Source organism: Chiloscyllium plagiosum, unplaced genomic scaffold (genome assembly GCF_037043375.1).
Source record: "Chiloscyllium plagiosum isolate Xiang-an unplaced genomic scaffold, Cpla_swu_hap1 HiC_scaffold_13, whole genome shotgun sequence".
In the NCBI taxonomy this organism is placed as follows: domain Eukaryota; kingdom Metazoa; phylum Chordata; class Chondrichthyes; order Orectolobiformes; family Hemiscylliidae; genus Chiloscyllium; species Chiloscyllium plagiosum.
Genome location: NW_028270151.1, coordinates 13176974 through 13464204, shown reverse-complemented (window position 1 = coordinate 13464204; position 287231 = coordinate 13176974). Strand labels below are relative to the sequence as shown.

At 44.1% G+C, this 287231-nt stretch overlaps 4 protein-coding genes across 7 annotated transcripts in view; 2 read left to right on the top strand and 2 right to left on the bottom strand.

The window, feature by feature from the left end:
* Window positions 1-1832: 1832 nt before the first annotated feature.
* On the bottom strand, window positions 1833-31528 carry LOC122556167 (uncharacterized). Its single transcript, XM_087993927.1, has 5 exons — window positions 30849-31528; window positions 20552-21328; window positions 17628-17764; window positions 15247-15427; window positions 1833-1850 (listed from the first exon to the last, which is right to left on the bottom strand). The coding sequence occupies exons 1-5, from the start codon at window positions 31026-31028 to the stop codon at window positions 1833-1835; spliced, it is 1293 nt and encodes a 430-aa protein (XP_087850053.1). The 5' UTR covers window positions 31029-31528.
* A 12477-nt stretch (window positions 31529-44005) lies between these two features.
* On the top strand, window positions 44006-165323 carry LOC122556165 (uncharacterized). Of its 3 annotated transcripts, XM_087993329.1 has the most exons (15): window positions 45228-45515; window positions 50173-50296; window positions 52780-52933; window positions 53733-53886; window positions 59066-59272; window positions 69559-69711; window positions 75377-75464; window positions 76235-76406; window positions 80891-81053; window positions 99420-99590; window positions 155594-155683; window positions 155782-155924; window positions 159243-159423; window positions 161675-161722; window positions 162827-165323. In XM_087993329.1, exons 2-15 carry the CDS (start codon window positions 50191-50193, stop codon window positions 162842-162844), a joined length of 1848 nt encoding a protein of 615 aa, XP_087849455.1. In that variant the 5' UTR covers window positions 45228-45515; window positions 50173-50190; the 3' UTR covers window positions 162845-165323. The 3 variants fall into 3 exon arrangements, with proteins under 3 accessions (XP_043558613.2, XP_087849455.1, XP_043558614.2); XM_043702678.2 differs by lacking the exons at window positions 45228-45515; window positions 155594-155683; window positions 155782-155924; ... (1 more) ...; window positions 161675-161722; window positions 162827-165323 and adding exons at window positions 44006-44281; window positions 103103-103187; window positions 109008-112041; XM_043702679.2 differs by lacking the exons at window positions 155594-155683; window positions 155782-155924; window positions 159243-159423; window positions 161675-161722; window positions 162827-165323 and adding exons at window positions 103103-103187; window positions 109008-112041 and having other exon boundaries at window positions 45232-45515.
* Window positions 165324-182978: 17655 nt separating this feature from the next.
* Window positions 182979-241092, top strand: cp (ceruloplasmin). Its single transcript, XM_043702682.2, has 19 exons — window positions 182979-183229; window positions 187155-187399; window positions 191030-191242; window positions 194613-194792; window positions 199831-200085; window positions 202357-202525; window positions 203148-203287; window positions 208291-208431; window positions 211799-212019; window positions 214119-214269; window positions 216377-216589; window positions 218503-218707; window positions 225962-226101; window positions 226468-226596; window positions 227743-227849; window positions 230432-230654; window positions 232599-232738; window positions 236154-236316; window positions 240851-241092. Exons 1-19 carry the CDS (start codon window positions 183072-183074, stop codon window positions 240892-240894), a joined length of 3237 nt encoding a protein of 1078 aa, XP_043558617.2. The 5' UTR covers window positions 182979-183071; the 3' UTR covers window positions 240895-241092.
* An 18310-nt stretch (window positions 241093-259402) lies between these two features.
* The window catches only part of hps3 (HPS3 biogenesis of lysosomal organelles complex 2 subunit 1), a 71228-nt gene continuing 43399 nt past the window's right edge, over window positions 259403-287231 (bottom strand). For both annotated transcript variants that reach the window (XM_087993328.1, XM_043702683.2), the window contains 8 exons: window positions 285598-285775; window positions 283769-283999; window positions 281188-281364; window positions 269389-269592; window positions 268748-268852; window positions 264934-265140; window positions 261595-261685; window positions 259403-260589 (listed from right to left, as the gene is read on the bottom strand). In XM_087993328.1, coding sequence (XP_087849454.1) covers window positions 260462-260589; window positions 261595-261685; window positions 264934-265140; window positions 268748-268852; window positions 269389-269592; window positions 281188-281364; window positions 283769-283999; window positions 285598-285775 — 1321 coding nt within the window. In that variant the 3' untranslated portion in view covers window positions 259403-260461. The remainder of the gene's footprint in view (window positions 260590-261594; window positions 261686-264933; window positions 265141-268747; window positions 268853-269388; window positions 269593-281187; window positions 281365-283768; window positions 284000-285597; window positions 285776-287231) is intronic.

The window sequence follows — 287231 nt, the reverse complement described above, 5'->3', positions numbered from 1 at the left end:
TGCTCCTCGGATGCTGCCTGATCTGCTGTGCTTTTCCAGTACCACATTCTCGATTCTAATTTCCAGCATCTGCAGTCCTCACTTTTGCCTTCACTTGAGATTTTGGCCACTCCACTGAAATTTTAGTAGCAGTTTGACGGACCATACCATGATGTCAAATTTATCATGATGGCAAAAAAAAACCTGAAGGAAACCCACTTGTTTAAGTAGTTCCACGGGGTAGATATGGAAGAGAATTAAGAGTTTCAGGCCTGTAGGCCGAATTTCTTGCCTGATCATACAGCCCTCTGCTGCTGTCAAAAACTGGTCATCAAGGAATAAACAACAAAAGGTGTTAAGGAGAAGAGGTAATCATAACACTGGTCCTCCCCAAACCAGAGCTTTCCTTCTGGATTTCTGCCACCTTTAACAATTATTTATAGACGAGTTCCCCTTCCTTGAACTGTCTTCAGGCTAGAATACAAATTAATGAGCTTATCCGTATTCTGACAATGGCATGTCAAGGAGACAGTCGATTGTTTGGGTCGGCAAAGTAAAAAATGATTCAGTCTTGAAAATTAGCTCATTTTAGAGGAATGATGGGGTCAGGTTCCAAGAGCCCAGCACAATTTGCCAAAAAACAGTTCAAATATTAGATACTAGGGTCACTGTTTCCATGACTTTATTTGTCTTTTCTTCCAGTGAAATTGCTAACTGTTATATACACCTGTAAAAATGCAATATAGAAAATACATCGTTTGATTGGCATATTCAACCAATTACATAATGGTACATCATTGAGCTTTAATATAAAATCAGCAACATTTTTAATGCTTCGTTATGATCTTGTAAACAGTCTCAGAATACTCTGATTTGCATTTTGCCTGATGGCTGTTGGAGAAAAATCCAGACCAATTTGTTTAGTCATATTTTTCTTGGAGCTTTTATCAGTAGTTAACCTCAATCAACTGATAGCATCCGCCACATGTTTAATTTTTAATCATGATTAATGGAAATTTAAGAGTCAGAATTTCTGAGTCAAATGTAACATCTAATTGCACACATTCCCAGCAGCAAACGTGTATTATACTAAAGTCATGGAACCTTAATAGCGTCATTTGCTTTACTGTTCCTTTTCTATCATATTATAATATGTAGGAACTGAATAGGCTGGACTCTGCCTCATGCCAGACTTTGAGTATCTAATGCACTGGAATTTGAGGGAAGTCTCGTTAGGTGGTCATTCTTCCGTTTGTGCCTGGGTGTGGTACCTTCTGTACCATGTACAGGTCGTAAAAGTCAATATAATTACAAATGATGCTATTGTGCCTGAGGCTTCATTGGATTGATGTAATATGGGCTTGTCTTTCAAGTATATCGTGCAAATGGTAGGGTCAATGGTTCAAGCTATTTAACCCACACTCAAGCAAGAATCCTGAATGTTCTTAACCCTGAGAGTTCATAATGACCACAGCAACCTCAAGCTCATTTCTCATTTTACAACCATTTCATTTCATATTTGGTGCAACCATGTTAAGAAAAATTAAAGAACCTCCCATACACGCAGAAAATTAAACATAGTTTACACATCCATAATGAAGGGTTGAAGTCATATGAGAGTGAACATCTCCTTTTACACAGATTTTTTTTTATTTTTTTGAAAGATAAAGCCAATGGCATGATTTATTATCATAGATTTGTAGAAATTATAAAGGTAAAATACTTCAATGCATTAACCTCTTCATTATTGCAAGACTGTACGATATAGAAATCTCAGTGAATCCATTCTCAATTCTTTTCAGAATAAGATATAAAAATGTGTTCATTTAAATAGAATGTACTTCAGCCTGGAGTTACATGCGTTCATAGCCCTGTGGAGAGAAAAGAGGATTAATATTATATCTCAATGATCATTTTGTTTTACTTAGTACATATTAAAAAGTGATAAAAGGGATATTATCAGTTCAAGGAAATCAAACAAGGTGATGGTAATTAGTATCTGGTTAGAACACCAGTGTTATATATTTATATATAATTGTTGTATCATATGAACAAACGAACACAGTTGTGATGAATTCCTTCACTACAAAAGGTCCAAGTAAACATTTGGCTTAGATTCAGCAAATTGAGTAGAAATGTAAACAAGTAATTAAATATGGGCAAATCTTAACCAATGGGAGAATGGTCAGCTGCCCCACGACCATGAGTTATGATCCATTGACCCAGATTTTGCTGAAATAACAAAGGGAAGCCTCACAACACTGTTACTGCAGAATAAAGCGGACAGAAATTTCCAGAACCTGCACATTCATAGTTAAACACAGGAAATTTGAGAAATTGCATTCCAAGATAGCCTGCAGCCCTGTCCTGTTGCTGTAATAACAGCAATGATGCGAAAGTAGGTTACTTTCTTACTAGTTCCACGCCACAATGGCTGAATCAGTTATTGCTGGCACATTTAGGAACAAGCATGTTTTTCATTATGGGGCCAGCAGTGATATCGCCAAACAAATTCTCTTCTACTGAAAACTTAGTTCCGCAAAGATGGTGCATCTTATTCTCTCAGACAAAGGTAATCTTGCAGATTTTGAAAATTTAATATCAATTTTTTATTTTATTTCTTATGCTTGTCCCTTTTGACTCTCTCCTTTAATCCCACAGTTTTTTCGCTTGCACTATGTCATTTCAATCTAATGTTTACTTTCTTCTTTATGGTTTGGTGTCTGCGTTTTTCAGCAAGTGTAATTCAGTCTGTTCTGAAAGAATCACAACAAACTTGAAACATTGACTGTTTTTTATTCCTGCGTAGATACTGCCAGTCCTGCTGATGAGCAAATTATTTCCGATCCCCATCTCTCTGATTAGTTCTACACTGTTTATCACATTCAATAATGCCACAGACTTTCAGTAGATGTTGTCAGGCTGGATGAACTGCTGAACTGGGGAGATCTCCACTGACAAGACTATCAAATTTCTGTGGAAATTGCCATTGAGATGAATGGCATGTGGAATTTCCTTTGCTACAGACTCTGGACCATTATGTTTCCGTTAGAAGTCCATCCCAATCCATTAACACTTCATCTCTCATGAATGAGTTTAGAATGATCATACTATGAAGAGAGACTAGATAGGCTGTGGTTGTTCTCTTCAGAATAGAAAGGTGAACTTGCCAGTGGTGGTTTATCCATACGGTTTTTAAAATTTGTTCAAGGGATATGGGCGCTGCTGGCCCATCCCTAATTACTTTGAGAATGAGATGGCCGTGGATATAGTCTATGCATTGGTGACTATCTTCCAAATTTCTCTAGACTATGGAATAATTTCTGCAGATTACAAGACAGGAAATTTCTCTCCACCATTTAAGAACAGAGTAAGAGAGAAAATTGGATGCTACGTGGACTGGAAGGTTTGAGTTATAAGGAGAAGCTGGATAGGCTGGCAATTTTTTCCCAAGGAGTGTAGAAGATTGAAGGATGACCTCATAGAGGTCTATAAAATCACGGGATGCATATATAAGGTAGATAGTCAACAGCTTCTCCCCAGGGTTACGGGAGTCTAAAATTAGGGGGCAAAGATTTAAGGTGAGAGGGGAGAGATACAAAAGGGTCCTGTTTTTCACACAGAGGATGATTAGTATCTGGAATGGGCTGCTAGAGGTAGTGGTGGAGGTGAGTACAATCTTGTCATTTAAGAAACATTTGGACAGGTACATGGATGGAATAGGTGTGGAAGGATATGGACCAAACACAGGCAAATGGGACTAGATTAATTGTGAAAACTGGGTAGTATGGACAAGTTGGGCCGAAAGGCCTGTTTCCATGCTGTAAACCTCTATGACTCTATTTATGATTCTAAAATACAGGTCCACAGAACTTTTAGCCTTACATCAGTAGTTAGGAAAATGCTCAAATCTATTAAAAAGGGTGGGATAAATAGATACTTAGATAATAATGATCCAATTGGGCATAGTCAGCATGGATATGCAAATGTCAAAGAGCGTGGTGCTGGAAAAGCACAGCCGGTCAGGCAGCATCCAAGGAGCAGGAGAGTCAACGTTTCGAGCATAAACTCTTCATCAGGAATTATGCTAGAAACGTCGATTCTCCTGCTCTTTGGATGCTGCCTGACTCGCTGTGCTTTTCCAGCACCACGCTCTTCGACTCTGTATCCCCAACATTTGCTGTTTGCATTTTCTCCCAATGGATATTCAAATTTACAAACATGTTTGATAAACCTGTTGGAGTTTTTTGAAGACATTATGAAGAAAATTGATACAAGAGAGCTGATTGATGCTGTATACACAGATTTGCAGAATGTTTTTAAGAACATACAACAGTACAGCACAGCACAGGCCCTTTGGCTCTTGATGTTGCACCAACCTTTTACCCTACTCTAAGATCAGAGTAACCTACATACCCTTCAGTTTACTATCATACACTTATCTATCAAGAGTCGCTTAAACGTCCCTAATCTATCTGACTCTACCACTACTGCTGGCAGTGCATTCCATGCACCATTCTCTGTGTAAAGAACCTACCTCTGACATCTCCCCTCCACCTTCCTCCAATCACCTTAAAAATTATGCCCTCTCGTGACAGCCATTTCCATCCTGGGAAGAAGTCTCTGGCTATCCACTCTATCTATGCCTCTCATCATCTTGTACACCTCTGTCATGTCACCTGTCATCCTTCTTTGCTCCAATGATAAAGTCCTCTAGAGGAAGCTGATGAGAAAAATGACTCTGAGCATCCATTATATCCATGCATCTCATAATTTTGTAAACCTCTATCAGTCTGTTTCCATGCTGTACATCTCTATGACTCTATGACTCTAGGTCACCTCTCATCCTCCAACACTCAAGTCAAAACAAACCAAGTTTGTCTAATGTCTTTTCATATGAATACCCTCCAAACCTGGCAACATCTTGGTAAACTGTTTCTGTACCTTCTCCAAATTGTCCACATCCCTCTGGTAGTGTGGTGACCAAAACCATTCAAATATTCCAAATATGGACTACCTAAAGTTCTATACAACTGTAACGTCTCTTGCTAATTTTTATACTCAATGTGCAGGCAAGCTATATAGCTTCTTGACTACCTGATCCACTTGTGTGGCCATTTTCAGAGGACTGTGGACTTGTATGCCTAGATCCCTCTGTATGTTGATACTACTAAGGATTCTGCCAGATACTTTCCTCCTGCATTAGATCTTCCAAAATGCATCACCTCGCATTTGTCCGGATTAAATTGCATCTGCCATTTCTCTGCCCAGTCTCCAGCCTATCTATTTCCTGCAGTATCCTCCGGCAATTCTCTTCACTATCCACAGCTCCTCAATCCTTGTGTCGTCCACACACTTATTAGTCAGGCCACCAACATTCTCCTCCAAATCCATATTAAAAACAATAGGAGTCCCAGCACTGATCCCTGCGGAACACACTCCTGTGCTCAATGCTCTGACCAATAAAGGAAAGCATATTAAACGCCCTCTTCACTATCCTGTCTACCTGCGACTCTACTTTCAAGGAGCTATGAACCTGCACTCCAAGGTCTCTTTGTTCAGCAACATTCCCCAAGACCATACCATGAAGTGTTCTGATTTATTTTTCCAAAATGCAGCAGCTCGCATTTATCTGAATTAAACTCCATCTGCCACTCCTCAGCCCATTTGCCCTTCTGGTCAAGATCCCGTTTTAATCTGAGTTAACCTTCTTTGCTGTTCACCACATTGACTTCTCTTCAGTCACTTGACTTGTTGCCCTCCTGGTCTGGTTCCCGTTTCTGCTACCCACCCACCCCCACCCCCCCAACACGAGTTCAAACCCTTCCGAGTGGCACTAGCAAACCTCCCTGCCAGGACATTGGTGCCCCTCCAGTTTAGGTGTAACCTGTCCTTCTTATACAGGTCCCATCTGCCCAGGAAGACATCCCAATGATCCACATTCCTGAAGCCCTCCCTCCAACACCATCTCTTTAGCCATGTATTTAACTGTACTATCTTCCAATTCTTAGCCTCGCTGGTACATGGCACAGGAAGTAATCCTGAGATTACAACCTTTGAGGTTCTACATTTCAACTTCCAACCTAACCCCCTGAACTCCCTTTTCAGGGCCTCACCTCCCTTCCTGCCTATCTCATTGGTATGGATCACAATCTCTGCCTGCTTACCCTCCCTTTCAGAATATGCTGTGCATGCTCAGAGACATCCTTGACCCTGGCACCATGGAGGCAACAGTCTTGCCTGCCGGCCCAGAATAAATTTTTTCAGCCAGCGGGTGGTGAATCTGTGAAACGCGTTGTTGCAGAGGGCTGTGGAGGCCAAGTCATTGAGTCTTTAAGACAGGCTCTTAATTAGTAAGAGGATCAAAGTTGAAGGGGAAAAGGCAGGGGAATGGGGTTGAGAAATATATCAGCCAGGATCGGATAACAGAGCAAACTCGATGGGCCAAAATGGCCGAATTCTGCTCCTATATCATACGGTCTTTTGGTCTTATGTACAAAGAGACTGAGGCATTCTGCTCAATAAGTCACTGAAGGTTGACATGCAGCGGCAGCAAGCTGTCAGGAAGGCTAATATAATGATAGTCTTTATTGCAAAATGACTTACTTACAGGAGTAGGGTTGTCTTATTTCAAATGTATTGGAGCCTGGTTAGACCACACTGGGAATAGTGTGTCCAGTTTTGGTCTCCTTATCTCAGGAAAGGGAGTAAAACAAAGGGTCACCAGACTTGTCCCTAGGTTGGTGGAACTGTCCACTGAAGACAGATTGAGCAAACTGGGCTTGAATTCTCTAGAGTTTCAAAGAATGAGATGTGATCTCATTGAAACCCTTAAATTACTTAAATGGATGGACAGAGTAGATGCAGGTAAAATGTTCGCCTTGGTTGGGAAGCTGAAAACCAGGGACGCAGCCTCCATGTGATTCCAGACCCACAGCGATGTGGTTGACTTTTAACTGCCCTCTGGGTGATTGAGGATAGGCAATAAATTCTGGCCCAGCCAGTGATGCCCATTCATCTTGTGAATGAAGGGAGATGCGAGGTGAGGAATTAAAAAAAAATTCAGACAGTTGTAAACATTTGGAATTCTGTATCGCAGAAGGTTCTGGAAGCTCAGTCTTTGAGCTTTTTTTGTGTTCTCTTGGAAATGGGAGTCAATGGCTACATCAACGTTTATTGCCTTTTTCCTCGTTTCCCTTGAGGTGAGGATGAGTAACTTTCATGAACAGCTGCAGTCCATGTCCTGTAGGTAGACCCACAGTGCCCTTAGGGAGGGAATTCCAGGATTCTGACACAGCAAAGTGAAGGAATGGCGATACATTTCCAAATAAGGATGTTGAGTGTTTTGGAGGGGATCTCTCAGGTTCTTTACGGTAGAGATTAATAGGTTTCCGATTCCTAATAGTGTAACAGTGTATCTGGTCGGCATGGACGGGTTGGACCAAAGGGTCTGTTTCCATGCTGTACATCTCTATGATTCTAACAGGGTTATTGGGATGGGTCAGTGAAAGGCTGTTAGGAAGGATAGGCAAAAAGGTTGAAGTGGGTAGTGTAGCATGATTATTAAGGCATGAGAATTCCTGATGAATTCCTGATTCTCCTGCTCCTCGGATGCTGCCGGACCTGCTTTGCTTTTCCAGCACCACACTCTTGACTCTGATCTCCAGCATCTCCAGTCCTTCTTCTTCATATTAAGGGATGAGATCAATACATTGGTAAGAAAGAAACCAGAGAAGGTGCAACCTTGACCTACTCTTGGGAAATAAAGGCAGGGCAGGTGACTGAGGTGTCAGTGGGGGAGCACTTTGGGACCAGCGATCATAATCCTAATAGTTTAAAATTGTGGTGGAAAAGAATAGACCAGATCTAAAAGTTGAAGTACTAAATTGGAGGAAGGCCACTTTCGACAGTATTAGGCAAGAACTTTAAAAAGTTGATTGGGGGCAGATGTTCGCAGGCAAAGGGACGGCTGGAAAATGGGAAGCCGTCAGAAATAAGGTAATGAGAGTCCAGAGACAGTATATTCTTGTTAGGGTGAAAGGAAAGGCTGGTAGCTGTAGAGAATGCTGGATGACTAAAGAAATTGAGGTCTTGGTAAAGATAAAGAAGGAAGCATATGTCAGGTATAGACAGCAGAGATCCTTAGAAGGGTACAAAGGTAGTAGGAGTATACTTAAGAGGGAAATCAGGAGGGCAAAAAGGGGATATGAATCGCTTTGGCAAATACAGTTAAGGAGAATCTAAAGGGATTCTACAAATATATAAAGAACAAAAGGGTAACTAGGGAGAGAATAGGGCCCTTCAAAGATCAGTAGGGCAGACTTTGTGTGGAGCCACAGGAGATGGGGGAGATACTAAATGAGTATTTTGCATCAGTATTTCCTGTGGAAAAGGACATGGAAGATATAGAATGTGGGGAAATAGATGGTGATATCTTGAAAATGTTCATATTAAGAGGAGGAGGTGCTGGATGTCTTAAACATTTAAAGGTGGATGAATCTTCAGGACCAGATCAGGTGTACCCTAGAACTCTGTGGGAATCCAGGAAAGTGATTTCTGGGCCTCTTGCTGAGGCTTTTGTATCATCATTAGTCACAGGTGAGGTGCCGGAAGACTAGAGGTTGGCTATCATGGTGCCACTATTTAAGAAAGGCAGTAAGGAAAAGCCTGATGAAGGGCTTCTGCCTGAAACATCAATTTTCCTGCTCCTCGGATACTGCCTGACCTGCTGTGCATTTCCAGCACCACTCTAATCTTGAGACTGACCTCGGTGTGGACAAATTGTTGGAGGGAATCCTGAGGAACAGGATTTATGTGTATTTGGAAAGGCAAGGACTGATTAGGGATAGTCAACATGGCTTTGTGCATGGGAAATCATGTCTTACAAACTTGATTGAGCTTTTTGAAGAAGTAACAAAGAAGATTGATGAAGGCAGGGTGGTGGACACGATCTATATGGACTTCAGTAAGGCATTTGACAAGGTTCCTCTTGGTAGACTGGTTAGCAAGATTAGATCACGTGGAATACAGGGAGAACTAGCCATTTGACAACAGAACTGGCTCAAAGGTAGAAGACAAAGGGTGGTGGTAGAGGGTTGGGGCCAATGCTGGGATCACTGTTGTTTGTGATATACATAAATGATCTGGAAGAGGGCATTGGTGGTCTGATCAGTAAGTTTGCAGATGACACAAACAAGGGACTCAATTACTCGGGGTCATGAATTTAAAGTGAGAGAGAAAAAGTTTAGGGGACATATGCATGGTGGGTGGTGGGTGCCTGCAACACATTGCCAGCGGAGGTGGTAGAGGCAGACACGATAGCATCATTTAAGATGTATCTAGACAGATACATGATTAGGCAGGGAGCAGATAGATACAGATGCTTGGAAAATAGCTGACAGGTTTAGATAGAGGATCTGGATTGATGCAGACTTGGAGGATCGACGGGCCCGTTTCTGCGCTGTAATTTTCTTTGTTCTTTGTTGTCCCACCTATTGGAAAGATGTTGTGAAACTTGAAAGCTTTCAAAAAGATTTACAAGAATGTCACCAGGGTTGGAGGATTTGAGCTATAGGGAGAGGTTGAATAGGCTAGGGCTGTTTTCCTTGGAGCATCAGAGGCTGAGGGGTGACCTCATGGAGTTTATAAAATCATGAGGGGCATGGATATGGTGAATAGACAAGGTCTTTTCCCTGGGGGGAGGGAGTCCAGAACTAGAGGGCATAGGTTTAGAGTGAGATGGGAAAAAGGGACCTGAGGGGCAACTTTTTTACGCAGAGGGTGGTGCATGTATGGGATGAGCTGCCAGAGGATGTGGTGGAGGTTGGTACAATTACAGCATTTAAAAGGCATCTGGATGGGTACATGAATAGGAAGTGTTTGGAGGGATATGGGCTGGGTGCTGGCAAATGGGACTAGATTAGGTTGGGGTATCTGGTCAGCATGGACGAGTAGGACCAAATGGTCTGTTTCCATGCTGTCCATCTCTCTGATTCTATAGCTCTAATCTTCATTTGAAAGATTAAGTTGTAGAATCAGCCAAACTATAAAACAGAAATAGACAAATGGACACATGAATCAACTATGTCTAATGAATGAAGTTAAAGATTCCATTGATCACAGAAACAAAAGCCAGAAAAAGTGGTAATCCTGAGGACTGGGTGCAAGTTAGATCCCAGTGAAGGAGGACTAAGAGCTAATAAAGAAAGGGGAAAGAGAATACATAAGCAAGGAAGCAAGAAACATAACATAAGACTGTAAAAGCTTCTTTCGGTATGTGAAAAGGAAAATATTTGCAAGGTTAATTGTACGTTCATTACAGATGAAGAAAAGGGAATTTAGAATGGAGAAGCTAAACAATTACATTGTGTTTGTCTTTGCGGAAGAACGAGAAAATTTCCCAGAAAAAGTAGAAAATGAGGAACTGAAATAAATTAGTATCAGTAAAGACGTTCCCACAGACTACAAAGTAACAATTAGACCTCAACTATTTACCAGAAGAAGAGGGAGAATGGAGATCTACAAACTTGTTAGTTTGATGCCAGAATTGGGGAAAGTCTACCTGGACATTCAGAAAATAATGACAAAATTAAGTCGAACAACATGGATTTGTGAAAGGGAAATCTTACTTAACAAACTTGTGGAAATTTTTGGTGGCATTCATCGTAATATAGATAGAGCAAAGCAAATGGATGGGAATAAATGTGAAATTAATTGCTTTGGTTAAAAAAAATGCAAGTAATTTTATTTCTCAAATGGTGAGAGGTTGCAAAGTGCAGATGTCCAAAGGGATTTGGGAATCAATAAGGATGATGCATGGGTGCAGCAAGCAATAAGGAAGGCAAGTGGTATGTTGGCCTTCATTGCAAGGGAACTTGAGCACAGAACACAGAAGCAAAGATGCTTTGTGGCAAATCTATAGAGCCTTGGTGAGACCTGATGTGGTTTGGTGTAGGTTTTTGATCTACCTATCTAAATAAGGACATACCTACCATAGAGGGAGTTGAACACATTTATCCCTGGGAAGGTGGGATTGTTTTATGACGAGAGATTGAGGAATCTGGGTCCGTATTCTCTTGAGTTTTGAAGAATGAAGGGTGATCTCATTCCCCTGGTCTTCTGAAAAAGGCTCACTGGACCCAAAACATTAACTCTGTTTTCTCTCCACACCTGCTGAGTTTTTCCAGCAATTTTAGTTTGTGCTTCTGTTATCCAGCTTTTGCAGTTCTTTGGGTTTCCCCTGGCTGATGAATTTAGAACCAGGGGAGATAATTTTGGAATAAAAGATAAGCTTTTTAAGACTGCATTAAGGAACTTTTTCATTCAGCTGGTGGTGAATCTTTGGAAGCTCAATCATAGAGCAGCGTCAAGACAAAGATCAATGGATTTCCAGAGACTAATGATATCATAAAGGGATGTGGGGTTAATGCAGGAATGTAGAGTTGAGGTAGATAATCAACTATGACTTAATTGGACAGTACAGCAGGCTTGATGGACTGCATGTGGATTAGTGGTGCTGGAAGAGCACAGCAGTTCAGGCAGCATCCAAATCGATGTTTCGGGCAAAAGCCCTTCATCAGGATGCTGCCTGAACTGCTCTTCCAGCACCAGTAATCCAGAATCTGGTTTCCAGCATCTGCAGTCATTGTTTTTACCACCTTGATGGACTGAATGGCCTGCTCGTGTTCCAATGCTGTTCCCATGATAACAGGTTTCATCTGAACGTTTATCTCGTTCTTGCTCCGTAAGGATTTCAGTATCTGAGGAGTTGCTCAAGGGGCTGAACATTGTGTACTCTCCAGCAAAGATCCCCATCTCTGATCTCACGATGGAGGGATGGTTGTTGATGAAGCAGCTGAAAATGGTTCAGCCTAAGGTACTACCCTGAGGAACTGAAATGATCGGCCTTCAATAACCTGAACCACCACAGGTGTGCTTACAGTGACTACGTATATATAGGTAGATGCGCAAATCAGGAAGACTGCTGCTCAAATTGCACTACCTTTCCAGATGCTTTGCCTGGTATTCTGTTGAGAAATTCAGCACTGGAATATAAGCAATGTATACCATTGGCTACCCACTAAGGTCCTAATTAGAATGCCGAGGGATTTTTGATGTGATTTTTGATCAGCTATATATTCCCTCTAAAATTTTTGATTGTGTGTGGCCTGTTTATTTCATAGTGTGATACCTCCAATGTTTTCTTTGAATAGATATTTACACGTGGTATTTTGGGGGGAAAGATATGGGTAGCTGGCCCATTATCCTAGAATTTCCTGTTATGAGGAGCACCATTATCACAGGATTATGATAGATCAAGGAAATAAGGGCAGTTTCACCGAGAACATGAGGATGGCCAATAAATTCAACCTTTACACATTTTACAAGAATGTCATAGAGCCATAGAGATGTACAGCATGGAAACACACCCTTCGGTCCAACCCGTCCATGCCGACCAGATATCCCAACCCAATCTAGTCCCACCTGCCAGCATCCGGCCCATATCCCTCCAAACCCTTCCTATTCATATACCCATCCAAATGCCTCTTAAATGTTGCAATTGTACCAGCTTCCACCACATCCTCTGGCAGCTCATTCCATATTTGTACCACCCTCTGTGTGAAACAGTTGCCCCTTAGGTCTCTTTTATATCTTTCCCCTCTCACCCTAAACCTATGCCCTCTAGTTCTGGACTCCCCGCCCCCAGGAAAAGACTTTGTCTATTTATCCTATTCATGCCCCTCATAATTTTGTAAACCTCTATGAGGTCACCGCTCAGCCTCCAATACTCCGGGAAAACAGCTCCAGCCTGTTCAGCCTCTCCCTGTAGCTCAAATCCTCCAACCCTGGCAACATCCTTGTAAATCTTTCAAGTTTCACAACATCTTTCCGATAGGAAGGAGACCAGAATTGCACGCAATATTCCAACAGTGGCCTAACCAATGTCCTGTACAGCCGCAACATGACCTCCCAACTCCTGTACTCAATACTCTGACCAATAAAGGAAAGCATACCAAACGCTGCCTTCACTATCCTATCTACCTGCGACTCCACTTTCAAGGAGCTATGAACCTGCACTCCAAGGTCTCTTTGTTCAGCAACACTCCCTAGGATCTTACCATTAAGTGTATAAGTTCTGCTAAGATTTGCTTTCCCAAAAATGCAGCACCTCGCACTTATCTGAATTAAACTCCATCTGCCACTTCTCAGCCCATTGACCCATCTGGTCCAGATCCTGTTGTAATCTGAGGTAACCCTCTTTGCTGTGCACTACACCTCCAATTTTGGTGTCATCTGCAAACTTACTAACTGTACCTCTTATGCTCGCATTTCCTGGAAATACATCCAGAGAAGTTATTTGGGTGGAACTGAGAAATAAGAAAGGGATGATCACCTTATTGGGATTGTATTATAGACCCCCCAATAGTCTGAGGGAAATTGAGAAACAAACTTGCAAGGAGATCTCAGCTATCTGTAAGAGTAATAGGGTAGTTATGGTAGGGGATTTTAACTTTCCAAACATTGACTAGGACTGCCATAGTGTTAAAGGTTTAGATGGAGAGGAATTTCTTAAGTGTGTACAAGACAATTTTCTGATTCAGTATGTGGATGTACCTACTAGAGAAGGTACAAAACTAGACCTACTCTTGGGAAATAAGGCAGGGCAGGTGACTGATGTGTCAGTGGGGGAGCACTTTGGGGCCAGCGACCATAATTCTATTTGTTTTAAAATAGTGATGGAAAAGGATAGACCAGATCTAAAAGCTGAAGTTCTAAATTGGAGAAAGGCCAATTATGATGGTATTAGGCAAGAACTTTTGAAAGCAGATTGGGGGCAGATGTTCGCAGGTAAAGGGACGGCTGGAAAATGGGAAGCCTTCAGGAATGAGATAACAAGAATCCAGAGAAAGTATATTCCTGTCAGGGTGAAAGCGAAGGCTGGTGGGTATAGGGAATGCTGGATGACTAAAGAACTTGAGGGTTTGGTTAAGAAAAAGAAGGAAGCATATGTCAGGTATAGACAGGATAGATCAAGTGAATCCTTAGAAGAGTATAAAGAAAGTAAGAGTATACTTAAGAGGGAAATCAGGAGGGCAGAACGGGGACATGAGATAGCTTTGGCAAATAGAATTAAGGAGAATCCAAATATATTAAGGACAAAAGGGTAACTCGGGAGAGAATAGGGCCGCTCAAAGATCAGCAAGGCGGCCTTTGTGTGGAACCACAGAAAATGGGGGAGATACTAAATTAAAAATTTGCGTCAGTATTTACTGTGGAAAAGGATATGGAAGATATAGACTGTAGGGAAATAGATGGTGACATCCTGCAAAATGTCCAGATTACAGAGGAGGAAGTGCTGGATGTCTTGAAATGGTTAAAAGTGGATAAATCCCCAGGACCTGATCAGGTGTACCTGAGGACTCTGTGGGAAGCTAGAGAAGTGATTGCTGGGTCTCTTGCTGAGATATTTGTATCATCGATAGTCACAGGTAAGGTGCTGGAAGACTGGAGGTTGGCAAATGTGGTGTCACTGTTTAAGAAGGGCGGTAAAGACAAGCCAGGGAACTATAGACCGGTGAGCCTGACCTCGGTGGTGGGCAAGTTGTTGGAGGGATTCCTGAGGGACAGGATGTACATGTATTTGGAAAGGCAAGGACTGATTCGGGATAGTCAACATGGCTTTGTGCGTGGGAAATCATGTCTCACAAACTTGATTGAGTTTTTTGAAGAAGTAACAAAGAAGATCGATGAGGGCAGAGTAGTAGATGTGATCTATATGGACTTCAGTAAGGTGTTCGACAAGGGAGACTGATTAGCAAGGTTAGATCTCATGGAATACAGGGAGAACTAGCCATTTGCATACAGAACTGGCTCAAAGGTAGAAGACAGAGGGTGGTGGTGGAGGGTTGTCTTTCAGACTGGGGCCTGTGACCAGTGGAGTGCCACAAGGATCGGTGCTGGGTCCTCTACAGCAGGTAATAACAATGGGTATTGTACATGGGACAAGTCTCTCACCTGATCTGTAAGACAGAGCAACTGTAGCCAAAACATGATGGTGAGCAAATCTTACCTCCACAAGCTTAATAAGTAATTTGCTTCACTCCATCTTTCAGTGATTCACCACAAAAATAAACCAATGCCTGCTCTGACACAGGTTCAAGCATGAATCATTAATATCGCCCAGGCTATTATATAGCAAATATCTGAGTTGTACAGCCATTAACACATGCTCAGAGAGTACTTTTAAATAGGTCTACCACTGGATACCTTAAAACATTGACAATCTTTGCAGAACATTCCAAACAGAATGTTGACGAGTAGAGCGACACATATAATGAATTGAACGGCACTGGTCACCAGCAAGATGGAGAATAACCTGACATGCCAAGGGATCACGTTTTCAGGTTCCAGGCACTTGATCCAAAGATTGGGATCGTTTAGGTAATTCCTGTTGAAGAAATACATGTAATAAGGTAGCAAATCTATATGTAGAGAATGATTAAATTACTGTGGTCAAAAGAATAGTTCGAAACATGCAAATTCACTCGGAACGTGGGGAGCAGGAGTGAGCCATTCCACCATTCAGTAAGCACTCTGCTGCCTCACAGCGCCAGGGACCAGGGTTCAATTCCAGCCTCGGGTGACTGTCTGTGTGGAGTTTGCATTCTCTCCCCGTGTCTGCGTGGGTTTCCTCCAGGTGCTCCGGTTTCCTCCCACAGTCCAAAGATGTGCAGGTTAGGTAGATTGGGTATGCTACGTTGTCCCACAGTGTCCAGGGATGTGCAGGCAAGGTGCGTTAGCCATGGGAAATGCAGGGTTATAGGGACCTGTTGGGGGTTGGGTCTGGATGGAGGGTTGGTGTGGACTTAACAGGCTGAATGGCCTGCTTCCACACTGTCGGTATTCTATGATTTTAACGTCATGGCTGATCTCTGGCCTAATCCGATGCCTGTCTTGGGCCCATATCCTTTGATAGCCTTGGTGAATAAATAAAATGTCCATCTCACATTTAAATTTAACAGTTGAATTAGTATCGACCGCCATTTGAGGAAGAGAGTTCCAAACCTCCACGGAACTTTGTGTGTACAAATGCTTTGTGACATCCCTCCTGAATGGTCTGACCCTAATTCTGAGACTAGGCCCCAGTTCCAGAATTTTCACCCAGTGGAAACAGTTTATCTTTTTCTACTCCATCTTACCCTGTTAATATCCTGGAAACCTTGATTAGATCATTGCTTAACCGTCCAAATTCTAGAGAATAAAGGCCTAATTTGGCTAATCTCTCCTCAAAGTTTACTGCCTGAAGTCCAGATATCATCCTTGTAAAGCTGTGTTGAACTCCCTCAAGGGCAATAACATCCTTCCTAAGGTATGGCGCCCGGATCTGCTCATAGTACTCCATGTGTGATCTAACCAGAGCTCTATATAACTACAGCATAAAGTCTCCATCCTTCTACTTTAGAGATGAATGCCAGTGTTCCATTAGCCTTCTTGACTATTTTCTGCACTGGTTTGTGACAGTTTAAAGAGCTATGCACCTAAACTCCGAAATCTCATTGGACATCCGCTATGTTTAACTTTGTAAGTTCTAAAAAATACCCTGAAAAATATCCATTTCTCGATCTGAAATGGATAATCTCACACTTCCTTACATCAAAATCCATCTGCCACAGCTTTGCCCATTTACCTAATCAAACAGTATCCTGGTGTAATTTTACGCAGTTGGCAGCACTGTCTACAATGCTGCCCAATTTTGTGTTGTCAACAAATTTGGATATTTGACTTTTTATGCCATTATCCAAGTTGTTAATAAATAGTGAATAATTGAGGCCCCAACATAGATGGGACACCATTAGTCACATCCTGCCAATTTGACTATTTATCCATTATTTCAACTCTCTGTTTCCGATCACTCAACCAATTTCCCATCCACGTCAGTAAATTGTCCTCAATTCCATGGCCTTCCACCTTAGCTAACAGTCTGTTGTGTGGGACTTCATCGAAAGCCTTCTGGAAGTCCAGATAAACAACATCCGTTGACTTATCTCTGTCCACCATCTTTGCCACCTCTTCAAAAAACTCTTTGAAGTTTGTCAGGTATGACCCACCATTCATGCATCTCTCCCTCATGAAATAAAATGTTTCGAGGCGATCATTTAACCCTATTCTTCATTATAGTCTCCAACAATTTCACGATCATAGATGTCAACCTAACTGGTTTGTAATTCCCTGGTTTCCCTCTGTCACCCTTCTTAAAGAGAAATGTGAGTTGAGCAAATTTCCAATCTAGAGGTACATCTCCAGGGATCGCTGAAAGTTTATGGTTAGAGCATTGATAATGTGCTCTCCTATGTCCTTTAGCACCCATGGATGGAAAGCATCAGGTGCTGAGCATTTGTCACTCGACAGTTACATTAATTTCTCCATTATTGATATTTATTTAAGCTAATTTTATTTAGATTTCTATTTGCAAATAAAACTATTTAAAACACCATGTAGAAAAACATACATATATACATCAAAGTATAAATTACAATTACAAAGTAGAAGTCAAAATTCATAACAGAAAAAAGTACGTGATGCATTCATTCTTAATTGGAACCAATTTACTTCTTTACCACAAAGCCAACCTTAAACACGGTTCTTACCCCTTATAAAATGGATGTCTCCACTCTCCCAACTGTGTCACACGACATAATGGACCAACGTCTAAAGCCACAGATGACACAATGAAACCATATGCAGATCCAATCACGCCAAGGACAGTGAAAATTAGTATGCATAGCTAAAACAGGAAACAAGAGAGGGTAACATTAGCCTCCACTAAACAGGACAAAATAGAAAAGATGTTAACCCTTCAGGAACTCTTGAAAAGGGTACAAAGGAACAAATTAAGTTTATATGTTCATTGCAAAGACAAAGGTGAAATTTCAAGGATACAGGAGCAAAAACAAAGAATGTGTTATGTAATTGGATTTGTAAGTCGGAGATCTGTGTTAGTTAAAACATTAGCAGTTGGTGGCACTCTCACTGTTAAATCAGAAGCTGTGGGTTCAAATCTATTCCACAACACGAGACTAAGCAAATCTAGGCTGAAACACCAGTGTAGAGCTGAGTGAGTCCCGCATTATCATAAGTGCTGCCTTCTGGATGAGATACTAAACCAAGTGCACTCTGCTCTTTCAGGTGAATGCAAAAGCTGTCTGACACGATATTGTGGATGGTTTTGGGCATTCCATTATAGGAGAACATTAAATCTAGAGTCATAGAGTTATAGAGATATACAACATGGAAACAGACCTTTCGGTCCAACTCGTCCATGCCGACCAGATATTCCAAACTAATCTAGTCTCACTTGCCAGGATCCAGCCCATATCCCTCCAAACCCTTCATATACCCATCCAGGTGCCTTTTAAATGTTGCAATTTTACCAGTCTCCACCACTTCCTCTAGCAGCCCGTTCCATACATGTAACATCCTCTGCATGAAAATCTTGTCCCTTAGGTCCTTTTTATATCTTACCCCTCTCACCCTAAACCTATGCCCTCTACCTCTGGACTCCCCCAACCCAGGGAAAAGACTTTGCCTATTTATCCTATCCATGCCCCTAATGATTTTATAAACCTCTATAAGGTCACCCCTCAGCCTTCGATGCTCCGGGAAAACAGCCCTCTCCCTATAGCTCAAATCCTCCAACCCTGGCAACATCCTTGTAAATCTTTCCTGAACCCTTTCAAGTTAGAAAGAGCTTATAATATAGTTCCAATAGAGATGAAAACTGGCTACGAAGACAGACCTGAATGAAACTTATTTCCAGAGCTGCAGAGAAGAAGCGGAGAATTAATGGATGATCATTTCAAAATTTGAAGGACTTTGAAAAGGTGAATGTTGGAAGCTTATTTTCTCAGGTTGGTGATTCAATGACACAGGATCATCAATTTAAAACGCACACTGAATGCTCAGAGGAAATGAGCATAAATTGCTTTACTCCATGATTTGGAATTCCACGCATGCTTTGTCACTGGGAATGGTGAAAGTGCAGGAGATGATGGTGTTATAATAATGTGACTGGGCTAGCAATCCAGAGATCCTGCCTAATTCTTTGAGGGCATCCATTGAAATCCCACCATGGCAACTGGTGGAATTTAAATTTTTTTAAGAAATCTAGAATTGAAAGCGAATGAAAGCACCACAGTGACAGTGGATGGCACGGTGGCTCTGTGGTTAGCACTGCTGCCTCATAGTGCCAGGGACTGAGGTTCAATTCCAGATGACTGTCTGTATGGAGTTTGCACATTCTCCCTGTGTCTGTGTGGGTTTGCTGTGGGTGCTCTGGTTTCCTCCCACAGTCCAAAGATGTGCAGGTCAGGTGAATTGGTCATGCTAAATTGCCCATAGTGTTCAGGGATGTGTAGGTTAGGTGCATTAGTCAGGAGTAAATATAGGGTAGGGGAATGTGTCTGTGTGGGTAACTCTTCAGAGGGTCGGTGTGAACTTGTTGGGCTGAAGGGCCTGTTTCCACATTGTAGGGACTCTATGACCATGAAACTATAATCAACAGGAAAACAAAACTCATCTGGTTCCCTCATGTCCTTTTGGATGGAAATCCTTACTTGGTCTGGTGTACATGTGACATCAAATGCACAGTAACGTGGTCAACTTGACCTCTGGTGAGCTACTATTCAATGGTACTTAGGGATAGGTAATGAATGTCAAAATGCCCATATCCCATCAAGTATTAAAAAAAACATTGAATTTTTTAAGAGAAGAGTAAATAAACATTTGACGTAAGGACAGGAAGACAATATGTGGCAATGAAGTTAGTTCTTTAATTCATTTACAGATTGTGGGTGTCACTGGCGAGGCCAGCATTTATTGCCCATCCGTCATTATCCAGAGGACAGTTGAGAGTCAACCACATCACTGTGCGTCTGAAGTCACATGTAAGCCAGACCAGGTAAAAACACCAGTATTCAACGCTAAAGGGCAGTAGTGAACCAGATGGGCTCTTTCTCCCCTGACAATCAACAGAATGATCATCACTAGACTTAACCGAGATTTTTATTGAATTCAAATTCCACCATCTGCCACTGCAGGATTCAAACCCAGGTCCCCAGATCTCTGGATTAACAGTCAGATAATATCACTAGGCCATTGCCTCCCTTGTAGTCATCACACTAGCAAAATGTTGACATAGGAACAAGAGTACCTTCACATGTAACCTACATAGTTAGTGTTTGGTTCTCAGATTAGTGTGCATAGATGTATGAGGACATCAGTGAAATGAAGTACTACAACCAGAAAAACCTGCACTTCCCTCTCTCACTTCCACTTTCAAATGTGCCATGGCGAGTGTAGAACTAGCTACTTCTCCACAGTGAAGAAGGCCAATTTGGATAGATACTTCCATGTGCACATTTCTAATGTCCATTGGAAGAGTTTGAATACATAGTCAGTTCCTGACAGTCTCAAGAGAGAGTGGTAGTTTGTGGGGAAGGGGAAAAATAGATGGAAATAATTAACAACATCATTAGACAACTGCAGTGCAATACTTTCTGCTTGCATTTTTTACCGGGAAGTTTCTGATGCATGGCTTGCACCGGCAGGACTCAGGGCAGTTACAGATCGACTTGCAGGCATCGCCTGTTGCAGAGAGGCATGCACATAGGAGCGAGCATTTCCAAAAGTTCTCACAGCACGTCTTGCAATTGCAGTTGGGACAACATTGGCAGGGTTGACATTCACAGCAGGGTCTGCACTTACAGTCTGGACAGCAGTCAGCTGGACATTCACAGCAGGGTCTGCACTTACAGTTTGGACAGCAGTCAGCTGGACATTCACAGCAGGGTCTGCACTTACAGTCTGGACGGCAGTCACAGCGTTTACAATCACAGGTGGGGCAGGGTTTGCAGCGTGGGCACTCACGGCAGTCCTGGCAGTTACAGATCTCACAGGGCCTGCATGGTGGGCATTCACACAGGCGCTTGCAATCACAGGACTCACAGGGCTTGCACTCCTCGCAGGCGCGGCATTTCGGGCACTCGCAGGTGGGGCAAGGCTTGCATATCTGGCAATCACGGCATCGCGGGCATTCACAGTTGGCACAGGATTGGCACGGAGGGCAGTCACGGCACGGTCTGCAGTTGCAGGCAGGACAAGGTTCACACGTCTGGCATTTCCGGCAGTATGGGCAGTCACAGGTTGGACAGCGACTGCAGGATAGGCATTCAGAGCATTGCTGGCAATCACAAGTTTGGCAACACAGTGGTGGGCATCGACAGGAGTCACAACAGTCTGTGCATTCATTTGTATCCCAAAATTCCAGAAAGACCCATGCAGGAAAGATCATCTATATCCATAAAAACAAAACAAAAATGAATGTGCATTATATTATGATATATTAAAAATTAATCTTCACATTCCTTTGTAACTTAATTATTTCTCTCAGAGTCATAGAGTTATACAGCAGAGAAACAGACCACTCGGTCCAACTAGACCATGCCAACCATAATCCCAAACTAAACTAGTCCCACCTGCCTGCACTTAGTCCATATCCCTTCAAACATTTCTTACTTAGGAACTTATCTAAATGTCTTTTAAATGTTGTAACTGTAACCACATCCATCACTTCCTACACACGAACTACTCTGTGTAAAAAAAAACTGCCCCATGTCTTTTTAAATCTTTCTCCTCTCACCTTAAAAATATGCCCCCCTAGTCTTGAAAGCCCCAACCTTGAGGAAAAGACATTTCCCATTCACTTTATCCATACCCCTCATTATTTTATAAACTTCTTATAAATTCCAAGGAGTTCACACAGGAAAGATCCACATCATTAAAAACAAAGAATGAATTTGCATTTATGATAAATTATTAGAAATTCTTATGTTGCTTCACAACTAATTTGCCTTCTTAAAGAATTTGCCCTCCCTTTGCCGCACACTATGCATTGCTGAAAATGCAAACAGTTTGCTGTCAAGACCTTTGCCAAGAGCTGACTGGTGAAGAGGTACAAAAGAGCAACTTTAACCTCCTTCTTACATTGATGTTGCTCCAACTCAACAGAGTAACCAAACTTAACTGAGTGAGAAAGGTCCATGGATGATCTGATTGGCTATTTTGTACCCCTACCATTAACAACAAAAGCTTTCAACGTATAATGCCATCAAGTATCCAGGTCTCTCCAATAAGAGCAGTGGCAGACAATCTTGACTGCCATGGCACATTTTGAGACATTAGGAGAGATGACATTAGGAGAGATCAGCCAAAGAGAGCCATTTCAGTTCACACTTTAAAGGAAAGAGAGGTAGAGAGGTGGATGTATTTAGAGAGTGCCTTCCAGAATTTAGGCTTAGGTCACCAACAGCAATGTACAATCAATAGTGATGGGATGACTTAACTTTTAGAGTCTTCTTCCTTCTATTTGAAACATTTTACAACCTTATTGGCTAACTTGGAAGAGACAATTTAGTTATCGTCAGCATTTACAACCTAAGAGAGGTTGGTTAGGCCAGTTGGCTAGATGGATGATTTACAACATAGAGTGATGGGTTCTGTTCCCATGCTGGTCAAAGTTACCAAGAAGCAGTTTCTTTCTCAACCTCTCCCCCCACCTGAAGTGTGGTAACCCTCTGGTTAAACCATTACTGGTAGTCTCTCTCGGATGGGAAATTTACTCTGCACTTTTGCATAATCCAAGTTTGGAGTTCTTATCCATATGGACTATTAATAAGCAGATTTAATGAAGTTTAAAAGCGTTATCTGAAATCATTAGTTTCCTACCTTTCTAGTCCCAATCTTCCCTCCCTATTTGAAGATCTTGGAATGAAATTGGTTATTTGCCAGTAGCACAAACCCTTGTTCATTACAAAGCATCAGTCCATATTACACTGTGCCTAATCAGCTGCACCACTGGCTTCAACTTAATAGGAAACTAGATATACAATTCACTGTGTTGTTATTTTGTGCCACTGGTGATGTTCAATTTCATCTAAAATCATTGAATCCCTACATTGTGGAAGCAGGTCCTTTGGCTCATTGAGTCCACACTGATCCTCTGAACAGCATCCCATCCAGAGTCATCTCCCCAACTTCATTTCCAGTAACCCTGCATTTCCCATGACTAACCCACCTAGCCCTGACAGAATCTGCATTCCTTCTGTATCCACCAACCCAGTAACGGTTTCAGGTTTAACCAATTTTTTTTTTGGCAGCTGTAATGTTCTATTTGACGTTGAATTGAACTTTTGACCCCATATCATAGAATCCATACAGAGTGGGAGCAGGCCATTCGACCCATCAGGTCCACGCTGACCCTCTGGAGGGCATCCCCACCCAGACCCATCACCCCCAACCTTATTCCCCATAATCTTGCATTTCCGTGACTAACTGTGGGAAAGACTGTGCCACCCTGCCAACCCACAATAGGCCCACAAAAGCAAAATTGGCCAAACTTTACCAAAAAAACCAGAATGCCTCAGCAGGGACCAAGCAGGCTGACAAGCAAAACTAGACAGCACTTGCAGACAAGGGAATACACTTCAAGCACCCACTAACAATGACAGAGCACCACAGGTATCCCAAAGCTCTGAGGGCAGTTTCACAACCCAGCAATACCAAAGCCACACAAAGAACAGATTAGACAGAGAGGCACCAGCAAGTGCACTACTCCCAGATTAGGACAATGGAAGCACCTCACTGCTTCAGAGGAGACATTACCACCTACCTGCGAAGAGGAATGCAAGATCCTGACCCATCAACCCTGTCAGAATGTTGCTTTGTTTAGAGAATTAGGACATTCTTCTGATAACTGTTTTCAAATTAGCAGCGTTATAAATAGATTACTCCATTTCCAGATACATTCCAGATACATTGTATTTTCCCCAATTTCTAATGAGCCTTATTGTACAGGATTATTATAAAAATTGGCTTCAACCTCAGCTTGGGGAAGAGAAATTCTCGGCTACCTGTCAGTTCTGTGTCAGCCTAGTCAATTTCTCTTCCAGCCCATATCGCTTGTAATAAACAGCATGTCAATTTCACCCGATCTGGTCTCCATTTTATTGTGCAAATTTCTCCGACACTAACCCATCCAACTTACACATCCCTGGACACTACAAGCACTTTAGCATGGCCAGTCCATCGAACCTATACGTCATTGGACTGTGGAAAACCAGAGCACCCAGAAAAAACTTGTGTAGACGTAGGGAAAACCCCATCCAGACAGTCACCTGAGAGTGGAATCAAAACTGTGTCCCTGGCGCTCTGAGGCAGCGGTGCTAACCACTGAGCCACTGTGCCACCCCAGTGTTTACCACAGTACAGCTTCTCATGGTGCCTGCAATTTCGTAGCCCATTTATCCTGTTTAGTTGCTGTGGAGGTGAGCAGGAGTGCAATAGTATCATCCCAGCCTTTACCTAATGTCTGCAGGTATGTATTCTCCATCAGGAGTCAATGATTTCCAATCCATAATAGGAGACATTCCCCTTCCCTGGACCAGGGATAAAGCGTGGTGTTGGAGAAAGCACAGCAGGTCAGGCAGTATCTGAGGAGCAAGAGAGTCAAGGTTTCAGGAATAACCCTTCTTCAGGACTGGGTTTCCAAAGCCAATGTATGAATCCTAATATCTTGAATGAGTTAAACTAGCATAAGTCAGGTATTTGATGTTATGGGCTCATTAGCTTGGTCACATTTGTTCTCACTGTACCATACTAACATAATAGGAATAATGACAATAGCAATTCCAAGTAGAAAGAAACTTGACTTGCACTATTTTCTTACAAGTTAACAAAATCTGGCATAACGTTGGGAATCTGGGCAAACCTGGGTCCCTGAGCAAGGATTATCAACAATAGGCAATGAATGTGCTTGTGCAGTTTGACAAATTTCCCAAATGCATCTGGAATTATGACTCAAATCTGGCTATGACTTCTTGATCTGTACAACAACAAACATGCATTTATGTGGCAAAACATCAGAGGAACTGCACAGGGACATTACCAAACAAGAACGTGACACCAAGCTACATAAGGAGATACTCGAGCAAGGATCCAGGTTTTAAATTGCATGAGACAGTTGTAGAAAACAATTCCAGAACCTGGATCTTGGCAGTACTGGAATGAATCAGACCATAAGGCAATAAGGTAGAGTCATACAGCATAGAAACAGATCCTTCAGTCTAAATGGTCCATGCTAACTATGTTCCTAAACTAAACTAGCCCCATTTGCCTTGTGGGGCCCATATCCCTCTAAACGTTTCCTATTCATGTACTTATCCAAATGTCTTTTTAATGTTGTAATTGTACCCACATCCACCCCTTCCTCTGGCAGTTCAGTTCACATATGAACCATTCTCTATGTCAAAAGGCTGCCCCTCCTTTTTAAATCTTTCTCTTCTCACCTTAAACATATGCTTCCTAGTTTTTAACTTACCCACCCGAAGGAAAAGAGCCTCATGATTTTATAATCCTAAACACGGCCACCCCTCAAAGCTCCTACACTCCAGTGAAAAAAGAACCAGCCTATTTAGCCTACCTCAAACTCTCCATTCCCGGTAACATGCTGATAAATCTTTCCTGACCCACTCCAACTGAACCATATCCTTCCTATAGCAGGGTGACCAGAACTGTATGCAGTACTCCAGAAGAGACCTTACTAATGACCTGAAATACCTCAAATTGACATCCCTACTCCTACACTCAAAGGGCTGAGCAATGAAGGCAAGTGTGCTGAACACCTTCTTGATCACCCTGTGAAGCAAATGTCAAAGAAATATGAACCTGAACCCCTAGGTCTCTCTGTTCTATAACACTACCATTAATTGTATAAATCCTGCCCTTGCTTGTTTTACCACAGTACAAGACATCATATTTATTCAAATTAACCTCCATCTGCACTCCTCAGTCCATTGGCCCAATTGAACAAGAGAAAGGAGCAGAATTAGGCCATTTGGTCTATCGAGTCAGCTCCACCATTTGATCATGGCTGACATGTTTCTCATCCCCCTTTTGCTTTCTCCCTGTAATCCTTGATCCCCTTACTAATCAAAAACAGGGATGGACAGTTACCTTCATATATATAGTATTGCTTATAGAACATAGAACATAGAAGAATACAGCGCAGTACAGGCCCTTTGGCCCTCGATGTTGCACCGATCCAAGCCCACCTAACCTATACTAACCCACTATCCTCCATATACCTATCCAATGCCCGCTTAAATGCCCATAAAGAGGGAGAATCCACCCACTGCTTAGTGGGTGATGTGAATGGCCAACGCAACTGCATGCTGATATTAACTCAATATGGTTTTAGCCACTATGCAAAAGTGAGGACTTTGCAGATGCTGGAGATTAGAGTCAAGCATGTGATGCTGGAAAAGCACAGCAGGTCAGGCAGCATCTGTGGAGCAGGAGAATCGACGTTTCAGGCAAAAGCCCTTCATCAGGACCTTAGCTTCTCAATAACTGTGCTCAATGTTGATCTTACTGTCTAAATATGTATTTCCAAAATTGGTCAGATTTTGACTTTAGGAGGAGGAAAATTCTTCCATCTAATAAAAAAAGGACTGTCTTATCAGGAAGCTAACTCTCACCAATTCGCAAATCTGAATGTAAAGTTCAATTTTATTATGAACTTAAACTACTGGGATGAACCGATGAATAAAATCCTTTTTAACTGCATAATTTCATAAGATTTCTTTATAAATCTACCTTGAATTATTAATCCTGCTACTTTCTGCCATGATTCTTATATTTCTAAAGTTGGGCACCACCTCTAGGTGGTAGGTTAGTTGGGGTGGGAGATGGGGAGTGGGGGAGGGGGAGTTCTGTAATGGTAGTATCAAAGGATAAGTAATCCAAAGGCCTGTGTTAATGTTCTGGCACCTTGTAAACTGGTGGCATTTAAATTCAATTAATACATCTGGAATTCAAAACCAGAATAGGCAGCCCCTACAGCTATCTTTTTTTTAAATTCTAAAAACCCACCTGGCTCTCTAATGTCTTTTAGGGAAGGAAATCTGCCATTCTTACCTGGTCTGACCTACACATGACTCCAGACCCACAACAATATGGCTGACTACCAGCTGCCCTTGGAAATGGCCTAACAAACCACTCCATTCAAGGGCAATTAAGGATGGGCAACAAATACTGGCCTTGCCATCAATGCCCAAATCACGTGAAAAGAAAGAAAAGCAAATGAGGTCGCTGAATAGATTTTTGCTAGACACAGATGTTAAAGTGTTACTGATTGGTTAAGCTGCAGTTCAAGCATAATCTAAACCATAATAGGCCTGAAGGAACTAAACTCATGTTTCATTTGTACTGAGTTTTTGTTTATGATGTTTTGAGATATTTCTCAAGTCAGGCAGTAGGACAATATTGTAAAACGGCCTGAAATTACTCTTCTGACTTTGTTCCCTCACTGTTACTTCACCATTACAAGCCACATGGATCAGCGATTTATTCCTTCTGAAAATGATAAGAAAAACCCCTCCCCGCTAAATAGAAGTTCCTGAACAATGAACCAACTCACTTTCATTAGGGATTGAAGATTCTGATGTAACAAGGCTGTCCAATGTCTTCCCCATGTATTAGAATCAGGTTTATTATGTTAGCTTCCTGCACTTTGGTGGAGTCTCACAGCATTTCTGATCTTGTAGGAGTCACAACTTCCTCCAGTTAAATCCTGGGAAAACCCAAGCCATTTTTTGAGTCCCTGACAGAATCTGTACCCTTTTTGTATCCACCAACCGAGTAAACAGTTCAGGGTTGAACCAAAATCTTTTACAGCTGCAGTGCTCTATTTGATATAACCATTGACCCCATATCATGGGGCCATAAAACTCCTACAGCGCAGAAGCAGACCATTTGGTCCATCAAGTCCATACTGACCCTCAGAAGAGCATCCCACCCAGACTCACATCCCCTACCCTATACCCACAGCCCTGCATTTCCCATGGCCAATTTACCTAACCTGCACATCTTTGGACTGTGGGATGAAATCAGAGCACCTGGAGGAAACCCACACAGACGCACAGAGAATATGCACACTCCACACAGACAGTCACCTGAGGTTGGAATTGAACCCAGATCTCTGGTGCTAACAGTGCTAACCACTGAGCCACTATATCCTAGCCATCACAAAAACCACTTCCTTCGATCTCCACAACATCCTGCATCTGCTGACACCCAGGAGTATGTGCACCAACAGAGGTATCTCTCATAAATATATTCAAACAAGGAGTGAGAAATATCTGAAAATGGAAGAAAAATACAGTAAGAGTGTATCATGTAAGAAAAATAAAACCTTCTACAAATTAGAATTTTGATTTAAATGTTTAAAAATTGGCTTTATGTTGTGAATGTAGAGTCAAAAGTAATCAACAGTGAGCATGTACAGCTGTTAGATTGTTCAGATCAGTGACATAACGTTTTTTGTTATAACATTCAAGGTTGTGGACAAGTGCTACCAAGTGGGATTGTTTAATGGTCAGCATAGACTTGATGGGCCAAAGGCTGTCCTCTGTGCTGTGTGCTGTATGGTTGTATACCAGCTGTGCTGCTGAAACCCTCAAACAAACCTTTGACTATAGTGTATTCTAATGGTTCCCTCACAGTTCCCACTATTAATCTCGAAGTCATCCAAAACTCTGCTGTCCATAATCCTATCTTGCCTTAAAGCTCTCTTACACATTTCTGTTCTCCTTGCTGACCTACAACAAACACAGAAATTGCTGGGGAAACTCACCAGTTCTGGCAGCATCTGTGGCATACAATCACACCGGACTAAAACATTAACTCTGCTTCTCTCTCCACAGATGCTGCCAGACCTGTCAGGTTTCTCCAGCATTTGCAGTGTTTGTTTCAGATTTCCCGTATCCACAGCATTTTGCTTTCATCTTGCATTAGCCTACATTGTTTCCCAGTCCTTCACCATCTCCAATTTCAAATTCTCTTCTTACGTTACCTCGTGACCCCTTTCTACTCCACCTTTGTAATCTTCTCCAGTTTTACAATGCCCTGAAAACTCTGCATTGCCCCATTTCTGCGGTCTCTACTCGCTTTGTCTCACCTTTTGAAGCCATGCCTACAGTTGTATGTTCCTTAATGCTGAAATGCCCTTCCTAAACTCCCTAGCCTCTCCCTCATTCTCTCCCTCTATAATACCTTCCAAAAACACATCTAGCTTATCATTACCAACTCTGGCAATGTTCTTCAGTTTGGGGTTAATTTTTTTGTTAGTTGTGTTTCTGTGAAGTGCTTAATATGTTAAAGATGTTGTGGTTGTTGCGAGTGATCTGAAACAGACTTCCCCATCTTTGTAGCCATTAATTTCCTACATTGGTCAACCTTATAGTCAACTCTGAGTTGAGGTTACAATTTATTAATAATAGGGAATTCAACTGAGAGTTTTATCTTTCTGCAGTAAGTGTGGGGGTGGGGGGTTGGGGGTCTTTATGAGTAAGTAAAGTGCTTGACCCCTACCAATGAGCGACTTTACCTGTTCAAGTTCCAAGCAATCAGGCTCTGAAAGGTGTTGATTAACAGACTGCTCCACCAATCCGGTGCCGTGTAGGCAGGAAGTCCTACCTCCACCCAAAGCTGTTAGCCCATTGGCAGCTGCAGCAACTCATCGAAGGCCCAAATGGAATTGGCGAGAAGTTTTTGTTTTTGAGCGCATTACAAGGGGTGGTGTTCAGGGAGTTGGGAGGCGGCTTTCAGCTGCCGCTCCATTTGTCCCATCTATGTTAGATTGTTCAGATCGGTGACATAACATTTTTTGTTATAACATTTAAGGTGATGGACAAGTGGAATTTGTTTAGTAGGTCAGCCACCTCTCCCACCCTGCCAACCCAGCACTTTTTATAACCATTGGGAAGACAACAACTTTTCTCGCCTGACAGGGAGGGGGGTAATTGAGCCTATGACAGGTTGACTCCCCTGAGTGACCATTACCTGACCAGTTAGGGGCCTTCAGTGGTGAGCTAAAGTGAGCATGGAATGCCCAAGAGGCAGAGCTCTCAAGATTACAAAGATAGTGTTGAAAGGGACCACAAGGGTCATTTAAGGATAAAAATTTTAAACTGAAGGGACTGGGAAAGTAGGCAAGGAATATCATTTAGAGGCCTTCCCACCCTGAAATTAATGACTGAGGTAATAGGAAGTGAGGAGGTATCTCTCTGGAGCCAATCTGCTCAAGTGGATGCCCATTACTCCACTTTATAGCCACTTCTCTGGAGGGGGAACAATCTCAATGAACAATTTAAAGCTGTGGGGCTACATTTATTGGACAATTAGATTGCAACAATTTGATTTAAATTGACTTTGGACCCTTCACTGCCAATGCAGAGCAGGGGCTTTGATTCATTCAGAAGGGCAAGTTTCACTTTCAGTCTCAAGAGGTGAAAGGTTCACGCACGCATTGCAGATAAATATCCTTAATTCATTAAACATTCCAGAGTTTTTATAAAAGACCCACATTGACTTAATGCTTGATTGTACCCCTCAGATACACCTCCTGGACCTTCAGTCACAAGTTGCAAGTTCTATCACAGAAGCAAAATGTTGCAGATGCTGGAATCGTGAAACGAACATAGAACCAGTCTGCCTCTCTGGGAAGAGCCACAGTTGGATTACAAAACAAGTACTCAGCTCCTCTCATTCTGCAGACGCTGCTTGAGCTGCTGCACATCTCCAGCATTTCCCACTTTCATTATTTAGCTTCAAAGTTGTGCAGGCCCTCAGTAACATGGGGCAACAAGTTTGCACAGAACAAAATATCATGCACATGCCGACCTCATACAGCGGCTTTATTTTTGTTGAAAAAGAGCTTTCAGAATGACTATCGCTCAACACCCGATTTTACATACCAAAATTCCAGAGCCAATAACTCCTCCCAAATACCACACGGTGGATGATACGTTCTTCTTAGCATAACGTGTGTCACCATTTGGGAAAAAGAGCAGAATGTTCACACAGAAACAGAGAATAGCTAATCCAAGAAGTATTACACCAAGACATCTTGCAGTCGTTCCAGAGCATAGAAACATGGTCTCTGGTCAAGGTTGGCGCCAGAATTCCCCACCTCACAGTCCGTGACCTGTGCTGGGTAGAAAGACGTCTTCTCAACCTCTGATGGTGAAGTATGTGTAGGGGTGGACAGTCATGATGCAAGCTCTAGCCAAAGAAGACTTCTTTGCACACCATGATAGCGACTGTGATGACCTTAGCAAAGAATAAACTGAGGGAGGCTTGGCCACAGCGAAAGCATTGACTTCTTTGTGACACCACAGAAACTGCTCTTACATCAGAGTCACTCTTTGACATCATAAAGCAGCTCAACTACCTCAAGTGTTTCACGTCACAGTGCCAATAGGATGGGCATCATTGTTGGCTGACAGCACCGTCTTCACAAATGCGTCTCACCAGCCTTTCCTCAGGCATTTACAAATGACGCCATGATGCAAGTTGTCTCAGGAACACAAGGCTGCTACATTGGGTGTGACAGCACAATGAAAATTATGCACATCTCTTCCCCTCCTAAATAAACCAAAAGGTTTGTTGAATACTTTTACTTTTCTGTATAATGTCGGGGCCCCTGTAATTGTAAAACATGTAGCTGATACGTTTAACGCTCAGCCACAATGAAGATAAAAGTGCCTGGATATTAAAAGGTAACGTGTGAAACTCTTCCAACCATAAAATGAGAAAATGGCAGGGCGAAGGTGAAAGAGCAAGAAGATGGAACTGATCGTAATCCCTCTCTCAAAAGGCTAGGTAAGGCATAATAAGTTAGAAACCTAGAAAATAGGAGCAGGAGATGGCCATTCAGCCCTTCAGGTCTGCTCCACCATTCAATTCAATCATGGGTAATCATCCAACTCAGTTGCCTGTTATGGCTATGAATTCCTAGGTTGACTGGCCTAATGGTATCACTATATGATTTGTGCTAGTTCAGGAATATACAAACCTTATGGGCTGATCAATGCTTCTGTTGAAATTGGAAATGTATGGGAGTAGGCTATTCAGCCCCTCAAGCCTGTTCTGCCATTCAACAAGATAATGGGTCATAGCAGGCAGTTCTGATATAACCTCAATTAAAACAAAGAGCTCAGATGCTGGAAGTCTGAAACAAACAAGAGCAGAAATCGCTGGAGAAACTCAGCAGGTCTGGCAGCATCTGTGGACAGAAAACATAGTTAACATTTCAAGTCCAGTGACCCTTCACCAGAACAAAGCAATTTCTGTTTTTGTTTGTTTGCAATACAAACCTATCCAAAGTTATTATTTGTTGTCACCCATGGCAGATGCTAGACGGTTGTAAGCACCATCTTTAGGGCAACATGATAAATCTACAACCGCAGGTGTACACAGCACTATTTTCAAGGAGACAAGGAACATTATTTCCAGTGGCCTGGCCAATAGTTATTCCTTAACTAACATTGTTTGGGGTAGTGGTGGTCTAGTAGTATTATCGTTAGACTGTTAACCCTAATAATGTTCTGGCATTGTGGGTTCAAACGATGTTGTGAAACTTGAAAGGGTTCTGAAAAGATTTACAAAGATATTGCCAAGGTTGGAGGGTTTGAGCTGAACAGAGTGGCTGAATAGGCGGGGGCTATTTTTGCTGGAGCATTGGAGGCTGAGGGGTGACCTTATAGAGGTTTATAAAATTGTGAGGGACATGGATAGGGTGAATAGTCAAGGTCTTTACCCCCAGGGTAGGGGAGTCCAAAACTAGAGGGTATAGTTTTAAAGTGAGCAGGGAAACATTTAAAAAGGGACCTGAGGGGGAACTTGTTCATACGAAGGTGGTGCATATATGGAACAAACTGACAGAGGAAGTGGTGGAGGCTGGTACAATTACAACATTTACAAGGCATCTGGATGGGGACATGAATAGAAAAGGTTTAGAGATACCTGGGCCAAATGCTGGCAAATGGGACCAAATTAATTTAGGATATCCGGTCGGCATGGACGAGTTGGACCGAAGAGTTTGTTTCCATACTGTACATCTCTATAAACGCTGCTATGGTAGATGGTGGAATTTGAATTCAGTAAAAATCTAGAATCAATAGTCTAATGATGACCATTAAAGCACTGTTGATTGTCAGTAAAAATCCTATCTGGTTCATCAATGTCCCTTAGGGAATGAAACTGTCATCCTTACCTGGTCTAGCCTACATGTGACTCCAGACCCACAGCAATGTGGTTCACTCTTGGAATGGGCAATAAATGCTGATCTAGCCAGTGATACCCAAATAAGAGAAAACACTCAGATTACCCAGCCATTATCACAACTGTATGGGAGACTGAAATGTGCAAATTGGTTAAATTATACTTCTTACAATACAGTAGAGAGTATACTTTCAACATACCGAATTGCTGTAATGTATACAATTCAATGCAATTGATAATAGAGTCATAGTGACATAGAGCTATACAGGATGGAAACAGATCCTTTGGTCCAACTCGTCCAAGCCAACCAGACACCTATAACCAATCTAGCCCCATTTGCCAGCATTTGGCCCATATCCCTCTAAACCCTTCCTATTCATATACCCATTCAAATGCCATTTAAATGTTGCAATTGAACTTAAAGGTTTAGGGTGAGAGGGTAAATATTTAAAAGGGATGTAAAGGGCAGCTTTTTCACACTGAGGGTGGTGCATGTATGGAATGAGCTGCCAGAGAAAGTGATGGAGGCTAGTACAATTATAACTTTTAAAAGGCATCTGTATGAGTTTATAGAATAGGAAGGGTTGAGAGGGATATGGGCAAATGTGGGAAAATGGGACTAGATTTATTTAGGATATCTGGTCAGCATGGACGAGTTGATCCAAAGGGTCTGTTTCTGTGCTGTACAGTTCTATGACTCTGTGACTCTATAACTTAGGAGGAGACCATTTGGCCCATCACACCTGAGCCAGCCTTTTCCTCAACACCTTGTAGATGTTTACAAGTCTTTGTAATTAACTCCTTTGCGTTGGCAAGGTTCATATCTAAAGTGACATAAAGATACCCATAGCAACTTGGGATGCAGAGTAGAGTTGAATACAGGGGGTCCCCATTTACAAACATCTGACTTATGAACACTTATATGTACAAACAAAATCTCATGCCAGGGTGTAAATTTAAAGATCTGATATAAAAACATTTCCTGTTCTTATGAACAGCTGCTTTCCATTGTCCTGCATTGTGATCTGACTTGCGTACAATTCAACTTGTGAATGGACTCCAAAATAGAACCTGGTGGCTAAATGTATTGCATTTGAGTTACTCTGTAGTACAGGCTAAGAAACTGCAAAAGTGAGACATTACCATTGGTGGAAGAGTGCTAAGTTTACATAAGAAGCCTTAATTATAACGTGAACATAGAAACCTGTTTTGATTTTAAACTGATAGAAACTCACATCCTTGCTCTCTGTATCCTGTAGGATCTCCATTTTGTTCTCCCAATTTCTATGTCATACTGCATCTTTTCTGATGATGCCATCTTCCACAACAGTGTTTCTTTTAAGACCATAAGACATAGGAATGGAAGTAAGGCCATTCGGTCCATCGAGTTCACTCTGCCATTCAATCATGGCTGATGGGCATTTCAACGCACTCTCCCCGTATCCCTTAATTGTGAGATCACGAATTTTTCAATCTCTGCCTTGAAAACGTTTAACGTGCTGGCCTCCACTGTGCTCTGTGGCAATGAATTCCACAGGCCCACCACTCTCTGGCTGAAGAAATGTCTCCTCATTTCTGTTTTAAATTGACCCCCTCTAATTCTAAGGCTGTGCTCACAGGTCTTAGTATCTCCACCTGACGGAAACAAATTCCCGGCGTCCACCGTTTCTAAGCCATGCACTATCTTTTCTCTTCAGCGAGATTTCCTCCTCACTGTGGGATCCTCAACCGTGTCTGCCCTCTTTCCTTGAATTCTACTCTTGAGTCTTCCCCTCCCTTTCAGAATAATTGAATCCCCCTTGCTCTCACCTTCCAACTTGTTTGCTTCCACATTTCAAATGATCATCCTCCGTCATTTCAGCAACTTCTGAAAGCACATCTTCCCGTCTTCTCCCCTGTCAGCATTTTGTAACCCTCCCCGGCAATTTGGTCCACTCCCCAGGACCTTTTTCATGGCACCTTTCACAATCACAGGAGGTATTACATCTACCATATTTCCTCCAGTCTCGAGGTGAAGCGGGGATTCTACTTCTTTCAAACTAGTAAACTGTATATTACAACACACAGCCCATAATGTGGCATCCTCCACAAAGGGGAACCTAAACTTGCCTGGATGGGTGCAGCTCCAACAACACTCAAGAAGCTTGACACCATCCAGGGCAAAGCAGTCCACCTAATTGGCACTACATCCAGAAGCATCCTCTTCCTCCACCACTGACGCTCAGTAGCGGCTGTGTGTAATAAGGAGAACTATGGAGCTATGAGGGAGGAGCTGGCCAAAGTTCAATGGTGTAATACCCCAGCAGAGATGGCAGTGGAACAATAATGGCAGTTATTTCTGGGTACAATGCAGAAGATGCAGGATCAGTTCATTCCAAAAAAGAAGAAAGATCCTAAGTGGAGGCAGGGGTGGCTGTGGCTGACGAGGGAAGTTAAGGACCATATGAAGACAAAAGGGAAAAAGTATAACATAGCAAAGATGAGTGGGAAATTGGAGGACTGGGAAGCTTTTAAAGAACAACAGAGGATAACTAAAAAGGAAATACGCAAAGAAAAAATAAGGTACGAAGGTAAACTGGCCAAAAATATAAAGGAGAATAGTAAAGGCTTTTTTAGGTATGTGAAAAGAAAAAAATGGTGAAGACTAAAATTGGGCCCTTGAAGACAGAAACGGGTGAATTTATTACGGGGAACAAAGAAATGGCAGAAGAGTTGAATTGATACTTCAGATCTGTCTTCACTGGGGAAGACACGAGCAATCTCCCAGATGTAATAGTGGCTGAAGGACCTGAACTGAAGGGAATTTATATTAGGCAGGGAAATGGTGTTGGAGAGACTGTTAGGTCTGAAGGCTGGTAAGTGCCCGGGACCTGATGGTCTGCATCCCAGGGTACGGAAGGAGGTGGCTCTAGGAATCGTGGAGGCATTGGTGATCATTTTCCAATGTTCTATAGATTCAGGATCAGTTCCTGCAGATTGGAGGGTGGCTAATGTTGTCCCACCTTTTAAGAAAGGAGGAAGAGAGAAAACAGAGAATTATAGACCAGTTAGTCTGACCTCAGTGGTGGGGAAAATGCTGGAGTCAATTATAAAGGACGAAATTACGACACATCTGGATAGCAGTAACAGGATAGGTCAGAGTCAGCATGGATTTATGAAGGGGAAATCTTGCTTGACTAATCTTCTGGAATTCTTTGAGGATGTAACTCTGAAGATAGACAAGGGAGATCCAGTGGATGTAGTTTACCTGGACTTTCAGAAAGCCTTTGATAAAGTCCCACATAGGAGGTTAGTGAGCAAAATTAGGGCACATGGTATTAGGGGCAAAATATTGACATGGATTGAAAATTGGTTGGCTGACAGGAAACAAAGAGTAGTGATCAACGGCTCCCTTTCGGATTGGCAGGCGGTGACCAGTGGTGTGCCTCAGGGATCAGCTCTGCGACCGCAGCTTTTTACAATGTACATTAATGATATAGATGAAGGTATTAAAAGTAATATTAGCAAATTTGCTGATGACACAAAGCTGGGTGGTAGGGTGAAATGTGAGGAGGATGTTAGGAGAATACAGGGTGATCCAGACAGGCTAGCTGAGTGGATGGATGCATGGCAGATGCAGTTTAATGTGGATAAATGTGTGGTTATCCACTTTGGTGGCAAGAACAGGAAGGCAGATTACTACCTAAATGGAGACAAGTTAGGTAAAGGGGCAGTACAAAGAGATCTGGATGTTCTTGTACACCAGTCAATGAAGGCAAGCATGCAGGTACAGTAGGTAGTGAAGAAAGCTAATAGCATGCTGGCCTTCATAACAAGAGGAATTGAGTATAGAAGCAAAGAGGTCCTTCTGCAGCTGTACAGGACCCTGGTGAGACCGCACCTGGAATAATCTGCGCAGTTTTGGTCTCCAAATTTGAGGAAAGACATTCTGGCTATTGAGGGAGTGCAGTGTAGGTTCACGAGGTCAATTCCCGGAATGGCGGGACTATCTTACGCTGAAAGATTGGAGTGAATGGGCTTGTATACACTTGAGTTTAGAAGGCTGAGAGGGGATTTGATTGAGACGTATAAGATTATTAAAGGATTGGACACTTTGGAGGCAGGAAGCATTTCCGCTGATGGGTGAGTCCTGAACCAGAGGACACAGTTTAAAAATAAGGGATAGGCCTTATTACTTAGAACTTAGAACAGAGTTGAGGAGAAACTTCTTCACCCAGAAAGTGGTGGGTGTATGGAATGCTCTGCCCCAGAGGGCAGTGGAGGCCAAGTCTCTGGATACTTTCAAGAAAGAGTTGGATAGAGCTCTTAAGGATAGTGGAATCAAGGGTTATGGGGATAAGGCAGGAACAGGATACTGATTGAGGATGATCAGCCATGATCATAATGAATGGTGGTGCTGGCTCGAAGGGCAGAATGGCCTACTCCTGCACCTATTGTCTATTGTCTATTGTCTATTACTATATACAACTTGCACTGCAGAATTTTACCAAAGATCCTTAAACAGCACCTTCCAAACCCACAAGCACTTCCATCCAAAAGGAAAAGGCAGCAGATACCTGGGAACATCACCCCCTGCATGTTCTCTTCCAAATCACTCACCATCCTGACTTGGAAATGTATCGCCATTCCTTTGCTGTCGCTGTGTCAAAATCTTGGACTTCCCTCACTGAGGGCAATGGGGGTTTACCCACAGCGGGGGTTAAGGAAGGGCAGACAAAGGGAACAAGTCAGGCAATAAATTCTGGCCAGCCAGAAATGCCAATGTCCCATGAGTGAAAAAAACCCTGAAAATAGTTGTTAAAAATGTAATGTAAAGACTCAAGGGTATCATCTCAGAATAAAGGGGCATGAATTTCAGACTGAGATGAGGAACAATTTCTTCTCTCAGAGAGTTGTGAGTCTTTGAAACTCTGCCACAGAGAGCTGCGGGGGCAGACTCCTTGTGTATATTTAAGGCTGAGATCGATAGATCGCTGACCAGGCAGGAATCATGCGTTATTGGGAAACGGCAAGATAGTGGTCATGAGGAATGTCAGATCAGCCGTGATCCTATTGAATGGAGGGACTGAACAGCCTGATCCTGTTCCTGTTTCTTATGGTCTTAACTGAAAGTAAAGCTAAGGAGTTGGGCTACGCACATAGACGTTTTGAAAAAAATGAGATGAATAAGTGTAAGGCAATCTGCAACTTTTTTAATGTTGCCCACTCCAACTGAAATGCAAAGGACTTCAGGAAATTGCCACTGCAGGGGTATCAATTCACAGAGCACTCTTCGCAATGGACTACAGAGCTAGTTGGAAAGGCAACAAAAATTAATTAACTGGCCATTCACATCATTGTTGTGATCGTGCTGTACCCAGCATAGCTATCGCATTTGTCTCTGTACCAAAAGTAACCATTTAAATAAGATCTCTGAAATGACAAAGTAACAATACTCCAAGTATTAAACTAGGTTTAAAACAGTTGGCAGATGTGAGACAGATGTAAAAAGTGTTTGTAACTGGAGGGGAATCAAAGGTTTTGGGGAACAGGCAGAAATGTGGAGTGGGATGGGCCAGCAGAAATAGAAAGCGCAGAAGAATTGACAGCCTTTCAGAAACTGAAACCTCACCCTCCACGGGAAAATCCTCAGCATTTTGTATGTTGCCACTAATGGGCTGGCATCATTGATGTTCTTTTCTGACATAATAAATTGACTAAAATGGTATCAACTTTTTTTAACTAAAGATGGTCGACTGTTAATTGGAATTTGACCTTAATGCTCATCACTCGAAGAAAGATCTTGCTGACGTAGAATACCTGTTAGGGTGAAAGAAAAGGTATAGAGAACGTTGGATGACTAAAGAAATTGAGGGTTTGGTTAAGAAAAAGAAGGAAGCATATGTCAGATATAGACAGGATAGATTGAGTGAATCTTTAGAAGAGTATAAAGGAAGTAGGAGTATACTTAAGAGGGAAATCAGGAGGGCAAAAAGGGGACATGAGATAGCTTTGGCAAATAGAGTTAAGGAGAATCTAAAGGATTTTTACAAATACATTAAGGACAAGAGGTCCCTCAAAGATCAGTAAGGCAGCCTTTGTGTGGAGCAGCAAAAAATAGGGGAGATACTAAACGAGTATTTTGCATCAGTATTTACTGTGGAAAAGGATATGGAATATATAGAATGTAGGGAAACAGATGGAGACACCTTGCAAAATGTTCATATTACAGAGGAGGAACTGCTGGATGTCTTGAAATGCATAAAGGTATATAAATCCCCAGGACCTGATCAGGTGTACGCTAGAACTCTGTGGGAAGCTAGGGAAGTGTTTGCTGGGTGTCTTGCTGAGATATTTGAATCATCAATAGTCACAGGTGAAATAACGGAAGATTGGAGGTTGGCAAACGTGGTGCCACTTTTTCAGAAAGGTGGTAAGGACAAGCCAGGGAAGTATACACTAGTGAGCCTGGTCAGTGACATTGGTGGTGGGCACGTTGTTGGAGGGAATTCTGAGGGACAGGATGTACATGTATTTGGAAAAGGCAAGGTTTGATTAGGGATAGTCAACATGGCTTTGTGCGTGGGAAATCATGTCTCACAAACTTGATTGAGCTTTTTGAAGAAATAACAAAGAGGATTGCTGAAGGCAGAGTGGTAGATGTGATCTATATGGACTTCAGTAAGGCGTTCAACAAGGTTCCCCATGGGAGACTGGTTAACAAGGTGCGATCTCATGGAATACAGGGAGAACTAGCCATTTGGATACAGAACATCAAAAGTAGAAGACAGAGGGTGGTGGTGGAGGGTTGTTTTTCAAATTGGAGGCCTGTGACCAGTGGAGTGCCACAAGGATCGGTGCTGGGTCCACTACTTTTCATCATTTATATAAATGATTTGAATGTGAGCTTAAGTGGTATAGTTAGTAAGTTTGCAGATGACATCAAAATTGGAGGTGTAGTGGACAACGAAGAAGGTTATCTCAGATCACAATGGGATCTTGATCAGATGAGCCAATGGACTGAGGAGTGGCAGATAGAGTTTAATTCAGATAAATGTGAGGTGCTGCATTTTGGGAAAGCAAATCAGAGCAGGACTTATACACTTAAGGGTAAGGTCCTAGGGAGTGTTGCTGAACAAAGAGATCTTGGAGTGAAGGTTCATAGCTCCTTGAAAGTAGAGTAGATAGGATAGTGAAGAAGGTGTTTGGTATGCTTTCCTTTATTGGTTAGAGTATTGAGTACAGGAGTTGGGAGGTCATGTTGTGGTTTTACAGTACATTGATTAAGCCACTTTTGGAATATTCTGTGCAGTTCTGGTCTCCTTTCTATCAGAAAGATGTTGTGAAACTTGAAAGCGTTCAGAAAAGATTTACAAAGATGTTGCCAGGGTTGGGGGATTTGAACTATATGGAGAGGTTGAATAGACTAGGGCTGTATTTCCTGGAGCGTTGGAAGCTGAGGGGTGACCTTATAGATGTTTATAAAATCATGAGGGACATGAATAGGATAAATAGACAAGGTCTTTTCCATGGGGTGGGAGAGTCCAGACTAGAGGGCATAGGTTTAGGGTCAGAGGGAGAGATATAAAAGGGACCTAAGGAGCAACTTTTTCACACGGTGGGTGAAGCATGTATGGAATGAGCTGCCAGAGGAAGTGGTGGAGTCGAGTACAAATGCAAAATTTAAAAGGCATCTGGATGAGTATATGAATAGAAACTGTTTGGAGGGATATGGGCTGGGTGCTTGCAGGTGGGACTAGATTGGGTTAGGATATCTGGTTGGCATGGATGAGTTGGTATGAAGGATCTTTTTCTGTGCTGTACAACTCTAGGACTCTATGACTCGCACAACTCACCTGTAACATTTTCACAGATGAATTGTGAGTTTACACTCAGGAGCGAGATAGTCAGTTCTTCATTATTTTGCCTTATTAGAATGCCTACAGCAGGCCATTCAGCCCATCGTGTCCACACTGACCCTCCACACTGATCCTCCTAGACCCACTCCCTATCCTATCCCTGTAACCCTGCATTGCCCATGGTTAACGTACCTAGCCTGCACATCCCTGGACACTGTGGGGTAATTTAGCATGGCTAATCCACCTTAACCTGCACATCTTTAGATTGTGGGAGGAAACTGGAGCAGACTAGGTTACTGCTTTGCAGAATTCTCCGGTCCATGTGTAAGCATGGCCCTGACCTTCCCATAGCCAGTCATTGTAACACAGCGTCCTGTTCACATGCCCACGTGGCTGTCCTCGGCATGCTACAGTGTTCCAGTGAATCACAGCGCAAACTGGAGGAACAACATCTCATCTTCATACCACTCACTTCACAGTCTTCTGGAATTAATATTGAGTTCAACACTTTTAAATTGTGAACTCCCTCCCTTTCCTTCCCTTTCTTTTAGCTTTACTTGTTACATTGGGTAGAGGTTTAGGGTGAGAGGGGAAAGATATAAAAGAGACCTAAGGGGCAATGTTTTCACTCAGAGGGTGGTATGTATATGGAATAAGCTTCAGAGGAAGTGGTGGAGGCTGGTACAATTGCAACATTTAAAAGCTATCTGGATGGGTATATGAATATGAAGGGTTTGGAGGGATATAGGCCGGGTGCTGGCAGGTGGGACTAGATTGGGTTGGGATATCTGGTTGGCTTGGACGGGTTGGACCGAAGGGTCTGTTTCCGTGCTGTACATCTCTATGACTCTATGACGTGTCCTCTCTCCCCTACCCCGCACTCCAGTGGGACTGTCTGTTCTTTCCTGTTTGGCAGTTAATAACACCATTGTTCTGCCCTTCTCACATTTCGATCACTTAATCTGCACTATCAACACCTTTTCTCCCCAGTCATTCCACCCCCCCCCCTCACCAATGCATAACTGCTGCCCCCTCCACACTTCATGTCAGCTCTGAAGAAGTCATCTAGAATTGAAACACTAGCTTGCTTTCTCTCCGTGGATGCTCCCTGACTTGCTGTGCTCTCCAGCATTTTTGGTTTTAATATAGATTCCAGAAGCTGCTGTAATTCGCTCCTACATCTCTGTCGGAATTGGCTAGAAAATATCTCAAGGCCCTAACAACTCCCGGAGTGATCAAAAAGCGTTTTTCTCCTTTTCTTTTTTTGCACATCATTGAAAATGTATGCCCTGTCCTTTTGGTTGAGGTTTGTCAAACAGCTTTTACTTCATTGTTAACACTTGTTTTAAAAACTAACAGAATGTTCCAAAAGAAGTCTAGATTAGAGTGGTGCTGGAAAAGCACAGCGGGTCAGGCAGCATCCGAGGAGCAGGAAAATCAACGTTTTGGGCAAAAGCCCTTCATCAGGAATGGAGGCAGGGAGTCTCCAGGGTGGAGAGATAAATGGGGAGGAGGTAGCAAAGAGTACAATAGATTAATGGGGGTGGGGTTGGAGGTGATAGGTCAGAGGGGAGGGTGGGGGAAAGTAGTAAAGAGTACAATTGGTGAAATGGGGGTGGGGATGAAGGTGATAGGTTAAAGGCAAGGGAAAGAAAGCAGTGCATTCCCATTCCCCTGTCTCTTCTCAGACAGTAGTTTCAGACTGTCAGACGTATGCCCGAAACACCAACTTCTCCACCTCCTGATGCTGCCTGGCTTGCTGGCCTCCTGCTTGTCTACCTTGAATTCCAGCATCTGCAGATTTTTTTGTCTCTATCCAAGTCTTTTGGCTGAATGCCTCATCGCTAGAACTTTCCAACAAGCACCAGGACATCGGTCCGCTAGTGGTGAGAAGGGCATTGCCTGTGAGATTCTTCATGTACAGCCGGACTCTCTGCGTCACCACATGCTGCCCCCGAAGTGGCTGTGGGGAGGTGGGGGAGGGAAGTGTAGAGACTGTCACACACCTCCTGCTAGCCTGTGCCTTTGCAGAGGAAGTCTGGAGTGGTATTTGTCAAGGTTCGTCCTGAGCAGCTCCATGGCGCAGGGCTCTATGCTCTACGTACAGTCTGTTCTCCAGAACACACACTGGGTCAAACATCAACTGTTCTGAGGTGGGCTCACTCTGCCCCAAACATTAACTCTGATTTCTCTCCACAGATGCTGCCAGACCTGCTGAGCTTTTCCAGCAACTTCCATTTTTGTTTCAACATCGACTAGGAGGACCATCAACGTGGAGAAAGACCATAAGACAGAGGAGTGGAAGTAAGGCCATTCGGCCCATCGAGACGCTCTTTGGTCTGCCCAAAACTTGTTGGCCTGGCAGATCAAGGAGTTGCCCCTGACTGAGTGTTGCAGACTGGCACATTCCAACCTCCAGCACTACATGCAGAGGGACACACTAAAGTTCAGGGCAGCTGCCGCCAAGGCGCAGTGGGGAAAGACCACCATCTGAGGTCTATCTGCTGAAGGTAAATGGGAGTTTGTTCAGTTATTGGACCCTCCCAGTGCCTCAAATATATGTAAATATAGTCTTGTATAAGTAAGAAATACTTTTGGTTCGTTTGCTGGATAATTTCAAACCCCAAAGTTTGTTTTTTCGTATGTGCTATGCAGAACCGAACTCCTTCAGCAGATGGGCACATCAGTAGAGGATTTAGAGGGATATGGGTCAAATGCTGACAAATGGGACTAGATTAATTTAGGATATCGAGTCAGCATGGACCAGCTGGGCTGAAGGATTTATTCCGAGCTGTACAACTCTATGACTATGTATGTATATAAAGATATTTTAATGAATAAAGCATATTTCTCAAATAAAAGGAATGTTTCATCTGTCATCCCTGGAAGATACCAAGGACGATTCGGGGGAGAGAGGTCAAACAGAAGTAAATAAATAAATCGTATTGGGGCCGTATGGGATTTTAATAGTTCACTCAAAGTGTCAATGAGAAACGCTGAATCACGAATGTGGTAGAAATAAAATGGGTTTTATTTCCAGCGTGGACATGAACTGTTTGAGTCAGAAGGAGGTTTCAAAGGCAGCCAAACTGTAACTCTCCAGAAATGCTAACTGCTGGTTATGAATGGAAACAATAACAGAGATATTCACTTCTAAGTTGAATTACCTTGACCTGGAACAGCTACACAAGAACCACTTCCTGAAACCCACGTATAAACAGTGGCCTTGTGGTTATTTTACAGTTTGCTGAGTCGGTTTAACGTGGTTAAGTGGGACATTTTTCAAGGTAAACTGTTGTTTTCACCAATCTTTAAAACGCCTGCTCGGGTATTTAACGCTGATTGCATTTTAATTCACCAATTTCCCATTCGACAATTCAACTGAATGTATATTTCCAACTGTCCTTCCACCGCGCAGATAGCTGTTGGAATCACCCTTGTCGTTTCAGAATTTTCACCAAGTGTTCACTAACTAGTTACCGAGATAAGCGAAGGAGCGTAAGTCCTTTAAAAGCGGGGTTGGAGCTTTCAAAGAGCAAAGCGAATGTGTACATCTTTTTGTGAATCAACTTCAGTTGCTTTAATTGGATTACAGTACAAAGAGCAGTTTTCAAAGAAAGACTTGAATTTGTATAGCACCTTTCACATCGTCAGAAGTCGCAAAATTGCGTTTTATTTTCAAACAATAAACAGTCCACAGGATGAGCATCCGTGCCCATCCCTAATTGCCCAGAGAGAAGTTAAGAATCAACCACATTGCTGTGGGTCTGGAATCAAACCTTTTGTTAATCACTTCTGGAACATGGTGTCACTGCCTGGCCAGCAGTTTTACCCTCAATGCGGTTTCTTCTACATCGGGAGTCAGGACACCAGCGCATGGAGCGGTTCAGGGAATATCTCTGGGACACACGCAATAAACAACCCCATTGCCTTGTGGCTGAACACTGCAGCTTCCCCCTGACATTCCCCCAAGGACATGCAAGTCCTGGGCTTCCTCCACTGCCCAATCAAAGCTACCCACCAACTGGAGGAAGAACGACTCATCGTCCGCTTCGGACTCTACAACCATACGGGATCAATGTCGATTTCACCAGCTTCCAAATCTCCCCGCCCCCCCACCTCAACCCAGATCCAACCTTCCAACTCCGCACCGTCCTACCTGTCCATCTTCCTTCTCACCTGTCCGCCCCACCCTCCCCTCCTATGACCATCCACCCCTGACCTGCATCCAACTATTGCTTTTCCAGTTACCCCACCACCCCCCCTATTATTTATCTCTCAGCTCCCTTTCCTCCCCTACATTCCTGGTGAAGGGCCTATGCCCAAAACATCGAACCTCCTGCTCCTCAGATGCTGCCTGACCCCCATATCCTTCTCAACCTTTCCTATTCGTGTACAGAGGAGCCTCGATTATCCAAAGGACACTGACAGGGAATATTTCGTTTGGTTAATCAAAATCCGGAGAATCGTACGCTGGATAACATAGTTTAGCCAAGCATCGGGACCTTGCGATCTTGCCGGGTAATCCGATATTCAGATAATCGAATGCCAGATAATCGGAGGTTCCTTTGTATTTGTCCAAATGCCTTTGAAATGTTGTTAATGTACCTTCCTCAACCACTTCCGTTGGCAGCTCATTGCATATGCGTACTACCCTCTGTGTAAAAAAAATTGCTCCTCACGTTCCCCTTTATTCTTTTCCCCTCTAACCCTAAACTGATGCCCTCTAGTCCTCGATTCCCCAACCCTGGGAAAAAGACTGACTGTATTCACCCTTTCCATGCCTCTCTGTGCTTGCTCATTAGAGTGCTCAAGACCAAGCTGATAGTTGTATTTCCATTTACCAGTATGCAAATGTTGTAAAATCTCTCAGCCCCTTTCCCCTCCATATTCCTGATGAAGGGTTTATGTCCGAAATATCGACTCTCTTCCTCCTCGGATGCTGCCTGACCTGCTGAGCTTTTTCCAGCACCACACTTTTTGACTCTGACTCTTCAGCATCTGCAGTCCTTACTCTCTCCCAGCACTTTTCTTGCCTAGTTGCCCTTGAGAAGGTGGTGGTGAGCTGCCTTGTTGAACTGCTGTAGTCCATGTTGTCAGTTGACCCACAATGCCATTAGAGAGGGAATTCGAGGATTTTGACCCAGCGACACTGAAGGATCAGAGACATACTTCGAAGTCAGGATGATGGATAGGTTGGAGGGGCAATGGCACAGTGGTTAGCACTGCTGCCTCACAGCGCCAGAGACCCGGGTTCAATTCCCGCCTCAGGCAACCGACTGTGTGGAGTTTGCACATTCTCCCCGTGTCTGCGTGGGTTTCCTCTGGGTGCTCCGGTTTCCTCCCACAATCCAAAAATGTGCAGGTTAGGTGAATTGGCCATGCTAAATTGCCCGTAGTGTTAGGTGAAGAGGTAAGTGTAGGGGAATGGGTCTGGGTGGGCTGCACTTCGGCGGGTCAGTGTGGACTTGTAATCTAAAATCTATCCCTAAAAGGAATTTGCAGGTGGTGTGTTCCTATGTATCTGCTGGGAACATGGTCTTCGAGACGGAAGTGGTCATGGGTTTGGAAGGTTCTGTTGAAGGAATATTGGTGAATTTCTGCAGTATACCTTTTAGATAGTACACGCTGCTGCTGCTACTGAGCGTTGGTGGTGGAGGGAATGGATGCTTGTAGATGTGGTGCCAATCAATTGGATTGCTTTGTCCTGAATTGTGTCAAGATTCTGTTCGGATTGTACTCATCCAGACAAGAGTGTAGTCACACTCCTGACTTGCCCCTCAAACATGGTGGACTGGCTATGGGGACTCAGGAGATGCGGAAAATGTGTTGCTGGAAAAGCGCAGCAGGTCAGGCAGCATCCAGGGAACAGGAGAATCGACGTTTCGGGCATAAGCCCGTATGCCCGAAACGTTGATTCTCCTGTTCCCTGGATGCTGCCTGACCTGCCGCGCTTTTCCAGCAATACATTTTCAGCTCTGATCTCCAGCATCTGCAGACCTCACTTTCTCCCCTTCGGACTCAGGAGATGACTTACTTGCCACAGTATTCCTAGCCTCTGACCTGCTTTTGTAGCCATGGTGTTTTATGTGCTGAGTCCAGCTGAGGTCTGGTCAATGGTAACCCCAAAGTTGTTGATCATGGCGGATTCAGTGATGGTAACACCTTTAGATGTCAAGCGATGGTGGTTAGATTGTCTTTTATTGGAATTGGTCATTGCCTGGCGTTTGTGTGGTGTGAATGATACTTGCCACTTGTCAGCCCAAGTCTGGATATTGTCCAGATCTTGTTGTATTTGAACATGGAATGCTTCAGTGTCTAAGGAGTCACGAATAGTGCTGAACATTTTGCAATCATCAGTGAACATCCCCACTTCTGACCTTATGATGGTGGGAAAGTCATTGATGAAGCAGCTGAAGATGTTTAGGCCAAGGACACTACCCTGAGGAACCCCTGCAGAGACGTCCTGGAATTGATATGACAACAGCTACACCATCTTCCTGTGTGCCAGGTGTGGCTCCAAACATGTTCACACAAGTGGGCCAGACCAGTTAGGAATGGCAGATTCTTTCTCCAAAGGGCATTAGTAAACCTGATGGAGTTTTTTGACATTGGTTATCATTCATTCTAGATTTTTATTAATTTAATTCCTTGACTTGCCAAGGCAGGATTTTGAACTTGGCTCCCCAGAACACTATCTGGGTCTCTAGATTAATTGTTGAACACCTCCATCAGTACAGCCATCTCTCAGACCCCACTGCACTACACACAGACACAGACAGAGACACATAGACAGACTCACACTCATAGACACTCCTACACACACACATACTCCTATTGACCTACACACTCACGCAGACCCTCTCTTACACAAGTTCTTTCTCAAGCACTTATACATATACTCCCACACTCACACGCACCCTCTCACAGGTTTATACCCCTTTACACTCACACACATGCACACACGCTCTCACAGACAGTCAGAACCCACCCTGTTGCAAGCGCGCGCGCGCACACACACACACACAAGTTTTTGGGGTGAATTTGTACTTGCAGAATTATATTTTATTTTGCTGAAAAACTACATGTCAAATTCTGTAAATCCGTTTTTTAGATTAGAATCAGTCTGGACATTGTGGCACAGACAGCCTGACACAGGGCACCTCACACCTTAAATGCATTAACTGGGCTGATATGACACCAATAGTTAAAGTTCATTGAGAATATAACTTTAAAAAAGTTCTGCGATTTACATATGAAAGAACTGAAACCCACATGGTCATTCTAAAAGATGAGAGACTTAACAAATAATCCAGGTCTTTCTCAATATCTCATTTCAGTTACATCACGCTTTAAACTTTTGCTATAAATTCCATGTCTTGCAATCTTATACTCCACAACCACGTGATGAAGGAGCAGTGCTCCGAAAGCTAGTGCTTCCAAATAAACCTGGTGTGTGATTTTTAACTGTGAATAGGCAGGTTGGAGTAGGTTTGTTTTATTCACAGATGGAATGTGGGAATAGCTGGCCTGGCCAGAATATATTGCCCATTCGTAGTGGCCACCCTTGTGTAGGTGGTGGTGGGCTGTCTTCTTGAACTACTGCAGTCCATGCAAGTGACTATGCCCGATGAGATGAGATGGAAGTTGGTTAGAGATCTCTTGGGGGTAATTCCTTGATTGATATTTGATGATTGACTCCATGAAAGATAAATATCATAATGTAGTGATTGGAATGGGATTGGCCAGATAGATCTTATTGAATATGAGTTCCCCGATTGGGGCTGTTAACCCAAGCCATCAGGAAATCCTGGCTGACAGATATAAACAGGAGTCTCAGGGATTCTCCTCAATGTAGGGACTGGCTCTGAGCTGGCTGGTCAGAGTCCATGTATGGTGCACATGTAAATACAGGGGGACTTAGTGAAGGGATGCTGGCTGCTGTGGAATTATTTCGCTCATCCAACTACATCCCAACATACAATATGGCGAAACGCTCAATGAAATGTGGCAGCTTTTATGAGAATGATTTAGGAGTAATTTGTTCGCTAATGTGCACCACACTTTGAGTCACAACACATGAATGATGTGACCGTAAGACTTAAAGCAGAAGTAGGCCATTCAGCCCATTGCATCTGCCCTGCCATTCAGTAAGATCGTGGCTGATCTGGGACAGAGCACTGGTGGAGGAGGAATGCAAAGGAAGCAAATCCGGCAGCCCAGCTCCCCCACCACCTTGTGGGACATCGTGTTCTGTGTATCCACAGATTCATGGGTCACAAATTGGCTTGCTAGGTCACATGAAGACCCATAGTAGGAGCCCACAAAGCTGAGGAGGTGGTGCTCATCAAACTTCTGTTAATCTGTTTTAGTTTAGAAATCACATGCCTGGAAATATGGAAAATTTAAGATGAAACTTTCTTGCACCGGTGGCACGGTGGTTCAGTGATTAGCACTGCTGCCTCACAGCACCAGGGTCCCAGGTTCAATTCCAGCCTACAGTGTCTGCATGGGTGCTCCTATTTCCTCCCACAGTCTAAAGATGTGCAGGTCAAGTGATTTGGCTATGCTAATTTGCCCATAGTGTTAGGTCAGTTAGTCAGAGGGAAATGGGTCGGTGTGGACTGGTTAGGCCGAAGGGCCTGTTTCCACACTATAGGGAATCTAATCTAATCTTTAGAAATGCAGTGACAACTGTATAATGTTACTGAAGATTCTGTATATGACTGCTTTTTAACTTTGCTGTTCCTGCTGCATAGGAAATTTCAGGGCAGTTAGGGATAGGCAATAAAATGAGTTAGAAAATTTTCAATTTTCAAGATGTGGAGATGCAGGAGTTGGACTGGGGTGGATAAAGTTAAAAATCACACAACACCAGGTCCAACAGGTTTATTTGGAAGCATGAGCTTTCTAAGCGCTGCTCCTTCGTCAGGTAGCTACTTTACAAAGGAGCAGCACTCTGAAAGCTAGTGCTTCCAAATAAACCTGTTGGACTATAACCTGGTATTGCGTGATTTTTAATTTCAATTTTCAAGCCATTGTAATTTCGAGATAAAGCCGTGTGTGTGATAATAATGAAGAAATGCACAATGGAATTTAAATGTTGTTATCTTATTAAAAGCTGTGGGCATCATCAATTTGCAAAGTAGCCACTGGTGCATTTGTTTTTAATCCACAGATTGCCCAGATCTGCCGGATGCCGTGGACCAAAATGCTTCAGTTTTCTTCTCGCCGATCGCCCATTGTATGTACGAGGGGTTGTACTGCCAGCAGCCAACCACTAGCTACAAACGCAGGACTTGGTGAGGTTTTGGTCACGGTTATTGGTCTGGCAAATAACCAGTGCTCATTCAGCTGTAAACAGGGATGTTGGCGTGCATTCAAATCGGTTGGCAGCCACAGAGGAGAGGGGGTGCATCTCCCCTTCTCGCTGTGCCACTGGAACTTTGCTGGAGGTTCACCAGAACCTGACCTGCCCAAACAAGATTTCTGCAGAGCCCGCAATGCAGCTGCAGCACTGGAGTGAAGGAATTCCGAGCAAATTCACACCAGCTATAGATCATTCTTTCAATAGTTTCCATTAATGTTCACAGCCGGAATTCCTTAAGTATATTGTGAGTACACTGGGGCAGCATGGCGAGCTGTAAGAGTAAACACAAGTAATATAGCATGGCTTACCTGAAACACAGCATCACCGCAGCATTACTCACCTGGGTGAGGATCGAACGAGATGCACTCTGCAGGCAAATTTACAGGAATAAAAACCAGAAGAACTGCAGATACTTTAAATCAGAAACGAAAGCAGAAATTACTGGTAAAGCTCAGCAGGTCTGGCAGCATCTGCAGAGAGAAATCAGAGTTAACGGTTTGGATCTAATGACCCTTCCTCAGAACTGATGATAGCAAGAAAAATGTTGGTTAAACTGATGTTAATTGAACGTTAACTCTGATTTCTCTTCACAGATGCTGCCAGACCTGCTGAGCTTTTCCAGCAACTTCTGTTTTTGCCTCAGATTCGTAGGAATGTTGACTTTTATCCAACCTATCCTGGACACTTGGATGTGGGGGGAATTGGTGGTGGTGGGGGTTGGTGTTGGTTTTTTGGAGGTGGGAGTGTAATAGTGGCAGAAATTTTTCACAGTTCAATTTGTGTGCTGGCAGTAAAATGTTTTATTTTATAGAGAGTAACAGGAACTTTTAGATGTGCACACAAATATGCAAGGAATAGAGGGATATGGACCAAGGGCAGGCAGAAGGGATTAGTCTTATTTGGCATCATGTTCAACACGACATTGTGGGTCGAAGGGCCCATTCCTGTGCTGTATGATTCTATGTTCTATGTTGGTTGTCGAGCTAGTGGGTCTCCTGACTGTTAGTCAAGATGTCTACAGCATGGAGAAGGGTCCCTCAACATTCAATGGTGCTACTGTCCCTGAATCCCCCACTATCAACATCCTGGGGGCTATCATTACCTAGAAACTCAACTGAACTTGCAACATAAATGCAGTGGCTGCAAGAGCAGGTCAGAGGCTAGGAAAACTGCAGCAAGTAACTCACCCCCGATTCCACAAAGCCTGTCCATCATCTGCAAGGCACGAGTAAGGAGTGTGATGGAATACTCTCCACTTGCCTCGACGAGTGCATCTCCGTCAACACTCAAGAAGTTTGACACCATCTAGGACAAAGCACCTCACTTCATTGGTACCACATCCACAAACATTCACTCCCTCCATCACCAATGCTCAGTAGCAGCAGTGTGTACTATCTACAAGATGCACTGCAGAGACTCACTAAAGATCCTCAGACAGCACCTTCCAAACGGATGATGACTTTCATCTGGATAGACAAGAGCAGCAGATAAATGGGAGCACCACTGGCTACAAGTTCCCCTCCAAGCCACTCACCATCCTGACTTGGAAATATATTGCCGTTCCTTCGCTGTCACTGGGTCAAAATCCTGGAATTCCCTCCCTAAGGACATTGTGGGTCATCCCACAGCAGGTGGACTGCAGCAGTTCAAGAAGGCAGCTCACCCCCACCTCCCCAAGGGCAACTAGGGACGGGTAATAAATGCTGGCCCAGCCAGCAATGCCCACATCTCGCAAATAAATGAAAAAAACAAGATTGCCATTAGGCTAGCTTTTAATTCCATTGAAATGATTGTGTTCATATTTCACCATTTGCCTTGGTGAGATTTGAGCTCATGCATCCAGAGCATTAAGCTGGAGCTCTGGATTACTAGTCCAATGACACCACTACTACCTCAATTTACACTCCGCTTATTAATTCAAGCCTACGGATTTTCCAAATCTTGTTGCACCAAACAAGCTCCCCTTCATTGAAACTGAAGATTAGATTAGATTATCTGTAGTATGGAAACAGGCTTTTTGGCCCAACAAGTCCACACCAACTCTCCGAAGAGTAACCCACCCAGACTCATTCCCCTACTCTAAACCTCTCTCTGACTAATGCACCTAACACTATGGGCAATTTTGGCCTGGCCAATTCACCTGACCTGCGCATCTTTTGGATTGTGAGAGGAAATCCACACAGACTGTTGCACGAGGCGGGAATTGAACCCGGGTCCCTGACGCTGTGAGGCAGCAATGTTAACCACTGAGCCACCCTAAAGCTATTGAAGGAAAAATAAGTTCAAATCAATAAGCAAGAAATTGGCTGTGAAAATATTACATAATTTACAGAGTGCAGAAAGTTAGTGTCATTTGCATGTGTCAGGTCAGCTGGTCTTAGTGTAAGATTTCACAAGTAATATTGACTTTTACAGACATACTGAAAAAAGGTGGAAATGCTGCAGATGCTGCGGTTGCTATGGCAGCAGTCTTGAATCTTACTGAACCATTCAGCACTGGTATTGGTGGAGACTGCAATTGCCTTTTTTACCATGGTCCAACTAAGAAAGTATATGGACTGAATGGAAGGTAAGAAACAGTAGCTGAAATTCATAGTCATCTGTGTTGCACCCCTGCTCTGCATCCCCCAGCTGACTAATGTTGAGAGATTAACTGCATCTCTCCACGCTTCAGGCTCTCTGCCTTTATTCCTGATGAAGGGCTTTTGCCCGAAACGTCGATTTTGCTGCTCCTCGTTTGCTGCCTGAACTGCTGTGCTCTTCCAGCACCACTGATCCAAAAAATGCTTTTGTTCATAAACCATGTGTGGTGCACTACTCCCTGCAATCTGAAGGCTGTAAGAGCTAGTGCCTTCTCCATTCTGTAACTGGTTTCACAAATCGCAACCCTGAATAGCAGAGTCCTGCAGATGCTGGAAATCGGAAACAAACACAGCTATTCAAGAGAAACTCAGCAGGTCTGGCAGCATCTGCGAAAAGAGAACCAGAATTAACATTTCAAGTCAGCTGTGACAATTCTTCAGAACTGACGTAGACTTGTGTTGGACCTGTAATGTTATAACTCTGTTTCTCTCTTCACAGATGTTCCCAGATCTGCTGAGTTTCTCCCGCATTCTCGAATGCTTGTTGCAGATTTCTGGTTACTTTGACAAGCTGCAAATGTCATTCAGGACATGCTCTCCAGGCCATTTTCCTTTGTGAGCCACCTGGTCACATGCCATTCAGTATAATGACCCATGTATGCAAAAGCCTTAAATGCAGTACTGGACAGTGCAACAATTCACATTCTATATTTTTCACTGTATTATAGAATTTGGTATCTGGTGATGATCATTGATATGATTTTTTTTTTCTTTTCCCTTTTGCAGTGGCAGGTCTCCCCAGTTATTGACGCTTGACTTGTTAAAAAAGGAAGGCTTTGTTGAGACGAATCCTTTACCATTGAATCATGCCAACCTTGTCACTGTGCCTGGGGCAGCTGCTGGCTGGTGTGATACAGTTCATCTCTTTGGAAGTAAGAAGGTGAAGTATGACTTTCAGTAATCTTCCAACAATATTTTCTTTCCATATCAAGTCTCCTTGTTTTGCTAAAATTAACCAAAAAGGGAAGAAGACCATACATTGAGCTCAAACCTACTTTCCTTACAAGCCAGACCACACTGAAGACAGCAGTGAAAGCAATGGGAGGATCAATGACCAATATTGGCCCCTTGGTTTTGAGACTTCCATCAATGGTTACAAATCCCTTCACAGCCTTTTATATCAGCTGTGACTCAGTTTTCTTTTAATATTCCCTCATGGGATGTGGGCATCTCCAGTGAGACCAGCATTTCGTGGCCATCTCTAGTCGTCCTGGAGAAGATGGTAGTGAGTCAGTTCTGTCTCCAGAGGAGAGTTTTTTCCCCTAATTCCCATTGACTGTAGTTTTTTCGGGCTTCTTGACACCATGCTCATGAATTGCTGTAGTCTGTGTGGAAGGTCATGCATTGTGGTGTTCAGAAAGGAGTTAATAGAGTCAGAGTGCCAGGAATTGACTCAGCAACAGTGATATAGCTCCAAGTCGGGATGGTGAATAGTTTAGAGGAGAATTGCAGGTGATGATGTTCCCATGTATCTGCTGCCCTTGTTCTTCTAGGTGGTAGCAGTTATGGGTTTATAAGGTGCTATTGGAGGAGACTTGCTGCTTGCAGTTGGTACATTGTGCTACCACTATCTGTTGGGGTGATGGAAGCAAAAGTTGAAGCTTGTGGATTGAGATTCTTATCAAGTGGGCCACTTTGCCCTCGATAGTATCAAACGTCTTGAGTGTTGTTGGAGTTGCACACATCAAAGCAAGTCACATTCCTGACTTGTGCCTTGTAGATGGTGCACAGGCTTTGGAGAGTCAGAAGGTGAGCTACATGCTGTACAATTCCTAACCTCTGACCTGGTCTTTAGCTACAGCATTTAGATGGCTGCTCCAATTCAGTTTCATATCATTGGTAACTTCCAGGATTTTGATCGTGGGGGGATTTAGTGATGGTAATGCTATTAAGCATTAGGGGGTGATGGTTAAATTCTTCTAGTTCAAAATAATAATTACCTTGGACGTGTGCAGTTGTGAAGGTTACTTGCCACGTATCAGGCCAAACCTGGATGTTGTCCAGGTCTTGCTGAATTTGGACATTGGCTAGATTTGAGGAATTTGCAAATGGTGCTGAACATTGTGCAATTATCAGTGAAAATCCCCACTTCTGACCTTATGATAGAGGGAAGATCATTATTGAAGCAGTTGAAGAGTTTTGAGCTTAGAATTCTACTTTGAGGAACTCCTGGAGTGATCTCCTGGAACCGACATAACTAACCTCCAGCAATCACAGGCATCTTCCTGCTATGACTCCAATCAATGGAGAGTTTTCACCCTGACTTCCATTTTGCTCAGGAGCCTTGACACTGTGCGCAGTTATTTGATATCAAGGGCCTCTGGAATTCAGTTCTTTTGGTCCATGTCTGGGCAAAGGCTGTAAGAAGTCAGTAGCCCAAATGGCCCTAGGGGAACTCAAACTGAATGTCAGTGATCAGGTAATTCCTTTACAACTTTAATTTATTCATTCAGTGGGTGTGGGCTTTGCTGGTATAGAAGAGAAGGCTGAAACATGTGTAACAATCTTCAGCAAGAAACCCCGACTGTCCCCAGCATCACAGGTACAAGCCTCTAATAAGAGTCATAGAGATGTACAGTATGGAAACAGACCCTTCAGTCCAACCCGCCCATGCCGACCAGATATTCCAACCCAATCTAGTCCCACCTGCCAGCACCCAACCTATATTTCTCCAAACCCTTCCTATTCATATACCCATCCAGGTGGCTTTTAAATGTTGTAATTGTACCAGCCTCCACCACTTCCTCTGGCAGCTCATTCCATACACTTACCACCCTCTGCGTGAAAATGTTGCTCCTTAGGTCCCATTTATATCTTTCCCTTCTCACTCTAAACATATGCCCTCTAGTTCTGGACTCTCCCAACCCAGGGAAGAGACTTTGTCTATTTATCTTATCCTTGTGCCTCATGATTTCATAAACCTCTATAAGGTCACCCCTCAGCCTCCAACGCTCCAGGGAAAACAGCCCCAGCATATCCAACCTCTCCCTATGGCTGAAATCCTCCAACCCTCGCAACATCCTTGTAATTTTTTTCTGAACCCTGTCAAGTTTCACAATATCCTTCCGATAGGAAGGAGACCAGATTGATTCACTCCACGTGATATTTTAAAAAATGCCTGGGGTGGGGGTGTAAGGATGCCCCAAAGGCCATTGGCCGTGCCAGTGTTCTAGCAGAACTGCTGAAGACTTGTGCTCCAGCAGTAGCTAGCCATACCCTGAGAGCACTGCCTCTGACGCATTCCATCATTTTGCTGATGGTGGAGAGTACACTGATGGGGCAGTGCTTGTCAGAACGAAATAATCCTGCCTTTGTGTGCACACATCATTTTTTCGATTTGATTTATTATTGTCATATGTACCTAAGTACAGTGAAAAGTTTTGTTTTGTGTGTAGTACTGGCAGTTCATACAAAGTGCTTTGTATAGAACAGAGCAAGGAATACAGTACTACAGCTGCAGAGAAGGTGCGCAAAGAGTGGGGTCAACATTAAATTTGAAATTTGAGAGATGCATTCAGAAGTCTGATAACAGTGGGGAAGAAACTGTTCTTGAATCTGTTGGTCGCTGTGTTTAAACTTTTGTACCTTCTACCCGACGGAGGGTAGAACAGATTATAACCGGGGTGGGAGGAGTCTTTGATGATGTTGACTGCCTTTCTGAGGCAACGAGATGTATAGATGGAGCCAATGGATGGAAAGTTGGCTTACGTGATGGGCCTGGGGAATTTTCCGCATGGCCACGTTGATGCCAATGGTTTACCTGATCTGGAACAGCTTGGGTTGGGCCAAGGTAGTACTGGATCAGAAGTCAGAAGTATTATTGCCAGAATATTGTTGGGGCCCATCGCCTCTGCAGTGTGTAGTGGTTTCAGTTGTTCTTGATATAACGTGGAGTGAATTGATTTTATTTAAAACGAGCAATGTTGGGGTCCTCGTGCGAAGGACATTTGTCGAGAGTGTGGTGCTGGAAAAGCACAGCAGGTCAGGCAGCATCCAAGGAGCAGGAGAGTCGATGTTTCAGGCATAAACCCTTCATTAGGAAGCCCTCCTCCATGAGAAGGACACTTGCCTTTGTAGCTTCTGGGTACAAGGTCTACATAGGGCTTGAGGACAAATATCAAGGCTGACACTCCTGTGGTGCAGTGTTGATGGAGTAATGTCAGAAGGGCTGCCTTTTGGATTAGATGTTAAATCGAGGCATCGTCTGCCTGTTTTGCTATAAATTCTGTGTCTTATGATCCTGCTGGCACTAACTACTTGATGAAGGAGCAGCACTCCGAAAGCTAGTAATTCCAAATAAACCTGTTGGACTAATACCTGGTGTTGTGATATTTAACCTTGTTTTGGGATGTTTCACCACATTAAAGCTGCCACATAAGTGCAAAGTTATTGTTGTTTTTAAATTCCCTCATGGGAGCTGGGCATTGCTGGCTGGGCCAGATTTTTTGCCCGTCCCTAGTTACCCCTTGAGAAGGTGGGGGTGACCTGCCTTCTTGAACTGCTGCAGTCCACCTGCTGTGGGTTGACCCACAATACTGTTAGGGAGGGATATCCAGAACTTTGACCCAGCGACTGTGAAGGAACGGCGATGAATTTCCAAGTCTAGATTAAAGTGGTGCTGGACAGCATCCGAGGAGCAGGAATATCGACGTTTCGGGCAAAAGCCCTTCATCAGGATGAATTTCCAAGTCAGGATGGAAACTGGATTGGAGACGAATTTCGTGGTGGTGGTGTTCCGATGTATCTGCTACCCCTGTCCTTCTTGATTGAAGTGTTCTGGGTTTGGAAGGTTCTGTCCTAGGATGCAGGGTATTTGACGTTACTTACGGGAGGAAAGAAACAACTGTGTACTTGCAGTGAAGTGTTTGTACAATAATATCACCGATTAACAAGGTTTAAAATAAATGGGCCCATCTTCTGGTTAAAAAAAAAAATTTGCAAAAGAGTTTTGAATCATAGAATTCCTACAGTGTGGGAGCTGGCTGTTTGGTCCATTCTGACCCTCTGAAGAGATCCCACCCTGACCCACTCCTTGATAACCCTGCGTTTCCCAGGGCTAATCCATCTAACCCACGCATCCCTTGACACCTTGCCTAACCTTCGCGTCTTTGGACTGTGGGAGGAAACACATGCAGACATGGGGAGAATGTGCAAATTCCACACAGACAGTTGCCTGAGGGTGGAATTGAACATGTTAGCCTGGTACTGTGAGACAGCAGTGCTGACCTCTGAGGCACCGTGTCACACCTTTGGTGTGATATGATTGAGTTATATATTACCTGTATATGTGTCGAGTGTAAGATTATATGATTTGCAGCAATTTCACTCTGTTTGAATCCCAATTGTTGGCTCTAAGAAGCAATAGTAAATGAGCTGTAATATTAGCTCTCCACCTAGCCCGCTTCATAACTTACTGGGTGAAGTTACAATGATCACAGTTTTTTTTTTAAGATTAGATTCCCTACAGTGTGGAAACAGGCCCTTTCGCCCAACCAGTCCACACCGACCCTCCGAAGAGTATCCCACCCAGATCCATCTCTCTCTGACTAATGCACCTAACACTATGGGCAATTTATCATGGCCAATTCACCTAACCTGCACATCTTTGGACTGTGGGAGGAAACCGGAGCAAACCCACGCAGACACTGGGAGAATGTGCAAACTCCACACAGACAAACAGTTGCCCGAGGCTGGAATCGAACCTGGGACCCTGGCGCTGTGAGGCAGCAGTGCTAACCACTGAGCAACCATGCTGCCCGTTTTTAACTCAATACTGTTGCTGTCTTCATAATGGGAATGATCAAATCAATGATATTTAAAGCAGCAGATTGAAATACCAATTCCTCTCTTGAATATTCAGTAAGATTAATGTGTAGAAAGGAGGAAGAAATGGCTTTTATCTGTTACTCAGTCTTGTTCTTGGGGTTCAGGTGGAGATGAAAATCTCACTCTGTAACTAGTCCCTGATTCATTTGTTTGGGTAACTCTACAATAAAGTGGAGTTTGGATTATTATTGCAGCAAATGTTGCATTTCTAACACTCTGATTCTGCTCGCCAGCTGTCCTTAGGTGAAATTCTGCAGCCTGCGATTGAGTTGGCAGAAAGAGGCTTCCCTGTTTCTGAAATCACTGCATTTCACTGGAATAGAGAAGCGAACATCCTGCAAAGGCCAGGGAATCAACATGGGAAGGATCTGCTGCTGCAGGGCCAGAGTCCTAAATCTGGCCAGATTTTCAAGAATCCTCTCTTAGCTCAGACCTTCAAGGTGAGTGGTTCACTTCTTCCTAATCTCTTGGGTTCCTAGCAAACTTGTGTACTGAATAAGTTACTCCTGAGTGATTTATTATGGGAAGAATTAGATGTGGACTGCATCAGATAGTTTAAATCAATTAGCTCTGGAGCGGGTGGGGACTGGAAGCTGGGACTCCTGACCCAAAGGCAAGAACACTACCACTGCACCACAAGAGCCCTACACTTAACACTACGGGCAATTTAGCATGGCCAATTCACCTAACCTGCACATCTTTGGACTGTGGGAGGAAATCCACATAGACACTGGGAGAATGTGCAAACTCCACACAGTCAGTCGTCTGAGGCGGGAATTTAACCCAGATCTCTGGTGCTGTGAGGCAGCAGTGCTAACCACTGTGCCACGATGTCGCAAAGGTATATGCTTTAGCCATAGTGATGCCATTAGACAGGGGCTAAACTGTGCTAATGCAAATGGTGTGCTCCCTGTCCAAGGATAGCCATGTGAAGCATCCCTTTCTGCTTAAGTGAAATCCCAGTTAATGTCCACTATCTTGATACAGTTAATTCCCCTTGGTATACAATCAACAGGTGGGGTTCCTGGGTACAGTGGTGTGCCCCTACTTCTGAGTCAGGACGCCTGTGTTCAACTCCCACCTGTTCCAGAGATGGGTTATAACATCTCAACATCTTGATCAGAAATACCAGGTGTCACAATTATACCTCATGAATCGAACATTTTGTTGGATATTCTATCGTTCGCACGTGTATTTCTTCAATCTCTCTAAAAGCAACTCAACAAAACACTTGGTGATTTGGGCCCTAATATAAATTAGGAGAAAGTGAGGACTGTATGGAAAAGCACAGCAGGTCAAGCCATACTCTCAACCCTAATTTAAATCACTTCATTGTTTCAAGCAATGACAATGACAGTTTATTTATAGAATCCTAGGATGTAGGTTTGCTCGCTGAGCTGTAGGTTTGATATCCGGACGTTTTTATTACCTGGCTAGGTAACATCATCAGTGGCGACCACCAAGTGAAGCGAAGCTGTTGTCCTACTTTCTATTTATATGTTTGTCTTGGATGAGGTTCCTGGGGTTTGTGGCGATGTCGTTTCCTGTTCGTTTTCTGAGGGGTTGATAGATCTATGCGTTGTGGTTGGAATTCCAGGCCTCTAGGAATTCTCTGGCATGTCTTTGCTTAGCCTGTCCCAGGATAGACGTGTGGTCCCAGTCGAAATGATGGTTTTTTTTTCCCTTCGTGTATAGGGCTACGAGGGAGAGAGGGTCTTTCCCCCTCACCCTAAATTTATGCCCTCTAGTTTTGGACTCCCCTCACCCCAGGGAAATGACCTTGTCTATTTGTCCTATCCATGCCCCTCATGATTTTATAAACCTCAGCCTCCGATGCTGTAGGGAAAACAGCCCCAGCCTATTAGCATCTCCCTATAGCTCAAACCCTCCAATCCTAGCAACATCCTTGTAAATCATTTCTGAATTCTTTCAAGTTTCACAACATCCTTCCTGTAGCAGGGAGACCAGAATCACATGCAGTATTCCAATAGTGGCCTAACCAATATCGTGTGCAGCTACAACATAACCTCCCAACTCCTGTACTCAATACTCTGATCAATAAAGGAAAGTATACCAAACACTTTCTTCACTATCCTATCTACTTGCAACTCCACTTTCGAGGATCTATAAAATGCACTCAAAGGTCTCTTTGTTCAGCAACGCTCCCCAGGCTCTTACCATTGAGTGTGTAAGTCCTGCCCTGACTTGCCTTTCCCAAAATGCAGCACCTTACATGTATCTAAATTAAACTCCATCTGCCACTCCTCGGTCCATTGGCTCATCTCATCAAGAGTACTCTGAGGTAACCTTCGCTCTCCCCTACACCTCCAATTTTGGTGTCATCTGCAAACTTACTAACTATACCTCCTATATTCACATCAAAATCATTTATATAAATGACTAAAAGCAATGGAGCCAGCACCCATCCTAGTTGCACTCCAGTGGTCACAGGCCTCCAGTCTGAAATGCAACTCTCACCACCACCCTCTGTCTTCTACCTTTGAGCCAGTTCTGTATCCAAATGGCTAGTTTTCTCTGTATTCCATGTGATCTAACCTTGCTAACCAGTCTACCATGAGAAAACTTGTCAAATGCCTTGCTGAAATCCATACAGACTATGTCCACAGCTCTGCTCCATCAATCCTCTTCATTACTTCTTCTAAAAACTCAATCAAGTTTGTGAGACATGATTTCCCATGCACAAAGCAGTCCTTTCCTTTCCAAGTACATGTAAATCCTGTCCCTCAGGATTCCCTCCAACAACTTGCCCACCACAGATATCAGGCTCACTGGTCTATAGTTCCCTGGCTTGTCCTTACCATTTTTCTTAAATGATGGCACCACATTAGCCAACCTCAGTCTTCCGGCACCTCACCTGTGACTATCGATGATACAAATATCTCAGCAAGGAGCCCAACAATCACTTCCCTCATTTCCCACAGAGTTCTAGGGTACAGCTGATCAGGTCCGGGGGATGTATCCACCTTTATGCATTTTAAGAAGTCCAGCACCCACTCCTTTGCAACAAGATGTTTTTCAAGATGTTGCTATTTATTTTCTCAAGTTCTCTATCTTCCCAATCCTTCTCCACAGTAAACCCTGAGGCAAAATATTCGTTTAGTATCTCCCCCATCTCCTGGGAAAAAAAGTAACTAACCAACATATTGTTTTTATAAATTCTGAAAGATAACTTGGAATCTGTGCAATGTGGACGTGGATTCAGACCAGTTGTATTAAAGTTAATTATGATGCTACTGAGTCACAGTTGAGATTGTTAGTACTGTTAGTGTTGAGAATGGAGTGTTGCAATGCAGTTGGATGTCCACTATCTGTAGACAAGAGTGGGTACTGCAGATGCTGGAGATTAGAGTAAAGATTCAAGTGGTGCTGGAAAAGCACAGCAGGTCAGGCAGCATCCGAGGAGCAGGAAAATCGATGTTTCAGGAATGATGATTGGCTTTTGCCTGAAATGTCGATTTTCCAGTCCACTATCTGTTGCCTCTTGTAGTAAAATACACCAGGATTTTCCTAGAATGGAGTCTGATGTATGATAAACAGCCTTTCCCTTTCACACTGGACACAACAACTGTGGTTGGGGAAAGTAAATTTCCAGTTGCTACTTAACACCATTGTGTAGATGTTCATTGTGGAGAGACGTTTTAAGCATTTTTACAATGTGCCATGTGTAAGAACAAATGCTGAGGAATGTATCTGTCAGTGTCCACTCATCCAAAGGGGAACAGGGAAACTTGCACTGTGACAATAACTAGTCTTCAATCTGTTGAGTAATTATACAGGGTACATCTGCTTAGCTAATGGAATAAATATAAAATACACAGGAAAGAAAGAGGCCCATACTGTTCATCAAACATCCATTTTATTTGAATTCAATTCTCTACCTCAAAGTTTGTGCGAAGATTTGTAGCTCAGGTGCTCGTTGTTGTGGTTCTGTTCGCCGAGCTGGAAGTTTTTGTTGCAAACGTTTCGTTCCCTGGCTAGGCGACATCATCAGTGCTTGGGAGCCTCCTGCGAAGCGCTTCTTTGATGTTTCCTCCGGTGTTTCATAGTGGTCTGTCCCTGCCGCTTCCGGTTGTCAGTTTCAGCTGTCCGCTGTAGTGGTTGGTATATTGGGTCCAGGTCGATGTATTTGTTGATGGAGTTTGTGGATGAATGCCATGCCTCTAGGAATTCCCTGGCTGTTCTCTGTCTGGCTTGCCCTATGATAGTAGTGTTGTCCCAGTCAATTCTCTACCACTTAGCCTTGTATTCTGTTGTGTTTCAAATGTTCATCTGAGGAATTCTTAGATGTTGTGATGGTTCCCACCTCTACCACTTTTCAGGCAGTGATGTTCTGGATATCCATTGTCATATGGGTGAAAACATCTATTCTCAAACCCACTATAAACCTCCTGCTCCTGACCTTAACTCTGTGCCCCTGGCTTATTACCCCTGCAATAAGGGGAAGCCTATCCAGCCTTTGCCCCTTAGAACCTTGATTACCTCAGTCAGATCGCAACATCCTCCTCACGCCTTCTCTGGAAAATGATCCCAACCTCTCGAGTCTTTCATCAGCGTGGAATTGCACCAGCTCATACAACATCCTGGTGGATCTCCTCTACACCCTGTCCAGTGCAATCACATCCATCTATGGTATGGTGACTAGGGTTACACACAATACTCCAATTGTAACCTAACTAATGTTATGCACAGCTCCATCACAACCTCTGCTGCTGTATTCAACACTTTCACTAATAAAAGCAATTATCCCACTAGAACGGAGAACAGAACAGCACAGGAACAGGCCCTTCGGCCCACCATGTCTGGGCCGACCCTGGTGCCATTCTAAGCTAACCCCATCTGCATGCACATGGTCTGTATCCCTTTATTGGCTGCCTGTCCATGTTTCTGTCTAAACGCCTCTTAAATGCTGCTATTCTATCTGCTCCTACCACCTCCCTTGGCAGTACATTCCAGGCACCCATCATCCGCTGCGTACAAAAACTTTCCTCTCACATCTCCTTAAAATGTTCCTCTTCCCACCTTAAACCTATGCCCCTGAATATTTGAAAATGAAGTCTTGCCTCTCCATTAATTCTACCCCTCTGAAGTTCTTTCAAAGAAGTTAGATCCACTGACCTGTAGTTCCCTTGTTTATCCCTACTACCCTTTTGAATAAAGGGGCCGCATTGCTCTCCTCCAGTTCTCTGGCCAGCAGCCAGAAATGATTTGAAAATTAATGTCAGAGCCCCAAAATCTCCTCCCATTGCCTCCCATAGCTGCCTGAGTTACAACTCATTCAGAGTGAGAAGGGTGTGTACAGTATTCAACGTGAAAATTATACATTGGTGATTTGGTGTTATTTTTTAAAATGTTAGAGAAAACTGTTCTTATCAGAGAGAGTTTACGTTGACAGTAAAATAGGGGTGTTGTCATTTGGATCGTTGCTGCTGATGACATGCAGTGCAATTTTAAATTTCTCTATGAATCATTGAAAAATAAACTCTATTAGATAATTGTTATCTAAATAAGTTCAAAGGATTGCTTTGTTGCTACCCTTTGCACTGTATCAACTCATTACGTGCCTCTCCAACATCGCCCTGAACAAACTCCAACTCATTCGGGTCTCTGTGACTCTTCAGTCACCCCACAACTATTTTCTTTTATTTCACACTTGTCCTTATTGACCAATATATTGATTCTGAAATTCTCATCCATTTAACTTCAAATTCTTTCATGGTTCCTCAGCTTCCTTCCTCTGAAATCTTATTCAGTCGTACACTCCAGCTTGTATAATTTTCTGATTCTTACAGACAATCTATCTCTCCCTCTCTCTCTATCTCTCTGTCTCTGTCTCTCCCTCTGATGTGGAGGTGCTGGTGCTGGATTGGGGTAGACAAGGTCAGAAGTCACAGGTTATGGTCGAACAAGTTTATTTGAATTCACAAGCTTTCAGAGCGCTGCTCCTTTGTCAGTGCACTGAATGCTTGAGATTTCAAATAAACTTGGGCTATAACCTGCTGTCATGTGACTTCTGATCTTCTCTCAGGGATATGGGCCAAGTGCCGGCAAATGGGACTAGATGAGGTTGGGATATCTGATGGGCATGGACGAGTTAGACTGAATGGTCTGTTTCCATGCTGTAAATCTCTATGACTCTCTCTCTCTCATTTTCTGATTCACCTTTGATGTCAGACATTTCAATCATTACATACTGCACTCTTGAACGTTATGTTGAAGCCAGCTGTTACCTTTCTGCCCCCATCAAAAAACTTCCCCAGAAGTTGCCACCATGACCATGCTTTGTGTCATTTCTCTTTTCAAGCCCTTTATCCTTTCTGCCAGTTTCCTTGCAAAAACTCTGATCTATGTTGTTTTTATCCTGGACTAAATTGAAGAACAGAAACAACGTCATACACAGCATCTTTCTGAACCTTAACAGTTCCTAAAATCCTTGACTGATGACGAGGAACTTTTGATGCTAAGCTGCTCTTGTATTGTGGAAAATGGCCATTTTGCATGTGGCTCGTTCCCACTCACAGCGATAATGCTGGAAAATATGTTTTAGTGATGATGGTTGTGTGAAAAAAAGAGTGATAAATGTACTGATATGCAAATTAGTGGATTCCGGTTCTGCCTCCAGTTTTTGGTCCACTTACAGACAATGGAGGAAAACTGTCCCACTGTATAAGTTCATCCCTGATGGGTAAGTGACTGAATCATTGTCCCCTGCTGTAAGGCAATGCTTAAAGCACCGAATCTAATTGGGGAGGCTATGAACAGAGTCGAAGAGTGTTGCTAGAAAAGCTGTCAGGCAGCATCCAAGGAGCAGGAGAGTCGACGTTTTGAGCATCAAGAATCACGGTGTCACGGTATAAACAGGGTGCAATTTGTCAGTGGATTTATAATCTAAAGGCCCCCACTGGTTGACGGTCTCAAATCACACAGCAGCAGATGAGGGATTTGGATTCAATGAATAAATCTTGAATTATAAAGCTAGTCTCAGCAATGGTGCCCTTGACAATTATTGTCAATTGTTGTAAAAACTTATCTGTTCCTAATGTCTTCACATAGAATTAATCTGCCATCCTAATCTGGTCGGGCCTACATGCGACCACCTTCTGACCCATATCAAAATGTGGTTGACTCTTATCTGCCCTCTGAAATGGCCCTAGGAAGTCACTCAGCTCAAAGGCATTTAGGGATGGGCAACAAAGACTGAGATAAGGATGAATTTCTTCTCTCAGAGGGTTGTGAGTCTTTGGAACCTCTTGCCACACACAGTGAGCTGTGCAGGGCAAAGTCCTTGCATACACTTAAGGCTGAGATCGATTGATTCTTAATCAGTCAGGGAATCAAGGATTACAGGGACAGGCAGGAAAGTGGACACGAGGAATGTCGGATTAACCATGATCCTATTGGATGGTGGAGTAGGATCATGGGGCCTCCTCCTGTTCCTATTTCTTATGGATTAAATGATAGCTTTGCCAGCAATACCTACATCCCAAAGCAGGAAGGAAAAAGCAACTTGACCTTTCAGTGTCATTTCGGTAACAAGTAAACTTGGACCATATGTTTCTTGGGGATGTTGTTATGCACCACCCGAGAGATTCCAGGGGTCATTAGTTAGCAATGCGAATGGGGACATCTTAGCTGCTAAAGTTCTGTTGGAATTTTATTTATTGTGATATTGAATGCTATAAATCATTTATTATCAAAAGCACTGAAACTTTTACTACTTTGTTGCCCCTTGTATAAATTGACAATGATTAACCTTAATGCAGTGGCAGTACCAGTCTGTAACATGTCACTAGGTATCGGTGCTCTCTATTTCGAATTACACCTCATTGTTCTTGCATCATGTTCGTATCAGCTAATTAAAGGTGTATTTCAAAACAAATTTCAAGATCTGGGTGTGCAGTAAGATTGTAGGTTAACCTTTCTGTTGACAGCAGTCCAGGACAGACTGAAGGAGCTTGGTTCTTCATTCCTGCAGACTGTAAGAGCTCTGGATGAAGCACTCCCACCCAATTCTGTTTGTGCGTGAGAGTCATGCATTTTATTCAAACTGCTTAAGAGAAACAGCGTGCGTAAAGCTGGTTGGTGTGGGGATGGGATCATTCTCAGTCAGCTATAATCATGCGTTACAGTTAGGGAGAGCTAGCATTACTGTCTATTCACATAAAAGCAAAATACTGTGGATTCTGGAAGTCTGAAACAGACACAACAATTGCTGGAGAAACTCAGCAGGTCTGGTGGCATCCGTGGACAGAGAGAAACAGAGTTAATGTTTTGAGTCCAGACTCAAGAAGGGTTAACTCTGTTTTTCACTCCCCAGAAATGCTGCCTGACCTGCTGAGTGCATTTTGAGTCCAGTATGACTCCTTCAGTAAATACAAAGTGAGCCGTCCCTGTTAAGAATTGAATTGAATTTATTGTCACGTGTACCGAGACACAGTGAAAAGCTTTGTCTTGCGAGCAATACAGGCAGATCACATAGTTAAGTAGCATAGATAGTCAAATAATAGGTATACAGCGGCAAAAATAAAAGCAGAGGTCCTGGCGAATGTTAAGAGTTTGTGAGTCCATTCAGTATTCTACCAACAGTAGGGTAGAAACTGTTTCGAAACCAGCTAGTACATGTGTTCAGGCTTCTGTACCTTCTCCCCGATGGTAGAATATGTAGAAAAACATTGCCAGGGTGGGATGGATCTTTGAGGATGCTGGTGGCCTTTCCTTGACAGCGGGGCTAGTAGATGGATTCTATAGATGGGAGTTTGGCCTTTGTGATTGTCCGGGCCGAGATCACCACTCGGTTAAGGGAACCCTTTGTTCCAGGTATTAGTTTGATAAGCCTTCTCTGAACTGATCCCAACATGTTTACATTTTTCCTTCAATAGGGAAAGCTGCCAGGTTGTTGTAAGGACCTGTCTGGCTCACTACCATTTCATGGAGAATGCAACATGCTATCCTAATCCAGTCTGACCTTCAGGCCCCAGCAATGTAGATGCATTCTCAAACGGCCTAGCACTCACCTGTATGAAACCACATTCAAAAAGCATGATAAGAATAAAGTTTGATGAACCCCCCAATTGCCCAAATTACATGCCCCAACGTATTGACCATGATAGAGGCACGAATCAATTCTGTAAATGTCTACCAGGTGTGTCTAATGGTGTGTTTAACCTGAGTGTCACCACATCTCAAGTGAGGGGCAGGGTTGAGAAGGCAGAAGCCTCTCGGGTAGTCAAGTACAGGGAGTTGAACCCACCCATCTCCCTTCAATTGGAGGCCAACACTCCTCATGCTTTCCTAATTGTTTGCTGTATCTCAGAAATCAGTCAGCTGGATGGTTGGCTTGCAATACAGAACGCCAAAGTCCACAAAGAAGTCATGAACTAGAATCTTGACAGTGTAGGATCAGGCCAATCGGCCCATTGAATCCACACTGGCCCTCTGAAGAGCATCGCACCCAGATCCAAACCTCCTACCCTATCCCTGTAACCCGGCATTTCCCATGACCAATCCACTTAACCTGCACATCTTTGGACTGTGGGAGGAAACCAGAGCACCCAGAGAAAACCCACACAGAAACGAGGAGAAGGTGCAAACTCCACTCACATAGTCACCCCAGAGTGGGAACCTGGGTCCCTGGTGCTGCGTGCAACAGCACTAACTACAACAGCGGTTAGTACTGCAGCCTCACAGCTCCAGGGACCAAGGTTCGATTCCAGCCTCAGGCAACTGTCTGTGTGGAGTTTGCACATTCTCCCCATGTCTGCGTGGGTTTCCTCCAGGTGCTCCGGTTTCCTCCCACAGTCCAAAGGCATGTAGGTTAGGTGGATTGGCCGTGCTAAGTTGCCCCGCAGTGTAAGGGGCATTAGTTAGAGGGAAATGGGTCTGGATGGGTTACTCTTCAGAGGGTTAGTGTGCACTTGTTGTTCCAAATGGCCTGTTTGCATACTGTAGGAAATCTAGTCTAACCACTGAACCACCAAGCCACACTGATCAATTAATAAAATTGTTAATCACCTTCATTTCCGAGGCTCACTTTGTTCCAGTCTTAATATCTGAGCAGGATTTCAAAGATCAATTATATGCTAAGGATTAGTCCACAGAAGCATTTTGGGTTTACAAAAGAATAGTAACGAAGACAGAGGATGGTTACTGCACATTTGAACAGAGTATATCTCAGGAGCTTGGTGGGGTCTCAGTGTTTGGAATTGTCTTGCGCAGAAAGAAGTGGAGCCTGGCCTATTGAATAAATTCAAGGCTGAGATAGTCAGATTTTTGTCGAGAGTGAGGTGCTGGAAAGGCATGCAAGGAGCAGGAGGATCGACGTTTTGGGCAAAAGCCCTTCATCAGTCCTCACTAGTCAGATTTTTGTCTATCGGAGTCAAAAGCTACGGAGCCCGGGTAGAAAAGTGGAGTCAAACTCAAAATTTAATGTGCCATGACCTTATTGAACAGCAGAGCAGATCCAATGGGCCAAATTGCCCACTCCCACTCCTGTTACTCCATGTTGAGGAATAGACACTTCTCCTATGGTTTATTGCTACATAATTTCTATGAGTGGCATGTAAGCCAGAAGTTGGGTAGAATTGTAACTGTAGAACAAAATTGTGGCAAGATTGATATCCTTCCCATTCAATAAAGCTACATTCTGTATTGGATCCTCTTATGCTGTAGCATATTGTTGAAGTATGTATGCATTGTGTCTCTCATGAAGGAACTGGCTCAGTCTGGCAAAAGAGGGTTCTATGAGGGAAGGATAGCAAAAGCCATCGTTGAAACCATTCAGCGGAATGGTGGAGTTATGAGTCTCAGTGATCTAAAGGAGCACACCAGCACAGAGGTTACACCAATCTTCACAGACTATAAAGTAAGTGTCTTGATTTATGTTTCCTGCAATGACTGTTGAGTAACAATCAAATTGAAGAATGAGTATGGAAAATTTCTATTGTGAAAAATGCCCAGTCAGATATAGCACAGACCAGATGGAGAGGGAACAAGTCAGCAGCTAATACTGGAAGCTGTTAGTCAACTAGTATCCATGCAGAAAGAAATAGGGTCAACTTGAATGACACAGGAAAATGGAAAATAGGAGTGGAAGAAGACCTTCCATCATTCTTCCACCATTCAATTATGATTGATCTTCCCGAATCAAACTTTCCCACCTGCTCCCCATATTCCTTAATTCCCCAAGAAACAAAAAAATCTGCCTATTGCATCCTTAACTGTATTTAACTATGGAACATCCATAATCATTTAGGATAGATGATTCCAAAGATTTACAATTCTTTGATTGAGGAAATTTTTCCTCATTTCAGTCCTAAATGATCAGCCTTTTATAATGAATCTGGTTCTAGATTTCACAGCCAGGGAAACAACATCTCAGACCTACATTTCCAAACATCTTTCTAATCTTAAGAGTTTCCAAGAGATCACATTTCAAGTATCTAAGCTCCATAGAATATGGATCCAATTCACTCAGCCTCATATCATGGGACAACCCTCTCATCCCAAAAACTAGTCTCATGAGTAATTATGGTACCACCTCCAATTTGAGTATGTCCTTATTTAAATGTGTGGCCCAAAACTGCACACAGTATTCAAGATTTGTTCTTCCTACATTGTGTAATTACACAGTTCCCTTGCAATAAAGGTCAATGTGCCACTCCCTTACCTACTGTCTTTTACCTGCTTGTTAACTCTTTGTGTTCTATCTACGAGTACTCCCTTAAACTAATAAAGGTGTTAGCTAATACTTTTCTCATACCCATGTAGCTGGCTTTGTTGATGTTTAGTTGTCTTGTTAGTGATTGCAGAATGTCATCTTCAAAGTTAATGTGGAATTCAGTTTTATTATGATCACTGTTTCCCAATGGAACCTTTATCATGATGTTACTAGTCAACCCTGCTTCATTGCACAATGCCAAGTCTAAAATACCTTTTTTTTCTGCAAAATGTCCAGTCAATGAGTAGTTCTCAGAGTGACTGTGTAAGTATGTTTTGATGCATGTCTCTAGAATTTTCTACTATTATGATAAAATTGAGGTGGCACAGTGGCTCAGTGGTTAGCACTGCTGCCTCACAATGCAAGGGACCCAGGTTTGATTCCACTCTTGGCTGACTGTGTGGAGTTTGCACATTCTCCCCCTGTCTCTGGGTGCTCCAGTTTCCTTCCACAGCCCAAAGATGTGCAGGTTAGATGGATTGGCCATGCTAAATTGCCCATTGTGTCCAGGGATGTGCAGGCTAGGTGGATTAGGCATGGGAAATGCATGGTTACAGGGATAGGTTAGGGAATAGGTCTGGGTGGGAAGCTCTTCAAAGGGTTAGTGTGGATTTGTTGGGCTGGATGGCCTTCATTCACATTGTAGGGAGTGTGATGATCATGCTCCTTTAACAAAGCTATGCTGTCTTTGGCTTTTTTTTTCAGAGAGGTCATAAAAGCAACGATTCCAAAAAGTCTAGGTTTGAAGGGTTTTAGGGTCAGTTTGATTATAACTAACAGATACTGCCTCAGGCAAAAGGCTTTCAAGTTTATAAAAAACACTTGTACAATTAAAGGGGGCATGGCCAGTTCTCCCAGCCCAGCTTACATTTGATTTGGTTTGGGTTTTAGCAGTCTAGCTGTTCACTGAAAGCAGACAGTTTGTTTGTAGACTGCTGTTCCAAGAAACAGCTGCAGCGAAGAAGGGATTCCATTCTGCCATCTCTCTTTCTCGCTCTCTCCTTTAAGACCTTGTATTTGATTTTTCATTTTGTGCCAAGGAATATTTGTGGGGACTGTTGCAAGTATTTGGAACAGCATCATTAAATTAAGTTTGTTTAGTTTTTGTGTAGATTAAGTTATTCTACATTCAGTTCTTTTTTGTTTGTGTTTGATTTGGTAATCTTACAAATGAATTCTGACTTGTTTAAAACTGAGTGGTTTGACCAGCTGCATCCCTCCTGGAATATCCACTTACACCTGCTTAAAACAACTAGCAATGTTAGGGTCTGGGCTACTTTCTTGAAATGTTTTAAGGAGGCTTGGCCTGGTCCATAATAGGATTCTATTCTATGAATTACAGGATCCACCATTTGTGTTTCAGATGCAGCAATATTCCCTTCCATTCCCCCAATTAATGTACCTAAACATTTTCATTGTATCAGAGAAATCAGGATTAACGGTTCAGGTCCAGTGACCCTTCCTCAGAACTCCCCAGTTTTGAGGATGGGTAATTGGACCCGGAACGTTAACCTTAATTTCTCTTCACAAATGCTGCCAGACCTGCTGAGCTTTTCCAGCAACTTTTGAGTTTGTTTCTGATTTACAGCATTCGCAGTTCTTTCGATTTTTATTTAGTTGTATCAGATTTGTTCAAAATGTTGCTTGAAAATGTGTGCATGAATTTGTCTAGTTAATAACACTGTACTGATACGTTTTGCAGGGAATGGCTACAGCGTGGTGTTTGTTGTTTTTTTTTAGATTAGATTACATTACAGTGTGGAAACAGGCCCTTCGGCCCAACAAGTCCACACCGACCCGCCGAAGCGCAACCCACCCGTACCCCTACATTTACCCCTTACCTAACACTACGGGCAATTTATCATGGCCAATTCACCTGACCTGCACATCTTTGGACTGTGGGAGGAAACCGGAGCACCCGGAGGAAACCCACGCAGACACGGGGAGAACGTGCAAACTCCACACAGTCAGTCGCTTGAGGCGGGAATTGAACCCGGGTCTCCAGCGCTGTGAGGCAGCAGTGCTAACCACTGTGCCACCGTGCCGCCCACAAACTTATGGTTTGTATTTAAAAGACTATGTCTAAATTTATGAATTAATAACACAAACAAGTTTATTTAGACTGCTTATCAGCTTTAGGAAGAATTGATGAATAGTGTAAATTCTATGTTTAATAGTGACTGCAAGATAAGTTGATCTGCAATGGTATTAGAGTCAAGAGTACATGTAATCAAATAGTATTGTGGGAGATAACTAAACCTCGTGCTGCAGAGGTCATACATGCTTTGTTCTGAATGTTATATTTCCATTTGAAATTCCTGTGTTTACAGTTATAGTGCAAACTGCTTTTGTAAACTTATGATGACGCCTTCTCGAGATGATGCTTGAATTGGTAGAAGGAGGAAATCACACTGTGATCTGTTTACCAAGGTGCTTTCCATTGTAAATGTGGACCTAGTAATAAAACTGTTATCAGCAAACCCAAACAAGCAGACAAAACACACCCAGAAACCCTAGCCACTCTCCCCTACATCAAAGACATCTCGGAAATGACTGCCAGACTACTCAGACCCCTTGGCATCATGGTAGCCCACAAACCCAGCAACACACTAAAACAGCATCTAATGAACTTGAAAGACCCCATACAGACAACACGCAAAACTAATGTCATTTACAAAATACCTTGCAAGAAATATAACAAGCAGTACATTGAACAAACAGGCAGAAAATTAGCCACCAGGGTACACAAACGTCAACAAGCCACAAAAAGGCATGACCCTCTCTCACTAATATCCCTACATATAGATAAGGAAGGAGACCACTTTGACTGGGATAACACATCATCCTAGGACAAACCAAACAAAGACACATGCGAGAATTCCTAGAAGCATGGCATTCCAACCGGAACTCTATCAACAGACACCATCGACTTGGACGTCATTTACTACCCTCTGAGAAAAAGAACAAGAAATGACATCACAAACCTAAGGAAATCTAAACACATAAATAGAAAGTGAGTCACTAACACCAGTGCTTCACTGGAAGCTCACTGATGATGTTACCTAGTATGGTGACGAAATGTCTGAAAATGAACCTTCCTGTTCAGCGAGCAAACTTACATCCAGAACCTTAACCTGAGCTACATATCTTCTCAAAACTCGTTTACGGCAAGTACACATAGGAATTAATGTTAAAATCAGGAAATTAAATGTAAATACGTACCTGTCCATAAGAGACATGGTGATTATGTTTCCTAAAGTATGGAAACAGGCACTTCGGCCCAACAAGTCAACACCAACCCTCTGAAGAGTAACCCACCCAGACCTATTTCCCTCTGACTAATGCACCGAACACTGTGGGCAATTTAGCATGCCCAATTCTCCTGACCTGTACATCTTTAAACTGTGGGAGGAAATCAGAGCACCCGGAGTACAATGTTAAATATCACACAACACCAGGTTATAGTCCAACAGGTTTATTTAGAAGCACTAGCTTTCGGAGCACTGCTCTTTCATTAGGTAGGTGTTGGCATAGAGTACAAAGACAAGGAAATTATGAAAAATCTTTAGAAAAAAACCTAAATTTCAACAAAGTCAGAAGTCACACGACACAAGGTTGTAGTCGTACAGGTTTATTTGAAATCACAAGCTTTCGGAGCACTGCTCCTTTATCTGGTGAAGAGTCACCTCACCTGGTAGCACTCTGAAAGCTAGTGCTCCCAAATAAATCTGTTGGACTATAACCTGGTGTTGTGTGATGTCTGACTTTGTCTACCCCAGTCCAACACCGGCATCTCCACATCAAATAAACCTCAAGTAGGTTGATAATTTCCCGTTATCGGACTTTAGGAAGGATGTTAAGGTTTTTAGGAAGACTGCTGAAGTGTTTTATGAGAATTATACCATGGTTGAGGGACACGAGAAATGAGAGAAACTGGAGGAACTGGGTTTGTTCTCCTCGGAGTAAAGAAGGTTAGGGGGAGATTTTCAGAATTATGAAGGGCTTTGTGACACCAAATAAGACAAAATCATTTCCAGTGGGATAAAGGTTAGTAAACACAGAGCACATATTTAAAGCAATTGACAAAAGAACCATGTTGTGGAGGAGCTAGTGTTGGACTGGGGTGGACAAAGTTAAAAATCATACAACACCAGGTTATAGTCCAACAGGTTTATTTGGAAGCATTAGCTTTCCGAGCGCTGCTCCTTCACACCTACCTGATGAAGGCACTTCAACGGAAAATAAAAGTCAAGGGTGTGGGGAAAATAAAAGTCAAGGGTGTGGGGCAAGTAAGAGGAATTAAATAGCTTTACCAAATATCATGGATATAATGGGCCAAGTGGCCTCCCTTTTGTGCTGTATTATTCAATAAACCTATTGATTTTTGAAAAATAGTGTTACTTCGCAGGGTTCAAAAACTGCGATGTTATGGTGAATTGGTCTTTTTGCCCGAAACGTCGATTTCGTTGCTCCTTGGATGCTGCCTGAACTGCTGTGCTCTTCCAGCACCACTGATCCAGAATCTGGTTTCCAGCATCTACAGTCATTGTTTTACCTCTAAAACTTTAGCAAGATCATTCTTTCAACACTTTGTAGGAAGATCTGTAGGCAACAGATGAAATGCAAAGGTAAACCTGGGTAAAACTGAGCTTTTTTATAAGAACTTTGTTGTGAAGGGGTGAAACTGTAAAAGTATGTGACAGTGTACATAGTCTGTTGACTCGCAAGGCTTTTCAATTACTTGAATTACAGAACAATACTGAGTTGCAAAAGATTGTTATTGTCTGCTTCCTCGTTGTTCCAACTTTAGAGTTTGAGGATCTGGGAGCTTCCTCCAAATGGACAGGGAATCACTGCTCTGATGGCCTTGAACATGCTGGAGAACTTTAACATCAAAGGTAGGAGATCCTTCTGAGAGAGAATGATGGATGACTTGATCTCTGCCAGATCTAATTCTTTTTGGGTGCATTTGGTCACAAAATCATGCTTAAAGTGTTCACCATGAATTATTATTCATTAATGAGACTGACATAGTACATAGTTGAGGACGTCATAATATAGGAGGGGTTGGGGTTTGGACGAAGTTACTACCTGAGAATGAAGTTGCAGCTCTTGTCAGATGTTGTGCAGACTAGGAGGTGCTAATTTATACTGCCTTCCCTTCCTGCCAGAGGGTAAGATGTAAAGCTGAGTGCCCATCTGCCCTGTATTATAGACATGAAGGATCCTACCATGCTAGTGCAAGCAAGATTGGAGGGCTTTCATTGTTGGCCTCTGAGCAATGTGACCAAATCAGATGAATTGCTTACTGACTGTGGGATCTTGCTGTGTGTAAATTGGTTGCTGTGTTTCCAAAACACCTCAATAAATGTCAGTTGGCTACTTTGTTGTTGCATTTCTAAGTTTGTAACAATGTCACTGCCAATATAGCCTTAGCTATTGGGTAGACACATCCATTTTGGGGAAGGTTAAACTGGGTGGCAGAATCCAACCATGTCATCGGGTCCCTATCCCTATGGTTTGCTCGCACCAGCGTAGTACCAGGAAAATGTGGCTGATGTCAAGCAAGGAGGTCCAGCTGGGATTCGGAGCCAGAGGTTGTAGACATGAAGGGTCTTTTGAGAATGAGGCCGGCACTAACGAGCAACTTCATTCACTCTGTTTCCAGAAATGGACCACAACAGCGCTGATTACATTCATCTGCTGGCTGAGGCGGTGAAGCTCAGTTTCGCTGACAGTTTCCGGTTCTGTGCTGATCCTGCCAGGGTCCTGGTGCCTGTGGAAGAGCTGCTTGCTAAGAACTACAGTAAACAACGCTCAGAGCTCATCAACATGCAGAGGTGAGGCTGACAGACCAGTCCTTTTGCACTTGATCTCCCCCTTCAGCAGATATGCTGTTAGAATTCAATTGGTTATTAAATCCTGTTACTATTATTAAATAGCTATTTCTTCTTTTGTGGATTAGAATGGAGTATTTGTATGTTCATTAAATAGTTTGCTGATTGCTTTGCTTTGGCTATGAAGCAAAGGGCCAGTTTATGAAGGGATTGCTGGTGTTCTAGTCTCACGTGTGGTGACCTAGAGGTAGATAGTTATTTTGGAATTCCACCACTGTTAATCCATGAGTAGTGTTCCAGATTGAATAGGGTGGGGTAAGAACTTGAGGTGTGGACCTGGCAAGCCAGCAATGTCCCGGTATGTAGTCTGCCTTCTTTTGGAATGTAAATACCAAAACATCTGCGAATGCAGTAAATCAGAAACGAAAACAGAAGTTGCTGGAAAAGCTCAGCAGGTCTGGCAGCATCTATGCAGAGAAATCAGAGTTAACATTACGGGTCCATTGACCCTTCCTCAGAACTCCGTTAATCCAAAACGTTAACTCTGATTTCTCGCCACGATGTTGCCAGACCTGCTGAGCTTTTCCAGCAACTTTTGTTTTGGTCCTTTTGGAATGTACAGTAATCCCCCCAGGGTATACGTTTCAAGACCTGCTGTGGAAGCTCGAAACCACGGATAGGAGCGAACCCATTCATTTAAGTGAGAAATTTACCTTCCCAGCAGGTCCCACCCCAGTCCCTGGTTCTGGAATGTTCCCTGTAATATGTTCGGGCCACCATAAACCTCAGGTAACTGAAACCATGGGTAAGGATATGACGGTTGCCCTGTATTTGACTGAGGACTGAAAACACTCCCCGCAAATATAATTCAGAATCTCTCTAACACCAGCTCTCTCCAAGGACAAACCTTTAGCTCTATTCTGCTCAACCTATGTGGTAAAATAAAAGGAAAATACTGCGGATGCTAGAGATCTGAAACAAAAAAACAGAAAATGTTGAAAAACCCCAGTACGTTTCTCTGTGGAGAGAGAAATCAAGTGAATGTTTTGAGTCTAATATGACTCTTCTTTGGAACTAGATGCAAAGTATACCTACTATATATTTGCTTGTTGTCGGTTTTCAGTTGCTTATCAATGGACTTTTTATATTTTAAACACTTGAAACAACCACTCCACCGCATCATGGTTCTAATAAAAAAACATTTTTATCTAGGCCTTTCTTTGTATCTTCCAGTTCTAAGAAAGGTCACTGAACGTTGACTCAGCTTTCTCTCCACAGAGGCGGAGGTGGTACTGCAGATGCTGGGGATTAGAGTCCAGATTAGAGTGGTGCTGGAAAAGCACAGCAGGTCAGACAACATCCGAGGAGCAGGAAAATTGACGTTTCGAGCAAAAGCCTTTCATCAGAAATGATGAAGGACTTTTGCCCAAAACTTCGATTTCCCTGCTCTCTGTTTCCCCAAAGGCTGCCAGGCCTACTGAGTTTCTGCAGCAGTTTCTGTTTTGCATTTACAATGTTGCCTGATTGTCCTTGCTATCATGTGCTAAATCTTGCAAAAGTTTAGTATCAGTCGTTACGTCTCAGTTTTTACGATCCGTGCCTCTTGAACTGAATGGAAGCTTTTCACTGTATTTTATTGTATCCTTATCGTAAAACATACATGATAGTGAAAATCTAAAAATCTCTTGGTTAAAAAAAACCCATCTAGATAAATCCACACTTACATAGGAACTTGCTTGCCCAGTTGTTTGTCACCCTTTCAAAAACGTGATAAGATTAGTCAGATACAACCTACCCTTCACAACTCAGATTAATGAAACCCTTTGGTCAGTTTGTAATTTTCAGATACTTTGTAGCCATCAGACAATAAATATTAGTCGTAACTAATATGCAAGATAGAAGCAGGAATAGCTACTTTTGAAGACCCACCCAGTTAAGATACTACTTTATTGTCTCAGCATGAATCGTATGATGTAGCAACCATTACGATGGCTGACTAGGAGCTGGGCTGTATATATTCTGGCCTGTGAGAAATTTGATGCCCTTGAATTGTAAATTGCGAATGCTAGTCTATTACATAAGTTGAAAGGGAGGGAGAAACAGGAAACAATAGAGTCATCAATTTAATATTATTCTGAAAGAATCAATAAGTCATTGGGATGGTCAGGATTGTGAATTTGAGGTGTTAATCAATGATCTAATTGTGAGTTGGGATTCACGATGGTCTTATTACATAATTATGGATTTTCGATATAGAAACCAGTTGGGTAGTTTTATGAGAAATTAAATTATTAAACCTCCCAGTAGCTAGTGGGAAAGAGATGAATGGATATGTAGGCAGATCATGGATTGATGTAAAAACAACAGGGTACATCGGTGATTATAACCCTCCCAATATTGATTGAAACTTCCTTACTCCTGGGGTCGGAGGTCGGACAGAAATTGTCAGGTGCATCAGGAGGGATTCTTGAAACAATATGTCGATTGTCCAACTTGGGAAAGGGCTGTACTAGACATTGTATTGGGGAATGGACCTGGTTGGGTTCTTAAACTTTCAGTGGGGGAGCATTTTTGGAACAGTGATTCCATAGGTTTTAAGACAGTTATGAATGAGACTGGTCCTTGTGGGATAGTGCTAAATTGAGGGAAGGCTAATTACAACAGTATTAGGAAGTGGTGAAATTTGATTGGGGACAACTAAGGGTAGATGCACATCTGACATGTGGGGATCATTTAAAGGCCAGTGGGTCAGAGTCCAGGACCAACATGTTCCTGTGAAAGGTAAGGATGGCAAGGTTCAGGAATCCTGGATGACAAGAGACATTGAATGTTTAGTCAAAAAGGAAAAGGGCTTTGTTTACAAAACTGAAATCAGACACGGCCCTTAAAAATATAAAACAAGCAGAAAACGACTTAACCAGGGAATAGGACGTCTAAAGGGGATTTTGAAATGTCATTGGCAAGTAGGATTAAGGAAAGTCCCAAGGCATTTTAAGTGTATATGGGGAGGGTAGCTGAGGAAATAGTAGCTCCACTTAAGGACACACCCACCACCTGGAACATCCTCCCTGCATCTACCCTGTCTAGTCCTGTAGTCTCAATGAGATCCTCCCCATTGGTCTGAGCTCCAGTGAAAACAATCCTAACCCAGTCAATCCCTCCTCATACGTCAGTCCCACCATCCCCGGAATCCGCCTGGGCAACCTTCTCTGCACTTGCTCAAGAGCAAGAGCATCCTTCCTCAGGAAAGGAGACCAAAACTGCTCTCAGTAATCTGGATGTGAAGGATAGGAAGGTAGAAAAAGAGGAAGGCCTGGTGCTAATGATTAATTATGACATTAGCACAATAGAGAGGGATAACCTAACTTTAGAAAACTGGGAGGTAGGAGCAGTCTGAAGAGAGATGAGTAATGATAAAATCAAGAATGTACACATTCCTAGCAGTAACCACATGGTAGGATGGAGCATAAAGGAAGAAAGACCAGGAGTTTGTCAGAAAGCTACAGTTGGAATCATTGGGGATTTTAATCCACATATTGACTAGAAAAATTAGATGGAGTAATTGGGTCAGTCAGACTTGGGGCTGAGTGGCCTCTTCATGCTCCTCATTCATACACAAGTAAATTCTTCTATAATGCAGTGTGTTTTTGTGCAATTTTGCAGTATAGAAAAATTGCGCTTTAGAAACAATGCTTAAAGTGTTGACGATATAATCGCATTGCAGCCAACACACGTTTTAAAAGTTCACGCTTTAGAAATAGATTCCCCAATTCGTCAATCGCATTATACCAAATTCGGATTGACAAAACGCGCGTTATAGCAGAATGGCCTGTAATAGAAAGTTTCAAGACTGCCATTGAGAGATATTTGTTAAATAAGGGAGTCAGGGATGGCGAGCAAAGACAGTCAAATGAAGCTCCTGCAGAGATCACTGAACATGAAGGTATAGCTGAACCTCCAAATCCGTCTGCTCTTGCAACTCGCACAGTTCTGTCCCATTCAAAGGACAAGTCATTTATTTTGGGTCAAAATTAAGTCATAATTTAACACAATAACTTTATTTGCAGCCAAATTCATGTGCAGTTCAGTATTTTGTAGAGTGACTGCTGAATGCTAATTGCTTACCTCAGTTAAAGGTACATGCATTTAAATTATTTGGACGGTTTAATATTCTTAGCTGTACCAATAATGAAGCCATTGAAGAGGTGTGTAGTGGTAATTATGTATTGACCCATTTGTATTTGCACAGAATATTACACTTTGGATTTGCTAGACGATTTAAATCAGTTGCTTTTTACGTCAATCACCTTGTTCTTAGGTTATGTTTAATTCCAAGTTACTGTATGTGTTCTTATTTTCAGTTTGCTCATCATAGCTTTTAATTTATTTGAAAAAACGATGATATATTTTCACTTCAGAGCTGCTGATATGTGACTTTGTTTTTTTTCATCCTTTGCTTTCCCCCCTTCCCTTCTGTGCTTTGTTAGGGCAAACAGTAAGTCTATCCATGGCAACCCATCTGGAGCTGGTGGTGACACTGTTTACTTTACAGCTGTGGATGCAGAGGGAAGTGCCTGCTCTTTCATCAATAGCAACTCTGCCAACTTTGGCACTGGGCTCGTGCCAGAAGGCTGCGGCTTTGCCTTACAGGTAAGCAAATCAACAAACAAGCAGTAACCACTCAGCACAGTCAGCCCTGCTCGAACACGGTAGTTTCCACTCTCGTGCATCCCATGTTATAAGAAAATCGCGTAATAGCAGCACCATTTACACTAAGAGGGCCAGAGTTGCGTTATCACGCTTTAAAAGTTTGCGCTTTAGAGCAGTGGCCTCAATTCGTCAATCCCATTACAGCGAACTCGCATTAACAAAATACATGTTATAGCAGAACAACCTGTACACTGCAATAGCCAGAGGCTATTCACTATTTGTAGAGTACTGCGTAGATGACATACAGGGAGCACATTCAAGCATTATTGTGGCTCATGGACATAAATAATCTATCCTTTAACAGTGAGGCCTAAGGACTCCCAGAGCACATCACTGGCTGTTAGTGATGATGCTTAAGTATTAGATCCTGAGAGTTTATAGCAAAGAAGCTGGCAATCCGACCCAACTGGTCAGTGCTGGTGTTTAATCTCCACACAGTCTATCTCTCATTCTGTTCCACAGGAACAGGGAGTAGGCCATTCAAGCCCTTGGACCTGTTCTATCATTCAATGAGATCATGAACTGTGGCCTAACTCTATAAACCTGCCTTTCGCCCATATCACTAAACTCCTTTGTTTAACAAAACCTTATTTATCTCAAATTTAAAATTAACCATTGATCCAGCATTTACCTGCCTCTTGTGGAGGAGAGTTCCAAACCTCTCCCACCCTTTGTGTGTGGAAATGCTTCCTAACATCTCTTCTGAATGGTCTACCTTAATTCTCAGACTATGCTTCTTAGTTCTAGAATTCCCCAAACAGTGGAAATAGTTTAGCTTTATCGACCCTGTCTTTCCCTGTTAATATCTTAAGACTTAGATCAGAACCCCGTTAACCTTCTAAATTCTAGAGAAAACAGGACTAATTTGTATAATCACTCTTTATAACTTAACCCCTGAAGTCCACGTATTATTCTTGTAAATCTATTTCCTCCAGGGTCAGTATATCCTTCCTAAGGTATGGTGCCCAGATCTGCTCACAGTATTCCAAGTGGGGTCTAACCAGGGTTGTGTATAACTGTTAAGATTAGAGTGGTGCTGGAAAAGCAGAGCAGGTCAGACAGCATCCGTGGAGCAAGAAAATCAATGCTTCGGGCAAAGGTCCTTCATCAGGAATCCTCATTTTTGCCCGAAACGTTGATTCTCCTGCTCCTCGGATGCTGCGTGACCTGCTGTGCTTTTCCAGCACCACTCTAATCTTGACTCTAATCTCCAGCATTTGCAGTACTTACTTTCGCCTTTTGTATAACTGCAGCATAACTTCTGCATCCTTGTACTCCAGTCTTTTAGATATATAATCCAGCATTCCATTAGCCACCTTTATTGGCTTCTACACCTGTTTGTGGCATTTTAAAGATTGTCCATGTGTTTATCTAGCTTCCTCTTCAATGCATCTGTAATAGTCAGCTCAGTTGAACCATCTGATAATGAGTTCTGGACACACAGTTTCTTCTGAAATCCTTGTGGATTTTTTTTTTAATTGAAGACCTCCCGTTTTAGCTCAAACTAGTACTGGAAGAAATAGCAGTTTGATATAAATCCATTACTTGTGCCCTAAGATTCTCCTAAATCCATGCCCTGTATTTTCTTCTCATTCTTCGAGAAATATTTAATCTAACCTGTTCAGATGTGTTATGACACACTTCAGAGGAGGTGGGACTAGATTAGATTAGGTTCCCTACAGCATGGAAACAGGCCCTTCGGCCCAACCAGTCCACACCGACCCGCTGAAGAGTAACTCACCCAGACCCATTTCGTAACACTAAGGGCAATTTAGCATTTATTGTATCCGTTGCTCCCGATGCGGTCTCCTCTACATTGGGGAGACTGGATGCCTCCTAGCAGAGCGCTTTAGGGAACATCTCCGGGACACCCGCACCATTCAACCACACCACCCTGTGGCCCAACATTTCAACTCCCCTTCCCACTCTGCCGAGGACATGGAGGTCCTGAGCCTCCTTCACCACTGCTCCCTCACCACCAGATGACTGGAGGAAGAACACCTCATCTTTCGCCTCGGAACACTTCAACCCCAGGGCATCAATGTGGACTTCAACAGTTTCCTCATTTCCCCTTCCCCCACCTCACCCCAGTTCTAAACTTCCAGCTCAGCACTGTCCCCATGACCTGTCCTACCTTCCTTTCCACCTATCCACTCCCCCCTCCCCCCCCCGACCTATCACCTTCATCCCCTCCCCCACTCACCTATTGTACTCTATGCTACTTTCTCCCCACCCCCACCCTCCTGTAGCTTATCTCTCCATCCTTCAGGCTCTCTGCCTATATTCCTCATGAAGGGCTTTTGCCCAAAACGTTGATTTTATTGCTCCTTGGATGCTGCCTGAACTGCTGTGCTTTTCAAGCACCACTCTATCTAGACAGTAATTTAGCACAGCCAATTCACTTAACCTGCACATCTTTGGACTGTGGGAGGAAACCGGAGCTCCCGGAGGAAACCCACGCAGACATGGGGAGAATGTGCAAACTCCACACAGACAGTCACTCAAGGCTGGAATCGAACCTGGGACTGTGGTGCTGAGAGGCAGCAGTGCTAACCACTGAGCCACCGTGCCGCCCTAGTCCAGGCCTCCTGACCCAGATGTAGGGTCACTACTACTGTGCTGCAGGAGTCCCTAAACAGGAGCCAATGTCCTTTAGATATTTTCAAATTGACCTATTCAGATTTGTTGTTCAGACTTCCTGGTGCAGAGGCAGTGACACTACCACTGTGCCACAAGGGCCTGCTCACTCTCAATCTAAACCAAGGGAAGCATATACAAAGTAGTCATGATATGGAGGTACCGGTGTTGGACTGGGGTGGACAAACTTAAAAATCACACAATACCAGGTTATAGTCCAACAGGTTTATTTGGAATTACTACTTTGGTTGGTAAAGTGTTGGAAAGGTTATATGAGATAGGATTTATAATCATCCAGAAAGGAATAAGTTGACCAGGGATGGTCAACATGGTTTTATGAAGGGTAGGCTGTGCCTCACAAACAGTATTGAATTCTTTGAGAAGGTGACCAAACAGGTGGATGAGGGTAAAGCAGTTGATGCGGTACATATGGCTTTCAGTGAGGTATTCAATAAGGTTCCCCACGGTAGGCTATTGCACAAAATATGGAGGCATGGGATTGAGGGTGACTTCATGGTTTGGATCAGAAAGTGGCTAGCTGAAAGAAGACAGAGGGTAGTGGTTGATGGGAAATGTTCTTCCTGGAGTTAATTTACTAGTGGTGTACCACAAGGATCTGTTTTGGGTCCACTGCTGTTTGTAATTTTTATAAATGACCTGGATGAGGTTATAGAAGGATGGGTTAGTACATTTAAGGATGACACTAAGGTCAGTCATGATTTGGAGATGCTGGTGTTGGACTGGGGTGTACAAAGTTAAAAATCACACAACACCAGGTTATAGTCCAATAGGTTTATTTGGAAGCACTAGCTTTCGGAGCACTGCTCCTTCATCAGGTGATTGTGGATCAGGTGATTCTCCACAATCACCTGATGAAGGAGCAGCGCTCTGAAAGCTAGTGCTTCCAAATAAACCTGTTGGACTGTAACCTGGTATTGTGTGATTTTTAACTAAGGTCAGTGGAGTTGGGGGTAGTGCCAAAGGATGTTGCAGGTTACAGAGGGACATAGATAAGCTGCAGAGTTGGGCTAAGAAATGGCAAATGGAGTTTATTGCGGAAAAGTGTGAGGTGATTCACTTTGGAAGGAGCAACAGGAATAGAGAATAATGGGCTAATGATACAATTCTTGGCAGAGTAGATGAGCAGAGAGATCTCGGTGTCCATGTACATAGATCCCTGAAAGTTGCCACCAGGTTGATAGGGTTGTAAGAAGGCATATGGTGAGTTAGCTTTTATTAGTAGAAGGATTGAGTTTAGGAGCCACAAGGTCATGCTGCAGCTGTACAAAACTCTGGTGCGGCCGCACTTGGAGTATTGCTTACAGTTCTGGTCACCGCGTTATAGGAAGGATGTTGAAGCTTTGGAAAGGGTTCAGAGGAGATTTTTTTAAAATTACCTACAGTGTGAAAACAGGCTGTTCGGCCCAACAGGTCCACACCGAACCTAACACTATGGATAATTTAGCATGGCCAATTCACCTAATCCGCACATCTTTGGATTGTGGGAGGAAACCGGAGCACCCTGAGGAAACCCACGCAGACAGTCATCCAAGGCTGGACTCGAGCCTGGGACCCTGGTGCTGTGAGGCAGTAGTGCTAACCACTGATCCACCATTTATCTAGGATGGTGCCTGGTATGGAGGGAAGGTCTTATGAGGAAAGGCTGAGGGACTTGAGGCTGTTTTCTGTAGAGAGAAGAAGGTTGAGATGTAACTTAATTAAGACATATAAGATAATTAGAGGATAAGATACGGTGGACAGTGAGAGCCTTTTTCCTTAGATGGTGATGTCTAGTACGAGGGGACGTTGCTTTAAATTGACAGGTGATAGATATAGGACAGATGTCAGAGAGTAGTAGGGGTGTGGAACGCACTGCCTGCAACAGTGGTAGACTCGCCAACTTTAAGGGCATTTAAATGGTCATTGGATAAACATATGGATGAAAATGGAATAGTGTAGGTTAGATGGGCTTCAGATTGGTCCCACAGGTCGGCACAACATCAAGGGCCAAAGGGCCTGTACTGCGCTGTAATGTTCTATGTTTTATATTCTTCTAGTTTTCTGAGCGCTGCTTGTTCGTCAGGTAGCTAGTGGGGCAGGATCATAGGACACAGAATTTATAGTAAAAGATCACAGTGTCATGCAACTGATATGATATGTTGAATAAACCTAGATTGCTGTTAAGTCTATGATCCTCTCCCACTAGCTAACTGATGAAGGAGCTGCACTCTGAAAGCTTGTACTTCCAAATAAACCTGTTGGACTGTAACCTGGTGTTGTATGATTTTTAACTTTGACCAAGTATGTGAAGAGCAGACTGATTGAATGGCCTGATATCATGACTGGGAAGCTAACATTGAAGCTCTGGCTTGTAATATATTTAGGTGGCATGGTGGGTCAGTGGTTAGCACTGCTGTCTTACAGCACCAGGGACCCAGGTTCGATTCTAGCCTCAGGCTGCTGTCTGTGCAGAGTTTGCACATTCTCCCCGTGTCTGCGTGGATTTCCTCCCAGAGTCCAAAGATGTGAAGGTTAGGGTGGGTTGGCTGTGCTAAGTTACTCCACAGTATTCAAGGCTCTGCAGGCTAAATGGATTAGCTATGGGGAATGCAGGGGTCCAAGGTTTGGGTGGGATGATCTTCATAGAGCTGGTGTAGACTCAATGGTCCAAATTGCCTTTACCCATGTTGTCAGGATTCTGTGATAATTATCCCTCAAGCAGCATCAGCAAAACAGATTATCTGTTCAATATCACATCACAGTTTGTGGAGCTTGTGTGAGCAAATTGGCTGTCATATTTCCTTCACTTAGTCACTTTCCTTCATTTTAAAGATGACTTCTTGACAGTAAGATGCTTTGAAAATCCACTGGTCATCAGAAATGATATATCATTGCAGTTTTGCATTTTGCTTGTTTCATTTTTAGTTTTCTTTTCATTCCTGGGACCCTAAAGTGATAAACTTTGTTATCTAATTTTCCTTCCTGCGCTGCACCTAAGTGTTATCTAATAGTTGCTCATGAATTACTCCTGTTTCGAAATAATTCTTCTGAATCTTTGCAGTAAAGCTGCAGTTTCTGAGCAGGAATTGGCAGAATACCAGGGTTATTTCGAGCAAGGGAGGGTTAATTCCCTTATCAATGTTTGGTTGGCTGGGAAATGGTTTTCAATCATGCACCTATAGTTCATCATCAGGTTCTGCTGCAAGTGTACAAGGTGTTGCTGAGGCTGCACCTGGAGTATTGTGTGCGGTTCTGATCTCCTCACTTGAGGAAGGATATACTGGCTTTGGAGGCAGTGCAGAGGAGGTTCACCAGATTACTTCCAGAGATGAGGGGGTCACCCTGTGAACAGTGATTGAGCTGCCTGGGACTGTCCTCACTAGAACTTAGAAGAATGAGAGGGGATCATATAAAAACATAAAATTATGAAAGGGATAGATAAGATAGAGGCAGGCAAGTTGTTTCCATTCATGAGTGAGATTAGGATTAGGGGACGTAGCCTCAAGATTGAGAGCATTAGATGTAGGACAGAGACAACTGTTTCTCTCTCCGCACATGCTCCCAAACCTGCTCAGTTTCTCTGGTATTTTGTCTTTCCAGCATTTGCAGAATTTTACTTTGATCTTCTATTTAGTGTATGTCTGCCTATTTTGTTTGTCATTCATGAGATGTGAGCCTTGCTGGTCAGGCAGGTATTTAGTGCTTATTTTTAACTGCCCTTGAGAGGGTAGTGGTGATTGCCGTGTTATGGTTCATGGTCAGTATGTCAGTGTGCTCACAGCATCATAGCATTTCACCTGAGGGTATAAGGATTTTGCATCCCATCTTACCTTGGAGCGCTTGAAGCATGATACCCAGTTGGAAGCATGCACCGCTGTTGTTAGCTACGAACATAATGTTAGCTCAGACACTTATGAGGCTGAGGAATGTGATGGTTGTACATCATCATTTATTGTAATAAATATCTGTTGTAGGATTCCAGCCTCTGGCAACTGTCTGTGTGGAGCTTGCACATTCTCCCCGTGTCTGCGTGGGTTTCCTCCGGGTGCTCCGGTTTCCTCCCAATGTCCAAAGATATGCAGGTTATGTGGATTGGCCATGCTAAATTGCCCACAGTGTTCAGGGATGTGTAGGTTAGGTGCATTAGTCAGGGTGTAGGGGGAATGGCTCTGGGTAGGTTACTCTTCGGAGTGTCAGTATGGACTTGTTGGGCGGAAGGACCTGTTTCCACACTGTAGGGATTCAGTGATTCTATGAGGAGGAACTGCTTTTCCGAGTGAGTAGCTAATCAATGGAATTCTCTGCCCAAGGAGGCAGTAGAGGCAGCTTCATTAAATATTTTCAATATACGGTTGGACAGACTTTTGCATGGGAGGGGAATTAAAAGTTATGGGGATAATGCAGATAGGAGGAGCTGAGATGATGGATAGATCAGCCATGATCTTAATGAATGACAGGACAGGCTCAACAGGCCAAATGGCCTACTCCTGCTTCTATTAAAACTGCAAACTGATCAGTCACTCCATTCTGTCTGTGATGGCTTATTTCTCGAAGCCTCTAAACCTGCTTTTCTATTATCCTGTGTCTCTGTATCTCCCTCAACTTAACCCACTTATCCAGCTTCCCCTCAAAAGAGGAGATCCATCTCTCACTAGACTAAACAGCGCCAATTAATGTTGTTACTGCTAACAGGATTGTGTTTCATTACTGCCAGGGTTAATTCTCACACGGCACCACTTGGATAAAGAGCCTGTATGGATTTCAGAATGGGAATAGATTTTGAAAATATAAATAGAGAGAATAGCTGCAGGAGTAGGCCATTCGGCCCTTCGAGCCTGCACCACCATTCAATACGATCATAGCTGATCACGCAATCTCAGTATCCCATTCCCATCCTCCTCCCTTGATCCCTTTAGCCACAAGGGCCATGTCTAGCTCCCCCTTGAACATATCTAAGAAACTGCCCCAACAGCTTCCTGTGGGAGAGAATTCCACAGGTTCGCAACTCTGAGTGAAGGAATTCTTCCTCATCTCAGGCATGAATGGTTTACCCTTTTTTCTTAGACTGTGACCCCTCGTTCCGGACTTCCCCAACATTGGGTACATTCCTCCCACATCTAGCCTGTCCAGTCCCATCAGGAGTTTATAGTTTCTATGAGATCCACCCTCATTCTTCTAAATTCCAGTGAGTACAAGCCCAGTTGATCCAGTCTTTCCTCACATGTCAGTCCTGCCATCCCAGGAATCAGTTTGGTGAACCTTTGCTGGACTCTCTCAGTAATGAGAATGTCCTTCCTCAGACTAGGAGACCAAAACTGCACACAGTACTCAAGGTGTGGCCTCACCAAGGCCCTGTATAACTGCAGCAAGACATCCCTACTCTGATAGGAGAAAGTGAGGACTGCAGATGCTGGAGATCATAGTCGAGAGTATGATGCTGGAAAAGCACAGCAGGTCAGGCAGCATCCGAGGAGCAGGAGAATCGATGTTTCCTGATGAAGGGCTTATGCCCGAAATGTAGATTCTCCTGCTCCTTGGATGTTGCCTGACCTGCTCTGCTTTTCCAGCACCACAATCCCTACTTTGATACTCAAATTCTCTCTGTATGAAGGCCAGCATGCCTTTAGTTCTTCTCCCCACCTGCTGCACCTGCGTGCCAACCTTCAGTGACTGTTCCACCATGACACCCAGGTCTTATTGGAGGAAGAGAGTGTAATATAGACAATAGACAATAGGTGCAGGAGGTGCCCTTCGAGCCTGCACCACCATTCAATATGATCATGGCTGATCATCCTTAATCAGTATCCTGTTCCTGCCTTATCTCCATAACCCTTGATTCCACTATCCTTGAGAGCTCTATCCAACTCTTTCTTAAATAAATCCAGAGAGTGGGCCTCCACTGCCCTCTGGGGCAGAGCATTCCACACAGCCACCACTCTCTGGGTGAAGAAGTTTCTCCTCATCTCTGTCCTAAATGGTCTACCCCGTATTTTTAAGCTGTGTCCTCTGGTTCGGCACTCACCCATCAGCGGAAACATGTTTCCTGCCTCCAGAGTGTCCAATCCATTAATAATCTTATATGTCTCAATCAGATCCCCTCTCAGTCTTCTAAACTCAAGGGTATACAAGCCCAGTCGCTCCAGTCTTTCAGCGTAAGGAATTGAAATAGTGAACCTACGCTGCACTCCCTCAATAGCCAGAATGTCTTTCCTCAAATTTGGAGACCAGAACTGCACACAGTACTCCAGGTGTGGTCTCACCAGGGCCCTGTACAGCTGCAGAAGAACCTCTTTGCTTCTACACTCAATCCTTCTTATTATGAAGGCCGGCATGCTATTAGCCTTCTTCACTACCTGCTGTACCTGCATGCTTATCTTCATTGACTGGTGTACAAGAACACCCAGATCTCTTTGTACTGCTCCTTTACCTAAATTTATTCCATTGAGGTAGTAATCTGTCTTCCTGTTCTTGCCACCAAAGTGGATAACCATACATTTATCCACATTAAACTGCATCTGCCATGCATCTGACCATGCATCTAACCTGTCCAGGTCACCCTGTAATCTCCTAACATCCTCCTCACATTTCACCCTGCCACCCAGCTTAGTACCATCAGCAAATTTGCTAATGTTACTATTAATACCATCTTCTATATCATTAATATATATTGTAAAAAGCTGCGCTCCCAGCACTGATCCCTGCGGTACCCCACTGGTCACCACCTGCCATTCCGAAATGGAGCCGTTTATCACTACTCTTTGTTTCCTGTCAGCCAACCAACTTTCAATCCAAGTTAGTACTTTGCCCCCAATACCATACGCCCTAATTTTGTTCACTAACCTCCGATGTGGGACTTTATCAAAAGCTTTCTGAAAGTCCAGGTACACCACATCTACTGGATCTCCCTCATCCATCTTCAGAGTTACATCCTCAATAAATTCCAGAAGATTAGTCAAACATGATTTCCCCTTCATAAATCCATGCTGACTCTGACCTATCCTGTTACTACTATCCAGATGTGTCGTAATTTCATCCTTTATAATTGACTCCAGCATCTTTCCCACCACTGAGGTCAGACTAACTGATCTATAATTTCCTGCTTTCCCTCTCCCACCTTTCTTAAAATGTGGTACAACATTAGCTACCCTCCAATCCTCAGGAACTGATCCCGAATCTATTGAACTCTGGAAAATAATCACCAACGCATCCACGATTTCTCAAGCCACCTCCTTCAGTACCCTGGGATGTAGACCATCAGGCCCCAGGAACTTATCAATCTTCAGACCTAACAGTCTCTCCAACACCAATTCCTGGCAAATATAAATTCCCTTAAGTTCAGGTCCTTCAGCCACTGTTACCTCAGGGAGATTGCTTGTGTCTTCCCCAGTGAACACAGATCTGAAGTACCAATTCAATTCTTCTGCCATTTTTTTGTTCCCCGTAATATATTCCCCTGTTTCTGTCTTCAAGGGCCTAATTTTAGTCTTAACCATTTTTTTGCCTTTCACATACCTAAAAAAGCTTTTCCTAACCTCCTTTATATTTTTGGCCAGTTTACCTTCGTACCTCATTTTTTCTCTGTATATTTCCTTCTTAGTAATCCTCTGTTGTTCTTTAAAAGCTTCCCAGTCCTCCATTTTCCCACTTATCTTTGCTATGTTATACTTTTCCTCTTTTAACTTTATATGTTTCTTAGCTTCCCTCGTCAGCCATGGCCACCCATGCCTCCTCCTGGGATCATTCTTCCTTTTTGGAATGAACTGATCCTACATCTTCTGCATTATACACAGAAATATCCGCCATTGTTCCTCCACGGTCATCCCTGCTAAGGTATTGCACCATTGAACTTTGGCCAGCTCCTCCCTCATAGCTCCATAGTTCCCTTAATTCAACAGAAATAATGTCACTTCCGATTTTACCCTCTCCCTCTCAAATTGCAGATTGAAGCTTATTGTATTATGGTCACTACTTCCCAATGGCTCCTTCACTTCGAGGTCCCTGATCAATTCTGGTTCGTTGCACAATATCAGATCCAGAATTGCCTTCTCCCTGGTAGGCTCCAGCACCAGCTGCTCTAAGAATCCATCTTGGAGGCACTCCACAAAGTCTCTTTCTTGAGGTCCAATGCCATCCTGATTCTCATAGTTGAACAAGTGCGATATCTCTCCGGTGTCTGTGACCCAAGATTTATATTGGGAGTTGAGTTTATACAATACTGTGTCAACCTAATTCTGAGACTTTGGAATTGCATACATTATTATTTTTTAACTTTATTGAACTTCTGTATCCCTGTGGTAACTAAGATGGATTGGTCAGAGATCCTGATTTCCGTTCTATCATGCTGAAGCACACTCGGAATACACATGGAATCAACTCCTTGGCTAAAAGGTGTAGGATCTCTGTAGAGCAGAAGGAGGCCATTTGGCCCTTCAATTCTGCACCGACCTTCCCACCCTAGCCCAGTAATCCTGCAGTTCCCACGGCTAATCCAGCCAGCCTGCACACTATAGCATGGCCAATCTACCTAAACCTTACGACTGTGGAAGGAAACCGGAGCACCAGGAGGAAACCGGAGCACCAGGAGGAAACCCACGCAGACACTGGGAGAATTTGGAAACCCCACACAGTCGCCCAAGGGTGGAACCAAACCCAGCTCCTTGGTGCTGCGTGGCAGCAGTGCTAACCCCTGAGCCACCGTGCCACACATAACTCGTAACTTATAAAATTTGAGATGTCACTGTAAAGGAAGAACCCAGTTAGAGCATCATTTGCAGTTTGGGAGTGTGTGCTGGAGAAAGATGACAAGACAATAGAGAAGTGCAGTAAAGATTCTATAAGACCATAAGATATCTGATCAGAAATAGGCCATTCAGCCCATCGAGTCTGCTCTGCCATGCAATGTGATTGTGGCCAATCTGACACCTCCGCTTTCTTGCCTAATCCCCTTCACCCCAGGATGCTGGCTGGTATGAAAGTGAATAGCAAGTTGGAGTTCTTTTCTCAAGAGCAGATGGGAGAGAAGGAGTGATTTCAGAGGTGTTTAAAATTGTCAAGGGATGGAGCAGATGAGCTGAAGCAGCTTGTTAACATGAGGACTTATGGTGTAGTGTCCCTTCCTCTGGGCCACAAGCATTGTGGTGAAGTACAATTGTCAGGAGTTGAAGGTATGTAAATGCAGGATGAAGGGGGTTAATTAATAACTGGTGTATCTCACTGATATGTCAATGGCCAGTGGTGAGAGCGGAACAGTTTCCTGGTCAGCTAACTGTGAGGTGGCACAGTGGGTCAGTGGTTAGCACTGCTGCTTCACAGTGTCAGGGACCTAAGTTCCATTCCAGCCTTGGGCAGACTGTCTGTGTGGAGTTTGCACATCCTCCCTGTGCGTGGGTTTCCTCCCACAGTCCAAAGATGTGCACGTTAGGTGAATTGGCTTTGCTAATTTGCCCATAGTGTTCAGCGGTTGTAGGTTGGGATGCATTAGTCAGGGGTAAATATAGGGGCAGGGGGAACGGGTCTGGGTGGGTTAATCTTCGGAGGGTTGGTGTGGACATTTTGGCCGAAGGGCCTGTTTCCACACTGTAGGGATTCTAATTCTCTAGCTATAATGCAACAGGCCCTGTCACCCACCCCACCTGATGTAACCCCACATACCTAGACTATTAAAAGACTTCATGTGTAGGTTCTTGCATCAAGCAACAGAGTTACATACATGGGCTAAAAAGATCAAGGGAGGAAGCATGAACGGGACAGAGTTGGATGATCAGCCATGATCCTGTTGAATGATGGAGCAGGCTGGAAGGCCAAATGGCCGACACCTGACCTTCCTTTCTATGTTTCTATGTCATCCTTGTTCCAATGGGCTACCACGTGCAGTTTTTGATGCACCTAGAATGAGGGCATCTACTTCGAAATGTGGTTAAATGTAAGGGACTAGGAAAAGGGTGGCTGATTTGGATTTTACATAATTGCGACTGTAGAATGCACTCCTGGGGTTGGGCATTGAAGCACAGAAACCAGAAGAGAAAATGCTGGAAAATCTCAGCAGGTCTGGCAGCATCTGTAAGGAGAGACAAGAGCTGACGTTTCGAGTCTAACTGACCCTTTGTCAGAGCTTTGGGTCATTTAGACTCGAAACGTCAGCTCTTGTCTCTCCTTACAGATGCTGCCAGACCTGCTGAGATTTTCCAGCATTTTCTCTTTTGGTTTCAGATTCCAGCATCTGCAGTAATTTGCTTTTATCGAAGCACCAGAAGGTGTTTAATGTCTGAGGTGAGGCCTCTACTGGAGTACTGTGTACAGTTCTGGTCACCCTGCTGTAGAAGGGATATTTTGAAATTAGAGAGCGTTTAGAAATGATCTTCCAGGATGTTGCGGGGACTGAGGATGTGAGCCACAGGAAGAGACTGAATAGGCTGGGACTGTTTTTCCTGGCGTGTCGGAGTTTGAGTGGTGACCTTTTATAGAGGTTTATAAAATCATGAGGGTCAAAGATAGGGTGAATAGGAAAGGTATTTTCCCCAGAGTATGGGAGACCAAAACTAGAGGGTATAGGTTTAAGGTGAGTGGAGGAAGATTTAAAAGGGACCCGAGGAGTAACTTTTTTCACTCAGAGGGTGGTTGGTGTGTGGAATGAACTGCCAGAGAAAGTGGTAGAGGCTGGTACAGTTACATTTAAAAGACATTTGGACAGGTAAATGAATAAGAAAGGTTTAGAGGGACTTGGGCAAACACAGGCCAATGGGACAAGTTCAGTTTAGGAAACCTGGTCAGCAGCTGGACTGAAGAGGTAAAAACAATGACTGCAGATGCTGGAAACCAGATTCTGGATTAGTGGTGCTGGAAGAGCACAGCAGTTCAGGCAGCATCCGAGGAACAGTAAAATCGACGTTTCGGGCAAAAGCCCTTCATCAGGACTTGAGTCAATGGTGTTGCACTTTCTCACCAATAAAGCAAAGAACACTCCACAAAACCACCCTGCTGGTGTTACCACTCAGCAAGCACCTGGGGACCTCCTATCGCTCAATGTCTTATGGTGCCACAGAAATAAAGTGCAGAATCCTCCTGCTTTATCGCAATGCCATCGTCATCACGCTATCAAAAGATGATGGACTTTGACAGAGGAACTTCCCTGTAACTGAGAACAGGGACAGGCGTGTAAAAAAGAAAGAAGCACAGTTACTGCCCACAGTTAGGGGAGGGGAGGGAGGGTGAGTGCGTCTGATATTCAGGTGATTGCAATGAATGAGACTGAATATGAGGCAAAGAGTTTGACAGGCAATTGATGCCAGCCTTCCACATGCCCAATTTTATAGGATGAGGGCATTTCTGGCTAGGCCAGCATTCACTGCCTATCTCAGCCAGTTAAGAGTCAATCACATTGATGTGGATCTGGAGTCGTATGTAGGCCAGACCAGGCAAGGATAGCAGCTTCGTGAACCAGATCTGCATTTCCAATAATCAACAATGGATTCATGGTTTCATTAAACTCTTAATTCCTGATTTTTGTTTTTAAAAAATTGAGTTCAAAATCCACCATCTGCCATGGCAGGATTCAAACCCAAGTCTCCAGAACATTACCTGAGTCTAACCAGAACATCACCAACCCAAAGAAACCCAAACATAAAAATAGAAAGCAGGAGACATCAGCAGTGCTTCGTCTGGAGGCTCACTGAAGATGCTACCCAGTATGGGGACGAAACATCTGAAAATGAACCTTCCAGCTCAGCGAGCGAATGTACATCCATAACAATCCAATGATAATACCATTAAACCACCACCTCTCCACTGAAGGGTCAACAGTGAGGGGGATTAATTTTAAAGTGAAGGGCAGGAAGTTTCGAGAGGATTTGAGCAAAACATTTTTTTCCCCTGGAAGGTGTCAGGAATCTGGGATACAGGGGGTGTCTGGAAGAGGAAAATCTCAATCTTCAAAGATACCTGGATGAGCACTTGAATTGTTGTAACTTTCAAGGCTATGGACCATGAGATGGCAAGTGGGATTAGTGCAGATATGTCAGTGCAGGCCTGACTGGCCAAAAGGCCTCTCTGTACTGTAGGACGACTCTAATAATCGATAGATCATTTAGAACCCAGCATAATAATATTCAAATATTATTTACTGCCTCCATTGTGCAAAATATATTCTCTGCCCGATAGTTGCTTTGTGGAAAACACCTTTAATAATGACTTGACTTTTTTTCTCATTTTCTGCATGAGGAAAGTTTGGAACATTTATTTGATCTTACCCAAGATTCATCAGCTATTTATTTCCTTTTGAATATTTGTCCCATTTGCCTATGAAAATGCACTTGAATTCATCCTCAAGGTATTTGGCTCCAATGTGGTTCAGTTGGAATCAATTGGTAAATGGGTAGGAAAGGTTTAGAAGGATTGATATGAATTGAATTGAATTGAATTTATTGTCACGTGTACCGAGGCACAGTGAAAAGCTTTGTCTTGCGAGCAATACAGGCAGGTCACAGAGTTAAGTAGCATAGATAGTAAATAATAGGTAAACAGCAGCAAAAACCAAAACACAGGTACAGGCGAATGTCAAGAGTTTGTGAGTCCATTCAGTATTCTGTTTTGAAACCGGCTGGTGCATGTGTTCAGGCTTCTGTACCTTCTCCCCGATGGTAGAGGTTGTAGAAAAACAGTGCCAGGGTGGGATGGATCTTTGAGAATGCGGGTGGCCTTTCCTTGACAGTGGGCCTGGTAGATGGATTCTATAGATGGGAGGTTGGCCTTTGTGATTGTCTGGGCCAAGTTCACCACTCTCTGTAACTGTCTCCGATCTTGAATGGTACAGTTGCCATACCGGGTAGTGATACACCCAGACAGAATGCTCTCAATGGCATACCCATAAAAGTTGGCAAGGGTATTCGCTGTCATGCCCAAGTTTCCTCAGCTGCCTGAGGAAGAAGAGACTGGATAGGCCAAGTGCAGGGGAATGGGGTTAGCGTGGATGGACATTTTGGTCAGCATGGACCACTTTGAGCCAATGGGCCTGTCTTACCTCAAAGCTAAAGACTGTGGGTTCAGACATTTGAAGGATACAACTCGACTGATACTCCGACTGAGGAAGAATGTCAGTGAGCAACGTGTTAATCTTCGATGTGTCATCTCAAGTAAGTACAAAAGATCTCATTTAGAGTAAAAAAAAAACTGCAGATGCTGGAATCCAAGATAGACAAACATTGGAGGCTGGAAGAACACAGCAAGCCAGGCAACATCAGGAGGTGGAGAAGTCAACGTTTCAGGTGTAACGCTTCTTCAGAGCTGAAAATGTGTTACTGGAAAAGCGCGGCAGGTCAGGCAGCATCCAGGGAACAGGAGAATCGACGTTTCAGGCATAAGCCCTTCTTCAGGAATGAGGAAAGTTTGTCCAGCAGGCTAAGATAAAAGGTAGGGAGGAGGGACTTGGGGGAGGGGCGTCGGAAATGTGATAGGTGGAAAGAGGTCAAAGTGAGGGTGATAGGTCAGACTGGGGTGGGGGCGGAGAGGTCAGGAAGAAGATTGCAGGTTAGGAAGGTGGTGCTGAATTCGATGGATTTGACTGAGACAAGGTGGGGGGAGGGGAAATGAGGAAACTGGTGAAATCCGAGTTCATCCCTTGTGGTTGGAGGGTTCCTAGGCGGAAGATGAGGCGCTCTTCCTCCAACCGTTGTGTTGTTGTGGTCTGGCGATGGAGGAGTCCAAAGACCTGCATATCCTTGGTGGAGTGGGAGGGGGAGTTGAAATGTTGAGCCACAGGGTGGTTGGGTTGGTTGGTCCGGGTGTCCCAGAGGTGTTCCACATATCCGCATGGGCCCCAGCTATGCCTGCCTCTTCGTAGGATATGTGGAACAGTCCATCTTCCGCAACTACACTGGCCCCACACCCCACCTTTTCCTCCGCTACATCGATGACTGTATCGGCGCCGCCTCGTGCTCCCACGAGGAGGTTGAACAGTTCATCCACTTCACCAACACCTTCCACCCCGACCTCAAATTCACCTGGACAGTCTCAGATTCCTCCCTCCCCTTCCTCGACCTTTCTATTTCTATCTCAGGCGACCGAATCAACACGGACATCTACTACAAACCGACCGATTCCCACAGCTACCTGGACTACACCTCCTCCCATCCTGCCCCCTGTAAAAACGCCATCCCATTCTCCCAATTCCTTCGACTCCGCCGCATCTGCTCCCAGGAGGACCAGTTCCAAAAACGAACAACCCAGATGGCCTCCTTCTTCAAGGACCGCAATTTCCCCTCCGACGTGGTTGACGATGCCCTCCACCGCATCTCTTCCACTTCCCGTTCCTCCGCCCTTGAGCCCCGCCCCTCCAACCGCCACCAGGACAGAACCCCACTGGTCCTCACCTACCACCCCACCAATCTCCATGTACAGCGCAACATCCGCCGTCATTTCCGCCACCTCCAAACGGACCCCACCACCAAGGATATATTTCCCTCCCCTCCCCTATCAGCATTCCGTAAAGACCACTCCCTCCGTGACTCCTTCGTCAGATCCACACCCCCCACCAACCCAACCTCCACTCCCGGCACCTTCCCCTGCAACCGCAGGAGGTGCAAGACTTGCGCCCACACCTCCCCCCTCACCTCCCTCCAAGGCCCCAAAGGAAACTTCCATATCCGCCACAGATTCACCTGCACCTCCACACACATCATCTATTGCATCCTCTGCACCCGATGTGGCCTCCTCTATATTGGGGAGACAGGCCGCCTACTTGCGGAGCGTTTCAGAGAACACCTCTGGGACACCCGGACCAACCAACCCAACCACCCTGTGGCTCAACATTTCAACTCCCCCTCCCACTCCACCAAGGATATGCAGGTCTTTGGACTCCTCCATCGCCAGACCACAACAACACAACGGTTGGAGGAAGAGCGCCTCATCTTCCGCCTAGTAACCCTCCAACCACAAGGGATGAACTCGGATTTCACCAGTTTCCTCATTTCCCCTCCCCCCACCTTGTCTCAGTCAAATCCATCGAATTCAGCACCGCCTTCCTAACCTGCAATCTTCTTCCTGACCTCTCCGCCCCCACCCCAGTCTGACCTATCACCCTCACCTTGACCTCTTTCCACCTATCACATTTCTGACGCCCCTCCCCCAAGTCCCTCCTCCCTACCTTTTATCTTAGCCTGCTGGACAAACCTTCCTCATTCCTGAAGAAGGGCTTATGCCCGAAACGTCGATTCTCCTGTTCCCTGGATGCTGCCTGACCTGCCGCGCTTTTCCAGCAACACATTTTCAGCTCTGATCTCCAGCATCTGCAGACCTCACTTTAACCCTTCTTCAGGACTGACTTCTCACCTCCTGATGTTGCCTGGCTTGCTGTGTTCTTCCAGCCTCCTGCTTGTCTGCAAAAGATCTCATGGCACCTTTTAAAATAAGTCAGGGAGTTTCCTCTGGTGTCCTGGCTGACATTTTATGTCTGAAACTAACAAAACTTAGAAAAACAGATTGTTGGATTTCTGTCTTGTCACGTCATTATTTGCCTGAACTTGCTGTGCCCCAGTGGCCTGTTGCATTTCTGTTCATCTGTTCATTGTCCTTGGCTCTGCATTGCTTTGGAACAGTCTGAGTTTGTGAAAGCACACATGCTGTCCCTTGCTGTAACGAGTTGTAGATTATTCTAACTGCTCTGACTTTTTGTTTTAGAACAGGGGTGCCCATTTTTCCCTGAACCCTGAGCACCCAAATTGCCTGGTACCAGGGAAACGTCCCTACCATATCATCATCCCAGGCCTTGCCACATCGCCTGTCACTGGAGAACTTCTGTGTAGCTTCGGCGTCATGGGTGGGTTCATGCAGCCTCAAGGTCATGTGCAGGTAAAGGCTGGTTTGTTATCTAAGTGCCAGGCTGTAACATGAAACGTGATTTAAAGCATAAAATCTTTATTCAGATCTTCACTTGGATAGGTGGTTTTACTTTTACTAATGATGTGGAGGTGCCAGTGTTGGACTGGGGTGAACAAAGTTAAAACCCACACAACATCAGGTTATAGTCCAACAGGTTTATTTGAAAGTACAAGCTTTCAGAGCACTGCCTGCCTCTCTAGTTACCCGACAAAGCAGTAACGCTTCAAAAGCTTATACTTTCAAATAAACTGGTTGGACTATAACCTGGTGTTGTGTGATTTTCTACTTTTATCAATGTACTCCATCTATATTTCACACTTTGGATCCTAACATATGAATTGTAATCTACTTCCACTGCATTAACTATCTCTTGGTGTTGAAGATGATGGTTGATTTGTAGAACAGCCCTTTTGGCTCAACTAGTGTTGGGTTAGGTGAATTGGCCATACTAAAATTGCCCATAGTGTTCAGGTTAGGTGCATTAGTTAGGGGTAAATGTAAAGCATTAGGAGAATGGGTCTGGGTGGGTTACTCTTCTGAGGGTCGGTGTGAACTTGTAGGGCCAAATGGCCTATTTCCACACTGTGATTCCACATTCTATTTTACGTCTACATCACCAAAACATCTGCCATAAATCTACACTAGCCCCACTTTCCCACAGCAGGCCCATAAAGTCTTGAATGTTATGACACTTCAAGTGCTCATCTAAGTATTTTTTCAAGGTCATCTACCTCAAGCGCCCTCCCAGGCTGTACTTTCTAGATTCCCGCTTCCCTCTGGGAATCTCCTCCAAACTTTCACCTTTCACCTTAAGTCTGTGACCCTTGTTATTGACCTTTCAGCTAAGAGGATGGCTGCTTCCTAGCCACCCTGTCCATGCCCCTCATAATTTTACACACTTCAATCAGGACTCCACTTAGCTTTAAAGAAAACAACCCAAGCTCATCCAACCTCTCAACATCCAACTGCTTCAACATCCTGGTGCACCTCTTGCACCTATGTCAAAGGTTCTTCAGAATCTGTACTTTTGGACTCGATTAGGCCATCCCTGTACCTACAGAGTGCACCAACTGATATTCAGTCAGTGAGCCGCCAGACGAAGTGGTGGAGGCTGGTGCAATTTCAGCTTTAAAAAGGCATCCGGAAGGGATATGGGCCAAGTGCTGGCAAATGGGTGTAGATTAGGTCAGGATATCTGGTCGGCATGGACGAGTTGGACCGAAGGGTCTGCCTCCGTGCTGTACATCCCTATGACTCTTTGACTTGGTCTGGGCAAATATGTTTTAGAAAGATTGTGTAAGCATTTCAAATGGATTGGCTTACAGCTCCATCTGTTGGTTACATTGGGATTTGCAGGTTCCATTGACAAAGAGCACAGGACCCGAAGCAGCAGATGCCAGAACGAACCTTGTCTCGCTGACATTCAAATGTCAGGCATTTCTCCCAATCCAGGCAATAAACAGCCGTATCATCCAGTTTCAACAGCAGCTGGAAAATGGATATAAACAGAAATATAGATCAGCACAATAGTTTAATTAAAGTAACCGAGTAGTCGTAAAGACAGAGGGTGATGGTGGAGGGTTGTTCTTCAGACTGGAGGCCTGTGACCAGTGGAGTGCCACAAGGATCGGTGCTGGGTCCTCTACTTTTTGTCATTTACATAAATGATTTGGATGTGAGCAGAAGAGGTACAGTTAGTAAGTTTGCAGATGACACTAAAATTGGAGGTGTAGTGGACAGCGAAGAGGGTTACCTCAGATTACAACAGGATCTGGACCAGATGGGGCAATGGGCTGAGGAATGGCAGGTGGAGTTTAATTCAGATAAATGCGAGGTGCTGCATTTTGGGAAAGCAAATCTTAGCAGGACTTATACACTTAATGGTAAGGTCCTAGAGAGTGTTGCTGAACAAAGAGACCTTGGAGTGCAGGTTCATAGCTCCTTGAAAGTGGAGTCGCAGGTAGATAGGATAGTGAAGAAGGCGTTTGATATGCTTTCCTTTATTGGTCAGAGTATTGAGTACAGGAGTTGGGAGATCATGTTGCGGCTGTACAGGACATTGGTTAGGCCACTGTTGGAATATTGAGTGCAATTCTGGTCTCCTTCCTAGCAGAAAGATGTTGTGAAACTTGAAAGGGTTCAGAAAAGATTTACAAGGATGTTGCCAGGGTTGGAGGATTTGAGCCATAGGGAAAGGCTGAACAGGCTGTGGCTGTTTTCCCTGGAGCGTTGGAGGCTGAGGGGTGACCTCTTAGAGGTTTACAAAATTATGAGGGGCATGGATAGGGTAAATAGACAAAGTCTTTTCCCTGGTGTCAGGGAGTCCAAAACTAGAGGGCATAGGTTTAGGGTGAGAGGGGAAAGATATAAAAGAGACCTACGGGGCAACTTTTTCACACAGAGGGTGGTACGAGTATGGAATGAGCTGCCAGAGGAAGTGGTGGAGGCTGGTACAATTGCAACATTTAAGAGGCATTTGGATGGGTAAATGAATAGGAAGGGTTTGGAGGGATATGGGCTGGGTGCTGGCAGGTGGGACTAGATTGGGTTGGGATATCTGTTCGGCATGGACAGGTTGGACCAAAGGGTCTGTTTCCATGCTGTACGGCTCTATGACTCTAATTTAGATTCATGGCAATAGCATCAAAATGCAGTCTTCTGCTTTTCAGAACTGAAATGTAAATAGAGAGCAGATAGGGCCCTTTCAGTAACCATCTAAGTGACAGAGTCCCTCACTGTAGGTAGTGTAGGAGCTGTATTTACTGCTGTAGCAAGAACATTGCAGATGGTGCTCATTACATACCATACCAAGGGAACCAGTAAATGTACATCTCGAGAGGATTTACCCGGCGAGAAATAGTTCCAGTGTTTGGAACAGCCACTGAAGCCCAGTTATTGTTCAAGTAAGTTCAAAGTAGAGATCAATGGATTTTTAGATACTGATGTTATCAAGAGATAGAGGTTTAGGGGAAATGGCACTGAGGTAGATAATTAGCTCTGGGTCCAGAATGGCAGGGGCTGAATGGCTTCCTCCCCTTCCTCTGTTCTTGTGACAGAACCATCTTCCTTTCTGTCTTCTTTATTTATCATTGAGTCATAGAGATGTGCAGCAAGGAAACAGACCCTTCAGTACACGCCAATGAAATATCCTAACCTAATACAGTCCCATTTGCCAGCACTTGGCCCAAACCCCTCCAAACCCTTCCTATTAATATACCCATCCAGATGCCTTTTAAATGTTGTAATTGTACCAACCTGCTCTGGCAGCTCATTCCATACACGCACCATCCTCTCTGTGGAAAAATTGCCCCTTAGGTTGCTTTTAAATCTTTCCCCTCTCACCTTTAACCTATGCCCTCTAGTTTTAGGGTGTTGCATTAGTAACCAACCAGTTTAAATTGAGATACTCGGATCAAGAGACATCTTGAGGTTTGAGGATTGATCTTGGCCATTTGAACCAAACTCTTTTCCTTATTTGCCAGGTGTTGCTTAACATGCTGGAGTTCGGGATGAGTCCACAAGAAGCACTGGATGCTCCTCGCTTTTGTTTGGAATACGAGAAGTCAGGTATTTCCTTTTCTTGGGATGACTGGATTATTTTCAGTTCCCGCAGAGGGCAGTCGGAGCTGGGTCGTTAAATGCATCCGAAGCTGAGATAGGCAGAGTCTTAATTTTTCAACAATTGAGGGTTATGGGCAAAAGGTGGGAAAGTGGATCTGTGGATTATCAGATCAGCCATGATCGCGTTGAACGGTGGAGCATTCTCGATGGGACCAGTGGCCTACTGTCTTATGGTTAAGTTTCAATTGGTCTGCATTGGAATTGAAGTGTGAAACATATGAAATCCTGTCAGGGTGACTCTGGTCCACTGATCACTGAATCAGAGCATCATTGGGCAGAAGGTAAACCAACAGCTTCTCTGGATGTTTGTGGTGGGTGAAGGGAGGTAGGTTGAGGAAGGGGCACCTGTTGGTCATTATCCTGCAGATGATTGAGATCAGACTGGAGGACCTGATGAACCAAGTGTCCTGTTTCTTGGTAGGAGTGTTCTCTGATTGATTTAATTTGATGGTGTTCCTCGTGCTATACAATGAAATGGTTCTCCATTTAGCACACAGACTGTGCTCGAATTGTGTATCTGTGCAGATGAGCCATTCAGGGTTTATGGATGAGAGTCTGGTGATATCTCAGCACAATTCTCCAGAAGAACTGCTTTTTGTTTACTGCCGGATATGGGGTTTGCATTTCCTTCCATCTCAGATTTCATGTCAGGTCCCTTCATCATTGACAGTTTGCAAAGAGACCTGGGTTTAGGGGACTTGTGGGAGATGGCTATTGGTCATTGGAAAAGTGATTCAACGTCTTTTATTTTCTTTGCTCTTTCACAGAAGGTAGCCTTCGCTGGCTGTACCAGTATTTATTGTTCATATCTTGAAAAGGTGGTGGCAAGCTGCTTTCTCATACTACAGCAGTCTGTCTGGAGCAGATATACCTCCAGCACTGTTAGGAAGGGAGCTCCTGATTTCGGACCAACAACACTGAAGGAACGAGGAACTAGCTGCAAGTCAGGATGGTGTGTGGCTTGGAACTTGAAGAATATGGAGTGTGGATGACGATGCTGCCCTTGTCTTACGAGGTGATAGGTTGGAGGATTAGGAAGCTACAGCTGTGTCTTGTAGATGGTCCACTCTGCTACCACTGAGTGCTAGTGGTGGAGGGAGTGAATGTTGAATGTGGTTCCACTCAAGCATGCCTGTTTTATCTTGGATACCATCAGGCTTCTTGAGTGTTGTTGGATCTGCACTCATCCAGGCAATTGGGGTGTATTCTAACAGACTTGGGACTTGTGTTTTGTACATAACGGATGCACTCTGGGGAGTCAAGGAGGTGAGTTACTTGCTGTAGCCTCTGTCCTGCTGTTGTAGCCCCACAGTATTATTACAAATGATCCAGTTCAGTTTCAGTCACCAGTAATCCCCAAAATGTTGTTTGTGGCAGATTCTGGGGAAGGGTCACTTGATCCAAAACGTTAACTCTGATTTCTGTCTCCACAGATGCTGCCAGACCTGCTGAGCTTTTCCAGCAATTTCTGTTTTGGTTTCTGATTTCCAGCATCTGCACTTCTTTCGGTTTGTTATGAATGTTACTTACCTCTCACCAGCCTGAGGCTTGGATTATTGTTGCATGTGGAAATGGATTGTTTTTGGATCTCAGAAGTTGTACATGATATTCATCACTGCTTCTGACCTTGTGATAGTGATGAAGCAGCTGAAGATGGTTGGGCCCAAGACTGAACCCCGAGGAACTCCTGCAGGGATATTCTGCAGCTCAACAACCACAACTATCCTCCTTTGTGCCATGTATGACTCCAGCTAGTCAAGAGTCCCCTCCCCCCACCTCCCTGATGCCCATTGATTCCTGTGTTGCTAGGGCTTTTTGTTGCCGTCTTGGTCAAATATAACCTTGATGTCACGGTCAGTCACACTTCACTTCAGCTCATTTGCCCAAGTTGTACCAAGGCTACAACTGAGTATCAGTGGGCAGGTTATTGCTGAGCGAGTATAATTTGGCAACACCTTTCATCACTTGCTGAAGACTGGAAGGTGACTCACCGGGTGGTAATTGGCCAGGTTGGATTTGTCCTGTTTTTGTTTGTGGATGGGACATGCCTGGGCAATTTTCCACTTAAATTCATAAGATATAGGAGCAGAATTAGGCCATTTGGCCCATCGAGTCTGCTCCGCCATTCGATCATTGCCGATATGCTCCTCACCCCCATTTTCCTGCCTTCTCCCCATATCCCTTCAACTCCTCACCAATTAAAAATCTGTCTAACTCCTCCTTAAATTTACTCACTGTCCCAGCATCCACCGCACTTTGGGGGAGCAGATTCGACAGATTCACTACCCTTTAGGTGAAGTAGTTTCTCCTCAACTCTGTTTTAACTTTGCTCCTCCTTATCCTAAGACTATGATTCTCATCCCAGAATGCCCCACAAGGGGAAGCATCTGTTCAACGTCTATTTTACCCACACCTTTTATCATCTCGAATACCTCAATTTGATCCCCCCTCATTCTTCTAAATTCCAGAGAGTATAGGCCTCTACTGTTTAATCTCTCTTCATGCGACAAACCCCTCATCTCTGGGATCAATCTAGTGAACATTGTCAGGCCAATGCCAGTGTTGTAGCTATACTGGAAGAGCTTGGCTAGGAGTCCAGCAAGTTCAGTACTATTACCAGGATTTCAGTGCTACAACCATGGCCTAAATCCTCTGTATTCAGTGTATTCAGTTGTCTCCTGTGTAATGTAAAGTGTATTCACTTAAAGTTATGTTGAGTTTCTGGAAATTGTGCCTTTGAGTGAAAAGGCTTTAAGTGAAGCATAGGTTCCCATAGGAAGTTCAGTAGGCCCATCCTTAACAAAGAAATAAACATTAAATTATTGTTTAAAAAAACCCCAAAGAACCATGAATGTTGGAAAACAGAAACAACAACAAAAGTTGCTGGACAAGCTCAGCAGCTCTGGCTGTATCTGTGGAGAGAGAAAGCAGAGCTAATATTTCGGGTCAAGTGACCTTTCTTCAGAACTGATTGTACCTTTGGAGAAAGATAGGTATATATGATAAGGAAGTAGTGGGGGGAGGGGTGAAGAGTACACAATAGGTTGAGATGGAGCCCAAAGAGAGAGAGAACAACAGTTGGGCCGATAAAGGAGTGGGTAAAAGTCCGTCTGGGAGAAGGAACAGCACCACCTTCAAGTTCCCCTCCCAGCCACTCACCATCCCGACTTGGAAATATATCGCCGTTCCTTCACTGTCACTGGGTCAAAATCCTGGAATTCCCTTCGTAAGGGAATTGTGGGTCAACCCACAGCAGGTGGACCACTGCAGTTCAAGAAGGCAGCTCTCTGCCACCTTCTCGAGGTCAACTAGGGACGAGTAAAAAAATGCTGGTCCAACCAGAATGCCCACATCCCACAAAATGAAAATAAATGCACTTTAACTAGCTAAATTTCTACATTGGTAAATGAAACAACTTAAAATGAAATAAATTTAAAACTGCAAAAGAAAACATAACCTCTGGGTGCCGTTGAAGTGACCATGCTCCTCCTCGCGGCAACTGAATGCCCAGGTTTACCTGCACTGACCAACATCTGCCACCAGATGGAGCACAGAATCTTTGTTCAGGTTCAGGATGGCGCAGAGCCAACAGCGGGAGAATGTGTTGCAATAACGTGAGGTATTTCAGGTACCCTCATCACGTCCAGTGTAGGGACCTTTCCCAACTGTCGTCTTGGCATGTATGGGTTAGAGCTTGACATTTTTCTTGTGCTTGCCCAGAGTACTCTTTAAGTGTAGACTTTGATATTGCATGTATTCACTCGACAGGCCTGAACAGGGAGTGTAGCTCAGTAAGCTATACAACTGGTTTGTGATGCAGAGTGATTCCCAACAGTGGGTTCAATCCCCCAACAACTGATGTTATAATGCCGGATTGTCCTTTCCAACCAGTTAACATTGATGAGGCTTTTTTTGGGAATACTGTGTCCAGTTCTGGTTGCCGGGTTATAGGAAGGATGTTATTAAACTGGAGAGGGTTCAGAAGAGAATTACCAGGATGTTTCTGGGTATGGAAGGCTTGAGTAATAAAGATAGGTTGGGACCATTTTCACTGGAGGGTAGGGGGTTGAGAGGCGACCTGATAGAAGTTTATAAAATAATGAGAGCTATAGACAGAGTTAATGATTGTTGTCTTTTCCCTAGGATAGGGATTTCGAGACTAAGGGCACATGTTTAAGATGAGAGGAGAGAGATTTAAAAAAAGACATGAGGGGCAAATCTTTTACACAGAAGGATGAAGTGATGGATGTGGTTACAATTACAATGTTTATTGTGGTTCTGTTCGCCGAGCTGGGAATTTGTGTTGCAGACGTTTCGTCCCCTGTCTAGGTGACATCCTCAGTGCTTGTGAGCCTCCTGTGAAGCGCTTCTGTGATGTTTCCTCTGGCATTTATAGTGATTTGTATCTGCCGCTTCCGGTTGTCAGTTCCAGCTGTCCACTGCAGTGGCCGGTATATTGGGGCCAGGTCGATGTGCTTGTTGATTGAATCTGTGGATGAGTGCGATGCCTCTAGGAATTCCCTGGCTGTTCGCTGTTTGGCTTGTCCTGTAATAGTAGTGTTGTCCCAGTCGAACTCATGTTGCTTATCATCTGAGTGTGTGGCTACTAAGGATAGCTGGTCATGTTGTTTCGTGGCTAGTTAATTACAAGGAAAAGGCAAACACATGACCTCAACACCAAGGAGAGGGAATCACTAAAAGCACTAAGAAACGATAAGAACATAATCATACTACCAGCAGACAAAGGCAGAATGACGGTCATCTTGGACAAAGCAGAGTACATCCAAAAAGCGCAACAACTACCTGCAGATACCAACATATACCAAAAGAGGGAGTTTGACCCCACCCCACAGCTCACCAATAGGATAAACAACACACTGAGGAACCCACAAAAAGACCTGGACCCAATATACCGGCCACTGCAGCGGACAACTGGAACTGACAACCGGAAGTGGCAGGGACAAATCACTATAAATGCCAGAGGAAACATTATAGAAGCACTTCACCGGAGGCTCCCAAGCACTGAGGATGTCACCTGGACAGGGGACGAAACATCCACAACACAAATTCCCAGCTCGGCGAGCAGAACCACAACAACGAGCACCTGAGCTACAAATCTTCGCACAAACTTTGTACAATTACAATGTTTAAAAGTCATTTGGATATGTACATGAATAGGAAAGGGATATGGGCTAGGAGCAGGCAGGTGGGACTAGTTTAGTTTGGCATTTATGGTCAGCACAGACTGGTTGGACCGAAGGGTCTGTTTCCGTGCTGGGTGTCTCTATGATTCTTCCCTCGGCCGAAATGTGGTGACCCTTATGTTAAAGCAATAGTAATTGCCTCTCTCTAATGAGAGAGCAGCTCTATGGCCACTTTACCTTTTTTTAGATTACTTACAGTGTGGAAACAGGCCCATCGGCCCAACTAGTCCACACCGACCCTCCGAAGAGCAACTCACCCAGACCCATTCCCCTACACCATAGGCAATTTAGCCAGGCCAATTCACCTAACCTGTACATTTTTGGACTGTGGGAGGAAACCAGAGCAAACCCACACAGACACGGGGAGAATGTGCAAACGCCACACAGACAGTCGCCTGAGGTGGGAATTGAACGCAGGTCTCGGGTGCTGTGAGGCAGCAGTGCTAACCACTGTGCCACTGTGCCTGCTGCCTTGAGAAAGCAGGAAATATTGTGCTCATGCTGCATAATGATCGAAGCAGATATGCTGGCCATTGGGTAACTAATGTCTTTTTCAATGCAGGTGGTACCTGGAAGCTCTCACTGGAAGAGGGAATCTCTGAGCCTGCTGCACAGAGTCTGATAGCCAGAGGTCACAATGTTCATTGGCCAGTTAGAGGACATGAAAGGTCTCTGTTTGGACGTGGCCAGATTATCACCAAGGGAACGTGGTGGGAATCGCAGCATGCCTTAATTGCTGAGGATGACCAGGAAGTATTATGGGCCGGCTCTGATCCACGGTCAGATGGGTGTGCAATTGGATACTAACCTGCAGTCAGTTCTTCTGTAACACTATGTGTTGTGTTCTGGTGCAACCTCACGTTATAGAAACATCGCGCTTTAGAAACAGCGCTTGAAGTGTTGGCGATGTAATCGTGTTACAGACAACACATGGTGTAAAGGTTCATGCTGCAGAAGCAGCATCCCCAATTTGTCAATTGCGTTACAGTGAATTTGTGTTGGCTTACATAGCCGAACAACATGTATCCTGCAGGTGTGTTTCAGGATTGGGAATTTAAAAAATTTGTTCACAGGATGTTGGTGTCACTGGCTAGACCAGCAATATTTGCCCATCCCTGATTACCCAGGGGGCAGTTAAGTGTCAACCCCATGGCTGTGGATCTGCAGTCACATGTGGGACAGACCAGGTAAGGACAGCAGTACCCTTCCCTAAAGAGCATTAGTGAACCAAATGGATATTCCTCCAATAATCGACAACAGTTTTACAGTCAGTGTTCGACTTGTAGTTTTTTTTAGAATTAGATTCCCTACAGTGTGGAAACAGGCCCTTCGGCCCAACCCTCCAAAGAGTAACCCACCCAGACCCATTCCCCCTGCCCAATGTACCTAACCTACACATCCCTGAACACTCTGGGTAACTTAGAATGGCCAATTCACCTAACCTGCACATCTTTGGACTGTGGGAGGAAACCCACCCAGACACAGGGGGAATGTGTAAACCCCACACAGACGGTTGCCCGAGGCTGGAATCGAACCCAGGTCCCTTCTGCTGTGAGGCAGCAGTGCTAACCACTGAGCCAATTTCAGGTTTGCTTTTAAATTGAATTCAAATTCCACCGTCTGCCATAACAGGATTCAAGCCCAAGTCTCCTGAACAGTAGTTGGTTCTCTGGATTAACCACTAGGCCATCAGCTCCCTTTCTCAGGATTTGTCTTGTATTGTTTATCAATCTCAGATTGATCTCATTGAATGTCACTGTTTTACTATCTCTCCTGGCATAACGTTCCAGACACCTACCACCCTCTGTGTAAACATTCACCTTGTACATCTCTTTTAGACTTTCCCCCTCTCACCTTAAGCTCAAACCCCCTGGTATTTGACATGTCCACTCTGGGAAAATAACTCTAGCAATCCATCCCCATCTACGTCTCTCATTTACTTGTATCAGATCACCCCTCAGTGTCCGAAGCTCGAGCAAAGCCTTGTCGCTAGAAAAAGTTTTGATTTCCAAAATAAAAACCACAGGGTTTGTGTGAAGATTGAGTCCAGTTATTAATGCAACAAAAGGCGTTCAACGCAAATGATTAAATAGTGAGAAGATGACGTCTTAAGCCCAAGAACTGTATGAAAGAAAGACCATTAGAGAAGGCCAGAAGAGGGCTAAGGTTATTAAGAAGTGCATTTTTTGCTTGAAAAGCCAGAGGTGAAGAGAGACAGGCGAGGAATACTGAGCTATTGGAAATTAATGAGCTTCACTGTGGGCAGACTCTTGATTTTAGTGCCTCACCATCAGAGGCAATACTACTGTCCAAAGCCTTGTTCTTGTTGATAAAGGTGAGATTGTTGCATTGAGAGTAATGGTGAGCCTGATAAACAGTGCTTATTATCATAATGGAGCCAGTCAAATAGCAACTTGCAGTGGCCACGCATTTGTACGTGAAAAACTAGAAGTTGCTGCCTGAATTGCTCTCCTCCTCCACAGGCTATCCACGTAACAGACAAGGTGTTGAAATCCATGTAGGGTGTGAAGTTTCAACATCTACCTCCTGGTTACCCGTGAAATGTACCAGAAAAAGTTGTGCAATTCTGTCAGTGTGATCAGGACTAATTATTGGCATACAGCCTCTCTGGCACTGAAAATGTACGTTTTCATTTGTAGGTTCTCCGTCCTTTAAAATTGAATTGTTGTTAAAGATGCTATGAAACTTTCTTTTAAACTATACTTTATTTGTTTCTTTACATTCGCCATCCTATCTTGCCATTGAAGCTCTACAGTGTGGAAGCAGGCTCTTTGGCCCATCCACTCCACTCCTACCGTCTGAAGAGCATCCCATCCAGGCCAACTCCCTGCTCTATCACCCTGCACTTAACATTGTCGGTCTGTCTAACCGACACATCCCTGGACACTATGAGGCAACTTAGCATGGCCAATCGATCTAACCTACACATCTTCAGACTATGGGAGGAAACTGCATGGACACGGAGAATGTACAAGCTCCACATGGACAGTTGCCCAAGGGTGGAATCGAGCCCAGGTCCCTGGTGCTGTGAGGCAGAAATACTAACCACTGAGCCACCGTGCCACCATCTCTAGTGTGCTTTCTGTAGATGATCTAACTGTAATTAACACTTCTTGGTTTAATCTGTGCATGTATCACTTAGGGTATTTCAGTCTGATCACTGTTGGAATATTGCGGGCAATTCTGATTTCCTTCCGATCGGAAGGATGTTGTGAAACTTGAAAGGGTTCAGAAAGGATTTACAAGGATGTTGCCAGGGTTGGAGGATTTGAGCTACAGGGGGAGGCTGAATGGAGTCATAGTCATAGAGTCATAGAGATGTACAGCACGGAAACAGACCCTTTGGTCCAACCAGTCCATGCCGAACAGATATCCCAACCCAATCTAGTCCCACCTGCCAGCACCCAGCTCATATCCCTCCAAACCCTTCCTATTCATATACCCATCCAAATGCCTCTTAAATGTTGCAATTGTACCAGCTTCCACCACTTCCTCTAGCAGCTCATTCCATACATGTACCACCCTCTGTGTGAAAAAGTTGCCCCGTAGGTCTCTTTTATCTTTCCCCTCTCACCCTAAACCTATGCCCTCTAGTTCTGGACTCCCTGACCCCAGAGAAAAGACTTTGCCTATTTACCCTATCCATGCTCCTCATAATTTTGTAAGCCTCTATAAGGAAGGCTAGGGCCTTTTTCCCTGGAGCATCGGATGCTGAGGGGTGACCTCATAGAGGTTTATAAAATCATGAGGGGCATGGATATGATAAATAGACAAAGTCTTTTCCCTGCGGTGGGGGAATCCAGAATGTGAAAGCATAGGTTTAGGGTGAGAGGGGAAAGATATAAAAGGGAGCTAAGGGGCAACTTTTTCACACAGAGGGTGGTGCATGTGTGGAATGAGCTGCCAGAGGAAGTGGTGGAGTCTGGTACAATTGCAACGTTTAAAAGGCATCTGGATGGGTATATGAATAGGAAGAGTTTAGTAGGATATGGGCCAAGTGCTGGCAAATGGGACTAGATGAAGTTGGGATATCTGGTCGGCATGGACGAGTTGGACCGAAGGGTCTGTTTCCATGCTGTACATCTCTATGACTCTGATTCTAATTGAAGCATAATGCCAGCAGCTTACATGTTCCACAGTAGAGGGCTGTGGACTGGTTCGGTTGTCATTGACAGTAAAGAGCAACTCAGAGCTTTGTGTACAGCTGTAAGCAGATTGAACAGAGAGTACTTTTTTGATACACAAAGTTTACTTTGCTGGCTTGTAGACATCACTTCGACAGGAGCTAATCTATTACGATATCATATTTCCTGTTTTTCACTTCTTACAATTTTCAGCAAAAGTTAAGTCCTTTCCCCAGATTTCAGCTTTTGGCAAAGAGCCACTCACTCTTGAATCTCTCAGTAACTTAATAAGCATTTCCTTTATTATGATCATTCCAAGCATTGCGATGTAACACAGCATTGATAACGTGAGACTTTGTGATTGTAAATATTAGCCAAGACTTTGCAGTCTTTTTTTAACAAACTTTGGCAAATAACTGAAATGAAAAGAGGAGATCAATTTATCTACAATAAATTGTTGTTTTGCAATTTATTCTGTACTTAATGAATGTTTTGAATTTTTAAACACTTTTTTCATTACAGTTACAATGCTTCAGTTCTTTTTATGTTTTAAATCCTGCAACAGTCAGCTTAAATGTATTCTCTGATAAGGCACTGACTGACTATAACTTTACTATAGAGAGCAAGTTGGTGTTGCTAATCTTTCCACATGTTAATATTTATTTATAAGGGTTATACATTGCTAACTTGCACCTACTAACCCAGCAATCACAGTTTTAAATCTGTGTCTCTCATGATCACAGTCAGAAGTCACACAACACCAGATTATAGTCCAACTAGTTTATTTGAAACCACAATCTGCTCCTTCTTCAGGTGAAGTGACTTCTTCTGAAAGCTTATGATTTCAACTGAACCTGTTGGACTATAACCTGGTGTCGTGTGACCTCTGACCTTGTCCACCCCAATCCAACACCAGCACCTCCACTTCTTGGTTCCCATGGTCACAGTTGTTGTGCGTTAGGAATTGGTTTCGGTGAAGATGTTGAAATCTGTTCACCCATGTTCCCACTTGACATTGAGTGCACTGATGGAACACTACTGGTGTAAATCCTCCAATGCCTGGGTGTGACCCAGATCTCACTGTTGTATAGAAGGGAAGTGACAACAACAGCACTATGAACCAAAGCCTTTGTCTTTTTGTGGAGGTTTCTGTTCGAAGACCCCTGTTGCAAACTCCAAGCCTTGATGAAAGCCTTGCAAATAAAACATTCAAGTGTGCTGAAAGAAAAATGGAACTTTCACACCTAGAACTGGACGGCTACCACACAGCACAGAGACGATGTGGGATTTTGCCCCTACGTTAATTGATAGAGGGCTGTGTTTTATCAGAGTCAAGAATTAATTCTTTGCATGAATCACCTGTGGCAACCAAGATAATTATCAATTAATAGTTGGCTTAATCCAATGTATTTCATTGATCACCATGCAATTCCTTTCACAGAGCCCAATGTCGGAAGGACTGTCAGTTGTGGTCTTCATGATTATCGATGTTCATGTTTTCACGCATATCTCTGAACTCATCGCTGGCAAATTAACCTTAATCTTCAGTCAAAAATTGTCCCATATCTGCTCCCTATCTGTTTCTCCATGATTCCATCCATAAAAACTCTTCTATCCTTTCAAAGCAAAAAGACTAAATCTGGTTACCAGATCTACAAAATGTAGAGCACATACTTGGCATGCAGTTGTTAACATCATGTGGCAATGGAAGGCTTATAATGGTAGAGCTCCATGATACATTTCTCTTTATCTACTTTTTCTCTTTATCTACCCTTAGAGTCATAGAGCTGTACAACACGGAAATGGACCCTTCAGTCCAACTCATCCATACCGACCAGGTATCCTAACCTAACCCAGTCCCATTTGCCAGTATTTGACCCATATCCCTCTAAACCCTTCCTATTCATATACCCATCCAGATGCCTGTTAAATGTTGTAATTGTACCAGTCTCCACCACTTCCTCTGGCAGCTCATTCCATATACGTACACCCTCTCTGTGAAAAAGTTGCCCCTTAGGTCCCTTTTAAATTTTTTCCCCTCTGACTCTTTAATCTTTTGTGGAAGATTCTGTGTCCTGTGCTCGTGTCCCACTGGCTACCTGATGATGGAGTGGCACTCCACAAGCTTGTACTTCCAAATAAACCTGTTTTACTTTAACCTGGTGTTGTTTGATTTTTAACTTTGTCCTCTCCAGTCTAACACTGGCACCTCCACATCATGGCAATTGTACAAGGCCTTGGTGAGATCATGTCTGGAGTATTGTGTGCAGTTTTGGTCTTGTGCTATTGTCACTGGAGTTAAAGAATGAGAGTTTTCATATAAACCTATAAAATTCCAACAGGCGTAGACACAGTAAAGCTCGGAAGGATGTTCCCAATGACCAGGGAGTCTAAAGAAATGAGGTAAGCCATTTAGGACTGAGATGAGGAGAAATTTCTTCATGTAGAAAGTGGTGAGCCTGTGGAATTCACTGCTACAGAAAGCAGTTGAGGTCAAAACATTGAATGTTTCATGAAGGATTTGGTATAGTCCTTGCGATTAAAGATATTTGAGGATTTGGGAGAAATTCTGAACAAGTTGTATGGTCATGTTGAATGGTGGATTAGACTCAAAGGACTGAATGGCATACTCTTTTTATTGTTTTTAGTACAGGCTATTCAGCCTCCTAATTTTACTTGGTAAAATAGTTTTTACTCCAGCCTTCTGACCCATTTCAGAAGATGGCATAAGCAGGTGAATGTGTAGCAGTTGAGAAGATGGTCATGAGCTTTTACCTTTGAACTGAAAAAAAATGAGCAAACAGAAAATGTTGTGAGATTTTTATTTGGAGTTGCTTATGGGCGCCCTGGAGGGTTGGTGGTTATAGGTGGTGGAAGGGCCCCCTGGGTGCCCCGAGGTGGGGTTGGGGAGCGGGAGATTGGTGCACTGGAGCGGGGGGTGGAGGGTATTGGGCGCGGTGGAAGGGCCCCCTGGATGCCTCAAGGGGGAGGGGTTGACAAATTTGTAAGGAAATGTCAGTTTTCTGTAAGAATAATAGAGTGGTTATGGTAGGGGATTTTAAGTTTCCAAACTTAGTCTGGGACTGCCATAGAGTTAAGGGTTTAGATGGAGTGGAATTTGTTAAGTGTGTACAGGAAACTTTCTGATTCAGTATGTGGATGTACCTACCAGGGATGGTACAAATCTTGACCTACTCTTAGGAAATAAGGCAGGGCAGGTGACTGAGGTGTCAGTGGGGGAGCACTTGGGAGCCAACGACCATAAATGGAAAAGGATAGACCAGATCTAAAAGATGAAGTTCTAAATTGGAGGAGGGCTAATTTTGATAGTATTGGGCAAGAACTTTCAAAAGCTGATGGGGGGCAGATGTTCGCAGGTAAGGGGACGGCTGGAAAATGGGACACCTTCAGAAATGAGATAACGAGAGTCCAGGGAAAGTATATTCCTATTAGGGTGAATGGCTGGTAGGTATAGGGAATGCTGGATGACTAAAGAAATTGAGGTTTGGTTAAGAGAAAGAACGAAGCATATGTCAGGTATAGACAGGATAGATTGAATGATTCCTCACAGTATAAAGGCAGTAGGAGTATACTCAAGAGGGAAATCAGGAGGGCAAAAAGGGGACATGAGATAGCTTTGGCAAATAGAGTTAAGGAGGATCCAAAAGGTTTTTACAAATACATTAAAGACAAAAGAGTAACTAGGGAGAGAATAGGGCTCCTCAACAATCAGCCAACTTATAGAAGTTTATAAAATCATGAGGGGCATGGATAGGATAAATAGGCAAAGTTTCTTCCCTGGGGTGGGGGAGTCTAGAACTAGAGGACATAGGTTTAGGGTGAGGGGGAAAGATATAAAAGAGACCTAAAGGGCAACATTTTCACACAAAGGGTGGTATGAGTATGGAATGAGCTGCCAGAGGAAGTGATGGAGGCTAGTACAATTGCAACATTTAAAAGGCATCTTGCTGGGCATATGAATAGGAAGGGTTTGGAGGGATATGAGCCGGGTGCTGGCAGGTGGGACTAGATTGGGTTGGGATATCTGGTTGATATGGACGAGTTGGACCGAAGGGTCTGTTTCCATGCTGTACATCTCTATGACTCTCCTTAAATCTATGCCCTCGAGTTCTGGACTCCCTTCCCCCAGGGAAAAGACCTTGTCTACCCTATCCATGCCCCTCATAATTTTATAAACTGTTATAAGGTCACCCCTTAGCCTCCAACACTCAAGGGAATACAGCCCCAGCCTATTCAGGCTCTCCCTGTAGCTAAAATTCTCTAACCCTGGCAACGTTCTTGTAAATCTTTTAGATTAGATTATTTACAGTGTGGAAACAGGCCCTTCGGCCCAACAAGTCCACACTGACCCTCCGAAGAGCAACCCACCCAGACCCATTCCCCTACGTTTACCCCTTCACCTAACACTACGGGCAATTTAGCATAGCCAATTCACCTAACCTGCACATGTTTGGACTGTGGGAGGAAACCGGAGCACCCAGAGGAAACCCACGCAGAGACAGGGAGAAAGTGCAAACTCAATCCAAAAAATGTGCAGGTTAGGTGAATTGGCCATTCTAAATTGCCCGTAGTGTTAGGTGTAGGGGAATGGGTCTGGGTGGGTTGCGCTTTGGCTGGTCGGTGTGGACTTGTTAGGCCGAAGGGCCTGTTTCCACACTGTAAGTAATCTAAAATCTAATCTAAAAAAAAATCCACACAGACAGTTGCCTGAGGAGGGAATTGAACCCAGGTCTCTGGCACTGTGAGGAAGCAGTGCTAACACCGTGCTGCCCACCCTTTCATGTTTCACAACATCTATCCTATAGCATGGAGACTAGAATTGCACACAATTTTCCAAAAGTGGCCTTAACTAATGTCTTTGTTTACTCTTTATCAACCAGACATGCTTCTTTTTAGCTGGACTTCTAACTTTTGACATGTGGACTGAACAAATTGTCTATGCAACTTTAAGACAATTAATACAGGAGGAAAGAGTTGAAGATCAGCTATTGAATGGTGGAGCCGAGTCAATTGGCCAAATGCATTCTCGTGCCATATAGTCTTCCAATTCACATTTAATCGCCTGTTGTTATCATCATCCAATGATACTAATGCTTGTGAACACTGATGAGAAACATCAGATTTTTAAAGAGCATAAAATAATATCCTGATTGGGTGAACTCCAAATCCACCAAACTTCCAAACCTTATTCTGGTTAAAGTCAAGTTTTGTTGGGCCTTTTCCATAGGTTATTCAATAGTCAGGAGACTACATCAGTACCTATGGAATAGCGTTTGTCAGCCATTTTACATGGACTTACAACTCTCTTCAAATTGATGTGTAACCATCACCTAACCTAAACCAAATAGTCCTTCAATATTCCTTAATCTTACAGGTTTCCTCACTACTTAGTGATTTATGGTTATATATTCTGTTGAAATGCAAGCACTACTTAGTCTTGCACAGTTAAGTGGGTCAGCAACCAACATTTTTATGACAGGACCCGTACGGAAGTTTTCTCTTCTGTTGGCATAACCAGGTTTGATTGTGTTGATGCATGTGTCAAGCACATGGAGATTATTTGAGACCTTGTTGAGTCCTCCATTCTTTGTGTCATCGTGGAATGTCTGACTTTCTCCACAAGAGCTGAAGGATAGTTTCCCCCTGGAATTCTCTCAAGGCAGCAGGCGTCTGACCCAAGAGGACCTGCCTCTCCCATAAGTGAATATAAATTAGAACCAGAGTCTGTACACCTTAGCCCAACACTGGTGCTAAACTAGGGAAGTTCAGGTCAAAGTTGAAACTTTATTGCTGGAACAGCACAGCAGGTCAGGCAGCATCCAGGGAACAGGAGATTCGACGTTTCGGGCACAGGCCCTTCTTCAGGAATGAGCAGAGAGTGTTCAGCAGGAGAAGATAAAAGGTAGGGAGGAGGGACTTGGAGGAGGGGCGTTGGAAATGTGATAGGTGGAAAGAGGTCAAGGTGAGGGTGATAGGTCGGAGTAGGATGGAGGCGGAGAGGTCAAGAAGAAGACTGCAGGTCAGGAAGGCGGTGCCGGGCTGGAGGGATTCGGCTGAGACAAGGTGGGGGGAGGGGGGATGAAGAAACTGGTGAAGTCCAAGTTCATCCCCTGTGGTTGGAGGGTTCCCAGTCGGAAGATAAGACGCTCCTCCTTCGACCGTCTGCGAATCCTCTTACAAGGATGCCTTCCTTGAAGAAGCTCTCTGCCTCTCTCTACAAAGATTTCAGTGAGTCCCTCTCTCACTGCACACCCCAGGTCATCTCCTCTGCACAGAAGCTCTTCAGCCACATTCTGAAGCAGACTCATTACCACAGCCATATCTCCTTTCTCAGCACCTGCCTACGGAACCGACTGATCCCCCATGGACTCCAGATCACCTTCCGACCAACACAATTTGGACCCAACCAGGACTACCAGTACCTGCAACAAATCCGCAGCCTCCAGCAACGGACCTCCCTCCAGATCCTCCACTCCACGCTTGCAGCCATGCGCCGGTACCTACATTCCCTGCAACTCGACCTACCCCAGCTCAGGACAACTCTCTCACAGACCTGTAAAGGACCTCTACTGTTCTTCATTTACAGAAGAATCCATAGACTGAACAAACAGTTCTTTCTAGCCATATCGGAAATTAAAGGCAGTAAGTACCAAAAACTTTCATGCACTTACCCCCAAACTCCGGATTCCTCAACCGTTCCAGAAACTTCCATCGGCCTCCGAAACCAGTCCGGCGCCATTACACACGCGGCCGCTACAGCGCCCGCGGCAATAGCCGCAGACGCCGCCGACGATGACGTCACTTCCGCCCCCACCGACCTCGCAACCTTCATGATCGCGGCCCAAACAACCGCCTCCGGGATCGCCGCACAGACAACCTGCTCTGCGATCGTCATGAAGACAATCGCCAACAGATTGGCGACCTCCGCGGCTATGGGGAAGAACTCTGTCTCCGTGGTCGCCGCAGCTACTTCCGCCCCCAGTGACGTCAGCAACCTACATTTGGACCACATCGCCGCATGTGTCTCCGCCCCCCCGCCGCGTTCCGTCACCACGCCTAACCCCGCCCCCCCGCCGCGTTCCGTCACCACGCCTAACCCCGCCCCCCGGCCGAGTTCCGTCACCGCGCCTAACCCCGCCCCCCCGCCGGTCTCCATCACCATGTCCAACTCCGCCCCCACGCCGACCTCTGTCCCCGCCCCCAGGCCTAACCCCGCCCCCACATCCAGCTCCAGTCCCACACCAGGTCCTAGCTCCCCGCCCTGCCGTGTGTTCACCATCCCTCCAGACTTGCCCCTCTCTGAGGATGAAAGATCAGTCCTCAGCAGAGGTCTCACCTTCGTTCCCACACGTTCTCGGGTCAATGAATTCAATACACGGAGTGACACCGAACAATTCTTCCGCCGCCTTCGCCTCCGTGCCTTCTTCTTCAATCAAGACTCTCACCCACCCTCTGACGACCCCTTCTCCCACCTCCAACACACCCCGTCCACCTGGACACCCCGTGCTGGCCTCCTACCTGCCCTCGACCTCTTCATAGCAAACTGCCGCCGCGATATTAACCGCTACCTGAACTCCCACACCCCTCCCACCCACTCCAACCTCTCACCCTTGGAACGCGCAGCCCTCCACTCCCTCCGTTCCAACCCCAACCTCACCATCAAACCAGCTGACAAGGGAGGCGCAGTAGTAGTTTGGCGCACTGACCTTTGCACCGCTGAGGCCAAACGCCAGCTCGCAGATACCTCCTCCTACTGCCCCCTTGACCATGACCCCACCCCCCACCACCAAACCATCATCTCCCAGACCGTCCATAACCTCATCACCTCAGGGGACCTCCCATCCACCGCCTCCAACCTCATAGTCCCACAACCCCGCACCGCCCGTTTCTACCTCCTGCCCAAAATCCACAAACCTGACTGCCCCGGACGACCCATCGTCTCAGCCTGCTCCTGCCCAACCGAACTCATCTCGGCATACCTCGACATGGTCCTGTCCCCATTAGTCCAAGAACTCCCCACCTACGTTCGTGACACCACCCACACCCTCCACCTCCTCCAGGATTTCCGCTTCCCCGGTCCCCAACGACTCATCTTCACCATGGACATCCAGTCCTTGTACACCTCCATCCCCCATCACGAAGGACTCAAAGCACTCCGCTTCTTCCTTTCCCGCCGTACCACCCAGTACCCTTCCACCGACACCCTCCTTCGACTGACCGAACTGGTCCTCACCCTGAACAACTTTTCTTTCCAATCCTCCCACTTTCTCCAAACAAAAGGAGTAGCTATGGGCACCCGCATGGGCCCCAGCTATGCCTGCCTCTTCGTAGGGTATGTGGAACAATCCATCTTCCGCAACTACACTGGCCCCACCCCCCATCTTTTCCTTCGCTACATTGATGACTGTATCGGCGCTACCTCGTGCTCCCACGAGGAGGTTGAACAGTTTATCCACTACACTAACACCTTCCACCCCGACCTCAAATTCACCTGGACAGTCTCGGACTCCTCCCTCCCCTTCCTAGACCTTTCTGTTTCTATCTCAGGCGACCGAATCAACACGGACATCTACTACAAACCAACCGACTCCCACAGCTACCTGGACTACACCTCCTCCCATCCTGCCCCCTGTAAAAACGCCATCCCATTCTCCCAATTCCTTCGTCTCCGCCGCATCTGCTCCCAGGAGGACCAGTTCAAAATACGTACAACACAGATGGCCTCCTTCTTCAAGGACCGCAATTTCCCCCCCGACGTGGTCGACGGTGCCCTCCACCCTATCTCCTCCACTTCCCGCTCCTCTGCCCTTGAGCCCCGCCCCTCCAACCGCCACCAGGACAGAACCCCACTGGTCCTCACCTACCACCCCACCACTCTCCATGTACAGCGCATCATCCGCCGTCACTTCCGCCATCTCCAAACAGACCCCAGCACCCAGGATATATTTCCCTCCCCTCCCCTATCAGCTTTCCGTAGAGACCACTCCCTCCGCGACTCCCTTGTCAGATCCACACCCCCCACCGACCCAACCTCCACTCCCGGCACCTTCCCTTGCAACCGCAGGAGGTGCAAAACTTGCGGCCACACCTCCCCCCTCACTTCTCTCCAAGGCCCCAAAGGAAACTTCCATATCCGCCACAGATTCACCTGCACCTCCACCCACATCATCTACTGCATCCGCTGCAGCCGGTGGCCTCCTCTATATTGGGGAGACAGGCCGCCTACTTGCGGAGCGATTCAGAGAGCACCTCTGGGCCACCCGGACGAACCAACCCAACCAACCTGTGGCACAGCATTTCAACTCCCCCTCCCACTCCACCGAGGATATGCAGGTCATTGGACTCATCCACCGCCAAACCACAACAACGCGACGGTCGGAGGAGGAGCGTCTTATCTTCCGACTGGGAACCCTCCAACCACAGGGGATGAACTTGGACTTCACCAGTTTCTTCATCCCCCCTCCCCCCACCTTGTCTCAGCCGAATCCCTCCAGCCCGGCACCGCCTTCCTGACCTGCAGTCTTCTTCTTGACCTCTCCGCCTCCATCCTACTCCGACCTACCACCCTCACCTTGACCTCTTTCCACCTATCACATTTCCAACGCCCCTCCTCCAAGTCCCTCCTCCCTACCTTTTATCTTCTCCTGCTGAACACTCTCTGCTCATTCCTGAAGAAGGGCCTGTGCCCGAAACGTCGAATCTCCTGTTCCCTGGATGCTGCCTGACCTGCTGTGCTGTTCCAGCAATAAAGTTTCAACTTTGATCTCCAGCATCTGCAGACCTCACTTTCTCCTCGAAGTTCAGGTCAAATGCTATCAGTCTTTTATACCCTGAGATGATAAGACATAGGAGCAGAATAAGGTTATTGAGCAAGCTCACCATTCAGTGAGATCTGATCTGATCTGATCATTCTCATTGTGTGGGTGGCATGGGTGGTGCAGCGATTAGCACTGCTGCCTCACAGTGCCAGGGACCCAGGTTTGCTTTAGCTGCGGTGACTGTGTGGAGTTTGTATGTTCTCCCCGTGTCTGCGTGGGTTTCCTTTGGGTGCTCCAGTTTCCTGTGGGTGCTCCAGTTCCGTTCCATAGTCCAAAGATGTGCAGGTTAGGTGAATTGGACATGGGAAATTGCCCATAGTGCTCAGAGATGTGTCGGTTAGATGCATCAGTCAGGGGAAATGTAGAGTAATAGGGCTAAGGGAATGGGTCTGGTTGGGATAGTGTGGACTTGTTGGACTGAATGGCCTGTTTCCACACTGCAGGGATTCCATGATTTCAACTCCGATTCCCTACCTTTTCCCATAAATCTTGATTCCCATCATGATTAAAAATCTGCCTATCTCAGCCTTGAGTACACAATGACCCAGCATCAAGAGCCCTCTGTGGCAAAGAATTCCAAGGATCTACTACCCTTTGAGAGAAGAAATTGCTGTTTTACATAGCCATCTCCTCCCTATCATGCAAATCGATGCATTTCAAGGAGAGTTTTGGAGGGTCTGCAGCATCTTCTTTGCCTTCTTCTGGAATGCTGACCATCTGAACGTTGAGAAAATGGGGCCTGGCTGGGGAGTCAAATATCTGTCGTCGTTGATTTTGAGAGGACTGTGACTGAATACTTCTGCAGCTGGCTTCCAGAGGACACTATAACCTTGTAAACCAACAACCGCAGCGTTAGTCTCAATGTATATGAGGCTCAAGTGAACAGCCGGCTCTTGCCCACGATCTGCACACTGTTAATATTCAATGGATAAACATAGTCAATGTGCTTGCCTTGAATTGGGGATAGCCAAATTAGATTAGATTACTTACAGTGTGGAAACAGGCCCTTTGGTCTAACAAGTCCACACCGACCCTCCGAAGAGTAACCCACCCAAAACCATTCAGGGTGAAAGTGAGGACTGCAGATGCTGGAGATCAGAGTCAAAAAGTGTGGTGCTGGAAAAGCACAGCAGGTCAGGCAGCATCCGAGGAGCAGGAGAGTCGACATTTCGGGCATAAGCTCTTCATCAAGAATGTCATCACCAAAAACAGGCATCTTCCCTAAGGTTTGCTGTGAAAGAAGATCAATGATTGCACAATGTTAAGCACCATTTGTGACTCCTCAGATACTGAAGCAGTCCATGTTCAAATGCAACAAGATCTGGGCAATATCCAGGCTTGGGCTGATAAATGACAAACAATCTTCATGCCACACAAATGCCAGACAATGAACATCTCCAATAAGGGACGATCTTTTCACTGTATTCGCCCACTGTCAATATCCTTAGTTACCATTCACCATAAACTCAACTGGACTCACCACATAAACACTGTGGTTACACGTCAGAGGCTAGGAATACTGCAGCGAGTAACTCACCATCTGACTCCCCAAAGCCTATTTATCATCTACACGGCACAAGTCAGGAGTGTGATGGAATACCCCCCACTTGCCTGGATGAGTGCAGCTCCAACAACACACAAGAAACTTGACACCATACAGGACAAAGCAGCTCACTGAATTGGCATTATATTCACAAGCATCCACTCCCTCCGCCACCGGTGCTCAGTAGCAGCAGTCTGTACTATCTGCCCGATGCACTGCAGAAATTCACCAAAGATCCTTAGGCAACACCTTCCAAAACCATGACCACCTCCATCTAGAAGTCTACCCACAACACACGGCCAGCAGTGGTTAAAGAAGGCAGCTCACCACCACCTTCTCAAGGGCAGCCAGGGACATGCAATAAATGCTGGCCCAGCCAGCAGAACGGATTTTTAAAATTTAAAACTGTGTGATGCAAAGGAATGATTATATTTGGTGTCTTTGTCATTTTTAACTGATTGAATTTCTGAGAGTTCTCACGAAACAGCAAAACGGGACCATTCTAGTTCAGGAAATACAAAATGTTTGAGTGGTAGAAATAAGTTTTCTTTATGTAAAACCGCTTAAGTATACTGAGTAAGCATTGAAATGGAATACTGCAGGAAGTACTACGGAGTCCTTCTGCTTAATGAGGGAGGACATTGTTCAGGTGGATGGATTAAAATGGTTTATATGGCCTTCCACAACCTTAAATATCTTCTGAGCATTGCTATGAGCCCTGTGGAGGCTCATAAATGTTTAGAGACATGAATTCCCTCTCAACCAGTGGAACCAATTCCATAACAATAGATTAAATATTCCTTAATAGGCACTAATAACCTAAACCACAGAAAACCACTTCCTATTAACTAATTCACTCAACCAAAATACTTTATGACCCATTTGTACGTTACACCACACTGTCAGCAGATACATAGCCCGGCAGATTCAACCCCAAACTTCTCACCAATTTTCAACATGCTCCATTCTCCCATTCACCAATCTTCCTACATCCTTTGAGAGTCATTTCATTCAGACTATTCAAACAGAAAATCAACTTCCACCAACAAATTGCTCAATAGCAAATATAAAACAGTCTTCTTCTGTTATGCTTATCGACAGCTCTTTTTGGTCTCTTTCTCTCATTTTTTGAGTCTGAGTCTATGTCCAGAGGTAAACTGATCTTCTTTTGTGTCCATGTATGACAATTGGCAGTTGATTTGCTATGGGATTTGGGCTAGGCCTCATTCCCCTGACAACCAAGTCACATGGGCCTGTCCCTAGGCAGAATTATAACATTCACATCATCCTCCTTTCAGAGTGTTCTAAAGGAGAACAGAGGTATTGACATGATGAGGTCATTCACTTCCACTATTCATCTAAATCATGACTGATATTCTACCTCAGTACTGTTTCCTTGCATGACCTTCATTTCTCTTAATGTTGTACCCATCTTTGTCTTGGATATATTCAACACCACTCTTGGATTCCAAACATTCACAATTCTCTTAATGAAGAAACCCTTCCTCATCTCGGTCCTCAACTGACTGCCTCTTCTGAGATTTTGTCCCCTAGCTCTTGACTCCACAGCTTAGGGAGACATTCTTCTTACAAAATCCTTAAAGATATTGACAAGGTATGCTTCAGGGAGATCATCTCTGATTCTTCTAAGTGCTACAGAATACGGGCTCAGTCTCCTGACTTCCTCCTCAAAGGGAAATCCCATCATCCTAGGGAACAACCCGGTAAGCCTTCTTTGCATTCCTTATATGGCAAGTATATAAAGTACTCCCGCTGATGAGGAGATCCAAACTGTACACAACGCTCCAGGTGTGACCTCACCAAGACTACCTACAAACTTAGCAAGGAATCTTTACTCCTGTACTCAAACCCTCTTGCAGTTAAGATCAATACACACCATTTGCCTACCTAATTGCTTGCCTTCCCTGTATGTTTTACCTTAAACTGGAAGAAACTGTTTAAAATCCGACGGTCGTATGAAGTCTCACATTCGCTACAGCATGCTAGAAAAGTTGGACAGAAGCCTATATTTTACCATATATTTTATCGTCTTTTTGTGTGCCTCTCTGTGTCTACATTTTTATAAGTGGGCGTGTTGTGTGTATTGTGTAACTCTTATCTGTGAAATCAACCACTGCAACCAAAAATGGATGAGATTAAAAACAGTTCATCGCACTCAAAAGTTCTGTTTGATTTCCAGCAAAGAGAAGCTTCAGATTTCTGTGTATGCTTTTTACCTTCACTAAACAATTATTTAATCTCACAGCTTTTGTGGGTTTGTTACTATCAGAGGATTTGATTTGTGATATAAACAACATACAAATTATCTCAGAGATAATATTTGTATGAGTTCTTTTTATGAAAAGCCACATAAGTGCTTTATAGGTAAATATTGTGTGGATAATAATCACAAGTAGTTCCTTTATTCACTAATCTTAGGCTGTGCTGCACCCACTAGAGGTTCCATCTAATGGCTTTCAGGTCAGGCATGTGGGATTTTCAGTTCTTTTCCTGCCTTTATTTTCAATTCATGATGGTGACCAGGTGAAAATATAGTTGGGTGAAACACTGTTTGAATTGTGACACCAAACGTTATACTTGAGGGTCTAATTTCTCCTGACACCACTGACAGCAAACTGCACATGCTTCCTGAATGGTTTGGTGGATAAATCCACTGTTTCACAGGGTCCTGAGCTGTACTATCTGAGCAGAACCCACATTCCACCCCCCTCTCGGTCCAGAGTGAGTTCTCTAATCTCAGAACGGGCCAGGTAAAAAATCCTTCCTACATCAAGAGCACGAACAATGGCCTTAGTACCTCTCAGCTGGGAAAAGGCTGAATAGTCACCCACCTCAGCCTTCCGATTCAATTTTTTTAATATTCACTCGTGGCACAAGGGTATCGCTGGCTGGGCCAGCATTTTTATTGAGGAGAAAGTGAGGTCTGCAGATGCTGGAGATCAGAGATGGAAATGTGTTGCTGGAAAAGCGCAGCAGGTCAGGCAGCATCTAAGGAACAGGAGAATCGACGTTTCGGGCATTAGCCCTTCTTCAGGAATGAAGAAGGGCTAATGCCCGAAACGTCGATTCTCCTGTTCCCTAGATGCTGCCTGACCTGCTGCGCTTTTCCAGCAACACATTTCCATCAGCATTTTTATTGCCCATCCCTAGTTGCCCTTGAGAGGTGGTGGTGAGCTGCCTTCTTGAACCACTGCATTCAATGTGCTGTAGTATATCCACAATGCCATTAGGGAGGGAATTCCAGGATTTTGCCCCGGTGACACCGAAGGAACAGCGATATATTTTCAAATCAGGATGGTGAGCAGCTTGGAGGGGAACTTGCAGGAAGTGGTGTTCCTATGTATCTGCTCCCCTTGTCCTTCTAAATGGAAGCGGCTATGGTAGGTGCTGTCTAAGGAGCTGTGGTGGATTTCTGCAGTGCACCTTGTAAATGATGTAAGTTGATGCTTGAGGGTGCTAATTATAATGGGTTGTCCTGGATGGTGTTGAGCTTCTTGAGTGTTACTGGAGTTGCACTCATCTAGGAAAGTGGGGTGTATTCCATCACAGTCCTAACTTATGTCTTATAGATTGTGGAGAGGCTTTGGGGAATTCGAGATGAGTTATTTTCTGCTGTATTTCTAGCCTCTGACCTGCTCATGCAGCCACTGTATTTATGTGACTAGTCCAGTTCAGTTTCTGGTCAATTGTAACTTCCAGACTCAGTAGAGGTAACACCATTGAATGTCATAGGGTGATGGTTAGACTCTTTGTTGTTGGAGATGGTCATTACCATGCACTTGTATGTTGTTATGTGGCAACCCAAGCCTAGATGTAGTCTGGATTTTGCTATACTTGGACTCGTAAAGACTGCATCTTGCTATTTTTCGTTATTTCTGACTGTGGGCGATAATGGGGCAAAGGATATATTAGATCTGAAGGGCTGTTGAGGGGATTGCCGCATTTTTTTCTAAAGGCAAATTACCTGAATCTTATTACACAGCTGCTTGTTCAAGCTGTAGGGAGAGGACTACAGGTAGTCTGGAGAATGTGGGTGTGGACAAAGGGAGATTCAACTGGCAGCAACAGGCTGATTGGTTGGTGGAATGATGACCAGGTATTCTGCCTGCCAACAACTGTATGATTGGCTTTTAGGTAACTGAACAGCCTTGGGGCATGAATGTTCGGTCTGAAGCCATTAGAGCTCCAGAAAGTGTCTCGGCAGTAAAAATAAACCCAGTTCAAGTTTGAATAAGCCAGTTTATTTCTCCTCATCAGTTATTGTGAACTGTGACTTTAAGCAGTGATTTAGAGACTTAAAAGATTTTAATGTGAAGCAATCACTCTATATTTCCTGCAAACAAATGGAAGTATCTAGAGAAGGAAGATTGAGGAGCAGCAGGTTCTGATAAACCAAAAGGTACATCTCTGTGAATCCTGTGGACAGGGATCATTGAGCTGGGATGGCACGGTGGCTCAGTGGTTAGCACTGCTGCCTCACAGCACCAACGATCTGAGTTCCATTCTATCCTTGGGTGGCTGTCTATATGAAGTTTGTACATTTTCCCTGGGTCGCATGAATTTCCTCCAGGTGCTCTAGTTTCCTTGGAGAAAGTGAGGACTGCAGGTGCTGGGGATCAGAGCTTAAAAATGTGTTGCTGGAAAAGCGCAGCAGGTCAGGCAGCATCAAAGGAGAAGGAGAATCGACGTTCCTGAAGAAGGGCTTATGCCCGAAATGCCGATTCTCCTTCTCCTTTGATGCTGCCTGATCTGCTGCGCTTTTCCAGCAACACATTTTTAAGATCTAGTTTCCTTCCACAGCTTTTCCTGCCACCCATTACATCCTTTTTTATTATAATGTTTTATGAATGTGTTAGTGTTTTAACTCATGGAAATATGTGTCAACAGTTCATAATTGTGATAGTGTTAGGGTTACTTATCTGTTCTAAATAGTAACCCTTGGAAAGTACAGAAGTTCATCCATGTCTCAACTTGGGCCTAAGAGGTAAGTAAATTTGAGAGTTTTACTTATTTTTAGAATATATTTTGAGGTGAGACTTAAGGAATAATGGGGCTTTATTTCCAGAGTGCTGCCTCAGTAAGGTGTAGCAATGTGGACTGTATCAGTATCAATGGAACAAACATCCCTATTTCTGACCTTATGATGGAGGGTTATTGATGAGGCAGCTGAAGATGGTTGGGCCTAGGACACTACCCTGAGGAACTCCTGCAGAGATGTCCTGGGGCTGAGATGACTGACCTCCAACAACCAAAAGATCAAAGGAAATGGATAAGAAAGCAGGAACAGGGGACTCAGCCATGATAATACTGAATGGTAGAGTAGGCTTGAAGGACCAAATGGCCTACTCCTGCTCCTACATTTGATGTTTCCATCCAAAACCATGTTAAAACCATAAGACCATATGAAATAGGAGTGGAAGTAAGGCCATTCAGCCCACCGAGTCCGCTCTGCCATTCAATCATGGCTGATGGGCATTTCAACGCACTCTCCCCGTATCCCTTAATTCCTTGCGAGATTAAGAATTTATCAATCTCTGCCTTGAATACATTCAACGTCCCGGCTTCCACTGCACTCTTTGGCAATGAATTCCACAGGCCCACCACTCTCTGGCTGAAGAAATGTCTCCTCATTTCCATTCAAAATTGACCCCCTCTAAATCTAAGGCTGTGCCCACGAGTCCTAGTATCCCCGCCTAACGGAAACAATTTCCCAGCGTCCACCCTTTCTAAGCCATGCATTATCTTGTAAGTTTCTATTAGATCTCCCCTCAACCTTCTAAACTCTGATGAATACAATCCCAGGATCCTCAGCCGTTCATCGTATGTTAGGCCTACTATTCCAGGGATCATCTGTGTGAATCTCCACTGGACATGCTTCAGTGCCAGTATGTCCGTTCTGAGGTGTGGGCCCCAAAAATGAACACAGTATTCTAAATGGGGTCTAACTAGAACTTTATAAAGTCTTAGTAGCACCTCACTGTTTTTACATTCCAACCGTCTTGAAATAAATGACTACATTACATTTGCTTTCTTAACCACGGACTCAACCTGCAAGTCAACCTTTAGAGAATCCTGGACTAGCACTCCCAGATCCCTTTGTACTTTGGCTTTAGGAATTTTCTCACCATTGAGAAAATAGTCCATGCCTGTGTTCTTTTTTCCAAAGTGCAAGTGCATGCATTTGCTCACGTTAATTTTCATGTTCCTTTGTACTGTGTATGCTTGGTATGTATCTTTCATGGCTTATATGGTATAAACCTTAAATTATTTCCACCACGATTAGGGGTGCAAGTTGTTGGACAGCTGTTAAATGACTGAATTCAGACTGAAAAGTTTCTCTAATAAAACTTAACCATTGACAGGAACATACAGCGTGTGAATAATAGTTGATAGCCTTCAACTTTCATTCTGCCATGAAACACTAACACTTTTGCAAAGGACCTAGCAACACACAAATTATCAGCAACCTCCAAAATATGCTACACATTGCAATCTTTCAATCACTATAAATCGTGCTGTATGAATGTTTCAGGAAAGAAATTAATTGGACTATATCACATGACAGGCAACATGAGTCTAATAATGAGCTCCTGAACTTGCTTGGTTGCTCATTTGGAATGACTGGAGATTGCTTTGATCTAATCGTCACTGTAAGTTGCTATCATTTTGTACACATGGAGAGTGCTCTCAGTACAGAGTTACCCAAATACACAGCAGCGATTGTGTGATTTGAATTGCCCCACATTAAACCAATTTCAATAAAACAAATTAAAAGGAGACAAGACATTCTGCAAACAATCCGACTAGAATTCATTTAATTATTAAACTCTTGCCCTGTCAGAAATTGCAAAATGTACGGTAGGCCATGATTACAGCTGTATCTCGACGGTTTTATTGCTTCATGGTTTAACATAGCATAATATAGAGATTACAGCATGGTAACAGGCTCTTTAGGCTAAACAGTCCATGTTGATATTTATTTTTCACATAAGCAGGAGTCCTAATCCCGTATATCTATCCTATTCACATTTCCTTTTATTCCCAATTCACCAATTTATAAATGATGTTCCCTCTGCTTCAATTGCTACCTCTACAGTACATTTTAAAGCACCAGAACTCGCTGCATTAAGAACATGGTTTATGATGATATCTCTAGGGTCCAAAGCTCTCAGTCACTGACAGCAGCTGGCTTCTATCTGCTTGGGGTGGTGATGGTCTGGTGGTATTGTCGCTAGACTATTAATCTGGCATCCCTCATCATGTTCTGGGCACTTGGGTTCTAACCCTATGAATTAAGAGTCCAATGATGACCATAAAATGATCGTCAGGAAAAAAATCATCTGGTTCACTAATGCCCTTTAAGGAAGGAAACTGCCTTCCTTACCTAGTCTGGTCTCCATGTGACTCCAGACCCACAGCAATGTCATTGACTCTTGACTACCCTCTGGGCAATAAATGCTGGCCTGGCCAGTGAACATTCACATTCTGTGACATGAATAAAAATATTTTTTTTAATCACTTATCATGTTTAAATGCCCACAATTGAAAATTCCGTAGTGTTTTCATATTTAATGAAAAAAATCCCAGACACTTTCCATTGATATATATCCTCATACCAAACAGCATCCAATATGAACCACTCTGTACTCTCTGTCCAATCTCAGTCTCTCTGCAATCCTCTGATTCCACCTTCTGATTTTCATTGCTCCACCACTGGCCACCATGCAGTCAGCTGAGCTGTGAAAATCCTCCCTGATCCTTACTGCCTCTCTCCCTCTTTGCTCCTTCCAGACATTTCTTAAGAGCTTCCTCTTTGACTCAGTTGTGTCAGTTATCCTCTCATTGCTTGTTTGCAAATGTTATCTGATAATGCTGCTGCAAAACGCCTTTGTTGGAAATCTACATCCCCATTAAACTGAATTTTTCAACTTTTTCCGACTTAGCATGTGATTTACCTGCTAAAGCAGTTACTTGCTTTCGTTAGATTGAGAGTCATAGAGATGTACAGCACGGAAGCAGACCCTTCGGTCCAACTCATCCATGCCGACCAGATATCCAAATCTAATTTAGCCCCATTTGCCAGCACTTGGCCCATATCCCTGTAAACCCTTCCTATTCATATACCCATCCAGATGCCTTTTAAATGTCGTAATTGTATCAGCCTCCACCACTTCCTCTGGCAGATCATTCCATACACGCAACACTCTCTGCATGAAAAAGTTGCCTCTCAGGGCCCTTTTAAGTCTTTCCCCTCTTACCCTAAACCTATGCCCTCTGGTTCTGGATTCCCCCAGCCCAGAGCAAAGGCCTTGTCTATTTACCTTATCCATGCCCCTCATGATTTTACAAAACTCTGTAAGGTCACCCCTCAGCATCCAACGCTCCAACCTATTCATCCTCTCCCTGTAGCTCAAATCCCGGCAACCATCCTTGTAAATCTTTTCTGAACTCTTTCAAGTTTTACAACATCCTTCCAATAACATAAATAATTTCTAATAAAAAGACAAAAGGAAGGTGATAATGAAGACCATCAATGCCATAATGTTACAGGACAACTTGACATCGTATCTACCTTGTACCAATGCCATGTTTAAGAAAATAGAAGGTTTGTTCCCAAGGAGAATTAACGTGGGCAAATGGGGAATGGTTATCCTGATGTTGTGACTCATTGTCCCATATCTGTTCTTTAGAAGGATTGAAGTGAGTGATTGAGACAACATGAACTACTGTCCCTACATGTAGAGCATATCAACAAGGGCTTAGGGTCAGAGGAGACCCTTCAGTGGGTCCTTGTCGGGCCAAGTTCTTGTCAAGGATCTGTCTTCTTCAGATGGAATATGGACCAGAAGAGATTGACAGAAGACCCAGGGAAGAGTTTACGGACACTTCAGCAACACAGCAGAATGCTACCTTCACAACTGCCATGTGATCCGTGCCAAATGTCTGTTTATCCTTTGATATAAATTAGAGAGTCATACAGCAGGGAAACAGACCCTTTGATCCAACTCATCCATGCTGATCATGTTTCCCAAACTAAACTGGTGCCATGTCCCTGTTATTCATGCATCCATCCAAATGTCTTTTAAATGTTGTAACTGTACCTGCATTTATAAGCATCCTCAGTTGTCATAATTATTTTTAGATTAGACTCCCTACAGTATGGAAACAGAACCTTTGGCCCAACAAGTCCACACTGACACTCCGAAGCGTAACCCACCCAGACCCATTCCCCTACCCTATATTCACCCTTGACTAATGCACCTAACACCCTGGGCAATTTAGCATGGCCAATTCACCTGACCTGCACATCTTTGGATTGTGGGAGGAAACCCACACAGACTCAGGGAGAATGTGCAAACTCCACACAGACAGTCATCTGAGGTGGGAATCGAACCTGGGTCCCTGGCGCTGTGAGGCAGCAGTACTAAGCACTGAGCCACCATGCCGCCCTTATATACTTTATTTTTCTCAAATTAACTATCGTATCATGTCTAAACTGCTGATTCTTAAACATAATAAACCATCCTAAAATTTCTTACTAATGATCACCTGCCTATATTTGTTAACTCTGGTCACAATCCTCCAAAATCTAACACCTTGGGTTATTTAACAGCTTTCAAGGCAATATTTAAATGCAAGTTGTTGTAGTTGCAGCATGAAGTCCAAAACTGTGCACAGCACTTCAACCTAGTCTTGCTAATATTCAGTTATGGACTCACCATGATGTCTAAATTTGTTCAGACAATGTCCCCATACAACACAAGGCTAGATTACACAATTCTCACCCCGTAGAGTGTAACCATTCCAAATACCATCTGTCGCCTATTGGAATGGGAATTTTGGGTCTGGAACTGGAATGTAGAGATAAGACCTGTTAAAAGCAGGTCTGTTGTTAGTGCTTTTGGATAGCCAAGGATACTCCTTTGGAAAGGTCAGGGGTCACTGCAGATACTGTTCCAGGATATCTTGGGGTGATTGATGTCAGGTATCCTTGGAGGTTAAAGGTCAGGGATTTTTTATTGGTGGGAGGGAGGTGAGGTGCTTCCTGGGACAGTGAGCTGTGAAGAGCATTGCATGTAAATGGTGCATAAACCCTTTGGAAGTGCCCAACTTGTCAAAGACCTGCTGACAAGTTTCATCAAGTGTCAATAGTTAATAAAAGCAGATGCTGGAAATCTGAAGCAAACACAGAACATGGGATAAACTCAGCAGGTCTGCCAGCATCTGTGGAGAGAGAAAAAACAGAGTTAACATTTCGAACTCGGTATGAGCTTTCTTCATAAGGGAAAGCTGTTGAAAATGTTTTTTTTAATACTTTTGACAGAGGGGAAGGAGTAGCAAGAGGGCAGATGGTGTAGAGGTCCAGTGCGAAAGTGGTTGCTAATGGTAATGACAGAGAATAAGAGATAGGTTCAAATTAAGTTGTAAAGGGGAGAGAATGGCAACTCCCTGCTCTGCAAAAAAGATATAAACAGAACCTTCCAAACCTGACCTAGAAGGACCAGGGGAACAGATACATGGGAAAGCCATCTCCTACATATTCCCCTCCAAGCTCTCACTGTCTCCACTCGCAAATATATCACCATTCCTGTTGACAAGTGTTGGCCTGTCAAGAAGTATCGAAATGTGTCAAGCTGTGTGTTTATCAATGGCAGTGTCAGTGTAAGTGACAGAAATTTAAGTAATATATGGTTTTCCTCTATGGAAATTTGTGGATTTGTTTTAATTGTTCATGGGATGCGGCATTGCTGGCTAGGCCAGTATTTATTGACTGTCCTTAATTGCCCTGAAAAAGATGGTAGGGAGCTAGCTGCCTTCATGAACTGTTGCTGTCAGTAGGTACACCAAGAATGCTTTTTGGGAGGGAATTGGAGGATTTTAACTCAGTTTTATGAAGGAATAATAATATGTCATGGATGGTGTTGAGATTTGTGAGTGCTGTTGGAGCTGTACTCATCTGGATACTCAATTAGTCGGCATGGTTAGTGATAGGTGAAAGTATGGTGAATGGGTGTAGGTTAGAAGTCAGTGCATTGGTTCAAGGACCATGGAGTATTGATAAAATATGTTATGTTGTATGTGTTGGAGCATGGGAACTGTGAGGGTGAGAAGGATGGGAAGGGTAAAGATTAGAGGAATGTTTTATGTTTGGAATGTACACCTTTGCAAATGGCCCTGAGACACCATTGGCTCAGGTAAGGTATGGGTGGCACGGTGGCACAGTGGTTAGCACTGCTGCCTCACGGCGCCAGAGACCCGGGTTCAATTCCCCCCACAGGCGACTGTGTGGAGTTTGCACAATCTCCCCGTGTCTGTGTGGGTTTCCTCTGGGTGCTCCGGTTTCCTCCCACAATCCAAAAACGTGCAGGTTAGGTGAATTGACCATGCTAAATTGCCCGTAGTGTTAGGTGAAGGGGTAAATGTAAGGGAATGGGTCTGGATGGGTTGCGCTTCAGCAGGTCGGTGTGGACTTGTTGGGCCAAAGGGCCTGTTTCCACACTGTAAGTAATCTAATCTCATCTAAACTTTTGGGATTGTGAAAAAGGAATGTCTGCATGATTGCACACTGTTCAGCACCATTCACAACCCCTCAGACACTGAAGCCCACGTCCAAATGCAACAAGATCTGGACAATATCCAGGCTTGGGCTGACAAGTAACAAGTAACATTCGCGCCACACAAATACCAGGCTAAGACTAGCACCAATAAGAGACAATCTAACCACTGCCCATTGATATTCAATGGTGTTACCAACACTGTATCCCCCACTGCCAACATCCTGGGGGTTATTATTGACCAGAAGCACAACTGGACTCACCACATAAACACAATTATTGCAAGAGTAGGTCAGAGACTACAAATACTGTGGTGAGTAACTTTCTGACTCCATAAAGGCTGTCCACCAACCACAAGGCACAAGTCAGGAGTATGATGGAATTATCTCCACTTGCCCGAATGGGTGCAGTCTCAACAACACTCAAGAAGCTTGACACCATCAAGGATAAAAAAGACCACTTAATTGGCACCAAATCCACAAGCATCCCCTCCCTCCACCACGCTCAGTAGCAGCAATGTGTACTATCTGCACGATGCACTGCAGAAATTCACCAAAGATCCTCAGACTGAAACTTCCAAACCCACTGCACTTCCATCTAGAAGGACAAAGGCAGCAAATACGTGGGAACACCACAACCTTCATGTTCCCCTCCACTCACCATCCTGACCTGGAAATATATCACCCTTCCTTCACTGTTGCTGGATCAAAATCCTGGAATTCCCTCCCAAAGGGCATTGTGGGTCACACCACAGCAGGTGGACTGCAGCTGTTCAAGCTCGCCACCAATTTCTGAAAGGCAACTAGGGATGGGTCAGCCAGCGATGTCCACATCCCACAAGTGAGTAAATAGTAAAAAGGAAAAGTGCATCGGAACTGTCAAGGTGGAGTTAAAAACAAATGCTAGTTATTTCAGACCACTTGCTTCCACTTGATGGACAGCTCCAACCGCTTATTTAATGGAAACATTTGTTGACGTGTGGTATTAAGCGCTTGAGTGAGATGGTGATGTAAGGGATTAGATGAAGCAATTTCAGTATCTTAATTTTTATTTCAGTAACAATTAAAGTGCATTTTTTTCATGAATGACATAATCAATAGGCTGGAAACTTTATTGTCTGTCAGAATGTCTCCTGAGTAATGCCCATGTTTGGTAATAGATTCATACAGTACAGAAAAGGCCTTTCGGCCTATCGAGTCTACACTGACATAATTACCATTAAAAGCGTGCTAATCCCAATTTCCTGCACTTGTCCTATTTCCTTGCATGTTATGATATTTGAAGCACTCACCCAAATATTTTTGAAAGGTTGTACGGTTTCCATCCTCCATTACTGTCCCAGGCAGTGCATTCCAGATTCCCAGCACCCGCTGAGTGAATAAGTATTTTTCCCAAATCTCACTAAATCTCCTGCCCTTCACCCTAAAACTGTCCCCTCTCATGACTGGCCCCTCAACCAAGGGGGACCAGCTGCTCTCTGTTCACCCTGTCCATTCCCCTCATAACCTTGTATACCTCAATCATGCTCCCCCCTCAGCATTCTCTGCTTTAAAGAAAATGTCAAGATTAGAAATAGGACAAGTGCAGGAAATTGGGATTAGCACGCTTTTAATGGTAATTATGTCAGTGTAGACTCGATAGGCCGAAAGGCCTTTTCTGTACTGTATGAATCTATTACCAAACATGGGCATTACTCAGGAGACATTCTGACAGACAATAAAGTTTCCAGCCTATTGATTATGTCATTCATGAATTTTCCTGCTCCTCAGATGCTGCCTGACCTGCTGTGCTTTTACAGCACCACTCTAATCTAGACTCTAATCTCCAGCATCTGCAGTCCCCACCTTTTGTCCTTAAAGAAAATGTGATGTGGAGATGCTGGTGTTGGACTGGGGTGGACAAAGTCAGAAGTCACATGACACCAGGTTAGAGTCCAACAGGTTTATTTAGAATGACAAGCTTTTGGAGCACTGCTCCTTCACCACGTGAAGTGACTATTACCTGGTGTCATGTGACTTCTGACTGAAGAAAACAATCCAAACCTCTCCAGTCTCTCCTTGTAGCTTAATTTCTCCATCTCAGGCAACATCCTGGTGAACTAAGTAGGTGATTTAGCATGGGGATGGAAGGGCAAATGCTGCTCCATGGAGGATATAAGATGGTGTTGAGTTAGAATAGTGGCTATAAAGGGTCAGCTGAATACTAGAGGTATATGGGGCATGAGGAGCATTGGAAGATGGGTAGCTTTGTACAGGATGTATAAGGAACGAAAGATGTATAAGGGGCTATGGGTGGGGGTTTGGATACAGGAACATCAGCTGGAATGGGTGGGCTTGGAGAATGAGGGGATGAGAGCAAGAGTGTGATTTTCTGTTTTGATCTCGATCTTTAAACAGAATGTCAAGTGCTCAGACAATCTTTCTGCTCAGCCTGTTTTGGGAATTGGCAAGCTCTTAGACTCTTCTCAGGTTGCCTGGCCTGACTAACAGTCATGCCTTTCACCTCCGACTGAAAACCCAAAGAGCCATAGCTACTTTTACAGATTGAGATCCCAAACCCAGAATTTCTCCCGACATTGTTGCTCCTGACTCAGAAGTGGAAGTGAAGGCTGTAGTGTTCCCTCAGCTATTTTTAACACCCACCTACTTGTGCTGTGCTTCATATACAGTTAACTGGAGTCCATCTTCTCTTAGCAGTCTTTTAGTTTCAAAGTATTCTGCTAATTTTCATTCTTATGAACAAAATCTACTACCTCACTCTTATTCGGGGGCAAAGTTAAAAAAACACCCAACACCAGGTTATAGTCCAACAGGTTTATTTGGGAGCACTAGCTTTTGAAGTGCTGCTCCTTCATCAGGTGGTTGTGGAGAATCAAGACCCGGAAAGCTAACACTTCCAAATAAACCTGTTGGACTATAACCTGGTGTTGTATGAGTTTTAACTTTGTCCACTTCAGTCCAACACTGGCCCCTCCAAGTCATGACTTATTAAAAGGGAGTAATAGCAGCACATTTGGAAAATTACTTATCTAATCAAGCAGAGTCAGGATGGGTTCATTAAAGGGAAATCGTGCTGAATCATTTATTAGTTTTTTGAGGTAGTGTCAACCAAAGTGGATAGAGGGGAAACAGTAGATGTGTTGTATTTGGACATCCAGAAGACAAGGTGCCTCAGAAAAGGTTAAATCATAAAAGCCCATGCTGTTGAACATAATATATTGGCATGAACAGCAAATTGACTAATCAATTAATGACTTGGAGGATGAAGTGGAAGCACTACAACTGAATTTGCAGACAGCACAAAAGTAGGTAGAAAGGCAAGTTGCGAGGGGGATACAATTTATAGAGCGATCGCGATAGGTTACGTGTGTGGGAAGAACGTTGGCAAATGGAGTACAAGTGTGAGAAAATGTGAAGTTGTTCACTTCAGAAAGGAGAACAAAATAATAGACTATTATATAAGTGGAGAAACTGCAGAAGGCTGCCTCATAGAGGGACTCGGGGGAACTGTTGCATGAAACGCAGAAAGCTAGCACACAGATGTCTTACTGCAGCTGTACCAGGTGCTGGGGAGACCACATCTGGAGTAATGTGAGCAGCTTTGGCCCCCTTCATTGGAGGCAGTTCAGATAAGGTTCACGAGGATGATCCCTGATTTGGAGGGATTGTCTTATGAGCAAAGGTTAAACAATTTTGGACTCAACTCACTGGCATCTAAAAGAACAAATTATGATCTTATTGAAACATACAAGATTCGTCAGGAGCTTGACTGGGTAAATGTTAAGAGGATGTTTCCCCTCATGGGACAGCTAGGACCAGAGTGCTCAGTCTCAGAATAGAGGGACACCAATGAGTAGGATGAGGAAGAATTTATTCTCTCAAAGGATTGAGAGTCTTTGGAACTCCTTGCTGTTGAGGGATAAAATTCTAAGGTATAGTTCAGACCATAAGACCAGAAGACATGGGAGTGGAAGTAAGGCCATTCAGCCCATTGAGTCCACTCTGCCATTCAATCATGGCTGATGGGCATTTCAACGCCACTTACCGCACTCTCCCTGTATTCCTGAATATTAAAGGAAGAGATGGATAGATTCTTGATGAGTAGAGGATCAAGGGTCACAGAGAAAGGGCAGCAAAGTGGACGTGAGGAATGTTGGATCACCAACTTAATGAGTCGTGGAGCAGACTTGAGGGACCGAATGGCCTATTCCAATTCCTGTTTGTGAAGGTCTATTGGCATTGATTTGCATTTAGTTTGTTTTTCTTTAGTCTATCTCACTATCAAAGTTACATCCTGCCTTCCTTTGGAGTTCCTTTATGCATTTTACTTGTTTTAGTACCACCTCCAAATTTGAACATCACTCCTTACAGCATCATATCTGAATAGATTCTCCCCCTCCAGTGAACCATACAGACTATTATAGGGCCTAGATGACACTGCTGGGCACTCCCAGTCACACTGAAAAGCTATCTTTACATGGGGATTTTCTATCCATTCGATCAACCTGCAATTGCCTTCTTTCGAATTCCACTACCTTGGGAAGGCAGACATCATCGTCAAAGACCCCTCCCACCCCAGTTATCCTCTCTTCCACTCTCTTCCATCAGGCAAAAGATACAAACGTTTGAAAACTTGTATCAACAGATTTAAGAACAGCTTTTTCCCTGATGTTATCAGGATTATGAATGGACCACTCATATATTAAACTTGATCTTTTTCTGTACCTTCTCTGTAGCTGTAGCACTATACTCTGTATTCTGTTCTATTACCCTGATGTTCTGATGTAAGGTAGGTTAGCACGCAAAACAATACTTTACACTGTATCTCGGTCTATGTGACAATAATAAATTAAATCAAATTGAAATTAAAATCAAATCAGTGGTGGCCTGTCAGTAATGTATGTCATTTTCGCTGCCTTTTCTCTATCAGCTAATCCCCTGCCTCCTCAGTTTATTATTCTATATGATACAATTGTACTCATTGACAACTGAGCTTCAGAGACTCAAGGTAGTTGCTGGCTTCTCGAGAATGTGATTGACCTTATTTCTTAGAGTCATAGAATCATAGAGGTGTACAGCTTGGAAACAGACCCTTCGGTCCATGCTGACCAGATATTCCAACCCAATCTAGTCTCACCTGCCAGGATCCGGCCTATTTCCCTACAAACCCTTTCTATTCATATACCCGTCCAAGTGCCTCTTAGATATTGCAATTGTACCAGCCTCCACCACTTCCTCTGGCAGCTCATTCCATACATGTACAATCCTCTGCGTGAAAAAGTTGCCGCTTAGATCCCTTTTATATCTTTCCCCGCTCACCCTAAACCTATGCCCTCTAGTTTTGGACTCCCCTACCCCAGGGAAAAGACTTTGTCTATTAATCATATTCATGCCCCTCATAATTTTGTAAACCTCTATAAGGTCACCCCTCAGCCTCCAACGCTCCAGGGAAAACAGCTCCAGCCTATTCAGCCTCTCCCGATAGCTCAAATCCTCCAAACCTGGCAACATCCTTGTAAATCTTTTCTGAACCCTTTCAAGCTTCACAACATCCTTCCAATCGGAAGGAGACCAGAATTGCACACAATATTCCAACAGTGGCCTAACCAATATCCTGTACAGCCACAATATGACCTCCCAATTCCTGTACTCAGTACTCTGACCAATAAAGGAAAGCATACCAAACGCCTTCTTCACTATCCTATCTACCTGTGACTCCACTTTCAAGGAACTATGAACCTGCACTCCAAGGTCTCTTTGTTCAGCAACACTCTCTAGGACCATACCATTAAGTGTATAAGTCCTGCTAAGATTTGTTTTCCAAAATGCAGCACCTCTCATTTATCTGAATTAAACTCCATCTACCACTTCTCAGCCCATTGACCCATCTGGTTCAGATCCTGTTGTAATCTGAGGCAACCCTCTTCGCTGTCCACTGCACCTCCAATTTTGGTGTCACCCGCAAACGTACTAACTGTACCTCTTATGCTCGCATCTAAATGATTTATGTAAATGACAAAAAGTAGAGGACCCAGCACCGATCCTTGTGGCACTCCACTGGTCACAGGCCTCCAGTCTGAAAAACAACCCTCCACCACCACCCTCTGTCTTCTACCATTGAGCCAGTTCTGTATCCAAATGGCTAGTTCTCCTTGTATTCCGTGAGATCTAACCTTTCTAACCAGTCTCCCATGGGGAACCTTGTCGAACACCTTACTGAAGTCTATATAGATCACATCTACCACTCTGCCCTCATCAATCTTCTTTGTTACTTTCTCAAAGAACTCAATCAAGTTTGTGAGACATGATGTCCCACGCACAAAGCCATGTTGACTAGCCCAAATCAGTCCTTGTCTTTCCAAATACATGTACATCCTGTCCCTCAGGATTCCCTCCAACAATTTGCCCACCACCGAGGTCAGGCTCACTGGTCTATAGTTCCCTGGCTTGTCTTTACTGCTCTTCCTAAACAGTGGCACCACATTGGCCAAACTCCAGTCTTCCGGCACCTCTCCTGTGACTATCGATGATACAAATATCTCAGCAAGAGGCCCAGCAGTCACTTCTCTAGCTTCTGATCAGGTCCTGGGGATTTATCCACCTTTATGCATTTCGAATTACATTTTCACAAAAAACTGAAAGAACTGCAGATGCTGGAAATCAGAAACAAAAACAGAAATTACTGGAAAAGCGCAGCAGGTCTGGCAGCATCTGTGGGGAGAAATCAGAGTTAATGTTTCGGGTCCTGTGAACTCACGTTTTTATGTAGTTTGCTGCAGACGTACGGCAATTTTACACATCTGTATTGTCTCCGGATTTAGTAAAACGGTTTCAAACCTTTTCATATGAGCTGCCAGAGGAAGTGGTGGGAGGCTGGTAAAGTTACAGCATTTAAAAGGCAACTGGATGGATATATGAAAAAGGAAGGTTTTAGAGGGATTTGGGCCAAATACTGGCAAATGGGACTAGATTAGGCTAGGATATCTGGTCGGCATGGACGAGTTGGACTGAAGGGTCTGTTTCTGTGCTGTACATCTCTTTGACTCTAAGTGGTTACAGATCGAAACATAGACATTGAAACAGAACAGAATAGAGGAACAGGAGTAGGCCATTTGGCCCTTCTGCCCCAGAACATTGACTTTCTGACCTACTGTGCTTTTCCAGCTTCACATCTATTGACTTCGGCTTCCAGCATCTGCAACCCTCACTGTCTCCTGGTCCTTCAAGCCTTCTCTGCCATTTAATGTGATCATGGTTCGTTGTCCAACTCAATATATCCTATTGCAGCTTTTGCCCCACACCCTTTAATCCCATTAGCCCGAAGATCTACATCTATCTCTCAAAACAATTCAATGTCTTGACCTCAACTGCTTTCTGTAAGAGAGAATTTCATTTCTCTCAGGGTGAATTAATTTCTCCTCATCTCAATCCAAAATGATATCCCTATATCTTCAACCCTGACATAAATATGAGGTAAGTTTTCTGACGTCCAGAGTTTGGGCTTTTTCCTTGAACCTTTGAATTTTTTTATGCAAAGCTAGATAGACTTTTGAACAGTAAAGGAATTATGGGATACGGTGAGAGGGTGGGTTAGTGGAGCTGAGTCCATTGAAAAGATCAGCCATAATCTTATTGAATGGTGGAGCAGGCTTGAGGGGCCAGGTGGCATACTCCTGCTCCTATTTCTTATGTTTTATGTTCCCTGAATTCAAATTGTGTATCAACTTCATAAGATGTAAACTGGGAATGCCATACAATTGGAATTGAGAGTTTGTGGGAGTGATTTTGTTTTTTTGCTTAGTCAGGTCCAAACCTTTCGGTTTTACAGATTATGAGTGTGGACTGTGATATCCTATGCATCACTGGGGTCACTGTTTTCAATGGCATATCTGGAAAGTTTATTCTAAAAGAGACACACCCGTATAATCGAGCACCTGTAAGTATTTAATGACCCACAAGCTAACTAAAACACAATTCCTCATTTGCAGGATGACTACTCAAGAGTTAAACAACAAGGCAGGTGTTCAAAAGGCAGAGGAGAACACCATGTATTCTGGAAATTATGCCCGGTGCATTGGCATCACTCTGATCCCTCTTGCGATTTTATGTTTTTTGGCTGACATTGTACTCTATTTCCCAAATGGGGAAACAAAGTTCGCAGAGAGAGACCAACTCACCTCCGTGGTGTGGTTTTTTGAAGGAATCGGTGGAGGTGGAATATTGGTGGGTATCTCTTGTAGAAAGCCTTTGACTGAAGCCAATGATGGGTAAGCGGAGTTAACATTTCATGTCTGGTGAGTCTTGATCAGAACTGTTAGCAGCTAGGAAAAGGTAGGTATTTACGCTGAAGACCAAGTTGGGTGAGAGAAGAGGGGAGGTGAATGGATAGGTGGAGATGGAGCCGAAAGAGAGAGAAAGAGAGAGGCAAGTTGGCTCAGTGGTTAGCACTTCTGGCTCACAGCAGCAGAGACTTGGGTTTGATTCCAGCCTCGGATGTCTGTCTGTATGGAGTTTGTACTTTCTTCCAGTGTCTGTGTGGGTTTCCTCCAGTTTCCTCCCACATTACAATGATGTGCAGATTAGGTGGATTGGCCATGGGATATGCAGGGCTACGGGGATAAGGCAGTGTAGGTGGGGTACTCTTTGGAAGGTTGACAAGTGGCCTGCTTCCACATTGTAGGGATTCAATGATATGAAAGGGGTAGGTTAACAAGGACATTAAGGATAGCAGGCCAGGACAGTGAAAAAGTGGGATAAGTGATAATACGACTCAAGAGTAGGAGAAAATGGGTGAGCTGTGCTGATTTCAACCATATCATGTGGTAGTGGACCTGGGATTAAGTGAGAATGGGTGACTGTGCTAAAAACAGCCCATATCATAACAGGACTGGGTGTAGGGGTGGTTAAAACAAAAGGAAGGATGGAATCAGGCTCTAAAATGATCAAACTCGATGTTGAATCCTGAAGGCTGCAGAGTCCCCAGTTAGAAAATGAAATGTGCTGAGGCTTGCTTTAACACTGCAGCAAGCCCGGGACAGAGAACTGGGTGGGTGTGTTGAAGCAACTGAAAGCTCAGGGTCATTTTTGCAGACAGAACATAGGTGTTCTGCAAAATGGTCACCCAGAGTGTTTCATTTCACCAATGCAGAGGAGAACACAGTGTGAGTGGGGAATACAGCAGACTGTGTGAAGTGCAGGTAAATCACTGCTTCACCTGGAAGATGTGGCTGGGACCTTGGAGAGTGGGAAAGGAGGAAGTCAATGGGCTGGTGTGCTGCTTGTGACGGCACCATTGGGTTTTCGGAACATGAGGGGAATAGAGGAGGAATGGACCACTGAGACAGAGGGAATGCTCTCTACAGAAGGCAGTTAAGGGAGGGGAGGGGAATATGTGGCTAATAGTGGCATCCGACTGCAGCTGACAGAAATGGCTGCTTTCATTCCTCATCTTTAGCACAAATACCATATTTTCCTAGCTGTTAACAGTTCTGATGAACGGTCACCATTAACTTTTGCCTAGCTTCCCACAGATGCTGCCAGAGCTGCTGTGTTTCTCCAGCAATTTCTGTTTTTGTTCCAGATCTCCAGCATCTGCATTTCTTTGTTTTATTTTAGAAAATTAGAAGACGCATTGTAAAAAGATTTATGTTTCAAATGGAAAGGTTGCATTGATTTTGGAGGTCGTAAGTTAATAAATCATCTATCTTTCCAATTAAGATACTAACCTGACTTACTGTGCATTTCCATCATTTGCTGTTTTTGCTATTTAACGAGAAAATTTTTTGCTGATTTAAGAGAGTTGGTGCAGGAACCATAAGGAAGTGTAAATTTTAATTGTTATAATTTGGTATGTGTTATCTGAAAGAGTCTTGCAATAGTAAGTTTTAAATGGGAATCGAAAATATACTGGAAAGGGAGATAGAAATAGCAAGACTGTGAAGACAGAGCTGGAGAGAAAACGATACTAATTGCATAGCTCTTTCAACATTCACCTATTGTACTCTATGCTATTTTCTCTCCACCCCCACCCTCCTCTCATTTATCTCTCCACCCTGCAGGCACTCTGCCTCTATTCCTGATGAAGGGGTTTTGCCCGAACGTCGATTTTCCTGCTCCTCGGATGCTGCCTGAACTGCTGTGCTTTTCCAGCACCACTTTAATCTAGCTCCTTCAACATGCTAGCATGTGATCACAATGGGCTGAGTGATCTCCAACTCTACTGCCTGATTCAATAATTTGCCTATCCCTTTCTTTGTCATTGCTGGATTCACTAAACCAAATGGGTACTGTTTGAAAAACAGCGCTATCCTAGTTTTGATATTTTGTTGGACCAATTTTGCTACACCCAGTTAGTTCATTAAATCCAGGAGGGGAAAACAAGGATGAAAAGAAAATATTCTTGTAAAGTTTCATTTGTAATGTATTGCTTAATGCAACTTAGGTATTTTAATTCTTCAGCATTGCTATTTTAAATAAGTTGCTCTTCTTGTAAGCACTATGGTTAATCGCAGTCTTGTACAGGATTAGAGTGGTAATGGAGATGCCCCATTCAAAACGTTGCTGTTTCACTGCATCTTCTTTATAGAGCAGTTTGTAAGATATGCTCCATGTGTGATGATGGAACCCAAAACCACCGTCAGTCTCTGAGAATGATTCATTGTTAAGCTGCTGACTATTCTTTCTCATCCCCTGTTTCCCCTCCTCTCCTCTCCTGAAGGTGCGACCTCATCACGGGGTTTCAGTTTCTATGACAACATTTAGTCCATGCTTAATCTGCTCAGAGGAACAGATATCTCTCAACATAAAATGAGATTAAACATCCACAGTTTTCATGTGCTGACTTTTCAATGTATTCAATTAAGTGATGGGGTTCTTCCTTGGATGAATCGTTTTGATGCTGAACATTTCCGTCTGTTTTCATAGACATAGCATCCTTACAGTGTAGAAAGAGGCCAGTCAGCCCATTGAGTCCCCACTGACCCTCTGAAGACCATCCTAGCCAGACTCATTCCCAACACTAGCACTGTAACCCTGCATTTCCCATGGTTAACCCATCTAGCCGGCAACTAAACTGTCCATCTTTGGACTGTGGGAGGAAACCAAAACCCCCAGAGGAGACTATCGCAGATACAGGGAGAATGTGCAAACTCTACACAGACAGTGACCCAAAGGTGGGATCAAATCCATGTCATTGGCTCTGTGAGGCAGCAGTGCTGAACACTGCGCTGCTGTATTGCCCATTTTTCTGAGAACAATGTGCTCTGTTTATTCTCTGAGGGTATTTCAAACATGATTTCAATCCAAAGATGATTATACTGATGTTCCTTTCAGTGAAAGATCCGAACATTTGTATCAATAAGTGTGAAACTATCAGTGATGGAACACTGGATGATTGGTTAGAGGAATAGCAGAGTTGGAGAGTGAGGCGGTAACTGGATTAGAGAAATAAGGGGTTTTTGGGTAAGAGAAAAGGGGAGTAACTGGGTTAGAAAAGTAAGGGGTGACAGGGTTCAGAGGAAGGAGGGGTAAATAGGTTAGAGATGTGAGGGGTAACTGCGTCAAGAAAGGAAGTGCTAACTGGCTTAGAGAAATGAGTGGGTAACTGGGTTAGAGGAAAAAGGAAGGGGGTAGGTGGGTTAGAGGAATCAGGAAGGCAGTAGGTGGGTTGGGGAATGAGGAAGGCGGTAGGTGGGTTAGAGGAATGAGGAAGGGGGTAGGTATGTTAGAGGTATGAGGAAGGAGGTAGGTGGGTTAGGGGAATGAGGAAGGGGGTAGCTGTGTTAGAGGAATGAAGAAAGGGTTGTTGGGTTAGAGGAATGAGAATGGGGGTAGGTGGGTTAGAGGAATGAGGAAGGAGGTAGGTGGGTTAGGGGAATGAGGAAGGGGGTAGGTGGGTTAGAGGAATGAGGAAGAGGTAGGTGTGCTAGAGGAATGAAGAAAGGGTTGTTGGGTTAGAGGAATGAGGAAGGGGGTAGGTGTGCTAGAGGAATGAGGAAAGGAGTAGGTGGGTAAGTGGAATGAGGAAGGGGGTAGCTGGGTTAGAGGATTGAGGAAGGGGGTAGGTGGGTTAGAGGAATGAGGAAGGGGGTAGGTGTGCTAGAGGAATGAGGAAAGGGTGTAGGTGGGTTAGGGGACTGAGGAAGGGGGAAGATGTGCTAGAGGAATGAGGAAGGAGGTAGGTGGGTTAGGGGAATGAGGAAGGGGGTAGGTGGGTTAAGGGAATGAGGAAGCGAGTAGGTGGGTTAGGGGAATGGGAAAGGGGGTAGATGGATTCGAGGAATGAGGAAGGGGTAGGTGGGTTAGGGAAATGAGGAAGGGGTAGGTGGGTTAGAGGAATGAGGAAGGGGGTAGGTGCGTTAGAGGAATGAGGAAGGGGCCGGTGGGTTAGAAGAATGAGGAAGGGGGTAGGTGGGTTAGAGGAATGAGGAAGGGGGTAAGTGGGTTAGAGGAATGAGGGAGGGGGTAGTTGTGTTAGAGGAATGAGGAAGGGGGTACGTTAGGTGGGTTAGAGGAATGAGGAAGGGGGTAGGTGGGTTAGAGGAATCAGGAAGGTGGTAGCTGTGTTAGAGGAATGAGGAAGGGGGTAGATGAGCTAGGGGAATGAGGTCGGGAGTAGCTGGGTTAGGGGAATGAGGAAGGGGGTTGGTGGGTTAGAGGAATGAGAAGGGGGTAGATGAGTTAGAGGAATGAGGTAGGGAGTAGGTGGTTAGGGGAATGAGGAAGGGGGTTGGTGGGTTAGAGGAATGAGGAAGGGGGTACGTGGGTTAGAGGAATCAGGAAGGTGGTAGCTGTGTTAGAGGAATGAGGAAGGGGGTAGATGAGCTAGGGGAATGAGGTAGGGAGTAGCTGGGTTAGGGGAATGAGGAAGGGGGTAGGTGGGTTAGAGGAATGAGAAAGGGGTAGATGAGTTAGAGGAATGAGGTAGGGAGTAGGTGGGTTAGGGGAGTGAGGAAGGGGGTTGGTGGGTTAGAGGAATGAGGAAGGGGGTAGGTGGGTTAGGGGAATGAGTGAGGGGGTAGTTGTGTTAGAAGAATGAGGAATGGGGTAAGTTAGGTGGGTTAGGTGAATGAGGAATGGGGTAAGGTAGGTGGGTTAGGGGAATGAGGAAGGGGGTAGGTGGGTAAGAGGAATCAGGAAGGTGGTAGCTGTGTTAGAGGAATGAGGAAGGGGGTAGATGAGCTAGGGGAATGAGGTAGGGAGTAGCTGGGTTAGGGGAATGAGGAAGGGGGTTGGTGGGTTAGAGGAATGAGAAAGGGGTAGATGAGTTAGAGGAATGAGGTAGGGAGTAGGTGGGTTAGGGGAGTGAGGAAGGGGGTTGGTGGGTTAGAGGAATGAGGAAGGGGGTAGGTGGGTTAGGGGAATGAGTGAGGGGGTAGTTGTGTTAGAAGAATGAGGAATGGGGTAAGTTAGGTGGGTTAGGGGAATGAGGAATGGGGTAAGGTAGGTGGGTTAGGGGAATGAGGAAGGGGGTAGGTGGGTTAGAGCAATCAGGAAGGTGGTAGCTGTATTAGAGGAATGAGGTAGGGGGTAGATGAGATGGAAATGTGTTGCTGGAGAAGCGCAGCAGGTCAGGCAGCATCTAGGGAACAGGAGAATCGACGTTTCGGGCATTAGCCCTTCTTCAGGCTAATGCCCGAAACGTCGATTCTCCTGTTCCCTAGATGCTGCCTGACCTGCTGCGCTTCTCCAGCAACACATTTCCATCTCTGATCTCCAGCATCTGCAGACCTCATTTTCTCTTCAGGGGGTAGATGAGTTAGGGGAATGAGGTAGGGAGTAGGTGGGTTAGGGGAATGAGGAAGGGGGTTGGTGGGTTAGAGGAATGAGGAAGAGGTAGGTGGGTTAGAGGAATGAGGAAGAGGGTAAGTGTGTTAGAGGTATGAGGAAGGAGGTAGGTGGGTCAGGGGAATGAGGAATGGGGTCGTTGTGTTAGAGGAATGAGGAAGGGGGTAGGTGTGCTAGAGGAATGAGGAAAGGAGTAGGTGGGTAAGGGGAATGAGGAAGGGGGTAGCTGGGTTAGAGGATTGAGGAAGGGGGTAGGTGGGTTAGAGGAATGAGGAAGGGGGTAGGTGTGCTAGAGGAATGAGGAAAGGGAGTAGGTGGGTTAGGGGAATGAGGAAGGGGGAAGATGTGCTAGAGGAATGAGGAAGGAGGTAGGTGGGTTAGGGGAATGAGGAAGGGGGTAGGTGGGTTAGGGGAATGAGGAAGCGAGTAGGTGGGTTAGGGGAATGGGAAAGGGGATAGATGGATTCGAGGAATGAGGAAGGGGTAGGTGGGTTAGGGAAATGAGGAAGGGGTAGGTGGGTTAGAGGAATGAGGAAGAGGGTAGGTGCGTTAGAGGAATGAGGAAGGGGCCGGTGGGTTAGAAGAATGAGGAAGGGGGTTGGTGGGTTAGAGGAATGAGGAAGGGGGTACGTGGGTTAGAGGAATGAGGGAGGGGGTAGTTGTGTTAGAGGAATGAGGAAGGGGGTAAGTTAGGTGGGTTAGGGGAATGAGGAATGGGGTAAGGTAGGTGGGTTAGGGGAATGAGGAAGGGGGTAGGTGGGTTAGAGGAATCAGGAAGGTGGTAGCTGTGTTAGAGGAATGAGGAAGGGGGTAGATGAGCTAGGGGAATGAGGTCGGGAGTAGCTGGGTTAGGGGAATGAGGAAGGGGGTTGGTGGGTTAGAGGAATGAGAAGGGGGTAGATGAGTTAGAGGAATGAGGTAGGGAGTAGGTGGTTAGGGGAATGAGGAAGGGGGTTGGTGGGTTAGAGGAATGAGGAAGGGGGTACGTGGGTTAGAGGAATGAGGGAGGGGGTAGTTGTGTTAGAGGAATGAGGAAGGGGGTAAGTTAGGTGGGTTAGGGGAATGAGGAATGGGGTAAGGTAGGTGGGTTAGGGGAATGAGGAAGGGGGTAGGTGGGTTAGAGGAATCAGGAAGGTGGTAGCTGTGTTAGAGGAATGAGAAAGGGGTAGATGAGTTAGAGGAATGAGGTAGGGAGTAGGTGGGTTAGGGGAGTGAGGAAGGGGGTTGGTGGGTTAGAGGAATGCGGAAGGGGGTAGGTGGGTTAGGGGAATGAGTGAGGGGGTAGTTGTGTTAGAAGAATGAGGAATGGGGTAAGTTAGGTGGGTTAGGGGATTGAGGAATGGGGTAAGGTAGGTGGGTTAGGGGAATGAGGAAGGGGGTAGGTGGGTTAGAGGAATCAGGAAGGTGGTAGCTGTATTAGAGGAATGAGGAAGGGGGTAGATGAGCTAGGGGAATGAGGTAGGGAGTAGCTGGGTTAGGGGAATGAGGAAGGGGGTTGGTGGGTTAGAGGAATGAGAAAGGGGTAGATGAGTTAGAGGAATGAGGTAGGGAGTAGGTGGGTTAGGGGAGTGAGGAAGGGGGTTGGTGGGTTAGAGGAATGAGGAAGGGGGTAGGTGGGTTAGGGGAATGAGTGAGGCGGTAGTTGTGTTAGAAGAATTAGGAATGGGGTAAGTTAGGTGGGTTAGGGGAATGAGGAATGGGGTAAGGTAGGTGGGTTAGGGGAATGAGGAAGGGGGTAGGTGGGTTAGAGCAATCAGGAAGGTGGTAGCTGTATTAGAGGAATGAGGAAGGGGGTAGATGAGATGGAAATGTGTTGCTGGAGAAGCGCAGCAGGTCAGGCAGCATCTAGGGAACAGGAGAATCGACGTTTCGGGCATTAGCCCTTCTTCAGGCTAATGCCCGAAACGTCGATTCTCCTGTTCCCTAGATGCTGCCTGACCTGCTGCGCTTCTCCAGCAACACATTTCCATCTCTGATCTCCAGCATCTGCAGACCTCATTTTCTCTTCAGGGGGTAGATGAGTTAGGGGAATGAGGTAGGGGGTAGGTGGGTTAGGGGAATGAGGAAGGGGGTTGGTGGGTTAGAGGAATGAGGAAGAGGTAGGTGGGTTAGAGGAATGAGGAAGAGGGTAAGTGTGTTAGAGGTATGAGGAAGGAGGTAGGTGGGTCAGGGGAATGAGGAATGGGGTCGTTGGGTTAGAGGAATGAGGAAGGGGGTAGGTGTGCTAGAGGAATGAGGAAAGGAGTAGGTGGGTAAGGGGAATGAGGAAGGGGGTAGCTGGGTTAGAGGATTGAGGAAGGGGGTAGGTGGGTTAGAGGAATGAGGAAGGGGGTAGGTGTGCTAGAGGAATGAGGAAAGGGAGTAGGTGGGTTAGGGGACTGAGGAAGGGGGAAGATGTGCTAGAGGAATGAGGAAGGAGGTAGGTGGGTTAGGGGAATGAGGAAGGGGGTAGGTGGGTTAAGGGAATGAGGAAGCGAGTAGGTGGGTTAGGGGAATGGGAAAGGGGGTAGATGGATTAGAGGAATGAGGAAGGGGTAGGTGGGTTAGGGAAATGAGGAAGGGGTAGGTGGGTTAGAGGAATGAGGAAGGGGGTAGGTGCGTTAGAGGAATGAGGAAGGGGCCGGTGGGTTAGAAGAATGAGGAAGGGGGTAGGTGGGTTAGAGGAATGAGGAAGGGGGTAAGTGGGTTAGAGGAATGAGGGAGGGGGTAGATGAGTTAGAGGAATGAGGTAGGGAGTAGGTGGTTAGGGGAATGAGGAATGGGGTTGGTGGGTTAGAGGAATGAGGAAGGGGGTACGTGGGTTAGAGGAATGAGGGAGGGGGTAGTTGTGTTAGAGGAATGAGGAAGGGGGTAAGTTAGGTGGGTTAGGGGAATGAGGAATGGGGTAAGGTAGGTGGGTTAGGGGAATGAGGAAGGGGGTAGGTGGGTTAGAGGAATCAGGAAGGTGGTAGCTGTGTTAGAGGAATGAGGAAGGGGGTAGATGAGCTAGGGGAATGAGGTAGGGAGTAGCTGGGTTAGGGGAATGAGGAAGGGGGTTGGTGGGTTAGAGGAATGAGAAAGGGGTAGATGAGTTAGAGGAATGAGGTAGGGAGTAGGTGGGTTAGGGGAGTGAGGAAGGGGGTTGGTGGGTTAGAGGAATGAGGAAGGGGGTAGGTGGGTTAGGGGAATGAGTGAGGGGGTAGTTGTGTTAGAAGAATGAGGAATGGGGTAAGTTAGGTGGGTTAGGGGAATGAGGAATGGGGTAAGGTAGGTGGGTTAGGGGAATGAGGAAGGGGGTAGGTGGGTTAGAGCAATCAGGAAGGTGGTAGCTGTATTAGAGGAATGAGGAAGGGGGTAGATGAGATGGAAATGTGTTGCTGGAGAAACGCAGCAGGTCAGGCAGCATCTAGGGAACAGGAGAATCGACGTTTCGGGCATTAGCCCTTCTTCAGGCTAATGCCCGAAATGTCGATTCTCCTGTTCCCTAGATGCTGCCTGACCTGCTGCGCTTCTCCAGCAACACATTTCCATCTCTGATCTCCAGCATCTGCAGACCTCATTTTCTCTTCAGGGGGTAGATGAGTTAGACAAATGAGGTAGGGAGTAGGTAGGTTAGGGGAATGAGGAAGGGGGTTGGTGGGTTAGAGGAATGAGGAAGAGGTAGGTGGGTTAGAGGAATGAGGAAGAGGGTAAGTGTGTTAGAGGTATGAGGAAGGAGGTAGGTGGGTCAGGGGAATGAGGAATGGGGTCGTTGGGTTAGAGGAATGAGGAAGGGGGTAGGTGTGCTAGAGGAATGAGGAAAGGAGTAGGTGGGTAAGGGGAATGAGGAAGGGGGTAGCTGGGTTAGAGGAATGAGGAAGGGGTTAGGTGTGCTAGAGGAATGAAGAAAGGGAGTAAGTGGGTTAGGGGAATGAGGAAGGGGTTAGGTGTGCTAGAGGAATGAGGAAGGAGGTAGGTGGGTTAGGGGAATGAGGAAGGGGGTAGGTGGGTTAGGAGAATGAGGAAGCGAGTAGGTGGGTTAGGGGAATGGGAAAGGGGGTAGGTGGGTTAGAGGAATGAGGAAGGGGTTGGTGGGTTAGAGGAATGAGGAAGGGGTTAGGTGTGCTAGAGGAATGAGGAAGGAGGTAGGTGGGTTAGGGGAATGAGGAAGTGAGTAGGTGGGTTAGGGGAATGGTAAAGGGGGTAGGTGGGTTCGAGGAATGAGGAAGGGGTAGGTGGGTTAGGGGAATGAGGAAGGGGGTGGGTGGGTTAGAGGAATGAGTAAGGGGGTAGGTGCGTTAGAGGAATGAGGAAGGGGTTGGTGGGTCAGAAGAATGAGGAAGGGGGTAGGTGGGTTAGAGGAATGAGGAAGGGGGTAAGTGGGTTAGAGGAATGAGGGAGGGGGTAGTTGTGTTAGAGGAATGAGGAAGGGGGTATGTTAGGTGGGTTAGGGGAATGAGGAATGGGGTAAGGTACGTGGGTTACGGGAATGAGGAAGGGGGTAAGTGGGTTAGAGGAATCAGGAAGGTGGTGGCTGTGTTAGAGGAATGAGGAAGGGGGTAGATGAGTTAGGGGAATGAGGTACGGAGTGGATGGGTTAGGGGAATGAGGAAGGGGGTTGGTGGGTTAGAGGAATGAGGAAGGGGTAGATGAGTTAGCGGAATGAGGAAGGGGGTAGGTGGGTCAAAGGAATGAGGAAGGGGATAGGTAGGTTAGAGGAATGAGGAAGGGGGTTGGTCGGTTAGAGGAATGAGGAAGGAGGTACGTGGGTTTGAGGAATGAGGAACGGTGTAGGTGGGTTGGGGAATGAGGAATGGGGTAGGTGGGTTAGGGGAATGAGGAAGGGCGTAGGTGGGTTAAAGGAATGAGGAATGGTGTAGGTGGGTTAGAGGAATGAGCTGAAAAATGTGTTGCTGGAAAAGCGCAGCAGGTCAGGCAGCATTCAAGGAGCAGGAGAATCGACATTTCGGGCATAAGCCCTTCTTCAGGAATGAGGAGGGTGTGCCAAGCAGGCTAAGATAAAAGTTTGGGAGGTGGGACTTGGGGGAGGAGCGTTGGGAATCTGATAGGTGGAAGGGGTTTAAGGTGCCGGAGAGGGGGTGGTGGCGGAGAGGTCAGGAAGAAGATTGCAGGTCAAGAAGGCGATGCTAAGTCTGAGGGTTGGGACTGAGATAAGGTGGGGGGAGGGGAAATGAGGAAGCTGGAGAAATCTGCATTCATCCCTTGTGGTTGGAGGGTTCCAAGGTGGAAGATGAGGCGCTCTCCTCCAGGCATCATGTTGCCATGGTCTGGCGATGGAGGAGGCCAAGGACCTGCATGTCCTTGGAGGAGTGGGAGGGGGAGTTAAAGTGTTCAGCCACAGGGCGGTTGGGTTGGTTGGTCCGGGTGTCCCAGAGTGTTCTCTGAAACGTTCCGCAAGTCAGTGGCCTGTCTCGCCAATGTAGAGGAAGCCACATCGGGTGCAGCGGATGCAATAAATGATGTGTGTGGAGGTGCAGGTGAATTTGTGACGGATATGGAAGGATCCCTTGAGGCCTTGGAGGGAAGTAAGGGGGGAGGTATGGGCGCAAGTTTTGCATTTCTTGCGGTTGCAGGGGAAGGTGCCGGGAGTGGAGGTTGGGTTGGTGGGGGATGTGGACCTGACGAGGGAGTCGTGGAGGGAATGGTCTTTACGGAATGCTGATAGGGGAGGGGAGGGAAATATATTCTTGGTGGTGGGGTCTGTTTGGAGGTGGCGGAAATGACAAAGGATGATACAATGTATCTGAAGATTGGTGGGGTGATAGGTGAGGACCAGTGGGGTTCTGTCCTGGTGGCGATTGGAGGGGCGGGGTTCAAGGGCGGAGGAGCGGGAAGTGGAGGAGGTGCGGTGGAGAGCATCGTCAACCACGTCTGAGGGGAAATTGCATCTTTGAAGGAGGAGGCCATCTGGGTTATTCGGTATTGGAATTGGTCCTCCTGGGAGCAGAATGAGGAAGGGCATAGGTGGGTTAGGGAAATGAGGAAGGGGGTAGGTGGGTTAGGGGAATAAGGAAGGGGGTAGCTGGCTTGGAAGAATGCTGCTGAGTTCAGTTGGAGCTCATGAGGCATCGGGTGATGTTTTGGTGCCTCTAGACTCTATACTTAGCCTGACTTCATAACCCATGGACACTAACTCCATGGTCCAGGAACAGATAGCAATCTCCTTCATTGAGAGGACAGATTGACTAGTTTCAGGGAATGGAAACACCACTTGGTCCAAATGGAGAGGGCTGCTGATACTATCAATTCCATTGAATATATTGTTCTGTTTTTATTTTGCAGATGATTTTTCCAATCGTGGTGTTCATTGGCCTTGGGAATGATAACATCTATGGTCACTGTCGAACAAGAATTTATGGCAAGAGCCGTGTGGTAAGAATTCCCTTAGTTTATTCTGCCTTCATTGGCAGAATGTCGGATTGCTTTGGATAAGAGTATTGCTGAATTATTGCCTTTTCTCTTTCAACCAGGTGCTGACCGTGGTTATGGTGTCGCTGATCGGAATGGCTGGTGCTGGATATTGTTTCAATGTCTCTCTTCTGGGTTTATTAAAGGGCCCGTACTGCCTTACAGATCTGGGATGGAACTATCCCTTCAACAACACGAGTGGAAGGTGAAAAACCCCCAAATAATCTAATTTTAACATTGCCACATTTGAAAGGAAGACAGGGTGATAATATTTTGGGAGTAAGAATAGGGAGGGGCAATATAAACTGAACTATACAATTATAAACATTTACCAGAATGGAGAGGCTGGGGGTCACAACAGAATCATAACAGTGTGGAAACAGGCCCTTCAGCCCAGCAAGTCCACACTGACCCTCTGAAGAATAGCCCACCCAGACCCTTTCCCCTATCCTATTATCCTATATTTGCCACTGACTAATGAATCTAACCTACATGTCCTTGAACACTATGGGCAATTTAGCATGACCAATTCACATAAATTGCATATCTTTGGATTGTGGGAGGAAACCGGAGCACCTGGAGGAAAGCCATGCAGACACGGGGAGAATGTACAAACTCCACACAGACAGTCACCCGAGTGTGTGAGGTAGCAGTGTTAACCACTGAGGTACCGTGCCACCCCCAGGCATTAATATTGTCCAGATCTTGCTATAGATGGACATTCATAGCTTCAATATTTGAAGTGACATCAATGGTGAATCATATTAAGTGCAATACTTTTTGAAAATGAATGGGCAGTTTGTTAAGGCTGTTTTTAAGAAAAAAAAGCCTCAGGATTCTTATAAGATTGCCATCTTTCCTCTGAGGTTTTAATGCGTCCCTGGCTCATGCTCCTGTTGATAGATTAATATGTCCCATCCTGGTGACAAGCCAAGCTCCCACACCACTGGAAATTGAACTGTCTCTCTATAGCTCAGCTGCATGGTGCTCAATTCAATTTCTGTTGGCTCTCGGATAACTCTAAAAGATTGTCAACCCTGGGCTCTGTAATAATGATGAGGTACAAAACGAGGGAAGTTACGTTGAGCTAAAATTGCTGGTCAGGCCTCACATAGATTAATATATAGTCGTATAGGTTTACAGCAAGGAAACAGGCCCTTTGGCCCAACTTGCCATGCTGTCCAGTTTTCACAACTAATCTGGTCCCAGTGCCTGCATCTGGTTCATGTCCCACCATGGAGGAGAAAACAAGGATTGGAGATCAGAGTCAAGAGTGTGGTGCTGGAAAAGCACAGCAGGTCAGGCAGCATCTGAGGAGCAGGAGAGTTGCCATTTCGGGTATAATGAAGGGCTCATGCCCGATATGTCAACTCTCCTGCTCCGAGGATGTTTCCTGACCTGCTGTGCATTTCCAGCACCACACTCTTGACTCATATCCCACCAGCCCAATCCCATCCATGTACTATCCAGACATGTCATCCTTGGAGGGGATGCAGAGGAAGTCCAGTAGAATTTTCTGCATTGTACATACTTGGTACAACAATTATGACTATTGATGTGTTTTCAATAGATGAGGCTTTTCTTTACGTGAGAAACTATTTCTGAAGAAGGTTTGCTGAACTTGAAACGTTAGCTCTACTTTCCCTACACAGATACTGCCATACCTGCTGAGGCTTTCTGTATCTGTGCACAGTAAAGGTGTGTTCTAGGAAGCACCATCGAAACAATGAAATATAGTTAGATAATTTTAATAGCAGTGGGTCATTATTACCAAGTGTTAAATATTATATATTGTACGATGGAGAAATGATGCAACATTAGCAGTAGAATTTTGAACCTTCTGTGGTGCATTGAACAGAGGAGTATATAACATTTGTGAGCTACTTAGTGGCTCAAACAGGCTAAAAATTCTCCTCATGAGGCATCGTTACATCAGCTCACTTCCTCAGAGATGTGACAACTTTATTAAGACTGGATGTCAGACAAGGGAGTTTTCTTCAAAAAATACAGAAATTGCTGGAGAAACTCAGTAAGAATGGCAGCAACTGTGGAGAGAGAGCAAAGTTAGTAGTTCAAGACCCAAAGACCCTACTTCAGAACTCAAAACATTAACTCTGTTTTCTCTGCTGTTGCGTTTCTCCAGCGTTTTCTACTTTCTGTGTGTTTCAGTTCTCCAGCATTGGCAAGTTCTTGGTTTTATTATGTAAATTAGTTTTCTTGCTCTGTTCTCTGAGCCCCAAGTTTAATTGGGTACAAAAAGATCCACCTCTGTGATCAACTCCATTGACGTATATTCATCTATCTCTTCCTATATTTCGTAACAGTGCACGGCTACACTAAATAGGTTTGTGGTGGGTTGGGTGAAGGAAGAAAAAACACTTAACATGTCTCACATAAAGACTGCCAGTGAACTTCAGGAGGACATTGGACTGTATTATCATTGAACTTGTAATGTGAACACCAAACAAGGAGCTGATTCTGCAACCTCCTGTGAAACTCCAACTCCAATGCCCTTCCTAAAGCTCTTCATTTCAGCTGCATTCTAGGGGAGGTGAGGCAAATGCCTTCACCCTGATGCTAGAGGGCATCTAGAACTCACTACCTGAAAAGTTGGTCGAGGCAGAAACCTTTATACTATTTACAAAAAGACATGTTAGAAAGACTGCAACTTATTAAACTGCAGACCAAAGACTGGAACGTTGTATTTGTTGGATTTTATTCACTCATGGGATGAGGGCATCACTGGCCGGCATTTATTGCTCATCCCTAATTACCCAGAGGGCAGTTAAGAGACAACTGTATCGCTGTGGGTCTGGAGTCATATGTAGACCACAACAGGGTAAGGATGGCAGTTTCCTTCCCGAAATGAAGATGGGTTTTTCCAACAATTGGTAATGGATTCATGGTCATCAATATACTCCTAATTCCAGATTTTTATTGAATTCAAATTCTAACATCTACCATGGCAGAATTCGAACCCAGGTGCCCAGGTCATTACCTAGATGTCTGGATTAACATTCCAGCGGTGATACCACTATTGGCCGGAAACATGCCGTGTGCAGAATGCCCTCCTTCAGTGTTATAAACGTTCTCTTTTTCTTTATCAACTTTACCTTCTCAAGGCCTACCTTCACTAACTTTTCCTTCAGTTAACTCTCCTACTGACTCTACCACCATCTTTTGGTATAAAGCCCCTTTAGACATTAAGTTAATGTGGGTGCTTGGTGCTACATGGTGCATTTGAAGCAAATGGCACGAGTGTGCTGAATGGGATGATAAATTTGAGGGAGAAAGGAACATTGAAATGTGAGATGATATGGTTGCGCATGACCACCAACATAACACCACTCAACTAAATGCCTGCTTATGTATTGTGCAATTTGATGTCAATCTGTATAGATACAGTGTCTAGGGCTGAAGTACAGATTGTCTGAAATGCATTCAAATATTGATCTTTTAGTGTTGACTTGGTGAGATGTTTAAAGAACACAAATCTTTTTTTGTGATATTTTTCCTTATCCAGATATCTCATTGACCTCACCACATGGAGCCAGTGCAGAGAACCGAGCCACATTGTGGCGTGGAATGTCACACTATTTTCCATTCTGCTAGCACTCAGCGGGCTTCAATTAGCCTTGATTGTTGCTCACGTCATAATCGGGTTAGCTACAGGAACCTTGGGAAACTGTTGTCACCGTAAAAAGGTAATCAAACATTTCGGTTTCCGTCTGGGTGTAGAACTTCCACTTCACTGTGGCGGGTTTTTGTACATTTCACCTGAGTTCCATGTAACCCAGGAAGAAATGATGATGGGGTTTTAACCACATGAGGAATTTCCATGGTTTTGTGCACTGTTGTCTGGACAAGCTATCATCATCTGCTTTAAGTGTAGGAATCCCCAGGGCTGAGTGTCTATTGTGGTAGAGGAAAGCCACTTCCTAGTCTAACTAAAAGACTGTCCAGCTATAGAGTCACAGAGTCATAGAAATGTACAGCACAGAAACAGACCCTTTGTTCCAACTCATCCATGCTGACCAGATATCCCGACCTAATCTAGTCCCATTTGCCAACACTTGTCCCAGATCCCACTAAACCCTTCTCATGCAGATAACCATCCAGATGCCTTTTAAATGCTGTAATTGTACCAGCCTCCTCCACCATTTCCTCTGGCAGCTCATTTCATACACACACCACCCTCTGCATGAAAAAGTTACCCATTCGGTTCCTTTTAAATCTTTCCCCTCTCACCCTAAACCTGTTCCCTCTAGTTCTGGACTCCCCCAACCCAGGGAAAAGACCTTTTCTATTTATCCTATCCATGCCCCCTCATGATTTTATAAACCTCTATCAGGTCACCCCTCAGCCTCCGATGCTCCAGGGAAAACAGCCCCAGCTTGTACAGCCTCTCCCTATAGCTCAAACCCTCCAACTCTGGCAACATCCTTGTAAAGAAAGTTTATTGTTTGCCCCAACTAGTTATAGATTACCTTGATATGATGAGCATTGTTGTGAAGCCAAGGAAGAGGCGAAGAGATGAGGACCTACTCCTTCAACTGCTCTGCCCATGACCATATTGGCATCATCAAAGTAGGTGGTGCTTAAGGAACATCTCAATATTAACCCTTTCAGACAACCATGCAACCATGCAACATGCTTTGGCTCTTGTGATACCGTTGTAGTGTCCATATTTCTGAATTAGATCTCACCTACTCCAGCACTTTTTGAATGTGTTGGTTAAAAATACCTACAACATGCACCAATTTTTAAACATATGCCTAAAGGATGTTCCATCCATGAAACCAGACATCCTCCCAGGCTTCATCAATCACCATTGGGAGATTCTGCTCGTGCATTCGTTTAAGATTACATTTCTTAAATTTAAGCTAGTTCTTTTTGGGAGAATGTCACTAGGAGGCAGGTTTTAAAAACCTTTGATTATAATTCTTTGAAATTTGTTTTATGGCATTCATGCATGACTGGCAACCCCAGTATTTGATGCCCATCCCTAATTGTCGGTTATGAGTGAACAATGGAGTGGGCCTGAAGTCATGACTTGGTAAGTCTGGCAGCTTGCCTTCCTTGAAGGTAGTGGTGTAGTGGTCATGTCACTGAATTAGTAGCCTAGTATTCCCTATGCTAGGTTCGTGGGTTCAAATCCCACCACTGCAAAAGATGGAATATAAATTCAATAAATATTGGAAGCTATGCAAGTGGTCATGCAACTTCTGTTGATTGTTGTAAAAACATTATCTGGTTCAGTAATGTCCTTTTGGGGAATGAAATCTGCCACTCTGACTCTACATGTAACTCCAGACTCACAGATGTAGGTTGCCTCTGAACTGCCCTCTGGGCATTTGTGGATGGGCAGTAAATGTCAGTCTACCCTGTGATGCCCACATCCCATGAGAGAAAAAAAAAAGATTGTGAACCGGATAGAGCTTTACTACTATTTATAGTGGCTTCATGGTCATTATCTCTCAGGTTAGCTTTCAATTCAATTCTATACCTTTTAAAAAGTTGAATTAAAGTCTGTGGGGTCTGAATCATTGGTCCCAGAGTATTAGCCTCAGCTTCACCAGCATACACCATTGAACCCAAGAATCAATCTACTACGCCCCCAATATAATAAATTTTCAGAAATTTAAAATCAGGTTACATACAGGTTGATGATTGACATTGTGTTTAAAATGATTACTTTTTTTAATAAAGTTGTTTTAAGCTATATTAATCAAATGTTAACAATTTCTTACTCTGATGGACAAAGAAAAAAGGCTGTGCTTTCTTCCATCCAATTCACCTGCGTCTTCTCAACTTCCTAACTCATCCTGCACATTTACTTCTGTCTTTTGGTTTGTCTTGAACTCCTTTCCTCTCCCTCTTTCTGCTAGTCACACTCTCCTCAAAAGCTGTATGGCAAACTCAGTTCTAACTCTTTCCTTTTCTTTTCAAATCAAGTCCAAGGAGTGCACCGAGATTGGCGTCAGTGTCGGAACAGTGTATCAGGTCAGTAATAAATACCGAAATTGGCAGGGAGAGGCTGAGAGTAAAGAGATGGACTTGATTGGTGGGGTGGTGAGCACTGGGAATAATAGTGGGAGTGACTGGAAGTGAAGTTGAGGAATGTTGAGAGGGAGGGTGAGATCAGGAGCATGTATATGGGAAGGGATATAGGGGTTGGCCGCTTAAGATGAGGGGAGGAAGATAAACTAGCACCTGGTTGTATTGGAGAATGAGATGCACTCCAGGGATTTTGGAACCTGGTGGCGAGTGATGTGTTCTGGTATTTGAAATCCCAGTGTGGGTGGTGGGGCGGGGTTGGAATGCTGGTTGGGATCTATTTTAGTAGGAGACCTAATAATACCTGAAATGTACCATACAATCTTACAGCCTCTCGTTTTAGAGTCAGACTGCAGCAGCAAAGACCGAGTAACCTCAGGGCCTAGTTTACAAGCAGAATCGAGAGATGTTTAACTGAGATCACTGGGAGTATTGATGCAGTGAATGTGGTAGAACTCCTAGGCAGGAATACGGCTTGAAGGTCAAGTTGTAATGATGGCAGGACCTCCACCATGACTTGCACCCCCTTCCAGTGAAAATGTGTGATAAGAGTGGGTGGCATGGTGGCACAGTGGTTAGCACTGCTGCCTCACAGTGCCAGAGACCTGGGTTCAATTCCTGCCTCAGGCAACTGTCTGGGTGGAGTTTGCACATTCTCCCGTGTCTGTGTGGGTTTCCTCCAGGTGCTCCAGTTTCCTCCCACAATCCAAAATGTGCAGGTTAGGTGAATTGGCCATGCTAAGTTGCCCATAGTGTTAGGTGCTGGGGTAAATGTAGGGGGGTGGGTTGCACTTCGGTGGGTCGGTGTGGACTTGTTGGGCCGAAGGGCCTGTTTCCACACTGTAAGTAATCTAAAAGAGTCCTGTCCGGCTAAATATATCCATTTATGAGCTGCCGCAAGGGGTACCTTAAGGATTTTACACTTTTCATTAATCGATTGTCCACTAATTGTTCCAAAGAGCATAGCACTGATTAATTTAGTCTAGTTACGAGGGTTTTACTTATGTTTTACTCATCTTTTGCCAGCACTCATCTTGTCTCTCTTTACAGAACCATGGAGCAGTATAAGACACAACTGACTTGTGCCAATTGGAAGAGAGTGAGCGCCTCGTTGGTGGGCCTCATTGCTTTGTTCACTGCCTGGAATCATGACTCTGAATTTCCTCAAACGTTTCTCCCTTCAAACTTCCAAAGCTTGAAACAAACTGGGTTCCCCCACAGGCTTCTGTCAAAGTCACAGGAGATCAGCTGCAAACAGCCCGGGGAAGTTCAGAGCCTGTGTAATACTTTGATTAGGTCTTATTCTCATCCCAGTGTTAAGTGTTAAATGTATAGAAGATGTACGCACTCTGTAAATGAAGTAATGATGAACATTGATATCATGTACGGCCATGGAGTTCCCAGCAACAATTAGATTCGGTCAAGGATTCAAACCCTAAAATGGTTTAGAATATTTGACTGAAACTTTACATTGAGGTGACAATTTTTTAGCCACTTCCTGGTATTTTCCTAAGTGCCTGCCCCCTAAGGTTGATTTAGTTCTATTTTGGGCTGCTGTTTATTTGCTTGCTGCCAGTGGTTATCCTGATGAAAGTTGATGGACAGTGCAATCCATGTTATTGTTGCTTAGCGATAGAGCCGGTCGCTGGGGAACTCTGCATTGTGAGATTATCGCGGTTATAATACGCTTCTATAACTCGGTGACATTCAAACAAGAGTTCCATCATTAATTTGATCATGCTAGGATATGTGTCTTAAATCTTGTTTACCTGGCTTTGTTTCCATATCCCTTAATAACTTTGCCTAGCAAAATATATTGATCACAATTGTGAAATTTTCAGCTTATCCCTAAACACAACAGGATTTTGAGGAAATGGCTGAAGTGCTCCAGTCTCTCAACTCTTAAACTGTACCCAGCTCATTCACCCAACTGCACCCTCATTCGCCCACCCAAACCCACAATCACTCACACCCATCCACAAACCCATTCACCCGTTCAAAGATCCATTTATGAATAGCCACATGCACACACACACACACACACACTCTTACTCACCTCCACAATCACTCATACCACTCATACATCCATTAACTCACCCACACCCTCATTCACTTATTAACACATCCATTCACTCACACTCAGCCACATCTGGTTCATTCTTGTTATATTCAGTGAAAAAAATGAAAATTCCTTGAAATGGCTTCCCTTCCTTCTCCCATGTGGTATCACTCAAGGATCTATCCTTGACCCTTCTCCTATTTTCATCTAGATGTTACTCCTCAGCAATATCACCTGTAAACACACGCCAGATTCCATATGGTGACACCCAGCTCCACTGACACACCACTGCTGACCCCTCCACTTCTTCCCTGATGTCATGATGCTTGCCCAATATCTGGGATTGGATGGACTGTAATGTCTTCCTATTAAATACTGACGAAAGTGGTGCCATTGGCTTTGGTCAGCGCTCCCCATTTTTTTTGCTGGTCATGGCCTGAAACTTAGTCTGACTGCAATCTTGGCATCCCACTTGGCTTTGACCTAGTGTCCTCTGGGATTGCATCACCAAGTGCATCTCTGCCCTATCCTCAACCCATCTGTGCTGAAACTTAGCTGTGCTTCACTTAGATCCACGCTTGACTATTCCAAGGATCTCCAATCCCAGGGCACTGATAAAAGAAAGGATATGCGATATCTGGCCTATGTTTGTCCTTCAAGCTTGCCATCAAAAATAGATGGTTTGGCCATTTACTTCATTGATTTTTCTGGGACCTCAGCAAGCACAAATTACCGGCCAGTTTGCTACATTACACATGTGTACAATGAAGATACACTCTCTCAAAGCCAACTGTTTAAGAACTGGAGGTGACGGGAAATAAAACAGCCATTTTTGGAATGAGCCATGAATTTTCAAAAATGCATTTGCTTGATTAAAAGGAATTTATTTGGATAGTTCAGCTAGATACCCCCAGACTTGTTCAAGTTCTGAAGAAGAACCCTCAAAATGTCAACTGTGTTTCTCTCTCCACAGATGCTGCCAGCCCTGCTGAGTTTCTCCAGCAATCTCTGTGTATCTGATTCCCAGCAGCAGGAATAATTTGGCTTTATTGGTATTGTCTTGTGCTGGTTATCTCTGCCTGCCTTACATGTAGACCTTGACCCCCCTCTGACCTGGAGTGGCTTGAACATGCCCCCATACATAGCGCAGGGCAGGAGCTAATTACTGCGGATGCTGGAATCTGTACTGAAAGCAAGAAGTGCTGGGAATCACAGTGGATCAGACAGCATCCGTGGAAAGAGAGAGAGAGAGAGCTAATATTTTGAGTCTTGATGATTCTTCATCAGAGCTGGCCCCTTACATAACACCTTTGGGCTGAAGGCTGTTGCCAGTTTTGAGAGAGAAGTAGCTTTGTATCTTTGTAAAAGTTCTTTGAGAAGTTCTGAGATTACCAAAGATCTTTAATAAATGTAAATACTCTAATTTGCACAAAATCTTGAAGCTCTGCTGATCATTTTTCATTACGCATGAAATTCTGAGAGGTTCAATTCCACAAGGAAAAGATGCAGATGGTAATTTCTTTACACCTGCTGCCTCTGACTCTATTGCCCTGAATTTGATGAATGGTCTTCTTTTGGGAAACAGAAATTGGACAGATACAGGGTTATTTCTGGAAAAATGTTGATGCCGTCTGTGTCTGGTACATTACGTTTGAATTCCGAGTGACTTGACCTCCTGGCATTAGTGTGATTGTTCAAGTTCATTTAGATAATCTTAGTTTAGCAAATATCACAATAAAATTGACCAATCTCATGAATAACATCATCAGTTAAGTGTTGCCAATGCCAACATTTCTCAAAAATTAAACATTTTACTGCAATTTTTAAAAAGTTCATTCATGGGATGAGGGTGTTGCTGGCTAGGCAGCATTTATTGCCCATCCCTAATTGCCCAGAGGGTAGTTAAGAGTCAACCACATTACTGTGGGTCTGGAGTCACATGTAGGCCAGACCAGGTAAAGATGGCAGTTTCCTTCCTTAAAGGACATTAATGAGTCACAGGAATTTTCCTGACAATTGGCAATGATCATCATTAAACTTAACTCCAGACTTTTTTATGGAATTCAGACTTCACCATCTGCAATGATGGGATTTGAACTCAGGTCCCCAGAACATGACTTAGGTCTTTCGATTATCAGTCCAGCAATAAGATCGCTAGGCCATCACCACCCCTTTCTAAAACCCCTTTTAAATTTACATGAAACTTCTTTAGCCAATGAGGGGTTTTATTGTGGAACATTCCATCCCATGGAATAGCGAAGGCCAATAGGAACATGGGAATGCAGGAATAGAAGTAGGCAATTCAACCCCTCAAGCCTGTTCCACCACCCAATGAGATCATGGCTAACATCTGTGGCCTAACTCCATATACCTGCCTTTGGCCCATTTTCCGTTAATACCTTTGCTTAACAAAGAAATATCTTACTCAGGTTGCAAAATAATAACTGATCCAACATCCACTGCTATTTGTGGAAGAGAGTTCCAAACATCTACTACCCAATGGGTCTGGAGTTATTCCTAATCTCTCTCCTGAATGGTCTGGCCCTAATTCTCAGACTATACCCTCTAGTTATAGAATCTCCACCCTGTGGAAATGATTTCTCTTTATCGACCCTGTCTTTTCCTGTTAATATCTTGAAGGTTTCAAACAGATTACTCTTAATCTTCTAAATTCCAGAGAAAGTAGGCCTAATTTGTATAATTTATCCCCATAACTCAACCCCTTAATTCCAAGTGTCATTCTTGTAAACCTACACTGTACTCCCTCCAAGGGCAGTATCCCTCCTAAGGTGTGGTGCCCAGTTCTGCACCAAGTGGGCTCTAACCAGGGTTTTGTATAACTTCTGCATCCTTGTGTTCCAGTACTCTAGATATAAAGGCAGGCATTCCATTAGCTTTCTTCATTATTTTCTGCATCAGTTAGTGACATTTTAGAAATCTATGTATCTGAACCCCCAAGTCTCTTTGAACATCCACTGTATTTAACTTCATACTATGTACAGATACACAATCCTTTAGGCAAAATCATTGGGGCCAGTTGTTTTTCGGAATTCGGAATTTTTTGAATTTTGGAATAAATGGCATTTTCACAGTGAAATGAAAGGAGTACAGGTAGACAATCCTTTATCTTAAACCCTTGGGACCAGCTGTCTTTCAGATTTTGGAATTTTTCAGATAAGTGATTAAATGACATTTTCATTGTAAAACAAAAATTACTGAACAGCAGACGCACCTGCCATTACTACAAGCCCTGAGACAGAATTGACGCCTGCCAGTGCTGGGCCACACCGCTATGTCACATCTGAGTGACGCGGGTTGTGTGGGTGTGGAGTTGGGTTAACTGTTTGCAAGCCAATCAATCTGGTTATGGAGAAAAAAAAACTTCAGGAAAAGAAATTCAGATTTCAGAGCTTTTTGGATATCGGAATTTCGGATGAAGGATTGCCTACCTGTATTACCTAACAGCAGACCTACGTGTGAATAGTACGAGCGCTGAGACACAATTGACACAATTAAGATTAAAAACGGCAGGAGATCTCAGACCCGTGTTATGCTCCTCTTGCTCAATGTGGAAGATCAGAGATACAGCTGATGTCCCTGGCTCCTTCGCGTGCAAGAGGTGTGTCCAGTTGCAGCTCTGGGAGAGGTGGGACTATTACAAATTGGATGGTTTACACCTGGGCAGGACTGGAACCAATGTCCTTGGGAGGTGTTTTTGCTAACGCTGTTGGGGAGGGTTTAAACAGATGTGGCAGGGGGATGGGAACTAAACGAGGAGGTTAGTGGACAAGAAGGAGGTAGTAACTAAAGCCTGTAAGGAACTTGATAATGAAGTCAGCATGACTAAGGGGAAGAGTAGGCAGGAAGTGGAGGATGAACGTAAAGGGACTGGTGGTCTGAGGTGCATTTGCTTTAATGCAAGAAGCATAGTAGGTAAAGCAGATGAACTTAGGGCTTAGATTAGTACCTGGGAGTATGATGTTATTGCTATTACTGAGACTTGGTTGAGAAAAGGGCATGATTGGCAACTAAATATCCCAGGGTGTTGTTGCTTCAAGCAGGATAGAGTGAGAGGTAAAAGGGGTGGAGGAGTTGCATTACTGGTCAGAGAGGATATCACAGCTGGGCTGAAGGAGGGCACTATGGAGGACTCGAGCAGTGAGGCAATATGGGCAGAGGTCAGAAATAGGAAGGGTGCAGTAACAATATTGGGATTATACTACATGTCTCCTAACAGCAACTGTGAGATAGAGGTATAAATATGTAGAGAGATCATAGAAAGATGTAGGAGCAACAGCGTAGTGGTGATAGGAGATTTTAATTTTCCCAACATTGACTGGGATTCACTTAGTGTTAGAGGTCTGGATGGAGCAGAATTTGTAACAAGCATCCAGGAGTTTTCTAGAGCAGTATGTAAATAGTCCAACTCGGGAAGGTGCCATACTGGACCTGGTGCTGGGAAATGAGCCTGACCGGTTGTTTGAAGTTACAGTAGGGGATTACTTTGGGAATAATGATCACAATTCCATACGTTTTAGAATATTCATGGACAAAGACGAGAGTGGTCCTAAAGGAAGAGTGCTAAATTGGGGGAAGGCAAACTATACCAACATTCGGCAGGAGCTGGGGAATGTAGATTGGGAGCAGCTGTTTGAAGGGAAATCCACATTCGATATGTGGGAGGCTTTTAAAGAGAGGTTCATTAGAGTTCAGGAGAGATATGAGAGATAGAAATGGCAAGATTACGGAACCAAGGATGACTGGTGGAATTGTGAGACTAGCTAAGAGGAAAAAGGATGCATACATAAGGTCTATGCAACTGAAGACAAACATAGCTTTGGAAGAATATTGGAATGTAGGACCAATCTGAAATGAGGAATTAAGAGGGCTAAAAGGGGTCATGAGATATCCTCAACGAGCAGGATTAAGGAAAACCCCAAAGACTTTTATTCATATAAAAGGAGCAAGAGGGTAACTAGGGAAAGGTTTAGCCCACTCAAGGACAAAAGAGGAAAGATATGTGTGAACTCAGAGAAAATGGATGAGATTCTTAATGAGTACTTTGCATCGGTATTCACCGACGAGAGGAACTTGGAATGGATGTTGAAGTTAGGGATAGTTCTTTGATTACTCCAGGTCAAATCGGCATAAAGAGGAAGGAAGTGTTGGGTATTCTAAAAGACATTAAGGTGGACAAGTCCCCAGGTCCAGATGGGATCTACTCCAGATTACTGACGGAAGCGAGAGAGGAAATAGCTGGGGCTTTAACAGATATCTTTGCAGCATCCTTGAACATGGGAGAGGTCCCAGAGGACTGGAGAATTGCTAATGTTGTCCCCTTGTATAAGAAGGGTAGTAGGATAATCCAGGGAATTACAGACCTGTGAGCCTGACGTCAGTGGTAGGGAAGCTACTGGAGAAGATACTAAGGGATAAGATATATACCCATTTGGAAGAAAATGGGCTTATTAGTGATAGGTAACATGGTTTTGTGCAGGGATGGTCATGTCTTACAAACCTAATAGAATTCTTTGAACAGGTGGCAAAGTTGACTGATGAGGGAAGGGATGTAAATGTCATATACATGGACTTTAGTAAGGCGTTTGATAAGGTTCCCCATGGTAGGCTTATGAAGAAAGTGAAATCACATGGGGTCCAGGGTGTTCTAGCTCGATGGATAGAGAACTGGCTGGGCAACAGGAGACAGAGAGTAGTAGTGGAAGGGAGTTTCTCAAAATGGAGACCTGTGACCTGTGATGTCCCACAGGGATCCATTCTGGGACCACTGTTGTTTGTGATATACATAAATGATTTGGACAAAGGTGTAGATTGCCTCATTAGCAAGTTTGCAGATGACACTAAGATTGGTGGAGTAGCAGATAGTGAAGGGACTATCAGAGAATACAGAAGAATATAGATAGATTGGAGAGTTGGGCAGAGAAATGGCAGATGGAGTTCAATCCAAACAAATGTAAAGTGATGCATTTTGGAAGATCTAATTGAAGAGCGAACTATACATTAAATGGAAAGGTCCAGGGGAAAATTGATGCAAAGTGAGAGCTAGGTATTCAGGTCCATTACTCCCTGAAGGTGGCAACGCAGGTCAGTAGAGTGGTCAAGAAGGCATACGGCATGCTTTCCTTCATCAGACGGGATATTAAGTACAAGAGTTGACAGGTCATATTACAATTGTTCTGGTCACCACATTATCAAACCATGTGGATGCTTTGGAGAAGGGGCTGAGGAGGTTCACCAGGATCTTGCCTGGTATGAAGGGTGCTAGCTATGAAGAGAGGTTGAGCAGATTAAGATTATTTTCATTAGAAAGAAGGAGGTTGAGGGGACCTGATTGAGCTGAAAATGTGTTGCTGGAAAAGCGCAGCAGGTCAGGCAGCATCCAAGGAACAGGAGAATCGACGTTTCGGGCATAAGCCCTTCTTCAGGACCTGATTGAGGTCTACAAAATCATGAGAGGTGTAGACAGGGTAGATAGCAAGAAACTTTTTCCCAGAGTGGAGGACTCAATTACTAGGGTTCAAAGTGAGATGGGAAAAGTTTAGGGAAGATATATGTGGGAAGTTCTTCACACGGAGGATGGTGAGGGCCTGAAATGTGTTGCCAGCGGAGGTGGTAGAGATGGGAATGATAACATCATTTATGATGTTTCTACACAGATACATGAATGGGCAGGGAGCAAAGGGATACAGACACTTAGAAAATAGGCAGCAAGTTGAGTTAGAGGATCTGGATCAGTGCAGGCTTGGAGGGCTGAAGGGCCTGTTCCTGTGCTGTAATGTTCTTTGTTCTTTGATGCCAGCCAGTGCTAGGCCACGCCACGATGTGACATCTGAGTGACATGGTTCGAGTGGGTGTGGAGTTGGGTCACCTGTTCGCACGCCAAAATGACTTTCGGATTTCGGAGCTTTTCGGATTTCGGATACAGGATTGTGTACCTGTAGAAAGAGCACTGATCTAGCCTTTCTTGGTCCAAAATGGATGCTCGAGTGTTTTAAAGGGAAAATAGATAAGTGCATCAGGGAGAAAGGAACAGGAAATCATATTAACAATGTTCAATGCAATATGGTATGAGGAGGCTTCCATGGTGTAAATACAGTCTAATTGGGCCAATTTCAGAGTGCTGTTATTTCTGTCATTCAAATTATATGCCATCTAATGAGAAAGGCAGAACCACTGGGAGTAATTTCCATCTCAGTCAACTTTTGTAGATATTTTTGTCTTTATTTTTTCGTGGGATGTGAGGGTCGCTGTCAAGACCAGCACTTATCATCCAGGCTAAATGCCCTCGAACTGAGCAGCTCGTGCAACATTTTCAGAGGGCAGTCAAACAGTTAAATACCTCACTGTGGGTCTGGAGTCACATGTAAGCCAGACAAGGTAAAAGTGACAGATTCTGAACAACACGATTGAGCCAAGTGGACTTCTATGACTATCATCAACAGCTGGTAAGGTCGCCATCACTTAAGATGCCACTGTCGCCATTACTGAAATATTTACTGAGTTCAAATCCTGCCAGTTGCCATGGTGGTTTTGTACCCACATCACCAGACCATTAACTTAGGTCTCTGCATTGTCAGCTAAGTGATATTACCATTTGGTCACTGTCTCCCAACCCAAACCAACAGCAGAAAGATCTCTTGAACCATTCAGAATGCAATTGACTTGTAGTGACATAGGGTCATACAGGACGGAAACAGACCCTTCGGTCAACCAGTCCATGCCGGCGATAATCCCAAACTAAACTAGTCCCACCTTCCTGCGCTTGGCCCATATCCCACCAAACATTTCTTATTCATGTACTTATCCAAATGTCTTTTAAACATTGTAATTGTACCTTCATCCACCACTTCCTCAGGAAGTTCATTCCATACATGAACCACTCTCTGTATAAAAAAAATTGCCCCTCATGATTTTTTAAAACCTTTCTCCTCTCACCTTAAAAATATGCCCTTTAGTCTTGAAATCCCCACCCTTGGGAAAAGCCACCTGCCATTCACCTTATCTGTACCCCTCATGACTTTATAAATCTCGGTAAGGTTTCATTAAGCACTTCACAAGTTATCTACCACGGTAGGATTTGGCACAATCATTATTTTGAGAGAAGATGATGAAAGTAGAAACCTGCTTCACTATTTTCACTGCATGTGCCAGTTTCCAATGCAAGATAGAGTCAGGAGGACTGAAGGCTCAATTATCAGCAACACATCAATATCAGAATTTTCTGTACCTGAGCTTATAACTTGTGTAGCTCACAACATCATATATTAAGGCAGCAACATGCATTCACTTCATTACTTTTATGTCATAAAATATACTGAGGTGCTTCACAGGAGAATTATCAAAGTATATTCAACACTGGTGACTGTAAGAAGACAAGAAGAGAGCTAACCAAAGGCTTGTGTTCAAACTGGTAGGTTTTAAAGACAAAGAACCAAGGAGCAAAGTCAAAGGGTTAAGGTAGACCTAGGGTTTAAAGCCTAGGCAGCTGAATGTACAGCTGTCAATGCTGAGTTCCTTGAAATTAATGATTGGCCAGAGTTGGAGGAACTCAGGAATCTGGGAAGGTGGTGGTGCTGCAGTGCTATCACCACCACTGAACTTGCAACACCCTGATTGCTTTGTCACATGCACACCATGTGAACTGAAGCCAGGTGTCCCTGTATTGGCATTGATGTCATCGTCACTTAATTTGAGAGGCTGTTGGGGCAGTATGGTAGAGTCCCAGGTTCAAATCCCACCTATCCTGTCTGAACAGATTTATGAAAATAAAAAAAAAATCACCACCTAATTCACTGAGTAATGGGTCGTAGCGTGATTGGCATCAGGATGCAGGCAGGGACTCATTTTTTAAAAACTTCATTGGCATCTGGGAATCATTGGCTGGGCCAGCATTTATTGTCCATCCCTTAAGAAGGTGAGGGTGAGCTGCCTTCTTCAACCACTGTAGTCAAGTGCTCAGGTAGACCCACAATACCCTTAGGGAGGGAATTCCAGGATTTTGACCCAATAACTGTGAAGGAACGGTGACATATTTCCACATCAGGATGGTATGTGGCTTGGAGGGGAACGTGAAGGTGATGGTTCTCCCATGTATCTGCTGCCCTTGTCCTTCTAAACAGAAGTGATCTTGGGTTTTGTAGGTGCTGTCTGAGGATCTTTGGTGAATTTCTGCAGTGCATCTTGTAAATAGTACTCACTGTTGCTACTGAGCGTCAGTGGTGGGGCGCAGTGGGGGGGAGGAGGTTCTGTAGGAGCGTAGGTGTTTGTGAATGTGATGCAAATCAAGTCGGCTGCTTTGTCCTGGATAGTGTTGAGCTCCCTGAGTGTTGTTGGAACTGCACTCATCTAGGCAAGTGGGGAGTATTCCATCACACCCCTGACTTGTGCCTTGTTGATGGGATATAGGGTAGTTAGTGAGTTACTAGCCTCTGACCTGCTGATAAGACTAGTCTGATAAGTGGAACCCCTCGGTAGGTTGATAGTGTGGGGACTCAATGATGACAATACTATTGAAAGTCACAGGACAAAGATCTCTCTTTTTGGAAAAGGTTGCTGCTACATTTTTACTTCATGGATGACACCTGTCCCTTGTTATCCAGGGCCTGGTTGTTATCCAGGTTTTGCTGCATTTGAACATGGACTGCCTTGGTATCTGGGGTGTTGTGAATGATGCTAAACGTTGTGCAATTGTCAGCATATATTCCAACCTTATGATGGGGGGGAGGGTCATTGATGAAGCAGCTGAAGATTGTTGGGCCTAGGACACTATTCCTGCAGAGATGTCATGGAGCTGAGATGACTGACTGCCAGCGACGAAAACCATCATCATTCGTGTCAGGCATGACTCCAATTACAAGAGAAGTTTCACCCTGGTTCCTACTCATTCCATTTTTGCCAGGGCTCCTTGATGTGACATCCTGTCAAATGTGGCCTTGATGCCAAGGGTTGTCACTCTCACCTCATCCTCTGGAATCCAGCTCTTTTGTCCATGTTTGAACCAGGGCTGTAACGATGTCAGGAGCTGAGTAGCCCTGGCGGAACCCAAACAGGGCATCACTGAGCAGGTTATTGCTAAGAACGTACAGGCCAATGTTGATGACAACTGCAGGCCAATGTTGATGACAACTTCCATCATATTGCTGATGATCGAGAGTAGACTGATGGGGCCCGAATTGGCTGAGTTGGATTTGTTCTGTTTTTTGTGCACAGCACATACCTGGGTGATTTTCTTCTTTGTTCGGTAGATACCATGGTTGTAGTTATACTGGAAGAACTTGACTAGTGGAGTTGCAAGTTCTGGAGCACACGTCTTCAGGACTTTGTTGGACCTACTTATTATCTTTGTAGTGTCCAGTGCCTCCAGCCATTTCTGATATCACATAAAGTAAAATGAATCGGCAGAAGACTGATATCAGTGATGCTGGGAACCTCTGAGGAGGCCAAGATGGATTATGCAATTAACCCTTCCAGCTGAAGATTGCTATGAATGCTTCAGCCTTATCTTTTGCACTGATGTGTTGGGCTCTTCCATCATTGAGGATGAGGATATTTGTTGAACATTTTCCTCCAATGTTTTGTTCAATTGCTCACCGTTCATGACTGGAGCTAAGATCTGATCTGTTAGTTGTGGGATCACTTAGCGCTACCCATCACTTTCAGTTTGCACTGCTTGGCATGCAAGTAGTGCAGTTTTGTACCGTTACCAAGTGGGCACCTCGTTTTTAGGTATGCCTGGTGCTGCTCCTAGCATGCCCTCCTGCACTGTCTATTGAACCAGCGTCGATCCCCGGGTGTGATGGTAATGGTAGAGTGGGGGATACGCTGGGCTATGAGGTTGTAGATTGTGCTGGAGTATAGTTCTGCTGATGTTGATATCCTGCAGTGCCTCATGGATATGCTAGAAGATTCAGCCAGAGGACATGACTACTTAGACATCGAGATGTTATTCCTCTGACCACCCCATTTGACTGAAATGCATTGGATAATGTACCCCATACCAATGATCAATGCATATAGGCAGCACTTTATTCTTTATTCACTTTATTCCCATCTATTTGAAGCTGACCTGCTGCACATAATTCCTTTCACAGACAAACTTCCACTGACAGGTTATATTGAAGCTGATTTCCCAACACTGACTAAAATTACTGGAATACTCTGTATTTCGTTGTTGGTAATTTAAAGTTACCCTTTAACAGAAACTAAGCCTGCCTACTGAAATAGATTGTATCCCTTGATTGCATAAGATAATTTCTAAGGTTGCACAACTAAAATTGGGATCCATAGTGTTTGTTAAAGGTAAATCGTAAACCCAAAAGCAAATTCCAACGGCCTGAGCAAGCTAAAGATTGCAGATGTGCATCTAAACAGTTGCACAGAGCACCAAAGCAGCTATAATACATGTGTTTTTAGCTCTGATATTGGCACAGGGTGAATTGAGGAGAGACTCAGACACTGTCTAATGTAGAATGCACAGCGAGAGAAACATGCCTTTGAACATTTTCCTAAATTACCGCCTCGGTTCCTTGTGGTAATTGCCATCTCTACCAGTCTGTGATATCAGGTCAGGGTGATTTGAAAAAGTTTGGTGCTTCCTTAGTCTTGGATCTATCTAGTGATTAGTGCTAGATAATCCACAGAATAGACACTGTTCATAGATAACATGAAGGTTTATTCCACAACCGCAGTAAATAAAATTACATTTAGCTGCATTTAATTACGAGGGCCTTAAGGAGCTTGACCGGTGGAGTGGCAAGTTCTGAACATTTCAGTGGAACACATATTTCTACCCCTGGACTATGTGGAATAGAATCAGAATGGGTAAAACCACTGTAACGTAAACATTAATGCCTTCGAAATCAACACCTCAAAGAAAAGACCCAATTGGACCATGCTGGTGAGTGACATCACTCAGCCTCTTTAAAGAGCCCTTCCCACCATTTTCTGTACAAATTTCTCTCAGATCAAATCCTACGTAATACAGGATTCCAAGGCTCATGGTGATCCTTTCTAATGCCACCAAGCAATCTTGGACAAGGTGGAGGAAGGGGACAAGGGAATGGACTGTGAGCAGAGCCCAAGGCTCGATCTCTGGGTGATCGAGAGGACACAGCAAGTGGAAGGGAAGAGGAGCCATTTGAATAGGGCTCATCAAAGGGTAAGGATGGAAACCTGATTGGAACTGGACATAGATTTGAACATGAGATCACATTAAATCACTTTAGAGAGAGAATCGAGATCGGCGATGGAATGAACCTTTGAAGGTGATGGTTTTGGGGGAGTTGTGCAAGGCGGCAGTAATAAAATGGTGGGGGTACAGTGAAACAGAGGATGGGTAACCATTTACAAAGTCAGCGAAGGGCAGGGAAGGGAGGAAGATGGGTCAGCAGCAGTTTAATTGACAGGTTCATGGGAACAGCTGAGTCAACAGACAGGCGGAATTTACAAACAGCATGACGTGAGCTGGTTGTGAAACTAGAGAAAGATGTGGAACAGAGGCTGAGCGAAGGTTTAGCCTGCTAAATGGGAAGAAGGGTGAAAGCAGCTGAACAAATGATCCAAACCATGAAAACAAAGACATGCTTGATCTCCTTGCACGTACAAGCAAGAAGAGAGGCGTTAAGGAGAGGGCTGGAAGTGGGATGAAGAAGAAAGGGATGAGCTTCGGATTCAAAGATAATGCTAGAGAAGTGAATATTTCTGGTTAAAAATGGAAACCCAACAACACGATGTGGTCCCAGCAAGCTATGGAACAGGGATCTGCACCAGTAAAGTCTTGAATGACCACAGACAGGATCCATTTAGGGGAACAACCAATAAAAGAAAAACTAAAGATTTTAAAAGGAGCAATCTAACAGAAAGATGAGGGGAGATGGCCTAACTGTATTATCACTAAACCATTAATCCAGAGACCCGGGTAATGTTCTGGGACCCAGGTTTGAAGAATGGATCTTGAATTCAATAAAAATCTGGAATTGGATTTAATGGTAATCATAGAATCATTGTCAAGGAAAAAACATCTGGTCCACTAATATCCTTTGGGGAAGTAAATCTTGTCTTGCCTACATCTGACTCCAGATCCACAGTAACGTGGTGATTCTTAATTGCTCTCAAAGGCAATAAGACAAAACTTTATGAGCTCACCTTTGTCTGCGTGGGTTTCCACTGGGTGTTCTATTTTCCTCCCACGGTTCAAAAATGTGCAGGTTAGGTGGATTGGCCATGGGAAATTGCCCATAGTGCCAGGGAGCTGCATGCTGGGTGGATTAGCCATGGTAAATGTGAGGTTACAGGGATAGGGTGGGGGTTGATGTTATGTGGGATGCCCTTTGGAGGGTCAGTGCAGGCCCTTTCCACAGTGTAAGGATTCCAGATCTACACCTCAAATGACCTAAATTCAATCTTCATCCACCATCAACTGAACTAATTAATTCTTTCAATGGATCTCATGGTCAAAGTACTTCTTATTCCTATCATCTCAGTAAGACACGAAAGAGATCATAAATTGTTTTCAGAAACTTGTTTATATGAATTTATCTTCATGGATGAAAACGACCATCACCACTCTCATGAGAGAAGATGTTTACAATTATGGAAAGTTCCAAAAGTGGTTACAAAAACAGAGCTTAGACACCATTCTCCAGGAATCTCAACCTCAAACCATGGGAATTGTTGGCTAGGCCATCGTGTATTTCTAAGAGCTAAGAGTCAACATGACTGCTATGGTTGTGGAATCATATGTCAGTTAGACCAGGTTAGGACCACAGTTTCTTTCTATAAAGGAATCAACAGTGGTTTTGACTCTTCCTCAGAGAGGTCACTGGACCTGAAGTGTTAACTCTGATTTCTCTCTACAGGTGCTGCCCAGACCTGCTGAGCTTTTCCAGCAATTTCTGCATTTGATTTTAAACCTGGGTATCTGGATTAATAGAGCAAGTGATAATATCATTTGCAATGGTGCTAATAGCCCCACCTGGGCGGCACGATGGCTCAGTGGTGATGACTGCTGCCTCACAGAACCAGGTCCTGGGCTCGATTCCAGCCGCAGGTGACTGCGTGGAATTTACACAGTCTCCTCATGTCTATGTGGGTTTCCTCCGAGTGATCCGGTTTCCTCCCACTGACTAAAGATGTGCAGTTTAGGTGGATTGGCCGCGCTAAATTGCCCCATAGCGTCCAGGAATATGCAGCTGAGGTGGATTAGCCCTGGGAAATGTAGGGATAGGGTGGAGGGGAGGGGGTGGTGGTGCGTGGATCTGGGTGGAATGCTCAATGTGAACTCGATGGGCTGAATGGCCTGGTTCCACACTGTAGGCTTGCTACGATGCTATCTCCAAATTACTGTTTAAGAAGGGTGGTAAAGACAAGCCAGGGAACTATAGACTAGTGAGCCTGACCTCAGTGGTGGGCAAGTTGTTGGAGGGATTCCTGAGGGATAGGATGTACATGAATTTGGAAAGACAAGGACTGATTAGGGATAGTCAACATGGCTTTGTGCATGGGAAATCATGTCTCACAAACTTGATTGAGTTTTTTTGAAGAAGTAACAAAGAAGATTGATGAGGGCAGAGCAGTAGATGTGATCTATATGGACTTCAGTAAGGCGTTCGACAAGGTTCCCCATGGGAGACTGATTAGCAAGGTTAGATCTCATGGAATAAAGGGAGAACTAGTCATTTGGATACAGAATTGGCTCAAAGGTAGAAGACAGAGGATGGTGGTGGAGGGTTGTTTTTCAAACTGGAGGCCTGTGACCAGTGGAGTGCCACAAGGATCGGTGCCTGGCCCTCTACTTTTTGTCATTTACATAAATCATTTGGATGCGAGCATAAGAGGTACAGTTAATAAGTTTGCAGATGACACCAAAATTGGAGGTGTAGTGGACAGCGAAGAGGGTTACCTCAGATTACAACAGGATCTGGACCAGATGGGCCAATGGGTTGAGAAGTGGCAGATGGAGTTTAATTCAGATAAATGCGAGGTGCTGCATTTTGGGAAAGCAAATCTTAGCAGGACTTCTACACTTAATGGTAAGGTCCTAGAGAGTGTGGCTGAACAAAGAGACCTTGGAGTGCAGGTTCATAGCTCCTTGAAAGTGGAGTTGCAGGTAGATAAGATAGTGAAGAAGGCGTTTGATATGCTTTCCTTTATTAGTCAGAGTATTGAGTACAGGAGTTGGGAGGTCATGTTGCGGCTGTACAGGACATTGGTTAGGCCACTGTTGGAATATTGCATGCAATTCTGGTCTCCTTCCGATCGGAAAGATGTTGTGAAACTTAAAAGGATTCAGAAAAGATTTACAAGGATGTTACCAGGGTTGGAGGATTTGAACTATAGGGAGAGGCTGAACAGGCTGGGGCTGTTTTCCCTGGAGCATTGAAGGCTGAGGGGTGACCTTATAGAGGTCTATAAAATTATGAGGGGCATGGATAGGATAAATAGACAAAGTCTTTTCCCTGGGATCGGGGAGTCCAGAACTAGAGGGCATAGGTTTAGGCTGAGAGGGGAAAGATATAAAAGAGACCTTAAGGGCAACTTTTTCACGCAGAGTGTGGTACGTATATGGAATGAGCTTCCAGAGGAAGTGGTGGAGGCTGGTACAATTGCAACATTTAAGAGGCATTTGGATGGGTATATGAATAGGAAGGGTTTGGAGGGATATGGGCCGGGTGCTGGCAGGTGGGACTAGTTTGGGTTGGGATATCTGGTCGGCGTGGACAGGTTAGACCAAAGGGTCTGCTTCCATGCTGTACATCTCTGTGACTCTATGACACTATGACTCCTTAGCCAGAAGAATAAGAACTAATTAAGTTATAGCTTGACTCATTCAGGCACCATATCACATGACCAAAACTCCTCTGATCTCTGAAGAGTTTAATAGTAATATCTGGACTCTTTTGCCTCATCTTTTTACCATCCAGTGGTCTGCCAGTGAATCACATTTCTGCACGTGAACCTCATATTATTCCACCTTTATCGACTTTAAAATGAACTGAGCAGCTCCTACCTGTGTTCCCTGAAACTGAATTATCATAGAATCCCTACACTGTGGAAATAGGCCATTCGGCCCAACAATGACCCTCTGAAGAGTAGGCAACCCAGACCCTTTCCCTTACTACTCTACATTTACCCCTGATGAATGCATCTAACCTAAATACCCCTGATCACTATGGGCAATTTCCCACTGCCAATTCACCTAACCTGCACATCCTTGGATGGTGGGAAGAAACAGGAGCACCAAGACGAAACTCACGCAGACATGGGGAGAACATGCAACCTCCACACGGATAGTCACCCAAGGTGGGAGTTGAACCCAGGTCCCTGGCACTGTGCGGCAACAGTGCTAACCACTAAGCCACCATGCTGTCCCAGTGCATATGGAGAAAAACCTTAATAGGACACTAACTTTCTGGACTCTGACAATCATGTGAATTAATATCAGTATGTTTTTAAAGTAATTGTAAACTCTTTCCTTTCCTTTGGTCCTCCATGTATGCTTTTGTGTGTTTATGTGTCATCCCCCAGGGTTTGACAACATTATCAAACCACACTTCTGCTGTTATCCCTAAAAACAAATCTGTTGCAAGTTGACTTTAAAAATTAGACTTGACAAACAGAGAGGCTGAGGGAAACACCACAGACCATTTCAAACGAGAAAAAGCAAATGAAACACCCCATACGTGTATATTTTTGTACAGTCAGACACACATGCTCACTTCAGAACCACAGTCAATGAAAACACTATAGCTTCTCACTGTCTCTTTGCAAATTATTGTGTTAACTGCTGCCCCATTTATTCTAAGCTGAGGTGGCTACAGTTACAATTTCATGGGTATCTGAATAGAAAGGGTTTGGAGGGATATAAGCCAAATGCGACAAATGAGACTAGGTCAGATTGGGGTGTCTGATCAGCATGGACACATTGGACCAAAGAGTCTGCCTCTGTGCTGTATGATTCTCTCACTCTGCTACGAGAAAGTGAGCACTGCAGATGCTGGGGATCAGAGTCGAAGAGTGTGGTCCTGGAAAAGCACAGCAGATCAGGCAGCACCTGAGGAGCAGGAGAATTGACGGTTCGGGCATAAGTCCTTGACAAGCTTATGCTCGAAATGTTGACTCTCCTGCTCCTCGGATGATGCCTGACCAGCTGTGCTTTTCCAGCACCATACTCTTCGGCTCTATGACTCTGCTTACAGACATAAAAGGCAAAGAGAGTGTAGTGATTGGAATCAGGTGGACCTTGTAGACTATAAGATTTTTGATCAGTGTTGTGAATATGGGCCAATCAGGAAACCTTGGCTGACCAATATAAACTGGAGAAAAATATCAGCACTACCGCTGTTAGGTGGTACTATGGGGGGGGGAACCAAAAAAAAAGGAAAAGTATATGTACAGGAGATTGAGAATCTCCTCATTTAAGGGGACTAACACCGATCAGGTTAGGCCTTAACCAGTGTGTTACTGTTATTCTTTTATTGAGAACTGATCTCTGAGCTGGCTGGCTACACAGCCAGTGCATACTAATATATTTCAATTCTCATTAGGGAACTGCAGTTTTTGTTCTATTTCACTGGCTGGTTGCAGCCCTGTGTGTTTTTTTTTTGTTTTTTGAGCAAAGACTATGATGGTTTTGTGGCAGGGCTGAGCCCATGCACTATGGTATTTAATGTTTACACTTTCTTTTTGCATGTGTTTTCACCTTTTTGTGTTTGGACTAGGCCCCTGTGGGTCAACTGCACCTCAAACAAAGAAAAATATAGATGAACAAAATATAATCAGGAGATTGAGGATCGCCTCAGTTCAGGGTACTGTGCACAACTAAATAAAGGGTGACTTGGCGACGGGATACCGGTCTCTGTGCAGTCATTTCAGAGATTAAAAAAAGTTCGATTCGCCTCTCTCCCCATCTGTGACATTGTGCTCTCTACCTGTCCTCTCAGAAAAACCTTTCTGCCAAAGAGTTGCTCAAAGTCCTTCAAACGATTTGAAAAGAATAGCTTTTCTGGTGCGAAATGTATGTAAAAAATGTGTCTGAAAGATAAAAGACTTAACAGTTTTATGACGGTGTAATCTTTTCCTATAAATTCTGTGTCTTATGGTCTTATATTCCACCACTACCTGATGAAGGAGCAGGGCTCCAAAAGCTAAAGCTTCCAAATTTGGAGGTGTAGTGGACAGCTGTTGGACTATCCACTCCACCCTCCCCCCCCCCACCGACCTATCACCTTCATCCCCTCCCCCACTCACCTATTGTACTCTATGCTACTTTCTCCCCACCCCCACCCTCCTCTAGCTTATCTCTCCACGCTTCAGGCTCTCTGCCTTTATTCTTGATGAAGGGCTTTTCCCTGAAACGTCAATTTTACTGCTCCTCAGATGCTGCCTGAACTGCTGGGCTCTTCCAGCACCACTAATCCAGAATCTGATTTCCAGCATCTCCAGTCATTGTTTTTACCTAGTGGATTTTTAACTTTGTCCACCCCAGTCCATCATTGCTTCCTCCACATCATATGTATCAAGTGCCACTCCTATAAGAATAATTATGTCTGTCTACTATTCTATCTATTTCCCTTATTCCATTTGAATACATTAGAATTCCAGTTGTTACAAGGCAGGTATGGGAAAACTATGTTCTGTGTTGGAGGATTCAGGAACAACAGGATATAATGTTCCCTGCCTTTGGGGAGATATAGTACTTGATTCACAGAAGGTGTAAATGATATTTGGAGCAACCAGACATGACTGCCTTCAGACGCTAGGACAATAGGAACATTCAGAAGTGAGAGGGAGTACAGATTGATTTGTACTCAAATTGAGGGTCTAACCAGCCACAAAGAATGGTTTCTCCCTGTTCTTGATTGTCCTGAGAAGGTACACAAATTAAATGTTGTACAAGAGATTGTACTTTGTTTGTCAGTGGGAGACAGCTCCGCATTCAGACAGAACACTTGTGATTGACTGTTGACCTGGAACAGAAAATCATTATTGAAACCTTGGAATTCACCAGAATGATTGTGGGTTGGAGGAACAGTGGCTGCTTATCTAAATTACAAAACCAATGTTATTTTGCAATTCTCTCCTATCTCATTGGCCAGGTAAATCAAGTGCTGCAGAGGATTCCTCACGCCAGCTTATAAATGTGGGAACTCCGGAGAATTTTAACCATGCTCCTTGTTTGTCTCTCCTTCAAGTGAAGAATCCTGTGACAGTTCAAGCAAGATGAAGACAGTGGCAACCGTTTGCTTCTTATTGTTACATTTCAGTGCGCTTTCCAGGGCTTTAACCCGGGAGTATTACTTTGGAATTAGGGAAATCAATTGGAATTATGCTCCAAGTGGCAAAAATATAATTGCTGGCATAACCATCAACAAGGATGAGTGAGTATATATGAACGTCAAGTCAATTCGAAGTAGCGTGGGATCTGATTTATAAAGGTCAAAGATGGTGGAGGCTGGTCAGCATTTAAATGAGGAAGTTGGTCTAACAATGTTACATTTGATAAAACTGGGCAAATATGTTTTATATACGCACGTATGTATAAAGACTTCAGATTCCCTTATTTGAAGTCAGTAGTCAGGGTGAACTTATTGAAACATGAAAACTTTAGAGGCTTTGACGGGTTATGTTGAGAGTCTGTTTCCTGAGTTTGGACAGCCACAGTCACAGGTCAAAGAGATTGTTCACTTCAAACTGAGATAAAGATTTCTTCACTCAAGGGAACTGGAATCATTTGGAATTTTCCATCCTGGAGCAATTGGATGTGACATCTTTCAGTATATTCAAGACAGATTTTTACTTATCAAGGGAATCACGAGATACAGGGATAAGTCAGGAAAGTGGAAGACCAGCCATTATCTTACTGAATGGCCAAGCAAGCACGAAGGGTTAAATCCTACCTGAACTCCTATCACTTATGTTCTCAGAGATGGGACCTCAGGGCCCTTTACGTGTTTAAAGTAGCACAGCCCTGCCTCTGCATGTTCCACTCACCACTTCCCTCATCAGCAATAATTGAGGAGCTCTGTTCCTGGGATTGTGGTGTCTGCTTTCCACTGTTTGCTTGTTTGGTTTACAGGTTAGGCATTTGGTTCGGCGGTCAGTAATAGTTTGCAGTGATAGTGGTTATTGGTGACTGGATGCCGGTAATACAAAAGGCCTTAGTTACACCTGGGCTGCTCTTTGAGGGACTACTGAATTTAGCCATGTGTCTAATCCTCTTAGTGCTGAGAATTAATGCCAGTGCAATGATAATTTAAAAAATCATATACTATTTTTCTAATCAACCTGTTCAGAGACCTTATTACACAACAGTGGAGCAGGTGGGATTTCCACATGGGCCTCTTGGTCCATGTGAACGGACACTACCACTGTACCACGATCAATTTGTTTTTAATTCTAAAAATGTACTTTACTCATAAATATATCGTTATATACAAATAAATAGTAACTAAAGCAATCTGGTTCTGCACAATAACGTTTGAAGAAACAAACAATAGATTTGGCTCTATCCAGCAAACAAACCCAAGGCATTTGTTACTTATATAAAACTATATTTACATACATTTGAGGCATCAGAAGGGTCCAATACCTGACAGCCAAGAACAACATGATACATTGTTAAAATGCACTGAGTGATACTAACAGGGTGGCTTAAGATGATAGGTTTTCTGGACTCTCAATGGCTAAGTGTGACTGAACAATGAATCCCAGGAGCTTATATTTTATGTCCATGTTTCAAAGAGATTTCAGTTAGGATATTTATTTATTTAAATTTAGTTAAACAGCCATTGCTCCTCTAATGTCCGTCAATGCTAGCAGGATCCATATTTTTACAAATGAGCTTTGTCTGGGTTAACAGGAGTTGTGCATGACTAACCCTCTAACTGCTGAACAGGCCTCCCAACGGAAAACAGCCTAATTCTCCTGTGCGAAATTAGTTCAATTATTTTACCCTGAGAGAATGGGAAAAATAGCACTCCACAAGGATTGACCCGTGACGTAGGAGAAGTCTTTAAGATTATGATTCTTCAGAACTGAAGAAGTGATTGCAGACTCGAAATGATAACTCGATTTCTCTCGACATAGATGCAGCCAGACCTGCTGCGTTTCTCCTGCATTCTTCGTGTGCTTTCACTTTTCCAGCATCTACAGTATTTTGCTTTTATTATGTGCCAAGGATTGTTAACTTATCACTGTGGGCAGTATGGTGGCTCAACAGTTAGCACTTCTGCCTCACAGCACCAGTCTCTGGTTCGATTTCAGCCTTGAGTGACTATGTGGAGTTTGCACATTCTCCCAGGGTCTGTGTGGGTTTCCTCGGGGTGCTCTGGTTTCCTCCCACAATCCAAAGGTGTGCAGGTTAGGTGAATTGGCTACGCTAGATTTCCCACAGTGTTCAGGGTTGTATAGGTTAGATGCATTAGTCAGGGGAAATGTAGAGTAATAGGGTAGGGGAATAGGTCTGGGTGAGATACTGTTTGTGGGGTCAGCGTGGACTTATTGGGGCAAATAGCTTGTTTCCACACTGTAGGGATTCTATGATTATCACCAACCTGTTGTAATCGATTCCTGCTCATGTTATTAATGGGCTGGTTGGAATCCAGAGTGAAACCTGACTAGCTAGTTTCTAAACAAATTGCAAAGAACTGAGGATGCTGGAAATCTGAAACAAAAACAGAAATTGCTGGTGATCCTCAGCAGGTCTGGTAGCATCTGTGGAGAGAGAAAGAGTTAACATTTTGGGTCCATTTCTGAAGAAGGGTCAATGGACCCGAACGATTGAACATAAGAAATAAGAACAAGAGCCCTCGAGCCTGCTCCGCCATTCAATAAGATCACGGCTGATCATTTCATGGACTCAGCTCCACCTACCCGCCCACTCACCATAACCCTTAAATCCTGTTCAAACATCTATCCATCTTTGCCTTGAAAACATTCAATGAGGTAGCCTCAACTACTTTACCAGGCAGGGGGTTCCACAGATTCACAGTCCCTAGGGTGAAGACGTTCCTCTTTGACTCAGTCTTAAATCTGCTCCCCCTTATTTTAAGGCTTCACCCTCACAAACAACAGCCAGCCTCAGCGCAGAGTTAACACTAACTTTACATGACAGCTCCTCACTGAGGGTGAGGCTGCCAATGGTTTCCTTTCATCAAATTTCTCTGCAATCTCTAGATGCTTTTTTCCCTTCATTGAGGGTCCTGATATCTTTATCTCACTGTTTTACAATCTGTCCATGTGATATGGAGTGAGAAATTCCACAGTGGTGATCTGTTTAGCTCTGCCTTTCTGCAAATCACTGTGCAAACTGTTCACCAAATTGCAAATCATGTGAAAGATAGCAGCAACTTCTCAAGTCTGGCAAAATCCATTTTAAATTCAAGTGCAATTTATAACATCCATTAAGTCTGAAAGGCTTGACAGTGTGCTTCTGCATGACCACACGTTAGAGGAATAGCATTCCAGTGCTTTATGCAAAAGGGAGAGTCTCAGGTAGGCTTTAGTAGCACAGATTTAAGTGGCACTATGCAAAAGAATTTTGATTTTTTTTAGTTGAGATGATAATTACACAATTAATTAGACAAATAAAAAATTTGAAACCATCCATGGCCACTTTAGAAAAATAGCAAATGCTCTTCTCTTGGTTGCTTTACAAGTAGTTCTTTCTTGAACCATGCATCAAAAAACACATACCCCTGCTTTTTTAAGAGTCATTGTCTTAGAGTCATAGAGTTGTACAGCAGGGACACAGATCCTTCGTTCCGTGCCGACCAGATATCCTAAATTAATCTTGTCTCATTTGCCAGCATTTGACTGTTATTTCTCTTATCCTTTCCTGTTCATATACCCAGCCAGATGCCTTTTAAATGTTGCAATTGTACCAGCCTCCACCACCTTCCTCTGGCAGCTCATTCCATAAACATACCACCCTCTATGTGAAAAAGTAGCCCTTTTGGCCCTTTTATGCCTTCCCCCTCTCACCTTAAACCTATCCTTCTGGTTTTGGATTCCCCTACCCTGAAAAGAAAGACCTTGATTGTTCACCCTGTCCATGCTCCTCATGTTTTTATAAACCTCTGCAAAGTCATCCCTCAGTCTCCAACATCCCAGGGAAAATAGCTCTGGCCTATTCGGCGTCTCCCTCAATTGGGCCTCTTTAACTTGTACAGTGTCGATATTTCAAATGAACTGCATTAATCGTGAACTGCTTTGGAAAATGTTGAGTCAATGAGAGGCACTGTATCATGACAAAGTCTTTTTCCCCTTTGTGTTCTGATACTAGTTGTATTTTACAATATACAGGCATGCATCTGTCTACCTGAAACAAAGTCCTACCAGGATAGGGAGTATCTATAAGAAAGCTGTGTACATAGAGTATACAGATGGTAATTATACCAAGGAGGTTCCTAAACCGGAATGGTTGGGATTCCTAGGACCAATGATAAAGGCTGAACAAGGCGATGTCATCATTATTCATCTGAAGAATTTTGCTTCTCGACCTTACACACTTCATGCACACGGTTTCACCTACACTAAAGAAAACGAAGGTAACCACTTTCCTGGCTGATGTTTGATATTTTTGCTCTTTGTTCTTATTTGGGTCACTGAGTGATGCGATACGAGACTATCAGTAGCTACTGGGAGTAGCAAATGATTTAGTCACTCCACCGGGAATTGCCTTGCCTTCCCTAAGTATCTCTATGAGAGAATGACTAGGAATAACTGAAGGTTCAAAATGCTTTCTTTAGTGCAGAGAAGGCTGATGGGAGACTTCAGATTGAGGTGTATAAGATTTTGAGGGACATAGACAGGTTGAGTAGAAAGCAGCATCATTTTAATGGGGAAAGACAGGGGGTTTAGAGGAGGTGTGAAGAAAGTCTTTGTTACCCAGAGGGTGGTGGGTGTCTAAAATACACTGCCTGGGAGGGTGGTTGGTGTGGGAAACTTAACAACCTTTAAAAAAAGACTTGGACAATCACTTGAAATGTTATAACGTTCAAGGCTATGGGCCAAGTGAGGGAAGTTGGGAATCAGCGTCAATAGGTCAGTACAGACTTGATGGGCCAAAGGGCCTCTTCTATGTTGTGTGACTCCAATCAGGCTGACTTGTTGTGAAAACTAGTACAGGTAAACCCATAAGCTGCCACAATCCTTTGTACAATGTACCACAACATCAAGTGCACCTTTATAACGTCATTTCTAATTTCCACAAAGCTATACATTTTGTTAGTTTTAACACTAGAAAAAGACAACCTTGTAGAGGAGAATACTGAGATACAGGCTACTCAACTAGATGGGTTTGAGGTTCACAAGGAGGAGGTGTTAGCAATTCTGGGAAGTGTGAAAATAAATAAGCCCTTGGGCTGGATGGGATTTATCCGAGGATTCTCTGGGAAGCCAGTGAAGAGATTGCCGAGCCTTTGGTTTTGATCTTTACGTCATCACTGTCTACAGGAATAGCGCCAGAAGACTGGAGGATAGTAAGTGTTCTTCCTTTGTTCAAGAAGGGGAGTAGAGACAACCCTGGCAATTATAGACCAGTGAGCCTTACTTCAGTTTTAGTAAAGTGCTGGAAAAGATTATAAGAGTTAGGATTTACAATCATCCAGAAAGGATTAAGTTGATTAGGGGTAGTCAACATGGTTTTTTGAAGGGTAGGTCGTGCCTCACTAACCTTATTGAGTTCTTTGAGAAGGTGACCAAACAGGTGGATAAAGGTAAAGTGGTTGATATGGTGTATATGGACTTCAGTAAGGATTTTCATAAGGTTTCTCATGGTAGGCTATTACATAAAATACGGAAGGTGCTTTAGCGATTTGGATCAGAAATTGGCTAGCTGAGAGAATACAAAGGGTGGTGGTTGATGGGAAATGTTCATCCTGGAGTTTAGTTACCATTGGGGTACCGCAAGGATCTGTTTTAGGGCCACTGCTGTTTGGAATTTTTATAAATGACCTGGATAAGGGCATAGAAGGATGGGTTAGTACATTTGCAGATGACACTAAGGTTGGTGGAGTTGTGGATTGTGACGAAGGATGTTGTAGGTTACAGAGGGACATAGTTAAGCTGCAGAGCTGGGCTGAGAGGTGGTAAATGGAGTTTAATTTGGACAAATGTGAAGTGTTTCACTTTGGAAGGAGCATCAAGAATAAAGAGTACTGGGCTGATGGTAAGACTCTTGGTAGTGTCGATGAGCAGTGAGATCTTGGTGTCCACGTACATTGGTCCCTGAAAGTTGCCACCCAAAGTGATAGGGTTCTTAAGGTATGTTAGTTATTATTAATAGAGAGATTGAGTTTCGGAACCATGAGGTCATGCTGCAGCTGTACAAAACTCTGGTACGGCCGCATTTGGAGTATTGCGTACAGTTCTAGTCACCACATTATAGGAAAGATATATGGAAGCTTTGGAAAGAGGAGATTTACTAGGATGTTGCCTGGTATGGAGGAAAGGTCTTATGGGGAAAGGCTGATGGACTTGAGGTTGTTTTCATTAGAGAGATGTTTGAGAGGTGACTTAATTGAGACATATAATATAATCAAAGGATTAGATAGAGTAGATAGTGAGAGCCTTTTTCCTCAGATGGTGATGGCTAACATGAGGGGACATAGCTTTAAATTGAGGGGTGATAGATATATAGGACATATAGATATACGTCAGAGGTAGTTTCTTTACTCAGAGAGTAGTAAGGGTGTGGAACGCACTGCCTGCAACAGTAGTAGACTCACCAACTTTAAGGGCATTTAAATGGTCATTGGATAGACATACGGACGAGAATGGAACAGTATAGGCTAGATGGGATTCGGATTGGTTTCACAGGTCAGTGCAACATTGAGGGCTGAAGGGCCTGTACAGCTCTGTAATGTTCTATGTTTCTATGTCTATGTACATAAGATCCATCCCATTGATTAATTTCAATCTGTCCAATTATCTTTGTGCTTTTCTCGGAGGACCAAGTGGCCCTTACCAAAACCTACCACAAGGTTCTCTTGGGCAATAATCATGTTGCATTATCCATCATTATTCCATACAAGCAAATGGCTGCAGATGCTGGAATCCATACCGAAAACAACAAATGCTGATTACAGTGGGTCAGAAAACATCCATGTAGAGAGAGCAAGCTAGTGTTTTGAGTCTCGGTGACTTCTTCATTTCCTCTGTTTCTTAATGTACCCAGTTACCCTACCTGGTGTGGGCCACCTTCTCCTCAACACTGCCTCACATTGAGGAAGAACCATACAATTGCCCCATAGTCAATAATGCCCCTATCGCACACTGACTTTCAGCGGTGCAACCCAAACCAAACCTCTGCTCTCTGAAGTATACATTTTAAAAATCCTATGGCACTCTTTTGAAGAGTAGCAGAGATTTCTTCAGTGTCTTGGCCCTCAGTTATTTAAACCATGATTCTACGGGATGGTGGAGCAGGCTGGAAGGGCTGAATGGCCTACTTCTGCTCTGAATTTTTATGTTATTCCTCAACCATTACCACTAAAATATTGCAAGTGGCCAATTATCTCATTACTGTTTGTGGGCATCATCCTGTCCACAAATTGGCTGGTGCATTTCCTACATTATAACAGTGGCTATACTTCAACCATAGCTTCCACATCATATATCCTCTCCTTGGTCTAATCTCCACTCACACATACCCCCCAGCCCTTTCTCCTTTTAAAGGCTCAGTTGGCTGGATGGCTGACTTGCGAAGTAGAATAAAACTACCAATGAGAATTAATTTCCCAACCTGACTGAAGTCAACATGAAGGTCCCACCTTCTCAACATCATCCCTTGTCTGACACGAGTGAAAGCATAACCAATTGTCTCCCTCCAATGAGAGGGGACGATGACATCTTTACTTCGTAATCTCAAACACCACAGCTCTCTCAGAGCTTCTTCATGCTATATCACCTCTTCCAATTCTCAATCCCTTGTTAGTTCACTCAAGCTCAAACATTCAACATGAAGCTATATGCACTCCTAATAGTAATAAAAAAAGCAACGGTCACTGGTTTCAAACTTTGCAGTGTTCTGTATTATTGTCTTTGGCTTTCAAATTAAGTTTCTTGAAACTTAAAAAGACAAAAAAAGAAACTTTCAATGTGGTACCAATTTGCAACTATGAGCAGGATATTAGTGTGACGTAGCGTATAATTAATCCTGTCCTTTGCTTTCCCAGGTGCATTTTATCCTGACAACTCCACTGCCAGAGAGAAACTAGATGACCATGTAAACCCAGGAACAAATTACACTTACAAATGGGATTTAACAGAAGATCAAAGCCCAGCTGAGAGTGACATAGACTGTTTGACAAGGATTTATCACTCACATATTGATGCACCCAAGGATGTTGCAGCTGGACTTATTGGACCTTTGATTATTTGCAAAAAAGGTAATGATTGACTCAATTATGACGAGGTCGACACACACAACGTATACTGGTGGTAACACGTTGTACTGGAGAACCTCATAGTTTGACATGAAGGAAGAATAGAGGTGAAGTTTAACATATAAAAGCTGGATGTTTGTCACTGTCCCCTTTTGTACAGGAGTGATCTGTACTGGAATTGCTTCCTCCAGCAATTCCAGAACATTGCTTGATGGACAAGTAAAAAGGCAGGAAATGCTGGAAGCACTAGCAAGTCAGGCTGTTTCTGTGGAGTGAAGCAGAGTTAATAGGCGGAACCTCATAGGGGCCTGAACGATGAGGGATATTGGAAAATCTGGAAGAATTGTTTGAGAGGTCCAGCAAGGCCTTTCTCGATATCAGGAGCAATCGCCTGTATTTTCAAATGCAGCCTCACTAACTTTACACCTCATCCTGATATTACATAGCTTCTTATCCTACCTAATTCTGCGAGGAAACGGGACGCTGAGAATTCCCGACACGGAAGTCAGAGCAGGTACCTGGACACCCCAGCTCACCACTTCCTCCATCATGACGCCATCTTGGATGTCAGCCAACAACAATCTCAGGGCAGCAACTGCACACACCCCAGATAGAGGGTGGTGGCCCGTGCCCTGGCAAAGTGGAGAAGGTCATTGACCTTCTTCCTTCACTGTTAGGCATTCCGCCAGATGGCTGAGGTTGCAATGACCCTGGGGCCAGGCTGGCAGGATCTGATGGTGTGGATGGTCCTGGAGGGAAGAGGGCATCTCTCTCTGTACCAGCACATCCACCAGGAACCTGTCCACAAAGCCAGATGCCAACTTCCTTCTATCTGCCACCTCTTGGGAAAACATCACCAAGTGCACAGGACAGCTGCAGACTGACAATGCCTAATGGGTGCACAAGAGCCTGTTAAAGATGGTGTGAGTACCAGAGTTGTTGGTCTATATCCTGTCAGTGCTGAATTCTATGGTGAGTGGTAGAATTGAGCTGGCATGGGACAAGACGGGCACCACAGGATCCAGGTGAGTGGTTAATGAGGCAAATCCGGGATGACTGAATGGGAAAACATGCAGCTTCATGGAAGGAAACCCTCTCGAAAACTCAATAAAATCCAAACTTTGCCAAAAAGTGTAAGGAGGAGACCAATATTTCAGTCTGAGAGAAAATTTCATCCAAATTGACAGAGATGATATCTTCCACGCAGGACTAAATATTTAGATTCTCATAAGGTAGCAATAAAAGGTTATTGCACCGTTATGAGCTCACGATATTAGGAGTAATGTATTAGCATGGATTGAGGATTGGTTAGCACACAGAAGACAAACTCAGGGATAATAAAGAAAAAAGAAGAGTACAACACAGGAATGGGCCCTTTGGCCCACCATGTGCTGACACATGCCTTTCTAAACTAAAAACCTTTTGCCCCTACGTGGTCTGTGTCCCTCTGTTCCCTGCCCATTCATATGTCTGTCAAGATGCCTCTTAAATGTTTCTATTTACAACAGAGAAATCTTGTTAGAAACAATTGGATGTTGAAGAGGTTGCACCTAGAATAATGTGTGCAGTTTTGGTGCCCGTATTTAGGAAAGACTATACTGGAGACAGTTTGAAAGAGATTCACTAGATTGACTCCTGGAATGAAGAGGTTGACGCAATATAACTCAACAGGTTAGACTTTTATTCAATCGCATTCAGAAGAATGAGAGGTGATCTTATTGTAATACGTGAGAATCCTACGGGGTAGATATTGAGAATATGTTGGCACAAGTAGGGGAGTCTCAAACTAGGGGACATCATTACAGAATAACAGGATGTTGAAATGCCAAGGAATTTCTTCTCTCAACAGGTAGTGACTGCTTGGAATTCTCTACCTTAGAGAACAGGATAACCAAATCAATGCAAATATTTAAAGAGGAGGGATCAGATTTTTGAAATATTGAGGAGCTCGGGGCTGTGAGGAGCTGATAAGAAAGAGATGTTGAGACCTGAGGCAGATCAGAAATGATCTTATAGAAAGGCATTGCAGGCTTGAGGGGCTGATTTGTCTACTCCTGCTCTGATCGCTTATGTTCTTATGAGACTACACAAAGCAAAATATGGTATTAATCTGATGCTCTGTTTATTCCTTCTCCATCTGATCACTCATACATTTGCTGCTTATGAGACATACTTGGGTATTAAAAAAATGCTGATTGTGTTTATTTGCATAACAGTCACTAATTGTGACCAAAAGAAATCTATTTGCAGATGCTGCAAATCAGAAGTTGCCAGAAAGGCTTAGCAGGTCTGGCAGCATCTGTGGAAAGAGATCAGAGTTAACCCATTTCGGGTGAGGTGATGCTTCCTCAATAATTGTGCATAAAAATCAAGATGTCACTCTGGACCCGAAACATTAACTCAGTTTCTGTCTCCACAGTTGCTGTCAGACCTGCTGTGTTTCTCCAACATTCTCCCTGTTTTTAATTTCAAAATTAATTTGTTGGTTGTGAAAAGGAATGGCCTGAGACTGTCATTAATAGATGTAATTTTTGTTTCCTTAAACTATGAATAATTTACAATTCAAATTGACCTTTCCCATTTTACTCACCGTATAGCTCACAGAAAGGATGGGGGCGTAATGGGTGAGGTGGTGGCCATAAATGGCAGAGTGGTATTATCACCGGATTATTAATCCATAGACCTGGGGTCAAATCCTGCCACAGCAGATGGTAGAATTGAATTCAATAAAAATTCATAACCTGAAATTAAAAGTCTAACGATGACTACAAAACCATTGACAATTGTTGGAAAAACCCATCTTCTTCGCTAATGTCCATTAGGGAAGCAAACTGCCATCCTTACCTGGTCTGGCCTACATGTGACTCCAGACCCACAACAATTTGAGGTGGCATGGTGGCTCAGTGGTTAGCATTGCTGCCTCACAACACCAGGGACCTGTGTTGGATTCCCACCTTGGGTGACTGTCTGTGTGAAGTTCGCACATTCTCCCTGTGTCTGCGTGGGTTTCCTCCAGGTGCTGCAGCTTCCTCCCACAATCCAAAGATGTGCAGGCCAGGTGAATTGGCTATGCTAAATTGCCCACTGTGTTAGGTGCACTAGTCAGGGGTAAATATAGGGTAGGGGAATGGGGAATGGGGAAAGGGTGTGGGTGAGCTACTCTTCAGAGGGTCGGTGTGGATTTGTTGGGCTGAAGGTCCTGTTTCCATATTGTAGGGAATCTAATGGGGTTGACTCTTAACTGCCCTCTGGGCAATTAGGACTAGGCAATAAATGCTGGCCCAGCCAGTGATATCCCAGTCATGTGAATGAATAAAAATAAATTGTGAAATTAAGTGTGATTAGTCAGTTCCACTTTCCTGTTGATTCCTAGGTGTTCTAACTGGCAAGAAGCATCAGAATCAGGCTGCGAATGAAGAGTTTGCCTTAATGTTCTCAGTGGTCGATGAAAACCTCAGCTGGTATCTGAAAGACAATATCAGAACTTATTGCACGACTCCAAGTAAAGTGAATATAGAGGATGAAGACTTCATGGAAAGTAACCAACTGCACTGTAAGAAACCATTATTGTGCATTGATTGTAATGGTTTTAACTTCACAGAACCCCATGGTCCTCTTTTGCACAAATTGTTGTGTCATCTTGTCCTTGCTAACTGTTCTCTTTTACAGTAAAAAATCTGCATAGATTCCCTACAGTGTGGAAACAGGCCATTTGGCACAACAAGTCCACACCAACCCTCCAAAGAGTAATCCACCCAGACCCATTTCCCTCTGTCTAATGCACCGAACACTATGACCAATCCACCTAACTTGCACATTTCTTGGATTGTGGAAGGAAACAGGAGAACCTGGAGGAAGCTCACGCAGACATGGGGAGGATGTGCAAACTCCACACAGATGGTCACCCCGAGGCTAGAATCAAACCTGGGTCCCTGGCGTTGTGAGCCAGCAGTGCTCTGAGCCACTATGCCAGTCACGTTGCCTTATGTGCTGGATCATTGGAGCTATATTCACTTGTGAAGATAAGTGGGAAGACAGAGGATTGGAAGCCTTTAAATACCATAGGGGTTAACTAGAAAAGCAATAGAGGTGTTGGGGGTGGAGAAGATAAAAATGAGGTTAAGCTCATTAGTAATATAAAGGAAGATTGCATGATATTTTATTCGATATACAAAAGATAAAAGAGAAGCAAGAGTGCACATTGACCCAATAGAAAATGAGGCTGGAGATATAATAAAGGGACAAAGAAATGGCGGAGGAACTGAATAGGTACTTTGCACAGTTTTCACAGTGGAAGACACCAGCAGCAAACCAGAGCTTCAGGGGGCAGAGGTGAGTACAGTGGCCATCACTAAGGAGAAGGTGCTGGGGAAGCAGAAAGGTCTGAAGGAGGATAAATAACCAGAAGCAGATGGACTATATTCCAGGGTTCTGAAGGAGATAGCTGTGGAGATTATAGAGGCATTGGTGATGATCATTCAGGAATTACTGGAGTCAAGAAGGGTTCCAGAGGACTGGCAAATGACTAATGTATTATCCCTGTTTAAGAAGGGAGGGAGGCAGAAGACAGGAAACTATAGGTTGGTTAGCCTGACTTCGGCTATTGATAAGATTTTAAAGTCCATAATTAAGGATGAGATTGCGGAGTATTGGAAATGCATTTTAAAATAAGGCTGGGTAGGTCATGTCTGACAAATTTGTTAGAATTCTTTGAGGAGGTAATAAGCAAGTTAGGCTAAGGAGAGGCAGTGGATGTGATCTATTTGGATTTTCAGATGGCTTTTGACAAGGACCCGCACAGGAGGCTGCTTAATACGAGCCCATGGTGATAGGGGCAGGGGATTAACATGGATAGAGGTTTGGCTGACTGGCAGAATGCAAAGAGTGGGAATAAAGGGATCTTTTTACAGGATGGGAGCCAGTGACAAGTGGATTTCCACAGGAATCCGTGTTGGGGCCACAACTTTTCATTATATACATTAATGTTCTGGACAAAGGAACTGAGGATATTGTTGCTAAGTTTGCAGAAGACACATAGGTGGAGGAAGTTGAGGAATCAGGGAGACTGCAGAAGGCTCAGAGAGTGGGTAAAGAAATAGAGATGGAATACAACATGGAAAAGTGTGTGATTATACACTTTAAAGAAAGAATAGAGGCATAGACTATTTTGTTAATGGGGAAAGACTTCGGAAATCTGTATTACAAAATGACTTGGGAGTTCTAGCTCAGGATTCTCTTAAAGTGGGTTCAGTTGGCGGTTAGGAAGGCAATTGCAATGTTAGCATTCATTGTAAGAGGGCTAGAATACAAGAAGAGAGATGTACTGCTGAGGCTGTGTAAGGCTCTGGTCAGACTGCATTTGGAATATTGTGTCCCTCTATCTAAGGAAGGATGCGCTGACCTTGGAGGTGGCTGAGACGATAATTACAAGAATGCTCATGGGGATTAAGGGTTGTCAATTAGAGGAGTGGTTGAGGACTCTGGGCCAGTACTTAGATGGAGCTCAGAAGGATTGGGGTTTGGGGGGGGATGGATCTAATTAAAACTGACAGAATACTGAGAAGCCTGAATAGTATGGATAAGGTGAGGATGTTTCCATAAGTAGGAGAGACTAGATCTCGAGGGCACAGCCTCAGAGCAAATGGATGACCCTTTAGAACTGAGATGAGGAGGAATTTCTTCAGTCAAAGAGTAGTTAACCTGTGGAACTCATTGCTGCAGATAGATCTTGAGTCCAAGTCATTGAATATATTTAAGACAGAGATAGGTAGGTTCTTGATTAGTAAGGGGATCAAGTGTTACATGGAGAAGGCAAGAGAATGGGGTTGAGAAACATATCAATGATGATCGAATGGCTGAGCAAACTCAGTGGGTCGAATGGCCTAATTCTGCTCCTATATCCTATGGTCCTTTCATCTTATAGAGTTTAGAAGAATGTGGCAGGGTGAGGTTTGGGTTCTCATAGAAACCGATAAAATTCTAACAGGACTGCACAGGGTAAATGCAGGAAGGATGTTCCTGATGACCAGGGAGTCCAGGATCAGGGGTCACAGTTGAAAGATATGAGGTACGCCATTTTAGACTGAGATGAGGTGAAATTTCTTCATCCAGTGAGAGGTGAGCCTGTGGAATTCTTTGCCACTGAATGTTTTCATGACGGTGTTAGATATAGTTTTTAGGGTTAAAGCAATCAAAGAACATAGGACAAAATCAGGAACAGGGTAATGAATTGAATGCTGAGCCATGATCATATTGAATGGCTGAGCAGGCTCGAAGGGCTGAATGGCCTACTCCTGCTCCTATTTTCTATATTTCTTCATCTTCCAACCATACGTCCTGACCCTTTTCTACTCCTGTCACTGTGAATGAGTGCCTTCGCCTCCATTGAACTCGGCTATCTGGTCTTTCAGTCATCACATCTCTGCTTCTCCAAAGCATCTTTCTACCTCTCTGACACAGAAAGTATTTGTTCACGATATTGGAGTTTTCACCCTACATTACATTGAGCACTCATCAGTGCAGATTGACCAGGTTTGCAGCTTGTAAGGTCACTGTAGTATTCCTGTGGACAATAAGGCCATTTTACATCAATGCCAAGCAATGTCTGTCTCATGCATTCCCAAACAATGAACTGAAGAATCCAGCAACTTGCAATAAAAGGTGAGGAACTAATGCAGCTCTGTATCTAGTGTCGACTTTGTTCTTGCCTCTGTCACAATCCTCCATTCGACCAGCGTAAAGGCCCCCTTGTGGTGCAGAGGTAGCATTCCTATCTCTGAGCCAGCGGACCTAGGTTCAAGTCTCACCTGCTCCAAAGGTATATAATAACATTGCTGCAACAATGTTTGAGGGAAAAAAGGAGTCTTGTGGTACAGTGTAGTGTCTCTGCCTTTGTTCCAGGTTCAAGTCCCACTTGAACCAGAGGTTCACGAGAATGGTCCCAAGAATAAAAAACTTAACATGTGAGGAACGTTTGAGAACTCTGGGTCGATTCTCGATGGAGTTTAGAAGGATGGGGGGGGGGGGGGGGATCTAATTGAACCATACAGAATACTGAATGGCCTGAGCAGAGTAGATGTTGGAAAAATTTTTCCATTGGTAGGAGAGACTAGGGCACAGCCTTGGAGTAAAGGGAAGACCTTTTAGAATGGAGATGAGGAGAACCTTCTTCAGCCAGAGAGTGGTAAATTTATGGAATTCACTGTCACAGAAGGCTGTGGAGGCCAAGTCATTGATTATATTCAAGACTGAAATAGATAGGTTCTTGAGTTCAAGGGTATCAAGGGTTATGTGGAGAAAGCGGGAGAATGGGGTTGAGAAACCTATCAGCCTAAATTCTGCTCCTTATCTTATAGCCTTATAACATTTCTGGATAGTTTTGTTTATAGAAAAAATCCACCCAACTAAACTCCCCTCTTCCCAAGCCCTGAACTATTTCTTTAATTTCTCTCTTATCTTTCCTCAAGCTATCTCTGAGCTCATCTCATCTCTCAGACCTAGTTCCTGCTCCTTGACTATATTTAAGGCTAATGCAGACATATTTTTGGTCTCTCACAAAATCAAGGGATTCAGGGAGTGAGCGGGCAAGTAAATGGGAGACAATGGCCTAGTGGTGTTATCACAAGCCTATTAATCCAGTAACCCAGGTCACATCCTGGCAACATGCGTTTTTGAATCCTTCCATGGCAGATGGCGGAATTTGAATTCACTGAAAAGAGTCTAATGATGACCATGAAATCTTTGTTGATTGTTGAAAAACCATGTCTAGTTCACTAATGCCTTTTAGTGAAGGAAACTGCCATCCTTACCTGGTCTGAGACAAAAAAGCTGCAGACGCTAGAATCCAAAGTCAACAAACAGGAGACTGGATGAGCACAGCAAGCTAGGCAGCATCAGGAGGTGAAGAAGTCAATGTTTTGGGTATTCCTATACCTGAAACTTTCACTCCTCCATCTCCTGATGCTGCCTAGCTTGCTGTGTTCTTCCAGCCTCCTGTTTGTCTATCTTTACCTGATCTGGCCAACATGTGATTCCAGACCCACGGCAATGTGACTGAATCTTAGCAGCCATCTGGACAATTAGGGATGGGCAATAAATTGCTGGCCTGACTAGAGATGCCTACATCCCATGAATGAATTAAAAGAAAAACTATTGTAACAGTAAATATCTTCATTTTTATTTATTAAAGAAGATATGCCATAAATGGTATTAGTTTACAACAGATTAGTCCTCAGTTGTTCCAGTAAAGGCGCGGATGGAGAACTACACAGGGTCCCCACAACGTCGGAGAAATCCTTGTGGTTCAGACTTCCAGAACCTCCCTTGAGTAATAGGTGGCAAATGCTAAGAGAAGCTGTTATTATTTTGGGCTGAGGTTGGGTTAGATGTATGCAGGGGATATTGTACAGATTGGGATAACCAAAGAGAGCAGAAAAGATGGAGTAAAGAGGAGATGGTGCTGTGTTGGCAGGAGCAGTAATGGCAGGTTGGAGATGTGGGAGATAGTGTAAGTTTGATAAAGCATTGATGTTGCTGATGGATCAATATCGAAAATATTTTTTAAATTTTACATTCTATGTATTTCTTTACAGCCATTAATGGATATGTCTATGGAAACCTCCCTGGCCTCTCTATGTTCACTGGGGACAAAGTGGTCTGGTATCTGTTTGGAATGGGAAATGAGGTGGACATACACTCTGCCTATTTCCTTGGGCAATCTCTGATTGATAGGCATCAGCACGTTGATACTATCAGCCTATTTCCTGCCACGTTTGTCACAGCTGTAATGGTGCCCAAGAATCCAGGAAAGTGGCTGCTCAGTTGTCAAGTCAATGACCATGTAGAAGGTAGGACAATTCTTATTTTTCATGCTTAATTGTGGTGCTTTTTTTTGTGCTTGAAAAGTCTTTGAAGAGGGCTGGGAATGTGTAAAATTCCGACTTCTTCCATATTTGATCCATACTCCTTGATATCCTTATCCAACTCGATGGGGACAATGGAAATGGAAATTTCCAGCACCTCTTTTTTTCAAATGATTTATCTTTCATTTTAAAGTTCTACCCTCTTTGTTCTGGTCTCCCTAATCTGAGAAAATGGTTTGCAGAAAGCGACAAAAGGCAATTCAAGGTGTGAGTCGCGGTTGGAATTGGTAGTGATCTTTCAGTCACCTGCATCTCTGCAAAAGTTCCTAATTATCAAGCCAGACAACCCTACATGATGTTCAGACTAACCCTTAACCCCAACCCACTATAGAATAACTCTCTAAAGGGCTGGTTGATTAACTATTCTACTTATATTTTGGGTTGAACTTCCATCAGACACTGAAGCAGCATGCACACACTGACTCCCACAGCTACCTAGATTACACCTCCTTCCACCCTGCCCCCTGTAAAAACGCCATCCCATATTCCCAATTCCTTCGCCTTCGCCGCATCTGCTCCCAGGAGGACCAATTCCAATACCGAACAACCCAGATGGCCTCCTTCTTCAAAGACCGCAATTTCCCCTCAGACGTGGTTGACGATGCTCTCCACCACATCTCCTCCACTTCCCGCTCCCCCGCCCTTGAATCCAGCCCCTCCAATTGCCACCGGGACAGAACCCCACTGGTCCTCACCTACCACCCCACCAACCTCCAGATACATCGTATCATCCTTCGTCATTTCCGCCACCTCCAAACAGACCCCACCACCAAGGATATATTTCCCTCCCCATCCCTATCAGAGTTCTGGAAAGACCACTCCCTCTGTGACTCCCTCGTCAGATCCACACCCCCACCAACCCAACCTCCACTCCCGGCACCTTCCCCTGCAACCGCAAGAAATGCAAAACTTGCGCCCACACCTCCCCCCTCACCTCCCTCCAAGGCCCCAAGGGATCCTTCCATATCGGTCACAAATTCACCTGCACCTCCACACACATCATTTACTGCATCTGCTGCACCCGATGTGGACTCCTCTACATTGGGGAGACGGGCCGCCTACTTGCGGAACATTTCAGAGAACACCTCTGGGACACCTGCACCAACCAACCCAACCGTCCTGTGGCTGAACACTTTAACTCCCCCTCCCACTCCACCAAGGACATGCAGGTCCTTGGCCTCCTCCATCGCCAGACCATGGCAACATGACGCCTGGAGGAAGAGTGCCTCATCTTCCGCCTAGGAACCCTACAACCACAAGGGATGAATGCAGATTTCTCCAGCTTTCTCATTTCCCCTCCACCCACCTTTTCTTAGTCCCAACCCTCAGACTCAGCACCACCTTCTTGACCTGCAATCTTCTTCCCGACCTCTCCGCCCCCACCCCCTCTCCGGCCTATCACCCTCACCTTAACCTCCTTCCACCTATCATATTCCCAACGCCCCTCCCCCAAGTCCCTCCTCCCTACCTTTTATCATAGCCTGCTTGGCACACCCTCCTCATTCCTGAAGAAGGGCTTATGCCCGAAATGTCGATTCTCCTGTTCCTTTGATGCTGCCTGACCTGCTGCGCTTTTCCAGCAACTCATTTTTAAGCTCTGATTTCCAGCATCTGCAGCCCTCACTTTCTCCTCCTTGCATACACTTTTAGTCCGATAGGGCCACAATTACCATTAAGTGCAGTTTTTTTTAGATTAGATTACTTACAGTGTGGAAACAGGCCCTTCGGCCCAACAAGTCTACACCGACCCTCCGAAGAACAACCCACCCAGACCCATTCCCCTACATTTACCCCTTCACCTAATACTACAGGCAATTTAGCATGGCCAGTTCACCTGACCTGCACATTTTTGGACTCTGGGAGGAAACCGGAGCACCTGGAGGAAACCCACGCAGACACGGGGAGAATGTGCAATCTCCATTTCTGGGGCCCCCAATATCTTTACAATGGGTTCAGGACCCCATACCTATTGGACACTAGTAATCTGTTGGTCTTTAGTCCAATATTCTGAATCAGAACTTCGGTGTTCCCAAACTTAAATCCAATTCCAGAAATTACTGAGTCTAACACCACAGTCTCCAAGGCAGAAAGTGCCAAAGAGTCACTGTTCACCACAAAGCTCCAACCTTTGGCCTTCTAACTTAGGCATCCACTCACCATTCCCGATAATAACCGTGATTATTTTTATGGTTATAGCTGGAATGCAAGCCTTATTTGATGTTGTAGACTATGAAAAGAAAACCAAAAAGCCTACGCGTGAAGGAAATGAAAGACGCTATTACATTGCTGCAGAGGAAATCATCTGGGACTATGCACCATCTGGTCTGGACCAATTCACAGCAAAGCCTTTAACCAGTCCACACAGGTATGTTGCAGGAAGCCATTGTGTATGTATGTGCAAGAGAAGTAGCCAAGCCAGGAGAAAATGTCAGTCTGTGGACAAATTTCTAGACTTGGGATATGATATTGGTTCGAATGCATTGGGATGTGTTTCTTAGAATCATAGAAACCCAGTACAGAGCCCCCTTGCTAGCAGGTTCCTTCACTGGGAAATGAATGCGGAAACCATGGCTCTCTTTGTGTGGTTGCATGAGCTTCTGTCCACTTGAGTGAGTGCATGGTTTTCTATCTGCCACTGGTTGATTGGACAATTGACTTCCAATGCAGAGTGACACCATCAGTGACATGTACCAAATGGACTGCATCAGCTCAAGAAGGCAGCTCACCACCACCTTCGCAGGGCAATTAGGGAACGAGCAATAAACGTTGCTCTAGCCAGAGACACCCACGTCCAACACATAATTAAAACAAACAGACATATGTACGAAGAGGAATCTGAATCCCCATATTCTTGATTGAACTGAACCAGTGGCCATCTTGAGAAAGGGGCTTGACTGAGCAGAAAGGAGAATGGGGTGAACAGCAACATTAATTGTGGAGGGCGTAATATAATCTTCATTAATTGCATTATGCTCTTGTACCTGCAGTGATTCTGTGACATTTTTTGAAAAAGGAGAGAAAAGAATTGGAGGAAAATACAAAAAAGCTGTTTACAGAGAATACACAAGTGACACTTTTAAAACGCAGAAGCAGCGGACGCAACAGGAACAGCATCTTGGAATACTTGGTAAAGATTATATTGAGAAATTTCTTCAATTGCTCCAGTTTGATATTCCATTCTGATAAGTGATGTATTTTACCATACAACAAAGTCTCAGCACTTTTAACGTTCATCCGTCCATAATTCAGATAAATGCGAGGTGCAGCATTTTGGAAAACCAAATCAGAGCAGGGTTTTTACACTTAATAGTAAGGTCCGAGGGAGTGTTGCTGAACAAAGAGACCTTGGAGTGCAGGTTCATTGTTCCTTGAAAGTGAAGTTGCAGGTAGATAGGATAGTGAAGAAGGTGTTTGGTATGCTTTCCTTTATTGGTCAAAGTATTGAGTACAGGAGTTGGGAGGTCATGTTGCGGCTGTAAAGGACATTGGTTAGGCCACTGTTGGAATATTGCATGCAAATCTGGTCTCCTTCCTATTGGAAAGATGTTGTGAAACTTGAAAGAGTTCAGAAAAGATTTACAAGGATGTTGCCAGGGTTGGAGGATTTGAGCTATAGGGAGAGGCTGAACAAGCTGGGGCTGTTTTCCCTGTAGCATCGAAGGCTGAATGGTGACCTTATAGAGATTTATAAAATTATGAGGGGCATGGAAAGAGTAAATAGGCAAAGTCTTTTCCCTGGGATGGGGAAGTCCAGAACTAGAGGGCATAGGGTTAGGGTGAGAGAGGAAAGATATAAAAGAGACCTAAGGAGCAACTATTTTCACACAGAGGGTGGTATGTGTATGGAATAAGCTGCCAAAGGAAGTGGTGGAGGCAGGTAAAATTACAACATTTAAAAGGCATCCGGATGTGTATATGAATAGGAAGGGTTTAGAGGGATATGGGTCAAGTGCTGGCAAATGGGACGAGATTAGGTTAGGGTAATTGGTCAGCATGGATTTGATTCTGTGCTGTATATCTCTATGACTCCATGACTCCATCCATACTTCCCACTGCTTTGAGAAAGCAATCAACATAATGAATGACTCCTCCCACCTGGTATACTCTCTCCCACCTCTTATGTCAAGCAGAAGATGTAAAAATTGGTACTAATGTATGAAAAGACTCAAGACCACCTTCTTTCATGCTGTTATCAGACTTTTGAACAGACCTCTCAAATGTGAATTCTGATCTCTCTCAATGTCTGTAACATTATATTCTGCACTCTGCTCTCCAATCCCAATGCATTTGATATGGTAAGATCTGCCTATATAACACACAAAATAACACTTTTTCTTTTATCTTGGTACATGTGACAACAATCAATCAATATAAGGGAGAGGCAATGAATAGATCTTGACTTTATGCAATAGGAATTTTGTTTTACCTCTAGCCCTAGTTTTAGCTCTACTGAAGCCATCATAGATAAAAACAGGGGAGAGATGTCGAAAACGTTGTCAAACACATATCACCCATTTTACAGTAAGATACAAAGTCCAACATCCAAGATTCTCGTTCACTCACCCCTTTAACTCCAGACAGATTTTTGATAAGAAATACCTAACAGATAAAAAATGTCTCACATGCATTTACTATCTACTGGGCCATCTGATAACAACATTGCCACTTGAACTATTGCAGTTTATTAAGCCAATTGCCAAGTGTGGGGCCCTAAGATCTTTAGACCCAACAGACAGGCTGACAACAAAGGAGCAAGAACATCTTACAATACTGTAACCTCTTAATCGAAACACTGGAGCTGTTGACAGAAATTCCTGTTCCACAGGTGCCATTTTGCGCAAAGAACACTTCAAGAATTAAAATATATAGAAAGACTAGTTTGTGATGATTGGGGCAACTTTCTTCAGCATTTAGAACAAATCTGCAATTCATTTAAGCCCTTTAATGGCTTCTGACACCGAATAGCCCATGTACAAGCAGCTCTTCCACTGTCTCATACGCTGTTTTGAAATGCAGGATCCTGGAAAAGCTCAGCTACAGAGACAGAAACAATATTCATTAGGTTGAAACAAAAACAGAAATTACTGGAAAAGCTAAGCAGATCTGTCAGCATCTGAGGAGAGAAACTAGGGTTAACGTTCCAGGTCAAGTTCCTCAGAACTCAGTTCTGAGGATGGGTCACTCAATCTGAAATGTTAACTTTGATTGCATTCCACGGATTCTGCTAGACCTACTGAGCTTTTCCAGCAATTCCTGTTTTGCAGAATCTGCAGCTCTTTTGGTTTTCATCAGGTTGAAGACTTTGGAATCACTTCATATAATGGAGAAGTGTACAGTTAGCATTCACATGGGCAACATTACATGTTCATAAGTTCATAAGATAAAGGAGCAGAATTTGGCCATTTGGCCCATCGAGTCTGCTCTGCCATTCGATCATGGCTGATTTGCTCCTCACCCCCATTTTCCTGCCTTCTCCCCATAACCCTTCAAACCATTACCAATCAAAAATCTGTCTAACTCCTCCTTAAGTTTACTCACTGTCCCAGCATCCACCGCACTTTGGGGTAGCGAATTCCACAGATGCACAACCCTTTGGGAGAAGTAGTTTCTCTTCAACTCTGTCTTAACTTTGCTCCCCCTTAGCCTAGGACTATGCCCTCTTGTCCCAGAATGCCCCACAAGAGGAAGCATCCACTCCACATCTGTTTTACCCACACCTTTTATCATCTTGAATACCTCAATTTGATCTCCCCTCTTTCTTCTAAATTCCAGAGAGTATAGGCCTAACCTGTTCAATCTCTCTTCATACAACAAACCCCTCATCTCTGGCATCAATCTAGTGAATCTCCTCTGAACTGCCTCCAATGCCACTACATCTTTCCTCAAATAAGGGGACCAAACCTGTGCACAATATTCCAGGTGCGGTCTTACCAATGCCTTGTATAGTTGCAACAATAATTCCTTACCTTTATATGCTATTCCTTCAGCTATAAAAGTCAATATTTCATTTGCTTTCTTGATTATCTGCTGTACATAAGTACTAGTTTTCTATGACTCATGAACGAGGACACCCAGGTCCCTCTGAATTGGAGCACGCCGAAGTCTCTCCCCATTTACATAATAGGTCGCCTTCCCATTTTTCTGACCCAAATGCAAGATCTCGCACTTATCCACATTAAACTCCATCTGCCACATTTTGGCCCACTCTCCTAACCAATCTATATCCATTTGTAAGGTTCTTATTTCCTCATTGCAATTTACCATCCTGCCTATTTTTGTCTCATCAGCAAAGTTGGCTTTAGAGGCTTCTCTCCCTGTATCCAAGTCGTTAATGTAGATTGTAAATAGCTGGGGCCCAAGGACTGAACCCTGTAACACCCCACTGGTTACATCTGGCCATCCCCCAAAAAAAACATTTATCCCAACACTGTGTTCTGTCCATCAGCTGATCATCTATCCAAGGTAATAAATTACCCCCAATCCTATATGATCCAACCTTGTGAATTAACCTATATTGTGGCACCTTATTAAATACCTTCCAGAGGTCCAGATACAATACACCTACTGGATCCCCATTGTCCACTTTGCTTGTTACATCTTCAATTAGTCAAAAATGATTTGCCCTGCATTAACTTCCTGCATTAGCCTATACTTTAACTGGAACCTCGACTCTGATTGGGAAGCTGATGACCATCACTGGGTTGGGAATGAGCTGCTTCCCAGATGATATGATGTTTGACCATAATCCACTTGAAGTAACTCACCTCCTGACTCACCAAAGTCTGACCATCATCCAGAAGAAATGTGATGGAATATTCCCCGTTTGAATGGATGCCTAGAATTCCAACAACACTCAAGAAGCTTGACACCATCCATAACAAAGCAGCCCACTTGACTGGCACCACATCCACAAGCCTCCACTCCCTCCACCACTAATGCTGAGTAACAGCAAAGTGTATTACCTAAAAGATGCATTGCAGAAATGCACCAAGGCTCCACACCCACGACCACCTCCATGTAGAAGGACAAGGGCAGCAAACACATGGGAGCACTATCACCTCCAAGTTCCCCACCAAACTACTCACCATAATCACCAAATATGTTGCCATTCTTTCAAAGTACTGGCTTCCCTCCCTGAAGGCATTGTATAAGGCTATTAGACTATAAAAACTAGGAACAGAAGTAGGCCGTTCAGCCCATCGAGCCTACTCTGCTAGTCTATAGGATCACAGCTGATCTGACATTCCTCACGTCCACTTTCCTGTCCTTTCCCTGTATCCTTTGAATCCCCTACTCATCAAGAATCTATCTATTTCAGACTTAAATATACACAATGACTTTGCCCTCACAGCTCTCTGTGGCAAGGAGTTCCAAAGACTCAGAACTCTCTGAGAGAAGAATTATCTCCTCATGTCCGTCTTAAAATTGCTCCCTTTAAATCTGCTTTTGGACACTCCCATAAGGAGTAACATCCTCTCAGTATTGACCCTGTCAAGCCCTTTAAGAATCCAATATGTTTCAAGGAGATCACCTCTCATTCTTCACAACTCCAGTGAGTAGAGTCCCAACCTGTTTAACCTTTGCTCCTACGGCAATCCCTTCATAGCAGAGATCCCCAAGTGAAATTCTCTGAATTTTCTGCCATGTAATAACATCTTTTCATAAATAAAGGGACCAAAACTGCTCACAGTTCTTCAGGCATGGTTTCTTCTGCACCTTGCACAATTTCAGTAAGACTCTCTTATTCCAACACCTTTGAAATAAGGCCTGACATTCCATTGGCCTTACCTGCTGTAACTATGTGCTAACCTTTTGTGTTTTGTGCGCAAGTTCCCCCAAGATCCTTTGTGTTGCAGCTTTCTGCAGTTTGTATTCATCCTTCTAACTTCACATTTTCCCACATTATATTATGTCTTGTAGGGCTATCGCCACCAAGTGAATGAAGTGAGTTTGTCAAAAGCATTTGCCCATTGACATTGACTGGGATTTCACCCTTCGTGTGAAGATGCAGAATTATACATTAAACATGCTTTATGGTCTCAGTCACTTTCAGTGCAAGATACTGTAGACTCTTTTATCATGTACTCTGCAGGAAGAAACTGCTAACTGTGATCATGTTTCTCTCTGCAGGACCTGTCATTAAAGCCGAAGTTGGGGATAGGATCAAGGTGACCTTCTGGAACAATGCCAGCCACATGTACAGTATTCAAGCTCACGGAGTCCTCTATGACAAAGATTCTGAAGGAGCCAAATACCAAACTTCCACATCGGGTAATGCAGCCTAAAAATATTCACCCGTCAAAAATGTTGGATGCATTCTGACCTTAAGGACAGATCTTAAAGATTATTTATAACTTTGGGGGTGGCATGGTGGCTCAGTGGTCAGCAATGCTGCCTCACAGTGCCAGGGACCTGGGTTCGATTCCTGCCTCGGGTGACTGTCTATGTGGAGTTTGCACATTCTCCCTGTATCTGCTTGGACTTCCTCCCGGTGCTCTGATTTCCGCCCGTGGTCCAAAAATGTGCAGGTTAAGTGAATTGGCCATGGGAAATTGCCCATAATGTGCAGGGATGTGTAGATTAGGTGCGTTAGTCAGGGGAAATGTACAGTAATAGGGTAGGGGAGTGGGTCTGGGTAGGATTCTCTTAGGCGGGTCGGTGTGGACTTATTGGGCCAAATGACCTGTTTCTACACTGTAGGGATTCTATGATAGAGCCACAGGAAATGGGAAAGTGTCATATTTAAATGTAGGCACAGGGCTAGCGGGAGAAGGCCATTCAGCTCCTCAAGTTTGTGCTACCTTCCAGATTGATCATTTGCCTCAGCACCATTTTCCTCTGCTATCCCCAAATCCCCTGATTGCATTTGTACCTCAATATCACTGTCCTGAGCGTACACAGGATATTCCAGATGTTCTCTCTCTGACTTTACTCTTTACTGCTTTACTGCAAGTGTTTTGTGATAAAGGCCAGCATTCGTCCTGGATTTTTTGCTTGAAATCTGCCCCAGGCCACAGCCTCCACTATGGTGAGGGTAAAGAGGCACGTTCCAATTCCACCCCAGCCTGAACAGGGGAATCGAACTCTGTGGTACCAATCTGGTCAACACCATCCACCAGTCAATTCAGCCATGAGTCCACTTTGCCATGGTGACATACATTTTCCCATGGGGGTTGCAGCTTGGAGAGTGAAGGCAGAAATGCCAATGACTTTCCAACACCTGACTGACCAGGTAGCTCTCTCACTCTTAGCAGCTGCCATTGGCGTGTGTTGGAAGGACTTGTAGTTGGTGGGCCATTGACATCGCAGCATCCCCAGAGGAATAACCCAGCGAGGGGCAGGATTCGCTCCTCATAGCTGGTAAGGAGCCTGACATTGAGCAATCCTTCCTCTCTCTTGGCTCTTCCTGCCCCATTACAAACAGTTTTCTCCTGTAATGGGAAAGAAAGGGAATAACTGAGTGAGATGAGAGTGGGTGGCATAGCTTTAGCGTTGGTGCAGGCGGTTGAAAAGTGGTAAGACGATCCAGGCAAGTGAGTAGGCAGCACAGAGGCTGTGTTAGTGGGAGGTTGAGGGGGAACAAGAGTGTGTGAGGGAAGATATCGCATGCAAACCATGAAAGTGGCGGAGCATGAACCTTGGTGGGAGGTGGACACAGTGGCAGAGATAGAGTGAGTGTGAGGTGACAGAAAGAAGAGTGTGACACTGAGCCTGGAGGAGAGGAGGACTGTGTGTCACTGCTGGCTGTTCCTCCACATTTTGGAGATGGCACTGACTGGATGGCAATCTCAGAGCAGGCTGCCAGGGTCTGGTGGTATGGCCTCCTCCAGTGTTCCTCAGGGAAGAGGACAACCCTCCACTAGTCCACACAGTCCACCATTTCCCTGCCGGAGGATCGCGGCGGTATTTTCCCCCTCTTGGTCATCTTCGAGAAGACGGCCCTTCAATCAGCAGGGCAGGTTCAGAGTGGCATTGCTCGCCTGAACCTGTTAAAGATGGAACAGGCACTGAGAATGCCAATCTACCAGTGGATATCCGGGGAGTGGCAAGTTCTTCTGGGACAGGCGGATGGTAGAACAGGACTAAAATTGATTGGGAGGTCATTGGTAGATAATGAGGTGAGGTTGGGAAGAAGAGATTTTGTCGAGAGAGGACCATCTGCAAAACTAAACTGAACTGACACTGAGCTAAAAATGCAACAGTCAGCCCAGAGCTTGAAAACTCCAGGCTTTTCTGCTTCTAGAATCTCAGACAGTACATTTGCTGTAAATCGCTTTGTTGGGATATTGTGGATAGCACAGTGGCTCACTGGTTAGCATTGCTGCTTCACAGAGTCAGGGACCTGGGTTCAATTCCAGACTCAAGCGACCATCTGTCTGGTGTTTGCACATTCTCCCTGTGTCTGCCTGGGTTTCCTCCGGGTGCTCCCGTTGCATCCCACAGTCCAAAGATGTGCAGGTTAGGTGGATTGACCATATTAAATTGCCCATAGTGTCCAGGGATGTGCAGGCTAGATGGATTAGCCATGGAATACAGTGTTAAGGGTAGGAGGGAGTGGATCTGTGTGGGATACTCTTTGGCGGGTCAGTGTGGACTCAATGGGCTGATTGGCCTTGCTTCCACACTGTAGGAATTATATGAGCTGGTTTTCTTGAGCTCAGTTGAAGGTCAGGTCAATCTAGTGAGGGTGCTGAACTGGAAATGGATAGGGAATCACTTAACCTCATCTTAAAAGTACACTATTCAATGAGGATTACGTATTTCCAAACTTGTGATGAAATATTATTCCTCTTTTCTTACCCTTCCTCAGTGTTTGAAGTGAATGACCCCATCTTCCACCCTCAACATCTTGCATACACTCTTCTGTTCAGTGAAAATCCCACAAGTTGAACCACTCCTATCAGATGATAACAAGACCAACTCCCCAGCAATGGGTTCCCTTCATTTCCACATTCTCAATGTTCCTTCAAAGGATTTATCCATTCTCCCTTCTCTCAACTCCATTGTATGCTTTGCCAACAAGGACATGAAATTTGAATTTCGCAAAATGGAATGAAAGTTTTCCTCATGACAACAGTCAATTGTCATAAAAGTCCATCTGGTTCACTAATGTTCTTTAGGGAAGGAAATCTGTCATCCTTACCTGTTCTGGCCAACAGGTGACTTTCAATTAATCTCTGGGTAATTGGGGCTGGGCAATAACTGCTAACCTAGCCAGTGATGCCCACATCATTTGAGTGAATTTAAAAAAACTTGTTGAGCTTAATTCTACGGATGACCTCACCATGACCTGTCAAGCCTCAATTATCCCTTCATTCTCTGCCCCAGTGGCTCTAAATATCTGAACATTTCCCTTCCAATCACTCCACATTGGTTTCAACAATCTAGGCTCCAAGGTCCAGAAATTATCTCCCAAAATTCCTCATTCTTTCCCCTTCTGATATCTTCACAGGGGTGTTCACCCACGCCATCTGGTTGGCGTGGTACCCAATTTTGTTTGACTGGGACATGTTTCAGCATTGAAGTTGCGCACTCGGTGCAGGATTCCTTTTTATCCTTGTGTCTAAAAATGCATTGGAATTGTCTGCTGGTAAAGGAATCAACATCAAAGGTTTTAAAATTAAAATGTATCTGACAGGATTTGTGGCTCCGCCTCCTCGGTCGCCTTTTGTCCAGCCTGGTCAAACGTTTATTTATGAATGGAGCATTCCAAAGGAGTATGGTCCGAGTGAGAATGATCCAAACTGCCTGACTTGGCTCTACTCTTCAGCTGTGGATTCCATAAAGGACAGCAGCTCTGGTCTGGTTGGTCCTCTCATTGTGTGCAAGAAGAACACCCTAAACTCTCAAGGGAAGCAGGTACATTAAGTTAATTAGTCATCCTCCCTAGCTTGGATATACCAGTGACAGCAATACCAGTTGATGTGAGGTCAGAGAGACAATAGGATTAAATCTATATATGACAAATGTTTCGTTCTTATTCCTGTGGCAACGATTCTCCAATTAATTATTCATCTGTTATGAGTATAATTATTCAGTTCTGTTATCTGTCCTGAAGACCTAATTTTATAAGACCATGAGGCCATGAGAAATAGGTTCATGACTGATCTGACATTCCTCAAGTCCATTTTCCAGCGTTTTTCTCCTTAACCCTTCGTTCCCCTTGGCGTTATCCAGGACAAAGCAACCCACCTGGCTGGCATTACATTCAAAAGCATCCACTCGCTCCACCACCGACAATCAGTAGCAGCAGAGTGCACTATCTACAAACTGCACTGTAGAAATTCACCAAGTTTCCACAGCCATGACCACTACCATCTAGAAGGACAAAGGTAGCAGAAACGTAGGAATACCACCACTTACAAGTTCCCATCCAGACCACTCATCAGAATCACCAAATACATTGCTATTCTTTCAGTGTCACGGGGTGAGAAACCTGGACATCCCTCCGTAAATTATTGTGTAAGACCATAAGAAATAGGAGCAGGAGTAGGCTTTTTGGCTTCTTGAGCCTGCTTTGCCATTCAGTAGGATCATAGCTGAACCATCATTCCTCATGTTCATTTTCCTGCATTTTCCCCGTAACCCTTGGTTCCCCGACTGAACAAGAATCTATCTATCTCAGCCTCGCATGTACACGTGATCTCTGCCCCCACAGGTCTCTGTGGCAAGGAGTTCCAAAGACTCACAACCCTCTGAGAGAAGAAATTCCTCTTCATGTCAGTCTTAAAATTGCTCCCTTTAATTCTGCTTTTGAACACTCCCATGAGGGGAAGCATCCTCTCAGCATCGAACCTGTCAAGGCAATTAAGAATCCAATATGTTTCAAGGAGATCACCTCACATTCTTCTCAACTCCAGGGAGGAGAGTCCCAACCTGTTTAAATTAGCTCTTAAAACAATCCCCCCATATTATGCTTCATCCTGGTAAATATTCACTAAAATGCGTCCAATGAAATAATATCTTTTCTTAGGTAAGGGTCCCATTACATGCGGAGTGCTCCAGATGTGCTCTCACCAGCAAGCTTTTATGGCTTGGTTTTAGGGGATGTAAGCTCAGTTGGCTATATGGCTAGTACGTGTTTTGACATAAGCCAGTAGCCCAGGCTCATTCCATTTCCTAACTGCAGTAGACCCAGACCACGCCTGCTCATCCTACCACATTATAAAATCAGCACCAGCCAACTCAAGGATTCTACCTAGAGAACAGAGAATGATAGAGTTATACAGCACAGAAACAGACCCTTTGATCAAACGCCATACTGACCAAGTTTCCCAAACTAATCAAGTCCCACTTGCCTGCATTTGGCCCATATTCCTGCAAACATTTCCAATCCATGTACCTGTCCAAATGTATTTTGAACGTTGCAACTGTACCTGCACCTACCGCTTCCTCTGGCAGTTAATTCCACACACAAACCACTCTCTGTGAAATGTTTAAATGTTTCTCCTCTCACCCTAGAAATCCTCTACATTCATGTCAGTCTCTAAATCTTCTAAATCTAAATCCTAATTCATGAACTGACCCTTGCTGTTAACCTTATCTATGTCTCTCATAATTTTATAAACCTCGTTAAGGTCACTTCTCAATCTTCTACGCTCCAAAGAAAGAAGTCCCAACTTATTCAGCCTCTCTGTATAAGTCAAACCCTCTAGTCAACCACCTGATGAAGAAGCGATACTCCGAAAGCTAGTGCTTCCAATTAAACCTTGGATTATAACCTGGTGTTGTGTGATTTTTAACTTTGTACACCCCAGTCCAACACCGGCATCTCCAAATCATGACTCCCTTTAGCAAGGTGACTAGAACTGTACATAGTACTCCAGAAGAAACTGGTGTCAAGTGCTAACTGGAAAGTGTGGCCTTCAGTACAGAGAATATGTAATTCTTTAGCGAATTACTTGTTGTTTCATTGATCCTGCTTTAAATGTTGTACATTTTCATTGACATTGATACAGAAAAATGTGGACAAGGAATTCTATTTGCTAGCGACGGTGTTTGACGAGAATCTCAGCTGGTATTTAGATGACAACATCAAGATGTTTACAACTAACCCCAAAGCTGTCGATAAGGAAGATGAGGACTTTCAAGAATCAAACAAAATGCATTGTAAGTCTTTGAAATGCATGATGATATCTCTACCAATAAATTTAATACTTTAACATTCTAATTTGAAAATAAAAAATTCAGATATGATAAATAATGCTTGCAAGTTTAACATTCTTGAATTAATTGCTTATTTATAAAATTAATTCCTTACATTATGTGATTGCTCATTTTGACTTGGTACAATATAGTCAAATATATAACGATTTGGAATGACAATAGTCACATCCGGGTGAGGAGGGGTGAATTAGCTCTCCATTTGCCAGCTTCCTCGTTTGATTACAATAAATTCATGGAGATATCTCTTTCCAGTGAAAATGTTAGCTAGTTTTTGCTGTAGCAGTAAGGAATAATTGCAAGGTTTTCATTAGTATACACACACACACACACACACACACACAAACACAAACACACACACACATTTAACCTGGGACTATGATGGTTAGTTGATTCCTAGGACCACCAACAGTGGTGAGTATTGCAGTTAACTTGCAAGCTCTTTGTTTCTTGATGTTTCTTTCCACTCTGTGTTGTCACTGAGCCTTTCTTCTTGAGAGGCTAGAGAGTGATAGAGAGAGAGAGGGATAGTGAGAGAGATGATCTTCAACAACCAGCTTGGCAGTCAAAAACCCATTGCCCTGCCTCAACGATGGAGACAGCTCTTTGAAATAGTAACTGGTTTGTTTATTTCATGTGCAGATGATGCTCCATTTCTAACAGCAATGATTCTCATGATGGTGTAAATCAGATAGGAGATTAGGGCATCTTCATGTCTCCGAGTGTGGGGGCTGACAGGTTTTACTGCCTTAGGTGAAAAGGTTTATTTCAGCTCTGGCTGTTACTTGTCTAATCCACACTGGTTTCAGGAACCTCGGTTAACCTGTGTTTCCCGTGATACCTGCGTTTTGGGTCCCTTTTCTAAAAAAAAACAATTTTGGTCCATGAAAATCCCAAGTATCAAATCAAATGATGGAATTCCAAAATCAATAATGTGTATTTGTTCCTATGGTGCATATGCGTATTTGTTTCATGTATTGAAATACCCCAGCACAATCATTCTGCTGAACTGGAGTCCAGTGGCCTCAAACAGGACACAAGACCATTCTGTCCATTGTGGTATGTGAGCTGTTCAATTAAAACCCAAACCCACATCTCTTTCTCCACAATTTTATGATTGTTTCTTTCTCAAATATATGTCCAATTCCTTTTTCAAAGTTTAAGCTTCCTACCATCAACCTTTGAGGCAACACATTCCTGTCTATGTCAACTCAATAAAAAAAATCCACCTGGCACAATCCCATTGGAAATTAGTCAAAAACAGAAAGTTCATTTGGTTTATGAATGGTGTATTCAAAATGGAACAAGAGGAAAATGTGACATATAAATCGATATAGGCAAGTAAACTCTGAGCTTTATTGTGTGATATAACTTCTGTTCCATAAGTACGGTATAACATTTAGAACATAGAACATTACAGCGCAGTACAGGCCCTTCAGCCCTCGATGTTGCGCCGCCCTGTCATACTAATCTAAAGCCCATCCCACCTACACTATTCCATGTACGTCCATATGCCTGTCCAATGACGACTTAAATGCACTTAAACTTGGCAAATCTACTACTGATGCAGGCAAAGCATTCCATACCCTTACTACTCTCTGAGTGCAGACAATTCAAACTCAAAAAATAGATTCATTCTGACACTGAGAGAAGTTTTGCGTGATGGGTTAGAAATCAGAAAGGGATGATGAATGTCTTATCTCGTGATTTAAGCCAATACTGCCACCTGCATGTTGAGGTAACATTCTGGGGTATCTCTAGGTTGTGGGTATCTAGATGCTGTTGCTGAGGCTGCCTCTCTTTATCACTAAGTGAGGCTTTTCAATTCCTTATGCACAGTAACATGCTTCACTTACATCTGTTCATAGTAGGTTATCAAACACAGCTCTCTAATGTAGCATCTAAGAGCTCTCTCTTCACATGCTCATTTTATACTGGTGCCTTCTCGCTGATCAGCTCCATCATCACGATTTGTATAAATCTCATAGTTACACACACACACACGTCACCCTTTGTAAGCTTTCTCATTTTTTGCTTTGCATTATGATTTTAGCCATCAACGGATACATGTATGGCAATCAGCCAGGTTTGGAGATGTGCAAAGGAAACACAGTGTCCTGGCATATGTTTGGTCTTGGATCAGAAGTTGATATCCATGGGATTTATTTCCAAGGCAACACCTTCACCACGCAAGGAATGAGAAGAGACGTGGTCAATCTATTCCCACACATCTCAGCCACAACTATCATGCAACCCGACAGTGCAGGTATAGTAGCATGTATTCACAATATACATGTATATTTATATTGTGGTTGACAATTTTGATAACAATATACTATGGCCGTCTTTAAGAAACTAAGAAGCATTAATGCATGATACAATTAGAGAGGCTTAATTCACTTTCTAAGACGTAAGTATATCAATGATCCTGGAGGGTTACCCCACTAATAGATCCTTTCTTTTCTCTGAGGAGAAAGTGAGGTCTGCAGATGCTGGAGATTAGAGATGGAAATGTGTTGCTGGAAAAGCGCAGCAGGTCAGGCAGCATCCAGGGAACGGGAGAATCGACGTTTCGGGCATTAGCCCTTCTTTTCTCTGTTCACCTTATTGGAATGGTCAATGCTTCTCCAGTTCTCTTACCTCTACTTTTGGATTATGGAAAATTGGATTAGAGCACAGCGAAAAGGGGACAATATTGCCAACACAGGTGCCATCTTAGATACAAAATAGCTAGGTACAAAGCTTAGGAACAAAAAATACAGAAAAACAAGAAAAACATTACACTACATTACAGATATACATAGGATAAGTTAAGAAAATGAGAAATAAAGCTAGAAAAGACAGACATTACAGGCTTTCTAAAAGGATGTTCTGACTCCTCAGTATGACTTCAATGTGTCAATTAGGGCACATTACAATGTCTTCTAATCAAATTTGCTCTTTTTCAGGATTTCAAAGCTGCCAAACTCTTTTCTTACCTCATTCTTCCTTATTCTCCACACCGCACCCCCCCCCCCACCCCACCCCGATAATATATTGCCTTTGTAGAATTATTTTCCAGCCTTCTACCCTTTTGCTTATTCTCTCCAGAAGTGGAATGTAATTCCATGAGAATTGGAAACTGTCTGGTAACCCGTAATTGATCGGTTCCTACCCATCAAAGAAAAAAGAACAAGAGAGCACAGATTTAAAATAATATGCAAATGAAGCAAGGGTGATGTGAGAACAACAAGCTTCACACAGGCATCCACTCCCTGGAAACATGGTGAAGGCAGGCTCACTTGGGGCATTGGCTGATTACTTGCCTTGTAATGATGTGTGGGGATACAGGGAAAAGACAGGAGATTGGCACTAAGGAATAGAACTGGTAGAATCAAATATCAATTTCCAGGCCACTGGTCTATGCAACTCTGGGGAAAAGTCATAGGCCATGTTAAAACAATTGATTTGTCCAATCATTTTCTTTGCGCATTTCTCTTTGCTAGACTTTAAGACTGTATTGAAAATGGTGGAGGTAGGGAGATGTGCTGTTTGGCTGACGGTGAAGGGTCACCCAATCAGATAATGAGTCTTCTTGCTTTCCGATTGGCTCAGAGACAGTGATGGATAGGTTGGCTAACTAATTGGCTGGAATCTGGGGGTGGGGGGAGGGGTGGTGATGTCATGTGATGAAACCTCCAGGGAAATACCAAATCCCTATAGCAACCCTAAAATTAAGACTTCACTTAAACAGGGCTAATTGTAGTGACTGGAGCCCCAAACTGTGTGGGAAAGGTGAAAATCCTAGAATAACTGAAGAAGCAATTGGATGGCGCAGTTGGAGTATTTTACGATCATTGGAAGTCAGAGTGTACTGATTAGAATGAAGTTGGCCAGATGGATCTCATTGAATATGAGATCCCTGATTGGGGCTGTTAACCTGGTCCAATCAGGGAGCCCTGGCTGACAGATATAAACAGGAGTCTCAGTGATTCTCCTGACTCTTGGGACTGGCTCTGAACTGGCTGGTCAGAGTTCATGTGTATATAAAGGGTGACTTGGTGATGGGATACTGACCTATCTTTCACAGACCGAGTTCTGATCCAACATTATAGCTTTCTAGTTAGATCGCACACAGCTTTAAAGTGTCATGTGAATAAATTGATCCATCTTAGATCGAGCCTTTATTTGTGTGTTCAGGAGTATTTGAAGTGTCCTGCAAGACGACAGACCACTTCGCTGGAGGAATGAAGCAGTTTTACACGGTGAATAAATGCTCCATGTTTGATTTGCCGGATCTGTTTTACTCCGAGAAGAAGTACTACATTGCTGCTGTTGAAATTGAATGGGACTATTCACCTTCCAGGCAGTGGGAACTTGAAATGCATCACTTCCACCAAGAAAGGTAATTTCTCAATTGATAGGAAAATGCAGGACAAGTTGCCTAAACTGGAGGTGGCGAAGACTGTGTCTGATGTTGGCAGGATGGAAAATTGTCAACAGCATGAGATTAGATTCCCTACAGTATGGAAACAGGCCCTTTGGCCCACACCAACCCTCCAAAGACTAACCCACCCAGACCCATTCTGTATATTTACTAATGCATATCTTTGGAGTGTGGGAGGAAACCAGAGCATACGCATGCAGAATGTGCAAACACCACATGGGCAGTCACCAAAGGCAGGAATTGAACCTGAGTCCCTGGCACTGTGAGACTGCAGTGCTAACCACTGAGCTACCATGATGTGGTGTTTTTTTATTTGGAATACACAGCCCAAGACAGTGACAGGAACAGATTCAATAGGGACTTTCAAAAGGAAATTAGATATATATTTGAAAATGGCAACATTTGCAAGGCTCTGGGGTAACAGCAGAAGAGTTATACTAATTAAATGGCACTTTCAAAAACGGCTTATTGGACTGATAGGGAGTTGGGTTAGTTTGGTTGGCTGGCTTGCAACTTAGAGTGACGCCAGTAATATGGGTTCAATTCCCACATTGGCTGAGGTCATCCTGAAGGACATTCCTTCTCAACCTCTCACTTTGGCCGACGCATGGTGACCCTCAGGTTAAAGCATCACCAGTCGTCTCTCTCTCTCTAATCAAAGAGCAGCCCCAATGTTTTAGCAAGACTATGGCAATTTTACCTTTTATGAGACTAATACCTGAAATGAGAAGAATGACTTATGAAAAGATGCTGGACAGACCAGATGTAAATCTGCTGGAGTTTTGTAACTACAAGGTGGAAACGCCTAAGATCCAGATGGAGCCTGTCAGGGTGCTTATGGAAATGATGTTCCCTCGTGTGGAAGATTCAAGAACCAGAGAACTCTGTTTAAAAATGAAGGGTTGCCCAATTTAGACAGAGATAAAAATCTCACAACACCAGATTATAGTCCCAGTCCAACACTGGCACCTCCACATCATTTTAGACAGAGTTAAGGAGACATCTATTTCTCAGAGGATCAGAAATTGTTGGAATTCTCATCCTCAAAAGATTATGCCATTTTTAAGGTTTAAGACAAAGGTAGATAGAATAGCAAGAGGTTAAAAGATTATTAGGATAGGTGGGAATGTGCAATCATCCTATTGGAAACAGTACAGAGAATGCTGGAGAAATTGCGACTGGCAGTGATTGTGGAGAGAGAAATAAAGTCAATGTTTCAAGGCTAGTATGACTTTCCTTCAGAACAGGCATTCGACATATATCATTCATCACTGTAATAAAAGATAACCTCCAGCTCCCTGAAGAGGGGATTTTGCAATAATATATTTTATTTATAAAATACCAAAAGCATATTCCAAAACTTTTCAGATTGGAATTAAATTACTCTTCTCCAGTGCCAATCTTCACTGTTAGGTCTCTCAAATTCATGCAATGTGCATTGAGCGACAAGCTGTTAGCCCGAGGGCTTCCGCAAGTTGCCAGCTTCTTGCTACCCTTTTAAGAGACAAATAAAAGCTGCAGGTTCTGGAATCCAAGACCAGGAGGCTGGCAGAACCTGTGTTATTGTTACACTGTGGCTGAGAGGTGTTAGACAGAAATCTTTCCCCACCTTGCCTGTGCAGTGACTTCCCCAAGCTTTACAGCTTCTACTTGTGGGCCTGGACTTTAGAACACGACCAGTCTGCACCACATGGAGGGTAGTTCTTTACATTATAAGACCAGCAAGTTTTTGACAGGCCAAAGAACATCTTTTGCCGAGTTGATGGTCCTCCAGCAGATAGAGGCATAGAGTCATAGAGATGTACAGGACGGAAACAGACCCTTTGGTCCGACATGTCCATACCAACCAGATATCCCAACCCAATCCAGTCCCACCTGCCAGCACCCGGTCCATGTTTGGTGTGTATCCCTAGAAAGAGCTCCTGCTCAGGTTGAACTTCATCAAAACTCATTACATTTCCCTCCAGACCTTCATTGTAAGGTGCATTCCAGAAGGAGCGGTCCCTTTACCACTGCAGCCATCTTGATGGCAACGTGCAGTGCATGAAAGATCTGATGGGCAGTGCCCAGGTTCTGATGCTCATTGGAAAATCCTGATGGTGGGACATTCTGTCAAATGACTTTGGTATAGTCTGCTCAGGGAATAATTGATTGAATCAACCTTCTTCCATAACAAGTGTGATTTGTACAAGCTGAGTGAGTGGGCAGGTGCATGGCAGATGCAGTTTAATGTAGATAAATATGAAGCTATCCATTTTGGCAGCAAAAACAGGAAGGCAGTTATTAGTTGAATGGCAAAAGACTGGGAAAGGGAGAAGATGCAACATGATCTGGGTGTCCTTGCACACCAGTAACTGAAAGTAAGTGCTCACGCACACCATGTGGTGAAGAAGGTATGTCGGCCTTTGTAGTGAGAGGATTTGAATACAAGAGCAGGGCTGTCTTGCTGCAATTGGAGAATGGGGAAATAATGGGGAATGGGTGTAGGTGGGTTGATCTACGGTGGGTTGGTGTAGACTTGTAGGGCTGAAGGACCTATTTCCATGCTGTAGGTGTTCTATGACTCTACGAATTGTACAGGGCCTTGGTGAGACCACATCTGGAGTAACTATGGGTGGTTTTGGTCTCTTTATCTGAGGCAAGTTGTTCTAGCTATCGAAGGAGTGAAGCAGAGGTTCACCAGACTGATTCTTAGGATGGCAGGACTGATGGATATCGAGACATTAGATTGGTTAGGACTATATTCACTTCAGTTTAGAAGAATGAGGAGGAACCTTACAGAAACTGATAAAATTCTAACACGACTAGACAGGGTAAACACAAAAAGAATGTTCCTGATGACTAGGGAGTCCAGATCCAGGGGGCACAGTCTACCAAAACAGGGTAGGTCAGGTAGGACAGAAATGAAAAGTAATGTGGTGGAGGCAGGTTCAATTGAGGCATTCAAGAGGCCATTGGATGATTATTTGGATAGAAATTGTGTACAGGGATTGGGTAAAAAGCAGGAGATTGGCGCTGGGTAACAGAATAGGCATGATGGGCTGAATGACCTCCTTTTGTGCCATGGCAATTCTGAGAGTCTGTGCTCCTAGACTCTCCCTCTTTTCAGTATTTATCCTGTCAACAATCTTGGGTGTCTCCATCTGGCTGAACTCAGAAAACGTTCCATATAACACATAAATAAGGCCGAGGAGAGGGGCCAATCCCTTCCGAATCCAGATTTGCCAGGAAGCACTTGAATTCTCACTCATTGACTGAAACTGTGTCTCTGGTGTTTGGGTAGTATGTTGGATCCAGTTGTGGAGTCCACTCCTAAACCCCATCTTGGAGAGCACATCCATCACGTAGGAGCGTGACAGTCTGTCTGAGGCCTTCTCCTGGTCCAGCCTGATCAGGCAGGTCCACCTGGTGGTCCCCCAAATGGGTAATCACATCCCTGAGGAGCACTAGATCTCTCTGAGATCTTCGTGCCCGGTACAGTGCAGGTCTGGTCAGGGTGACTCACCAACACCAGGCCAGACTTCAGACCTGATTGGCGATGACATTTGTTAGTTCACATTCAGCTGTGAAATTATTCCAAGTTTCTAATTCCCTCCCTCTTCAGTTTGGGAATGAGGGGAATGATGGCTGTTCCTCAGGGATGCAGGCATGCTGCCAGCCAGAAGCATTCTCTCATACACCTCCAGCAGATCCTGGCCAATCAAATCCCAGACTAGATGAATGCTAGTTGCCTGATAAACCATTACTTCCAGGTGGTTTCCTCTTCCTGGAGATCTGTAAGGCTTTGGCCATATGCCCAGAGTTAGCAGTGTGTCCAGACTCAACTTTCCACTGGAGAGTGAAATGAACTTCATTTGAATGAACTTCACTTCACTCTCCAGCCCATTTGATATTCTAACAAGAAACATTTTCTCTATTGTTTTGTGCATTATGGAATGCAAGTCGGAATACCTGATGAATACCCACACCTCTTGAGAAACATCCTCCCCTTTGACACCATCCCTTCTCTTGACCCCATCACTTGTTGTGTATTTGTGTATTTATAGTCGGTTCCGATAGAAAGCGATAGATCTGTTCCCATGCGATCAAGCATAATAAGAAAACTGCGCAATAGATTACTTTACATAGCTGTGCCGTTTAAACCAATGAGAATTGTGTTATAGCCAATACAGGTAAGGAAAGTTAGTGCTCAACAAATAACGGACTGAGTTCTTCAATCGCGTTAAATTCCAATTTGTTGAAGAAACACGCATTACAGCAGAACCAACTGCATTATCCTACTGACATTCTGATGCTGAATGTTCCGTATTCAGTAAAGGTCTCAGTTCGATCCCTCTGCCTCCTGCCTCAATGAATTTCAGGCACAGCATGACTCTTCTTCATCTCCGTGCCCATTACTTTGGACGGGAGTCCTCTCCCTGACCCAGAGATTCCTTCCACTGCCTCCAACACCCTCTCACCCTCCCTCTGGCCTTTCACCTGTCCTCGACCTGTTCATCGACAACTGTTGATGTGCCTTCATTTCTCTGCCCCCCCACCCCTACCCCTCACCCATTCTAACTTATCTCCCTTAGAACTAACTGCACTCTGTGCTCTCAGATCCAACCCAGAGTTTGTAATTAAGCCTCCCGACGAGGGTGGTGCTGTTGTCTGGCAGACTGACCTCCACATGGCGAAGACTGAGAGCCAGCTCTCAAAACACTTCCTCCAACCTCTCTCTTGGACTATGACCCCACCATGGAACACCAGGCCATTGTGTCCACGACTGTCACCAATCTCAACTCATTTGGCTATCTCCTCACGACAGCCTCCCAGCTTGTAGTCCTCAGATCAGCACAACTCGCTTCTACCTTTCCCCTAAAATCCACATACAGTGGCTCAGTGGTTAGCATTGCTGCCTCCCAGTACCAGGGACCCAGGTTCAATTCCAGCCTCAGGCGAATGTCTATGTGGAGTTTGTACATTCTCCCTGTGTCTGTGCGGGTTTCTTCTGGATGCTCCGGTTTCTTCCCACAATCCAAAGATGTGCAGGTTAGGTGGATTGGCCATGGGAAATCGCCCCATAGTGTGCAGAGATGTGTAGGTTAGGTGTATTAGTCAGCGGTAAATACAGGGGAATGGGTCTGGGTAGGTTACTCTTTGGAGGGTTGGTGTGAACTTGTTGGGCCAAAGGGCGTATATTTCCACACTGTAGGGAATCTAAAAGGACTGCCTAGGAAAACCAATAGTTTCTACCCATGGAATGTATTTCTTCTTGCCTTCATTACTTCTCCCCTTGTTCAGTCCATCCCCACTTACATTGGCAATTCTTCTGAAATTAATTTCAAATTTCCAGCCATCCTCTCTTTACAGCATAAATACCACAGTGTTTCCTTGCAGCTAACATTTCTGATGAGGAGTCACTGGACTCAAACCTACTTTCTCCCTGCAGATGCTGCCAGGCCTGCTGAGGTTCACCAGTGAGTTGTGTTCTTGTCTCCAAGATAGAGAACAGGAATAACTGGGAGTTCATGGTGTCTGTGGGCTTCACGTCATAAAGTGCAGCTTAAGTGGATTCACTGATTTGTAAAATGGCAGTCTGCGATGACATTACCGAAATGACTTCTTCCTTCAGGCTGCTGAGCTTAGAGTTCTCTCAGCGTATGTTCTCGAAGAATAATACGAGCAGGTCTCAAACAAAAACAGAAATTGTTGGAGAATCCTAGCAGGTCTGGCAGCATCTGTAGAGAGAGAAACAGAGCTAAAGGTCCAGTGAGCCTTCTTCAGAACTCAACAAGCAACTCCCTTCCTGATCCATGGAGTGGACCGGGGACCTGATTGGACACTCTGTAGCAAAGCATGATGATGTTCACCGAATGAAGATGTTCCTCAACATCCACCTTCAACGGTTATAGCAGGAGAAGATTCTAGATCCTTTCTGGAGTTGGGACATCTCCAGCCTTCTCTCCATCACCCTCTCAACATCTTTGAGAAAGAAAAATCTCTTGATGCTCACAGTGACCGCATTGGAGACTCAAAGAGGGGTTTCGTGGTAGTCCAAACATTGTAAATGCTTTTGAATTCCTCAATGTTTATTGGGGCCAACAGTTTTGTCCTCAGCTTCCTTGTTCTCTTGCCAACATTCTGGTTTTCCTACAGGTCACAGTTGGCCAGGAGGAGGCAGTGATGAGACAAGAAATATAGGCTTAATATCAGTGTGGATCTGACTGTGACCTCAAAGGACATCAATCTTGGATTGGGCAGAACTAACTGGCCATGCCCAGGTGTAACTCTACTGAGCTGCTGCTACAGGGTTGCTGGAGATATTGAGCAGCTTGGCACCTTTTTAATTTTCATAAAGGAGTCTGGACTGAGCACCCAGGTTGACGTCAACCCGTGTGTCTTGTCCAGCTGTATTGATGATGGAATTGAAGTCAGCACCCAGACTAACTGGCCTGGATGTAGTCAGCAGTTGTGGGAGCCATTGAAGAACAAAGAGCCACTCACTCTTTAGAAACTATCAATTAAACTCAAAAGAGCATTTTTATACATTACAAACATGGCAAACAACTTGGTCCATAAGCTGACATTGAGCAAGATCCTTAAAGAAGGAGCTGGAGGATCTCAGAGTTTTCGGGAGACAATTCATAAACTCTGGCTCGTTGAAATCTTGATGGCCATTGAAGAGTTGGAGGGAGTGGAGAAGGAAAAGAGGTTACAGTTGAGAAGAACTCTGGGTTCCTGAATAAGAGACTGAGAGCAGTGCGACCATGAAGGGACATAACACATGAGAATGAAAATGAGATATTGGAGGTGTTGAAGGGGTCAATGTAGGTCAACAGTCACTGGGGAGATGGATGAGTCAGTCTTGGTTCAGGAGAGGGTATGTGTTTCAGATTAGCTTAGTTGTTCCCTTTTCATTCTCACACTCTATTTCACTGATTGGTTGTGACCATTCTGTCATACACTTGACAGATCTCTCATACAACGATAGATGAATCCTACTTACTCCAGAATTACACCTAATTCTGGACATTTTCTAATCAATCTGTTCAAGGGTTATATACCTCTTGAGCAGATGGGATTTCAACCTGGTCGTCCTGGCTCAGAGATGCAGATACTACCACTGCACCACAAGAGTCCTTACTATGACCCAATTCTACCCAAGTTTGTTCACTTAAAAACCCACAATTTCCCATTATAATGGGGGAATTTCTGTGCTTTCCATTGCAGTCCTGGAACCCCTTATGTAGTGCGAGGAAACGTGACCATTGGTCCCAAGTATAAGAAAGTTGTCTATCGGGAATATACTGATAAGACATTTACTAATCAAAAGAAGAGAACCACAAAAGAGGAACATCTGGAAATTCAAGGTATGCTTACTTTATAAATATGTTTGCAGGATCATTGCCAGTTTGTTAATCTATAATGTTCAATATGATTATGATAACAGTATTAACTCTATTTATATGGCTTCTTATCTCATTTAAATGATATCTGTGGGCAATAGATAACAAAGATTCTGCATCAGCAATTGTCAGCACATTAATATTCAGTCTCAGGTGAACATACCATTTACTTAGTCCAAATTTGTTTAGTTTATTTTCAGAACTTTAGTTCCAGTGCTTCAGAATGATGTGAAGTGTCATAACTTAGGCCTTGTTTGCTCTTCGATCAGAGCGTGTGAATCAATTTGTTTCACCCTGTCAAAGATGTGTTTTATTTCTTTCCGTTTCCAGGCCCACTACTTCACGCAAAAGACGGGGACAAGCTCAAAATTGTGTTCAAGAATCTGGCCTCGCGGCCCTATTCCATTCATGCACAGGGAGTGAAAACAGACAATCCTTCCATTAAATACACACTTCCAGGTGAAACCAATCGTTCCACTGTCTGCCCACTCCGTCCACCCTTTCGGAATTCAGTGACATGAACCTTATTTTCACCAATTGTCATGTTTTCTTCAACTTACTAAATCTGACAAAAGCTTGGATACTGTTGCATTTGGAATGAAGCAATAAGGTCCCCAAAATTGGAGGTGGATCAGGGATTTCGGGTTGAATTACAGATTCCAAACCAGAATGTAGAGACAATCTTTGGCTGTTCAGATGCCTAACTCTCGCGACGTGTTGCAAGAAGCAGCCAAGATGCAGGATAACACAACACTTACAAAATGGCAAATAAAGTCCAAAAGAATTTGGATGCTGTAAATCAGAAACAAGAACAGAAATAGCTGGAAAACCTCAGCAGGTCTGGCAGCACCTGTAAAGAGAAATCAGAGTTAACATTTTGGGTCCGGTGACCCTTCCTCAGAGAGATCTGAAACATTAACTCTGATTTCTCTTCACAAATGCTGCCAGACCTGCTGAGCTTTTCCAGGAGTTTCTGTGTTTGTTTCTTCCTGCTTTTAGGCCTGATGTTCAAACTCATCTGGAAAAAGCAGGATTCTGCTCAGATCAAAGAGCCAATGGAAACCAATTCTCCAAACAATCAATGAACTCAAGCGAATTGCTGTTCTTCCATGTACATAGTGATATAACTCCATTATAATCAAATGTCCACAGTGACATAACTCCATTGAAATCTTCCTAATATTTCAAATGTTCCGATAGAGTCCAAGGTCTCTCTACTACTTTAGCTTACTCTGATAATGCACGAAACTGACTTGTTTGATTTATATCCAGGGTGTTCCTTTGAACTCAACTCTTTATCCAGATCTTTCTCAGACAGTGCACATTACACAAAGGGTTCAGTGCTCTAACCTCATCATTGTGATTCGAGCTGCACAATGTGACCCCTGTTGACTGTAAGTCAATATGATTAACCTTACCCTATCCAAAAGACATAGAAGGAGAAGTTACAGCATCCCTCTGTTTGGGGAGAAAAGCTGGACTGGGCAGAGGATTGGAATGACAAAGAAACTGGTGGAACATTGCATTATTAAAATAAGAGCTGGAGGTGAAATTGCTCTATGAAACTTGCCAGTGCTTAATTAAACATTATCAATATATTTGTAGGTGAGACAGAAACATACATTTGGAAGATCCCTCAAAGATCTGCTCCTGAGGATGGGGAGTCTCGTTGTATTTCGTGGGCATATTACTCAACTGTAGATCCAATTAAGGTACACTGACTTACACACAGGGTGGATTTGCCTTCACTGTATATCTTCAACTGACAAGGGAGCAGTGCTTTGAAAGCTTGTGCTTTCAAATAAACCTGTTGGACTAAAACCTGGTGTCTTCTGACTTCTGACCTTGTGGCACCTCCACATCTTCACTTGGGGTTAACAAGGCAAATAATTGATGAGTTGGCCCTGGAGAGCTACTCATCCCCAAACACCCCTTCATGAGTTAAGTGCCGGTGAGTAGGCCCAATGGGGACTTCCTTGTCCCACCAGCAACCAAAGCACTTAAGTTGTCAATTAATGGCCATTTAAGGCCCTCAACTCACTCGGCTTTTTTGGGAAGTGAGGGAAGTGGGGAATCAGGTTGAACTGCTTGCTGTACTGGGGGAGGTGAGGAGGGTTCTATTTGTCGTAAGCTGGGGCCAATCGAGAGTGGGGATGGGAGGTAGGGTTTGGCCACTCCTGTATCTGCCAACCTATTAGAAGCAAAATAAAGAAAAAACTCAGCACCTCGATTGGCACTCTGGAATCTTTTGGAGTGGGGCAGGACTCCACAATCAAAGACTGTGATTGGCCAAGAAGCCTGCCAGTCAGGTTAGAGTGTAGATTCATTTCAGGTAACTAATAGGCTCTATGTTTCTCAGTGGTTTGACCTGGAGTCATTTAAAGAAGGCTCCTAGATTTTTCAACTGGCAGATACCCACAGACGAAAAGGTAAAGTCACCATACTCCCAGAGGACCAGAGGACTGGTCTCTCATGAGAGAGAAACAATTGGTGGTAGTTTTCCCTGAGGGTCACCATGCCACAAACTGAAACAAAACCTCTGAACGTTAAATACACCAAATGTCTCGACCTATATTTGAAATAATATAGAAAAGATTTGCTCCCTGAAGCCTATTCTGCCAAATAATAAGATCCTGGCTAATTGGTCGCTTAAAACCCTATATGTGCCTTTACCCAATGTCCCTGAACACCATTGGCTGGCAAAAACATCTATCAGTCTTAAGTTTTAAAGAGACATTTGTTCCAGTATTAATGAAGGGTTTCAGCTCGAAATGTTCACTTTGATGCTGCCTGAGCTGCTTTGCTCTTCCAGCTCTACATTTATTGACTCTGGCTTCCAGCATCTGCAGTCCTCACTGTCTCCAAGTCAATGAACTATGCGTTTACTGTATTTTGCCTTCAATTTTAACCTCACTCTCTTTGCTACATCTACGTCAATCACTGATAATTACGCAGCATAGAAGTAATTATCCTACTTTTAGCATAAATAGAATGAAGAGTTTGTATCTCGTAAACCTCTCTCCCAGTCTACACAAGTTTTTGAGCCATTTGATTGTATTTTTATTCACTGCCATCTGTCTAATAACGCTCACTCTACACACAGTGTTCCCACAGACTCTGACATTTACAGCACAGAAGGAGGCCATTTGGCCCATTGTGTGTGTGTCGGTCAACAAAGCTCTGACTACACTAATTCAAGTTTCCAGCTTTCGGATCTCATAGCCTTGGAGGCTATGGCCATCCAGTGTATATCCGAATATGGATTAAATGTCATAGACTGCCACCACTCTCTGAGTGAAAACAATTCTTAACTCTATTCTATCTTTTACCTATCTATCCCCTCTAGTTATTAACCGCTCCACTAATGGAAGAAGTGCCTTCCTCTCCTTCCCATCTATGCCCCATGTGTTCTTCATTGCCTTCATATTTATTATAAATTAATTAACTCATTGAAGAGCAATGATTTTAAATGAAATGTTTAGTGTTCGCTTTAAAAGAACCAGAGGTGAAACGATTTATTATGCAGCGAGTTGTTCTGGTCAGAAATTCGCTGCCTGAAAGGGTGTGGGGAGCAGAGTCAGCAGTAATGTTCAAAAGAAATTAGGAAAATAGTTGAAGGGATTTATTTACAGGGTTACAGGAGAACAGGAGGAAACAGTTGAATATCACTGTCAAAGAGCTGGTACAGACACAATGGACCAAATTGCCTTCTTTACTGGTGCATCGTTCTACAACCATGTAGAATCTGGGTTTGTTAATGTAACTGTGTCTGAGGAGTGAACAGAACATGGCCTGGGTCATATTCTGTTTCTGTCAATCCCAAAATGGGTGAGGGAGCTGGAAGGTCTAAAAAATATATGGTTAGGAATATGCCAAGTGGGGGAAAGGTTGCAATAAATACGCTCAAAAGAGAAGTTGCTGGGAAAGATCAAATTTCAAAGGTGGCAAATCTAAATAACGTAAAGGTAGGAATATGGGAGAAAGGTTGCAATAAATACACTCAAAAGTGCTCTCAACACTATCATCACCAGGAGAAAGTGAGGACTACAGATGCTGGAGATCAGAGTCAAAAAGTGTGGCGCTGTAAAAGCACAGCCGGTCAGGCGGTATTCAAGGAGCAGGGAAGTCGATGTTTCGGGCATAAGCCCTTATTTAGGAATGGGCTATCATCACCAGCCCTACAATTGGTGTTATTTCAGTTCAGCAGAATGTCATGTAAAATACTTGTTATGAGTGTGAGGCCAAGTTAACAAGAAACATTTTTCATTTGTCAGTACTTCTCCCTCTGTTACAGGATTTGCATAGTGGTCTGATAGGGACACTGGTAACCTGCCGTAAAAAGTTTCTCGAGTCATTTGGCTTAACAAAATCTGAGCCACAAGAGTTCGCTCTTCTCTTCCTGGTTTTCGATGAGAATGAATCATGGTATCTGGATGAAAATATTAAAAAATATTGCCTCAAACCGAATCAAGTTAACAAGGCGGATGAAGATTTTCTTGAGAGCAATAAAAAACATGGTAAATTGACTGTTGATGTGTTTGGATTATGGATACATGTGACAAATAGCAATCTCAAGCCTCATTTTGCACTTTCCAAAATAAAGCAGGGTTCAGTGAAGGTGGATTATTTGTGAATTTTTCTGGTGGGAAGGTAGTAGATTATAAAACAAAGAACTGAGGATGCTGGAAATCAGAGACAGAAGCAGAAATTGTGGTTGAGGCTCAGCAGGTCTGGCAATGTTTGTGTACAGAAAGGAGACTTAACATTTCCAGTAACATGATCCATCACTCTGAATTATGCTGTGCTTGTTTGTATGTGTGTGCTGTTCTGAATGGGGAACATAGTGACTTCTGAGGGGCAGTTATGTTAGACTGAAATATTAACTCTGTTTCTCTCTCCAGCAGCCAGACCTGCTGAGTTTCTCCAAAACTTTCTGTTTTTATTTAATAATAGTGACTTGTTGAGCCTATCTGAGCATTTGTCCTGTGGTGACCAAATTTAAAAAGCAGACTGAAAGTTGATTGGAATCTTTGTTTGAAGTGTTACTCTGTAGAATCCAACAGCCATGATATTTTTCCATTATATTCAGGGCAGGCGTTTTCTCAGCTAAGAAAATTGATAATTCCTGAAGTTTGGACATTGTTATTAATAGACTTGTTGGGCTGAACTGCCCCATCTCAACCAATTACTTTTTAAAGTGTGCATTTTTAAATTCTACCTTTTCATTTCCTAAATGTGTCAAATGCACGCTGAGCAACATTCAGGGGAAGGTGATGGCCTAGTGGTATTATTGCCAAACCGTTAATCCAGAGTGGTGAAAGTGAGGACTGCAGATGCTGGAGATTAGAGTCGAGAATGTGGTGCTGGAAAAGCACAGCAGGTCAGGCAGCATCCGAGGAGCAGGAAAATCGGCATTTCGGGCAAAAGCCCTTCATCAGGAATGTGGGTTCAAATTTCTGCCATGGTAGATAATGAAATTTGAATGCAATTTTTTTTTTTAAATCTGGAATTAAGAATCCAGTGATGACCGTGAAATTGTTGGGGGAAAACACTGATCTGGTTCAATAATGCCCTTTCGGGAAGGAAACTGCTAACCTTATCTGGTCTGGCCTCCATGTGATTCCTGATTCACAGCAATGTGGTTGACCCTTAATTACCCTCTGGGCAAGTAGGGATGGGTAATAAATGCTGGCCCAGCCCGTGACACCTTCAACCCACAAATGAGTTTAAAAAAATACTTTAAATAGTCCTCTTTTCAAGTGGTCCCCAGTGCTCCCTTCACTAAATCCCCAAATGACAGATGCTAACCTTACCAGGAAGTCTAGCTTACCAATGTCAAACAGAGAGTGGAAAGAAACATGGTTGAGTTCCCCCCAACTGGATTAACCACAAGTAACTTATGCTGAATTAAACATTGTCATGGAAAAAATGTAGAGAATCACCAGGAGACGCAGAGAGTTCTTCAAGAAGTAAGTCTTTTATTTGCAAACAAAAAACCATGACACTGAGAAAGCAGATTCTCGAATGCCCCGAACCTCAGGGTCTGTGGTTTTTAAAAATTTTTTTCATCATGTTTCTGTTAGCTTATCAGCATGCCCAACTATATTAATCAAAGTACCTTTCTCTAGCTACACAATAAACCAATGATGTTAGTTCCCATTATCTCTTTAGTTGTGCCCCAATAGATTTTCCTACATTCTACTTAATGTTATTCTAATGTCACGATTAGATATTTAGTCCAAAGATGTGCAGGTCAGGTGAATTGGCCATGCTAAATTGCCCATAGTGATAGGCGCATTAGTAAGAGGGAAGTGGGTCTGGGTGGGTTACTCTTCGGAGAGTCGGTGTGGATTGGTTGGGCCAAAGGGCCTGTTTCCACACTGTAGGGAATCTAATCTATCACACAACCCATTAGAAAACAGTACCCGTGGTCTGACTTTTAATCCATTTTATGTTTCCAGCTATAAATGGCAAGCTCTATGGAAACTTGCAGGGACTGGATATGCAGGTTGGTGACAAGGTGTTCTGGTATCTCACTGGAATGGGTAATGAGGTAGACTTGCACTCAGTGCATTTCCATGGACACAGCTTTTACTATAAGGTAAAGTGGCATTTTATTGTTTCATTGGGGTTTAACGCAGAAAATTGGGCTTCACCTTGCCATTAAACATTTGAAGAAAAGAGAGCCAAACACACATGGAAATCAAAATCAAGCATTCACAGTCTGGCTGTATGGGAGGTGGTGGCATACTGGTATTGTCACTGGGCTAGTCATCCAGAATGCCAAACTCATGTTCTGGTGACACGAGTTCAAACCCCACTAGAGCAGATGATGAAATTAGAATTCAATAATTAAGATAATGTGGAATTTCAAAAAAACTTGATTAATGAAAAGCATATGTCAGGATTGTGGTGCTGGAAAAGCACTGCTGGTAAGGCAGCATCCGAGGAGCAGGAGAATTGACGTTTCGAGCATAAGCCCTTCATCAGGGAATGAGGCTTATGGGCCAAGGGGCTGAGAGTTAAATGGGAGGTGGGTTTTTGCCTAATGAAAAGCATATAATCACTGTCATGAAAATCCCCTCTGGTTCCCTACTGCCCTTGAGGGAGGGAAATCTGCTGGCCGACATCTGACTCCAGATACCCAGCAATGTGGTTGACTCTTAACTGCCCTCCGGGCAATTATGGATGGGCAATAAATGCTGGCCTGGCCAGTGACACCAATATCCCATGATTGACTATAAAAAAATTTGTGGTATAAAAAGATGTAATGAATTTCAATTCTCGAGCCAAAGAGTAAGGAGGCTCTTCCCTGTCCCTTCTTTTTCCTATTTTGGACTGTATTTCATCTGCCTATCAAGCACTGCACCTGATGAGGGCTGATCTCTGATTCTGAGCACTTGTTGATAAAGCTACTTTCTCTCGGCCTGTTGTCCACACTATGTCAGTCATCCATTCAAATGTATCTAGCCAATGGACACAAGATACTTGCAACATCAAGATATCCATTGCCCATTATCACAGTAAGGCTAGTTTTCATTATATTCTAAGGAAAAAAAAATATTTTGTGCAACATTTCATTGATAATAAGCTACATATAGTGCCAGATAGTTCCTTGACATCAACCTATGGTGACTTTGACCCAGTACCTTTCTTTTAGCCTCGTGTGTTAGAGATCGTTGGCACTGGGGGAAAGAATATACAATATTGTCACGTGTATTTTCATGAAAAAAACACAATAAAAAGTGTTTAAATTGCCATACCACGGCACCTTTATCAATAACTGAAGACATAGATAAGAAAAAAAATGCTTAAGAAGAATTAAAACAATGTCCACCTTAGGTAAATTCATGGCTCCAGGATAGACATCACCGCTGCAAGGTCACCATGCCCAGCCTTGGGGAATACCAGGCCGAAAACCTTTCCCAGGCAGGCCAATCCACACAATCCCGCTAGAATCCTGGGCCAACCCAAGGAACAATCTCACTGCCGGTCACCAATCCTGAGAAGGACAACATTGCAAAAGCCACCCAAAGGAATCGTAGACCAATCTGTGCAATAGATTCATGGGTTGTGTCATCAAAAATGCTGAAACACACTACCACCAGAAGCAGCCATGATGTAGAATTAAGTGCTGCAACATCAGTAATATGTTATACTACACTGAAACTATTGGAAACTTTCAGTTTAAAGGGATACCATTTCCTAAGAGGACGAATTGTAGTGTGTCCACTTTTTTCCTCTAACTCATTCCGATCATTATGCCACATGAGAAAACACCTTACATGCAATTATTTTGGTTTTTAAGTGTGTCCATTCCAATCCTGGAGAAAACCTCTGAGCCAAATTCAAATCAGAAGCAGAAGGTTTTGGAGAAACTCAGCAGGTCTGGCAGCATCTGTAGAGAGGAAAAACCTGTCAATGTTTTGAGCCCACTGGTCCTTTGCCAGAACTGAACATAGCTGTGAAAGGGTGATCTTTGTGCTGATGGTGGGGTGGGGTGGTGGTAATGAATATGGTACATGAAGATGGTGCCCAGAGATGTAAAGAAAAAGAGGATAGGCAAACAAAGAGATTACTGATGATAAGCCAAGAGAGGGAAAGAGAGAGAGAGAGAGAGAGAGATAAATGTTGGGTAGTGTGATAATGAGAAGTGTAAATGGTTGAAAATTGGTTGGGTTTGATGAGAGCAATCCACACAAAACAGGACCTTGAGCACAGAGGGCTGTTGTTGTCGCCAAAGTCTTGCCAGACCATAGGGGCTGCTCCCATAGAGAGAAGCGTCTGGTGGTGATTTAACCTGAGGGGGCAAAGGAAACAAACAAGGAGATGATGGTTCGCAATCTGAAACAGGGAGATTCAAAACTCGATGAAATGTATTTTTAATATATGTGATAAGGGGATGTGGACATTGCTGGCAAAGCATGCATTTATTATCCATTATAAATTGGCCTTGGAATGGGTAGTTGCAACCCACATTGTGTAGGTACCTCCACACTGCTGTTAGGAAGGTAGATCCAAGATTTTGATACAATGACAGTGAGGGAATGGTGACAGAGTTCCAAGTCAGGGTGGTTTGTGACTTGAAGGGGAATTTGAAGGAATGGTGTTCCCATCATTACAATCTCCTTAAGCTTTACCAAACTTAACCGTAGGTACTAGTTGAAGTAACAGCATCGATGTAGTTAAGGTTGAGTTATATGAGTACATGAGGAAAAAAAGCATTAGAAAGATATGTTGAGCAGGTACAAAGTAAAAAAGGAAGAATTTTGTGCAGTGCATACACAACAGCTAAGATGTATTGAGCTGAGTAACCTATGGCTGTGTCATAAATACTATGCAATACCTACATTGGGCACCAGGAGTTCATTATTTTCATAATGAAGTCAAACTTACTCTGCCTTCCATTTGAAGCAGTTTTTGTGGTTGACACTTCCCATTGACCAGCCTGACTGAGGTCACTCCCCAGTTGGAAAACCTCAGCTTTAAAGCTGCATCTTAACCGTATATTTATGTAGCATCTGAGGTAGGATTGCAAAAGAAGGAGAATTGCCTGATTACACCCCATCCTGAGGAAAGGTCACCGGACCCGAAACGCTAACTATGATTTCTCTTCACAGATGCTGCCAGACTTGCTGAGCTTTTCCAGTGACTTCTGTTTTTGTGACTGAAGAAATCTCCTGGTTACGGTCTGATGAGCTGAACTATACAGATCTTGGAACTGGGGTCTAGATTAGAGTGGTGCTGGAAAAATACAGCAGTCCCAGCAGCATCTGAGGAGCAGTAAAATCAACATTTCGGGCACACATCGATTTTCCTGTTCCTCGGATGCTGCCTGACCTGCTGTCCTTTTCCAGCACCACTCTAATCTAGAGTCTAGTTTCCAGCATCTGCAGTCATTGTTTTTACCTAGATCTTGGAATTGGATTGAGTTGTGCATTTCGTCACAGGTAGACGTCTCTTTAATACCCCCTTGAATTTGACAGGCATGGCTGAATAGGCTTGTTTCCTTGCAGGTCAAAGGACAATACCGTGGAGATGTGTATGATCTTTTTCCAGGAACATTTCAGACTGTGGAAATGGTACCGCAGCATCCTGGAACCTGGCTTCTTCACTGCCATGTCGCTGATCACATCCACGCTGGTATGGAGACAACCTACACAGTCCACAAGAAACCAGGTAATGAGCAAACTGCAAGGACATAGCTTGAACCATCCAAATTGGTTTGGTAACATTGCACATAAAACAAATGCAGCTTGAGGGCTATTGTGTATATCTGCAATGCCCAGTCAAGGGACATGATGGGATAATGCAGCAAAGTATTTACCGAGGTGCTGAATGGCAAATTGTTGTTTCTTAATTATGGTGTAAAGATGTGGTTGTTCACAGTGATTCTCTGTAGATCTGTATTAATGATGGTTCAGATCTTATAGAAGGAATGGTACAAGTGTCATATTGAGCAGCATGTACTGAACTATCAAGTCCTTTCAAAAACAATTTATACTTAAGGTTGTTCGAGTTATGTTCTGTACTAAAAATGAAATTCTCTTCCTCCATTCTTTGAGAGAGCAGTCCAGGATTACATCAATAAGACAATATTTTATGCCCCTGTTTATTTTGTCCACAGTATCTGCACTGCATTAATGAACCACGGGCAGCAGGGTTGCAGGTTCGATTCCAGCCTCCGGCGACTGTCTGTGTGGAGTTGACACATTCTCTCCGTGCCTGGGTGGGTTTCCTCCAGGTGCTCTGATTTCCTCCCAGAAGTCCACAGTCCAAAGATATGCAGGTTAGGTGAATTGGCCATGCTAAATTGCCCACAGTGTCCAGGGATGTGTAGGCTAGGTGGATTAGCCATGGGAAATCGTGTAATTTGAACTCAGCAAAATATGGAAGTAAGAGCTTAATGATGACTGTGAACCAGTTGCCAATTGTTGAAAACACTCTTCTGGTTCACTAATGTCCTTTAAGGAAGGAATCTGCCATTCTTACCCAGTCTGGCCTACATGTGACTCCAGATCCACAGCAAAGTGGTTGACTCTTTACTGCCCCCTGGGCAATTAGAGATGGGCAATAAAGGCTGGCCTGGCCAGTGACGTTCTCATCCCATGAGTGAATTTTTTTTAGGGAGGGAGTAGTGGTGGATCTGTTTGGGATACCCTTTGAAGGGTTGGTGTGGACTCATTGGGCCGAATGGCCTGCATTCATACTGTAGGGATTTGATGATTCTAACTGTATGAACGGTGACAGGAATCCAAAGGCCTGAACTATTAAACCCAGAGAATGCACATTGAAATCTAACCATTGTAGCTTCAAAAATGTTTTACATGCAGGGAAACACCAGTACCAGTTAAAATGATCAGAAGTTGCTAAACTGTTTTACTAATGTGGGAAATCAGCCACCCTTATCTGGTCTGGCCTCCATGTGACTCCAGCCTTATACCAGAATGCTTGACTCTGAACTGTCTGCTGAAATAGCTTTCCATTGTATCAAAGTGTTGTTGTCTCTATGAAACATTTTCTCAGGGTAACTGTGATAGGGACTAAATACCAAACTAGCTTTACACAGAAAATTATTTGGAGACAAAATAATTGTTTGCACTGAGTGTTAATATTTGCTGACAAAACCAAACTGGCAAGCGTAAGGAAAACTTGGCAGCCTTCAAAAGAAATAACACAAATGTGGTAAAATAAATACACAAGGTGGGTTGTAATCTAATTCAAGTAACATACATTACAAAGTGAATTATGAAATGTGAACACAAAGGCTTGACCATTAGTTAAATAAAACACAAAAAGCAATTGGGCATGACCACTGATCAATTGATGAAGACTCTAAACCAATTTTAAAAGGTGTTATCAGCGAGGTTAGGTAAATACAAGAAAACTTTCTCAATGATTTTGGACTCAAGCTCCATTCAGTGCTTCCAACAGTGTACAGATAATTCGAGAAACCACATCTACAGCATTAGGTCCAGACTTTAGGCATATCATCTCCAAACAGATATTAATGCAGTGTAGGAGTCTCTGGGTTCATTGCAGTTTTTCTGAGATGTAAGGTATGAAATTATGTAGAGGTTCTCTATATTAGCAGTATCTTATCATCGTTAAACGATGAGGAGACATACACAAGATCTGAAAACTTTGTGAGATTTGGTCAATGCAAAGACAGGTTGCAGAACTTCAGAAATCGATTTAATAGATTTAAGGCATGCTTCCCTAACCGAGTGACAGATTGGTAGATAAATCACCTAACATCCAGTTGATTATTGGCTTTTAAACCAAAATTGAATGAAGTCTTGTTTGAAAATGGAATTAAAAGCTGAGAGGACAAGTATTGATTGCAAAGGTTGAAGTAACAAAAACACATTTTGTTTAAGATTTCCATCTTGCTGCCATCAGGATAATTTACAAGAATACCAATAGAAGAGAAATATGAACATACTCTTAACAAAATAGATGGCATTCATTTGCTAGTTCATGTCTCAGGGGAATGCCCATACCAATCAGAGTTGACCAGCCTGGTTTAAAGTATATACAAAACCTGGCAGTTAATTGTCAATCAGCATCGGAGAGTACATTCACCATTGAAATATGTCTACCAATCAGTGGGCGGCACGGTGGTACAGTGGTTAGCAATGCTGCCTCACAGCGCCTGAGACCCGGGTTCAATTCCCGACTCAGGCGACTGACTGTGTGGAGTTTGCACGTTCTCCCTGTGTCTGCGTGGGTTTTCTCCGGGTGCTCCGGTTTCCTCCCACAGTCCAAAGATGTGCAGGTCAGGTGAATTGGCCATGCTAAATTGCCCGTAGTGTTAGGTAACTGGTAAATGTAGGGGATGGGGGTGGGTTGCGCTTCGGCGTGGCGGTGTGGACTTGTTGGGCCGAAGGGCCTGTTTCCACACTGTAAGTAATCTAAATCTAAATCAGACTCAACTTGCCGATCAATTAACACTCTCCTGTCATGCAGTATAAATGGTGGCTTGCCTCTTAAAGTGGTATTCTTGCAAGTTGTCCTGATGGGTGCAAATTGCTAGGCTTGGACAAAATGTGCCATTTTCAGTTATACTGAGTTCTGTGCTATGAAATGATAACTAAAATAACTTGATGGTTACTGAGCGGCTGGCATCATGAAATTATTAAGACTCAATTAGAAAATGTACAAAAATTAATGGCTCAACTAAAGAGTTATGTCAGGACTTTGCTTTGCTTATTGAGAAATGGGAAAGTCAGACAACTTTTGAGGGCTAACTTTTCAGAAAATAAGATGGTCTGGTTTGAAGCCTCTATCCCCTGCTTCATTAGATACACATAACAATGCAAACAGGCAAAAAAAGTATGGACAATGATGCATAGCTCTACATACAATACAAAAATGAATATCTACAGTTTGTGCACTTCTGTCAGATGTCATAAAGTTATAGAGATGTACAGCATGGAAACAGACCCTTTGTTCCAACCCGTCCATGTCGACCAGATATCCCAACCTAATCTAGTCCCACCTTCCATCACCCGACCCATATCCCTCCAAACCCTTCCTATTTATATACCCATCCAGGTGCCTTTTAAATGTTGCAATTGTACCAGCCTCCACCACTTCCTCTGGCAGCTCATTCCACACACGCACCACTCTCTGCATGAAAAGGTTGCCCCTTAGGTCTCTTTTATATCTTTCCCCTCTCACCCTAAACCTATGTCCTCTAGTTCTGGACTCCCCCAGCCAAGGGAAAAGACCTTGTCTATTTACCCTATGCATGCCCCTCTTGATTTTATAAACCTCTGTAAGGTCTTGCCTCAGCCTCCAGTACAATATCTACTCAGGGATAAGAGTATCTGTCTGGGTCTTCATGTAACTAAATACACTGATTTATAGCAAACAAGTCTTTGGAAACACAGGGTGGGATGCCCTGCGGTAGTTGGACCTAGCGTATAGGATTAGCTTCCATTTCTTAATGTTTTCTAATCAACCTCCTCAGGGATGTGAGATCACACCCTTGAATAGTGGGACTTCTGGCTGTAAGGTAGGGACACTACCACTAGAGCCCTCCACATAAGATGTGAAAAGAGATGTAGATGTTTTTAATCAATCAACTGGTTATGATGAACCTCTGGAATAGGTAGGATTTGAACCCCTGGCCTTCTGTACAGGGGTAATGGTACTAGTATTGCAGTGCAAGAGTCATGAGCTTGCTTTCCTTTCTCTGTCATGTCCCATTCTACCCAGGAGGACTCTGTGACAGGAAGTACGATATAGCTGGAAGGGCATGTTGTCACCATGAATGGCAGCAAGGGTCTCCCCTCCCCCACTCATTAAGGTGAATATTGCTGAGCCCCAACAAGAAATTCCTGCATCTTTGTAACGTTTTCTTTCTCCTTCCTTGTCCAATAAACACTGATCATATGAGATCCAAGAAAACAGGACAGAGTGTCTCACGCATGCCAAACAATATTTAAAAAGCCAAATACTTCATGGTAGAGTCGCTTGCTGAATATGTTTGATTTTCTGCAGATATTTACAAGCTACGATTACTGCGATTTACCAAGTGTTGGAATAGCAGCCTTAAAGTGATAACACCTATACACCAAATGCATTAGCGTATCAGTGAGCAAACCTACAGGACATATACTAATATTAGCATATTCTCTTTTAAACACGTTATTTTCTTCAGAGTGGAAACTTTTTTCTAATAATCGTTCTCCTACTTTTCATCCAGAAAAAACCAGCTTTTTCGGAAAGATTTTTGGTGGCTCTGGCTAATTATAGAACTTGAGTCCTTCCTGATCAAGCCGCCTTCAACTAGAGCAAAGAACATTTCGAAGTTTACTTAATTGTAATGATACAGGATTGTCATAACGCGGTACTGTAATGACACAGGAATATAATGACATGGATGGTATGGGGTCTGATGCTGCATGTTTCTCTACAGTGATGAATAAAATAAAACCCGAAACAATGTTCTTTGCAGTGACATTAATTGCTGTGAGACCAGCATCTCATTCATTGCCCAATTTCAAGTGAGGGCCCAGCCGGAGTGAGGATTGGGACAATCAGGGAGAGTGGAGAGAATTTGTGCCTGGCGCCAGAGGAGATAGGGGAGGTTCTTAATGAATACATTGCTTCAGTATTCACTCATGAGAGGGACCTTGTCATTTGTGAGGATAGCTGATACGCTCAAACAGGTTGATGTCAAGGAGGAGGGTGTGCTGGAAATTTTGGAAAACATTAGGATAGTTAAGTCTGCTGGGCAAGACGGGGTATACTCAAGGTTATTTCAGGAAGGGAGGGAAAAGATTGTTGCACCTTTGGCAACGATCTGTGCTTCCTCACTGTCCACTGGAGAAGTACCAGATGATTAGAGGGTGGCAAATGTTATTCCATTGTTCACGAAAGGGAATAGGGATAACCCTTGGGAATTATAGACCAGTCAGTATTACATTGGTGGTGGGCAAATTATTAGAGAGGATTCTGAGAGACAGGATTTATGATTATTTGGAAAAGCATAGTTTGGTTAGGGATAACCAGCATGACTTTGTGAGGGGCAAGTCATGCCTCACAAACTTTACTGAATTCTTTGAGGATGTCACAAAACACAATGATGAAGGTAGAACAATGGATGTGGTGCATATGGATTTTAGCAAAGCGTTTGATAAGGTTTGCCATGATAGGCTCATTCAGAAAGTAAGGAGGCATGGGATACGTGCTGTCTGGATACAGAATTGACTGGCCCATAGAAGATAGAGGGTGGTAGTAGATGGAAAGTATTCAGTCTGGAGCTCAGTGACCAGTGGTGCTACGGTGGGAACTGTTCTGGGACCTCTGCTTTTTGTGATTTTATAAATGACTTGGATGAGGAAATGGAAGGGTGGGTTAGTAAGTTTGTCAATGACACAAAGGTGAGTGGAGTTGTGAATAGCATGGAGTGCTGTTATAGGTTGCAACAGAACATTAACAGAATGCAGAGCTGGGCTGAGAAGTGGTAGATGGAGTTTAAACTGGAAAAGTGTGAAGTGATTCATTTTGGAAGATCAAATTTGATTGAAGATTACAAGGTTAAAGGCAGGATTCTTGACAGTATAGAGGAGCAGATGGATCTTGGGGTCCATGTCCATAGATCCCATGAAGTTGCCACCTAAGTTGATAGGGTTGTTAAGAGGGTGTATGGTATGATGGCTTTCATTAGCAGGGAGATTGAGTTTAAAACTCGCAAGGTTATTCTGCAGCTCCATTAAGCCCTGGTTAGACCACACTTGGAATATTGTGTTCAGTTCTGGTCGTCTCATTATCGGAAGCATGTGGAAGCTTTAGAGAGGGTGCGGAGGAGATTTACCTGGATGCTGCCTGGACTAGAGGGCATATCTTATGAAGAAAGGTTGAGGGAGCTAGGGCTTTTCTCATTGGAGTGAAGAAGGATGAGAGGTGACTTGATAGAGGTGTACAAGATGAAGAGATGATTCGGTGATGCCGGTGTTGGACTGGGGTGTACATAGTTAAAAATCACACAACACCAGGTTATAGTCCAACAGGTTTAATAGGAAGCACATTAGCTTTCGGAGCGACGCTCCTTCATCAGGAGATTGTGTCCTGATGAAGGAGCATCGCTCCGAAAGCTAGTGTGCTTCCAATTAAACCTGTTGGACTATAACCTGGTGTTGTGTGATTTTTAAAGATGAAGAGAGGCACAGATTGCATGGATAGCCAGAGACTTTTCCCCAGAGTAGAAATGACTATCATGAGGGGGCATAATTATAAAGTGATTGGAGGAAGGTTTAGGGGAGATGTCAGAGGTAGGTTCTTTACACAGAGAGTGGTGGGTACGTGGAATGCACTGCCAACAGTGGTAGAAGAGTGAGTTACATTAGGGACATTTAAGCGACTCTTGAATAGGCACATGGATGATAGTAAAATGAAGGATATGTAAGTTAGCTTGATCTTATTAGGATAAAAGCTTGGCACAACATCGAGGGCCGAAGGGCCTGTACTGTGCTGTACTGTTCTATGTTCTATGTTTAAGTGAACAGAATGTGCAGCTATTGCCAACCCACAGCACTCGGCTTCCTAAGGTTGGTCATTGAGTTCCGAGACCACAGTCATTCGCTCCTCCCCCTTTCTCTTCCAAGTCTTCTTCTCACCCACTCTCACTGTTTTCTTGGGGATCTTTTACTAAGATAATTTATTAAACCTGCTTCAATATGCATCACTAGATTCTAATAGCCTGACGGAGAAAGTGAGGTCTGCAGATGCTGGAGATCAGAGCTGAAAATGTGTTGCTGGAAAAGCGCAGCAGGTCAGGCAGCATTCAGGGAACAGGAGAATCGACGTTTCGGGCATAAGCCCTTCTTCAGGAATGAGGAAAGTGTGTCCAGCAGGCTAAGATAAAAGGTAGGGAGGAGGGACTTGGGGGAGGGGCGTCGGAAATGCGATAGGTGGAAAGAGGTCAAGGTGAGGGTGAGAGCGTATCATCCGTCGTCATTTCCGCCACCTCCAAACGGACCCCACCACCAAGGATATATTTCCCTCCCCTCCCCTATCAGCATTCCGTAAAGACCACTCCCTCCGTGACTCCCTCGTCAGGTCCACACCCCCCACCAACCCAACCTCCACTCCCGGCACCTTCCCCTGCAAGACTTACGCCCACACCTCCCCCGTCACCTCCCCCAAAAGGCCCCAAAGGAAACTTCCATATCTGCCACAAATTCACCTGCACCTCCACACACATCATCTATTGCATCCTCTGCACCCGATGTGGCCTCCTCTATATTGGGGAGGCAGGCCGCCTACTTGCGGAGCGTTTCAGAGAACACCTTTGGGACACCCGGACCAACCAACCCAACCACCCTGTGGCTCAACACTTCAACTCCCCCTCCCACTCCACCAAGGATATGCAGGTCCTTGGACTCCTCCATCGCCAGACCACAACAAAACGACGGTTGGAGGAAGAGCGCCTCATCTTCCGCCCAGAAACCCCCCAAACTCAGATTTCACCAGTTTCCTCATTTCCCCTCCCCCCACCTTGTCTCAGTCAAATCCATCGACCTCAGCACCGCCTTCCTAACCTGCAATCTTCTTCCTGACCTCTCCGCTCCCACCCCAGTCTGACCTATCACCCTCACCTTGACCTCTTTCCACCTATCGCATTTCCGACGCCCCTCCCCCAAGTCCCTCCTCCCTACCTTTTATCTTAGCCTGCTGGACACACTTTCCTCATTCCTGAAGAAGGGTTTATGCCCGAAACGTCGATTCTCCTGTTCCCTGGATGCTGCCTGACCTGCTGCGCTTTTCCAGCAACACATTTTCAGCTCTAATAGCCTGACCCCTGGTTAAATCCACAATGCATTGTTCTTGGAAATTGTCACAAATCCTCACTATCAACATCCTGGGGATTACCAATGACCAGAAAATCAAGTGGACCTGCCACATATACACAGTGCCTGCAAGAGCAGGTCAGAGGGTAGAAATATTGCAGTGAGTAATTCATCTCCTAGCTTCCCAAAGCCTGTCCATCATCTACAAGGCACAAGTCAGGAGTTGGGTGAAATACTCCCCAGTGGCCTGGATTGGTGCACTCAAGAGGCTTTTCACCATCCGGGACAAAGCAACCTGCTTGATTGATACCGTCATGGACCAGGCAAGACCCCTCAAAACATTTCAAAAAGGTAGCGCAGACCCTAACTTTTCTAGCTGTTTTAAGCAGGTGTAGGTGGATATTCCAGGAGCGATACAGCTGGACCAACCACTCAGTTTTACACAGAACAGAATTTATTTACAGATTACTGAAGGAAACACGAACAAAAGAGAACAGTATTTAGAATAACCTAACCTATTTGAAAACCCCATTGATTCTACTATGGGGTGGCACGGTGGCTCAGTGGTGAGCACTGCTGCCTCACAGTGCCAGGGTCCCAGGTTCTATTCCAGTCTTGTGCGACTGTCTATATGGAGTTTGCACATTCTCCCCATATCTGTGTGGGTTTCCTTCATGTGCTCTGGTTTCCTCCCCCATTCCAAAGACGTGCAGGCCAGGTGATCTGGCCATGCTAAATTGTCCGTAGTTGCTAGGTACATTAGTCAGAGGGGCGTGGGTTACTCTTCGGAGGGTCGGTGTGGACTTGTTGGGCCGAAGGGCCTGTTTCCATACTGTAGGGATTCTAATCTATCGCAATTTAATGATACTGTTCTAAATACTTGCAACATCCCCACAAACACCTCTTGGTAAACTCAAACACCGATTCTTACAGGAGAGATTAGATTAGATTAGATTAGATTAGATTACAGTGTGGAAACAGGCCCTTCGGCCCAACAAGTCCCCCACCGACCCGCCGAAGCGCAACCCACCCATACCCCTACATTTACCCCTTACCTAACACTGAAGGCAATTTAGCATGGCCAATTCACCTGACCTGCACATCTTTAGAATCGGTGTTTGAGTTTACCAAGAGGTGTTTGTGGGGATGTTGCAAGTATTTAGAACAGTATCATTAAATTGTGATAGATTAGAATCCCTACAAGTCCACACCGACCCTCCGAAGAGTAACCCACGCCCCTCTGACTAATGTACCTAGCAACTACGGACAATTTAGCATGGCCAGATCACCTGGCCTGCACATCTTTGGAATGTGGGTGGAAACTGGAGCACCCGGAGGAAACCCACGCAGACACGGGGAGAATGTGCAAACTCCACACAGTCAGTCGCCTGAGGCGGGAATTGAACCCGGGTCTCTGGCGCTGTGAGGCAGCAGTGCTAACCACTGTGCCACCGTGCCACCCATATCAGACAGGAACGGAGGATCAGCATGGAGCTGCTCCTTTTGATCCCCAGCAGCTTCTAGAAGGATAAGGACAGCAGATACATTGGAACACCCCCAGCACCTGCAAGTTCCCCTCCAAGCCACTCACCATCCTGACTCAGAAATATATCGCCGTTCCTTCACTGTCACTGGGTCAAAATCCTGGAATTCCCACCTTAACAGTATTGTGGGTCTACCTACAGCACTTCGACTGCAGCAGTTCAAGAAGGCAGCTCACCCCCACCTTCTCAAGGAGCAACTAGGGATGGCGCAGCCAGCAACACCCAAATCCCATGAATGAATACATAAACACTCTATGAATTATTTTACTATAAATTCTGTGCCCTGTGATCCTGCCCCACTGGCTACCCAATGAAGGAGCTGCACTCCAAAGTTAGTGCTTCCAAATAAACCTGTTGGACTATAATCTGGTGTTGTGTGATATTTTAACTTTGCCCTCTCCAGTCAAATATCTCCACAGTATGAATTCTCCCTCATGGCTACATCTGCCAATCTGACTTTCCCAAACCACACGATTAAACTCACACATAGAACATTACAGCGCAGTACAGGCCCTTCGGCCCTCGATGTTGCGCCGCCCTGTCATACGAATCTGAAGCTCATCCCACCAACACTATTCCATGTACGTCCATATGCCTGTCCAATGACGACTTAAATGCACTTAAACTTGGCGAATCTACAACCGTTACAGGCAAAGCATTCCATACCCTTACTACTCTCTGAGTAAAGAAACTGACATCTGTCTTATACCTATCTCCCCTCACTTTAAAGTTGTGTCCCCTCCTGTTTGCTGTCCCCATACTTGGATAAAGGTTCTCCCTGTCCACCCTATCTAACCCTCTGATTATCTTGCATGTCTCTATTAAGTCACCTCTCAACCTTCTTCTCTCTAACGAGAACAGCCTCAAGATCCTCAGCCTTTCCTCGTAAGACATTCCTTCCATACCAGGCAACATTCTAGTAAATCTCCTTTGCATCCTTTCCAAAGCTTCCACATCCTTCTTATAATCCGGTGACCAAAACTGTACTCCAAGTGTGGCCGTACCACATCTTTGTACAGCTGCAGCATAACCTGCTGGTTCCGGAACTCAATCCCTCTATTAATAAAGGCCAAAACACGGTATGCCTTCTTAACAACCCTGTCAATCTGGGTGGCAACTTTCAGGGATCTGTATACATGGACACCAAGATCTCTCTGCTCATCTGCACTTCCAAGAATCTTACCGTTAGCCCAGTACTTTGCATTTCGATTACTCCATCCAAAGTGTATCACCTCACACGTGTCCATATTAAACTCCATTTGCCACCTCTCAGCCCAGTTCTGCACCTATCTAAGTCTCTCTGCAACCTACTACATCCTTCGTCACTATCAACAACTCCACCAATCTTAGTGTCGTCCGCAAATTTACTAATCCACCCTTCTAAGCCCTCATCCAGGTCATTTATAAAAATGTCGAACAGCAGTGGACCCAACACCAACCCTTGCGGTACACCGCTACTAACATGTTCCATCAACTACAACCCCCTGTTTTCTTTCAGCAAGCCAATTACTGATACAAACTGCTATGTCTCCCACAATCCCATTCCTCCGCATTTTGTACAATAGCCTACTGTGGAGAGCCTTGTCGAATGCCTTGCTGAAATCCATATACACCACATCAACCGGTTTATTCTCATCTACCTGACACTTTGTCAAAAAACTCAATAAGATTCGTTAGGCACGACCTACCCTTCACAAAACCGTGCTGACTGTCCCTGATCAGATTATTCTTTTCTAGATGGTTATAAATCCTATCTCTTATAACCTTTTCCAACACTTTACAAACAACTGAAGTGAGACTCACTGGTCTGTAATTGCCAGAGTTGTCTCTACTACCCTTTTTGAACAAGGGAACCACAGTTGCTATCCTCCAGTCCTCAGGCACTATTCCTGTAGACAATGATGATTTGAAGATCAATGCCAAAGGCTCGGCAATCTCTTCCCTTGCTTCCCAGAGGATCCTAGGATAGATCCCATCCAGCCCAGGGGACTTGTCTATTTTCACACTCTGCAGTATTTCTAATACCTCTTCCTTGTGAACCTCAATCTCTTTTAGTCTAGATGCAAGTATCTCTGTATCTTCCTCACCAACATTTTCATTTTCTGTAGTGAATACTGTCGAAAAATATTTATTTAGTGCTTCCCCTGTCTCCTCTGATTCCACACACAACTTCCCACTATTATCCTTGATTGGCCCTAATTTAACTGTCATCATTCTTTTATTCCTGACGTACCTATGGAAAGCCTTAGGGTTAACCCTGATCCTATCTGCCAACAACTTCTCAAGTCTCAACTTCTCTCTTCTGAGCTTTCTTTTTAGGTCTTTGCTGACTTCCTTGTAAACCTCAAGCGCCCTGAGTTTTCACATTTTGTCCTAACATAAGCCTTCTTCTTCTTCTTGACCAGGGATTCCACTTCCTTAGTAAACCACGGCTCATGCGTTCTATATCTTCCTCCCTGCCTGAGAGGTACATACTTATTTAGGACACATAGGAGCTTTTCCTTGAATAAACTCCACATTTTTAATGTGCTCATCCCCTGCAGTTTCCTTCCCGATTCTATGCTTCCTAAATCTTTCCTAATCAATAATAAATGGCTTTATTTTACATGCACTGCGATATTGATCAGTTATCGCATGTGTATGAAGCTTTTTGGGTGATTAGGTGTTGGAATGTCAATGAGGACAGTCAGCTAATTGTTGGAGGACCTACTCCCTACAGAAGAATATCAAAGATAGACTGCTGGGGGATTCAAGATGGCGGCGACCCAGTAGGTCTCCTTTTGCTGAGCTCTGCCCTAGAACCCAGATGAAGTAGGGCACTCACTCTCCCTTCACAGTTTAGTTTGTTATAAAAAATATTTTTTCCTGACTCATAGACCTATTTTGTACCAGTTCTTAACAGTTTGGTGTGGTTTAGAAATGATAAAGGGGCAAGGACCATAGAGCTCGCATCAGGCAGGGACACCCCCTGCAGCAACAGACGCGTCCACGGCTGCGGCATCAGCCTCTGCGGCTGCCCTGGGCGGCTCACCTGCAGAGCAGAGCTTGATCTCGGAGTTTGTAAAGCTCCCAGAGAAGATTGATGCATCGATACCAGGAGACTCAGGCCAGGTGGGAATTGATGTCGGTCATGCTGCAGAGGCATGACCTGGAGATTCAGAGTCTCGAGTAGTGTGTCGGGGTGGGGGGGGGGGGAGGGGTGCGGAGCAATGGGCCGTAGCTTCCGAGACCGTGGCTGAATCTTCAGTCAGCCGGGTTCAGGCCTGGGAATGCCGAGTGCGGGTCTTGGGGGAGCAGGTCGACGACCTTGAAAATCGAATTCATCGGAAGAATATCCGGTTGCTGGGGCTTCCCAAACAGGAGGAAAAAGGCCAGCTTGTCAACTTTCTGGAGCAATGGCTCCCACAGTTTCCAAGGCTGGAGGTTGAGGCAGGTTGGGTGCAGGTTGAGAGGGCCCACTGGGTCTCAGGGCCCGGGTCGGACCAGCACCCCCGCCTGGTCCCAGTGCGACTCCAGCACTATAGAGACAAACAAATAATGCTGGAAACCTCTGGAGAACTGCGAGGCTATGGTATATCAAGGATCAAAATTATGCTTTTTCAGGACTTCTTCCCAGTTGTGATTTGCAAGAGGAAGGCCTTTGAGGTAAAAAAGTGGCTGAGGGACCTGAACATTCAGTATTCCGTGTGACATCTGATAATACTGCTGTTCAGCCACAGAGGTTCCATGTTCAACTTTGATTCACCGGAAAAGGCAAAGGACTTCTTGGATGCTCTAAAATAGTCTGATTGTCCTGAATTATATGGATAATTATTTTATTCTACCCCTTCCCACCCTCCGATTTTTGTATGTAATATGCCTGGTTTACCTGGTTATTGAAGGGGGGGGGGTGGGTGATCTTGGTTTCTCCTTTAATATGTGTCAGGATTACAATTTTATATAATTTTTTTTGTGTTATTGTTCTGCCTGGAGTGCCTAGGGTTGGGTACCCACTTTTTACTTTCTTGTCATATGATATTGGTATTTGTTTTTCTTACTTTGTGGTGTCTGGGGTAGGGATATGGCTCCAGCTAGGAGTCATGGTGGGATTATCGGTTGGTATGAGCGTCCCCTGTGGACAAGTGGGAAAGTCTCCGTTCAGTTATGTTTTATGTTGTTATGTTGCAAAAGTAGTTGTTAGTAGTTTTGATTTAGTAGTTTTAGAAGATGCATTTTTAAACCTGCGTGAACTGTTTATGTTTCTCACTCAATGTGCTATGATTGGGATCTTCCTCCCGGGGTGTCTCAGACTGTTGCAGATGATCATGGCTAGCCATTCACTTAAATGGTGAACCTGGACAGTTAAGGGGTGTCACTCACCAATCAAGAGAAAAAAAGATACTGTCAAGCCTTAGAAAAGAGAGGGTTGACGTAGCCTTATTACAAGAGACACACTTAACCGATAAGGAGCATTTGAAGTTGCAACAGGGAAGATTCGGCTCAGTATTTTTCTCATCTTTTATCTCAAAAAGTAAAGGAGCGGCTATTCTCAGCCAGAAGAACGTCCCATTTCAAATGCTAGGCCAAATTAAAGATGAGTCCAGGCAGTTCATCATACTTAAAGCTTTAATACATGGAGAGGAGTATGGGATTCTGAATGAATATTGCCCCCCCGACACATCCCTTTAAATTCGTAATAGATAAACTCACTAGACTGATGGCCCTTGGGGCATGTCATTCATATATAGGGGGAGAGTTTAACCGCATTATTGACTCCGAGGTGCGTAGGATACCTTGGGGTCTTGTGGGTATGTCACCGTAATCTAGGCAGTTGGTAGACTTGAACAGGGAGTTGGGGTTGGTGGATGTATGGAAATGTCTTCACCCCGAAGGTAGGGATTTTGCCTTCTACTCTAATCCATATAAGTGCCAGACCAGAATTGACATGTCTTTGGTCCCATCAGCTTTTTTGAACTTGGTACTGTCCTGCAGAATAGGGAATTTTGCCACTTCGAATCATGCGGCAGTGTACATGGAGGTGGTGGGGCGGTTTCCCTGCACTGGCGTATGGGCTCTTTCCTTCTGAAAGAAGTTTATAGAATTTTTTTTGCAGGAATTTAAAATTTTTTGGGATATCAATTCAGGTACAACCAGGAACCCATCGGTGATGTGGGAGACTGTCAAGGCCCGAGCGTGTGGTCTGATTATTTCTTACTCTGTGACCCGGAAACGACAGATGGGAGAGCAGCAACGTCTGCTCAAGACTCGTCTGAAGGCAGCTGAGTTAGCATACTTTGATAGGCCATCTATAACTAAATTACAGTGATTACAGCCCTCAGGGCTACTTTGAATGCTTCACTTACCCAAACAGCAAAGAGGGAAATCTCTTTTGCGAAATAGAGATTATTTGAGTGTCCTTTGAATAGCTGAGTCAGAAGTTCGAGCTACCTAGGAAGGATCTCTTTTGTTACTTCCAAGTTAGAGACTTTGTACAAAAAAAGACCACATTGATGGTCAATCCTTACAAATCGGACATGGAGAAGAGAGTGCTCTGGTCAGCGGGCACCCCCTCGGTTAGCACTCTCTATCACGTGCAAGGTAGGAATGTGTCGGAGGACATGGAGCGGCTATATAAAACCTTCACTCAAGAATTAGGGGTGCAAATCTCCTTAGAGATGTGGGTGGACATCTGGGAAAATGTTAGGAAGATCTCGATTTGTAACAGGACTCAGGCTATTCAACTGAAGGTACTTCATAGGGCCCACTTGGCACCAGAACAGCTTGCTGAGTTCAACATAGGGTTTCCCCAATGTGCCCCAAATGCAAAATGGAGGTAGGCACTCTTTCTCACTGTTTGTGGGCATGCCACAATATTGGGATGATATAGTGAGTGCTTTGGCAAAGGTTTTGGGAACTGAGGTTGGGTTGGATCCAGTATCCCTCCTTCTGGGTCTTCCAAATCTTCCCTCCCTGGATGCACATGGGAAAAAATTGTTTAATATTCTTTTTTTCTGCATGAGAAAGAACATTCTAATGATCTGGGTGTTGGAAAATCCCGCAGTACTCTTGAGTTGGCATAGGATATTCTGTTTGTCAGCAGCAGCAGCAACTTGAAGGGCAGGAGCTTGAACCAGGGATCAGAGTCAGGAGCAGTGAGTCACTGATTTGACCTTTTAGATTAGATTAGATTCTCTACAGTATGGAAACAGGCCCTTTGGCCCAACAAGACCATACCGACCCTCCGAAGAGTAACCCACCCAGACCCACTCCTCATATTCACCCCAGACTATGGGCAATTTAGCATGACCAATTCACCTAAGCGGCACATCTTTGGCTTGTGGGAGGAAACCAGAACACCCAGAGGAAACTCACACTGACACAGGGAGAATGTGCAAACTCCACACAGACAATCACCCAAGGCAGGAATCGAACCTGGGTCCCTGGCTTTGTGAGGCAGCAGTGCTAGTCACTGAGCCACCGTGCTTGGATAATTGGGGCTCATTCTAGGGAAAGTGGGACTTGTACAAACAGGACGTCTTCACTTGAACCAGAGGGGTACTAATATCCTGGGTGGGAAATTTGTTGGTGCTATTCGGTGGGTTTAAACTAGCTCAGCAGGAGGAAGGGAACCTGAGGTGTAATCCCAGTGCACAGGAAGATGAGAGTAGCGAGAGCATGGACAGGATTTCAGGGTCACAGGAATGTGCTGGCAGACAGCAAACTGGTTTGAAATGTGTCTACTTCAATGCCAGGAGTATCCGAAATAAGGTATGTGAACTTGCAGCACGGATAGGTACCTGGGACTTCAATGTTGTGGCCATTTTGGAGACATGGATAGAGCAGGGTGAGGAATGGATGTTACAGGTTCCAGGGTTTAGATCCTTCATTAAGAATAGGCAAGGAGGTACAAGGGGGGAGGTGTGGCCTTGTTAGTCAAGGATAGTATAACGGTGGCTGAAAGAACTTTTGGGGAGGACTCGTCTACTGAGGTAGTGTGGGCTGAGGTTAGAAACAGGAGAGGAGAGATCACACTGCTGGGAATTTTTTATAGGCCTCTGCAAAGTTCCAGGGATGTGGAGAAGAGGATTTGCAATTTTTTTCTGGGTAGGAGTGAAAGGAACAGGGTAGTCATCATGGGGTCTTTAACTTCCCCAATATTGACTGGAAATGTTGTAACTCTAGTATGTTGAATGGATCAGTTTTTGTCCAATGTGTGCAGGAGGGTTTCCTGATACAGTATGTCGAAGGGCCGACAAGAGGAGAGGCCACATTGGATTTGGTGCTTGGTGTTTGACATAGTGGTAGGTGAGCACTTTGGAGAGAGTGACCATAATTCAGTTACTGGATTTAGTTACGTTTAGTTTAATGATGGAAAGGAATAGGTACATGCCACAGGTCAAGAGTTATAGATGGGGGAAGGGCAATTATAACGTGATTAAGCAAGAATTAGGAGGCATAGAATGGGGTAGCAAAATGCAGGGGATGGTGACAATTGAAATGTGGAGCTCATTTAAGGAACAGATATTGCGTGTTTTTGATAGGTATATCCCTGTCAGGCAGGGAGGAGGTGATACGGTAAGGGAACCGTGGTTAACTACAGAAATTGCATATCTTCTTAGGCGGAAGAGGCAGGCTTATATGACTATGAGACGAGATGGTTCAGATGATGTGATGGAGAGTTACAGATTAGCTAGGAAGGATTTAAAGAGAGAGTTGGGAAGAGCAAGGAGAGGACATGAGCAGTCTTTAGCAAATAGAATAAAGGAGAACCTTAAAGCTTTCTATAGATATGTGAGGAATAAAAGAATGATTAGGGTAGGAATAGGGCCAGTCAAAAACAGAAGTGGGAAGACTTGTGTGGACCCTGTGGAGATCGGAGAGGTGCTAAGCGAGTATTTCTCATCGGTTTTCACTCAGGAAAAGGAGAATATTGTAGAGGAGAAGAATGAGATTCGAGATATTAGACTAGAAAGGATTGAGGTTAGTAAGGAAGAGGTGCTATCAATTCTAGGAGTGAAAGTAGACAAGTCCCCTGGGCTGAATGGGATTTATCCGAAGATTCTCTGGGAGGCTAGGGAGGAGATGGTGAAGCCTTTGACTTTGATCTTCGAGTTGTAATTGTCTACAGGCTTAGTACCAGAGAACTGGAGGATTGCAAAAGTTGTGCCCTTGTTCAAGAAGGGCAGTCGAGATGACCCAGGTGATTATAGACCAGTGAGTCTGTTGTAGGAAAAGTTTTGGAAAGGATTATAAGAGATAGGATTTATAATCGTCTAGCAAACAACAATTTGTTTACAGATAGTCAACATGGTTTCATCAAGGGGAGAAAGTGAGGGCTGCAGATGCTGGAGATCAGAGCTGAAAATGTGTTGCTGGAAAAGCGCAGCAGGTCAGGCAGCATCCAAGGAACAGGAGAATCGACGTTTCGGGCATAAACCCTTCTTCAGGAATGAGGAAAGTGTGTCCAGCAAGCTAAGATAAAAGGTAGGGAGGAGGGACTTGGGGGAGGGGCGTTGGAAATGCGATAGGCGGAGGGAGGTCAAGGTGAGGGTGATAGGCCGGAGTGGGGTGGGGGCGGAGAGGTCAGGAAGAAGATTGCAGGTTAGGAAGGCGGTGCTGAGTTTGAGGGATTTGACTGAGACAAGGTGGGGGGAGGGGAAATGAGGAAACTGGAGAAGTCTGAGTTCATCCCTTGTGGTTGGAGGGTTACCAGGCAGAAGATGAGATGCTCTTCCTCCAACCATCGTGTTGCCATGGTCTGGCGATGGAGGAGTCCAAGGACCTGCATGTCCTTAGTGGAGTGGGAGGGGAGTTAAAGTGTTGGGCTACGGGGTGGTTGGGTTGGTTGGTCCGGGTGTCACAGAGGTGTTCTCTGAAACGTTCCGCAAGTAGGCGGTCTGTCTCCCCAATATAGAGGAGGCCACATCGGGTGCAGCGGATGCAATAGATGATGTGTGTGGAGGTGCAGGTGAATTTGTGGCAGATATGGAAGTGTCCCTTGGAGCCTTGGAGGGAATTAAGGGGGGGAGGTGTGGGCGCAAGTTTTCCATATCCGCCACAAATTCACCTGCACCTCTACACACATCATCTATTGCATCCGCTGCACCCGATGTGGCCTCCTCTATATTGGGGAGACAGGCCGCCTACTTGCGGAACGTTTCAGAGAACACCTCTGGGACACCCGGACCAACCAACCCAACCACCCCGTAGCCCAACACTTCAACTCCCCCTCCCACTCCACCAAGGACATGCAGGTCCTTGGACTCCTCCATCGCCAGACCATGGCAACACGACGGTTGGAGGAAGAGCGCCTCATCTTCTACCTGGGAACCCTCCAACCACAAGGGATGAACTCAGATTTCTCCAGTTTCTCATTTCCCCTCCCCCCACCTTGTCTCAGTCAAATCCCTCGAACTCAGCACCGCTTTCCTAACCTGCAATCTTCTTCCTGACCTCTCCGTCCCCACCCCACTCCGGCCTATCACCCTCACCTTGACCTCCCTCCACCTATCGCATTTCCAACGCCCCTCCCCCAAGTCCCTCCTCCCTACCTTTTATCTTAGCCTGCTGGACACACTCTCCTCATTCCTGAAGAAGGGCTTGTGCCCGAAACGTCGATTCTCCTGTTCCTTGGATGCTGCCTGACCTGCTGCGCTTTTCCAGCAACATATTTTCAGCTATGGTTTCATCAAGGGCAGATCATGTCTCACAAACCTCATTGAGTTTTTTGAGAAGGTGACCAAGCTTGTGGATGAGGATAGGGCAGTTGATGTGGTGTACATGGACTTCAGTAAAGCCTTTGATAAGGTTTCACATGGTAGGCTATTGGAGAAAGTACAGAGGCATGGGATTGAGGGTGATTTAGCAGTTTGGATTAGAAACTGGCTTTCTGAAAGGCAGGGAGTGGTGATTGATGAAAAATATTCAGCCTGGAGTCCAGTTACTCATGGTGTTTTGGGACCACTGCTGTTTGTCATTTTTATAAATGACTTGGACGTAGGCATAGGCGGATGGTAGGTCTGCAGACGACACTAAAGTCGGTGGAGTAGTGGACAATGTGGAAGAATGTTACGGGTTGCATGGGGACCTGGATAAACTGCAGAATTGTGCTGAGAAGTGGCAAATGGAGTTCAATGCAGCTAAATGTGAGGTGATGCATTTTGGGAAGAATAACAGGAGGTCAGAGTACTCGGTCAATGGAAAGATTCTTGGTAGTGTGGATGTGCAGAGGGATCTTGGAGTCCATGTAAGTTGCCAACCAGGTTGATAGTGCTGTTAAGAAGGCATACGGGGCATTAGGTTTTACTGGTAGAGGGATTGAATTCTGGAGCCATAATGTCATGCTACAACTGTACAAAATGCTAGTGCAGCCCCACTTGGAGTATTGCGTACAGTTCTGGTCACCCTATTACAGGAAGGATGTGGAAGCATTGGAAAAGGTGCAGAGGAGATTTACCAGCATGTTGCTTGGTCTGGAGGGAAGGCTGAGGTACTTGGGTCTGTTCTCATTGAAAAGAAGGCTAAGAGGGGTATTAGAACATAGAACATAGAACAATATAGCACGGAACAGGCCCTTCGGCCCACGATGTTGTGCTGAACATTTGTCCTGGCTTAAGCATCCATCCATATACCTATCCAATTGCCACTTAAAGTTCGCCAATGATTCTGACTCTGCCACTCCCACAGGCAGCGCATTCCATGCCCCCACCACTCTCTGGGTAAAGAACCTACCCCTGACATCTCCCCTATACCTTCCACTCTTCACCTTAAATTTATGTCCCCTTGTAACACTGTTGTACCCGGGGAAAAAGTTTCTATCTATTCCCCTGATCATCTTATACACCTCTATCAAGTCACCCCTCATCCTTCTCCATTCCAATGGGAAAAGGCCTAGCACTCTCAACCTATCCTCGTACGACCTATTCCCTATTCGCCATTCCAGGCAACATCCTGGTAAATCTTCTCTGCACCCTCTCCAAAGCTTCCACATCTTTCCTAAAGTGAGGCAACCAGAACTGCACACAGTACTCCAAATGTGGCCTAACCAAAGTCCTGTACAGCTGTAACATCACTTCACGACTCTTGAATTCAATCCATCTGCTAATGAACGCTAATACACCATAGGCCTTCTTGCAAGCTCTATCCACCTGAGTGGCAACTTTCAAAGATCTATGAACATAGACCCCAAGATCCCTCTGCTCCTCCACCTTACTAAGAACCCTACCGTTAACCCTGTATTCCGCATTCTTATTTGTCTTTCCAAAATGGACAACCTCACACTTGGCAGGGTTGAACTCCATCTGCCACTCCTCAGCCCAGCTCTGCATCATATCCAAGTCCCTTTGCAGTCGACAACAGCCCTCCTCACTATCCACAACTCCATCAATCTTCGTATCACCTGCAAATTTACTGACCCACCCTTCGACTCCCTCTTCCAAGTCATTAATAAAAATTACAAACAGCAGAGTACCCAGAACTGATCCCTGCGGAACTCCACTTGTAACTGGGCTCCAGGCTGAATATTTACCATCTACCACCACTCTCTGACTTCGGCCGGTTAGCCAGTTTTCTATCCAACTGGCCAAATTTCCCTCTATCCCATGCCTCCTGACTTTCCGCATAAGCCTACCATGGGGAACCTTATCAAATGCCTTACTAAAATCCATGTATACTACATCCACTGCTCTACCCTCATTCACATGCTTGGTCACCTCCTCAAAGAATTCAATAAGACTTGTAAGGCAAGACCTACCCTTCACAAATCCGTGCTGGCTGTCCCTAATCAAGCAGTGTCTTTCCAGATACTCATAAATCCTATCCCTCAGTACCCTTTCCATTACTTTGCCTACCACCGACATACAAGACATAGAGACATACAAGATGATCAGAGGATTAGATAGGGTAGACAAAGTCTTTTTCCTAGGATGATGGTGTCAGCTTGTACGAGGGGGCATAACTACAAATTGAGGGGTGATAGATTTAAGACAGACGTCAGGGGCAGGTAAGGGCATGGAATGCCCTGCCTGCCAATGTAATTAACTCAACCACATTAGGAGCATTTAAATAGTCTTTGGATAAGCATATGGATGATGATGGGATAGTGTAGGGGGGGTGGGCTTAGATTAATTCACAGGTCAGCGCAACATCGAGGGCCGAAGGGCCTGTTCAGCGCTGTATTGTTCTATGCTCTGTAGTCATGGTACACATCCGCCATACGTCCTTATGAGTATGGTGCACCAGAAAACGGAATTGTTTCCCAGAACATGGCGGCCCTTTTTGAATTATATTGATGTAGACATATCGGCTATATTCTCCAGGGCCTTCGTCTAACCGTGAGGACTATGCCTGTCGGTTTGGGAGCCCCTGGGAGGAAGGATCCCATACAAATATGGGTCCACTCACTACCAGTGTTGGGGACCTGTGATGAGATTGTGCTGAGTGTAGTAATTTAATTGAATGTAACTTGTTATAACTTGGTATAATTTTATTTTGCCTGTTTATTTTTCTAATTTCTCCTTGGTTATTTATTGAACTGTATTTTTTTCAATAGAGTTTTTTTGTTCTCTGTATTTTGGTAATCTGTGGAGTAGAATAGTAGTTTGGTATTTTTAATTATTGCTATTATATTATAACGTTGTCATACTATTTTGTACTAGTTTTGTAATTTTGTAAAAAACCTAAAATCCTTTGTTCCAATAAAAATATTTATTAAAAAAAAGATAGACTGCTGTTCACAATCATCATTAGCTCAAGAAGAGAATATCCAGGAGAGAACAGGGGGTCTGCGAGGGAACCTGTGCGAATCACACTGTGGGCAGCTTGCAGTTCACAGAACAGTTGCAATCATGACACTGCCCCTCAAAATTCCATTACTCTGAATTTTAGCAGACAATGTAAAATTGACAAAGTGATTGCAACACGGAATTGTTTTGTGTTGATATTCATTGGCAAAAAAGCCTTGCTGTCGTCGTATGCAGTGGAAAACTGGGTTACACAAACAAAAGCTTGATAGACGGTGGGTGAGATAGGTCCTTAATGATCATCCAAAACTAATGATCATCAATAAATGGAAGCCCACTTCATATCTTGGCAGATTTTCTGTTCTGCGGACTTCTGAGGAAAACAAGTCGTCTGGATTTTTGAATGGGGTTGGGGGAATAGAGGTGCTGATATTATATATAGTGTGTGTTCAATTGCCCTTCATTATGCATTCGTATCAATCACTTCAAATAGGCAGACACATGCATCACGGGAACCTCATCCATTCAGTGAACACAGCACCTTCTCCCAGTTGTAACTTTAAACAGAGGTCTGTTGCTGAAATAATTAATGATAGCGAGATTGCTTGCATTGCAATCGTGATTACTGGTTATTTCAGCCTCCCATTTGAAATATTATGGGGTTTAATTCTAGAGAAATGAGTAACGTGAATGACCAGGGTTTGGCTATTACATTTTATTGCACATTTCTTTTCATCAACACCGCTCCAAACAATAAAGGACCAACTCTACCCGGCAACAGCAAGTTTGGAAACTAAATACACCACCTTGATTGGATGCTGCCTGGTCAGAGAATTAAAACAAATCTGATCATTAGGCATTTGTATTTTCTGTACCCTAAGCAAGGTTTGTGGCGATCTGGTTAAGAGGTTATGGGTATGGGCTAGATCTCTCTCTTCTGGAGCTGTATAAACATTAAGTGAAATATTAACAATTTAAATAAATAATTGGTTAAATGCACAGACATGCAGTAATTTAAGAAGATTTCAGTGATGGTATGGTTAATCAAGACATCACTAGATTACAAATGAAGCTTTGCTTTACAAGGAGGTACAGGAGATTGGTGGTTGGACAGTAATTGGAATATAACATAGAGCTTTGCTGCACATTAGACAGCAGAGTTGCACTCTTGCAGCTCCTACAGACCCTGATATATTCATGCAGCAGAGATAACCTTCATGATTTGGGTATGAGATTTAGCAATGGGGTCATTTCGAAGAGGGGACAGTGGAAAAAGTGGTTGATTAGCCGAAACTTTGCAAAACCAACAAAAACAAAACTTTCAACTTGAACTAGATATGCCAAACATTACGACAGTTGAAGTATCAATGGATCACTGGTTGATAATTCCAGTAAATTTCACATCTGAAACAAAGTGCCCAGGCTGGATGCTGGCTTGTAATTTGTTAGTGACAGCAGATACCTGGCACCCAGAAATGCCACAGGAGCCAACAGTAAAATGCCCACTTGTCATCAGTCTGTCCCTTTACTGTTAGGTGTATTGCAACACACAGAGTGACTTCGTCTCCAAAGGTGGCTGGGGGCTTGTTCTGTCAGTGTAGGTTCACAGTACTGTTCTGTTCTCCACCGGAACTGAGTCGGATGCACAGCAAGTAGTTTCACAGTCTGAACCAGAAACAAAGCTTTAAAAAAACCATGTCATTCTGGGCTCCTGGGAGTGTGTCACATTCCTCTTGCAACCCCCCCCCCCCATCCCGGATCAGGTGATTAAATTCTTCCTGCTGCAATCCAGGAGATGGGGAAGGAAAAACGAAGCAACACCCTCATCTGGCAAGATACTGAGGAAGTCCAGCGGCTGTAGGATACTGGCCACCACTGTCAAGGTTTCTAGGGGGAAGAAATACAAATGTTTCGGATTCAGAATCTACAGATGAGGCATTTGAATTGCGTTAAAAGAATAGAATTAAAAATTATGGAAAGAGATATTAATTACAGCATGAAGAAGTGACAACCTGATGACCATTAGTGATGTGATCGTGCATTTTTCTGCTGGTGCTTCTCTGTGTGGAGCAACAGGCCATTCTTCCCCTCTCCCAGTGACTATATAATCAGTCAAATGAAACCATACAGAGCAGGATGTGTTGGTCCCTGGTCAACTGATGGCTACCTGCTGATCTTCCATCTGGTGATTAGCAAAGAAATTATATTTTGCTGTATCTCTCCCAGAACCAGAACCATAGGCAACGTTTCCTCCTTTTGCCCATTAGGGAGGGTGCAAAAGTGATTTACAAAGATGTTGCTGGGTCTAAAAGGTTTGAGTTATAAGGAGCAGCTGGTTAGACTGGGACATTTTTCTCCTGGAGTATCAGAGACTGTGGGGTGGCCTTACAGACCTGTATAAAATCATGACGGGCACAAGTAAGGTAATTAGCCAAGGTCATTTCCCCAGGGTAGGGGAGTCCAAGACTAGAAGGTATAGGTTTAGGTGATATGAGTAAGATTTAAAAGGGACCTGAGGGGCAATTCTTTCCACACAGAGGGAGGTTCCTATGTGGAATAAACTGCCAAATGAAGTGGTAGATTCAAGTACAACTACATAATTTTAAGTGAGATGTGGACAGGGTACATGAACAGGAAAAGTTCAGAGGGATATAGGCCAAACACAGGCAAACGGGACTAGTTCAGTTTGGGATACCTGGTTAGCATGAACATGTTGGGCTGAAGGGTCCGTTTTCGTGCTGTATGACTCTATGATGCTACCATTTATGTTGTGTTTTTTACAGAACAATCCCAAGCACTTTCCAGTCATGGATGTGGTTCTGAATTGAAGTCGTGGTCACAGAGTGGCGGGTACCAAAACTATTGCAAATGGATGAAACACACACAAAATACCTTTCAGTGAAGAGACCAAGATTCTGTTTTCTCTTCCAGCTCCTTTTGTCCGCCTACAAAGTTCAGGCAAAAGCTTTTTCCACCACAGAGGCTGCAAAGAGCAAGATGTCAGCGTTCTATCAGAGGAATGATAACACACTCACAACGGCAGAAACATCACTCAAATCAAACTCAAAACCAAGATGTAGGATGAATATCAACACCTTGGACCTGGAATAAATTCACTCGATAGAAGGGGGTAGCATTGCCATCTCAGACTGGGGCTCAATCCAGTTCCATAGATGATGCCCATCAGAATGAAACTAAAGTCAGAGTCTGGGAAACTCTCCACCAAGCCCTCTGGGTAATTCTCGAGAATTATATCTGCATTTATAGAACAAAAGCATTCAGAAGGAATTCCCCAGCACAGTCTCCTGGAATGGTAAGTGAAATGAATGCATTACAATCTGCATTCCTTTAACAAAGACAACAGAGGTTTATAAAATCATGAGGGGTATAGATAAGGTGAATAGCAATGGTCATTTTCCCCAGGGTAGAGGAGTTCAAAACTAGAGAGCACAGGTTTAAGGTGAGGGGAGAAGGTTTTAAAAGGGACCTGATGGGCAACTTCTTCACACAGAGTGGTTTGTATGTGGAATGAACTGCCAGAGCAGGAAGAATGATGTGTTGGTCACTGGTCAACCAATGGCTACCCGCTGACCTTCCATCTGGTGATTAGCAAGTAAATTATATTTCACTGTATCTCTCCCAGAACCAGGACCATAGAAAGACAACGTTACCTCCTTTTGCTCAGGTTATTAAATTAGGGAGGGTAGATGCAGATACAATTATAACATTTAAAAAACATTTGAAGAGGTCCATGTATAGGTAAAGGTTTAGAGATATGGGCCAAATGCAGGTAAATGGGACTAGATTAGTTTGGCAAACCTGGTCAGCATGGACGTGTTGGGCCTGTTTCCAAGCTGAATGATGCTATGATAAAGTGGCCATTGGTTTAAGTCCAACTGTTACAGCATTGTTAGAATAAAACTTTTTTCTGCAAGAAAGCAGTAGGGTGTGAATGATGTTCTGTGGACAGTGCATGTTGAAACAGACATTTTTATGTATGTGTTTTAACGACATTCACTGCAGATTTGGGTTCTAATTTAAGCTTGTGTGCGTTTGGAATTAATCATTAGCTTTTCAAACAAAACAGTACCCATAATTCTCGGGAATTACCCAGAGGACTTTTCACTTTGAGTCTGTGCTGGGAAGTTGTTTGAGAGAGAAGCAAGATGTCAAGCTCCTTGCTGGGAAGTCTTTCGATGGAGTAACGGTGCTAAGTATTCTTAAGAAAAGGCGTTCAAAGCAATTAAATGATCTCATAATAAGTAGTTATTGTTTCCAGACAGGGGTATTGGGATACAGTCAGTGGAAAAGATGTAAAGATAAGATTTTGAGATTTTTTTGAACAAAGAGCAAGGAATCGCAGCTGCATCAAGGGATAGCATAACACTGGAAGGAAGTGAAGTCACAAGCAAGACAGTAATAAATAATAGTTATCTATAGTTCTGGTGGGTAAGTTGAAATTTTAATTACATCAAGCTCAAAGGATTTCAAATGTGAAGCATCTCTCTCTTTCTTGGAAATGAGCTGGACTGGGTCTTGGTAAAAGTACAGTATGAGACATTCTTGGAATTGTAACAATATTTGCCAGTTGTACTGATTCCAATACAAAAGTTGTTGTTTCTCTTCAATTTGTAAAAAGTGTTTGATTATTGCATGTTTAAAAATCTTTGAATCTCATGGGGATTTGACTTGCCTGGCATTAACACCAACTGGGTGTTACCCCAAAACAATTGGGGGCCATTACATAGTTCAAATATACCAATGGTGTGGTCAACATTCTCTTAAAGTTTACTTCTAGATCACCGCGATCAGAGTGCTTGAGATATTTGGAAGGAGAGGTCAATGCTGGAATCAGTGTGTTAGGACTGATTTCTGTGCATCGAACCCTGGAGCAGTTGTGCACGCACACAGCTTAGAGGGAATGTTGGGGGCTGCCATTGGTGGTACACAGTCAAAGTGTGGCGCTGGAAAAGCACCGCCGGTCAGGCAGCATCCGGGGAGGAGAGTTGACGTTTCGAGCATAAGCTCTTCATCAGGAATGTGGGGGACCCAAGAGGGTGCAGAGATAAATAGGAAGGGTGTGGGGCGGAGGGAAGGTAGCTGGGAATGTGATAGGTAGGTGAAAGTGGGGGGTGATGGTGATAGATCTGAGCGGAAGGTGGAGCGGAGTGGTAGGAAGGAAGATGGACAGGTAGGACAGGTCAAGAGGGCGGTGCCAGGTTGAAGGGTTGGATCTGGGATAAGATGGAGGGAAGGGAGATGAGGAAGCTGGTGAAATCAAAATTGATCCCTTGTGGTTGGAGGGCTCCAAGGTGGAAGATGAGGCATTCTTCCTCCAGGTTTTGGGTGGCTAGAGTTTGGCGGTGGAGGAGGTCCAGGACTTGCATGTCCTTGGCAGAGTGGGAGGGGGAGTTGAATTGTTCGGCCACAGGGCGGTGGGGTTGTTTAGTGCATGTGTCCCAGAGATACTCTCTGAAACGTTCTGCAAGTTGGCGTCCTGTTTCCCCAGTGTAGAGGAGACCACATTGAGAGCAACGGATACTGTGGATGATGTGTGTGGAAAAGCAGGAAAATCTCTGTCGGATGTGGAAGGATCCTTTGGAGCTTTATCATAGCCATAACACACAAGATTATGGGCTCGGGCTGGAAAGTGGGACTTTGTAGATTTTGTATTTCTATAAATTTCTATTCATATAAATAGAAAGCAGTGCTTTACGTGGAGCCCACTGAAGATGTTACCTAGTAGGGTGACAAAACATCTGGAAATGAACCGTCCAGTTCAGCGAGCAAACCTACATCCACCACCACACACTCAACTCTGACCTCCAGCATCTGCAATCCTCACTTTCCCCATTGAACTGTGTAACCAGTTCATCCAAATCTGGAGGATCTCATTGGAGGGATGAATGCTGGGCCAAACTTTCTGGCAAACTTTCTCTTCGCATTATGGAATTGTTAATACTCACCTCAATGGGAAGTTGGGATCCAGTTCAATTTGAAGGACAGTACAGCAGAGTCCATGAGCCAGATATTCACAGTAACTTGCCGAAAAGCTCTGATGGATATCAACCGACAATTGTGCAACTCAGACAGAGAGAGAGATTTCCACCACCTGAAGCACAATTGGCATTTCATTTCCAATCCAATATTCGCTCCCCCCCTTCTCCGCCCACACCCTCTGAGATACGATAAAACAAGATTTGTTTGAAAGAGAAGTTCTCCGGGACAAACCTGTTTCTCCTGCTGCATTACAGAATTGGCAAATGGTAGGACAGCCTCCGGACATCGGTCAAGGAGTCGGTCAGTCACGTGCTCACATTCACCCAGCCTTGTGGCACAAAGCACGTGGACACTCAGACCAGGGGCGTCATCGTCAGGGAGCTGACACAACAACGGGAGAACAGATTTCACATCGATGGAGGAACCGCACAGGATGGACTAAGGAAAAACCAAAGGAAGAAATGCTAGCAAAATCCCAGACTGCATGAAAGGTTACAGACGTCTCTGTACCCTCGAGTGGTCTTAGTGCTGAAAGTAGACAGGAGGGGTCACTGGGGAAAAGCTTTAAGGGACTCAGGATTGGTGAACAGTGGAGAGCATGGCCCAATACTACTCACTGTGATCCAGCTAGATCTGTTGATGAGAACCGAACCCATTGCACAATCAGGTCTGCTCAAAATATTTTATAAATGCATTAAAGGAAAGAGATTAACCAGGGGAAGATTAGGGACCAAAATACAATGTGTGTGTGGAGCTGCAGGATATTGCAAGGGTGTTAAATGAATACTCTCTTCTGTCTTCACTCTGGAAAAGGAGAATGTAGTTACAGAATTCAGGAAAAGTGATTGTGAGGAACTTGCACAGTTTGACATAAGAAATGAAGGGATATTGGAGGCTCTGTCAGGCTTAAAAACAGACAAATCCCATGGCCCGGATGAATTGCATCCCAGGCTGCTGTGGGAAGCGAGGCAGGAAATTCCAGGGGCTCTGACACAGTGTTAATTCCTCTCTGGCCACAGGACTGTAAGACGGCTAATCTGGTTCCACGTTTTCAGAAGGGTGGTAGAGATGAACCAGGAAATTACAGACTGACGAATAGGAGGAAAACTATTGCCGAAAATTCTGAAGATGAGAATTAATATCCACTTGGAAAGGCATGGGTTAGTCAGATTAGTCAGAGGGAGATCAGGCCTAACAAATCCATAATTTTATTTTTGAAAATTCAATCAAGTGTGTGGATGAGGGAAGTTCAGTTGATGTAGTTTATATGGATTTTAGCAAAGCTTTTGACAAGGACCCACAATGGAGACTGGTTGAGAAAGTTAAAGCACATGGAATTCAGGGAAGTTTAGCGAGATAGATCAGCAACTGGCTTAGTAATAGGACATAAAAGGTAGTGGGAGAAGGCTGTTCGAGAGACTGGAGGTCAGTGCCCAGCGCTGTACCACAAGGATCAATACTGGGACCCTTATTGTTGGTTATGTACATACATGATATGGATGAAAATGTAGGGGAATGTTAAGCATTGCAGATGACACCAATATTGATAGAGTGGTTAATAGTGAAGAAGATGGTGGTAGGTTACAGGAAGATATAAATGGGCTGGTCAGATGGGCAGACCAATGGCAGATGGCTGATAAGTGCGAGGTGATTTACTTTGGAAGAAGAAACATGATGAAGGAGTATTTAACAAATGGCAGGTCACTGGGCAGCTCAGAGGAGCAGAGGGGTCCGGGGGTAATTATTCACAGATACCTGAAATCGGCCGAGCATGTGAATAGAGAATTAAGAAGCATATGGGACACTTGCTCTCATCAGTCATGGGATAAGAGTGTAAGAGCAAGGAGGTAATGTTGGAGTTGTACAGAGTGTTGGTCAGGCCCCAGGTGGAGTACTGTGTGCACTTCTAGTCACCTCATGATATTAAGGAAGTGATTGCAGCTTCACAGTAACACTCTCATGCTCCTTGAAGGTTTGCTATGTATTATTTGCTGGACTGAGCAGATTGCTTTATGAGGAAAGGCTGGACAGGTTTGGCCTGTATCCTGTGGAGTTTGGAGGAGTCAGAGGTGACTTAGTTGAACCACATAAGATCCTGAGGGGACTTGACTGGGAGGTTGTGGAGAGGACGCATCGTCTTGTGGGAAAATCTAGAACTAGGAGGTCTTGATTAAAAATAAAAGTTTGCCCATTTAAGACAGAGATGAGGAAACATCGTTTTCTTTCAGAGTTGAGAATCTTTGGAAGTTCTTTCCACAAAAGGCAGTGGATGTGGAATCTCTAAACATATCGATACTTGCAGCTGACTTGGGAAAACAACCATCACAGTCAAAGACCCCTAAACGACAAACAGTGAATATTTTATATTTTCTGCTTCGAAAGTGGCAATGGAAGTTGAACAGGGTAGAATGAGGTTGGACGTTGCAAGGAAAAATGTACCAAGGACGTACGGGGCCAGAATGCAACCTCACAATGAATCCTAACACCACTGAGGGGAGAATGGGGAGGAGATTACAATTGGGCTTGTGGGGAGGGATCATGTCATCAGGGAAGGAAACAGGAAGGACGCCCGTGATGACTCTACACCATCCCGGTGCCGCGGATAGCAGGAAGGTTATAAATTCAATGGGCTAAAGGATCTCTTTTGTACTATACAATTCAACAGGCAGTGGGGGACCGGGGAAAGGAATTTTATCGAAACCATTGCAGCGCAGAATGAGGCCATTCGGCCCATCGTACCTGGCCTGGCTCTCCAAAGGAAGCCATTTCCCTAATGTCATTCCTCAGCCTTTCCTCCCTCTGTGACCCTGCCCATTCCTTTCCAGATTACAATCCCTCTTGAAAATCTCCAATAAGCTGCTGCCTCCACTCTTGGGCACTGCTCTCTAGATCCCATGACGTGAGAAAGTTTTCCTGTACAGTGTTAGGTGAAAGGGTAAATGTAGGGGAACGGGTCTGGTTGGGTTGCGCTTCGGCGGGTCGGTGTGGATTTGTTGGGCCGAAGGGCCTGTTTCCACACTGTAAGTATTGGTTCCTTTGCCGATTACTTCAACCCTGTCTCCTCACATTCCTTACGCTTCCACCAACCAGAACAGTCTCTCTCCCCCACTCTCCATGATCCAACAACTCCAGGATTTCCAGATCCCCATTGTACTGCGCAGTGTGATGACACAAGGCGTTGTGCATGGTTTTCATAAGACCGTACAAAATAGGAATGGGAGGAGGCCATTCAGCCCCTCGAGCCTGCTCCACCATTCAATAGGATCGTGGCTGATTCGACATTCCTCACGTCCACTTCCCTTCCCCTTTCCCAATAATCCTCGATTCCCAGACTGATCAGGAATCTACCTCAGCCTTAAACATACACAAGGGCTCTGCCCCCACAGCTCTCTGTGGCAAGGAGTTCCAAAGATTCTCAACCCTCAGAGAAGAAATTCCTCCCCATTTCAGAATCCAATTGTGCCCCTTTATTCTGAGACTGTGCCCTCTGGTCAGAGAGTCTCCCGTGAGGGGAAACATCCTCTCAGCGTTGACCCTGTCAAGCTCCTTAAGAATCCTATATGTTTCAAGGAGATCACCTCTCATTCTTAAACTCCAGTGAGTAGAGTCCCAAATCTGTTTCGCCTTTGCTATTATGACAATCCCTCCATAGCAGGGATCATCTTAGGGAACCTTCTCTGAACTGCCTGCAATGAAATGATACCTCTCCTTAAACACGGAAACCAAAACTGCTCCAGATGTGGTCTCACTAGCACCTTGTACAGTTGCAGTGTGTGACCTCCATGCTCTTATACTGCAACTCTCTGACAATGATACCACTGCAGATTTCTTCCCTTGGAGATCAAAACAAGGAACGCTTCATCTCCCCCCTGGTGAATCCAAACGTCTGCGATATTCCAGCCATGAAACAGGCAATGAACATCAGAAGTATTGTAGCCGTGGCTCAGCCTATCTCGTCTCTCAGGTATTTCACTCTTGCTTGTGTCCCTCAGCACATTAACCACACCTTCACCCCCCCCCCGCCTCAGAAAATGCCAACACAAACCTGTAACTTCAGAAGATCCTCAGGCAAACCCATTGAATGGGAGCTGGATGCATTGATGGTGTGGATCCAAGAGTAAATGGCACCAAATTGACTGCAACAATTTTTCTGTTTAAAAGGAGAAAATAAAATGAACTCCAAAATAATTTCCTGTCCAGTTCGGAATAGTGCAGCCTGCTTACTCTCCTGCATTTTGAGAGAGAAAGAGAGAGAGAGAGAGAGAGAGAGAGAGAGTCTGACAGAAAGTGAGTGCACGTGCGTGTTTGTGAGAGACAGTGTCTGAGAGACAGTGTCTGAGAGAGAGTGTCTGAGAGAGAGTGTCTGAGAGAGAGTGTCTGAGAGAGAGTGTCTGAGAGAGAGTGTCTGAGAGAGAGTGTCTGAGAGAGAGTGTGTGGCAGAGAGAGAGAGAGAGCATGTGTGTGAGAGAGAGAGACAGAGCGAGTCTGTGAGAGTGAGTGAGAGTGTGTATGTGTGGATGTGAGAGAGAGAGAGAGAAAGAGAGAGTAGAAGGTGAGTGAGTTTGCAGACAGACTTGCACTTATATAGTGTCTTTCACCCTCTCAGGACTGCTGATGAAGTCTGTGTGAAGGGCAGTCGATGTAACGTAGGAGATGGTACTGTAAAGAGTGGAAGCAGGCACCTACCAGGTCCTCGATGGTTTTCAGGGGGCTCTTGTCAGGCTGTTGTTTGTGAGATATTCTCTGGATATACACTGACACCAGCTTCATCAGCAGGAGCTGGACCAGCGGGTCCTGACTGCATCCTATCAACATGGCTTCCCAGAAATCCACCAGGAGCTGTGGAGTCTCTGCCTCGGTTTCATCATCACCATCTTTCCCGCAGAGCACCTGCAAACATCAGCGTTGGCTGTTAGAATATCCCCACCTACAACAGACCTCCAGCCCCCACTTTCATTTCCAACATCAAGTATATCAAAGGGCAGCATAAAACTGTTGGGGAGATTAAGTGAGCAAGATTAATGCACAAAGACAAGACTGATTGCAGCTTAGAATTAGAGAGGTCTACAGCACTGAAAAAAAGTCCTTCGACCCATCACATGTGCATCAGTCAAAAAAAAAACCACTTAACTATCCTGATCCTATTTCCCAGCACTTGGCCCATAGCCTTGTATGATTTGGCAAGTGCACATCTAAATACTCCTTCAATGTTATAAGGGGTTTGTACCTCTCCTACCCTTACAGGCAGTGAGTTCCAGATCCTACCATCCTCCGGGTGAAAAAGATTATCTGCACATCCCTTCTGCCCCTTACCTTAAATCCATGCCCCTGTTCAAGATCCCTCCATCAAAGGGAAGTGTTCCTTCCTGTCGACACTGTCTATGTTGCTTATAGAATTGCTACAGTGCAGATATTTGGCCCATCAGGTCTGCATTGACCCTCCAAAGAGCATCCCAGCCTTTTTCCAGAATTCCCGTGGCCAATTCACATCTTTGTGACTGTGGGAGGAAACCAGAGAATGTGGAGGAAACCCACTCAGACACTGGGACAATGTTCAAACTGTACATCGCCCGAGGGTGGGATCGAAGCCAGGTCCCTGGCGCTGTGAGGCTGCAGTGCTAACCACTGGGCCACCAGGCCGCTTGTCGTAACTTGACACATCTCATCATCTCCCCCTTAAGTTTGCTTTGATCCACGGATAACAACCCTAGTCTGTCCAATCTTACTTTGTTAAGAACAAAGAACAGTATAGCACAGGTGCAGGCCCTTCAGCCCATCAAGACTGTGTCAACACGTGTTACCCTTCTAAATTAAAAACATTTTGTCTCTACGTGGTCTGTATCCCTCTATTTCCTGCCCATTCGTGTATCTGTTAAGATACCTCTTAAATGTTGCTTCTGTATCTGTCTCCACCACGTCCTCTGGCAGCACATTCCAGGCACTACCAGCCTCTGTGTAAAATAAACTTCCCTCTTACATCTCTTATAAACTTTCCCCCTTTTATCTTGAACCTAAGTCCCCTCATTATTGAACAAGTAACTTTGGCTTGATTTCAAATTAAAGAGTGATAATAAAGGATTAAAAGTCAGGTTTAGGACTGATGGTGGGTTGTTTTTCACATTAAAGGGTTAATTTGAACTTTGTGCCTGTGTAAGGTGACTGAAGCCATCCCTCCATTTGCTTCCATTGAGCTAAATTCACATGCAAAGGAAAAAATCCTGCAGGATCCAAGGGAAAAGAAAACATGTCGATTGATTGACATGTAATTGGATAGTCCTTTCAATGGACTGCATGATGGGTTTCTATTTTAAGTGTAGACCATTAGCTCCCTCTGCTGGTCCCCAATATAGTTGCACAAAATGATCACCACAGTGCACTCCCAGCTGTTGTTCAAATGAGCAATTACTCTCACTGTGAAAACCGGGCTTATGGGATAAGAAACAACTAACACTATGTCACATTATAAAAAATGCAAAATCAACACATCATGGCATTCTAACCAGAACTCCATTAATAAACACATCAATTTAGACCCATCTACCTTCCCTTGAAAATAGAACTGGAAATGACAACACCCACCTAGTTAAAACCAAGAGCTATAAATAGATTTGCGGGACATACCACCAGCACTTCACTGGAGACTCTCACTGATGTTACCTAGTCGTAGTGACGAAACGTCTGACAACAAATCTTCCAGCTCAGCGAGCTAACTTACATACTTAAAATCTATGTTTCAAGTGGAAATTTCTAAGCCAATGATGAAAGATGCAAGATTTCTTTCCAAAAGGTGAGAGAATCAGTCAACTGTGAAATGGGGTGTGCAGGTACAACGTGGTCCCAATCATATTCAGAATGTTGGATCAAGTCAATCTCAGAATTACTTGATGGAATCAGTTGGAGTGGTAACGAGATTTATGTTTTAAGTTTAAGTCAGAGACATCGAAGAGTATACAACCAGGCCAATACACAATTATTTAAGTCAATCACCTGGGTTTAGTCATGGAGGACTTACTGAATAACCTTTGAACACTTAATGAGACCAAAGTTAATTAACAGGTGCATTGTAATAGTGACAAGTATGGAAGTTATTAAGGCAGTAATGTAGATAATTTAGTGTTACAATGTATGCCTGGGATCATGTTACAGTGCTCCTGTAACAGATAATGGTAGTGCATTGTGATAGGTCAGTTAAATCACTGGGAGATGAGCTAATGCTGAAGATGATTTGGAGATGCCGGTGTTGGACTGGGGTGTACAAAGTTAAAAATCACACAACACCAGGTTATAGTCCAACAGGTTTAATTGGAAGCACACGAGCTTTCGGAGCGACGCTTCTTCATCAGGTGATAATGGAGGGCTCGATCGTGACACAGAATTTATAGCAAAAATTTACAGTGTGATGTAACTGAAATTATACATTGAAAAATTGATTGTTAAGCCTTTCATCTGTTAGAATACAGTGATAGTTTCACTTCTTTCATGTGTAAATCACAAAACTTTTTTTTAATGTTGCATTCTTGGGTTAGCTGTTAACAATGGTGATAGCTAGACAATATGTTGAAGGTGTTGGCCCCCTGTGTTCTCTGTCTATACCATGATGTTTAGTTTGATTCTAATCTAAAAAGTGAGATAACAGAGTTTTACATAAATTCATGCAGTTTTTGAGCTCCGAGTTCTACATGAATGCATGCAGTTTTTGAGCAAAGTACAATGTAACTCTGCAAGTACAAATTCACCCCACAAAATATATGTGTGCATGTAGGTCTTTGTCTGTGTGTTTGTGTGTGTCTGTCTGGGTTGGGGGTTGTGAGTGTGCGAAAGTGTGTGTGTGTGTGTGTGTGTGTGTGTGTGTGGTGTGCAATGAGTGCAGAGTCTCTTAAGTCTGTGAGGGGGTGCATGTGGGAGCGTGCGTGTGTCTGTGTGCGCGTCTGTCTGTACCTGTGTTCATGTGTATGTGAGAGTGTGTATGTGTAGGAATATCTGTGTGTGTGTGTGTAGTGCAATGGTGATCACCTGTAATGTGACATGAACCCAAGGTCCCGGTTGAGGCCCTCCCTAAGGGTACCGAACTTAGCTATCAGCTCTGCTCGGCCACTTTTTTTCTCTGCTGCCTGTCCCGAAGTCCACCTTGGAGGATGGTCACCCGAAGGTCCGAGGCTGAATGTCCTGGACCACTGAAGTGTTCCCCAACTGGGAGGGAACCCTCCTGTCTGTTGAGTGTTGTGCGGTGCCCATTCATCCGTTGTCGTAGCCTTTGCTCGGTTTCCCCAATGTACCATGCCTCTGGGCATCCTTGCCTGCAACGTATAAGATAGACAACGTTGGCTGAGTGACATGAGTACCTACCATGTACGAGGTGGGAGGTGTTCCCACGCGTAATAGTGGTATCTATGTCCACACTCTGACACGTCTTGCAGCGTTCACCATGACAGAGTTGTATGGAGTTGTCCTGAGAGTCGGGCAGTTTGCTACGAACAATGATCTGTTTGAGGTTTGTTTAAAGGCAAGTAGTGGAGGTGTGGGGAGGGTCTTGGTGAAGCGCTCATCCTCATTGATAATGTGTTGCAGGTCACGAAGAACATGGCGTAATTTTTCAGCTCCTGAGAAGTACTGAACAACGAAGGGTACCCTGTCAGTTGCAGCACATGTCTGTCTCCTGAGGAGGTCATTACAGTTCCTTGCTGTGGCACGTCGGAACTGGCGGTCGATGAGTTGAGCATCGTACCCTGTTCTTGTGAGGGCATCCTTGAGTACTTCCAGGTGTCCGTCACGTTCCTCCTCATCTGAGTAGATCTGGTGTATGCGTAGGGCTTGTCCGTAGGGAATGGCTGTTTTAATTTTTTGGGTGGAAGCTGGAGAAGTGTAGCATTGAGGTTGTCTGTGGGTTTGCGGTAGAGTGTGGTGCTGAGGTGTCCATCCTTGATGGAGGCACATGTGTCCAAGAATGAGACAGATAATCGAGAGTAGTCCATGGTGAGTTTGATGGTGGGATGAAACTCGTTGATGTCACTGATAAAACTACACAGTGACATCAACTACACAGTGACTCTGCACTCATTGCACACTTGCAGAGTTACATTGTACTTTGCTCAAAAACTGCATGCATTCATGTAGAACTCTGTTATCTCACTTTTTAGATTAGAATCAATCTAAACATCATGGTATAGACAGAGAACACAGGGGGCCAACACCTTCAACATATTGTCTAGCTATCACCATTGTTAACAGCTAACCTGAGAATGCAACATTTAAAAGGTTTTGTGATTTACACATGAAAGAAGTGAAACTATCACTGTATTCTAACAGATGAAAGGCTTAACAGACAATCAATTCTTCAATGTATAATTTCAGTTACATCACACTGTAAATTTTTGCTATAAATTCTGTGTTACGATCGAGCCCTCCACAATCACCTGATGAAGGAGCGTCGCTCCGAAAGCTAGTGTGCTTCCAATTAACCGAGCTGGGAATTTGTGTTGCAGACGTTTCGTCCCCAGTCTAGGTGACATCCTCAGTGCTTGGGAGCCTCCTGTGAAGCGCTTCTGTGATCTTCCCTCCGGCATTTGTAGTGGTTTAAATCTGCCATGAAACAACACGACCAGCTATCCTTAGTAGCCGCACACTACTATTATAGGACAAGCCAAACAGAGAACAGCCGGGGAATTCCTAGAGGCATGGCACTCATCCACAGATTCAATCAACAAGCACATCGACCTGGACCCAATATACCGGCCACTGCAGCGGACAGCTGGAACGGACAACGGGATGCGGCAGATTCAAACCACTATAAATGCCGGAGGAAACATCACAGAAGTGCTTCACAGGAGGCTCCCAAGCACTGAGGATGTCACCTAGACAGGGGACGAAACGTCTGCAACACAAATTCCCAGCTCGGCGAACAGAACCACAACAACGAGCGCCCGCGCTACAAATCTTCTCCCAAACTTTGCTTCCAATTAAACCTGTTCGACTATAACCTGGTGTTGTGAGATTTTTAACTGAAGATGATGGCATTGTAATGTGATAGGTTAAGTGTGATGGGAGGAACCACTGTGGCTGATGATGATTAGTTTAGAAAGACAAAGCAAGCCAGCATGACTGGCTATGCTAATGTTATCCGATAAGTGCGGGACCGACAAATCGTACAAACTAGATAAAAACAATGACTACAGATGCTGGAAACCAGATTCTGGATCAGAGTGGTGCCGGAAAAGCACAGTTCAGGCAGCATCCGAGGAGTAGGAAAATAAACGTTTCAGCCCATCCAAATTGTATAAACTGGAGAACAAAGAAATTGTGTGGAGCCAGGGAAGCCATTTTTGCTGGCTCTCGCAGCTTTGATTTTGCAACATTAAAGTTTAATTTCGTGAAGGATTTTCTGCGTTCTCCTGGTAATTTTTTTTTCTAGAACATGGAGTGATTCTTCCACAACACAAGCTGCAGGCTAAACCTTGAATATAGATTTAGTTTTATGGTTTGTGCAGGCTAACAGGAAGTCAGTCGTTAAGATTTGAAGTAAACGCTTGGCAAAACCAATAAAGTTATATTGAACTATTGGATAGGCTTCAGTTTACCCAAAAAAGTAATAAAATGAGAGGAAATAAAATATGAGGAGAAATAAGCAAGTGACATAAAAATGGACAGTAACAGCCTCTTTAAATATATACAAAAGGAACCGAAAGGCTAAAGTAAACACAAATCGCTTGGAGAACAAAGTTGGGAATATAGTAATGGGGAACGAGGAAATGGCAGAGAATTGAATATATCTGTTTGCTTCAGCAGACAATACTAACAGCATTCCAAAAATACTCAATAATTAAGAAGCTAAAGGGTGAAAGAAAACGAAAGTGATAATGATCACTTGAGGAAAAGGTATTCAGGAAACTCATGGAGAGCGAAGGTCCAACAGGTCCGAGACCTGATGGCTTACATTCTAGGACCTTAACGGAAGTACATGCAGAGATAGTGGATGCTCTGAAAGTAATCGTTAGGGTCTGGAAAAAATCCCAGAGGACTGGAAAACCGACAATGTAACACTTGTTAAGAAAGAGAGGGAGACAATAAACATGTAGCTGCAGGTAATTAGTTATTGAAAAAATGTTAAGCATCTATTATGAAGAATGGAACAGCACAACATTTAGAAATATGATTCAGCAGATTCAACATGGTTTGGGAAAGAACAATTGCTGTTGAAACTTTATTGCTGGAACAGCACAGCAGGTCAGGCAGCATCCAAGGAACAGGAGATTGGACGTTTCGGGCACAGGCCCTTCTTCAGGCATTCCTGAAGAAGGGCCTGTGCCCGAAACGTCGAATCTCCTGTTCCCTGGATGCTGCCTGACCTGCTGTGCTGTTCCAGCAATAAAGTTTCAACTTTGATCTCCAGCATCTGCAGACCTCGCTTTCTCCCCGAAAGAACAATTGCATCTAACAAATTTATTGCAATTCTCTAAGGAGGTAAGTAGCAGGAAAGATAAATGAGGAACCAGTAAATGTAACATATTTGGACTTTCAATAGACATTTGGCAAGATATTGCACATAAATCTACTTAATAAAGTAAGAGCCCATGGTGTTGAGGGTAGCCTCAGCCTGGATAAAGGACTGGTTAACGAACAAAAGACAGTTAGGATAAAGTGGGCAGCTCAGTGGTTAGCACTGCTGCCTCACAGCACCAGGGTTCGATTCCACCCTCAGGTGACTGTCTGTGTGGAGTTTGTACATTCTCCCCGTGTCTGCGTGGGTTTCCTCCGAGTACTCCAGTTTCCTCCCACAGTCCAAAGATGTACAGGTTAGTTGGATTGGCAACGCTAAATGCCCATGGTGTCAAAAGATGTGGGTTAGTTGTGAGAAATGCAGGGTTACAGGGGAGAGAGTGTGAGGATCGGATGCTCTAAAGAGGATTGGTGTGGATTTGATGGGTCATACACAATCCCTCCAGCATGGAAGCAGGCTGTAATTCTAAATGGGGATATTTTCAGGATGAGAATCTGTAACTGGCAGGGATCAGTGCTGGCATTACAAATATCTGCAATATATATAATGATTTGGATGATGGAGATGAACATACTAGACTGAAGCATGTGGACATCATAAAGGTAGGTGCGATAGTGAGTGATATGAAAGACACAGAGGAATATGGGCAGATTAGCAAGTGACTGTAATAAGGGAAGTTGTGAGGTCATGCACTTGGGCAGGAATGGAGCAGCTGAATATTACATAATTGAGGGAAATACTTCAGGAAACTTCTCTATATCTCAAAAAGCTAGCTGTCAGACCACAACAACACGACGGTTGGAGGAAGTGCGCCTCATCTTCCGCCTAGGAACCCTCCAACCTCAAGGGATGAACTCGGATTTCACCAGTTTCCTCATTTCCCCTCCCCCCACCTTGTCTCAGTCAAATCCATCGAACTCAGCACCGCCTTCCTAATCTGCAATCTTCTTCCTGACCTCTCCGCCCCCACCCCAGTCTGACCTATCACCCTCACCTTGACCTCTTTCCACCTATCGCATTTCCAACTCCCCCAAGTCCCTCCTCCCTACCTTTTATCTTAGCCTGCTGGACACACTTTCCTCATTCCTGAAGAAGGGCTTATGCCCGAAACGTCGATTCTCCTGTTCCCTGGATGCTGCCTAATGCTGTTCCAGCAACACATTTTCAGCTCTGATCTCCAGCATCTGCAGCCCTCACTTTCTCCTCCTAGCTGTCAGGTATAGTGGGCATGTGGAATGTTGGGCTTTATTTCAAAGGAAGTGGAGTATAACCATAGGGAGAAAACTATACAAGAGACTAGTCCAACCACAGCTGTTGCACTGTGAATCATTTGGGACCTTTATCGAAGCAAAGATATAGAGAGGAACTCGATTACCTGAATAACAATTATCCAAATATCGGATTATCTGAAAGTGATCTCAAAGTCCTGATAGAAACATTATGTCAAAGAGCTGTTTCAACCCTGATCACATCTTTTGTTTACAGGTACAATAATTAAAAACGAACCTGGCTCACTGAAAGGCTGCCAAGAACAGTCCTGGACAGTCCAGGCACTGTCTCTAAATGACTGACCTCCTACCCACTCTCTCTCTCCCCACACTTTCCCTGGAGTTCTACATATGGGTGAACCATGAACCCGTTCCCCCCCCCACTTCCCCAGATAATCTCTCCAACACTGTCCTGTACAGAGCAGAGGTGGAACCTGTCAAAATGTGGTGTGCGTGTGTGTGTGTGTCTGTGTGTGTCTGTGTGTGTGTGTGTGTGTGTATCTGTCTGTGTGGCTCTGTGTGTGCGGCTCTGTGTGTGTGTGTGACTGTGAGTGTGTGTGTGTGTGTGTGCGTGCGCGTGCACGCGTGTGGCTCTGTGTGTGTGTGGCTGTGTGTGTGTGTGTGTGTCTGTCTGTGTCTGTCTGTGTGTGTGACTGTGAGTGTGTGTGTGTGTGCACGCATGCGTGTGGCTCTGTGTGTGTGTGGCTGTGTGTGTGTGTGGGAGTCAGAGTGTGGCTGTGTGTGTGTGCGTGAGTCTGAGTGTGTCTGTGTGTGTGTGTCTGTGTGTGAGAGGCTGTGTGTGTGAGAGGCTGTGTGTGTGTGAGAGGCTGTGTGTGTGTGTGTGAGAGGCTGTGTGTGTGTGAGAGGCTGTGTGTGTGTGAGAGGCTGTGTGTGTGTGAGAGGCTGTGTGTGTGTGCTATTTGGAGACTTACCCCACAAAGACAGCTGTTGGTGTACAGTCCGGCTGCCCAGGGGGCAGGGAGGGGTGGGCAGCAGACGGGGGGTCAGACGGTCGGTGGGAGCAGATGGAGGAGTGGAGTTTGGGCTGCGGGGTTGGGGGACAGGCGGGAGGCGGTGTTGGACAGGTTGGGAACGAGTTGGGGCGGGGGCGTGGTGGGAATGGATGGGAGAACAGAGTCTCGCGCACACTGTGTGCTTTTGCCTAGTCTCCTGAACGGGGAGCAGATTTCACAGAAAACTCCGAGACCCAGAGGAAATCAATTAACTGAATAATCAATTATCTAAATGAAATAATGCCCACCCATCCCATTCGGATAATCGAGATCCCTCTGTACTGGTATTGGAGGCAGTCCAGACGAAAGTTCCCTAGACTGACAGCAGGCATAGAGGGACTGACTGTCCCAATGGAGTTTAGAAGAATGAGAGGTGACCTCATTGAAACATATTCAATTATTTTTTATTAGATTCCCTACAATGTGGAAACAGGCCCTTCGGTCCAACAAGTCCATATCGACCCTCCAAGGAGCAACCCACCCAGACCCACTCCCCCAGTCTACATTTACCCCTGACTAATGCTGTGAGCAATTTGGCATGACCAATTCACCTAACCTGCACATCTTCAGATTGTGGGAGGAAACCGGAGCAAGCTCACACAGACACGGGGAGAATGTGCAAACTCCACACAGATGGTCACCCAACATGGGAATCGAACACGGCTCCCTGGTGCTGTGAGGCAGCAGTGCTAACCACTGAGCCACCGTGCTGCTGACAGGATTAGATGCAGAAATCTTGTTTCTCTTTGCAGGACAGTCTAAGGCCAGAGGAGATGATCTCAGAATAAGGGGCCACCCCAGGTGAGACAAATGAGGAGGAATTTCTTCTTTCAGACGGGAGTGAATCTATGGAACTCTTAATCAAAGAGGGCTGTCGAGGCTGGGTCATTGAGTATATTCAAGGCTGAGATACAGATTTTTAATCAGGAAGGGAATCAAGTGTTATGGGGAAAAGTTAGGAAAGTGGAGTTGAGGATTATCACATCAGCTGTGATCATATTGAACAGCACAGCAGACTCGATGGGCTGAATGTGCCACATCTGCCTCTAGATGTTACATCATGTTCAGTTTTAGCTACCACATTTTAGGAAGGATGGCACGAATGGAGAGGGTGTTAAGGATGACACCGGGGAACCTGGGATTTTTCAAATAGTTTTTTCATAGGATGCATTGGTTGTCCATCCCCAATTACCCTTAAACGGAGGTGCTTGCTCAATTAAGAGCCTGATGTCACACGTAGGCCAGACTGGGTAAGGATGACCATTTTATTCCTCTGAAGGAGATGAATGGACCAGATGGGGGCTTATTACAACAAACAATAGCGAGGCAAGCTCTAAGTTCCCAATTTAGTCATTAATATTAAATTCCATGAGCTACCTTGAATCGATTTTAACCTAAGGAATTCCTTACAGCAGAGGGCTGGGTCATTAAGCACATTCAAGGCTGAGAGATCCAGATTTCGAGTCCATGAGGGAATCAGAAGGTGATGCAGCAAAGGTAAGAAGTAGAGTTAAGGATTATCAGATCAACCGTGTTAAAAATCACACAACACCAGGTTACAGTGTTGGACTATAACCTGGTGTTGTATGATTTTTAACTTTGTCCAACTCAGTCCGGCACTGGCTACTCCACATCACAGATCAACCATGAGCTCATTAAGTGGTGAAACAGACTCACTGGGCTGAATGGCCTACTTCTGCTGCTTTGTGTTATGATCTTATTTGCCTGGGCCTCTGAAACAACTATCTATTGAGTCCTCATCCACATACAGTGTGTGTAGTAGAAGTGTACCAAGCAATGTAACATTTTGATAGCATTAATGATTGGTGGCTCGGTGGTTAGCACTGCAGCCTCCCAGCGCCAGGGACGCAGGTTCAATTCCAGCCTCGGGTGACTGTCTGTGCGGAGTTTGCACATTCTCCCCGTATCTGCGTGGGTTTCCCACAGGTGCTCCGGTTTCTTTGCATGGTCCAAAGACCCTTCGGCCCAACAAGTCCAAAGAGTAACCTTCCCAGATGTGTTCCCTTACGTTTACCCCTGACTAATGCGCCTAACCTAGAAATCCCTGAACACTATGGACAATTTAGCATGACTAATCCACCTAACCTACACAGCTTTGGACTGTGGGAGGAAACTGGAGCACCCATTTGTGGGTTAGGATGGATTGGCCATGGAAATTTTCCCAGCATCCAGGAACGTGCAGGCTAGGTGGGTTAGCCATGGGAAATGCAGGGTTATAGGGATGGGGTGTGGGCCTGGCTGGGATGCTCTTTGGAGGGTTGGTGTGGACTCAATGGACCAAATAGGTCTGCTTCCAAGCTGCAGGAATTCTGTACTTCTGTAAGAGCACACTCTGTTTGGAGGTTGCAACGAGGGAACATGGACATTAGCAGGAGGGGGTGGAAGGTGAGAATTGTTTTGAAAGCAATTATTTACAATCTCGATGACCAAGAATGCAGATTCTACAGTAACTTTCAAAAGGGAACTAGATTCATACGAGAAAGGGAAACATTTGTACAGCTTTCAGGAAAGACCAGGGGATAGCAGTAACAAAAAGCAGCAGAGACTAGATGGGTCAAGTGTGTTTCCTCATCAGTTTAACATTCCATGACTCGATATACAGCACTCGCCTCACAGGGAGCCTCACTATTGGTGCTCAGGTGGAACCAAAAATACGTTGCACGAAAATACAGAAATAAATACCACTCACCTTAAAGAATAATTCAGCTTCTTCGAGGTTGATCTTGTGACTTTCCAGTAAAGCAACAAAGCTGGCTACCAGAAGGCCCGGCTGATTCCTCTCCAGCTGGCGAGATAACTCCGTTACCACGACGCCATGATGTCGTAGGAGATTCGGTTCGGCCACAAATCCAGAAACTAATCTCGTCTGGCAATAGAAAAACAAAGCAGAGTGGGCAATGTAACACGTTGCATTAATCCGCAGCCCAGAGCTTTCACAGCTTGGGCCAGTTTCAGAAGGACAACACACTCCCTATTTAGCCAAAGGTCCACTCACTGAATTGCATCAAAAGCATTTGCTGACAATGCTTTATTAATTCAAATCCCAGATACGTTTCCCTGCTTATTCAGAAAAATGAGGGAGGATCTAATTGAAAGTTACAGAATACTGAATGGCCTGGACAGAGTAGATGTTGGGAAGGTGTGTCCATTGGTAGGTGAGACTAGGACCCAAGGGCACAGCCTTAGAAGATAAAGAGAAACTTCTCCAACCAGAGAGTGGTGAATCCATGGAATTCACTGCCACAGAAGGCTGTAGAGGCCAGGTCATTGAGTATATTTAAGACTGAGATAGATAGGTTCTTGAGTACCAAAGGTTACTGGAAGAAGGCAGGAGAATGGGGTTGAGAAACTTGGCCATGATTGAATGGCAGAGCAGATTCGATGGGCTGAATGGCCTAACTTCTGCTCCTATGTCTTATGGTCTTATTGTTAGATTTGGGATATCCAGTGACATTCATAGAATAGAGACTTGGGATTGGGGGGTGGGGGGCAGGGGTGAGGGTATGGGGGGGGGGGGGGGGGGGGGGGGGGGGAGGGTGGGTGGAGAAAACATTAGAAGACAGCCAAGAACTACTGATTAGCAGATGCCAATCTTCATTGAATCCCTTACAGTGCAGGTAGGAGCCATACAGTTTGCATCAGCCCTTCGAAGAGCATCTCACCCAGACCCTTCATCCCCTACACTACCCCCCATTAACCATGGCTATTTTACCTTACCTGCACATTTCCTTTCCTTTCCCTAGTATCTGCTGAACTCAGATGCTAGCTTTTTGGATGAGAAATCCAAAATCCCTGTTTTGCTTGGTTCCATAGCTCGATCCAACATCGAGGGCCAAAGAGCCTGTACTGCACTGTAATGTTCTATGTTCTATGCATTGAAATGCTTTCTCCATTTCAATGATATTCAGCTCCTCTATTCTTTCTGCCAAAGTGTGTAACCTCGCAATTTCCCATGCTATAGTTCATCAGTACAGCTTCAAATGTTTTAGAAATTGCAGTTTTAATGCTTCTTATCCTTAACCTAATATAAGGTTGGCATGGAACTTCACCAGTATGGGTCAGATGGGCTGAATGACCTGCTTCTGTTAAGTTCTATGCAATTAACAAGGGGACAATGGCAATGCCAAGAAATGTCAGAGTGGTCCAGTTTTTAAGGAATGCAGAGAAACACAATCTTGGCACAACACAGGCCAATATGGAGGGTAAATATTCCCCGTTCAGAGGAAGGGTCACTCCACTCCATCTGTGATTTCTCTTCACAGATGCTGCCAGACCTCCTGAGCTTTTCCAGTCATTTATTCTAGAACACGATAGTTCCAATCCTATGCAACCCCACGCAACACAAAAATCACACAATGCAAATAACACTGAGATGTTGGCAATCTAATCGCGGTCAAGCCAATATATGTTTTACGAGTTCCCAATTCACCAAGCACGTTACAGCCAATTACAGTTAATGAAAGATGCGCAATAGCAGGACTGACTGTATTTTTGCCTCTGATTTATATGATCTGCAGTTCTTTCGGTTTTCATGAAGAATAAATTTCCTCTATTTTACTCTAATAACACACAAATCTCACGGAAACACCCTAGGACACAACTGGCAGGACAATTTAACTTCATATCCCAGTTAGCCTTACAGCTGAGTGTGGAGTTGGAAACGTCACAGAGCGGATAGGAAGGATGAACAGGATAAAAGGAACGAGGAGGCGTAGATTTAAAATGACGCGCAAATGAAGTGAGGGTGATGGGAGACCAAACCATTTTCACCCAGTGAGTAGTTAGGGTCTGGAACGCTCTGAGCAGAAACGTGGTGGAGGTTGATTTAATTGAGGCATTGGATGATGATTTGGGTAGAAACAGTGCGCAGGGATACGAGGGAAAGGTGGGAGATTGGCTCTGGGTAATAGAATGGTTGCAGGCACAATGGGCTGAATGGTTTTCTTCTTTGCTGTAACAATCTGTTATGCACAGAATGCAACTTACAATTGCCTGTTACTGAACTCAACAGGCCACCAATGTCTGCTCGACACTGTCGGAGCAACACTTTCCCAACCCTGTACTCTGCCACACTGTTTAAGAACTGACGAGGGATTCCCACGAGAGCTTGCATTTAGCGTCTGCTATGAAGTTAACTCCCTTTGATCCAATATATAAACCAAGGGGCAGTTGACCCACAGTCAGGCCATGCCAAGGTTGGCTCTTGGAAGTCTTGAGGGTAGCGGGAGCTGTAAGCAGAGATGAATGTACAAAACAAAAAAAAACTGCACCTCGGGATACTGCTCCATGGCCAACTGGTACTTTGCCAGGTCTTCCAGCCTCAGTGCCACCAATGCTTTGGTCAACGTCACCAGGGCTGATGGACTAATGGTCCCTAATCGCTCCAGATGGTCCCACGCAGTCCTGAGGCACACATTCCTCATACACGGGCTACACAAGGCGTGTGGGATGTGGGTGGGCTCGGCCAACTTGAATACATGTAACACCTGGTTGGCTGTTTCCTACGGGATTGAAAAAATATTACTGCAGCTGCAAAAGGCAAAGAAAAAGCACTTTGTTACGGGAATCTCCCAGAGTTCCAAACTTCATTGCATCATCACAAGTCAACTCTTTAATTTTTAAAATTCTGCTTTATAATCCTCAAGGAATTAAACAGAACAATGATCTGAATTGATATTGTGTCTTTGATAACTTGTGGAAGATCCCAAGGGGCTTTGCAGAATAGGACAGTAAGCCACATCGCAATATTTGGAGGCGACCAAGTGTAGCTGGAGGTGGAGAGGAGAGGAGGAGAGGAAAGATGGTGGAAGGAAGGACTGATGGAGGGAGAAGAGATGGGGGAGAGGGGAAATGGTGCTGAGTTTTCTCTCTGGAATTCTGGGGTTCAGGGCTCAGGCAGCTGAAGTCATAACTGTGAAGGATACCTGGATGCAAGAGGTTGACGTTGCAAAAACGTGCACCTCAGAGCGGTGTTGAAGGAGGTTACAGAGATAGGAAAGCGGTGAAAATTTTCAAAGTTGAAGAGTAGCCAGTATTACCTTGAACCAGCGAGTGCAGGACAGGCAAGATTAAGTACATTGGTGACAAACAAACTGCAGAACGCCCTGGTCAGAGACAAATACGTTGTCCAGTGTTTCTCCCCAAAATGTAAGAAACATTCCCAAAAGAATCAAACTGATATCAAAAATAAAGGAGTGATTGCAAACAGAGGATGGAGCAGTATAAAGGAAACTGAATAAATAACAGCTTTTCATTTGAAAGGTGGGGCAGATTAAGAAGGGAGATCAGAATTCTTAATTGCCAAAGAACAGGCAAACCCAAAACACGACTTCAACCTAAACTGTGATAGCAAAACACAAGTTCAAATGCAGCACAGTCAATGATTTTTGGAAGGTTTGCTGTCCAAAGAGCAACTGATGAACACGCAATGGATTCTGAACAGAACAAGATGCTGAAATCATTGGTTACAAATCTGAGGTGGAGAGATGGGGGAGTTTACATTGTTGGAGAAGTGGGCACGATGGGACCTTTCTCTGGGTCAGCTGGAGTCCTCCTGTACATCTACTTTCTCTGTTGAATGCTGAACATAAAAGCAATTTTACTCATTAGCTACATCCTCCAACTATTTGATTTATGAAGCTAACAGAGCACCATTTGAATATTAGACTATTTTGAACAGTCACGGCCAGGGGATGTTAGGCAGGATAGCCTGGAATACTTTGGTAAAAACAATGACTGCAGATGCTGGAAAGCAGATTCTGGAGTAGAGTGGTGCTGGAAAAGCACAGCAGTTCAGGCAGCATCCGAGGAGCCGAAAGATCAACGTTTTGGGCAAAAGCCCTTCATCAGGGATACAGGAAGAGTGCCTGAAAGGTGGAGAATACTTTGGTACATTAGCTGGAAATCAGAAATAAAAACAGAAGGTTCTGGGAATCACTCTGCAGGCATGAGAGAAACAGAGAGAGTTAAGTTTTCAAATAAAGGACTTTCCTTCAAAGTTCTGAAGACCGACTGAGCGCTCCCAGCAATTTCCGGTTTTAACAGAATACTCATGATCATGATTAGTTTGCATTCAGGAGTATATTTAAAAGCCACTTACTGCGCTTAGTGGCTCTTCAATCTCCTCATAGATAGAATGTTTTAAGTAGTACATAAATCCTTTTCCAAATTTCTGTGGGTCACCTTCCCATAAAAGCCTTCTGCTGATTAGGTTGCTCAGCGACAGACCCGACATCTTATAATAGGGAAGAGCAAGATGGAAATCATCCATTTCAAACCTATTGTCAAAATAAGTCAAAACAGCAGTGAAGTGTGATGTCAAAGAAAATATAAGTAAATAGGTTCAGTTCTACAAAGATGAATGTTGCTCAGTAAGAGATCAGAAAGTAAATTTAGAACAGTGAACTAACGGCATAATTTACAAGAAATTATGCAACTTTAGTTAAGTGCTTTCAGGATATCTATGATGCTTATCAATGGAATATTTACAATGCAGTGTCTTAAAACGCACACAGAAAACAGATCAAGTGAGGCTAACAGGCTCATGCTAGTGGATGGCACAGTGGTTAGCACTGCTGCCTCACAGTGCCAGAGACCTGGGTTCAATTCCCACCTCAGGCAACTGTCTGTGTGGAGTTTGCACATTCTCCCCGTGTCTGCGTGGGTTTCCTCCGGGTGCTCCGGTTTCCTCCCACAGTCCAAAAATGTGCAGGTCAGGTGAATTGGCCATGCTAAATTGCCTGTAGTGTTAGGTGTAGGGGTAATGGGTCTGGATGGGTTGCTCTTCAGAGGGTCGGTATGGGTTTGTTGGGCTGAAGGACCTGTTTCCACACTAAGTAATCTAATCGAATATTTTAGAGTTCAAAAGAATCAAGTTTCAATTCAGGAGAAGAGTTCCATAGAAGTGGGCTGGGTTTGTAGGCTGCCAGAGTTTACATAGTAGTCTTTAGACTCTCAGAACAAAAGCGGTTTTGGCCATCGGAACTGGAAAGAAGGCTCCACAATATCAAAATTGAAAAGGATACTAAACAGCTAAGAGAGGAGCAACACTTCACTGGGATTGAGTATCTGTAAAGGATGTTGCTGGAAATTGGTTGAAATGTTTTACTGTTTATGTTTTGATCTTTCTAAACTGACTTATTTATAGCTGTATTTATAGCTTTGTTTTATTCCTGTTGTGTAATAAATGTATGGGCTCATGTTAAAAAACATTGGCAGACTCACATTAATATGTTCAGTAATTAATCATCACTATGACCACCAACAAAAAATAAACTCTCAATCTTTCAAGCCAGGCTTCACTCTGGGATTGGACTAGTTCAGTGTTATCACCAGCAAGGACCGTAACGTAGCCTTTAGCAGAGATTACAAAGCCACAATTGCTCAATTTGGTTTTTGCTCAGGTATATAATTGGCTAATAGAAAACTAAGCAGCACAGTTCAATATTCATTCTAAAGGCAGAGGGACCTGGTAATACTGTATCATAGAATCTCTACATGTGGCAACAGGCCATTTGAGCCAACAAGTCCACACTAACTCTCTGAAGACTACCCCACCCAACCCCGTTCCCCTATCCTATTACTCTACATTTCCCCTTAATAATGCACCTCGCCAACATCCTGACCACTGCGCAACTTAGCATGGCCAATCCACCCTAACCTGCACATCGTTGGACTGTGGGAGGAAACCAGAGCACCCAGAGCAAACCCACACAGTCACAGGGAGACTGTGCA

What these genes read in the sequence shown, in the direction of transcription:
- LOC122556165 (XM_087993329.1), top strand. Translation starts at nt 50,191, where the DNA reads ATGCCGTGGACCAAAATGCTTCAGTTTTCTTCTCGCCGATCGCCCATT. An exon ending in AGCTACAAACGCAGGACTTG is followed by an intron (nt 50,297 to 52,779) that starts GTGAGGTTTTGG and finishes TGACTTTTACAG; the next exon opens with ACATACTGAAAAAAGGTGGA. An exon ending in AGCCTCAAGGTCATGTGCAG is followed by an intron (nt 99,591 to 155,593) that starts GTAAAGGCTGGT and finishes TTTATTTTGCAG; the next exon opens with ATGATTTTTCCAATCGTGGT.
- cp (XM_043702682.2), top strand. Translation starts at nt 183,072, where the DNA reads ATGAAGACAGTGGCAACCGTTTGCTTCTTATTGTTACATTTCAGTGCG. An exon ending in AGTCAATGACCATGTAGAAG is followed by an intron (nt 200,086 to 202,356) that starts GTAGGACAATTC and finishes TTATGGTTATAG; the next exon opens with CTGGAATGCAAGCCTTATTT. An exon ending in GACACAGCTTTTACTATAAG is followed by an intron (nt 232,739 to 236,153) that starts GTAAAGTGGCAT and finishes GTTTCCTTGCAG; the next exon opens with GTCAAAGGACAATACCGTGG.
- LOC122556167 (XM_087993927.1), bottom strand. Translation starts at nt 31,028, where the DNA reads ATGTTTCTATGCTCTGGAACGACTGCAAGATGTCTTGGTGTAATACTT. An exon ending in CATGCATCAGAAACTTCCCG is followed by an intron (nt 17,765 to 20,551) that starts GTAAAAAATGCA and finishes TTCCTGTTTTAG; the next exon opens with CTATGCATACTAATTTTCAC. An exon ending in AGACATCCATTTTATAAGGG is followed by an intron (nt 15,428 to 17,627) that starts GTAAGAACCGTG and finishes TTTCTTCAACAG; the next exon opens with GAATTACCTAAACGATCCCA.